This window comes from Myotis daubentonii, chromosome 3 (assembly GCF_963259705.1).
Source record: "Myotis daubentonii chromosome 3, mMyoDau2.1, whole genome shotgun sequence".
In the NCBI taxonomy this organism is placed as follows: Eukaryota; Metazoa; Chordata; class Mammalia; order Chiroptera; family Vespertilionidae; genus Myotis; species Myotis daubentonii.
This window is the reverse complement of record NC_081842.1, coordinates 196,382,487-196,638,088: the sequence shown is the minus strand read 5'-3', so window position 1 is coordinate 196,638,088 and position 255,602 is coordinate 196,382,487. Positions and strand designations below refer to the sequence as shown.

Below are 255,602 nucleotides of genomic sequence, written 5' to 3'. Positions count from 1 at the left end.
ATATGTCAATTATACCTTAATAATTTTTTAAAATGTTTATTTAAAAAGAGGGATTAGGATATGAGAGTTAATGACTAGAAGTTAAGGAGAAGAACTGCTATTTTAGAAAAATAAATTTTTTGAAGAAAATATTAGTTTGTGGGTTGTTGTTTTTGTTTTTTTTATAAAGGTGGTTTTTATGCTTGATGACCCTCTAGCACAGTGGTTCTCAACCTTCCTAATGCTATGACCCTTTAATACAGTTCCTCATGTTGTGGGGACCCCCAATTTCATTGTTACAAATTGAACATAATTAAAGCATAGTGATTAATCACAAAAACAATATGTAATTATATATGTGTTTTCCGATGGTGTTAGGTGACCCCTGTGAAAGGGTCATTCGACCCCCAAAGGGTCACGACCCACAGGTTGAGAACCACTGCTCTAGCAACTATCAGTACATTTTTTCATATCCTAACCCATATATTTATAATGGCATTAAAATCCATTTATAAAATCATGGAAGAAACTTTAGAAGTCAGCTCATTCTATCTCCTCATAAAATAAACTGAACCTCAGAGAATGGGTTATGTTATCTGTAATTTACTTATATTAAATATTATAATATACTAGGGGCCCGGTGCACGAAATTCATGCACTGGGGGGGGGGAGTGTCCCTCAGCCCAGCCTGACCCCTCTCACATACTGGGTGGGAGCCCTCAGGCGTTGACCCCCATCACCCTCCAGTCGCAGGATCAGCCCCTTGCCCAGGCCTGACGCCTCTGACAGAGGCGTCAGGCCTGGGCAGGGGACCCTCATTTCCTCCCATCACTGGTTCTGCCCCCAGCCCAGGCCTGATGCCTCTGGCCCAGGCATTAGGCCTGGGCAGGGGACCCCCAGACCCCTCCGATTGCTGGCTCTGCCCCTTGCCCAGGCCTGATGCCTCAGCCAGAGGCATAGACCCCCATTACCCTCTGATCACCTGATCGGCCCCTTGCCCAGGCCTGACGCCTCCGCCAGAGATGTCAGGCTTGGACAGGGGACCCCCATCTCCCCCCGATCACTGGCTCTGGCCCCCGCCCAGGCCTGAGGCCTCTGGCCCAGGAATCATGCCTGGGCAGGGGACCCCCATCTCCCTCTGATCGTTTGCTCCACCCCCCGCCCAAGCCTGACGCCTATGACCCAGGCTTCAGGCCTGGGCAAGGGGACCATCATATCCCCCCAATCCCCGGCTCAGCCCCCCGCCCAGGCCTGATGCCTCGGCCAGAGGAGTTGACCCTCATCACCCTCCGATCACCAATCACCGGATCGGCCCCTTGACCAGGCCTGAAGCCTCCGGCAGAGGTGTCAGGCCTGGGCATGGGACCCCCAGCTCCCCGCGGTTGCAGGCTCCGCCCCTGCCCAGGCCTAACGCCTCTGGCTGAGGCGTCCAGCCCGGGCAGCGGGAACCCGCAGCTGCAGCGGCCCCGCGATCGTGGGCTCTGCTTTAGGCCCAGGCAAGGGACCCCTAGCTCCCGGGACTGCCAGCTTCGACCGTGCCCAGCTCCCATCGCTGGCTCCACCCCTACTTCCTGCTATCACTGGCCAGGGCGGCAAAGGCACCTGATTCTGCGATCATGGCTGGGGGGCAGGGCAAAGGCGGCCCCAAGGCCGCCTTTGCCCTGCCCCCCAGCTCTTAGCTCCCCCCTGGGTTTCCGATCACTGTCAGTGGCAGGGGGCTTCTTCCTGCTTTCCCTTTCGCCTCCCTGCATTGTGCCTACATATGCAAATTAACCGCCATCTTGTTGGCAGTTAACTGCCAATCATAGTTGGCAGTTAACTGCCAATCATAGTTGGCAGTTAATTTGCATATAGCCCTGATTAGCCAATGAAAAGGGTATCGTCGTACGCCAATTACCATTTTTCTCTTTTATTAGTGTAGATAACATTATATATGTTAACCATAGATATTAAAATATTTCAGGCTAGAAAGTTTTATATATCTGTGTTAATTAATTTTAGTGTAAACCTTGGAGGCTATTAGTTAATGTTTTAGGTACTCTAATAAGAATTATACACTCTAGGGGTAGTTTGTTAGTATCTGAGAAATTGTAATCAATAGTTCATATTCCAGTAGCAGCTACAAGAACTTCAGCTATCTATATCTCCAATTAATACTAGAAGACTGTTAAATATTGCTAGATGTTAGATATGGTTTTTCATGCGTGAAATGAGTGGTGTCAAGATATGTGATTTGGCTAGAAGTATTGTATTGTACAGGCATCTCCACTCCTGACCATGAGATGAGAATCTAGTGAGTGATGTTATGGGCTTAGGATTTAATCAGTCTTTTTCTCCTCATTTAGTGGAGGATCCTGTTACCTGATTCCAACTAGCAGGTGAATTACTACTACAAATATTCGGACTAGAATCCTGTTACTAGAATATTATCTTATTTACCTAAAGTAAACCTTTCATGCAAAGTGTTTGGCAAAGTGTCTAAAAAGATCAAGAGCTGGGACTTTATTGAGCTTGCAAGTTGTATGACTGGTTTTGCCTGCTTGTTCATAAATATTTGACCATGTGACATTTAAGTGTGGGACTTGCTTTCATTGTAGCACACTACTTGGTAGTAAGGTTTAGGGAAGGAATATATGACCCATCTCTCACTGTTGGAGGTTGCTGATATCTGCCCCGCACCCCTGCAATAACAACCAAATAAAAACCCACTCAATAATTAGCAAGTATATGTTTATTAATATAATTAATAAATAAGCAAGTTGGCGTGGGTCAGTTTGCAACAGAAGATAATTTCCTAAGGTCACATAACAATTGACTCTTGCCACTATAAAATGCAAAATAAATCGTTTGCACCCACATTAATAAAAAGAGAAGCCAACCAATGTTGAGTCAAAGTAGACAATGGAATATTTTAGGAAGTTAGCTTACTGGAGTCTAGAGAATGGGTTGGGAAGAGAAACATTGGAGACAGGAACACCAGTGAGGAGATTGTTGCTATGGCCCAGGCGAGGCAAGAGTCAGAGGTGCAACATGGTGCCATAGAACAAGTCTGGGCACCGACATCAGAGAGATCCATTTATCAGTCATATAACTGTGGGGAAGATTACATGTCCCCCAATAGAAATAATGATTAAATGAGATGGCAACTCATTGTATGGCATGCAGTAGGCACTAAGTAAGTGCTTATTCCTTTCATCACCCTCAAACCATAAGATGGAATAACGGAGTGAATGCAGAAAGACTAGTCTAAGCCTAAGCAAGGGCTTAAGCTCTTCCTGTCACCAAACATGAGAAGCAACATTTAGATTACAAATTGCTATAATTTTATTGCTCTTCTTGCCTGGCAAGATCATTTCAAACCAACAAGCTTTTGCTAAGTAGAGCACTTATTTCTATACAAAAAACAGAGAAGATAAAAAAAATAAAGATGTCAAGGAGCTCCTAGTCTTAATATTCTTTTTCTACCTTAACACTTTAATTTCAAGGGGGCTGTCCCCTTGCCCTTCGTGCAATGCACATGGGAAACCTGGTGCTAAACCATTCGTAGATGACCTCCTTCTGGGTTGGGATTTCATACGTAGCAGAGCAGCTCCCTCACTGCAATCTATTGAAAGCCCTTGACACAAGGGTTTGTAAGAATTAAAAAAAAGAGAGAGAGAGAGAGAATAAAAATAATACTTTAGTTCCTCCCCTCTGAGCTACCTCTAGCTTTCCCAACACATGACATCAGATTAAACTATTATTTTTTTAGAAGGAACTGATATTCCAGGCAGTAGATTAGACTTTTCTTATATATTATTTAATCAACACAACAAACCTACAAGGTCAATACTCTTATTATCCCCATTTTTATAGATGAGAACTAAGACCCAGAGAAGGAAAAAGGGTTTATTATTCAGGATCACACAGCTAAATAATAGTTGAACTAGGATTGAAATCTAGTCTCTGTAACTCCAAGCCCAGTGCTCTTTCCACTGTTCCAGGGTGTTTTTTGTTTTTTGTGGGTTTTGTTTGTTTGTATTTAAAGATATGTGACCTTGTTATCTTATTAAAAGATAACAGCTCTGTTAGAAATGCCAAGTTTTTAGGAGGCTGATAGATGTGAGTTCCCAACATAAGGGTATGTATTTGATAACTAAGGCCAGATTCTCCCAGTTTGAAGATTGGAAGATCTTCCCTAGGAAAACAGAACATGCCAAGAGAAAAGCCTATAGACTCAAAACCACAATGAGATACCACCTCACACCTGCTAGAATGGCTATTATAAAAAGGACAAGAGATAATATGTGTTGGCAAGGATGTAGAGAAAAGGGAATCCTTGGGCACTGTTGGTGGGATTGTAAATTGATAGCCACTATGGAAAACAGTATGGAGGTTCCTCAAAAATTCAAAACAGAACTACCATATGATCCAGAGATTCTACTTCTGGTTATTTATCTGAAGAAAATGAAAATACTAATTCAAAAATATATGTATATATGTATATACAGAATGGAATACTATTCATCATAAAAAGACTGAAATTTTGCCATTTGCAACAACATGGATGTTGAGGGTATTATGCTAAGTGAAATAAGTCAGACAGAGAAAGACAAATACTGTGGGGTTGGGATATATTATTTTTCCCAAATGGATAGCCAGTAGTCCCAACAACATTTTTTATAGCCATTATTCTTCTCTCTAATTTAAAATGCCATATTTTTCATGAACTAAATTCATATATGTATGGAGAAAGAGAGGGGGGGGCGAGAAAGGGAGAAAGAATCTGGTCTTGGACCTCTATTTTGTTTATGTTTTTTTTAATGCCCATATATTTTGGCCAGTAATATTTTATTTGAATGAATTGTAGCTTCATAGTACATTTTGATATCTGCTAGGGTAAGTCCTTCCTCCTACTTGATCAGTATTCTTGGCTATTCTTACATTATTTGGTCAACCTGCCAAATTTCATTTAAAAATAATTATTTGGATTAGAAATGACATCTTTAAAATAAATGGTCTCCCATATGTCTTTATTTTCTTTTATATCTTAGAGTAAAACTTCATATAGGACTTTCATGTTTCTTGTTAAGTTTATTTCTTGCTTCTTTATAGATTTTGTAGCAATTGTGAATTGATTCTTTTCCATGACATAGTCTAAGTAAGTTATCACTGGTCTGTATGGAAACTATTGATTTCTATATGGTAACTTTGTATATAACCAATTTATTAACTGTCTTATTCATTCTTATAATTTTTCAGTTGGTTCACTTAGATTTTCTAGGAAATATCTTTCATCTTCAGGTAATGCTTGTATTGTGTCTTTTTCCCTATATTTATAATCACTTCTTTTTCTTGTCTCTCAGCAATAAATACTCCAATATGACACTGAAATAATAATTGGCATGCTTTATTGTTTTTTATTTTAGTGGGGTTTGCAGTTTGCCATTTTTATTGTAACAAGTAATTTGATGGAGTGGCTCTCAATTACCAGAAGCATGAATGTATTATCTAAACAAACTGTTTACTTAGAGTTGCTTTGGTCAACAGGCATCAAGACATCTGAAAAAGATCTGCTGCTGACCGCCCTTGGTCCCATAAATATGTCCTGACCAGGGGACCAAGATGTTAACAGTAACTCTCTATATTCCTTCCTTGCATGGATAGTACAGCTTGTACATATTAGAGTAGCATATTCCATGTAACAGGATACATCTGTATTTTAACATAAAACATTTAATTTAATAGAACACATCTATATATAACAGTTATGTACTTATTTAGCTCTGGATAATTGCCTTTATGGGAGTCATAGTATAGGCATCCCTGATAGGTAATCTCTACTATATGCAATGTGTGCCTTTTTTTTTTTCTGGTGGATGCTTTTTATCACTTTATGGTGATGGTGATGATGATGATGATGCTAGCAAAAGTTATATGTTTACTTTGTGCTAGTTCCTGTTAAAAGTACTTTATATGTAGCTCATTTAGAAAATTTCCTTCTTTTCGCAGTTTACTAATAGTTGTGTTTGTGTGTGTGCGCATGTGTTAACAAGAGGGTGGGATTTTACTGAATGCTTTTCCAGAACCTATTAGGATAATTGCATGATTTTTCTCCTTTATTCTGGTACTGTAGGGAACGGTATGAATAGATCGCCTACTGTTGAATCAGAGCCTCATGGAGTCCTCTAATCCATCAGTGTCATTACTTTTCACTAATTATCTCATGCTCCTCACGTTCTCATTTTTTCTTTCCCAGTCTAGAGTCCATTGTACAGCAAAATCACCATATTGTAAATATTCTTAACTAGTGCCCAGGTGCACAGATTCGTGCAAATTGAAAGGAAATTAATTAGAAGGTGGCCAGCAAGGCAGGACTGGGCAAGATGGGCCGGACACACCCTGGAGCCAACCTCCCGCAGTCCCTCCCCAGCCAGCTGCACCTGGGGCAGCGCCTCGGCTCTAAGGGCATCTGTGGAGTGAGTGAGGTCCCTCCAGCAGGTGGTGTCGCTAGGCCTGGCCTGCGGGGATTGGGCAGAAACCAGCTCTCCGACATCCCCTGAGGGATCCCAGATTGTGAGAGGGCAGTTCTCGGGTGATGCACCCTGGAATCGGGCTCCCTCCTCTCTGGTTTCAAGGTACATCACCAGAGAACCGCCCGCTGCCAAGTCACCGCAGCTCAGCAGCTCCTGTGTTGAGCGTCTGCTCCCTGGTGGTCAGTATGCATCATACCTACAGGCCAGTCAGCTGGTAACTTAGCCTTTTATATATATAGACTAGGGGCCTGGTGCATGAAATTCGTGCACTGGGGGGGGGGCGTTCCCTCAGCCAAGCCTGCCCCCTCTCACAGACTGGGAGCCCTCAGGGGATGTCTTACTATGGCTTAGGCCCATGGGGAGCGGGCCTAAGCCGCAGTCTGGCCTCCCTCTGTGGGAGGCAACCAGGCTGATCAGGGGAAGGAGCCAGCCCCATCAACCCACTGCTGCAGCCACTGCCAGCCACCGCAGCCACCAAGGTGTTTTCATCAACACAGACTCCAGTCCCTTCGCCATGAAAAAAATGACAACTTTCTTTAGGCATTTTCAAGATGTGTCTTTCATAGGATATGACATTTCTTTCTTTCTTTTTTTTTTTTTATCCTCACCTGAGGATATGTTTCCATTGATTTTTAGAGAGTGTGGAAGAGAGAGGGAGAGACAGAGAGAAACATCAATGTGAGAGGGACACTTTGATTGGTTGCCTCCTGCATGAGCCCTGACCTGGGCCCTGGCCAGGGAGGAGCCTGCAACCTAGGTACATGCACTTGATCATAATCGAACCCAAACCCTGCGGTCGGCAGGCCAAGGCTCTATCCACTGAGCCAATCTGGCTACGACAGGATATGACATTTCTTAGCCCCTCTAGCAGCAGACATTCGTTTATTCCTCCCGGAGTGTGGTGGAAAAACCCTAGATCACTTTCTTGGATTCTTATAACCCAAGAACACTGCAAGTGGTGGTGTACAGAGAACTTAGCCAATGAGCAGTCAGAAAAGGTGTTTATGCTCGAACTGGCTTGGCTCAGTGGATAGAGCATCAGCCTGCAGACTGAAGGGTCCCAGGTTTGATTCCTGTTAAGGGCATGTACCTTGGTTGGGGGCACATCCCCAGTGGGGAGTGTGCAGGAGGCAGCTGATCGATGTTTCTCTCTCATCGATGTTTCTGTCTATCCCTCTCCCCTCTTCTCTGTAAAAAATCAATAAAATATATTTTTTTTAAAAAGAAAAGAAAAGGTGTTTCCTCTGCAGCTCATGCGCAGAGGACCTCCTGCGTTGTGTCCACTGGGCTAGGGGCATGTCCCCGCAGCCAGGGGGGGCACACCCCCGAGGCCGGCAGCCAGCCCCACGCATTGTGGGTGCCGGGCTTGGGGTGTGCAGAGACCCAGGGCTGTGCGCACGGCGGCCGCCGGGTCTCCGCACGTCCCTGAGGCTGGCAGCCAGCCCCACGTTGTGGGTGCCAGGCTGGGGGGCGTGGACCCAGGCCACCGCTTGGTGCCAGCGCACGCACAAGCGGTCACAGAGCGGGAACATCCACTTGGCTCCTGCGGCTGTAGGCCCGGAGTGGCTGGGGGCATTCTGGGACCCCGGCCACTCAGGGCCTACGCGCAGGCCTACAGGCTAGGAGCGGCCTGGGTCCTGAGGATGTTCAAGGGACCCAGGCCCCTCACACCTGTGTATGCAAATTAGCCCGCCACCTTTGTCGGGTTAATTTGCATACTCACTCCTGATTGGCTGGTGGGCATAGCAGAGGGACGGTCAATTTACATGTTTCTAGTTTATTATATAGGACTAGAGGCCCAGTGCACGAAATTCATGCGGGGGGGGGCCCTCAGCCCAGCCTGCACCCTCTCCAATCTGGGACCCCTCGGACATCCCTCTCACAATCCAGGACCGCTGGCTCCTAACTGCTCACCTGCCTGCCTGCCTGATCACCCCTAACTGGCCCCCCTGCCAGCCTGATCACCCCTAACCGCCTCTGCCTGCCAACCTGGTCGCCCCAACTGCCTCCCCTGCCTGCCTAGTTGCCCCTCATTGCCCCCCCCCCCTGCTGTCCTGGTCGCCCCACGCAGCCTGCTTTTTGGTCATTTGGTCGCCCCTCACAGCCCGCCCTGCTGACTTGGTCACCCCACGCAGCCTGCTGCTCAGCCGTTTGGTCGTCCCTCACTAACCCCCCTGCTGGCCTGGATGCCCCATGCAGCCTGGTATTCAGTCGTTTGGTCGTCTCTCACTAACCCCCATGCTGGCCTGGTCGCCCCACGCAGCCTGTTCGGACGTCTGTTCAATTGTTTCAGATGTGACGGCCCCTGGCTCTTTATATATATAGATTCTCTTGTTATATTCTCTTCATTATGCTCACTGACAAAATTCCAAATCCTGTCATACCCAATTAACTGAATAGTCCATGTCTGCACCTAAGCAGCTGGATATGACTAGAAAGAAGCCCACAACTATGCTCTCTTAAATGAAATTTCTGACTATAAACTTTAAATGAGCACTTAATACTGCCCAGCAATTCTACTATGCTCTCCTAGTTTTGGTTTTCCACTACTCAATATAACCCTTTCTTCTTTCAAACCTCCAGCATACTCCCCCCGCTTCATTTTCATAGGACCTCACTATATAATTCATTGAGAAAATAGAGGCATTCAGATTCACCTTCTTCCCACCTAATCTACCAACTTTTCTGATCTGCTTCAGGATCCATATTCTCAGCTTTTTCACATAGGTCTGCACTATAACCCATTTCCATCTGCCTTCCCAAGGATCAAATTGCTTCTCTCTGCTGCATCACCAATTTCTCCTATTCTACTGGATCATTTCCACCATCAAACACACATGCCTTAGTATCTCTCATCTTAAAACACACATACTAGTATATACACAAGCAAACCTTCCCTTGACACCATATTTCTCTTCGACTACCATTCTACTTACTCCTACTCATAGCAAAACTTATGGAAAGGTTTTCTATATTTGCTTCTGCTGCTTCTTAACCTTCCATCCTCTCAGCATGCTCCAATCAGCCTTTTAACCTCCTCATTCCACTGAAACTGCTCTTGTCAAAGCTATCATTGACCTCTAGCTTGCCACTTCTCTATTCTCACCTTATTTGGCCTCTAGGAAGCTTTCAACATGGTTAACCACTTCTTGAAATATTTTCTTTCTTTTTTAAAAAAATTTAAATTCTTTATTGTTGAAAGTATTACATATGTCTCCTTTTTCCCCCATTGACCTCTCCCCGGCCACTCCCTCCCCAACCCCACCCCAGCACATGTCCCCGCCTCCCTACTGTCTGTGTCCATGGGTTATGCTTACATACATGCATACAAGTCCTTTGGTTGATCTCTTACCCCTGCCCCACACCCTCCCCTGCCTTCCCTCTGAGGCTTGACGGTCTGTTAGATGCTTCTATGTCTTTGGATCTATTTTAGTTCATCTATTTATGTTGTTCATTATATTCCACGAATGAGTGAGATCATGTGATATTATCTTTCTCTGATGGGCTTATTTCACCTAGCATAATGCTCTCAAGGTCCATCCATGCTATTGCAAATGGTACAAGTTCTTTCGTTTTTACCGCAGCATAGTATTCCATTGTGTAGATGCACCACTGTTTTTTAATCCACTCATCTGCTGATCTGCACTTAGGCTGTTTCCAAATCTTAGATATTGTAAATTGTGCTGTTATGAACATAGGGGTGCATGCATTCTTTCTGATTGGTGTTTCTGATTTCTCAGGATATATTCCTAAAAATGGGATTACTGGGTCAATGGGAGTTCCATTTTTAATTTTTTGAGGGAACTCCATACTGTTTTCCACAATGGCTGCACCAGTCTGCATTCCCCCCAGCAGTGCAGAAGGGTTCCTTTTTCTCCACATCCTTGCCAGCACTTGTCATTTGTTGATTTGTTGATTATAGCCATTCTGACAGGTGTGAGATGGTACTTCATTGTCGTATTGATTTGCATCTCTTGGATGATTAGTAACTTCGAGCATTTTTTTCATATGTCTCTTGGCCTTTTGTATGTCCATATTTGAAAAGTGTCTATTTAGATTCTTTGCCCATTTTTTGATTGGATTGTTTATCTTCCTTTTGTTAAGTTGTATGAGTTCCCTATAAATTTTGGAGATTGGGCCCTTATTGGATGTAACATTGACAGAAATATTTTCTTTCGTTAGCTTCAGTAATATACCACTCTCCTGGTTTTCTTCCATCTCACTAGCTGATGCTTCTCAGCCTCCTTTGCTGGCTTCTTGTCAAGCCAACCTCCAAATGTTGGATTGACTCAGGACTCCATTTTCTACCCTCTTGTCTTCTCACTCCTTTGGCGATCTCATCTATTTCCAGTTGTTTTGAACACCTGAAGGCTGACAAAGACTGTCTCCTTGACCAAAGTTTAGACAGACTCCTTTGAGCCCTCTTTTGACCAGGATCCATCCTTGGGCCTTGTCCTCCGCCTGCCTAGTCAGTTTTACCAAGAATCCTACTAAGTCAGTTTAGCAGGAATCCTCCCATCCTTGATATCTGATTAAGTTTCTTGTCTCCTATCTTTGTTGTCTAAGTCCTTGGCTTGTCTTTAGCAAGAATCCTCTTATGCCAGATTAGCAAGAATTCCCCTATCCTTGATGTCTCTTCTTAGTAACTGTCCATTCATTGACCCCCTCACTCTGCTCATTGGCTATAAATCCCCAGCTGTCTTTGCTATAGTCAGAGTGGAGCTTAGTCTCTCTCCCCTGTTGCAATAATCTTTTGTAAAAAAAAAAAAAATTTTTTTTTAAATTTTTTATTCTAAGGAGAGAGAGGAAGGGAGAGGGAAAGAGAGAAAAACATGGATGTGAGAGAGAAACATCGATTGGTTGCCTCCGGTACATGCCCTGACTGGAGATCAAACCCGGAACCTAGGTATGTGCCTTGACCTGGATTCGAATCTCGGACCTTTTAGTGCACAAGGGGACACTCCAACCACCAATCCATACCGGCCAGGGCTGTTTCAATACTCCTGAATAAAGTCTTTCCTGGGGTCTTTAACAAATATTCAGTGAATAATACTCTTTAACTTGGCCTCCAACTTTCTATGTCCAGCCCAGGCAAGACCTCTCAACTCCAGACTTATATATACTACTGTCTCTTTGACAGCCATTCTCCGATATCTAATAGGCATTTAAAACTAAACAGGTCACAACAGAACTTTTGATGTTCCCCTCTCACTTCAGTAGAGTATCTTCCTCCACCAGACAGGCTGTCCAGAAGAGAAGCTAGTCACCGAACATCTCCAAATCTCCTAGCTTTCAGTTTTAAGGTTTCTTCCTCTCCTCCCAAGCTTCTTAACAATAGCAACTATATTGGTTTTAAAGTATGGCCATAAATTCTTTGACATCCCTGTCATGAAAAGGCAGGGTCTCACCCTAGCCAGTTTGGCTCAGAGTATCAGCCAAGGGCACATGCCCGGGTTGTGGGCTGAATCCCTAGTAAGGGGCGTGCAGGAGGCAGCCAATCAGTCATTCTCTCGCATCATTGATGTTTCTATCTCTCCCTTTCCCTTCTTCTCTGAAATAAGTTAAAAAAAAAATATATATATATATATATATATATATATATATATATATATATATATATATTAATCAATTCCAATTACATAGCACCAAGAAGAATAAAATACTTAGGAGTAAATTTAACCAAAAAAGTATAAGATTTGTTCTCTGAAAACTACAAAACATTGTTGAAAGAAATTAAAGAAAACCTAACTAAATGGAATATATCCTGTGTTCATGGATTGGAATACTTAATATTGTTAAGATGGCGCTACTCCCCAAACTGATCTGTAGATTCAATACAATTCTTATCAAAATTCAGCTGCCTTTTGGGGGTAAGGGGGGCAGAAATAGACAAGCTGATCCTAACATTCTTATGCAAATACAAGAGACCCAGAATAACCAAAACAATATCGAAAAAGAAGAACAAAGTTGGAGGACTTATACTTCCTGATTTCTTTTTTAAGAAGGAAAGTGTCCCCACTTCCTTTTCTTTTAAAAAAAATATTTTTATTGATTTCAGAGATGAAGGGAGGAGAGAGAGATAGAAACATCAATGATGAGAGAGAATCATTGATTGGCTGCCTCCTGCATGCCCCACATTGGGATGGAGCCCGCAACTGGGCATGTGTCCTGACAGGGAATAGAACCATGACCTTCTGGTTCATAACCATTGAGCGACACTGGTTGGGCAATATACTTCCTAATTTCAAACTTACTACAAAGCTACAGCAATCAAGACAGTGTGATAATGCCCTGGCCGGTTTGACTCAGTGGATAGAGCATTGGCCTGCGGACTGAAGGGTCCCAGGTTCGATTCTGATCAAGGGCACATGCCCAGGTTGTGGGCTCAATTCCCAGTAAGGGGCATGCAGGAGGTGGCCGATCAATGACTCTCTTTCATCATTGATGTTTCTAACTCTCTCTCCCTCTCCCTTCCTCTCTGAAATCAATAAAAATATATTTTTAAAAAAGAGTGTGATACTAACATAACAATAGATATGAGTGACAGAATAGAATTGAGTGTCCAGAAATAAACCCTTACATTTACATCTGATTGATTTTTGACAAGGGTTCTAGACCATTTGTTGGGGAAGAGAATACTCTTCAACAAATGGTGCTTGGACAACTGGGTATCTATACACAAAAAACTGAATTTGAACCTCTACCTCACATCTTCTACAAAAGCTAACACAACGTAGATCAAAAACCTTAAATGTAAGAGCTAATACTATAAAACTCTTAGAAGACAGCATAGAAATAAATCTTTATGACTTTGAATTAGGTTTCTTAGTATAACCAAAAAAAAAAAAAAGCACAAATAATCAAAGAAAAATTGGACTTCTAAATTAAATTTTTTTGTGCTTCAAAGAATGCCATAAAAAAAGTAAAATGACAGCCCACAATATGGGAGAGAGGTTTTGCAAATTATATATTTGATAAAGAACTTAATATCTAAAAGGTATAAAGGACTCAGACTCCTACAACTCAATAATAAAAAATATAGATTATCCAATTTTAAAAGAGGATTTGAATTGACATGTCTTCAAAGATATACAGATGGCCAATAGGCACATAAATAGATGCTCAACATCGTTAGTCCTTAGGGAAATGTAAACCAAATTCACAGTGAGATACCACTTCATACCCATGAAGTTAGCTATAATAAATCTAAAAATAACAAGTGTTGGCAAGAGTGTGGAGACATTAGAACCCTCATACATTGCTGATGGGAATATAAAATAGTGTAACTCCTGTGAAAAAAAATTCCCTAAAAAAGTTAAACAGTGAGTTACCATATAACCCAGCAAATCTACTCCTAGGTATAAACCCAAAAGAATTGAAAACATACCCACACAAAAACTTGAACATGAATATTCATAACATTAGTGCTATAGCCAAAAAGTGGTAACAACCAAATGTCCAGGAACTGATGAATGGGTACGCAAAATATGGTATATATCCTTAATCGCAAAAGCAAGGCTGGTGATTGCATAGGAGCAGGTGGACAGAAATTTCATTTGGATGCCAGGTGGTGTCTCTTGGCAATTTGGTCTAGTTCACTCGTGTTTAACGCAAGTCCCTAGCCTCCTCAGCCAGAGTGGCTCCTCTTCAGCTCCCACTTAAGATTTCTTTTCAATAAGGGGGGTCCCCAGCAAAAGAAGAAGAAAAGCCCTAGCCTGATAGATCAGCTGCAAAGAAGCTCATCCTTGACTTCCAGGCTCCAGACATATGGAAAGTTAGTATCAGGAGAGACTGTTGAGTCAGAACATCGATAGACCAGCGGTCCAGACAAGCATTGGAGTGTCGCAAGCAGTGTGGGTGGCTGGAGCCCTGCCTTCTGGCACAGTGTCCACTAGCGAGGCTCCTTTTGGCTCCATCTGGGGAGGATTCGAAAAGTTCAGTTTGATTCATAAACCTTCAGGAGCATGTCCTGGCTCTCACTCCCTAATGGGTGAGCCAAGTCCTTGTCCCCAGGTGGCTTCGGCACAGGATGTGTAAACATTCTCAGTCCTTGACAGCTCTAGTCCCTCTCCCCCTCTCTTTTTTTGTTAATCCTCACCCAAGGATATTTTTCCATTGATTTTTAGGGAAAGTAGAAGAGAGGGAAAGACAGTGAGAAACATCGATGTGAGAGAAACCCATCTATTGATTGCCTCCTGCACGCGCCCTGACCAGGGTCGGGGTTGGGGTCTACTCTTGTACTGAGCTGAGATCTTGAGCTGACTGTCTCTCAAGGGACAGAAAGAGCAGAGTGGGCAGCTTTTAGCTATGGGAAAGGAGGGAAGGGAAGAGGATTAGTAACTATTGCGCACTTACTCTGTGTCAGAGACAAAGGAATATGCACATATATGATTTAACTTCCTCCTCAAGACATCCTTGAGCAGTAGGTGAAGGGACTTGTCCCAGGTACTTAAAGCTAGTATATTGTGAAACTGGGATTTGAACTCCGGACCATCTGATTCTAAAATCATGGCTCAGTGGTTGAGCATTGACCTATGAACCAGGAGGCCACGGTTTGATTTCCGGTCAGGGCACATGCCCGGGTTGCGGGCTTAATCCCCAGTGTGGAGAGTGCAGGAGGTAGCCAATCGATGATTCTCTCTCATCAGTGTTTCTAGCACTCTCTCCCTCTCCCTTCCTCTCTGAAATCAATAAAAATATATTTAAAAAATAAATAAAATAAAATCTGTGCTCTGGAGAAGCTAGAAGTTCACCTCTCCTGGACCAGTTCTAGTTCCCACTGTTTATACAACTTGCTCATTCATTCATTATTCATTCAATTAGTTTCCCTGGGTAGGCATTTGGTGCCAGGAAATATGGTAGGCAACAGAGACACAAGCCTGAATACCTGAACAAGGCATAAGCCCTGCTCTCAAGGATTTATAATGTAATAGGAGCCAGGCCTGGATGAAGACATAAAACCAAGGGCTGAGTTAGTTACTCCACCAAGTGAGGTTCTGTGGTGGTTCAGCCAGATGACAAGTGGTTTTTATTTATTTGTATTTATTTATTTTTTTAATCTGGATTTTCTTTATTGATTAAGGTACTACATATGTGCCCTTATCCCCCTTTTGCCCCCCCTCCCCCATTCATGCCTTCACTCCCCTGGTGTCTGTGTCCATTGGTTAGGCTTATATGCATGCATACAAGTCCTTTGGTTGATCTTTCCCCCTTACCCCCATCCTTCCCTACCTTCCTTGTGAGGTTTGATGATCTGATCGATCCTTTCCATTTGCAACAGTCTGGATGGAACTGGAGAGCATTATGCCAAGCGAAGTAAGCCAGTTGGAGAAAGATAAATATCACTTGATCTCACTCACTTGTGGAATATAATGAACAACATAAACTGATGAACAAAAACAGATCCAGAGACAGACAAGTGGTTTCTGTAGGAGACTGAGAACTCAAGGTTTGATGCAATGGGCCAAATATTTTGCTAATTCTCTACCCACCCACCCCCACCCTGTCCTGTAGATGTGTGGTATGAGACAACCAGCAGCCACCATCAGAGGGAGCTGAGGGGGAAGTGGTATTCTGGGGCACTGCTTCTTCTCAGCCACAGCAGGAAGTGGAGGGAGGGCTCGCTGAATAGGCTGAGGTTTAGGGGGGTTTATTGACCATAGAACTTCGGTTTAGGAGGCTCAGTCAGAAGGGTCTTCAGGAAGGGGGGAGTGGGTGCCTGAGTGGGAGTGAGTTTTGGAGTGAGAATGTGGGTGATCAGAGTGCTCAAGAATGACAGGGTGAGAGACTGAGGCATTGCAGACCAACTAAAACTGGAGTAAGTACATTTCATACCCGGCCTGAGGCTATTTTCAGTACAGGAAACAAGCTACGGTCTCTGCTCATGGTACCAGACAGAATATGGAGAAACTCTGTTAGGAAGTGGGAGTTGGAAAGGCAGCCTCAAACCAGGCTGGAAGCCACCAGCACTGTTTCAACTGTGTGTGTTGGGGGGGCGGGGGTGTGGAGAGGAAGGGGAGGGGGGGGGGAATTTAGCCTGAAGTGCAGAAGAAGGGAGGTGGCTACTAGGTTCAACTCAGAACTTGACCTCTACCTGTTTTTGTTTTTTTATCCTCTTAGCTCTAAACTGGTTTGCTTGTTTAGTGCATAGTTCCTCCCCTTCAAATTTTCTGTCCCCTATTATTGTTTCCAGTTAATATCTGGTTTCACAGAGAAGTGGCATGATGCTATAGAAAGAACTTGGGAGTAGAATCTAGTCACTGGGTTAAAAGTCCCAATACTAAACCCAGGCAGAGATGGAATCAGCAGGATTAGAATGCAGGTTATAGAACTCCCAATTTTTCCACGCTTCACTGCCGTATCATATAATGCAGAGCCAGACATACTTAACTCCCCTGAGCTTCAATTTCCTCGCTTTCCTTAATAATATCTGCCTTATAGGTGACTACAAAGATTCAATGACCTATGAAGCCCATAATACTGTGCCTGACCATGGTGTGCCCCTAACGTTTTTTATCATTACATGCAAATATTATTTGCCTCGATGGATACACATGTGGGTGCTCAAATGAATATCTCACTACACATGTTATGGACTGAATTGTGCCCCACCCCTAACCCCAAAATCCACAGGTTGAAATCTTAACCCTCGGCACCTCAGAATGTGACTGTATTTGGAGATAATGTCTTTAAAGAGGCAATTCAGTTCAAACAAAGAGACAATTCAGTTAAGGTAGACCCTAATCCATTATGACCTGTGTCCTTACAAGAAGAGGAAATGTGGACACTGACACATACAGGGGGAAGAGATCGCAGAAGAAACCAATCCTTGATCTTGAAAGTCCAGCCTCTAGAACTGTGAGAAAATAAATTTCTGTTATTTTAAGCACCTCCCTCCCAGTCTGTGGTACTTTATAATGGCAGCCCTAGCAAACTAATACAACACATGTTGTATCTTTGATAGATAGATTGATTGATTGATTTCAGAGAGGAAGGGAGAGGGAGATAGAAATATCAATGATGAGGGAGAATCATTGGTCGTTTGCCTTCTGCACGCCCCCTACTGGGGATCCAGCCTCACCCCTCTGGGGGAATAGAACCCTGAACTCTTGGCTCATCGGTGGATGTTCAACCACGGAGCTACATGGGCTGGGCACGCTGCATTTTTTAAACTAGTGGACAGAGAGCTCCCCCATTCTGCTGACTAGAAACTGCTTGTTGACCTGTAGTCCTGTGTTCTCCAACTCAAAGTTCCAACTAAAAGCTCCAAAGAGGCTGGGCCTGCAGGGCTGACCATGACTCCAAGGACGCTGCTCCTTTAGCTCTTGGCTGCTAAGGTGAAGTCATCAGCGAAAGCAAGACTTTTCTCTTTTGAGTCACTTGCTGACCAGGGCGCTTGTCATGGGACCATCGAGAGAACGCATCATTCATCATGGTCCATTCCCGGGTGCTTTCTGGCTGCACTGGGAGGGAAGGGCAACTGGGCATGCAGTGTTGGATGAAGACATGGCGGGAAGGTGCTGCATCTGTGGTGGCTGGTGTTCTCTGTCCCAGGACAGTGGAGAAGGGGGAGACCGACAGAGGAAAAAGAAGTGGTCTGGGGTGGGAGGAAGGAGAGGTGCCCCCTGTGAATCTCAGGACACTTTCACGGACAGAGTGGAGGCCGTGTCTGTGCATCAGCGGGGTCTGGAACCCTGATCTTTCGAGGACACTGTGGCAGCAGGCTCTGGGAGGATCGCACCTAGTCCCTCAACACCGGGCGCCCGGGATGGCCGTCCTGGGCAGGCGGGGCAGTGCGGGCGGGCGCGCGCACACACACACACGACACGTCCTCGGGGCAGTGCCCCCCCCAGCGCGCACGCCCGGCCCCAACCACGCCCCCTGCCCCCACGCAGGGCTCGGTGGGCCCGGCCCCCCGGGCCGCGCACGCCCCCTCGGCGAGCCGGGACCCCGGACGGCGCGCGCCCTGCGCCCCGTCCCCACCCGCCGGGCGCGCGCGCAGGCTCCCGCGCCCGCTCCAGCTGCCGGCGGCGGCGGCGGCGGGGATTGTTTTTGTTGTCGCTGAGGCCGGAAGAGCCGCGGGAGCCGGGTCCCTGTCTCCCGGCCGGGCGCCGCCGCCGCTCCCCGCCCAGCGCCCGCGTCCCCGCGGCGCCCCTCCTCAGCGCCAATATTCCGGAGATCAAACGCTACGCGGCGGCGGCGGCGGGGCCCGGAGCGGGAGGCGCCGGGGAACGGGGCGAGGCGGCCCCCGCCGCCGCCATGGAGGCGCTGGGACCAGGTGAGCGCGCCCAGGCCGGGCCGGCATAGGGCCCGGGACAGGCGAGTGGGCAGGCGGGACCGTCGCTCTCGGCCGCCCCGGTCGGCTTGCGCGTACCCTCCCTGGGTTCGGGTGGTCAGGCCCCGGGGAACGGGACCCGTGCCTCCTTGCACAAGGCGGAGGGAGCTGACCCGGGCCTCCGGGGGCGGGGACCGCGCCCCAGCTTGGAGAGATGAGCCAGATCGCTGAGGTCTTAGGGCGGGAGGCCCGGAAAGGTGACCCCGCGCCCCAGGTAGAGGGGAGACCTGACCCAACCTCAGGGAGGTGGCTGAGACGAAGCCAGTTTGGGCCGCCAGAGGGACGATTTGTGCCTGGTACGCTGCGAAGGCTTGGCCTGGACTGGACCGCGAAGGTCCCCCACCTACTACCAGGGGCATTCTTGATTTGGGGCTGCAGTCCTATTTTTCTTTGCACTGGCAGAGGTCCAGAGCCTTAGATAAGACTACCCCTGGCCCCGAAGGCCAAGGGGCAAAGTGTTCACCCTTTCTTGAAGGCCCTGAAGTCTCGGGGTCTAAGGTCCTATCCTCTACCTGTCAGCCTGTGTGATAGTCCCCGAGTTGACGGGCTAACACCTTCGTGACAGGCGAGTTAGCAGCCAGCCGCCCCAGCACAGGCTCTGATGCCCTGAATTCTCTTCTAACTGGGTTCCGAGTGGTTCCGAGGATCAAATGAAGGAGAAAGTGCTTTGGAAACTGTCATTTCCTATCATCATGAATAGCTTCTGGCTTTCTCTCCCACTCTGCCCTAATCTGAGGGAGCTTTCCAGGACATAACAAGTGACCTGCAGGCTGCAGGCTGCAGCCTGGTGCACCCACCTCCAACCCCAACAGGTTTCTAATATGTACTTCGGCTAAGAAGGGCAGGGTTGCAGCGGTTCTCAACCTGTGGGTCGCGACCCCTTTGGCGGTCGAAACAGGGATCGCCTAAGACCATCCTGCATATCAGATATTTACATTACGATGCATAACAGTAGCAACATTACAGCTATGAAGTAGCAACGAAAATAATTTTATGGTTGGGTCACAACATGAGGAACTGTATTTAAAGGGACAGAAGGTTGAGAACCACTGGTTTAGAGGCTGTGATAGAATTAACTTTAGTATCAAACTTTGTCTACATAGTGGACTTAGTTGTAAAGCATTTCTTTTTTTGTGTGTGTGCATAGAATATTCACTTTACTGTTTGAGTTTGGAAATTTGCAGGGTTTTGTGTGTGTGTGTGTGTGTGTGTGTGTGTGTTTTTACTTAGAACTTGTTCACATCACTGAATGACTTAATCTTACCTAAATTTGCTGCTTAAACTATTTTTTAAAAGGCCTTTATAATAAAATTTCATATGCCTTTTAAAAATAAATTGCTTTTGTAACATTAATATTATTTGGTAAACCTCAGTGTGAGTGTTATGCAGGGTTACTTCAGCTATAGCCCCTGGCTAAGGGCATGACCAATTCTTCAGGAACGTAACAGACTTCTGTTCAAATCCAATCTAGTAATTTAATAGTTGTATAACCTTGGGCAAGTTACTTAATTCCTTTGAACTTTCATTTCCTCGTCAATAAAATGAAGTAATAATAATTTTGTGCTGCCAGATTGTTGTGAGACTGAAATGAGATAATGTATGTGAGAAGTCTTATTGTAGAGACCAATGCATTTGAGATACTTACAAATGTTCTTCCCTCCCTCCCCTGCTAGTAACTCATAATTGAAGCAACTGTTGCATTTATGAGCTGGTATTGAAAGAGACTATGTAACTGTGTGTACAAACTGAATTTCATGGCAAAGATCAACCTGTTGGTGGTAGGAGCGTCCCAGGGATTTTTTTGTTTGTTGGATTTTAGCTTTTGCAGAGTTGAGGACTTATCAGTAAGTTCACCCAGGATTATGGAAAATTAATTCTCACTAACCACATTTATAAGATGTTAATGAATAAGCCAGAATGCCACATAGGTCTTTTCTCTTGACTGGAATGTTTTCTTGTCTGTTCTCTAGCAAGCTCCTTTTTTGGTGTCACAGTACCTTGGAAACCAAATTAATAACAAGAAGCTGCATGCCAAGCATAGAATCAGAGCAGAGGGAGTTGATAGTCTTGTGGGATATTTTGCCCAGGTTGTTTTAGAGCCTAAAGAAGCTTTCCTGCTTCTTTGTTGAAGCAAGCCGATCTAGAGCTTCGTGCCCTCCTCACTTCAATAATCATTGGCGCATTCTTAGTTTTGCTCTGCTCTCCCCTCACCCCATTTTGGTTTCTGGCAATAATAACTTGGAAATATATTTAATTAGAATATCGTTTATTTTTATTATAGAAGTAAAAACTTTTATTTTTACAGTGCTTCACAGTTTGGAAAGTGCTTTCACAGCTATTAGCTCATTTGATCCTCTGTGAGGTAGGCAAGGTAGGCATTATCCCCATTTTACAGATGAGAAAAGAGGTGCAGAGAGCTTAATTGACTACCAGGTCTCAAGGCCGAGGGGTGAAATGATGATGAGTCTGGATCATCTGCCCTCCTTTTCATTTAAGGCTAACTTCATTCAGTCTGTGTTGTCATATTTGTTTCCTTTTTGGAAGAGGTAATTTTCAGACTTGTCACTACATTTTAGGGATGCCCCCAATATAAAGCTCAGGGACCTTTGAGCACTGTAATATTTATGCAGATACAATCTACTAACTAGGTATCATCTACTAACTTAAGTTTATTGAGCACTTATTATGAGACACTGTGTTAAGCCTCTTGTATATGTTATCTCATGGGATTCTCACAATAACCTTAAGAGATAGTTGCTATAATTACCACATGTTCCCCATTTTATAGATAAGAAAACTGAGGCACAGAGGCCCAAGGTCATGCAGGTAGGAAGTGGTAAACAGAATTGAAACCCAGGCAGTTTGGTGCCAGACCTTTAGCCACTGTGCTTTTTCTTCGTAAGTAGTTTGCTAACCTCAAAGAAACCAGCTTTTGGAGTGGAAAATTTTAGAATATAGTTTTCTAAATAAATCTTCTAAACTTATTAAAAGAAATGACCACTCACCTTCTGACTTTTCTTTCTTGCCAAAGAAAAGAAACATGCTATTTGCTCTTCTCCACTTCTTAATCCCTCTTCTTTCATTTCCTCTGCCTCTTTCCCTTTGGTATCAAGTAGTTTAGAGAGGAAGAGATACCACTGGGGAAGAAAAAGCGCTGGACCTGGATTCTAGTCACAATTTAAAATCAAAGTCATATGTCATTTTGACCCGAATTTCTATCATCAAGCTGGATTTCATCCTACTTTATGATATAACGATTGCTTAAGTGTATGTTGGGACATGCATGGCTGACTTACCTGTATGATTTGATTCAGTGTGCCTATCACCTCTGATATTATTTATTCATTACCCCTTACCTTGTTTGTAAATACCTTTTTAAATATATATATATACTAGAGGCCTGGTGCACAAATATTTGTGCACTCGGGCTGGGGGGGCGGTGCTCAGCCTGGCCTGTGCCCATTTGAAGTCCAGGACCCCTTGGGGGATGTCCACCTGTCAACTTAGGACCACTCCCCAGGGGATCAGGCCTAAGCTTGCAGTCAGACATCCTTCTGGCAGCCAGGGAGCCCTTGGGGGATATCCGACTAAAGGCTTAGGTCCCCAAGGGAGCTGTGATGAGGAAGCTGGGTTGACAGAGGAGCCACGCTGTCCCGCCCAGCCGCCCCAGGTCGGGTTGCACATGGGACACCCGCCGCCCCGGTCGCAGATAGCAGGCCTGGATGGCGGCAGGGCAGGCGGGATGACGCTGACCCACCCTGCCTGCAGTATGCAAATTAACCGCCATATTTGTTGGCGGTTAATTTGCATATCATGCTGATTAGCCAATGGGAGGCATAGCGAAGGTATGGTCAATTGCCATGTTTGTCTATTATTAGATAGGAGATATATATATGTATATGTATATATATATATATATTTCTTTTATTGATTTCAGAGAGGAAGAGAGAGGGAGTGAGAGGGAGAGAGAGATAGAAACATCAATGATGAGAGAGAATCTTTGATTGGCTGCCTTCTGCACGCTCCCCCACTGGGGATCATATCCTTCACCAGAATCGAACCTGGGACCCTTCAGTCCACAGGCCGATACTCCATCCACTAAGCCAAACCAGCCAGGGCTGTTTGTAAATATCTTACCACACCCAGAGTAGATCCCCTTGTACACCAGAGGTGGAACTTAATTCTAAGCAATAATAATATTTTTAGGATAAATTATGTTTTAATGAAAAATAATTGTCAGTTCTTGGGTTTTAGGAATGACTGGGTTTCTGTTTAGTTTCTACTTGGAACTGCTACAAGTGATAGTTCAACATTTATTGAATTCCTATAATGTACTGGTCATTGAATTAGGTCTTGAGGAGATAACAGTGAACTGGAGGTCCACATCTTCTAAGTTTACAGTCTAGTGGAGGAGACCAAGTCATTTAACAGGTTGTTTCTATGTACTTGTATTAAGTGCTCCCTTATACAGAGCGTCTTGGGAACAAAGAGGATGCATCCTCCAGTCTGGGAGATTCTGAAGGCTTTCCAAGGAGCTTACACCTGGCCTGGGTTTTGAAGGATGAGTAGGATTTAGGGGATGAATGAATAATGAATTTAATATGTGAGAATATTTCAGTACTTAAAAAATTAGTATATGGTGATTCGTCAAAACAGATTTCATTAAAGTGTTCCTAAGTGATGTTGGACCAGACAGCTTCTTGCATCAAAGTTTTCTTTCTTCAGTGAATTGTCTTTGTTCTTGGCAAAATGCCATTGCAGTAAAAGAACCTTTGTAACTTTCCATTGTACTAGTAATCATAGCTCACTTTACGGAACACCTATAGCAGGAAAGATGTATATTTTTAGCCCAGTGTCCACTTGACATCATAAAAAAGGAATAAGGTTTTTTGTAGACAAATATTTCCCAGACTGTGTTTCCCCAAACCTACTTCATGTCAGTAGCACCCCCACCCCTCCCCAGTGTGACAATTAAAAATATCTCCAGACATTTGCCAAATGTTTCCTGGGGGACAAAATCTCCCCTGGGAAGAGAACTACTGGTCTAGACTGTGAGTTCTTGAAAGCAGAGGCTATCTTTTTCCTGAGTCCACAGTGCAGGTTAGACATGTAATCATGCATCAATGTTTGGTAAATAAATAAACTAGACCTTATGATCAGGAAATATCAGATTGCACAGATTCTAAAAATATCAGGTTATAAACAGGAAAATTTAGCATTATTGGTATTGTTTCACTATCTAAATTCGTAAGTAAATTGATAAATATAGCTGCTGTTTAACCTCCACCTGTCCATACAATTTACAATAATGTAGGCTAATTTGTGGAAGATTAGTGGATCATCTCCAGCCCGAACATGATGATGGTACCCAGAAAAATGTATATAATTGTGTGAGTTTATCTATAGATATACTAATGCTCATAAAAGGTTTTTCTATAGTAGCTGACATCTGAGAGGAGTTCATCATACTATCTCATTTTGCTGTTCCTCATATTCAGAATGATATCATGGTAAAATATTAGAAATCTAGAGAACCTTAGGTCAAAAGACACCAGAAACTCTTTACATTATATTATGTTTAGTGAGTAATAAGATCTCCTTAATCGTAGCTATAGTCATCATCATCATCATGAAGGGAACAGTATCCTTCAGGACCAAGTAGCACATTGAATGTCTTTCAATCTCTTCAGGGCCTCCAACCAGCCTGTTCCAGCCACCTCGTCGTCCTGGCCTTGGAACCGTTGGAAAACCAATTCGACTGTTAGCCAATCATTTTCAGGTTCAGATTCCTAAAATAGATGTGTATCACTATGATGTGGATATTAAACCAGAAAAACGGCCTCGTAGAGTCAACAGGTAAGGATTAGAAAGACTAGACTTCTATACCAATGCATATAATTTATTTATTATGTATCACGCTGTCCTCTAATTCTTTCAGCATGCAGGCTTTGTTTTTCTTTCAGTTCCTTTGCTATCTCATACTTTATCCTCCGCAGATTCTAGCAGAGTGCTGGATGCGTCATTGTTCAGTCAGTAAATACTTACTGAAGGAAGAAGAAAGGTCACTCTTTCATTGTCCAAGGGTAGCAGAAATTTATAAAAGTAGGTGAAGACATTAGTGTCTATGGGAAATAGAACTATCTGGAAGTTCAAATTTTATTATTAAGTGTTGGTAATGGACATGAGAAAAATATGTGTAAAGACAGATGGATCATCTTGGGAGTATTGAAAAAAGTAAGCTGAGAGAGTTCTGTTTAATTCCAGCATTACCCAAGAGGGGTCTGGATAAGGTGATTTAAGTATTGTGGTCTCTATGACAGGAATTTACCAAGTGTGAAGTCATAGTCCTTTAGCAGATATTCTTACAGGGTGCTGAGAACACCCACTTTTCTTTTCTTTGTTTCCATACTTTGATATTCAAACAGTAATTAATGTTAAGGTTCTTGCTTTTCTAAGGATGCTCTTGCTATCACTAACATTGGTAAGATGCAGCACCCAACTTCTCATTGATTCTAGCATTCCAAAGTCTTACAGGCTCTGTCTTAAACTGCATACTGCATTTATTTCAGGGCCTACATACAGTGTGGTCTGGCATATATGCATGAAAACTTAAGTAAAGCTATGCATGCTTGATTGAGAGAAAGGCTTTCATTCTAAAAGGAAAGAAAATACATTGGTAACCTATAGGAATGAGGATATTTCACAACATTCCCTTCTATACACTGCTTGAGAGCATTTTGGAATAAGACAAGACAGTCCGCAGAATTATAAATAGCCAGCATTAGTCAAAGGGGTTGACTTATTCCTTTGAGAATGATGCATCTTAGATTTACTGATCCTCAGGTTTCTGAATTTCTGCCCACTTTCTTTTCCAAAACCAGTATACTTGAATAAGGACGTATATTTGAAACAAACTTATCATCCTATATAATAAAAGGCTAATATGCAAATTGTCCCCTCGATCAGGAGTTTGACCAGGGGTTCAACTGGGAGTTTGACCAGGGTGTGGGGCTGGCCAACTGACCACGGCCCCGCCCCCTGGCTGGCCAGCCGATCCACCCAATTGGGGCAGGCAGGGCGAGCCAGCTGGACGCCACCCGTGCACAAACTCATATACCGGGCCTCTAGTTCAATTATGAACTTGTTATACTTAGATACCTCGGAGAGGTTATTCTTTCTTATAAGGTTATGTTTATCATAGGGGAGGAATTTGGAAAGCAGGAGTGTGAGAGGATGCCATAAATTTTATCTCTCTTTCCTTTTATTCCTCCCTTTTGTTATCTTGGAGTTGCTTGTGTTTCCTTGTTGCTGTTAACTATATACAATAGTTATATATATGTTTTATTGACTTCAGAGAGGAAAGGAGGAGAGAGAGATGGAAACATCAATGATGAAAGAGAATCATCGATCGGCTACCTCCTGCATACCCCACACTGGGGATTGAGCCTGCAACCCAGGCATGTGCCCCAACCTGGAATCTAGCTGTGACCTCCTGGTTCTTGGGTCGACACTCAACAACTGAGCCATGCCGGCTGGGCCTATTAGCTATTTTTTTAATTAGTTGAATCAATGGTCACTTGAATGCTTATGTTTTCCAAGGGCTTTTGAACCGAATTTAGATGATTAAGGTATGATGGTAGTTTCCTTACCATTCACCATTTTTCAAAGCTAACCTCCACTATCTCCATTACCATTAAGGGAGGTAGTAGATACAATGGTGCGGCACTTCAAGATGCAAATATTTGGTGATCGGCAGCCTGGCTATGATGGCAAAAGAAACATGTACACAGCACATCCACTGCCAATTGGACGGGATAGGGTAAGTGTTAACAGCAAGAAATATTTACTAAACTTAGGTCTAATGTAGTAGTAATTACATAAGACAAAAAATTATTCCTTTTCTAATAACAATTCAATGCTTAGTTGTTTCTCATAGTGATGATAGGTCTTTCTGTCCATATTGTCTTATCCCTTAGTTAATCAATAATTGAATCAGATGAGCATTAGAATTTAAGTTGATTACACCATCTTTACACACATTCCAGACTTCTCACATTGTTGAGGTGCTACCTGAATCTGAACAATGGAGTTTTTATAAATTATAGCATATTGTACAGCACCCACTTATGAAATTATTCATAATACCATGTAACTTTTCAAAACATTTATTTTTAAAATTAGAAAAGCAATATGCAACTATATACTCATTATTTTTTTAAACATATTTTATTGATTTTTTTACAGAGAGGAAGAGAGGGATAGAGAGTTAGAAACATCGATCAGCTGCCTTTTGCACACCTCCCACTGGGATGTGCCCACAACCAAGGTACATGCCCTTGGCTGGAATCGAACCTGGGACCTTTCAGTCTGCAGGCCGACGCTCTATCCACTGAGCCAAACCAGTTAGGGCTATATACTCATTATAAACTTATTTAGACAACCTAGAAATGCTATGGTTTCCTGACCACCTGTCCTCAATCCCATTTTCCTTTTCAGAGGAAACTAATACTTTGGTATGTATCCTTTCAGATGTTTTTATGTGCACTAGCTATTTATGCATTTATTTATGTACTTTCTTATTTATTTGCATTTTGTTCTGATATATTTTTTTCATTTAACAATAGGTCTAGGAAATCTTTCCATTTCTGTACATTTAAATCTACCTTACTATTTTTTTATTAAAAATGTTTTATTTTGGTGAAGTGTACATAATATAAAATTTACTATTTAACCATTTTTACATGTACAATTCTATGGCATTAAGTATATTCACATTGTTGTGCAATTATGACCACTATCCATCTCTAGAATTTTTTCATCATCTCAAACTGAAACTCTGTACCCATTAAACAATAACTCCCCATTTCCTCCTCCTCCAGTCCCTGGTAACCACTATTTTACTTCCTGTCTCTATGAATTTGACTATTCTAGGTGCACTTCATCTAAGTGGAACCACACAGTATTTGTCATTTTGTGTCTGGCTTATTTCATTCAGCATAATGTTTTTGCAGGTCAGACTTTTTGTAGCATCTACCTTATTTCTAAACTATTGCATCATATTTGGTATTAAAATATTCCCCTGGTGATGGACATGTAGGTTGTTTCCAATGTTTTGCAATTACAGAAGTGTAAAATGTCTTTATGCATATACTATATTGAATACTTCTGGGATCTTTCTCTCAGCCTTTGTAAATATGCACGTACATGTATTTTTCCTTAGGTTGATATGGAAGTGACCCTTCCAGGTGAGGGTAAAGACCAAACCTTTAAAGTGTCTGTTCAGTGGGTGTCCGTTGTGAGCCTTCAGATGCTTTTAGAAGCTTTAGCTGGGCACTTGAATGAAGTCCCAGATGACTCAGTACAAGCACTTGATGTTATTACAAGACACCTCCCCTCCATGAGGTTAGTAACTTAGTTTGAATTCTTTGCCACAGATATCAGACCTTTTTCTGATAATCTGCATTAGAGCTATTGAACGTTTTCTGTATAAGTCATAGTTTAAACTTGGTTTCAGTTTACAAAGACTTTTCAAGTTCTTATTGTGAAACATGCAAACTCTTCTTTCTTCAGGTACACTCCAGTGGGCCGTTCCTTTTTCTCACCTCCGGAAGGTTACTACCACCCTCTGGGAGGGGGCAGGGAGGTTTGGTTTGGCTTTCATCAGTCTGTGAGACCTGCCATGTGGAATATGATGCTCAATATTGATGGTAGGATGGAACTGTCTTTACCCTTTAGTCTTTTGGCTGGTTTTCTTAATCCTGTCCCTTTCCCTGAAGCTAAGTATCCTTTATCTCTGTTTGTTAGTATCTGCAACTGCTTTCTACCGGGCTCAGCCTATCATTGAGTTCATGTGTGAGGTATTGGACATTCAGAATATCAACGAACAGACCAAACCTCTAACAGACTCCCAGCGTGTCAAGTTTACCAAAGAAATCAGAGGTAGGTATTTGCACTAGCATAGTCTTGGAGCGGCCGTTCAGCCTGGTACAAGGAGCATGGTCTTGGAGTCAGACTCACCTGGGCTTCCATCCCATCCCAGATAGTTCTATCTCTGGGACCTTGGGCAAGTTACTTAACCACTGTGAGCCTTAGATTAATCATCTCTAAGGTAATGTAACTTGTAAGATGATTGTGAGAATTAAGTGCAAATAGATGTATAAGCTTCTGGCACAATACCTGGCACATATCAGACATTTACTAACTGTTACCCTTACTCACTTAAAAACTTTCGTTTTGCTGAAACTGGTTTGGCTCAGTGGATAGAGCGTTGGCTTGCGGACTGAAGGGTCCCAGGTTCGATTCTGGTCAAGGGCATGTACCTTGGTTGCGGGCATATCCCCAGTGGGAGATATGCAGAAGGCAACTGATCGATGTTTCTCTCTCATCGATGTTTCTAACTCTCTATCTCTCTCCCTTCCTCTCTGTAAAAAATCAATAAAATATATTTAAAAATAAATAAAAACTTTCATTTTAATAAACTAACACAAGTTTATTTATTTTCCTTTTGAAATTTCTTTTCTTCTTTCTTTATTATTAGCTATCTTCTCTCACTAGAATATAAGCTTCACTAACACCAGGACATAGTTGATGCTTAGTAATTATGTATTGAAGTAATAAATTACAGTGGCTACAAATCTTAAGTCATCTGGGTTCTAATATTTTCTGCTTACCTGAGGCTTTTTGCCTATACATGATGAAAGTGTTCTCACATCCTTGCAAAGTATGTCCTGTACAATGGCATGCCTTTCTGAACACATTTGAATCTGTTTTTATCACTGTGATCTATCTTATTAATACTGATGTTTTAACTTTTTTTTTCAACTTCAGGTCTTAAAGTTGAGGTGACTCACTGTGGACAGATGAAGCGAAAATATCGAGTTTGTAATGTAACCAGACGGCCAGCCAGTCATCAAACGTATGTTAATATATATAATGATAACATTACATTTTTGGTAACAGAGGAATCTACTATAATCATTTGAGGAAATGGCATCTCATATTGTGATTTTTCAAAATCACCAAGATCTTCATCTTTAAACACCAAAGGTTTAAAAAATGTTTTTAAATTTTTTGATATATATTTGCTGCCTTTAATTTGTTTCACCTTTAAACAGCATAGATCAACTTTTACATAATGATGCAGAATATCATCATTATAAGCATCATTTATTATACTGTTGTAATTCTCAATGCATGGCCCAAAGGTTCTTTTAAGGCCCTAAATCATAGCTGAAACTTGTTTTCGGTTTATGAAGTTGTGTGGGTTTTTCTCCCTCCTTTTGTACCTAGCTGTCACTTCCTCCAGCTGTCAGTGTCTGTGGCACGCCTGCAGCGCACACTCATTTTCACTTTCCCAATCTTATTTTTCTAACCATTCCATTTCTAACTCATTGCAAACTATGCCTTATGAGAAAACATATATCACAGTGCTTTTTATATCACCATATACGTAAGTTTTATTCTTGTAATCTCTATCACTAAACTCATATCTGACATAAACATAAATGTTGTCTCTTCTAAATAAACAATATGGACCTAAATATATAAACTTAAAAATAAATAGATAAACTTTACATTATTTTGGTCACTCAGAAGCCTTTTAAATTTTTAAAAAATTTTTTGCTTATATTCTACTCTGACTTTGTTTTAGATCCATGGTTCTTGATTTGTAAACTTTAGTGCACATCAAAACCACCTGAAGGCCTTTGGTCTAAAGTTTTTGGGTGACCTCTGATAAAGGGGGTATATTCATTCAGTCTGATTTGAATAACTTCTTCAGTATGAACTAATGTACATGTTACATGAATTTCTTAAGAGTTGTAAAGTGGCATTTCATGTATTCTTCATATTATATCATTGGCCTCATTCTCAAAAAAGTTATCAAAATCTTATGAAATTACTATTGAGAATTTTAGCATGTGTTTCAAGAGGAACTGTGTATTTTTCATTGTTTAATTACTTTATGTAACCCTGTGAGAATAATTATACTTATAGACCTATATAATTTTTGCATTAAAATTAAAAGCACATTGATTTATTTTTTAAACTTTTTTTCAAGGGAATAAACTTTCAATTTTGTTTATATTATTACTTGGACTTTAGAATCTGCAAAAGGCCACCAGTTTTTAGTACAACATATTCTTACAATATAGACGGTGAGCCTTTAACAGTAATTAAAATGTAGTCATTGTAGCAAGTAATGTTTTCCTTCTCCATGTTGCAATATCAAATAAGATTTACTTCTAAACTATTTCAAACATGGCTTTATTTTCCATAAGTGCACTGATTTTAATCCGGAAATATAAACATCCTTGGATCTCCCTGGGGCTTAACAAGTAATGTCCTCCTTTGACATAGATGCCTAATTGCCCTGAGTGATCAGGGAGATGATATAAACTGAAGTTGTGAATTCAGACCAGGAGAGTTACATGAGTTTTACATAGATCAGGGGTGGGGAACATCCAGCCTGCGGGCCATAAAAGGCCTGAGAAATCACTTGGTCTGACCCTGCCAAGGCATTAAGGGTGAGTTAAATGTTTGACCAAGCATAGCAGCCTAGTTTTTAAGTTGATAATTTTGTATGGCCTGTGAATGACGTTATAAATATCCAAATGGCCTTTGGCAGAAAAAGGTTCCCCACCCCTGATATATGATCCTCACTGCATTGTTACTTTGTGGGGCTGTAACAATTAAGAAAGCAAGATTAAAGTTAATATTGTGCCAAGTGCCCTTGCCAATGTGACTCTGTTAGTTGAGTGTCATCCGTGCACCAAAAGATCATTGGTTCGATTCCCAGTCAAGGCACATACCCAGGCTGGGAGTTCAATGTTTCTCTCTCACACACTCTCCCTCTGCCTTCTTCTCTAAATCAATAAAAACATATTTTTAAAAAATACTATGCCAAGTATTTGAGATAATTTTCCTACTAGAAGAGCCAAATACAGAGTCTATTAAACCATGCTCCCTAGTTTATTTATTTATTTGTTTTATTGATTTCAGAGAGGAAGGGGGAGAGAGAGAGAGGGAGAGAGAGAGAGAAACATAAATGATGAGAAAGAACCATTGATCGGCTGCCTCCTGCACGTCCCCCACTGGGGATTGAGCTTATAACCTGGCATGTGTCCTGACCAGGAATGGAGCCATGACCTCCTGGTTCATAGGTCGATGCTCAACCACTGAGCCACACTGGCTGGGCCATTCTCCCCAGTTTATACCAAATATCCTAGCTTAGTCTCAGTTTCATGTTTGGTTCTTGTTGCCTCCAAATCCACATACATTTGTCCTGTTTTGGGGATCTGAAAATGTGGGCCCAATAACTATGCTACCCTCCTTTTACAAAAACATTCTGAGCAAACAAAATTCCTGTCTACAAGAAGCCACCACCAGATTGTATCTGTAGGTGTTAACTGACCTCCGGGGAGTCTGTGTAATTTCTGATTCTGCAGCTTCTTCTTGATTTAAGTTATTTTAAAACTTTAATTAAATTACTTTCTCATTTTAGCTTTAAGAAAACGTGGAAAATTCCAACATAATCACAGTTGTGTTTGATACTAAAATGACTTTGGTGAAAATAATTCAAATAAAGATTGACCTTTGGCCGAAACCGGTTTGGCTCAGTGGATGGAACGTCGGCCTGCGGACTGAAGGGTCCCAGGTTCGATTCCGGTCAAGGGCATGTACCTGGGTTGCGGGCATATCACCAGTGGGAGATGTGCAGGAGGCAGCTGATCGATGTTTCTCTCTCATCGATGTTTCTGACTCTCTATCTCTCTCCCTTCCTCTCTGTGAAAAATCAATAAAATATATTAAAAAAAAAAAAAAAAAAAAAAAGATTGACCTTTGTTTTTAAGTGACTGATCAAGGTAGAAAATACTAGTAGATTTTTGTTTGTTTGCTTGTTTCAGAAAAAAGCACTTGAAATTTCTAAAAAGACGTTGTCTCTTGTAGTTTTCCTTTACAGCTAGAAAATGGTCAAGCCATGGAATGTACTGTAGCTCAATATTTTAAGCAAAAGTATAGTCTGCAGCTGAAATATCCCCATCTTCCCTGTCTCCAAGTAGGACAAGAACAAAAGCATACATACTTGCCACTTGAGGTAAGCTAAATTTTCTTTTGCCAATCTGCCAATTTCTTGAATGAGTTAAAAAAATAAAAATAAAAAAAGTCATGTCTGAATGAGCAGTAGAATTTAGTATTCATGTCTGAGATATTTTGGGCTGATTAACAGAATTTTCATTTTGGGGGAAAATGGAAGATGTAACATAGTTTGGCAAAGGCTTAAGATATAGAAGCCCATTACACAAACGAAATTTCTCTTTGCCTCTTGGCAGGTCTGTAATATAGTGGCAGGACAGCGATGTATAAAGAAACTCACAGACAATCAGACTTCCACGATGATCAAAGCCACAGCAAGATCTGCTCCTGACAGACAAGAAGAAATCAGTAGACTGGTCAGTAAGGCATGGTCTTTAAGATAAGCTAGCTTTAACATGAAAAACAAAACAAAACAGTAGAAAAGCTCCTGATGGGACACAGTTACTCTTTGGTTTTTATATATGCAGGCTTTCCTGTTCTTTAGGTGAAGAGTAACAGCATGGTGGGTGGACCTGATCCATACCTTAAAGAATTTGGTATTGTTGTCCACAATGAAATGACAGAGCTCACAGGCAGGGTACTTCCAGCACCAATGCTACAGTATGGAGGCCGGGTAAGCTTTTTATTTTATTCAGCAAGCTTCTTCCAATAACCAGTCAAAAAGAGAATAATTGAGGACTTTTTCTACAAGCCACAGTGAATTTACCCATAGTTTTGCTTATGATTGCTCTTTGTCTTTTGGCTAATACCAAATAGAGTTCTGTTTATCCCCTCATCAATATTCAAATGGCCTTAGATTGTAATGTCTTTTCTCTTTTCTTTTGTTTCTTTTTTTTGTTTTGTTTTGTTTTTAAAGAATAAAACAGTAGCCACACCCAACCAGGGTGTCTGGGACATGCGAGGAAAGCAGTTTTATGCTGGCATTGAAATTAAAGTTTGGGCAGTTGCTTGTTTTGCGCCTCAGAAACAATGTAGGGAAGATTTACTAAAGTGAGTATCTTCATATTTTCAGCTTAGTAATACCCCTTCCAGATATGAAAACACCATCTTTCTGTGAATGTGCTGTGTGCACTGGCACTAAATCCCTGCCTCCTATAGTGGCACCATCTGGCTATAGGAAAAACACCTTGTATTATAGTAAATTGCCAATTTGGGAATTGCATTAAGAATCTGACTCAGCTTCCTTACATTTAGAGCAGAAATTTGTGACTAACCTTTTAAAATTAAGATCTAGCATTTAGTTTACAGCAAAGCATACAAATCTGAAGCAGTGCCAGTTGGCAGTTTCTTGGGTTCTTAGTGAAGCTTCCTTTGGTATTAATTGTATCTTTTCAGCTAAGATAAAAATGAGTTCATTTTGAATCATTCTGAGTTACTAGCAAGCATGTTTTATTGAAGGGTCACTGACTAAGATCGCTGGTTCATGTCATACACATGCAGGTATCGATATAAAGGAAGTTAGAGAGAAGGGTGGAAAACTCAAGGCAGGAAAAGGGAACTGGGATGAAGAAAAGGAATCCTACAGAACATTGGCAAATATTGCACAAAAGAAATTATTCTGAAAACCTTATACATAGATTGAAGTAATTTCTTAAGTCTAAAGTTTAAAATTTCTTGAGTTTTTCTTTTCTGAAGTGATGATTTCTTTTGATATTGTATTGATTCAATCTGTTACTAGTTTGAATGTAGTCCTAAATGCATTGCTTGTGTAACAGCGTGTATCTGTGTTCTGAATGGAATACAAACTTACAAAAGCTTACTCAACTATTCTCTTAGCAGGTTTACCAAAATACACATTACCTGAAATTTTGGCTTTGCTTTTCTTCAGTCCAAAATTACTGACTGGAATGTTTAAAAGTTTTTAAAAATCTTTGGGCAGGAATGTTATTCTAGTCCCTGGGGCCTAACTGAGGCATAATTATTTATAAATTCAAAATGATAACCTGATAACTTCATAATACAGATTCTTCTGCATTGCAAAATGATAATCTGATAGGTTAACAATACAACTGCCAGTCTATTTTTTACAACCAGCTAAAGATTTTTGTTGTTGTTTATTTGTTTAAATCTCATTTTGGCTAAGAATTTGGAGAACTGAAAGAAGTATTATAGAGGGAAATAGATGTTAAGAATGTACTCTGAAATGAAAGCACTGTGCCACTGGTTCTGTTTTAACAGGAGTTTCACTGACCAGCTCCGTAAAATCTCTAAGGATGCAGGAATGCCCATCCAGGGCCAGCCATGTTTCTGCAAGTATGCACAAGGTGCAGACAGCGTGGAGCCTATGTTTAAACACCTGAAAATGACATATGTGGGCCTACAGCTAATAGTGGTGATCTTGCCTGGGAAGACACCAGTATATGGTATGGACCCCTTTAATGCTGAATGAAGGATGATTTCAATAGTAGGTGTAACAGTCAGGATAAGCTAGATTATGCTTCAGTCACAAACAACCCTGGACTCTCAGGGTCTCCAAGCAGCAAAGGTTTGCTTTTTGCTGCTGCTAAGTGATCATTGAGGGTAGATTGCAGCCGCGGCTCCATATCATCATATCATTTTCACGGTGGAACCCAGGTCGGCAGAGCAGTCACTGTTTGGAATGTTGCTGGCTCCATGGCAGAGAGAAAAGAGAGGTCTAGAGGGTTCTTAACATCTGCAACTTCTTGGCCACAACCAGCTGTATTGGCCCACCCAACCTGTGTGAGGCAAATGGGCATGCGGCCAGGAAATGCAGTGGCTGGGGCATGCAGTGAAATTCTATGCTAGCCCCAAAGCAGGAAGAACTGGAATGTTGGTTAAAAACACTTAGGAATATAAGAGTGGGAAAGAGGAGATTTTTAGTTTGTATCTATTATAAGAAGAATGATAATAAATTTCCTTTGGCTACTATCTAAGTAAAGGATTTGGGAACTATAGACCAGCTGTCTGAACTTTATAAAATATCTTCAACCCTCCCTGTATTTGCTTCTTTTGTTACCTTCAGTGTATCTCTAATGTTTAGAGAGAAAAAAAGGGAAGGGGGTATGGAGGAGAAAACAATTCAAAGGGCTGGTGTGTGTATAGTGAGAGGGAGGAACTAGGGAGATTGATTCCTTTGCCAGGTTAGTCCTGTGGGAAAAGGAACCTCACAGGACTGGGTGAGTGGTGGCAGGCAGCCTCCTAGAATAAAGAAAGTAGGCTAGTTTAAAAGCCTTTGGGAGTGAAGAAAAGGGGTGGGGAATGGCCTATCCAAACTGAAAAGAAATATTGCCCTGGGGGTTTAGCAAATGAAAACAACACACATGAAAAGTATCTAGCACAGTGTACAGTGTTTAGTAGGCACCCTCTAAATGTCAGGGTGTGGATTTCCCCCCTTTACTCTTAGTAATTGACAGGATATTTAAACATTTTAAAAAATCAATTAATTAACTTATTTTTGTAGCGGAGGTGAAACGTGTTGGAGATACCCTCCTGGGCATGGCCACGCAGTGTGTCCAGGTAAAAAATGTAGTGAAGACCTCACCCCAGACCCTTTCCAACCTTTGCCTGAAGATAAATGCAAAGCTTGGAGGAATTAACAACGTGCTTGTACCTCATCAAAGGTAAGATTCTGAACTTTGCTTTTTCCCACTTTTTAAAATTAAGATCTAGCATTTCGTTTACAGCAAAGCATACAAATCTCAAATATGCATCTCGATTGCTTTTTCTTTTTATAATTTTTTTAAATTAATTAATTTATTTATTTTAGAGAGAGAAAAAAGGGGAAAAAGAAAGAAAGGAGACATTGATTTGTTGTTCCACTTATTTATGCACTCATTGGTTAATTCTTTTCTTTCTTTTTTTGTTTTGTTAATCCTTACCTGAGAATATTTTTCCCATTGATTATTAGAGAGAAGTGGAAGGTGTGAGGGAGGGAGGGGAAGAGAGGAGAAAAAGAGAAGCATTGATGTGAGAAAGACACATTGATTGGTTGCCTTCTGCAGGGATTGAACCTGCAACCCAGGTACATGCCTTTGCCAGAGAATCCAACCTATTAGTCTTCCATCTACAGGCCGATACTCCACCACTGAGCCACGCCAGCCAGGGCATGAGTCCTCTTTTAATTCTTTCCTTCCTACTGTGACAGAAGAACCATGTTAATGTCTGCAGTCAATTCAGATTCACTGTACTGGGTGGCACTGATACTCAGTGGGCCTTAGAGTTCTCTTCCAATGGGCATAAATCTTTATTCTCTCTTATTAGAATACTAGAGGCCCGGTACACGAAATTCATGCACTCGGGAAGGGGGGGGGGTCCCCTCAGCCCAGCCTGCACCCTCTCGGGAAGCGGGCCTAAGCCATCAGTCAGACATCCTTAGTGCTGCCTCAGAGGCGCTTGCCAGCCGTGAGCCCAGCTCAGGACTTCTGGGTGAGCAGCGCTCCCCCTGTGGGAGCGCACTGACCACCAGGGGGCAGCTCCTGGGTTTAGCGGCTGCCCCCTGCTGGTCAGTGCGTATCATAGCAACCGGTTGTTCCGCTGTTTGGTCGATTTGCATATTACCCTTTATTAGATAGGATATCTGTGATTGTATTGATGAGCTTGCTAAACCCAAACATTTTCACCTGTATATCTGAGTGGCAATGTGTCTTTAAATCTGAGCAGGCCATCAGTGTTCCAGCAGCCTGTCATCTTCCTGGGAGCAGATGTCACCCACCCCCCTGCAGGGGACGGGAAGAAGCCTTCCATTGCTGCTGTCGTTGGCAGTATGGATGGCCACCCCAGCCGGTACTGTGCCACTGTTCGGGTGCAGACCTCCCGCCAGGAGGTCTCCCAGGAGCTCCTCTATAGTCAGGAGGTGATCCAGGACCTCACTAACATGGTTCGAGAGCTGCTGATCCAGTTCTACAAGTCCACACGCTTCAAACCTACACGGATCATCTATTACCGTGGAGGGGTATCCGAGGGACAAATGAAGCAGGTACTCTCATTATCCCATACTTGCCCTTTGGGGCTTGTGGGTGTAGGACCGAGCCTCCTTTCATCTGCCACTGTGAGTAAATCAGATCTGAAAGATACTAGGTGAGTTCTCAATTCAGTGTCATTCCATTTGTAACTCCCAGGTAGCTTGGCCAGAACTAATAGCAATTCGAAAGGCATGTATTAGCTTGGAAGAAGATTACCGGCCAGGAATAACCTACATTGTGGTACAGAAAAGACATCACACACGACTCTTCTGTGCGGATAAAGCAGAAAGGGTAAGAAAACATAGGATAAACTTCATTATCTGATACAAGTAGATGTGTTTTTTGAGTGGACATCTAGACAATTTTTTTTCTAAATAATAATTTAATAAATATACTAATTACAGTTCATCTTAGATGACCAATTCTGAATGGTACAGGTTTCAAGACTGAATATTTTTCTTGTTTGTAGAGTTTTTAGAGGGGAGGTCAGAAACATGCAGATTCCCCTAGGGCAGTGATGGCGAACCTATGACACGCGTGTCAGAGGTGACACGCGAACTCATTTTTTTGGTTGATTTTTCTTTGTTAAATGGCATTTAAATATATAAAATAAATACCCAAAATATAAATATTTGTTTTACTATGGTTGAAAATATCAAAAAATATCTATATGTGACATGGCACCAGAGTTAAATTAGGATTTTTCAAAATGCTGACACGCTGAGCTCAAAAGGTTCACCATCACTGCACTAGGGTGATACAGGCAACCTTCAAAGGGCAGGTTGATCCATCTGGACTTGATTGCCATTTGCTACCTATTGCTGCCAGTGCTTGAGGCATGGTCCCAGGGTACAAAGAAGAATTTCTCTTCTAAATAATTTTATATCATTGTAGGGGATTCTTAGGGTACAAACTTTGAACATTTATGATGTCACACTTACTAACCATGGGCAGGTTACTTAACTTCTCTAAGCCATAATGTTCTCAAATGTAAAATCTATTAAGAACAATGCCTGGCCCAGCCAGCATGACTCAGTGGTTGAGCATTGGCCTATGAACCAGGAGGTCACGGTTCGATTCCCGGTCAGGGCATATGCCCGGATTGTGGGTTCGATCCCCAGTGTGGGACATTCAGGAGGCAGCTGATCAATAATTCTCTCTCATCATTAGTGTATCTATCTATCTCTCCCTCTCCCTTCCTCTCTAAAATCAATAAAAATATATTTAAGAAGAAGAACAATACCTGTATCACAGGGTTGTTGTAATGATTAAATTAATACATGATGTTAATCTGTGGTACAGTGCCCAGCACTTGATAAAAGGCATTTTGTGTAATGTATCTATTTATAACCTTATTGTTATGTGTAAGCCAGGTAAGCACATGATATTGGAGACTTTGTTTCTGCAATATTTTTATGACATTACTTCATCTTTTCCAGGTCCTCCCTGATCCAACCCCAGGGAGACCCGTTCTCTCTGTTGCCTAATTATGTCATCCTGTGGGTCACTCCCACTGTTTTCTAGTATGCCCTTAGTTTTTGCCTTTAATCCAAGGCTGTTTGTGCTTTCTAAATCATTAGAGAACTACGGTTTTCTCCTTGGGGCTCCACTGCCCAAACCCTGACTCGGCCGTACTTCTAGACTCTGCTAATACAAATTCCCTGAACGCTTGCCCAAGCTCTGGACACATCCTGCCAGCTCCTCCTTAACTGCATTATCACCTTTTCATCCCTCTGTCAACTTGCTATCCATGTAGGTTTTGGACTTGGATTATCTTTCTGAAACCCCAAGCTATCTGACAGGTTTGCTCTTTATCCAGTGTCACTCCTAACCTTTCAAGATTGACAATCCCAGTCCTAGGTCTACTTGGCACCCCCAACCTTATCAACATCTTCACTCCTCTGAACATGCCTCTCGCTAATCCCCAACTCTGAACCAGTCCACTTGCCCATTTTCTTTGCTTCTACTCTTAGGCTGATGGAGATTGCTGAAGAAAAGAATCAATTGTTTAATAATGATCTGTATTACACAAATTCATAATAGCACATCTTAGCCAGGCCTTTGAGGCTGCAATTTTTTCAATTATTTTATTCCCCATTGTATCTGTTCCAAACTTTTGGACTCTGCTCAGCTCCCCTACCTTTTATTGCCAACAGTTTATATTGCCCACAATAGAACAATCTTGTATTTCCCTCAGAAAATAAAAATCTAGAAGGCATGCATTTTCTTGGCGTTCCTTCCTCTACTTTCAAATTTAGTTAAATTTTCTGTTTCTTATCTCCTTCCTCACATCTCAGAGGTAATCTCTCCACCTAAGCTCTTTTACCCTGTTTATGCTTTTGTTCCTAATCCTTCTGCTCTCTCCAGCCTCACTTTATTAATCACCCTTTATTTTTTTCAAAAGTTTTAATCTTTCCCATTAGTTTACTTCCTTCTCCTCACCCTCTAAACTTTCTCAGCTTTTCCTTAGTCACCCAAAGAAACTTCTCTCTGCTTCTCCCTCAGTCCACCTGCCACCTTATCTTTCCTTCGTTTCATGACCAAACTTTTTGGAGAAAATGATTTGACTTTCTATCTGTACTTCCTCGCGTCATTCTTCAGTTCCCTGCAGCTTGGCTTCAGCTTCAGTGACTCCACTGAGGTTGCTCTCTTCATGACTTGCTCATTTTAAATTCAGTGATATCCTGTCAGGTTCCCACACTGACCTCTTTGCAGCATTGACAATGATTGCCTTCTTTGGCCAGGTTCACTGTCCATCTCTAATCAGGCTTTCTTTGACTTTTCTTCCTCCTCTGTCCATCAAGTGCTGATGTTTCCTGGCATTTCACACTTCTCCTTCTTCTCAGTTTCAACTCTCTGTAGTCTCACTCACTTCTCTGGATTCACTTATTTGCTTATTGTTTCCTGAATCTGTATTTCCAGCCCCAAACTTTTCTATGGAGCTCCCAGCTGGCACCTCCAATGATCTACCAGACGGATTTGTTTAGATGCCCTATAGGCATTGTGTCAGTCAAGATAGGCTAGACCATGCAAAAAACTCCAAAATCATGATGGCTTACAAAGATTGATTTCTTGCTCATATTACACATTCACTGTGATTCTGTAGCAGCTGTGACCCCATTGTCCTCCCTGCAGAACCTAGGCTGACAGAGAAACATCTGTCTGGAACATTGCCAGTCATTGTAGCAGAAGCCGGAGGGGGGGGGGGGGGTGGCGGTGGGGGAGATACATGACAAGCCATATGCTGGCTCTTTTTTTTCTTTTTTTTCATCCCCCCATTAACCCCCAACCTCCCTCCCCCCACCCCGCCCCACACACTCATGCTCCCATCCCCCTGTTGTCCATGCATATGCTGGCTCTTAAAGAGTCTGCCCAAAAGTAACACATTTCAGGCCACATTTTACTCTGCCAAAGCCAGTTATGTGGCCGCTCCTGGGTTAGTTGGGTGGGGAAGTATAATCCTTCCCTAGGGAGGGGCACAGGAAGATTTGGCACCAGTGATACAATCTGCCACAGGCATTTCTAACAAAACACGTCTAAACCTTTTACTTACTGTTTTATCCTCATCCAAAACTTGTGCCACCCCCAATTTTTTTCTCTTGTGTTACTTGGCATAACTGTATATTAAGTCAGCCAAGCTAGAAATTTCAGAATTGTCTTTAAACTCATCTCCTCCTTTCCTGTCCCCCCATATCCAGTTAGTCAAATAGTCCTCTGTTCTGCCCTGAAGTCTCTCATCCCAGTTCTTTCTCTCGTGTGTTCTTTCTACCCTGGGCAGACCTCTTCTGTATTGCAGGAGACTCCTAGTGGTTTCCCTGCCTCCATTCCTCCACAAATGCATCTTCCAGCTTCTCTCAGGTCTAGGTTTTAAGATACAAATCTTATCCTGCCACTCCACTGCTCAAAACTCTTCCGACCCACTGCCTACCAAATGTTCTCCTGTGCTGTTCAGTTAGCCAAAACATAACGTTTTAGTCTCATCTTTCATCATGCCCTTATACACCTTCCATTTCCCTTATACATAGTGCATTTTTTTAAAATATATTTTTATTGATTTTTTACAGAGAGGAAGGGAGAGAGATAGAGAGTTAGAAACATCAATGAGAGAGAAACATCAATCAGCTGCCTCTTGCACATCTCCTACTGGGGATGTGCCCGCAACCCAGGTACATGCCCTTGACCGGAATCGAACCTGGGACCTTTCAGTCTGCAGGCCGACGCTCTATCCACTGAGCCAAACCGGTTTCGGCACATAGTGCATTTTTAGCCCTGACATGACCACATCCATCCAACAGCATCCCCCCCACCCCCTTTTTGTCTATTAAAAAACTAGTGATCCAGTGCATGAATTCATGGACATTGAAAGGAAATTAATTAGAAGGCAGGACTGGGTGAGATGGGCCAGACATGCCCTGGAGCCAACCTCCCGCGGTCCCTCCCCTTCATCTGCAGAGTGAGCAGGGTTCCTCCAGCCAGTGGGGTCCCTCGGCCTGGCCTGTGGGGATCGGGCCGTAACGGCTCTCCAACACCCCACATGGGGTCCCGAAGTGTGAGAGGGCATTCAGCAAAGTTGCTGTCGTACAGGGTGTGGAACGCAATTGCAAGTGTGCAGTAAACCAGATTCGGGGCCAACAGTGCCCCAGCAACAACATAACCCACAGCCGAAGGTGGAGTCGTGTGGCCCCTAAAGGAATCTGGCTTCCTCCTCTCTGGTTTTAGGGTGCGTCACCTGAGAACTGCTGCTGCCAAGTCACTGCAGCTTGGCAGCTCCTGCGTTGAGCGTCTGCCCCCTGGTGGTCAGTGCATGTCATAGAGACTGGTCAGATGGTCAGACACTTAGCATATTAGCCTTTTATGTATATAGATTAAGGTATGATATAGAAACAGTAAAATTTGCCCTTTTTAATATACTGTTCTGCAAGTTTTGACAAATGCATGTAGTTGTATAACCATCACCTCAATAAAGATACTAGTATAGAACAGTCACACACACAAAAGTCTCGCATGTCCTTTCATAGTTAACCCTTTCCCTTGCCTACAGTCCCTGGCAACCACTGATATGTCCCTATAATTTTGGGGTTTCTTTTACAGAATGTCATATAAATGGATTCCCATAGCTTTTGAGCTGGACTTCTTTTACTTAACCTAATGCACTTGAGATCCACCCAAGTTTTCGTGTGTATCAGTAGTTTGTTCCTTTCTATTGCTGAGTAGTATTTCATGATATGGATGAGCCACAGTTTGTTTATCCATTCCTGTATTGAGGGGATATTTGGAGAGTTTCCTGTTTTCATCCCAGGCCCCCTTTCAGCTGCTGCTTATCCTGTAAGGCATGAGTCAACTATTTCCTCCCACCAGCTGTTCCCAGGGCCTTCCATAATGCCCTTTTCACATTGCTTTGCAGTTCATTGTATATAGTTTCCATGAAGGGCAGGAAGCCATGTTCATTAGTTCTCTCTGTGCCTGCCTTTCCTCCCAAACATTTGCTGCAGAGCCTTGCACATGGGTGCTCAAGCAGTAACTGTTGAAATGAACATGCCTGGATCCCCTTTTCCCCAGGGCACCACTTCTTTAGGCTCTCATCTCTGGAGTCCAAGAGATTTTTTTAAAAATAGATTCTATGGTCCAATAAGTTTGGGAAATGCCATATACTCCATCTCCCTCTTTAAGATTATACCTTATTAAATAAAGGTTCTGAGAGGTCACGCAGTGGAAAAACCATTTAAATTTTGTTTAACTCCGTATTTCGCAAATTTGTTTGATCATAACACACCCAAATGCATTCTGCAGAACTAATATCCCTAAAGATTATACTTTGGTAAACAGTGCTAGAACTATTTTAACTAAGTTGCATTTCCTCTTGTTCAGTTAAGACCTGAGTTCACATCTGAATTTGATGGAATGAGACTTTTCTATACTCATAGATGTATTTGTATGCATTGGTGTATGATCCTCAGCTGAAGATAACCACAGGGAGAATGGAGCCAAATAAACTCCCATCAAATTTGTGCCTAGCTGGCAAATTAAATTACTCACATGGAACCCTGCTGTACAGCAGAAGAGAATGAAAATTGTCAAAATAGCAAGATTTAATTTCTTTCCTTGTAAATGCATTTCTAAAGTTCTCCCTCTGCTTTTCTAGAAGTTTGATCCTAGAGTTGTGGCCATTGAAGAACTTTGGAATTTTTAAAGTGTAAGATATTATTGTTGGATTTTGTAGCTGATTAGATTGAGGCCCAACAATACGCCTTGTTCAAGGTATGGAGTTGCAACGCTAGGCCTGGATCTGAACCTCTGGCTTCCTGATCCCATTTCAGTGGACTCTTCCTGATAGGCATCTGCCAGTGTCTTCTTTTATTGATCCCCTAAAAGTGTTAGTTTTATTGAGCCAGTTCAAAGATTTCTTCATCTTGCCATAGCCAGTTTGGCTCAGTGGATAGAACATCGGCCTGTGGACTGAAGGTACCCGGGTTCAATTCTGGTCAAGGGCATGTACCTCCATAGCAGGCTCAATCCTGGCCCTGGTTGGGGTGTGTGTGGGAGGCAATCAATCGATGTCTCTTTCTCACATTGATGTTTCTCTCTCTGTCTCTCCTCCTCCCTTTCACTCTCTCTAAAAATCAATGGAAAAAATATTCTTGGGTGAGGATTAACAACAACAAATTGCTTCATCTTAACTTTTACTGCAAGTTGTGGATTTTTTTAAAATTCCAAATAAGGAATAAAAGTGATTTTTCTCAGGAATCTTACCCATCTTTTTTTCTTGTCGTCCGTGAACATACCAATGTGTCATCTGTTAATAGGGGACAATCATTTAGCCCAAAGCCACTAATAAAATAATTACTTGTCTGGATTCCCCCAATGCAGTGGTTCTCAACCTTCTGGCCCTTTAAATACAGTTCCTCATGTTGTGACCCAACCATATAATTATTTTCGTTGCTACTTCATAACTGTAATGTTGCTACTTTTATGCATTGTAATGTAAATATCTGATATGCAGGATGGTCTTAGGTGACCCCTGTGAAAGGATCGTTCGACCGCCAAAGGGGCCGCAACCCACAGGTTGAGAACCACTGTCCTAGAGAAACCATGGAGTATATTTGTTTGAGAAAATACTTGTGGATGAAACGGTTGGGCTAAGGGAAAGTTATAGAAAGTTCAACATCTTGAATTAAACTGGTTTGCAAGAGCAGCTTATAACTTGTTGCCAATTAACGTAAAAGACAAAAATGGCCTGAGCTCAGGTTGGCCTATTGGTGACTAATTACACTTTTTTTTTTTGTAGGTGGGTAAAAGTGGCAATGTACCAGCCGGCACTACCGTGGATAGCACCATCACACATCCATCCGAGTTTGACTTTTACCTCTGTAGTCATGCAGGAATTCAGGTAATTGGAAGCTGGTCCAGATCTTTCACTTGATAGGGAGATGTTTGCGAACTCAGCAACTAGCTTGAGTAGACTTGTTATTATACACTGTGTATAACTTTGTTAATGCTTGTATCCTAGAACTGTTATCTTTTGGTCTAGGTATCTGCTTGTAGGTGTGCTACAAGGAGAATACTCCTGAGTTTAAGGAGTAGATTTCAGTTCTCCTCTCAAGTAGTCAATCCAGAAATTTATTCATCATAAAACTCTCTCTCCAGGGAACCAGTCGTCCTTCACATTACCAGGTCTTGTGGGATGACAACTGTTTCACTGCGGATGAGCTCCAGCTACTGACTTACCAGCTATGCCACACCTATGTGCGGTGCACACGCTCCGTCTCTATTCCAGCCCCTGCATATTATGCCCGGCTTGTAGCATTCAGAGCAAGGTATCATCTGGTGGATAAAGATCATGACAGGCAAGTTTCTCAGGCACAGGAAAATCTCTTTCTGTCTATGTTAGCAGCATGTTTTAAAAAAAAAAAAAATGAGCTGTGCCCTAGCCGGTTGGTTCAATGGATAGAGCGTCGGCCCGTGGACTGAAGGGCCCTGAGACCAATTCTGGTCAAGGGCAAGTACCTTGCTTGCAGGCTCAATCCCCGGCCCTGGTCGTGGCACCTTCGGGAGGCAACCAATCAATGTATTTCTCTCACTTTGTCTCTCCCCCTTCTTTCCTCTCTCTCTAAAAAACAATTAATGGAAAAATATCCTCTGGTGAGGATTAACAAAAAGAAAAGTTTTTAAATGAGCTGCTGCAGAAAAATTTTTGGAGGAGTTAGTCTTCCTTTTAAGGTTTAAATAACAAGCAGTGAATAAAATTGCGTGTGCCTTTGAGAGTTTATAATGTGACTTTGGTCCAAGAAGTGCTCAGGCTGTTTATACTTACTTGTATGGTGTGTCTAACGTCTGCCCAAGGAAAAGAATCTAATTTGAAGTTCCCTGTGGTTTTCCTAGAGAGCCAAATGCATTTCAGTTCTGCTCAGGTCCTGGGCAGCCTCAGACGGTGGCCAGCACAGTATCCTGGCTCCAATCAGAAGAGTCATGGGCCTGTGGATTCCACTTCATACAAGGGAAAGACTTAATAGTCCACTTTGCTTTCGTAGTTCACTGGAAGAACGCATTGGAGTGAACCTGGGGTTGTTTGTGGGAGGGGAGGTATATCATATCATTCTCACCCCCAAATAGGGATCTCAAGAGAATCAGACATTTTGACCTATTACTGAGCTACTATTAAATAGCTAAACAAGCTCCCTGCAGTAATTTTCTTTTTCCAAATGACCATCTGTGAAGTGTAGCAGTTTCTGGGCTCTTCCCCAAGTCTGATTCAGCTGCTAAATAGTACACATTCCACTGTAAATCTATTTCTGTAAGGGTTGAAAATATACTATTATAGAAAATGCCAAGCTATGACTTTGTACCTTCCATTCTGTGATATACATTCATTCATTCAACACATTCATGTGTGCCCAGCACTGTGCTAAGTACTAAAAATGCTGAGATGAGAAAGACGTGTGTCCTGGGATTTTATGTTTCATTATGGGAGATAATACAGGTAAACACAGAACTGACAATTCACCCAAAGCAGTACAGGCAAACATGCAGTGGGACATCAGAGGAAAAGCTGTTGGAGAAGATTTCATAGCTGGATGGGTAGGATTTGGCTCTATAAAGAAGAGGAAAGGATTTTCCAGGCAGAGGGAACAATGGGCACAAAGAAGAGAGCAAGTGACATGTTTGGACAATAGCAAGTTTTCTTTGGCTGGAACATATGAAAGGGGAGCAGCAGGCACGAAGCTGGAAAAGTACATTAGAGCAAGATTGTCTTTGTTAAATGTAAAAAGCTATTCCGGGGATAACTAGACAGTAATTAACAATTAACTGGGTGTGAGTAGGTGAGGAAAGTCAGAAGAGGGGTGGTGATTTACAGTTGACCAAGCCATTGATGGCACATGGTAGTATAAGAGGTTTGTTCAGAAGTTGTTACTGTTATCCTAAAAGACCAAAGTTCCAAAGAGCTGCTACCTGTGCAAGGTCATTTAGCTAGCGAGGGGGAAGACAAGAAGAGACTGGCGTCATAATAACATTTGCTGAATATCTACTATGTGCCAGGCACGACAGATTCGGAGGTGAGGAAGACAGACAAAGTAGCTGCTTTCTTGGAGTTTATGTCCCAGAGGGAAAAGAAATAATTATCCAATTGCTAATTTAATTTTAACTGTGTTTCTTTCAAATGAAAGAAAGTAGAGGGTTCTGTGGAACTATGTTCTAGGTGGCTCTGAGCTGAACATTGGAGTCGATGTCTTTTGGGAAAATGACATTTGACTAAAGCCTAACGGCAAGTAGGCATTGACCAGACATAATGGCCCAGAGAAGTCCTTATGGAGACACCATTAAGGATTTGAGTCTTTGCAGACATTATTTAATTGTTACAATAAATGAGTTGTATTGCATGTTTCAGTTAAGCGAACTGATGTGTAGGGGGAGATTACCAACTATTTAAGGAACCACAGCTCGGGCCTCAGATCTTGAATCTAATACTGTGAACAAGTGAAGTTTGAAACATGGTCGCAGTATTAGATTTGAAACATGTGACGTTTGACAGGGTCCTTTGTTACACCTGTTTTTTTTGTTTGTTTGCTTTATTCTCTTTACAGTGCAGAAGGCAGTCATGTGTCAGGACAGAGCAACGGCCGAGATCCTCAAGCCTTGGCTAAAGCTGTGCAAATCCACCATGATACCCAGCACACAATGTATTTTGCCTGAGAGAGTCTCAGAAGAACTCAACCAATTTGGCACCCCATGCAGCCTCAAAATGTTTCACACGCCTACCAGCATACTCGAGAGAGCCAAGTTGACTTCAGTTTGTCTTCTACCAGCAGCTCAGAATAGTTGCACCGAATAAATACTTCGCAGCACTGTCTGATGCATCAACAAAATTGAGCCATTTTTTAAAAAGTAATAGATACTCATAGATTGTCTTTTCTGATGCACTGGACTGCATTTTTACCTCAACATGCAAAGGCTGATCAGCCTGAACTTTCTAAAGGACTTTACGAGAAGGGTTTCTACGGAATATTTTGTTAGCTGTGGTGCTCACCGCATCCCTCTAGTCTTGTAAGAGAAGATTGTTCCTTTCTTCTGTGTTCATCGAGTGGGATGTATGCATCAGTGGGAGAGAAAAACCAGTCTACTTCAGTTTAGCATAACTATGTAATTGTGTGGGTCCATAGACTTTTTAACGGAGATTTCCGATTTCACCACTGTAAATGCCTTTAACGAGCAGTGATTTTTTTTTTAAGTTTTAAGAGTTTTATTAGTTTCACTACTTTATCTTACTGATCTATACAGACTTGTGCTGATGTAAGTACAGGCTGCTGCCAGGCAATTGCACTATATTTGGCTTCAGTTTCAAATAGGCAGTTCTCTTATCTGGGTGACTCTTGTGAATGTGTAACACAAGCAGATGTAATGCATGTCACAGGAACAGATAACACTGCCAGAGTAAAAAGTACCCATGTTCCCCCCCCCCTTTGGAAAAAAAATTAGGTTTTAGTATTTTTCAAACTTTGCAAAAGTGCCCATTTTATGCTGCTGTCTGGTTTGTCAGATCTAAATGATTTTTAAACTTTTCTCACAAAAAGTTAACTTTGGCAATAAACATTTTTTAAGGTCCTTCACTTCCCCCATCCCCACTGACTGACTTTTTCTAGATGAAATTTTGGTATGATTTTACCAGCTATTTCTTATAGATCATAATCTGGCAATTCCTGAAATCATTCAGAAAATACAGATATTTCCATGCCTTTTTAAAGAATTATTTTTTATCTCTTTTATATCATAGTTGGTGTCCTGTCACTTTGTTTTAAAATAAGCTAGAACCAGGATGCTTCCTTACTGGATGGGCTTTGCCGATCGTTAAGGTACACTGAGTAATGCTGCAACTTGCAAAAATGTACTAACATTTTAAAATTTTTTCCTGGGAATCAAGGTTACTTACACAGTTACTTGCAGTGCAAATTTTGTGCTGATCTTTTGACCTGAAATGTACTTGGTGAAGGTTTCCTTCCTTTGAGTCAAGTAAAACTGCATACAAAGATTTTTCTTAATAGATTCTGGATTCCATTCACAGGGAGACAGGATTCTTTTCTTGTTCAAAGGAGGTTGATCTAAAGCAAGCATCAGTTACAAAGTAGGGGAAAATGTATTTTGTATTTAGTGTAGATAATACTTTGTGAATGGACAACAGTTACATAGAGTCTTGGTAGTTCCAGCCAGTGTTGCCCAGCCCAGATTTCACTGACTTGTAATTCTCTATCCTGGAACCTCAGGAGTGAGAGCTGGAAAAGGGGGTAAAAGGCCCAGAGCCACACTCCACATGGATGAGGAAGGTGCTGGGGGAAGAGGTAGATACAATGTGGTAAAATGAATTTGCCACTTCAGTCTGGAAACACTGGATCTGATAGTGAAGGGTGTTTGCTTGAACTCATTAGCCGGTCCAAATCTTTTAAACTAGCCTTCTCAAAATCCCAGCAATATAAAGCCCTGTTTTTCTTCAGTCTTTTAAACAAGCTTGTAAATACTTGGAAGTTTACATTTCTATGTGCGGTCGGTCGATCAAGTGGCACTGTTTGCTGGAACTGGCCTCTGAGACTTTTATAATGTATATTAAGTCCTGTAGCTCATTAAGATGGGTGTAGACATCTTTATTCTCTGCATACAGTGAGATGAAAGCAAACTCTGTAATTGAGGCACAACATAGTGACAAGATGGGAGATGCTAATTTCTTAAGATTTTTCTTTTTTTGCAAATACCTCACTTGGATGCTACAAATCAGGACATGTTGGTGAGGGACTGGCTACTGCTTTTATCCACACTTGATCAGGGAGAGCACAGAATATACCCTTCAGCATGGCCACCCGGGACCCAAGAGAAGGGAAACCAAACTTTTTAGGAGGAGGACTCGCTGGAATCCAGGATGTAAAGAACTCTTGGTGGCTGGCTGGCTGGCCAGCAGGCACCACACCTGCACTTGAGTGCCTCGGGCATGCTTGTTAACGCACAGAAGAAGTGTCATTCTCACCATCTCCTGGCATGAATGGAACAGGGGGCAAGGCAGAGTGCCTGGAAGCCCTGATTCACTTGCCTGCAGTTGGGCTATATACGCTCAACCTTGAACTCTGCAGTTTGTACGACCTCAGTCAGTCCTAACACACTGGGGCAAATGAGTGTGGTGGTGGAGGAAAAGCCGGGAGGCCTATTTTTATAGGAAACCAGTACCTTTAATGGTGCAATACTGTCATTTTGGATGAAAGGAAAGAAATATGGAAGAACTGGGATTATTGGGGGCGGGGGGGGGGGGCGGCGGGGGAGAAACTTGCTGAGGGTTGAATCTTTAAGAAGCAATCACTGCAGAATCAGAGTTGCAGCAATACTATATTGCAAGCAAGTCTGAATGCATAGTTTTAATTAGGCTTGACAATTTGAATTTGTAACCCTCTGGACTGACTGAATTGTTATGCATGTGTCAATCAATGGGAGGTGTGCATTCTCTAGAAGTAGGGTGCTTAGTGTTTTTTTTTTCAAATGCAGCCTGTTTAGGCCCTGTCCTGTAGTGTGAAAGATTTAAATGTAGCAATGCTAAAGAGTAACAATTTGGGGACAAGGTGTGGGGGACATTAAGAGTGGTGAAGATCCAAATGCTGAACCAGTTATGTTTTGTTGCTGTTAGTTGTTGAACCCTGAGCGATTTATAAAGAGAACTAGCTGGCTTAATGCAGCTAGTTCTAGGCAGGCAGAACATATTCATTTTTACTGTAAATTCTATTTGCTGCTTCCAAAGGTGATGATTTACAAGCAGACATATACTATATGGTCTGTATTTTAGGATCTGGTGCCCAGCCTATATCAAAGCTTAGCTACCTGGCTCAGCTACCTACCCTTCCTGTGGGAACCGGTAATCCACTGTTTAACAAGGTTCGCCCTCCCCACCCTCCCCTAGCGACCCTTTGTGGATGTGCTGTAAGATTTTCTTGCTCAATAGCAAGGTGGTAAGTCCGCTTTCATTTTAAGAAAGTGGAGACTGAGGGCATTGTATCAATATGGCTTCAACTCCAAGAATTTTTCCTGGTAAAATTAAAGGGAAGATGTTGTTATTGATGAACCATTTCCTTATCCCTTGCTATTGACATATACAAGCTCTTTCTATGTCTAGTGGCTGAAAATGTTTGCATTTGTTCATTTGACTAATGGTGTAATTTTTGTTTCTATACTGTTAAGCCTGTAATGTTTTAAAATGTATTTTATTAAATTTGGACTGGATGTATGTCTCTAGCAATCCGAGGTACTTTCTAAACTATTAAGGTAGGGGTAATGGCCCCATGATGGTTATTTAAAACAAAATTTTTTTTTGGCTTGCAGGGATATTTTGTGTGTATGTGTCCAAAAAAGAATAAATTGGCATTCTTGTGCCAAAAGTTGTTTTTCTTGTTAATTGTCTAATACATATGGCGTGTACTGTTACGACAATACACATGGTTGCTTTTTGAAAACAATTTCCTCAATTTAAGAAATTTGAGAAAGAAGAACAGTGGGGAAACTTTGTGTTTTTAACTTCTGGGTCTCCTGTCTAGAAATTGTTATTTGGGAACTTTAGAAGAACTTATCACAACATTTCGCATATGAAAACTTTTACAAGGTTCATCAGGTTACTGGGTACAACTCTTAATGGGAAGACCTATCTATGTGATTTTTTTTTTTTTAAGAAAAATCTGCAGTCTCCAGAGGGCAATATAGTCACACACTTTGTAAGACTGACTTCTCTAGAGGAGCTGCCCAAATTCATCCATCCTGAGGCTCTCCAATCTAATGTCTTTTATTTTTTTTAAATATACTTTTATTGATTTCAGAGAGGAAGAGAGAAGGAGAGAGAAATAGAAACATCAATGATGAGAGAGAACCATGGATTGGCTGTCTTCTGCACACACACCCCCACTGGGGATCAAGCTCACAACCCAGGCATGTGCTCCCAATCGGAATCAAACCCAGGACCCTTCAGTCCGCAGGCCGATGCTCTATCCACTGAGCCAAACCGGCTAGGGCTAATGTTTTTTAAAAGAATTCTCACCAGCAAAGGCCTCTGGCTAAGTCATGGCAGGGATAACACAGAGATTTGCACATATTTGTAGTTTACCAGATGAGCAAATCCTGCATACACTAACTTGACTACAGATAATTATCTTTTCCATCAGCGCAATACCCCCCTTTCCATATTTATCTATTGCTAAATATTTTTCATGAACCCAAGGTATGCCAAGTTCTGTCTAGGTGCTGGGAACAGAGAAGAGTAAAAGCAATTCTTCAAAGAGTTCATTCTAATATGCCGTGGGTTAGGGGCGTAGGCATTAACACTAACATTATCTGAGTGCTTAGGATACACCAGTCACCTTATACTGACATCTGTAATCCCAGTAACATTCCTTTGAGGTTGATAGAGATATTCCCATTTTAAAGAGGAGTTAGCTTCAAAGAAGTTAAGTAACACACAGTTACTGAGTGGCAAAGCTAGAATTCGAATCCAGACCTGTCTAACTTCATTATACCTGCTATTGAGCATGAAATTACAGGAATTTTGGAAAGGGTAATAACTTTTGCCATGGGGAGTCAGAAAGGCTGATGGTGAATTTTAGGATAGATCATGAAGCAGGAGTTTGCCAGAGGGACAACAGGATCCTAGACACACGTTCCTTGCAGTAGATTATATTAGCTATAATTTTTGTTTACCCAAATGCTTCCCCTTGCTCCTTTGGGTGATGGAATTCCTTTCTTATGGAAACTTATGGTATTTTGTGTGTTTCAGGTGAGTCCATGGCCTTCCTCCTTTTTCATTCCTCACCATTTCTGTATGTTCATGTCCATCCTTGAGTCAGCCACTGGGGATATGTTACACCAGCCAAAAATGGCTCATGTGCCCACTCCTGGGGGGTGGAAAGTGAGACTGATCAGTACCATTACAAGGCATGCGCCTCCTCTATTTTTCTCCATCTCTTGACTCTGATTTCCTCTATGCTGACTTTATTCTCCAGAAGCTGGTGGTAAATCCTTGAGGAGGAGCGGGGCAAAATCAGAAAAGCTGACAACTGTATTACCAATTGTTTGTACAAGTTGAACAGACATTTCCGGAGCTACTATTTTGTGCTAGGAAATATAAAATGAAAGACCCAAGTTCTGCCCATTGAAAGATTCACTTGTAAACTTGGGGGCCACACATGTAACAATGTAGCTTTGAAGGTTAAATACTAGGAGGATGTATACACGGAGAGCTATCTCATAAAGAATAAAGAGTTTTATAAACGAACAAGGTGAAAGAAGGTATTCCAGGAATTCTCACCATGGGCAAAGGCACAAAGGGAAAAACACCCAAAAAGCATGACTTGTTTGGATGAATTACAAGTAACTTCAGTTCTATTAGATTTTGAGGGATGAGAGAGGCTTTGAAAGTGATAAGGTTGGACTACAGAGGCAAGCTCTAGGTCCTGACAGGACAGGACTTGAATGACATTCCAAGGAGTTTAGAGTTTATCCTGTAGGTGCAGGGGAATCGCCATCTGGTTCATGTTAGTTATGCTGGCAGTAGTGTGATGGGTAGGTTGAAGCTGAAGTTCTGCTGAAAGGAGTTCTATTAAAATAGCCCAGTTATTCAGTGTAGATAAGCCACAAGTGGAGCATCGAGTTCCAGGGTCAGGGTGCCCTCCAGAGTGGGCTTTATGCCCTTGGGATTTCCAGCTCTCCTATGGGCTCAGTTACAGATTTTCTGTAAACAGTTGCCCGAAGGAGAACACCCACAGCTCTCTGGGAATGAACAATAATCTGTAGAACTGGGAAGTTTTAAAAAATTAACATTTCTTCCAAAGAAAACCAAATCCATGGAGGCCAGGTTCTGCTAAAAGGTGTACAGCATAGCGGTGATGCTGTCAGCAGTTAGACAGACATGAGCAGAGCAGTGATGATGGGCCAGCCCAGAAAAGCAGCAAAAGCAGATCAGGGACACCAAGGCTGACCTCAAGACCAGCAGCACTGAAGAATGACACCCTGCCCTGGCACTGACCAATCAATCAGTGGAGACCTAGACCCTGGAAGGACACCCCTGAAAAACTGCTAAATATTCTATTGAGATCTTCCCCTGGGACCTCCCCTAAAATCTCCGCCCTAAAACCCTTAGGACAGAGGACCCAGCGCGCTCTCCCTCCTGGAAGCACACTAATACCTTTCCCTTTTCCTTTTTTCTTCCCCTTCTTCCCCCCCTGCCCCCATGTGCATTACCATCACCTTCCTCACTCCCAAGCTCCAAGGGCCCACCCTTTGCCTCTATAACTTGTTTCATCCACTCATTTCTTCTGTGAATTACTTCTTCTACCTCTGTGATTTGATAAATAAATGTTCTCTTATTAAAAAAAATAATATAATAAAATAGCCCAAGCCAAAGAAGATGAAGCTTGAACTTGAACAGTGATAGTGCAGTTGGAAAAAAGGAACAAACACAGAAATATTCAGAAAGTAGAAAAAGCAGAACTTGGTGAAAGTGGATATGGAAAGTGAGGGGAATAAGGTAGATGTATTAGGAGGGGGGTCTCAGGTGTTGGCTTGGATAGGTGGAAAAATAATAATGCCACTGAGCACATGAACACAAAAGAAGGAGAAGAAAGAAGAGGAGGAGGTGGAGGAGGAAGAGGAGGAGGAGGAGGAGGAGGAGGAGGAGGAGGAGGAGGAGGAGGAGGAGGAGGAGGAAGATTTGTGATTTGTGGGAAGGAGGAAGAACGTAAGTTTAGTTTTGAACAAACTGCATTTGAGGGTGGTGCATGTGTACTGGAGAGAGATTGGAAGATATCAATATGCTGGTAGTGATTAAAATCATTTCAATGTATGGTCAGCTATTGTGAATAATGTTGCTATGAACATGAACATACAAATATCTCTTTGAGACCCTGCTTTCAATTCTTCTGGCTATATACCCAGAAATGGAATTGCTGGATAATATGTTAATTCTGTGTTTAATTTTTCGAGGAACCTCTATACTGTTTTCCATAGTGGCTGCACCATTTTACATTTCCACCAACAGTGCACAAGGGTTCTAATTTCTCAATATCCTCACTAGGGACACTGGTTATTTCCTATTTTTTGATCATAGCCATCCCAATGGATATGAAGTAGTATCTGATTGTGATTTTGACTTGCATTAGTGATGATTAGTGATGTAGAGCATCTTTTCATGTACTTATTGGTGGTCATTTATGTATTTTCTCTGGAGAAATGTCTATTCTCTGGAGAAATATCTATTCTAGTTTTCCCGTTTTTTCAGTTGTGTCCTTTAATTTTTGAAGGACAATTTTGATAGGTAATGTAGTTTGTTTTTTCTTTTGTCTTTCAGCTGTGCAGATTGTCTTTTAGCTTGCATTGTTCTGTTGGGAATTCACCTATCAGTTCCTTGACTGGATAGATTGCTGATAAAACATTACTTCTAGATGTGTCTCGCAGGTGTTTCTGGAAGAGATTAGCATTTTGATTTGAATCAGTAAACTAAATAAAGAGATCTACCCTGCCAATGTGAGCAGGCATCACTCGATCAATCCATAGAGGGCCCAAAAAGAACAAAAAGGCAAAGGAAAAGCGAACTTCCTCTCTTCTTGAGCTAGGACATCCTTCAGACATCAGAGGTCCTGACTCTCAGGCCTCCGGATTCCAGAAACATTAGCAGCCTCCTATTCTTAAGACTTTGGACTCAGACTGGTTTTCTAGCTTACAGATAGCATAGTGTACGACTTTTTGGCCTCCGTAACTGCATGAGCCCAATCCTATAATAAATCTCCTTTTCTCTCTCCCTCCTTCTTGCTGTATCCCATTGATTCTGTTTCTCCGGAGAACACTTTACTAAAATAGAAGGTAATTGCCCTTTTCCCTTTGGCTGCTTTTAGTATCTTCTCTTTGTTTTTGATTTCCAACACTTTTACTGTAATAGGCCTAAGTATCTTTGTATTTGTCCTCCTTAGGACTTTGTCTTAATAATCTTTGTAAAACCAGCACACAGTGTCTGACATGTAGTAGGTGCTTTTAATCTGTGCTAAACAGAAATTCATAGCTTCCCACAGATATTTAAGGAAGCAATGCTTGAATTCCCCTCCACTCTACACTTTGGTCTTTCAATTATCCTATTCTGAATTCCAGTCTCTGTGATTTTTTTCTTTGACCCTGCTCCTGGCCCCTGGACTTAGTTGGAGTTTAGACATGGTTTTTCTCATGTTTAGTCCTGTTCTCTCCAACTGCCTTTCCTTTACTTGGCTGCCCTCCGAATCTCAGCGTCCCATGTGACATTAATCCCCTATTCCCAACCCAGTACTGTGTGTGTGTGTGTGTGGGGGGGGCAATTCAGACATTAGAAATAATGAAGAAGAGTTTTAAAATTCTCGTTAAAAAAGATACCAAACACAATGGCAATTTATTTATTTTACATATTACCTTTCAACATACACACAATTTTTAAAAATCCTCACCCGAGGATATATTTAGAGAGAGGAAGAGTGAGTGAGAGAGAAACATCGATCAATCTGAGAAAGAAACATCAATCGGTTGACTCCCGTACACACCCCGACTTAGTATGGAACCTGCAACCTACATATGTGACCTGACTGGGAATTGAACCTACAATGTTGTACAGGACAACACTCTAACCAATTGAGGCACCTGGCCAGGGCTGTACACAGATTTTTATATAGTTATAATCTTAATATGCTGTGTTATTTCATTAACTATTACATGATGGACTTTTATTCTTTTTAAAGACTGAAGTCTTATCATTTTGTCATCATAATAATTAATTTGGCAAGTACTTACTGAATACCTGGCTGGCATTGTGCTAGGCATCAGGGCTACAAAGATAAAATAAAAATATGATGTTTTTTCTTTTTTTGTTTGTTTGTTTTGTGTTTGGATTTCTGTTTTATTCTACTGATGAATTTTTCCCCCTTTACCTATTGATTTCAGTGGCCTTATAGTATGTTCTGATATTTGGTAAGTCAAAAAATTATGGTTTTACTTTATGCTTTAAGTCTTTTACATATTTAGAGAGAGGAGAAGGGGGAAGGGGAAAGCTATATTGACAAAAGAGAATAGCTAAGTGTTGCTACATGTACCACAGGAAGTGCAAGCAGAGACACATGGGAGGAATGTCAGGAAGTTGTCATGAAGGCAGGAAGCCTTGAGCTGAGTTTTGAAATATGAGTAGGTTTCGCCAGTCAGTTGAAGATGTTGAGGTTTTAGGGGGTTAATAAATCATACCCTCTCCCTACACCAGTTCAGAAGCAACTGAAAAATAGACATAGAGAGTAATAGTTGGATGAAGAGCAGGATGTCAACTTTATTGCTGATAAGAGTTAGATAAGAGGACTTGCTTAGAAGACAAATGGTAGTGCTAACATTCCTCTTTATTTAACACTAGAGGCCTAGTGCACAGAATTTGTGTGGCGGGGGGGGGGGGGGTCCCTTCAGCCCAGCCTGCACCCTCTTCAATCCGGGACCCCTCGGGGGAATGTCTGACTGCCGGTTTAGGCCCAATCCCAGGGATCAGGCCTAAATTGGCAGTCGGACATCCCTCTCACAATCCGGGACTGCTGGCTCCTAATCACTCACCTGCCTTCCTGCCTGGTCGCCCTCAACTGCCCCCCCCGCTGCTGGCCTGGTCTCCCCTCATGGTCCTCCCGCCCGCCTGGTCGCCCCATGCAGCCTGCTTGTTCAGTCGGTTGGTCATCCCTCACTAACCCCACTGCCAGCCTGGTCATAGGGCATGAGGGTTAATTTGCGTATTACCTCTCTCTTATATAGGATGCTTGTCTTCTTAGTCACAATAAGCACAGGACAACCTTGGTTTCCTACTTTTCCAAGTTTACTGATTAAACACTTTTGAATGAAATGGAAATTTTCTTTTTCAATGAACAAAAGAAAAACTTAATTGAGGCTCTAGGGCAGGGGTCCTCAAACTACGACTGCGGGCCACATGCAAATACAAATATTGTATTTGTTCCCGTTTTGTTTTTTCACTTCAAAATAAGATATGTGCAGTGTGCATAGGAATTTGTTCATGGTTTTTTTTTAAACTATAGTCCGGCCCTCCAATGGTCTGAGGGACAGTGAACTGGCCCCCTGTTTAAAAAGTTTGAGGACCCCTGCTCTAGGGTCATGGGACTCAGGCAGAAGGCTGCCCTGTGGGCCTGAGGAGTTGGTGGAGGGGCCTTATTTAACCTTCTTCTTGGGGCACATGTTGTTGGTGTGGTCCCACTTCTTGCGGGAGTTGACAGTGCAGAGGTGCAGGTGAGTGTAACACTTGTGGCAGATCATCTTGTTGCAGCTGTACTTCTGGGAGAGCTGGCGGAGGGAGGGCTCGGTGATGCCACTCCGCAGACAAAGCACCAAGTGCAGGGTGGACTCTTTCTGAATATTGTAGTCTGAGAGAGTGCGGCCATCCTTCCGCTGTTTGCCCTCAAAAGTCCGGTGCTGCTGGTCAGGCAGGATGCTCTCCTTGTCTTGGATTTTAGATTTGACATTTTCAATGTCAAACCTCAAGGGTGATGGTCTTGCCAGTTAGGGTCGTCACAAAGACCTTCATCTCTGTGTCTGCTGAGGAGGCTGCTCTATGACTTCACTGAAGAGAAAGAGCATGAAATAGAAATTTTAAAAAATCCCATTTAAATAGAATCAGAATTATAAAATGCTTAGGGATAAATTTTAAAAAAATGGTGTACAAGACCTGCATATTGAAAACTAGAAAACATTGCCAATAGAAATTAAATAAAACCAACATAAATGGAGTGACGCACTATGATCAATAGTGTTAAGGTGTTATTTGTACCCAAACTGATCTAATACAATCCCAATTAAAACCCTAGTAGGTTGTTTTTTTTGGTAAAATATTTACAGCTGATTTCAAAATTTATATGGAAATGCAGAAGACCAACTAGAATAGTCAAAAACAATGTTGGAAAGAACATAGTTGGAGAATCTATACTACCTGTGGAGGACAGATTCTAAGATGGCAACATTATCCTTTCCTCCTGCTGTTCAGGCCTTTGTATAATCCCCTCCCCATGTGTGTGGACAGGACCAGTGACTTGCTTCTAACCAATAAAATACGGTAAAGGTGATGAGATGTGATTTTGTGACTACATTACGTTAGATAAGACTGTCCTGCTCGCAGACTCCCTCTAAAGTCCTTTTCTCCCTCTGGCTCTCTCCCTTTCTCACTCTCCTTTATGGTTCTGTTGGGGATGCCCAGGTGGCAGAGAATTGTAAGGGGCTCTAGGAGTTGAGAGCAGCTTCTAGCTGCCAGCCAACAAAAAACAGAAGCTCTCAGTTACACAGCTGCAGTGAACTGAATGCTGCTAGTAAAATGTGGATTTTTTCCTAGTCAAGCCTCCAGATAAGAGGCCAGCTCTGGCCTACACTTTGATTACAGCCAGTGAGATGATAAGCAGAGGATCTAACTAAGCTATGCCCAGACTCTTTGTTGTGTTGTTGTGTGTGTGTGTGTGTGTGTGTGTGTGTGTGTGTGTGTGTGTGTTAATCTTCACCTGAGAATATTTTTCTTTTGACTTTTAGAGAGTGTGGGAGGGAGGAAGGGAGAGAGAGAACATCAATGTGAGAGGGACACATCTATTATGGTTGCCTCCCACACGTACCCCTATTGGGCCTGAGGACCAAACCTGCAACCCAGGTACGTGCCCTTGACTGATAATTGAACCTGTGATCCTTCACTGCACGGGTCAGCACTCTAACGACTGAGTAACACTGGCCAGGGCTATGCCTGAACTCTTGATCTATAGATACTGTGAGATAATAAATGTATATTGTTTTAAACTTTCAAATTTGTGGTCATTTGTTATTCAGCAATAAATAGATAACAACTCCACTACCTGATTTCATGACTTATTATAAAGCTACTATAATCAAGAATATGTGATATGGGCACTAAGATAGAGACAGATAGGTATATGGAACAGAACAGAATCCAGAAATAGACCCATACAAATATGGCTAAGTAATTTTCAACACACGTGCCAAGGCAATTTAATGGGGGCAATGGATAGCTTTGTACAAATACACACATACACACACCACCACCACCACCAACACAACAACAACAACAACAACCCAGACCTTTACTTCTCACCATGTACAAAAATAGCTCAAAATGTGCCCAGGCAGCGTGGCTCAGTGGTTGAGGGTCGACCTATGAACGGTTTGACTCCTAGTCAAAAATATTTTTTTTAAAATATATTTTATTGATTTTTTACAGAGAGGAAGGGAGAGAGATAGAGAGTTAGAAACATCGACGAGAGAGAAACATCGATCAGCTGCCTCCTGCACATCTCCCACTGGGGATGTGCCCGCAACCCAGGTACATGCCCTTGACCGGAATCGAACCTGGGACCTTTCAGTCCGCAAGCCGACGCTCTATCCACTGAGCCAAACCGGTTTCAGCATATTTTTTAAAAAATAGCTCAAAATGGATCATAGACCTAAATGTACAAGCACAAATCTATAACACTTATAAAAGAAAACATGGAAGAAAATCTTAGTGACTTTGAGTTTGGTAAAGATTTTATCTTATTTTTTAAAATATATTTTTATTGATTTCAAAGAGGAAGGGAGGATAGAGAGATAGAAACATCAATGATGAGAGAGAATTACTGATCGGCTGCCTCCTGCACATCCCCTACTGGGGATTGAGCCCACAATCCAGGCATGTGCCCCCAGGCTGGAACCGAACCTGGGACCCTTCAGTCCGCAGGCCGATGCTCCATCCACTGTGCCAAACCGGCTAGGGTGAGTTTGGTAAAGATTTTAAAAAATATAATACAAAAAGCATTAACTGTAAATGAAAAATGTTAATAAATTGGATTTCATTAAAATTAACATGTCTTGCTCCTCAAAAGATACTGCTATGAAAATGAAGAGGCAAGCCATCCTGAAAGAAAATATTTTCAAAACATATATCTGATAAAGGACTAATATCTAGAATATATGAAGAATTCTTATAATTTAATAAGACAATCCAATTTAAAAAATGGTTAAAATATTTGAACAGAAACTTTAAGAAAATATACCAAAGGCAAAATAAGCATTTGAAAACATGCTGAACATAATTTGTCATTTACGAAGTGTAAATTGAAACCAAAATGAGATACCATCATACTCCCATTGGAAGACTGAAATTAAAAAGACCGAGCATACCAAGTGTTTGGGAGGATGTGGAGCAACTGTAATTCTCATACACTTCTGTGAGAATGTAAACTTATCAGTCACTTTGGAAAACAGTTTGCCCTGTGTGGGTAGCTCAGTTGGTTAGAGCATCCTCCCAATATGCCAAGGTTACAGGTTCAATCTCTGGCCAGGGCACATACAAGAAGCAACCAATGAATGTATAAATAAGTGGAACAACAAATTGAGGATGTCTCTCTTCTCTCTCAAAACTCAATCAATAATATATATAAATAAATAAAAGTTATGCACTTACCATAAAACCCACTCATTCCACTCCTAGATGTTTACCTAAGCAAATGTTCATACTAGTAGTTTTATTTGCAGTGGACTCAAACTGAAAACAGCCCAAATGCTCATTAACATGTGAATGAATGAATAAAATAGTTCCGTATTCGTTTAATGGAATGCTATTCAACATTAAAAACCAATGAATTGCCCCTCTGGTGTCGCTCAGTGGTTGAGTGTCAACCCATGAACCAGGAGGTCATGGTCGGATTACCGGTAGAGTATATGTGGCCTCTATCCCCAGTCGGGAAGGTGCAGGAGGCAATCATTTTGGTGAGAGAAGCAGCCAAAAAATGAATTTATTCCGGATATATAAAATACTAGAAAATAAAAACTAGTCTATGGTGACAGAAAAGAGGCAGAACTACAAGGGAACAGGAGGAAACTTTTGAGGGTGATGGATATGTTCATTATCACACACATACTCATATTAATCATCATCTGAAGATACGTTTTTATTGATTTTTACAGAGAGGGGAAGGGAGAGAAACATCGTGTGAGAGAGAAACATCCATCAGTTGCCTCCCGTTTGTACCCAACTGGGGATCAAACCCGCAGCCTAGATAGTGCCCAGACCGGGTATGAACCTTTTGGCTTACTAGACAGCATTTTAACCAATGAGCCACCTGGTCAGGACATATTCATTATCTTGATTGCAGTGATGGGTTCACACGTGTATACCTATGTCAAAACTTATCAGATTGCACACTTCAAATATGTGAAATTTACCGAATGTCATTTAAACCTCAGTTGAATTGGGGGGTTGGGGAGAAGCAACGAAGGCAAGCTTCCTGTGGGCCCGAGGACGTGAAATCAGGGATGGGGGAGGAGCTAAGTCGCGCATGCTCAGTCCTTCCTCCACGCTGCCCAGTCCGATCCCTGGGAGGCGTGGCTGACGCGTGCGTAGCCCGGGTAGGACGCCATAGTGAGCTGGAGGCCGCGAGGCGCGTTCGCTCGTCGCTCCTGGGAGACGGTCTCACAGAACTCGACGGCCCTGTCTTCCGAGGGCACCGAGAAGCACTGAACGGCCCTGCAACGAAGCAAGTAAGTTGCAGCGGTGTTCACTTCGGAACAGTCTTTCGAAGCGGCGGGGAAAGTGGGCTCGAAAGGGCAGGGAACAACCCGTGGGGGAGCTGTGGTAATTTTTGCTTTCTTGTCCGTCTCCCGGTTCAGTCATGAACTCAGGAGGGAAAGGACTGTTTCGTACTGACCGCCCAGGTGTCCCTTCCCTGCAAGCACCCTTGCCTCAGGATGGGTCGCGGGTCCATACATTTTTGTTGAAGGGGTTGAGAAATCTCAGTCACGCCGCTTGTACGCCAGACCAGGGTTCAGATCTAGGCCTTTTCGACTTCAAACCCCGAGGACTTGCTTGGAAAGCGTAATTGAAATCTGAAAAAATTCGGTAGGCCCGGGCCGGTGTGCCTCAGCTGCTACTAGAGCCTCCTCAGCCCGCGCGCCGGAGGGTCGCGGGTTCAGTTCTCGGCCTGCAGGTTCCGCCCCGGCCCCTGTCGCGCACATAGAGGAGGCAGCCTGTCGATGTGTCTCTCGCACATCGATGTTTCTCTCTCTCTCCTTCCCTCCCACGCCCCCCCCCCCCCGCCTCTTTCCACTCTCTCTAAAAATGAATGGAAAAAATCACCTCAGGTGAGGATGAACAACAACGAAATTGGTATTCATTTTCGGATTCATCGCTTTAATCGACGCAGTGACGTTGTCAGCCCTAAAATGCCCGCCATCAATAAGAAGGGATTTAGATGGGGGTGTAGTTTCAAAAATTACAGGGTTGGGGGGCAGGAGGTAGGGGGGTAAGAGATCAACTAAAGGACTTGTATGCATGCATATAAGCATAACCAATGGACATAAGACACTGGGGGATAGGGGAGGCTAGGGGACTGTCTAGGGCGGGGGGGATAAAATGAATACATATGTAATACCCTTTGTAATACTTTAAGCAATAAAAAAAAAAAAAAAAAAAAAAAAAAAAAAAAATTACACCACATTGGTCCAACGAATACTATGCACCTTCCCTTTTCCAGGCACTTTGGCGCTGGGGGTATTCCGGAGGAAGGTGGACATTTTCCCTGCCTTCACATAAAACAGGTAAAAGAATCAATAACAAAACAGTTTGCTAAGTGCTCGATAGGAAGCTTCTAAGATCTCTTTTTTTCCCCCCTCAAAATTTGGAGTTTTACCAAGATGTGCTCTTATGTGAGTTGGTGTTTTTTTTTTTTTTTCTTTGTTTCTTTTTCCCCCGCTCACTGTGCTGAGCACAGAATGGGCCCTTTCTGGGTACTAAAAAGCTATTTAAAAAATATGTAATTATCTGTTTTTCTTAAATTTTTAGGTGTTCTTAATAAATATTGGGTACTTATAATTTGATGGTTATTTGTATTGTAAATACTGGTTTTTGCTTTGTCTTCACTTTCTTTGTAATATCTGTTGATGAATTTAAATTCTTTTTAAAAAATATGTTTTTTTTAATTGATTTCAGAGAGGAAGGGAGAGGGAGAGAGAGATAGAAACATCAATGATGAGGGAGTTGATCCCCATTGGGGATCGAGCCCGAAACCTGGGCATGTGCCCTTGACCAGAATCGAACCCGGGACCTTTCAGTCCCCAGGCTGACGCTCTATCCACTCAGCCAAACCAGCTAGGTCCTAGTTGCTAGGGCACATTTAAATTCTTAATTTTAATCTAGTTGAAATGATGATCTTTTTATTTTTTAATGCTTAGTATGTTTTTGGTTAGTATGTTTTGGTTCTTTCCCATCTCAAGTTGCTTATATTTTTTTCTTAATGTTTTTCAAGACTTGCCTTTCAGCAGAATTGATTTTTGTGTATGAGGTGAAAATAGAACTCAGATTTTATATTTTTCCGCATGGAAATGATTCTTGAGCTGAAGTCTGTTACCTACCACACTTGTCATCTGCCTGGACTTGATCTTCATCTTTCTTCACCACTGATATAGTCACCATTTTCAATTATCCTCTTAATCTGTCTTACAGCAACCCATTCTTTTTTTTTTTTTCTAAAGCACTTGTCTTGGAATATATTTTGGGGTTTTTTAAATTTGTTTATTATCTATCACTGTATTCTTTGTAAGTGCAAGGAAGTACAAGGTCTGCTTTGTTCACTAACTGGTAGGCATTTAGTAAATGTTGGTTGAATGAATGAATATATATTTGTATTTTGGAAAGATCACCCTGATGCAATTAGAGGATGTATCTAAGAATATAAGACTAGAGGTAGGGAGTTAGGGGGCTGTTGCACTTATCCAGGCAAGAGTTAGTGGTAACCTAGACTTGGATAATAGCAGTAGGGATATAGAAAAGTAGAGACTATTAAAATATATTAGGAGTTAAAATCCACAGGATTTTATTACCATTTTTTAAAAATATATTTTATGGATTTTTTACAGAGAGGAAGGGAGAGGGATAGAGAGTTAGAAACATCGATGAGAGAGAAACATCAATCAGCTGCCTCCTGCACACACACACCCCCCCCCCCCCACTGGGGATGTGCCCGCAACCAAGGTACATGCCCTTGACCGGAATCAAACCCGGGACCCTTGAGTCTGCAGGTTGACGCTCTATCCACTGAGCCAAACCGGTTAGGACTTACTACCATTTTTTTTTTTTACTACCATTTTTATATGGGGCATGAGTTAAGTGGTATTTTGTTTGTTGGTGTTTTTTAAAAAAAATATATTTTCTTGATTTTTTACAGAGAGGAAGGGAGAGGGATAGAGAGTTAGAAACATCGATCAGCTGCCTCCTGCACACCCCCTATTGGGGATGTGCCTGCAACCAAGGCACATGCCCTTGACCAGAATCAAACCCGGGACTCTTCAGTCCCCAGGTCGACGCTCTATCCAGTGAGCCAAACCGGCGAGGGCTGTTGGTGGTTTTTTGTTGTTGTTTTTTGTTTGTTTTTTTATCCTCGAGGATATTTTTCCATTGATTTTTAGAGAGAGTGAAAGACAGAGAGAAATATTGATATGAGAGAAACACGTTGATTGGTTGCCTCCTGCACGTGCCCTGACCAGGGCCTGTGTGGAGGGGAACCTGCAACCGAGATACATGTCCTTGACCGATTCTGGGACCCTTCGGCCCCCAGGCCGAGGCTCTGTCCACTGAATCAAACCGGCTAGGGCAAGTGATGTTTTTTAGGGTTTTATCTTTATTCTCTCTTCATGCAACACACCCGCTTTGCAAGTTCTCATGGATGCCTATGGCTCCAGTTACTATCTGTATGCTTTTAACTCTTAAATATGGAGCTTTAAGTGAAACGTTTTTTTCTGGGTTTCACATCATATATTCAACCATGTATGAGACAACTGTACTAGAATATCTTGCAGTCATTATCTTTCTTGCCAAACCTGCTCCTCTTTTAGTGTTTTTAATCTCAGGATATGGTACCACCAACCTCTGATTTGCTCAAGCCAGAAACCTATTAGTGGGTGGTTCTTGTAGCCCAACTAAGGTGGCGATAGGAATATAAGTGTCATCCCTTTAAGAAGGGTATGACTGTCCTGGCTGGTTTGGCTCAGTGGATGGAGTGTCGGCCTGCGGACTGAAGGGTATTGGGTTTGATCCGGACAAGGGCACATGCCTGGGTTGTGGGCTTGATTCCCTACTGTTCATGGGAGGAAGCCAGTCAATGATTCTCTCTCATCATTGATGTTTCTATCTTTCTCTCCCTCTCCCTTCCTCTCAGAAATCAATAAAAATATATTTTGTTAAAAAAGGGTATGACTGATTTGCTCTCCTCTTCATTTTCTTTTTTTTTTTAAATATATTTTATTGATTTTTTACAGAGAGGAAGGGAGAGGAGAGATAGAGAGTTAGAAACATCGATGAGAGAGAAACATCGATCAGCTGCCTCCTGCACATCTCCCACTGGGGATATGCCCTCAACCCAGGTACCTGCCCTTGACCGGAATTGAACCTGGGACCTTTCAGTCTGCAGGCCGACGCTCTATCCACTGAGCCAAACCGGTTTCGGCTTCATTTTCTATTTTTATTTACTATTAAAGGAAAGGAAAGCTATGATAATAATTGAGATTATGTAGAAAGAAAATGAGGACATGTCCCAGGAGCATGTCAGAAGATCATGGGAATTATCATGTATTCAGCACCTATAAATGCTAATTACTGTGTTTGGCCTTTACCATTCATTAATTAATTTAATCTTTTCACAACTCTATGAGATTTTTATAAGTGAGGAAATTACAGTTCATAATGAGACTATGGCTTGATCAAGGTTACATGTCCACTTGTGGTAGAGCTGATATTTGAGCCAGGTTTTTCTGATTTCAAGTGTTTCAGTATGTAACTAGGTGGAATTATAAATCAAAGCACAGGAACACAATATGACTGTTGTTAAATATTGCCAAATTGCTTTCCAAAGGAATCCTATATAATAAAGAGGGGATATGCAAATTGACCATCACTCCACCACAAAGATGGCTGCACCCACAGCTGAGGCTGAGTTCCCAAGCAAGCCTTAAGGAGCAATCAGCAGGGACCTGAGGCTGTGCCCCCCCTCCCACCTTCCTGTGGGGCTTGACAGGGCACATCAGGCCACGCCCCCCCACTCTGGCGCCAGGCCGGGGGACCTCAGGCCGCACCTCCCACATGGCAGGACTTGACAGGGGACCTCAGGCTGTGCCCCCGCCCTGGCGCCAGGCTGGGGGACCTCAGGCCATGTCCCCTGCCTGGCGCCAGGCTGGGGGACCTCAAGCTGTGCCTCCCACCTGGCAGGGCTTGATGGGGGACCTCAGGCCACGCCCTTGCCCAGCAGGGATTGACAGGGGACGTCAGGCCACACCCCTTGCCTTGGTGCCAGGCCAGGGGACCTCGGGCCACGCCCCCCGCCTGGCGCCAGGCTGGGGGACCTCAGGCCGCACCCCCCACCCTGGCACCGGGCCAGGGGACCTGAGGCCGTGCCCCCCACCCCGGCGCCAGGCAGGGGACCTGAGGCTGCGCCCCACACCCAGCAGGGCTTGACAGCGGACCTCAAGGTGCGCCCCCCACGCCAGTGCTGGGCCGGGGGACCTCAGGCTGCTCCCCCCGTCCTGGCGCCAGGCCGGAGGAACTCAGGCTGCGCCCCCTGCCCTGGTGCCAGGCCAGGGGACCTCAGGCCATGCACCCCGCCCGGTGGGGCTTGATGGGGGACCTCAGGTTGCACCCCCCACCCTGGTGCCAGGCTGGTGGACCGTAGGCTGCTCCCCCCCACCCCCCCGGCGGGGCTTGACTGGGGACCTCAGTCCACGCCCCCTCACCCTGGCACCAGGCCAGGGGACCTGAGGCTGTGCCCCCCGACCCGGTGGGGCTTGACAAGGGTGGGACCGGTCGGGTCTGGATCTAGCCCAATGAGGAGGCGGGCTGGCCAGGTCTGGGTCTCGTGTGATTTTGAGGCACACGTGGGTGGGTGGGGACTTGACTCTCGGTCCCGTGGTGCACCCCAGATTCTGACAGGAGGAAGATTTTCATATACATTTTACTAATATTCTTTCATCTCTAACACTTCTATTATAGAGAAAGGGCAGATAGCAATATTAAAATATTTCCTCTAATTAATCCCCTTTTACACTTGATCTTAGCCAAAAGGCCGAGAAGCGATAATTAATTAATCCCCTTTTAATGTGCATAAATTTCGTGCACCGGGCCACTAGTATACTGATATAAAATGCCAATGTACAGTTCCATTACAATATCTTCATTATTGAGCATGTAATATAATTTAAAAAAAATAATGGAGCCTGGCCAAGTTTAGGGTTTTGGGTCCTCCATGTGTGTTGCAGAAGACCCAGGAAATAGGCTTCATTTGGGTCAGTTCAGTTCCAGCTTGGGTGGAACTACATTTGTGAACTTGTTTTGGGTGTCAGAACCAGGGACAGCTCCTCCTGTCCCTCCCCCTGCTGACCCTTGGCTGGTGTGAGCCGGGGTGAGAGTGGGCTGATTTGGGCATGGTGTACTTCTTCTAGCATTTTCTCTATTTCTAGCTTCCTTTTTTATGCTAGAATATCACAACTAATAGTTCCTGGCATATGTGGGGTTATTCACCTTCATAATTTCTGCTAACGCTGCTTGGTATGCCTTGTTCCCATCTTTTGCCTGGACAATTCCTGCTCATCCTCCCAGGCCTTTTTAAGTAGGAATCTCTTCTAGGAATCCTACCCTGATTACTCCAGACTGGGTTAGACATACCTCCTTTTAGTTCCCATGCTTGCCTTTGTTATTTTTTAAAAAATATTTTTTATTGATTTCAGAGAGGAAGGAAGTGGGAGAGAGAGATAGAAACATCAATGACGAGAGAAAATTATTGACTGACTTCCTCCTGCATGACCCCTACTGAGGATTGAGCCCACAATCCTGGCATGTGCTCTGACTGAGAATTGAACCTTGACCTCCTAGTTCATAGGTTGATCTTCAGCCACTGAGCACATGGGCTGGACTTGCCTCTATTATTATATTTAAAATTACATTGAAATCAGCATCTGTGTTCTCCAGTACAACAGCCACTTGAAATGTTGCTAATGTGAATTGAAATGTACCATGAGTGTAAAATACACACCATATTTCAAAGACTATATACAAAGAATGTAAAATATTCATAATTTTTATATTGAGGACATGTTGAAATGATAATATTTTGAGGTTAAGTAATATATTATTAAATTTAATTTCCTGTTTTCCTTTTTATAATATGGCTACTAAAAAATCTAAAATTACATATGTATCCTGCATGATATTTCTATTAGATAGCATACATATATATCTATATCTATATCTATATCTATATCTATATCTATCTATCTATCTATCTATCTATCTATATATATTTGTCTCTTCTTAGTTGGTAGAGACTGGCTCTTATCTATTCTTGTCTCTTTGTATTTCTTGAGCATAATACTTGGGATGGGTGGGAATAGCTGATGCTAGTCCTCAGAACTTGGGCCTGGAGTATCAAGGGTCCAACAGACATTATTACATTAGTTGGTTTTTCCATCTAGGAACTTGGATTCTCTCTTTACTTAACTCAGGCTTAAAAAAGAATTATTGTTGAAAGTATTACATATGTCCCCTTTTTCCCCCCATTTACTCCCTCTAGACCACCCCTGCCCCCAACCCAGGCTTTCAGCACCCTGTCTGTATCCATGGATTATGCATATATGTATACAAGGTCTTTGGTTGATTACCTCTCACCCATCCACCCTCCCCTGCCTTCCCTCTGAGATTTCCCACTCCGTTCCATGCATCTATGTCTTTGGATCCACTCTGTTCATCAGTTTATTTTGTTACTTAGATTCCACATATGAGTGTGATCTTAACTCAGGCTTTTTAAATTTGTCTTATTGATTCTTACAGATTTTCTCATACATCACAAATATCTCATAAAGTTTATTTCTAAGTATTTTGAATTGGGTATTTTATTATCCTATCTAATAAAAGAGAAACATGGTAATTAGTGTACGACCGCTACCCTTCCCATTGGCTAATCAGGGAGATATGCAAATTAACTGCCACCCAAGATGGCGGTCGGCAGCCAGGCAGCTGGAAGCGAACATGAGGCTTGCTTGCTTCAGTGACGGAGGACTCCAACGTTCCCCGCCTGCCTTGCCGGCCTCTGAGCTTGCAGTTTGAAACATTGTTACAAATATAGAAGCTAAACAAAACCCCAGAAACCAGCTTTCAGCGAGCTGGGATCTCAGAGCTGGAGTTATACATTGTTTCGATTATAGAACCCAAACAAACCAGATACCTGCTTTCAGCAGCAGAGGCCTCAGAGCTGGAGCCAGAGCTAAAGCTGGCCCAGAATAAAAAAGAAAAAGAAAAAAAGGAGCGGTTGGGAGCTTCAGTCACCCGCCAGCCTGAAAACAGCCCTTAGCCCTTCACCCAGACTGGCCAGGCACCCCAGTGGGGACCCCCACCCTGAAGGGTGTGTGACCAGCTGAAAACAGCCATCATCCCCTCACCCAGGCTGGCCAGGCACCCCAGTGGGGACCCCCACCCTGATCCAGGACACCCTTCAGGGCAAACCAGCCAGCCCCACCCATGCACCAGGCCTCTATCCTATATAGTAAAAGGGTAATATGCCTCCCAGCACCCGGATCAGTGGAGCCGCGAGGGCTCCCGGCACCGGGATCAGCATGACGGGGACAGCGCCCAAACCCCCTGATCGCCCTGCGGCTCTCTGTGTGACAGGGGGCGGGGCCACAACCTCCCTATCCGCCCTGCTCTGTTCGTGACAGGGGAAGGCGCCCCAACCTCCTGATCAGCCCTGCTCTGTGCCTGATAGCGGGGAGCTCCCCAACCCCCTGATCGCCCTGTGGCTCTGTGTGTGACAGGCTGCGGCGCCCCAACCCCCTGATCGGCCCTGCTCTGTGTGTGACAGGGTGTGGCACCCTAACACCCCCCCCCCCACGGGCCCTGCTCTGTGTGTGACAGGGTAGAGCCATAACCTCCCCATCGGCCCTGCCCTGAGTGTGACAGTGGCGGCGCCCCAACCTCCTGATCGGCCCTGCTTTGTGGGTGATAGAGGGTGGCACTTCAACCCCCTGATCCACCCTGCTCTGTGTGTGACAGGGGGCCGTGCCTCAACTCCCCTATCGGCCTACTCTGTGAGTGACAGGGGGGAGCTCCACAACCCCCTGATGAGCCCTGCTCTGTGGGTGACAGGGGGGAGCTCCCCAACCCCCTGATCAACCCTGCTCTGTGCGTGACAGGGTATGGAGCCCCAACCCCCCTGATGGGCCCTGCTCTGTGCGTGACAGGGGCAGCACCCCAACCCCTGGATTGGCCCTGCTCTGTGCGTGACGGGGTGGCGCCGCAACCTCCCTATCGACCCTGCCTTGAGTGTGACCGGGGGTGGAGCCCCAACCCCCCAATCGGCCCTACCCTGAGCATGACTCAGGGTGGCATCGCAACCTCCCAATCTGCCCTGCTCTGTGCATGACAGGGGGCGGCGCCCCAACTCCCCAATCAGCCCTGCTCTGAGCCCGACCAGGGGCTGCACCTAGGGATTGGGCCTGCCCTCTGCCACCCAAGTGCAGGCCTAAGCCAGCAGGGCATTATCTCCCGAGGGGTCCCAGACTGCAAGAGGGCACAGGCCGGGCTTAGGGACCCTGCCTTCCCCCCCCTGAGTGCACAAATTTTTGTGCACCGGGCCTCTAGTATTTTATAATTAGTTATTACTGAGTAAATGCTACAGATTTTAAAATAACAGTCCCTGCCTATTCTGGCTATTTATCTATTGCTCTCAGCTGAAGCCTCCCTATCTATTCTGTGATGCGCCAGGAATTTTGTGAGGTTTGAGTTAACATATGTAAAGTTTGGAACAGTGCCTGGCACTTAATATTAAGTAAACACTTAATAATGTTAGCTATTATCATTATAATTTTAATTAATCTGTAATAGAATTCTATATGCTAGTGTTGGACTTGTGATTTTTGCATCCATATTTCTGAGATCTTATTTTGTAATACCATCATTTAATAAGAGATAAGGCTCTTTATCTGCTATTATGAACGAATTACAAAAATTCCCCTTTTTTCCATATTCTATTTATTGATTTTTTTAAAGAGAGAGAGAGAGAGAGAGAGAGAGAGAGAGAGAGAGCACGCCCTTGCTGGCTAACTAGTTGGTTAGAGCATTGTCCCGATACACCAAGGTTGCAGGTTCAATCCCAGTCAGGGCACACACAAGAATCAACCAGTGAATGCATAAATAAGTGGAATAACAAATTGATCTCTCTCTCTCTCTTTTTAAAAACCTTTTATTGATTGACTTTAGAGAGAAAGAAAGAAGAAGAAAGAGACACCAATTTTTGTTGTTCCACTTATTCATGCATTCATTGGTTGATTCTTGTATGTGTCCTGACTAGGGATCAATCCCACAACCTTGGTGTAATGAGATGATGCTCTAAGCAACTGAGCTATCATGCCAGGACCTTTCTCATATTCTAAAACCATTCATATAACGTGGAACAGAATTATCTCTTTCAGGAATGCTTGGAAATATTAAACAGTGAATCTTCTGGGTCAGGTGTTTGTTCTTTGGTCATTTTGATAACTTTCTCAATGTCCTCAATTGTTGCTCCATCCTTGTTTTGCATTTTTTAAAGAAAAAGAATATGTAATTTAAAATTTTACACAGGTTTCAAATTCATTATAGTTATATAAAAATTCCCTTATGTTTATTAAATTTCTGTGATGAGTTTTAAAATTGGGGAGTGATAGATTTGTTCACTGTCTTATGATGTTTCACAGGTGATACATATGTTAGAAATGATTATATTGTACACTTTATATATGTGCAGTTTATTATGTCAATTATACCTCAAATTTCAAGAGTAATTTTATAAAGCCTACCAATTTCATAAGTCTTTTCAAAGTGCCAGCTGATATTTATTAATTCCGTTGTTCATGATTTCTGATTTTTAAAATTATCTTCTGAAATATAATACATTTATTATAGATAAAAAGAGATGGTGCATGCAAGAGCTGTCAGTGATTCATTTCATTATAGTTTCATATATGATTTGTTAATTTGTTATATATATATATATATGTGTGTGTGTGTGTGTGTGTGTGTGTGTGTGTGTGTGTGTGTACCCTCACCTGAGGAGTGGATATTTTTTCCTTTGATTTTTTAGAGAGTGGAAGGAAGGGGGAGGGAAGAGAGAGAGAGACACACATTCACTTGAGAAAAACACATTAATTGGTTACCTCCTGCTTGCACCCCATCCAGGGCTGAGGATCAAACCTGCAACTAAGGTACATGCCCTTGACTGGGAATCTAACCCACGACCCTTCTGGTCGACACTCTACTGAGCAAAACTGGCCAGGACTGTTTTATGTCTTTGTTACTACCTTGATTTTATTGTTCCCAGGCTGTTTTTATTTTATTTATTTTTAAATGTATTTTTATTGATTTCAGAGAGGAAGGGAGAGGGAGAGATAGGAACACCAATGATGAGAGAGAATCATTGATTGGCGGTCTCCTGCACACCTACGGGGCATCTAGCCGGCAACCCAGGCATGTGCCCTGGCTAGGAATCAAACCTTGACCCCTGGTTCAGAGGTTGATGCTCAACCACCGAACCACACTGGCTGGGCCCAAGCTGTTTCTTAAATATTAAGAAAAGGAAAATATAGATGGAGATGCAGTGTTGTTGGTTTTGTTTTGTTTTTCAGGCCATTTTTGTTTTGGGGCCAGGAAGCTCTGGATGTGGAGAAAGTGTAAAAGTGGAAAGACCTGGGCTCTGGCCCATAAAACAGACCCTTGGGTGTGAGTTAGCTATGGACTGAGATGCAAGGATTAAACTAGAAACACAAGGAGCAGATAGCTTCCTGGGAATGTACATCAAGAATTACTGCAAGCAATTGGTCAGCATAAAAAAGCAAAATGCATTTGGATTCCCTTTATATTCTACCACTTCGCATAGCCAAGAGTGAAATCCCTGATAATGGAGACACTTTGCAGAAAGACACTGAGAGGCTAGGGCTAGGCTTGACTCTGCTAGCCACTTTGGAGAGGGGTCAGAATAGTGGCCATTGCCTTTCTGCAAAGTTAAGTGTGAGGCTTGGTATTTAGAACAGGGGATTCAAACTCTTATGGAATGCCGAGCTTGCAGCATAGTTATACCAAGGTAAAAAGGTCTTGCTATTTTTGAGGATATTTTGATGCCATCTGTTTGATTCAGATCAACCCAGATTTACTGATTATTCTAGGCATAGCTTTGTGCCAGGCACTACAGGGGAACAGAAATGCATTTAATATGGTCTCTATTCTTTTTTTTTTTTAATTAAATCTTTATTGTTCAGATTATTACATTTGTTCCTCTTTTTCCCCCCATAACTCCCCTCCTCCCAGTTCCCACCCCACCCTCCGCCCTCACTCCCCACCCACTGTCCTCATTCATAGGTGCGAGATTTTTGTCCAGTCTCTTCCCGCATCCCCCACACCCCTTTCCCCCCCAAGAATAGTCAGTCCATTCCCTTTCTATGTCCCTGATTCTATTATAATCACCAGTTCATTCTGTTCATCAGATTATTTATTCACTTGATTCTTAGATTCACTTGTTGATAGATGCGTATTTGTTGTTCATAATTTGTATCTTTACCTTTTTCTTCTTCTTCCTCTTCTTAAAGGATACCTTTCAGCATTTCATATAATACTGGTTTGGTGGTGATGAACTCCTATAGCTTTTCCTTATCTGTGAAGCTCTTTATCTGACCTTCAATTCTGAATGATAGCTTTGCTGGATGAAGTAATCTTGGTTGTCGGTTCTTGGTATTCATCACTTTGAATATTTCTTGCCACTCCCTTCTGGCCTGCAAAGTGTCTGTTGAGAAATCAGCTGACAGTCGTATGGGTATTCCCTTGTAGGTAACTGAGTTTCTTTCTCTTGCTGCTTTTAAGATTCTCTCTTTGTCTTTTGCTCTTGGCATTTTAATTATGATGTGTCTTGGTGTGGTCCTCTTTGGATTCCTTTTGTTTGGGTTCTCTGCGCTTCCTGGATTTGTAAGTCTATTTCTTTCACCAGGTAGGGGAAGTTTTCTGTCATTATTTCTTCAAATAGGTTTTTAAGATCTTGCTCTCTCTCTTCTTCTGGCACCCCTATAATTCGGATGTTGGTACGCTTGAAGCTGTCCCAGAGGCTCCTTACACTATCTTCGTATTTTTGGATTCTTTTTTCATTTTGCTTTTGCGGTTGGGTGTTTTTTGATTCTTCGCATTTCAAATCTTTGCCTTGATTCTTGCGCTCCTCTGGTCTGCTGTTGGGAGTCTGTATAGTATTCGTTATTTCAGTCAGTGTATGCTTAATTTCTAGTTGGTTCTTTATCACCACATTGAGGGTCTCATTAGATTTCTTGAGGATCTCACTACATTTATCGGCAGTCTCACCAGTCTTTTCGAGTGTCTTACTAAATTTATCGGCGGCTTCTAGACAGTTCTTGAGAGACCTTAAAAGTGTGGTTTTGAACTCTATATCCTCCATTTCTGTCATTTGTGTCCTGTTTCTTTGTCTCCGCATTTTTTATGCTTTCTTGGTGCACCCCCTTGTGGTCTTTGTGCGCAGTCTTGTTGTAGTTAAGCCTTGATTGTTGTAGGTAATACTGGGAGGGATTTGACCTCCAGGCCAACTGGCTGTGAGAATCAGCTGTGTCTGCAGTGGGAGAACTTCTGTCCTCTAGGGAGGTGCTAATCTAGCCTTTGCCTGAGGCTATCCCGCAAATGCCTCTGTGCAAGGCTTGGGCAGGGCGGGTCCCAGGGGATCTACAGGGTGGGCGGGGCGAGCAGTTATGGCTGCTCTCAGTCCCGTCCCCAGAGGCTCTGCCTCTCAGTGTCCCAGCAACTGCTGCAAGTACCTTGGAGAGAAAGCTGCCCTCGAGTTCTGACCGATGCCAGACAGTCCCGCTTCTCCCATTTGAGTCTGGGTCCCCAGAGACTTGCCCAGAACTGGAGCCCAAATCCTGAGACTCCCTCCCGATTGAAACAGACAACCGCGCCCTCAGCCGCCAGCCAGCTGGGCACGCACCTCCGCACCTTTGTATTTTACGTCCGCACCGCACCTCCTCTGAGTCCCGGTATGCTTTTCTCTTTCCTTCTAGTTATAGAATTTCCCCTCAGCCAGCCTTCCTGTGGTTCTGGGTGATGTCCGTTCCGTCTTTTAGTTGTATTTTTGAAGTGGTTGTGCGAGGCAGCAATCTCCGGTGTTTACCTATGCCGCCATCTTGGTTTCTCCTGGTCTTTATTCTTAAAGACCTTAGAATATAGTGCAAGAGCCAGGTAATTATGATAGCAGCCAACACTTTGCCTACATTCTTTCAGACACTATTCTAAGGTTTTTATATGCATTACAACAGCCCAATGCGGTGGGTACTATTTTTCACCTCTCAAAATGGAGGAGGAGGAAATTGAGATACAGAGAAGTTAAGTAATTTGCCTAGTGATACACGGCTAGTAAATGGCAGCACCAGGGCTGAAACCCAAACACTGGTTCTAGTCTTTGTTCTTAACTTTCTACTGTAGAGCAATAGTTCTCAAAGCCTGGTCCCCAGATTAGCAGCATCAACCTCACCTGGAAACTTATTAGAAACTAGATGCCGGATGCATGAAATTTGTGCAAGAGTAGGCCTTCCTTCCCTTGGCTGCAAGGACCAGCTTCCTTCTGGCACCTGGGACCCAGGCTTCCCTCACAGCCCCGGCTTCGTCCGGAAGGACGTCTGGTGTAATTAGCATATTATGCTTTTATTATTATAGATGCACATTCTTGGGTTCCACCCAAGACCTACTGAATCACAAATTCTGGAGGTGGGGCTCAGCAACCTGTGTTTCGTTTTTTAAATATATTTTTTATTGATGTCAGAGAGGAAGAGAGAGATAGAAGCATCAATGATGAAAGAGAATCATTGCTCAGTTGCCTCATGCACGCCCCACACTGGGGATCAAGTCCATAACCGGCATGTGCCCTGACTGGGAATCAAACCATGACCTCCTGATTCATAGGTCAATGTTCAACCATTGAGCCACACCAGCTGGGCTCAGCAACCAGTGTTTTAACAAGTTCTCTAGATTATTCTGATGCCTGCTATTTGAGAACCTCGGCTAAGCAAGGCAGACTGTGATGTGGGTCAGAAATTAATCTCTCTATGGTTAGGGAGTGGGTATGGTCTGTGTCTTAAGTTCCTAGCCTTCTGTACTGCATTTAGTGTAAAGTAGGTATCAAAAATGCATATGGATGAATTCATATAAATGAATGTAAGGGAAAGGTGATGTTTGAGCTGGGTCTCTTACCACCTATCAATTGCCACAGACCAAATGAGAGGAATCTTCTTAGAAACTGAGAGACTAGCAAGGAAGTGACATACTTTGAGCAAAATATAAGGGTCTACACTACCAAAAGGAGCCATCAGAATGGCAGGAGGATCATGTGAGAGTAGTTAAGGAAGTAAACATGTCAGGATTTGGGGAACAGCTGAGTTGCGGGGGGGAGAAGGAAAGGAGAGAGAGAAACTTCATTTCTGGGATGAAGATGCCATTTGCAGAGACAGGATGCATAGTACAAGCACATGTGTGGGGTAAATATAAAGAGTTTGATTTTGGACTCTTTAAATTTGAACTGATGGTAGGATATCCAGATGGAGCTGTCCAGCAGACACGTGGAAATGTGAGTGTGAGATTTGTGTGGAAATGAAGATTTGGAAAGATAATTGAGCCATAAGAATGGATAAAGCCTTCAAGGGGAAAATGAAGAGTGGAATTAGAAGAGAGCTGGGCTTGAAACCATGGTGAACACTACTGACAAGAACTTAGGCACTAGATCCCAGAAAATGCTGAAGCCAAGGAGGAGGCTAAAAAAGGAAGGAGAGGCATAGTGTCACATGTTGCAGAGAAATAAGAATGGAAAATTATTCTTTGAATTTCGACACAAAAAGTCTTAAGTGGTGAGGACAGAAGCAGATTGCCTGAGTGAGTGAGCGAGCAGTAGTGAGAAAGTGGAGACAGGTGCTTCCAGGTCCCATCCACAGAGGTCTGTAGCCGCACTTAGGTTGAAACTGTGACACCTTCCAGGGTAGGCAGGGTCTCATATCTGTGGTCTCAACTCCCAGCACTCAGCCTGGAAAAGCGAGTGGCGTCAGGGAGTTCAGGGAGTCAGGGACAGAGAAGGGCTTCGGGGAGGTAGTCGCTTCGCAGCCCAAGCGTGAAGCATGAGAGAGATTAGGAGGAAAGGTGGGAGGCAGGGCCCCTCGGTGATGGGGTGCTCGGAGTGTTGAGGGGGACCAGGGAATGAGGTGGGGTTCCTGTAATGTGCGCGTGACTCTGTGAGAAGAGGGGAGGCTATGTGTAGGATTGGAGGGACCTATTTGGGAAAAAAGACAGGGCCAACGGCTGCTTCAGGGGGTGGGGGAGTGTCCCCATCCCAACCCCGCCCAGCCTCACTTACGCCACTGCGCGGTAACGCTGCGCCACTACCGAAGCCCTTCCTCCGGGCTGCAGGACGACGGGTGACCGCCAGGGGCCGCTGCCTCGGGCCCCGGGTGCCCCCGCCTCTCTCCATTGGCCTTTGTTGCCTTCGGAGCGCCCGGCTTGACTCGTTCCCGTCCGCCCCCTGGGCCTGGCGGTCGCGCCTGCGCACTGGCAACTGGCCGGGCGCTCACTGGGGGAGCTGCTGCAGGCTCCGCGGCGGCGGCGGCGGCAACGGAGGCTGCGGGGGTATCGGTGCGAGCGGCCGGGCTTCGGGGGGGAGCCGAGCCCGGCCCGGGAATCCTAGCAGCTAGAGTGCGGGGTACCTAGGCCCCTCACACTGGACTCCACAGTCTCCGGGCCGCCTGACCTCCGCACGGGTATATGGGATGGAAGCGGGACCCTCGGGAGCAGGTAAGGGCCCACGGGAGGTGGGAACGGTGTGTGCTCCAAAGGACCAGGGGACTCCCGCCTGAGGAGCTGGATTTCCGAGTGAGGAAAGGTTTCCTGAGTGAGGAGAGGGGCTCTTATGGGATGGGGGCCCAGTTTGAAGGGATCTGTGTGTAGTTCCGGGGGAAACCTTGTGAAGGGAGCTCTGAGATGGGGGCCGTTTATCAAAGGAGGCTCTATCCACTCCTGGAGGCGAAAAGTAATCTGGGAGAAGGGCCTGAACACACGTAAGGACTCCCGGAGATGCCTGGAGGCCTAAGGAGAGTCCCGGCAGGTGGCAGGAGGCGGACTCCAGGTGTCCTGGAGAGGAGGAGGTCCATACAGATGGGCCCTAGCTGTAGCATGCCGGGGCGGGGGTTCAGCCAGTCTGGGCTGGGCTAGTGTCCCTTGGGAGAAGGCGCCAGACCTGGACTGTGAGCTCCGCCCAGCCGGGCCTGACGCGGGGGCGAGGGTCAGGGGGTGGTGGGTGGGGATCCAGCCTCACGATTCCCCCTCATCCCCCGCGAGTCCTGGGAGCCTGAGCAGAGGAGCCTGAGCAGAGGCACTCGAGCATGCGCAGAGGTAGCCGCTAGAAGGGGCTGCCCTAGGTAGTGGGGGCGTGGCTGCCCAAATTACCCCCACTTTCTATCCCGCGCGGTTTGGCTTGGGAAAAGGAGCGTGCTGATGGGGTGCATTCTCTCTAAGGTTATGCTGGCTGGGCGCAAATAGAAATGGTCCCCTTCCCCATCTTGGGAGTTCTTACACTTGGCCCGGAAAACACTCAGTCACAATTTGCCAAGAATGGGTTGAGGGAAACTGCTAAAGTGCCTTGCCTTATTTTGCCACTTGGATGAGGAAAGACTTGGACCGATTCAATGGCGGGTTTTCACTAAAGATAGGTCTTAGGAAAAGTGTTTGTTACTGAAGGCTGAAGGGCAGGGGCAGGTTTACCTGGAAGAGGTTGTCTGCCTGGTTTGCACGTTTCTGGTCCAATACTGTAGACCCGAGGTTGCCAAGCTAGCCTTTTGTCACAAATAAGTTGTTTGGGGGATGGACCCTAGTGAGTCCCAGGTGATAGCCTTAATTTCTCCTTGTTCATGAACAATCAGGAATAAAGGAGATAAGAACAGAGGAGAAACTGAAGCTGGGCTTTTCCAAGAAGACTGGAGTCCCCAGGTCAGGTTGTGGGTTGGTGGCACTTTGGTGGAAGGAGCAGTCTAGACCTGGGAATCCTTTAGGTAATTTCTCACCTCCTTCTTCCATTTGATCTGGAATGGTAATATGATTTTCATTTGGGACATGAATTTTATATCTGGTGGAAGAATTTTTTTCTTTTATACCAGATCTAATCTCAAGGAAATAGCTTTTACTAACTCATTCAAGTCATTCATTCAGTGATCTGTAAGTACTTTCCCCCAAGCAGAAAATAGCCTTATAAAGTCTGTAAAGGTCTTAAGGTGAAGTGCAGGGAGCTTCAGAAAATTACTTCCTCCTTCTCTCAAGTCCATCTCTCCATACCAGGAACTCTCTTGGTTTTCTAGGCTGGAGACTATTTGCAACAACCTGTGGACTAGAGTAAGAGTAGGTCACAGAGGTTCAGATAGATTGCCAGGAGCTGACACCCATACCAGACTGCTAATGGTTTTATTCTGATGAATTCCTAATGGATGCTAGAGTAATGAAAAAACTGACTTGTTTGATACAAGAAATAGGCTTTTAGGAAAGGGACTAGAGCTTGGTATTTGGAGTTGGCTGTAGCCTAGTGGGACAGGCTTTGGCTTATTAGGGGGTGTAATTGAAATTCATTCTGAAAGCTGTGAATGGAGGTACCTCATTACTCCCCCTTGCTAAGCCCTGTCAACTCTCATGGAAGTTGGAGGACATAATACTCAAAACTGAAGTATTGTTGTTGGCTTCATTGGGCTTATGTTCAAGTGTGCCTTCTGTGCTCAGGTGTGTTCCAAGCACATAAACTGGACTGATTTATCTGTGGAACCAGCAAGTGTTTAGGCCCTGAAACAAAGTATATGTTTATTAATTAAATTGAATCACATTTGTGACATAAATTGTTAAGCACATAGTTGGATACTTAATACAGGTACTCTGTATACTCATGTGTGGACAAATTCTTTTTGGAGATATTGGCCTCTTAGTATTTGCTTCCTGATAGCTAACCTAGCCTTGAATTTGTCTTTTGAATAGGCAGTCTGCTTCTTGGGAGGTTGTGGGCCTCTGAACTGCAGGGAAGGAATCCCTGAGCCAAGCCTTTCAGCTCTGTTACTTTTTCTTCTCAGGGCTGGTTGGGGATGGGGGAGGGGGAGTGTCCTTTTCACAGCCCCTCCCTCCTTGCTTTTGTCTACAAGGAAGGACCCCGCCCCTTTCCCCCAAGGCCCAAGCTTTGTCCTCTCTGCTGGGGCCCTCATCTGCATCACAAAGTGGCCGTCTGTCCCTGTCTGGGTCTGAAGGGAAGTGTCTCCCTTTCTCAGACTAAAAGCTGGGGGCAGGGTGAGGTGGGGAGGGCGGGGGGAGTGGACTTTCTACAGCTGTGAGGCTTGCAGGGGGATGGGATAGGAGAGAGCTTACTCCTTCTGCCTTCCCTAGTTTGGGGATGAGGGAGAGCTTGGGGGCTTTCTTGTTTTCCCAAAGCCTTCTTGGAGTAGAGGGTGCCTGGTGCCTAAGGCTGTCTGGTCTGTAGTCCTATTTCTGGGGAAAAGAAGGCTTTGAGGCTAGAGTGTTTATTCCATTCCCCTTAAGTTCTACCTAGCCCAGCTCTAGGGATGTCTTTTCAGGGCTCCAAACGGTTATTCCGCCTGGGGGAGACTAAGGAGGTGAATGGAAAGTAAGAACTTGGGGAGGGGAAGGGTGTCTTATACCAGCTACATCTACCAGGGTACACGTCTGTCCTGTGCAGGATTTATAATTGTTTCTGAGCAATTTGCAGGTGTTTTTGTGTTTGTGTGTTGTGTGTGTTCTTTGTGGTGTATCTGCAGATCAGTTTGTTCATTCATTTAATATCTGTATATTGAACACCTCCTGTGTGCCAGGCATTCATACAGGAGATTCAGCAGTGACCAGGGCAGATGGTCCCTGCCTTTGAAGAACTTACAATCTAAGGTAGTGAGGGGTATGTGTGTAAAGATTTTGTCTAGGTCTAAGTGAGTGAGTGGATGTGTATGACTAGAAAGTGTCACATTACGTGTGTGTGTGTCTGTCTATGCCTTGTGTGTAATTTCTGTTCACCTCTTTTTGGGGTAGGTGGCCAGGTGCTAGTAGTTAGCTTTCACTTCCCCATGTAGCTGAGTCCTAAAGGCCTTTTGCCCCCAGGCTGGGCCTGCATTTCCAGTCTGCATTGTGGGGCTGGACTTGACAGGTGGTTAGAAGGAGACAGCATTTTAACTCTGGGAAGCATGCCCCTCCCTTGAATGGTTCTGACCTCTTCCTGACCCCCCAGATGAGGATATGCGCCCCCCCCCCCCCCCTCCAGCCAGACTGAAAGCAGAGCTCTGGTGATGGGAGGTTCTGGGCTGGCTTATTCATCTCATCTCCCACCTGAGCTGGTCCTCTACCAGCCAGGACAATAGTAACTCTAGACAAAGGCTTCTCTTAGGCTGTTTTTCCTTCCCTTTCCCCTCAAGCTAGAAAATAAAACTAGAGGCAGCAATCATGCTTGAGGCTAGAGAGGGGAAAGTAGTGGCCTTGCCCTAGCCCTTTCCCCAGGGTCCTATCTGTCTTGAAATTGATCCCTCCTGCTACTGGCTGGGCTCTCTATATGGAAGGAGCTGTGACCCGTGGAGACAATCTTGTATTCTCCTTCCCAGAGCCAGTATCTCTCCCTTCTTCAGCATTCTAATAGCTGCTTCTCTTTCCCAAGTCCTCTACTCTAGCTTCAGTCTCCTATATGAACCCTGTCTTTATTCCCTAGCTTTCTCTTTTGAACTTTTTTTATTGTTTCCTCAGTTGCAGCCTTGCTTCTTGCCCAAGCTCCTAACTCTAACCTGTGTTGCCCCAGCCCTAACTCTAACCTTCGTCCTTCCTTGGCTCCCAATTCAGGCCTTTTTCTGCTAACCTCCAGTCTGGTTTCTTGGCCAGCTCCCAACTTCAGCCACTCTTCTTTCCTTAGTTTCCAAACTCTATCCTTTTAGCCCTTTCTCCTTTTCTGTCTCCAGCCTTAGCCATTTAGTTGCCTTAATCTTTTCTCAAACAAACACTGCCCCAACCCCAACCTGGTCTTTTTAAAAATTTTCCTCCTGCTTACAGAGGAGCATTAAGATGATGCTGTTTTGTGTTTGGGATGGTGATGAATGAAGTGAGCACTTGCTACAGAGACTAGGGCATTCTTGGTCTGTTAGATACCTGGTGGAGGCATGTGTATTAATCTCATAGAAGGAAGGATTTTGTTACTGGGAGCCAGATTTATCCCCTCTACTTAACATGCAATAGGAACTTATTACATATTCACTTGAATTTAAGATAGAGAAGGGTAATTTTCCTAATTGAAGAGAACTTTAAAAAAAAATTAGCCTGGGATGTCTGAGCCAGTGGAAACCCTCAGTTGGCTTGGGTAGGCAGGAAAGGAGCTCCCCTTGCACTCTCCTGCTCCTGTTCTAGGGAACCTTGTGCTTTCTCTGATAGGAGTGTAAGGAGATGACTAGACTTTACCCTTACCAGCCTCTTTGTCTTGTAGCTGCAGGCGCATACCTGCCCCCTCTGCAGCAGGTGTTCCAGGCACCTCGAAGGCCTGGCATTGGCACAGTGGGGAAACCAATCAAGCTCCTGGCCAATTACTTTGAGGTGGACATCCCTAAGATTGACGTCTACCACTACGAGGTGGATATCAAACCAGATAAGTGTCCTCGCAGAGTCAACCGGTAAGTGATGCACATCTAAGACACCAAATACAGGAGTCTTTACTTTTCTGAGTCTCAGAACCTCGAAAGAGGATCCAGAGATGTAAACAAACAAACTACTAGAGGGTAGTATTACCAAATTCAACAAAAAAGCTTTTGAGGAGGAGATTCCAAGTAAGGAAAATATCATTGGATTTGGCTATTAGAACATAATTAGTACCTTTTGTCAGAGCAGTTTTATTAAAGTAGTTGGGCTAGTAATCTAATTATAGTGAATTAAAGAATATGTGGACGGTAATGTGGTAGGGATGGTGAGACCAGAAAGCTTTTCCCAGATAGCTTGGCAGTGAAACACGGGGGGAGAGGGAATATGTTGGCTAGAGTGGATTATAGGGGTCAAGTACAGTGCCTAGCCTATTACATTTCAATATTTGTTGAAATGAATGAATGAAAAGTTTTTAAGAATGAGACATGGATATGTTTATAAACTGAGGAGAAGGAGCTAGTGGAGGAGAGGTTAAAGGTACATGACAGAGAGGGGAAGAATGAGTGGGATGTCCTTGCTGAGGCAGGAGGACATTATAGGATACATAGTTGGAGGGATTATCCTTAGAGAGAAGCAGCAATATTTCTTTTTTAAAAAAATTTTATTTTATTGCTTAAAGTATTATAAAGAGTAGTACATATGTGTTCTTTTTTTCCCCATTGACCTTCCCCCGGCCTCCCTACCCCCGAGTATCTGGCATCCATTGGTTATGCTTATATGCATGCATACAAGTCCTTCGGTTGATCTCTTACCTCCCCCCCTTGCAATATTTATTTTTAAATTATATCTTATAAGTATTTGAAAATTATATACATACAATGTAAATAAATTTAAAATATTACAAAAAGAATAGTAGTGAAAGATTTCTCTTGTTGCCCTCATATCCAGTGTCCTAGTCCCTTTCCCCAGAGGCATTTATTGTTACCATTTTTTGAGTATGATTGTTACCATTCTTGAGTATGCTTCCAGATATTTTTGTTTGTATATGCAAACATATATGTATAGAATATAGAATCCTATATACCTTGTTATACACCTTGTTTTTTTTTCCTACTAAACAATATATTTTGGAAAATAATATCAGTACATGCATATCTGCCTCATTCTTTGCTCAGTAGGTATTTCATTGAATGTGATGTTATTATAACTTAATAACTCTGTTGAGGAACATTTAGGTTGAGTAAACTTTTGCTACAAAAATGAAACTGTATTAAATATTATTAAATATGTATACATTTTTCACTCAAGTATGAGTGTATGTGTAGGATAAATTCCTAGGAGTGGATTTGCTGGCATAGACCATTTAAAAATTCTGAGATAATGCTAGTTTTTTTAAAGTAAGCTGTACCAATATTTACTCCCTTTAACAAAGTATTAAGAGTGCCTCTTGCCCTAGCTGGTTTGGCTCAGTGGATAGAGTGTCGGCCTGCAGACTGAAGGGTCCCAGGTTCGATTCCAGTTAAGGGCACATGCTCAGGTTGCAGGCTCGATCCCTAGTGGGGGGCATGCAGGAGGCAGCCAATCAATTATTCTCTCTCATCGTTGATGTTTCTCTCCCTCTCCCTTCCTCTCTGAAATCAATTTTTTTAAAAAGTGCCTCTTCCCATATCTGCACCAATCTAATATATTGTATTTTTTATCTTTGACATTTTGGTAAGTAGAAATTATACTTGAATTTAGTTTTTATTACTTTTCCATTTTTTATTATAGAATTTCAATTCATATGAAAAATATTTATCTCATAATTTCATTCAGGGTTTGGCTTCCTTGTTTTTTTTAATCCTCACCCAAGGAGTTGGGATATTTTTTCCACTGAGTTTTAGAGAGAGTGAAAGGGAGTGGGGGAAGGAGAGAGAGCGAGAGAGAGAGAGAGACAGAGAGAGAGAGAGAGAGAAAGAGAAAGAGAAAGAGAAAGAGAAAGAGAAAGAGAAAGAGAGAGAAAGAAACATCGATTGGCTGCCTCCCGCTCACACCCCCAACCAGGGCTGAGGATTGAACCTGCAACTGAGGTATGTGCCCCTGGCAGGGAATCAAAGAACCTGCAACCCTTCAGTCTACCGGCCTATTCTCTAACCACCAGAGTTTGGCTTCTATATATATGTATTTTTTTTTTCTTTTTAAAATATATTTGTATTGATTTCAGAGAGGAAGGGAGGAGAGAGAGATAGAAACATCAATGATGAGACTCATTGATTGGCTGCCTCCTACATGCCCCCTACTGGGGATTGAGCCCGCAACCCAGGCATGTGCCCTGGACCAGAATCAAACCTGCGACCCTTAAGTCGGAAGGCTGACACTCTATCCACTGAGCCAAACCAGCTAGGCCTGACCTGGAATTGAACTGTGATCTCCTGGTTCATAGGTCGATGCTCAACTATTGAGCAACACCAGCCGAGCTGGCTTCTTTTTTTTAATGAGGTAACATCGATTAATAATAACATAAATTTCAGGTTTACAACTTTGTAATTCAGTATTTCTATATGCTATTGGGTGCTTACCACCAAAAGCCTAGTTTCCACCCATCACCATATGTTTGACCCTTTATCCATTTCACTCTTCCCCCAACCCCTTCTCTCTGGTAACCACCAATATGTTGTCTGAATCTATGAATTTGGTTTTGTTTGTTCATTTGTTACTTTTTGGTTTATATTCTATGTATGAGTGAAATCATACCGTTTTTTTTTTTCTTCTGTCTTATTTCACTTAGCATAATACTCTCAGGATCCCTCCATATTCTTGCAAATGGCAATATTTCATCTTTTTATGGTTAAGTAATATTCCATTATATGTCTATATCTATATACATCACACCTCCTTTATAAAGTCATTCATTGATAGGCACTAATTGGTTTTTTAAAATCTTGGCTGCTGTAAATAATGCTGCAGTACACATAAGGTACATAGATTTTTTAAATTAGTTTTCATATTTTTGGATAAATACCCAGAAGAGGAATTGCTGGATCAGATGGTAGTTCTTAATTTTTTGAGAAACCTCCATAATTTAGTGGCTGTATCAATTTACACAACCCCTTGTACATCTTGCCAACACTTGCTATTATTTCCTTTTTGATAATAGCCATTTTAACAGGTATGGGGTGATTGATGTCCCATGATTTTGATTTGCATTCCCCTAATAATTATTGATGTTGACATTTTTTCATGTGCCTATTGGCCATTTGTATGTTTTCTTTTGAAACATGTCTATTCAGATCCTCTGTCCATTTTTAAATTCAGTTGTTTGTTTTTTTGTTGTTGAGTTGTATAAATTCTTTATATATAATTTTGGATGTTAGCTCCTTATTGGAAACATCATTTGTAAATATCTACTCCCATTTAGTTGGTTTCTTTTATGTTTTGTTGATGGTTTCCTTTGCTGTGCCGAAGCTTTTTAGTTTGATATAGTTCAATTTGTTTATTTTTGTTTTTGTTTCTCTTGCCTTTGAAGTGAAATTCACAAAAAGACCACTAAGACCAATGTCCAGAATCTTAGTGCCTGTATTTTCTTTATGTAGTCTATTGTTTCAGTTTGTAAATTCAAGTCTTTGATCCGTTTTTAGTTAATTTTTGTGTACAGTGTAAGATAATTGTCCAGTTTCATTCTTTTGCATAATAATATCCAGTTTTCTGAACACCATTTATTGAAGAGACTTTCTCCATTGTATATTCTTGGCTCCTTTGTTGTAAATTAGTTGTTCATTATATGTGTGGGTTTACTTCTGGGCTCTCAATTCTGTTTCATTGATCTGTGTGTCTCTTTTTCTGTACTTTGGTCTAATGAGTAAAGTTGAACATATTTTTCAGATGTTTAAAAATCATATATGGAAGGATGTTTCAAATCTGAGGAAAGAAAATGAAGAGGCTTGCATATATAAATATGATTGTATGCCTGGGAACTTGGTGGGGGGGACTTTGCATACTATGGTTTACTATAACTCTGTTCAGACTTTCAAAGTTGCCTCTTTTTTTTTTAGCCTTTATTGTTGGGAGTATTATAGATGTCTCTCCCTTACTCCCCCCATTGCCCTCCTCCATCCGGATCCCGCTGCTCCTAGGCCTTCACCACCGTATTGTCTGTGTCCATGGTTAATGCATATATACATATAAATTCTTTGGTAATCTCTTCCCACCCCGCCTCTCCCCCCTTCCCTCTGGAGATTTGTCATCTGTTCCATGTTTCCATGCCTCTGGTTCTATTTTATTCATCAGTTTATTTTGTTCATTAGATTCCTGTTTGTTTATTTTGATTTTTTAGATTCAATTTTTGATAAATATGTATTTATTGCCATTTTATTATTCATATTTTTTATCTTTTCTTCTTTTTCTTCTTCTTAAAGAAGACCCTTCAATATTTCATGTAATACTTGTTTGGTAGTGATGAACTCCTTTAGCTTTTTCTTGTCTGTGAAACTCTTTATCTGACCTTCAATTCTTATCATTTTTTTAAAGTATATTTTTATTAATTTCAGAGAGGAAGGGAGAAGGAGAGAGAGAGAGAGAAACATCAGTGATGAGAGAGAATCACTGATCGGCTGCCTCCTGCACACCCCCTACTGGGGATTGAGCCTGCAACCTGGGTATGTGCCCTTGACCGGAATCGAACCCAGGACCCTTCAGTCTACAGGCTGATGCTCTATCCACTGAGCCAAACCAGCTAGGGCATGACCTTCAATTCTTGATAGCTTTGTTGGGTAGAGTAATCTTAGTTGTAGGTCCTTGCTTTTTATCATTTTCAGTCTCAATGTGGTTTCTTCTTTAATTCTCTAGTTGTAGGGCTTCCATTCAGCCAGATTTCAGGTGGTTCTCCATGATGGTGGTTCTCTGTATTTTAGTTGTAATCTTGATGTTGTGGGAGGATGCGAGTACCTCGTTTACCTATGCCGTCATCTTCTAGGGTTGCTTTTTGATAGGAGATAGAAATAGGTTCTGGTGTTAGGAGGTAGTTGAGAAGTTTTGACATAGTCTGTGAGGAATGGAAGTGATCAGGACATGAAAAAGATTGTTGGGTAGCACTGAAACCTAATTGGTTACAGTTGCTTCCAATATACATTTTGAATGTTTTTATCCAGTACTATTCAAAAGCTTTGGTTTAGAAAGTAAAAGATGTCAAATGGTTCGATGGTTTGGGATTTTGAAGGATAGATGGATACTGTGGTATCTAAGTGGCAGAGTATAGAATGTGAAATCTAGAAAGAGATAACAATAGGTGGTGGGACCTAAGGGCTTCAGAGAGATGGAGGAGATGAGGTTCTTCTTCCACAGTTTATTCCTATCTTAATTTAGATCTCTTTCCCATCCATATTTTTTTATTATCAGCTTGGGAATTGGAGGAGCCTCAATTCTATTCCTGATTCTGGATAGACCCTAAGATAAAAGCCTTTCTCCCCTTAGACTCCCTCTCTGTTCAGAAGGCACTCACTCTTTTAGGTCCTTTAGGACCTTTAGTGATGTGAAGATCAGAAGCATCACATGGGAGCATGTTAGAAATCTAGAATTTTAGGCTTTGGTCTAGACCAGGGGTCGGCAAACTTTTTGACTCGGGCCACAATAAGTTCTTAAACTGGACCGGAGGGCCGGAACAAAAGCATGGATGGAATGTTTGTGTGAACTAATATAAATTCAAAGTAATCATCATTACATAAAAGGGTACGGTCTTTTTTTTTTTTTAGTTCATTTCAAACAGGCTGGATCCGGCCCGCGGGCCGTAGTTTGCCCACGGCTGGTCTAGACCCACTGAGTTAGAATCTTCATTTTAACCAGAATCTGAATTTTAATAAGATCTCCAGATGATTCATATGAACATTGAAGTTTGAGAAGCACAGTGACAGAGCAGATGAGATTAAAGCTGCTCGGCCCTGGCTGGGTGGCTCAGTTGGTTGGAGCGTCGTCCCATACACCAAAATGTTGGGGTTTGATCCCTGGTCAGGGAGCATACGAGAGGTGGTCGATCGATGTTTCTCTCATGTAGATGTTTCTCTCTCTTTCTCTCTCTCAAAACCAATGAAAACATGTCTTTGTATGAGAATGGAAAAAGAAAAGAGTAGCTGCTAGGAGAGAATGTAGTAGATGGAACATTCCCTGACCTTTTAATTACTTCTAAAAGCTTGAAGTGGTAGTCTCTCAGCTTCCACAGGCTGTTCCTATCCCCACAGGGAAGTGGTGGAATACATGGTCCAGCATTTCAAGCCTCAGATCTTTGGTGATCGCAAGCCCGTGTATGATGGAAAGAAGAACATTTACACTGTCACAGCACTGCCCATTGGCAATGAACGGGTAAGGTGGGAGTCTAGACCTGTGATAAGGGGTCTGGGATGGGACAGAGCTCATGTAAGCCTGTTTCCAGTCTGGCAGTCCAGAGATCCCTTTCATTCTTTTGTGCTGAGAAAGTGTGTTCTAGGGTGAGGGATGGATAGGTGCTTATTTTTGTTTCACCTACTATATGTCTATCCCTGTTCTAGGCAGATTGAGAATAGACTTAAAATAGACCTAGACCTTAAGGACTTTCTGCTAGGTGTGGTTGAGAGAGACAGAAGCACTGAACCAAGGAGACTGAGCCAAGGTGGCTGGAGACTAAGCTGCATTTACTGTGAAGTTTTCATTGTGAGCTCCTATCAGCTTAAGGGACAGATTCTTAGCAAATCCATGGGGTGGGAGACAGTTGGGGCGGGGCAGGGCAGGGAATGTTGGACTGTGAGAAAGTATTGACAGTCCTTCCCCTCTTTCTCTCTATTGAAGGTTGACTTTGAGGTGACAATCCCCGGGGAAGGGAAGGATCGAATATTCAAGGTCTCCATCAAGTGGCTAGCCATTGTGAGCTGGCGCATGCTGCATGAGGCCCTGGTCAGTGGCCAGATCCCTGTTCCCCTGGAGTCTGTGCAAGCCCTTGATGTGGCCATGAGACATCTGGCATCCATGAGGTACTGGGTATAGTTAGTATCTGGGCTACTAGTGGTGTCAGAACTGCTGTGGGCGTGGTGGGGCGGGGGGGAGGGGAATGAGCACATATTAAGGTCCTACAGTGTGCTTTTCAAACAAAATATTCTTTGAAACCGTATCACATGCCAAGCAAGTGTGTATATACATTTAGATGGGTTAAATCATTGGTCCTGTCCCTTTTAGATATCTTTGAGCTGCACCCCATCTGTCCCTGCAGGGCAGAGAAAGGGTAGAGACTTCACAAGGTCAGTTACACAACTAGTAAAGGATCAGAGCTGGAATTAAAGCCCTGGTGTCCTGCCTTCCAGGCCAGGGCTCCTCCGTGCCCAGGATGCCTCACAGGGTGGGGGCCTGTGCCCGAGGGACCAGTTCTCTGCCTGTCCCTGCCAGGTACACCCCTGTGGGCCGCTCCTTCTTCTCACCGCCTGAGGGCTACTACCACCCGCTGGGGGGTGGGCGCGAGGTCTGGTTCGGCTTTCACCAGTCTGTGCGCCCTGCCATGTGGAAGATGATGCTCAACATTGATGGTGAGTGGGGAGAGCTATGGAGCCAGGGGCACCCTGAGTCCATTGACCGCACTCCCAGCCTCATCCCTCTCAGCTCTGCAACCATACTCCTAGTCTAATCCCTACGGCCCTGGTACCCCTCCCCCATCCCATAACCCTATAAGGAAGAGGGTGTAAAGAGCAGTACTTCCATTTATTCTGGAAGACAGAACCTGAGCTAAGCTATACCTACTCTGCCCCCACAGTCTCAGCCACTGCCTTCTACAAGGCACAGCCGGTGATTGAGTTCATGTGTGAGGTGCTGGACATCAGGAACATAGATGAGCAGCCCAAGCCGCTCACGGACTCTCAGCGTGTGCGCTTTACCAAGGAGATCAAGGGTGAGGACCCAAGCAGGCAGGGAAGAGAAACAGCCTTACTTTCTCTTTAGCCCTAAAAGAAAATCCCCTGGGGATATGTTGAGGGGCGAGGCCAAGCCTGGGAACATGAGCAACTCGTTTCAACCCTGACAAGCAGTGTGTATATTCTAGGCCTGAAGGTAGAAGTGACCCACTGTGGACAGATGAAGAGGAAATACCGTGTGTGTAATGTTACACGCCGCCCTGCCAGCCATCAGACGTAAGTTGACAGGGCTGCTAAGCTATACCATTAGTGGAAGAGGACAGATATTTAAACACACTCCCTTCACTCCCTCCCGTTCCACCACTGACCTTGTGAATAAGTCTTGGACTGGCCCTGTTTTTGAATAAGCTGTAGGTATTTGTCACCCCTGTCCCAACCTTCCCAGGTCCATTGATACTCTCCCTACCATTTTTGCCTTCTTGGTCTCCATCTTTCCTCCATGGGCCTTTGCCATAGATCAGGCATCTCCCCCTGACTCTTCCATATCAGTTTGTAAATGTTAGCATCTCTTTCAACTTATATTTCCTCCTGATAAAGAAAGCTCCTGGGCTAGACCTTGGGAAAGCCCTCACTGATTTCATCTACCTTCTTGACCTCAGACTATACTGGACTATGTGTTAGGCTTTATGCCCAACACTAGAAATACAGATGAGTAAGGTCAGGTCCTGTTGGTTGTGGAACTTGCTGCTCAGATCTTTGGCTTTTCTTTTGGAGCCCTGTATTGCCTGCTTTCCCAAGAGTGGCAGTACTCTAAAGAGGCTGGATAGGGATAAAGCCAAATCTGGGGCTTCCATGGTTGTAGGTCTGGAGAGGTGGGAATCAGTCCTGAGCTCTGACACCTCCTTTCTTTCCTCCAAACAGGTTTCCCTTGCAGCTGGAGAGTGGACAAACTGTGGAGTGCACAGTGGCACAGTATTTCAAGCAGAAATATAACCTTCAGCTCAAGTATCCCCACCTGCCCTGCTTGCAAGTTGGCCAGGAACAAAAGCATACCTACCTGCCCCTAGAGGTGAGGCTGCCAAGTAATGGTTGGGCTGGGAAACAAGCATTGTATCTGCACACTGATCATCAGAGGTCTGCTTTCTATTTGTAATCTCTCATCTTCATTTTGAAGTTTGGGAAATTGACATTCTGAGAGATATGAGGTCATTCTGTGAAATGTAGGCCTCATTCTTACCTGCTAAATTTTTTTCTTATTTCCAATACTGCTCTCATGTTTTTAGGGCTGCCAGGCAGAGGTGAAAGCTGTATTTACTGTCTAATAAGTGATTAATTAGTTTGTTCAGGACAGAGATTTCAAATACCCACATTCATGTCCTCTTAATTTTTCTTTCCCTGTCTTCTGAAGTTCAGGATGTGAAAAAACCTAGAGATACAAGTGTACCTTATTTTATAGAAAATGAAGATGAATGTTATTACCTACTAGTATAACATGAATCCTATTTTCCTAATGATCAATGTGTTCTTTTTTAAAAAGTTTTAGACCCAAGATTTGTTATATTTTTATGTTTCAACAGATGTTTAAAATCCTGCAATTAAAGACAGTAGTAATATTTCTTAAGTTATAGAATACAAATATGGAACTATAGGGCTGCATTTGGTTAGATAGACAACAGAAAAAATGTCTACAGAGAAACTACTGCTGACTGCTTCATTGTCTAGTCCATTGCTACTTAAAGTGTGGCCAATGGACCAACAACATGGGTACTATCCAGGAGCTCATTTGAAATACAGATTCTCAGGTCCCACCAGACCTATTGAATCAGAATCTGTCTTTTAACAGAATCCAAAGAGGATTCATATGAACATTAAAGTTGGAGAAGCGCTAACTTAGGCTATTGTCTTACTTTGTTCCAGCAGCAGGAGTCAAATAGGACCAAAGCTCAAGCCTTCTGTGAGCCTCTGGGAGAGAGAAGAGATCCCAAAACCCAAGAACTTTGACTTAGTTAATAGGTGCTGATGCACAGAAAGTGGGATGAAGGCAATATTTTCTCTGAGATATAAACAGAAGTCTTTAGGGATGATCTCAGCTAAGTAGATAGGCTTTAGATAATATCTACTACCAGTTGAGATTTGTTAGCAAATTGACATTACTTCTGTTTTGTTTTGTTTTTAAATCCTCACCTGAGGATATGTTTATTGATGAGAAATAGGGAGTAAAGAGAGAAAACATTTCTCAGTTGTCTCCCATATACCCCAAACCAGGGATCAAACCTGCAGCCTAGGTATGTGCCCTGACCTGGAATCAAACTCACAACCTTTTTGGTATATGAGACAATGCTCCAACCTACGGAGCCACCCACCTGGGCAATATTACTTCTGTTTAAACAATACTTTCCAAGGTGAATAATTTATACAATGACTTATATTTTGACATTTACTTTAACAAATATTTATTGGGCTCCTATTATGTGTCATATACTCTTTTAGGTGCCAAAATGTAGAGATTAAATGTAGAGATTAATAAGACAAGGTCCCTGCTGTCATGGAGCTTACATTCTAGAAGGGAGAGATAGATAATAATTGATAAATAAGATAGTTTCAGATGGTGGTAAGTGCTATAAGAATAATAAAACAGATTGAGGGGATAGAAGTAAGGGTGGAGGAGTTAGGAGAGCCACTTTAGTTATTGTGGCCAGAGAAGGCCTCTTTTAGGAGACATTTGAGCTGAGTCCCAAGTTATGAGATAGAATCAACCTTGTAACAGCCTGAGGAAAGAGCCTTCCAGGCATGAGGTAAGTAGCAAGTACAAAGGCTCTATCTAAAGTAGCCGGAAACTTGGGTCTTTTTAAGAGATAGACAGAGGCCGTAGTGGCTGGCATGTAGTATATGAGGGAAAAAGTAGTAGGAGATGATTTTAGGGAGAGGTTGAGGGTCAAGTCATGTAGGCTATATAGCCTGGTGGGATTTTTTTTTTTTTAAAGAATAGCTTTTTCAAGATAGAATTCACATACCATAAAATTCACTCTCTTAAAATGTACAAGTCAGTGATTTTTAGTATTTTCACCATTATGCAGTCATCACCACTACCTGACACTAAAACATTTTTACCATCCCCAGAAGAAAGTCCATAACTATTATAGTCACTATTCCTTTGCCCCCACACTTTCCCTTCCACCCCTAGTAATCACTAATCTATTCTGTCTCTGTGACTTTGTCTATTTTGGATATTTCCTATAAATCAAATTATATAATACTAGAGGCCCGGAGCAGGGATTCGTGCAGGGGTGGGGGGGCATGAAGGGGGGAGGGGAGTCCCTCAGCCTGGCCTGCACCCTCTCGCAATCCTGCAGGTCAGGCAGGATCGGGCCTAAACCGGCCGTCAGACATCCCCCGAGAGAGGTAGCAGTACGCCAATCGGCAGGTGGCCAGGGAGGAGCCTGAGCCGGGCCGGCTGCACAGCACCGCTCGCACTCCTCCCGGCCCTCTTGCCACCATTGGAGAGCTGCTTTACTACCTTATGAATCCAGTTTGTGCATATTGAGTTTTTTAGTGTTCAGAAGAGCTCTATACTGGGAGGTTTGGTAAATAATAAGTTATCCTGCAATTTATTGAGTTTATAGTGTTCTAGAATAGGTACTCAGTCCTTTAAGTGCTTTATTTTATTTAATCTCCAAACAACCCTATGAGATTGTTACTGTTCTCCCTATTTAACATATGAGACTGAGCCCAGATCTGGTGCTGGATCCTTAGCTCTCTTTTTTCTTTTTTACTATTCAGAGAGGAAAGGGGAGAGAAAGAGAAACATCAATGATGAGAGAGAATCATTGATCGGCTGCCTCCTGCACACCAGCTCCTACTGGGGATGGAGTCGGCAATCTGGGCGTATGCCCTGACTGGGAATCGAACCATAATGTCCAGCTTTATAGGCCAACACTCATTCACTGACCCATACCAGGTTGGATCCTTAGCTCTTTTTTTTTTTTTTTAATATATTTTATTGATTTTTTACAGAGAGGAAGGGAGAGAGATAGAGAGTTAGAAACATCGATGAGAGAGAAACATCGATCAGCCGCCTCCTGCACATCTCCTACTGGGGATGTGCCCGCAACCCAGGTACATGTCCTTGACCGGAATCGAACCTAGGACCTTTCAGTCCCAGTCCGCAGGCCGACGCTCTATCCACTGAGCCAAACCGGTTTCGGCGGATCCTTAGCTCTTAATCACAAAATGGCTATTTTGTCTTTGATATTGCACATGGATATTTTCCAACTTCCCTGTATGCCCAAAGAATTTTGCAGTCCTCTTCCCAAGGCTGACAGCCAAGGTCTCTTCTCTTACTGTGGGACTCAGTAAAGGATGGAATGAACTCAAGCCAGAACTAACTGTCTTCCTTGTTTCCTCAGGTCTGTAACATTGTGGCTGGGCAGCGCTGCATTAAGAAGCTGACTGACAATCAGACTTCGACCATGATAAAGGCTACAGCTAGGTCGGCCCCAGACAGACAGGAGGAGATCAGCCGCCTGGTCAGTGGGGCTGCAGAGAAACATGTGCTCGATTGCTCAGTCACTGGGGCCCCTGGTAGCATAGATGCTTTTCTGCCTTGGCAGGACTCTTGGGAGGACACACATCTAGATTTGTTGCCTGGGACTCCATAGGACTGCTCTTGCTTCTTGACCCTGTAGCTACTTTGCTTCCTATTTCTCTTTCCCTTTTATCTTACTTCCCTATGTTATCCCCTCCCACTTTCATCATCTTCCACTTTCCCTCCTTTTTTAGGGCTATTTCTCGCCAGTCTTAGCTGACCAGGGCATTCTACTTGGGACCCAGAGGGTGAGCATTATTGCCAAGCTGTTACTCTCCTGAGATCCCCTTCTTTTGTCTTGTAGATGAAGAATGCCAGCTACAACCTAGATCCCTACATCCAGGAATTTGGGATCAAAGTGAAGGATGACATGACGGAGGTGACAGGACGAGTGCTGCCGGCGCCCATCTTGCAATATGGCGGCCGGGTGAGCAGGGTCAGGGCCAGACAACATCTCTGGGGCATTTTGGGAGGTGGTTGGATTGTATAGCCAGGGGCTTTTGTTCCCCTACCCACCTGGCTTTACTGAGGCTCACCTGGGCGCCCCCTTTGCCTATCTCCAGAACCGGGCCATTGCCACACCCAATCAGGGTGTCTGGGACATGCGAGGGAAACAGTTCTACAACGGGATTGAGATCAAAGTCTGGGCCATTGCCTGCTTCGCACCCCAAAAGCAGTGTCGAGAAGAGGTGCTCAAGTAAGGAGGACAGGGTGTATGGATAGCAGGGTGGGGAAAGGACCCTACAGTTGCCTATTTCCCTTATCTCTATGAGGCCAAGATTTGATCTATAATATGCTCTTGCTCGGTGGTTCTCAACCTTCCTAATGCCGCGACCCTTTAATACAGTTCCTCATGTTGTGGTGACCCCCAATTTCATTGTTACAAATTGAACATAATTAAAGTATAGTGATTAATCACAAAAACAATATGTAATTATATATGTGTTTTCCGATGGTCTTAGGCGACCCCTGTGAAAGGGTCATTCGACCCCCAAAGGGGTCGCGACCCACAGGTTGAGAACCCCTGCTCTTGCTGATTCTTGCCTCTGCTTCCTTGTGCTGTCTGGCTCAAACTTCTACCTGTTCCTTTTCTGCCAATCTGTGGTCAGAAGCTTTGGTAAGGAGCCCTGTCTGTTCAGAGATGATTATTTCAAGGCATGAACCTCTTAAGACAGGTCTGAATTATTTTATTGTTATAATTATTAACATGGTAATAAATAATAGTAATGACTATAATGTTTATGCCAACATTTTACGTTTTTTAATTTCATCTTCATAGTGAGCAGGTGGTGGTATTTCCATTTTCAGGAAACTGAGGTTCAAAGAGGTTAAGTAACTTGTACAAAGTTTGCATATCAAGAAAAGTGTCAGAGTTCACAGCAAATCAGATCTGAGGCTTCAAAGCTTTCTTTCCTAATTGGAAACAAAAAAGAGTAGCTTATTCATCTGATCCTCTGAGTTGTCCTCTCCTGTGCACAAACTGTATTAGTTCCAAGTAACCTGAATTAGGTGAACATGAGTTGTAAAGGTCTCTGCATGAATAGACAGCAATGACAAAAGTGATACAGCCAAATGGTTTAAAGAAACAAGTAAGGGGAGTAAGTCTTGAGTGAGTGAATGAGTAATGTGGAAGAAATCAATGACTCTTCCCTTGCAGTCTTTTTTTAAAGACAACTTTATTGGGATGCATTTCAAATATCACAAAAGTCACTCATTTAAAGTGTAAAATTTGGTATTTCCTGCCGTTTTTGAAGTGGTAGTTTCTTAATTCTATGGATCTGGGATGGGGTCAGTGTACTCCGAGGCTGAGGAAGAGTTGGAATTGACCACTTTGGACAGGTATGAGAATAATAGAGATATGTGCCCTGGTGGGATCAGCTGGCCTTGGGGTTTTCATAAGAATTATTTAAAGCAGCCCCTGATGAATGTGGGGACTCCAGCTGCCCTGCTCTCCCTTCTCCCTTTTCCCCTAACGGTACCCAACTACTACCAATACAATTATAGTTTCTTTTTAGCCCCATTTAAGCCAGTCTTCTTCTAGCCTTGGCTTAGCATTGGAGGGCTGGCTGGTCCTTAGCAATATTAGAAAGGCTCCCAGCTCTCTGCCTTCATGCCTTTTTGTCATCTTGTTGATAGCTTTATTCTCCATGTGCTTCTCTGTTATTCCCATGTCTTTCCCTTGTCCCATTATTTTGACAATCAGTCCATAGGGTCAACCCTTAGAATTTTTCTTACAGTTAAAGAAGTCCTATACTGCAGCCATATATCACTTTTATTTTTTATTTTTTTTATTTTTATTTTTTTTCATATATCACTTTTAGCATAGGATTTCAAGACCTTTCCCATTCTAAACTTCTAACATTTTGTGGCCAGCAGCACTGAACATAATATCCCAAATGATCTGGTAGTAGGGAGAAGATTGGGACTACCACTTTTCTTGAAGTAAAGGCACACTATTAATGGAATCTACTAACACATTGGTTATTTTAGTTGCAGTTGGTTATTGCAATTTTAGTTATTGCAGTTGAATATAATGGAAGAGAAATGGAAAAAATACTGTTAATAGTTCATCAGAGCCCTGGCTCTTATTTACATGAAAAAATGGTTAGGTTATATTTCTTTATTCTAAGATTTATTTTGAAATATTAAAATATACATAGAATTATATGGCAGACACCCATGTATTCATCATCCCAAGTTTTATCTTTTTTTTTAAGTAGATAAAATATTAGAGGTAAATTTTAGATTTCCTTTATATCCTCCAACCTGGTCCCATTCCTCCCTTCTGATGCAGCTACTCTCATGAATTATTGTAATCTTTCTATCCAATTTATACATTTTAAATACCTATATGATATAAATGATTTTATCTTTTTTTAAAATATATTTTTATTGATCTCAGAGAGGAAGGGAAAGGGAGATAGAGATAGAAACATCAATGATGAGAGAGAACCATCGATCGGCTGCCTCCTGCACGCCCCCCACTGAGGATCGAGCCCACAACCCGAGCACATGCCCCCGACTGGAATCAAACCCGGGACCCTCCAGTCCGCAGGCCAACGCTCTATTCACTGAGCCAAACCAGCCAGAGTGATATAAATGATTTTAAGTTTTACATAGCAGTATTATACAGTATTTGTCTTTTTTTTTTCTATTTTTTTTTTTTATTGCTTAAAGTATTACAAAGGGTATTACATATGTGTCCTTTTTTTCCCCCCCGTCCTTGACAATCCCCTGGCCTCCCCTACCTCCCAGTGTCTTATGTCCATTGGTTATGCTTGTATGCATGCATACAAGTCCTTCAGTTGATCTCTTACCCCCCTCCCTCCTGCCCTGTCTTTTTCTTTCTTTCTTTCTTTCTTTCTTTCTTTCTTTCTTTCTTTCTTTCTTTCTTTCTTTCTTTCTTTCTTTCTTTCTTTCTTTAACTAAATATGTGAAAAATACTTATTTTCTCACTATATAGGTTTTTAAATCATATTGACATTTATGCATTATATAACAGCATCCTCTAAACAAGGGGTGGGGAACCTTTTTCCTTTGAAGAGCATTTGGATATTTATAACAACATTCACGGTCCAGCCAATTGATGTTTAGCAACTTAAAAATTAGCCCTCTTTGTTCAAATTAAAACAAGGTTCCAACAGCCCTGGCAAGTGTGGCTTAGTTGGTTGGGCGTCTTCCCATACACCGAAAGGTTGCCACTTAAAATTAGCAACTTAAAAATTAGCCTGCTCTATTTGGTCAAATATCTCACCTTAATGCCTTGACAGAGCCAAACCAAATTATTTCGCAGGCCTTATACGGCCCACCCCTGCTCTAAACAATTTGCTTTTTTCTCTATTTGTACCTTATTACTTTTGATCTAAATGCAGGAGTCTCACAAATTAAATTTCCTGCTGTTCATTTCAGTCTGTAATTATATTTATGTAGCTTATTTTTTTTTTTTATTGCTCCAGTCAACAAAAGAGAAACTTTATTGAGGCCCCAGCGTCATAGGGTTCAGGTAGAAGGCTGCCCTGTGGACCCAAGGAGTTGGTGGAGGGGCCTTATTCAACTTTCTTCTTGGGGCGCAGGTTGTTGGTGTGACCGCACTTCTTCTTGTGGCAGTTGACAACACGGGGGTGCAGGCGGGCATAACACTTGTGGCAGATCATCTTGCTTGTCGCAGTTGTACTTTTGCATGAGCTGGCGGAGGGAGGGTTTGGTGATGCCATCCTTCAGACGAAGAACCAAGTGCAGGGTGGACTCTTTCTGAATATTTTAGTCTGAGAGAGTGCGGCCATCCTCTAGCTGTTTGCCTGCAAAAATCAGATGCTGCTGGTCAGATGGGATGCTCTCCTTGTCTTGGATTTTAGCTTTGACATTCTCAATGGTGTCACTGGGCTCAATCTCAAGGGTGATGGACTTGCCAGTCAAGGTCTTCACAAAGATCTGCATCTCTGCATCTGCTGGGGAGATGGTTCCTCTGCCTCATTTGTAGCTTAAGTTTTAAAATCTATTGCATGTGTAACCTTTCTTCCAGCTTTACCTCCCTTTCCCAGGGTAAAGCCCTAAAACCAAAAGAAAGAGGCTTGTTTAATCTTTCTCAACCACAAAGAACAGGAGGGGAAGAGATAGCTCATTTTTACTGAGCATCCTCCTATGTTCCAATCACTATTGAAACCTTATTATATTTATTTTTAAATATATTTTAACTAGTGACCCGGTGCACAGATTTGTGCGCATTGAAAGAAAATTAATTAGAAGGTGCCCAGTGGGGCAGAACTGGGCAAGATGGGCCAGACAAACCCTAGAGCCAACCTCCCGCAGTCCCTCCCTGGTGTCTGCATAGTGAATAGGGGCCCTCCAGCAGGTGGGGTCCCTCGGCCTGCCCTGTGAGGATCGGGCGAAACCGGCTCTCCAACATCCCCCAAGGGGTCCTGGTGTGCAAGAGGGCATTCAGCAAAGTTGCTGTCGTACAGGGTGTGGAACGCAAACGCAAGTGTGCAGTAAACCAGATTTGGGGCCAACAGTGCCCCAGCAACAACATAACCCACATCCGAAGGTGAAATCACATGGCCTTGTGAGGAATCGGGCTCCCTCCTCTCTGGTTTCAGGGTGCGTCACCCGAGAACCGCCGCTGCAGAGTCACTGCAGCTCAGCAGCTCCTGCATTGAGCATCTGTCCCCTGGTGGTCAGTGCACATCATAGCGACCAGTCAGATGGTTGGATACTTAGCATATTAGCCTTTTACATATATATATATTTACTTACTTACTTACTTACTTATTTATTTATTTATTTTTAGAGAGAGAAGAAAGGAGAGGGGAGAGAGATAAACATTGATGTGAGAGTGAAACATCAATTGGCTGCCTCTTGCACGCCCCCTATCAGGGATCAACTGCAACTGGACATGTACTCTGACAGGGAATCAAACTGGCAACTTTTCAGTGTATGGGATGATGCCCAACCAACTGAGCCACACTGGCCAGGGCTGTTGGAACCTTATTTTAATTTGAGCAAAGAGGACATTTTCCTATTGCCATGCACTTATAACAGCACAGGAATAACTGCTTTAATGGGACTTGGCAAGGACACTGAGAATTCCCACAGGTCCTTTGGGCTCCCTCAGCTTTCTGCTTGTACCATTGAACACATAGCAGGCTCTATCTTGTCTTATTGAAATATAAATGTTTTAGACACTAGCTGTGATCATGTCTCATTTATTGCAGAATCTCTCAGTGCCTGTCATAGTGATAGGAACCTAAGATGGAAGCATTTGATCAAAGGTTTTAAAATGGGACTTAACTGCCTCCTGTCATGACCATATTTGTCCTGCAGAAACTTCACAGACCAGCTGCGGAAAATTTCCAAGGATGCAGGGATGCCCATCCAGGGCCAGCCTTGCTTCTGCAAATATGCGCAGGGGGCAGACAGCGTGGAGCCCATGTTCCGGCATCTCAAGAACACGTACTCTGGACTACAGCTCATTATTGTCATCCTGCCAGGGAAGACGCCAGTGTATGGTACAGTGCTCTTGGAACCATGATAACGATGATAGACCTCTTCTCATGATAGTTCCCTGGAAGCTCCAAGGCAGGATTCAGTGTGGATTCTTGGCTCTAGCCAGAGCTGAGCTGTTCCTTAATGTCATTGCTCCCCTTACAGGAGAAATACCAGCTTGTATGAGCCATTGAGTCATCCCAGGTCCTGCTTACCTGCTCACACTCCTTTCCAGTAACATTTATTGGAGTCCTCTGTGTGTTGTCTTTATGCCAGGCTAGCTGGGCCAGATACAGAGATGGGTGGGTCCAGATTCCTGTTCTTAGAAGAGTATTGTCTGTTAGGATATAGTGCAGCACACCCAAGCAGAATGTGTGGTGGTTCTATTATTGCCTGGGAATTACTGGAACTTTTGGAGAAGCTTTTTCTTTCTCCCTTCTTTTTTAAGAATAGGAATGATTATATACATCTTTGCCTCAGTACTTTTACTCCATTTTTTCTGTCTACTTCTGCTTCAAATGAAGAGGTATCTCTCTTCTTACCTTACTCAACTTGTGTGTGCTTTTGTTCCTATGCCATTCTGCTACCGCTGGGACCTCATACCCTTTAAGCCTCCAACATCTTCAGATTTCCCATCCTAGAGCACTTTTCCACAATCCACTATTTCGTTTATCTTTTGTCATCCTATTTTCATAATCAAACTTTTTGTTGTTGTTAATCCTCACCTGGGGCTACTTTTTCCATTGATTTTTTTTTTTTTTTTTTGAGAGAGAGTGGTAGGGAGGGAGGAGGGGGGGGAGAGAGAGGGAGAGAGAGAGGTGGGGGAGGGGGGGAGGAAGAGAAATATCAATGTGAGAGAGACACATCGGTTGATTGCCTCTCACACACAACCCAACTAGGGCTGGGGATTGAACCTGCAACCTAGGTTCGTGCCCTTGACTGGGAATCACACCTGTGGCTTTTTGGTGCATGGGTGGACATTCTGTATCATTGAGCCACACTGGTGAGAGCTTAATCATACTTTTGAATAAGTACACTTAATTCTTCACCAGCCATTTATACTTTGCCTCTTTCATCTGTTTTACTTCTACCTTTCTCTTAAACCTTTTCTGCAAAGGGTCACCTGTAATCTTTCTCCATTCTTTTTTTTTTTCCTAGATATTTTCTCCTGTCTCTTCTTACTTATTTTTGTCATTACCAGGAGTGCCTGGTTATTCTCCAGATTTTTATACTCGCTACCTTCCCTTTCTGTTTACATTCTAGTGAAATTCTCATGCATTCAGTTGCTTCAGTCATCACTTATTATGTTACTAGGGGCCCAGTGCACGAATTTGTGCACCTTGAAAGGAACTGTGGGCCACAAGGCTGGAGTGGGCACAGGGATGGGTCTCGGCCCATCCTCCGTGCCCCCGCCCAGCCCCTCCCACTGCGACCCCTGGTCCCCTGTCTGCCGGGAGCCCCGCTCCTGCTGCCACTGCTCCCATGCGCTGACTGCGCCAGCCCCGCTCGTACCCGCTGATGGCGCAGAGCGATTAGGACTGGTGCCAGCAGTGGGTGCAAGCGTGGCTGGCACCATCAGCCAGTGCAAGCCGCAGCTGCTGCCCCGATCGCTCCTCAGGAATGGGGTGGGGGGGTGGTGGTGGAGGAGAGGTCCTTGGGAGTGATTGGGGCTGGCAGCCGCCGCTCGCATCCACTGATGGTGCTGAGCGATCAGGGCTGGCAGCGGGTGCGAGTGGCGGCTACTGGCCTGGATCACCCCTCAGGAGCAGGGGGAGGTGGAGAAGTCCTGAAGAGCGATCAGGGCTGGAAGCCACTGCTCTCACCCACTGATGGCGTTGAGTGATCAGGGCCGGTGCCAGGCGCTGGCAGCAAGTGCGAGTGGTGGCTTCAGCGCCAGCAGCAGGTGCAAGCACCGGGCAGGACCTTGGTGTGTGGGAGCAAAGAATTTTCAGTTACCACCAGAGGCTTGCCCCGATGACAGTGACTGGTACTCCGCCTTGGTCTGGTGCCCCTGCTCACCTGCTCCACCATCCTGCCAAGGCCGATGCCTGCCATGTTCCATGCGCACCCCCTGTTGGTCAGCACACGTCATAGCGACCAGTTCGGTTGTTCCGCTGTTCGGTCTATTTGTATATTAGGGTTTTATATAGAGAGATAATGTATTATTAAAATCTTGATCCAACTCTTGATCTCTCTGCCTCTCCCATCTGTCCCTTTGACCTCTCTCCATTATTTTATCAAGATTTTATTTATGACTTATTTTCCTAGATCCTGAACACTTTGGCGATGAAAGGAAATGCAGTCTCTGCCTGTACAAAATGTTTTGGTGGGCCATCTCTTTAGTAGCTTGTCTTCTCTGTCTACAAGTAAGCCTTTTTCTTTATCTTTCTCTTCTGTGTTTGGCATCACAATTGCTCTGGATACCTTCATCCAGACTTTGGAGTCAGCCTCTCTTCTCCTTGCTTCAGCTCCACTTCTTCTTTTTCACAGTTTTAAGATATATTTCCTGCTCTCCACCCATACTTTTCAACTTAGTTCTAACATTTCTTCTTAAATCTTTCCAGATGATGTTACTGGATGAGACATTTTGTAGCTGTACTCCCCCCAAAATTTCATTGGTCCCCATTAAAAAAATAAAAGCTTTTCAGAGCCCTGATCTTAGTTTAACCCTTTCAGCTTTATCTTGTACTTTTCCCATTGCCACATATACAGGAAAGACACATGTCCTGGAATTAGATAGAACTAGATTTTAATTCTGGCTATCCTAGTTTACTGGCTTAAGCAAATTAACTAACCTTTCTGAGTCTCATGGATTAATTATATAAAAAGCAATATCCTCTTATAAATAATTACTAATGAACTACAATGTTCGCTAATGACTAATTACTATAATCGTGTTGCATTCATTTTCCTTACTCGCCTTACCCAGTGGTTCTCAACCTTCTGGCCCTTTAAATACAGTTCCTCATGTTGTGACCCAACTATAAAATTATTTTCGTTGCTACTTCATAACTATAATGTTGCTACTGTTATGAATCATAATGTAAATATCTGATATGCAGGATAGTCTTAGGCGACCCCTGTGAAAGGGTTGTTCAACCGCCAAAGGGGTCACGACCCACAGGTTGAGAACCATTGCCTTACACACAGGCGCACCATTTTTCTCCACTAACACTACTAGTGAATATTTTAGCAGCCGATTGCCACGTCTTTAGTTTTGGACTGACTTGTTTGGTATGTGCAACAGGAAATATTTCACTTTTGGAGAACAAGAAAAATAGGTTTATTTGTGTTATGCTTATTAATTTGTGCAGATATTCAGTGTCTGGTAAGTTAATGTTTAAGAAAAAATATTAATTTTCATTAAAATGTTCTATTACACTATGTTAACGATTACTCACTTACTTCAGCCCTTTGTATTTAGCATGCCTATTGAAATAAACCTATGTTTCAATGAAAATTGAAACTTTTGTTTTTTTGTGGCCACATAAACTAAAATCTTGTTTATTTGGCCTGTGTTAGCCTTTGAGCTTGACATGCTTGTAGTAGATATTCTAAATGCTCATTCCTTGTCTGCACTTTCCAATATCTGGTTTTGCTCACATCATTTTCCTCTGCCTAAAATATCTACTTTTTATCCTCCACCTTACCCTTAAAATTCTCTCCATCTTTCAAGTCCCAGTTTAAATATACTTAATTCTCGAAGCCTTTTCTTGTCATCCCACCTGGCAGATGATCAGGTTGTTGATCAATTACTACTGTGCTTGATATTATTTTGAGTATGGACTAGGTCTGATTCTGCTTTGAAACCTTTCCTCTGAATATGTACACCTAAGGTAGAGCCTTCCACTAACATAATACCCAGTAATTATTGTGGAGGGAAGTTGGTTGACCTCCGATCTATGTCCCTTTTGGGCCTTATATTAGTGATCCTTGGGTGGAAAATAAAGATACTTTTTAGGAGAACTGCCTGAGTAGTTATCCATGTTTCTGGTTCCCTCCATAAAGGGAGAATCCAATGGCTTGTCTGGGGTGTATATAGTGCAGCATGATCATGAAAGCAATGCTTAGAGAATTTTCCCTTCTCTGGGGTCAGTAATGTTATACCTCTCTACAGTCTTATACCTTTATTAGGGCTTTGGGTTTCTTCCACTTAAATGCTGTTCCTTGATTACACCACTTAGTCAGTGGGGCTATCTGCCTAGGAATTCAGCCAGCAGATAAGAGGAGCAGGCAGATTGTTCTAAAGACCCTTCACCTTCTTTTCTGGAGGCCAAGTGAATGGAATTCTTTCTGTGATGTTCAATGTAAGTCCATTTGCATTACCCTGAGAGTATAGACAGACTATGTGATATTTGTTCAATTTTGATCTATCATACTTTGTCCTACCCTTAGTATTTTTAATTCTTTTCTCCTCACTAAATTGATACTATTGTAATTTTTTTAATGTAAACTTTTTATTGAAGTATAATATGCATATAGAAATCTTATTTTCACAAAGTGTTATAGCAATGTAAACAGTACCTAATTCGGTCTGGCAGCAGAGCTTTACCACAATCCTATCACCCAGTCACTACAACTCCCCATCAATGCTAACCACTGTCGTTTTGGTTGCTAGCACTTTATATTACTTTTGCCTGTCTTTGAGCTTTATATAAATGGAATCACTTTTATTTGTGTCAGGTTTGTTCACGCAACATGTTTGTGAGATTCATACATGTTTGTTAAAATTTTCCATCATATGAATATAACACAATCTATATAAAAGCCCAGCGACCGAACAGTGGGACAACAGGTCGACCAGTCACTATGATGCACACTGACCACCAGGGGGCAGATGTTCGATGCAGGAACTGCCCCCTGGTGGTCAGTGTGCTCCCACAGTGGGAGCGCCACTTGGTTAACCAGGATGAGTGGCTGCTCCTGGATGAGTGGCTGCCCCCGCAACAAGCTGATACCTGCAGGCCATGCCCCCACCAGTGCACGAATCCGTATACTGGGCCTCTAGTTTACATATATTTATCCAATATACTGTTAATGGACATATTTGTGTTTCTAGTTTTTACTATCATATATAATAAAAGGGTAATATGCAAATTGACCCTAACAGCAGAACGTCTGGGAATGACTGGTCACTATGACGCTCAATGCAGGAGCTGCCCCCTGGTGGTCAGTGCCCTCCCACAGGGGGAGCTCTGCTCAGCCACAAGCCACGATGATGGCTGCCAGCACAGCGGTGGTGGCGGGAGCCTCTCCTGCCTCCTCAGCAGCACTAAGGATGTCCGACTGCAGCTTAGGCCTGCTCCCCGCTGGCAAATGGACATCCCCCGAGGGGTCCCAGACTGCGAGACGGCACAGGCTGGGCTGAGGGACCCCCTCCCCCGAGTGCACAAATTTTTGTGCACCGGGCCTTTAGTTATAAATAATGCTTCAGTGAACATTCTTGTACATTTCCTTTGGAGATATATATATATATATATATATATATATATATATATATATATATATATATACACACACACACACACACACACACACACACACACACACCCATTTCTACTGGGTGTATTTCTAGGAGGGATTTTAAGTATATAAATTTACATTTTCCACCAGGAGTGTATGAGAGTTCTAGATACTTCTTTACCCAACTTCGTATTGCCTTTTTTTTTAAAAATATATTTTATTGATTTTGTACAGAGAGGAAGGGAGAGGGATAGAGAGTTAGAAACATCGATGAGAGAGAAACATCGATCAGCTGCCTCCTGCACACCTCCAACTGGGGATGTGCCCGCAAGCAAGGTACATGCCCTTGACCAGAATCAAACCTGGGACCTTTCAGTCCTCAGGCCGACACTATCCACTGAGCCAAACCGGTTAGGGCTTGGCTTTTTAAAAAAATATATTTTTATTGATTTTACAGAGAGGAAGGGAGATGGAGAGAGAGATTGAAACATCAATGATGGGAATCATTGAGCAGCTGCCTCCTACACGCCCCCACTGGGGATCAAGCCTGCAACCCGGGCATGTGCCCTTACCGGAATTGAACCCGGGACCCTTTAGTCTGCAGCTACACTCTATCCACTGAGCCAAACTGGCTAGGGCCTTGGTATTGGCTTTTTCATTTTAGCCATTCTTGTGGGTATTTGGTGATAATGCATTGTGCTTTTAATTTGGTTTATCTGATGAGTGAGTGGTAAGGTTGAGTATCTTTTTAGATGTCTATTGGCTGTTTCACTAGCATCTTTTGTAAAGCATGCTCAAGACTTTTCCTTTTTTTAAATTGACAATTACCTTTTTCTTATTGATTTTAAGTGTTATAATTCTTTTCTTGAATATGCACATCTTCTCTGCTATGTGGCTTGCCTTTTTACTTACTTTTTTTCCTTTAGAGAGGAAAGGCGGGGGGAGAGAGAGGGAGAAACATCAATCAGTTGCCTCCTGTACCCACCCCAATCAAGATGGAACCTGCAATCTAGGTATGTGCCCTGACTGGGAATGGAACTCATCACCCTTCAGTGCACAGAATGGCACTCCAAGCAACTGAGCCACACCATCCAGGGCTCCTTTTTACTTTTTAAAGTGTCTTTTTGTTGAATAGAAATTTTAATTTTTAGTGTAGTCCAATTTATCAATATTTTTCCTTTATGGCTAGTACTTTCTGTGTCCTACTTAAGAAATCCAAAGGTCATGAAGATACTAATTTGTGTTTTTTTTTTAATTTGTTTTTTTTAACCTTTCATATTTAGAACTGGTCTATCTCTGTTGCTTTCTCTGTCCCCTGTCAGTTGTTCCTCTGCTGGTGCAAAGCCTGGAATCTCAGCTTCCTGCTCATACCTAGAATCAGCAAATGTACCCAGGATATAAGAAGATAGCTTGCCGAAACCGGTTTGGCTCAGTGGATAGAGCGTCGGCCTGCGGACTGAAGGGTCTCAGGTTCGATTCCGGTCAAGGGCATGTACCTGGGTTGCGGGCACATCCCCAGTGGGAGGTGTGCAGGAGGCAGCTGATCGATGTTTTTCTCTCATTGATGTTTCTAACTCTCTATCTCTCTCCCTTCTTCTCTGTAAAAAATCAATAAAATATATTTTTAAAAAAATAAAATAAAAAAAAAGAAGATAGCTCACCTCTGTAAGATTTCCTCTTTGGAGTTTTAGTCCCTCCACTTCTTATTGGTACCTTTGTGCTGCCTTCAAAAAGATGATTTCTATATTTTATATGGCTTTTCTGAATGTTTCCTGTTGAAGCACAGGCATACCACTAACTACTGCATCTCTCTTGGAAGTGGAAATGATCCCGTTGGCTTTTTAAACACGCTCAAGTCTCTCCCAGTGAAAATACGCCAGACCCTTCATTGATCCTACATCTCCTTCTTAGTACTTCAGATCACCAAAATAGTTTTTTTTCGCTGTACAGTAATTTTTTGTCATTGTAACACTAAATCCAAAGGACATTTCTCGTCCTCATTTTACCTGATCTCTTAGCAGCATTTGGCTTCGTTGAACACTTGCTTCTGCTTGAAATGCTATCTCTTCCCTTGGCATTCATGATACAATTATCTTGATCGTCCTCCTAGTTCTTGGATTTTCCTCCTTTAAAAAAGAAGCCTTTTACAGACTCATCTTCTTCTGTTCTGCAAATATTGGGAGTTCCTGAAGATTTAGGTCTAAGCTCTCTTTTTATTCCTTTCTCTTCCTTGATAATCCCATCAAGATCATCATGCCTTTGCTTACTGTCTTTACCTAAGTATCTCACAGATATTCATCTCCATTTGACTACTCTTCAGATATATATATATACTAGAGGTCTGGTGCACAAAAATTTGTGCACTCGGAGGGGGGGGTCCCTCAGCCCAGCCTGTGCCCTCTCGCAGTCTGGGACCCCTCAGGGGATGACCACCTGCTGGATTAGGCCTGCTCCCCAGGAGATTGGGCCTAAGCTGGCAATCAGACATCCCTCTGGCAGCCCGGCAGCCCTCGGGGGATGTCCACTTGCCAGTGGGGAGTAGACCTAAGCTGCAGTCAGACATCCTTAGCGTTGCTGAGGAGGCAGGAGGGGCTCCCACCACTGCCGCTGTGCTGGCAGCCATCAGCCTGGCTTGTGGCTGAGCAGAGCTCCCCCATGTGGGAGTGCACTGACCACCAGAGGGCAGCTTCTGCATTGAGAGTCTCCCCCTGGTGGTCAGTGTGTGTCATAGTGACCAGTCATTCCCAGTCTTTCTGCTGTTCAGGTCAGTTTGCATATTACCCTTTTACTATATAGGATAGAGGCCTGGTTGCATGGGTGAGGGCTGGCTGGTTTGCCTTGAAGGGTGTCCCAGATCAGGGTGGGGGTCCTGCTTGGGTACCTGGCCAGCCTGGATGAGGGGCTGATGGGCTGTTTGCAGCTGGTCACACCCCCTTCAGGGTTGGGGTCCCCACTAGGGTGCCTGGCCAGTCTGGGTGAGGGGCTGAAGGCTGTTTTTAGGCTGGCTGGCGACTGAAGCTCCCAGCCTCTCCTTTTTTTCTTTTCTTTTTTTTATTCTGGGATTTATTTACCTTCTATAATTGAAACTTTGTTGCTGTCACTGGAGCTAAGAGCCAGATTCAGCTCCGTGGCCACGGCCGGCTGAAAGCAGGTATCTGGGGTTTGTTTAGCTTCTATAATTGAAACTGTTGCTTTCGGAGCTCAGCCGGGCCGTGGCAGGCAGGGAACCTTGGCTTCCTCCATCACTGGAGCAAGCAAGCCTTCTGCTTGCTTCAGCTGTGTGGCTGCCAGCCGCCATCTTTGTTGGCGGTTAATTTGCATATCGCCCTGATTAGCCAATGGGAAGTATAGTGAAGGTACGGTCAATTACCCTTTTTTCTTTTATTAGATAGGATATATATATATATATATATATATATATATATATATATATATATATATATATATATAAATTGATTTTTTTACAGAGAGGAAGGGAGAGGGATAGAGAGAGTTAGAAACATCTATGAGAGAGAAACATCGATCAGCTGCCTCCTGCACACCCGCTACTGGGGATGTGCCCGCAACCAAGGTACATGCCCTTCACCAGAATTGAACCTGGGACCCTTCAGTCCACAGGCTGACTCTCTATCCACTGAGGTAAACCAGCTAGGGCTACTCTTCAGCTTTTAACTACTATACCCAATTGCTTAGTTAGTATTCTTACTGGGATGACCAAAGAGCACTTCAAACTCAAAGAGTTTATGATATTATCTATTCTAATACAAATGCAAGAAACACAGAAGTTATCCATAAACATTCTTTTCCATTATTCACATGTATAGCCTCTCTTGACTTTATTTGCTTCTCTCAGTCTTAATAACTGTCTTCTTAATATAAGCTACTCTCATTTCTTCCCTATGTCAGTCCCTTTGCTCTCCTTCATAGTTACTTTGGCCTTTTGTTTCTCAGACATAAAATTCTATCTCCTATCAGAGTGCATTTTGGCATCCTATTTCCTCTGCCTGGATTGCTCTCTCTCAAACTCGCCCTCTTTTCCAAGTCCTTTTGTACTTTTTAGTTCAGTCAATATTTAGGCCTTTCCTGGCTGGGTTATTACCCCTATTATATACTGTCATAGCTCCATTAAGTTTTTTGTTGTAGCATTTATCATTGTTGTACTTTTCATGATATTTAAAATTAATCACTAGGTAGTAAGCACTATAAGAATAGGGATCCTGTGTGTTTCTGGTCACCATTGTGGTCCCTGCCTGGATTCAGTAGGCATTCATTAAGTATTTGTGAATGCACTAATCAGTTCTCTCCCTGCTCATAGCTGAGGTGAAACGTGTTGGAGACACACTTTTGGGAATGGCTACACAGTGTGTGCAAGTGAAGAACGTGGTGAAGACCTCACCTCAAACTCTGTCCAACCTCTGCCTGAAGATCAATGTCAAACTTGGTGGCATAAACAACATCCTAGTCCCACATCAGCGGTATGAACTCTGTTGTCCATCTGCCCTTGTCATGCAAGGTACCATTCTGGAAATTGATGAAAAGATAGGGTCCTGGCCAGGCAGAGTGAGTCAGGCATAAGGAAGAAAGGACCAAAGTGGGTGCTAGGTGGTGCCAGGAAGAGCTGATCTATCTCCTCATCATTTGTTTTCTCTTCCTTGTTCAGATCTGCAGTCTTTCAACAGCCAGTGATATTCCTGGGAGCAGATGTTACACACCCCCCAGCAGGGGATGGGAAAAAACCGTCTATCACAGCAGTGAGTGACACTCCAGCTTCCTTATAAGGTTTTCCTCTTAGCTTTGAGTTTCCAAGGCTACATATGATTTCCTTTCCTTAGCTTGGGCGCTAGACCTTCATAAAATTTTTTTCCTTCCAGCTGATCATCCCCATTAACCATTTCCTTGGTATCTTCATAAAATTGATTGTATGATGTGTGTGTTTTTTCCAGTGAGAGTAATGAGAATGTAGGTTGTGGCCAGAGACTTGGCCCAGTGTCTGTCAATACTGCCCTATGTTCAAGTGTTTTTTTTCTCTCTCTCTCTCCATGCCTACTTTTGGGATATGGTGGTGACCATATCTCTTCTCAGAAATCCCTTTTAAGGGATTTACTTAGTTGCTGAGACTGTCATTTCCTCTTCCCATCCCTACCCCTGATCCACTTAAGTAGGTTAGTTAACTCTAATTAGTTAACTCTAATCCCTCTCTTGACTTCTGCTCCCTGTCCTCTAGGGGTTTCTGAATTGCTAGAGAGATCAGCTCTTTTCCCCCCCACTTCTCTTTCCTCAACCCTTATGTTTCTCTAGGCAGACTAGGCTTATCTCAGTAAATGCAGGAAAACCCTATACTATGCTTTTCCCTATTTTCCTTGTGGCCATCTATCCTAGGCTCTGGCCACTGTCCCCTTTGAAAATTATGTTACTCACCATTTTTACCATTGTTCTGGGGTAGATTAGCACTTGAATGAAAAAAGGATAAACTTGTGGCTAGATGAGGTTATTCTTTAAGCTAGTAATGCCAAACCTTCACATTCCCCTCTTCAAGGGGTAGGGAAATAAAACTTACCAAGCATCTTCTGTGGGCTAGGCCCTGTCCAAGGGTGCTCCATATGTACTATAACAGCACTGCAAACAGGTGGTGTTCTATACTTATCTCCATTTGAGAGGAGGAAAGAAAAGATCAGATGGATTAAGTAACTTCTGCATGTGTGGTAGAACAGAGATTGAAACCAGGACTCATTGAATCCAAAACCCTACTTGTTTGATAACATGATTGTTTTGCTGAGAAGCCTTTGCCCAAACCCACAGCCTGACAGTGTTGGTGGGTGGAGGTTCTAGGGGCTTATCCTGCCTCTTTGATTAACAGGTGGTAGGCAGTATGGATGCCCACCCCAGCCGTTATTGTGCCACTGTGCGGGTGCAGCGACCTCGGCAGGAGATCATTGAAGACTTATCGTACATGGTGCGTGAGCTGCTGATCCAGTTCTATAAGTCCACCCGCTTCAAGCCTACTCGTATCATCTTCTACCGAGATGGGGTTCCTGAAGGCCAGCTCCCTCAGGTAGGGCCCACAGTAGTTAGAAAAACTTCATATTGAGGCCAGAGGGCCTAATGGTAGCAGAGAGTACTGCTAGCTTTTCTAAGCTCTTGGTACTTGGAAGGTTGCTAAATGGAAAAGCTTCAGAGCAGACATCACAACTGAGAAGTGGCAAGTACAAGCATCTGTAGACCTGTCTTCTTGTAACAGAAGACCCTCAGTGCCTATTAGTAGTTGGTTCATGTTGAAGACTGATGCTTTAGACCAGTGGTTCTCAAACATGAGTCAAGGTCATTGGGAGGACTTGTTGAAACATTTAACAGGGCTTACCCTTAAAATTTCTGACATAGAGCCCTAACTGGTTTGAAGGGTCTCAGGCTCGATTCCCACAAGGGCATGTACCTTAGTTCCTTAGTTGTAGGCTCTATCCCTGGTCCTGGCTGGGGTACATACGGGAGGCAACCAGCTGATATTTCTCTCTGTCTCTCCTCCTTCCTTTCACTCTCTCTTAAAAAAAAAAAAAAAAAATCAATGGGAAAAATATCCTCAGGTGAGGATTAACAACAACAAAAAAAGAAGAATTTCCAATTGAGTCTAGGATTGGGCCCTAGAATTTGAAATACTATTAAGTCTGTAGATGGTGCTGCTTGTCTGGAGGCCACTGCTATTGACCTTTCTTCATAATGTTCCTCTTATTCTTTCTGCCTGCCAAGCTTTCATATTCTGTTGTTTAAACTTGTATACTGAACTAGTCTCCTTGACTACAATTTAATAGTAATATATAACTGCCATTTATTGGGTACCTTCTGTGTACCCTAAACTGTGCCAACCACTTCATATGTGTTCTATTTAATGCTGTAATTACAGTAGTCCTATGAAATAATAATTATTCCATTTGACAGATGAGAAAACTGGGGCTTGGAAATGTTAAATGATTTCTTCATTGTCACCCAAGCTACTAAGTGGTGGAACTGGGATTTAGACAAATTGGTCTGATTCCAAAGTCCATGCTATTAACCATTGTGCTCAATTTCTTCCAAGGCATCCAGTGTTTCCTAAAATACCAGATATATTTATCATATCACTTCTCTGTTCAGAAATGTCTAGTTCATTATAGCCTTGGGTTAAAACTCAAACTTCTTAGCAAAGCAATCAGCAGTTATTAAGCTCCTATTGGGTTTTCTATGCATTTACTTAATTACTGTTTTAGTCATCACAACAGCTTTGTAAGACTGGTCTTATTAGTAATTTTAGTAGGTGTGGAGAAAATGAGACTAAGAGGGATTACGTAACCTGCTTAAGGAAATACAACTAGATAAAACTTGGTTTTAAATCTAATTCTAATTGATTATTAATTCTACACACTTCTACCATACAGTTTTGACTCCCTATACCTGTTATCCAAGGCCATAAGGTAACTATTACCTATGGTTATTTACCTGTGGCTGCTTCTTTAGCTAGTTCATTATTTTATAATCCTGCTTCTTTGTAGGACAAAATTCATCCCCTCCCTCTGCACCCGTCTCTGAACTCTGTGTCTGCTCTTCTCTGGTAGTACCAACCTTGTCTGCTTGTGGAGGTCACAGGGGTACTCCCATTATTCTCCTGATCCTGAAATTGATCTTACTTTGGGCATTATAATTTTGGTGATTTCTCTGTGAACTTTGGTTCTGTGTCTTGATTTTAGGTCTCTTTTTACATAGGAACCAGGTAAGTGCTCTCTACTGATGCCAAGCTTCCTAGCCAAGGTTTTATGGGAACAAATTCGTGAATTGCATATAAGGCTGGTTTTGGTAGAAAGGACCCATCAGCTCTAATGGTTGGGTATCAGCTTATAAAGGGAGACTGAGCAAAAAGCCATATTATAAGTGTCAACCCTTAGTTCACAAAGATGTGTGAACTGAAGAGGAGCTGGATGTTCTTTGTCTATCTCCACACCCTGTGCCTAGATCCTCCACTATGAGCTGCTGGCCATTCGTGATGCCTGCATCAAACTGGAAAAGGACTACCAGCCTGGGATCACTTATATTGTGGTGCAGAAACGCCATCACACCCGCCTTTTTTGTGCTGACAAGAATGAGCGAGTGAGTGAGGGATTGAGGAAGCCAACCATACCCTCATCCATCCTGTCTCCCTTCTCTTAATATGAAAGAAGCCCTTGAGATAAAATCTGGGGATTTAACCCTTGGCCTGTTCATCCTCTTCGGCCCCTTTCCTCCCTCGAGCTCTTGTGGTCCTTCCTCTACCACCTCCTTCCCTTTGTTTCCCCTTTTCCCCCTCCTTCCTTATACTTCCTCTCCCTCCTCCTAGCTCCCTGGCCTATAGACCCCATATGTAGACCAGCTCCCAGAGAAGGGAAAGGGAACTACCATTTATTGAACTTCTCCTATGTGCCAGACACTGTACAAGGCGTCTTCCTCACAGCAGCCCTGTGAGGTAGGTACTATTATTATCTCCAGTTTAACCTTAGAAAGGTTAAATGACTTGCTAAGATCACACAGTAATAAATGATGAAACTAGTTCTTAAACACATTTATGTGTGACTTTAGAACCCATTATTTCAAGACCCAATATCCTCTGGGAACCACAACTTCTGCTTCACTCTTGGGATTCTGGTGGAGTCAGAGTAGAATTGAGTTGGGGCCCTAGTTAAGGCTAGGCAGGTCTTGGGATCTTGGTTGTCTTTGTCTCTATGCAGATTGGGAAGAGTGGTAACATCCCAGCTGGGACCACTGTGGATACCAACATCACGCACCCATTTGAGTTTGACTTCTATCTGTGCAGCCACGCAGGCATCCAGGTAGCTGGGCTATGTCCTGGGGTTTCCAATGAGTCGAAAATTAGTTGATTATTACCACTGCCTCTAGAATATATGTCATCACTGAGTGACATTCAAATCATGATTGTTCTCTTAATAAGCCCTCAGTGTACTTGACCAGAAATACACTTTAAATATCTTGGCAAATTATAGGTGACTTTGTGTTTGCCTATTCATGGGTGGGTCTTCCAGCCTGGCCATAATCTTAACAGTGATCCTATTCCTTATCATCAGCCATCCCCTTTGCCCAATCTGGCACCCCTTACCTTCCTATCTTCCCAGGGCACCAGTCGACCATCCCATTACTATGTCCTTTGGGATGACAACCGTTTCACAGCAGATGAGCTCCAGATCTTGACATACCAGCTATGCCACACTTATGTACGATGCACACGCTCTGTCTCTATCCCAGCACCTGCCTACTATGCCCGCCTGGTGGCTTTTCGGGCACGATATCACCTAGTGGACAAGGAGCATGACAGGTAAGGCCTGGGATCAGGCTGGCTTCCTGTTTACCTCATCCTTTGTGTACCAGACCTTCCCAACTTTCCTTGGGTAGAAGGAAATGGGTTTTGTTCAATTTAGTGTCTCTGTGTTCACCTGCCAAATCTGGGTTGGATTTTCTTTTTTTCTTAAACTGATATGGGAATTGGCATTCTGGGTTGGATTTTCTTTTTTTCTTAAGCTGGTATGGGAATTGGCATTACCAGGAAGGACTTCTTTTATTTTTTTCTTTTCAGTGGAGAGGGGAGCCACATATCAGGGCAGAGCAATGGGCGGGACCCCCAGGCCCTGGCCAAAGCCGTGCAGGTTCACCAGGATACTCTGCGCACCATGTACTTCGCTTGAAGGCAGAACGCTGTTACCTCACTGGATAGAAGAAAGTTTTCCAAGCCCCAAGAGCTATGCCACCCAAATCCAGAGGAATCAGGGAGGAGGGAGGTGGGGTAGGGAGGAGTGCAGAAGGCCTTGTTTCCTTCTACAAATGGGACAAAAGGGTGGGGAACAGGGCCAGTAAGCCAGACCACCAGCCAGAAATTTCTGATATTCACCTCATACCCTTCACCCCATCTTGTCACATCTGACCCTGACCCCACTGGACCAAGATGGGCAGCACCAGTGCCCACCATACACACAGGTGTCTCACGTGACTCACAGTGCTAAAGACTCATGCCTGACAGCTTGTTAAGGTCGGCTCGGCTCTACATTCCTGTGGACAAAAGCTGGTAGGTTTGGGTTTGATACTTTAGATGGGAAAGTGAGGGGCTTGAAAAAGTGGGTGGGAGGAGGGAAGGATTTTTTAGGAGCCTTAATCAGAAAAGGTCTAGATTTGTTTAAGAAGGAAAACGAAACCAGACCCAGATCAATATTTTAGGATACAAGATGTTTTAATGGGTTAAGAATCCAGTTTGTAGGAGGATTTTTTAATGCTAATGATTTTGGTTGCTCCTCCCGCTGCTGCCACCCCCCTTTCCCTATTCCTTTCTTTCCAATTTTCCTACCCTACCTTACACCTCCCTGACAGACATCCAGCCCCGAATAAGACTTAAGGCACTATGGCACTTAGCTCTGAAGTGACACAACCCTGTCTTCCTTCCGCCTGCTGGTGGGTAACCAGTGCCTTCCCTGTAACGGTAATGCTGCAGAACTGCAACCTTTTGTACCTTTCTTTGGGGGGATGGGGTAGGGTGGGACAGGAGGTAAATGGGGAAGAAATACTCCTAACCCAACAAGCCTCCAGCCAGAGCGCCAACTATTTTGCATTTAAAGCAATTGACTTCCATATTCATTGAGCTTTTAAAAATATTATAACCTCAAGATGGTTAAAATCCATTGACATTTGCACTTTCAGACCTGACAAGTCTATGGAGCTGCTGAGATGACTGGCTATGCCTCCTTTCTTCCCTGTCCTACCCTGACCCTCCCACCTGCCTGGGTCTGGAGTTACTTACATAGTTTTTTCTCACTCTTGGCTTCTTTTCCCCCAATGGTCAAGTCTCTTATGTTTCAATATTTTTAAATTGGGGTGTCTTATAACAAACGATCCTTAGGTCTAAAATAAGAAAAAAGAGCAAAAACTAAATGCTATTTTTATACCATAACTTGAGTTTATTGCCAAAATCTTGATATCCTTCCAATGCCCAATGAGTTTACGTCCCAGAAACATTGAGCCATTAAAAAGAACAATATACCTGACTTGTTCTTTGGCCTGGCTAAGTAAGGGTGGTTGTCTCCCCAGTGTGGGGCTCAGGCTTCATCTTTCCGCTGTGCAGAAAATACCTTTTTCTTGCTACAGGCTCCCTCCTCTGCACTGCCCTCTGCCCTGCACTCTTTTCTGCAAGTGCATCTTCCTCTCCCTCTGCATTGTCCTCTGACACTTTGGCTCATCCCAGATTCCAGTGTGTCCTGTGAATAGTCTGGGGGATTTTGCTGCTCCCTTTTGCTTCTGTTTACACAAATGAATTTTTAATGGTTTCCCACTAGGGCATGTGAGTGGGTGGCATGGGCTTTTTTTTTCCCCCCCTCCCTGCATAGAGATGGGGTTTGGCTGGCTTGTAAAACTGGAAAAGTAGGGGGTTGTAGCTTGGTGCCTGCTGGCCTTGAGGCAAGGCCCCCTCTTTCCTTGACTGTTCATTTTCTCCTTTCCCACTGCTTGGGATGAGAACGTGCATTTTTGGTGTGGAAATTCCTTTTTTTAAGGAGCTTGGGCTTCGGTTTGCCCCAATCTGGTGATAAAGCCATGACACTTTAGACCTAGCTCAGGCTTGGAGGCCAGCCGGAGGAAGGCCAGTGTGAATCTGGGCCTGTGCAGTGAGAGCTACCATTTCCCCTCCCCAACAGCCCTAATACAGACCCAGATTTCCTATGCAAAACAGTCTCTCCCAGGTTCCATTCTGGTTGGCTACTTTGTTCAATGACTTCACAAAATGTAGCACAAACATTGATTATAGAGGAAGGTATCAGGACTGTTGAGTAACTCCTCCTTTACTTTCCTACTGGCTATGGCATTGGGTGCCCCATGGGAACCCAGCTGAAGAATAGAATGGAGGGCTCTGGGAGGAGTTAGTTCACTGGACAGCCTACATTCCTTACACAAGTGCCTAAAGAGAGTGATGCCAACACTCCATCTGCCCTGTCCATCGCCTTCATATACTGTCTACTTCATGTTCAGTCACCCTTAGAGGAGGGGAGCTCTCTTTGAACATTGGGCTCTGCATGTTCTCTTCTTGGGTGCATTTTGGGGCTAGGATCAGGGCACTATTCCTGGAGGTTCCAGTCATTCACCAGCATTTGCAAATGTCCACGGGGAGCTGGTGGTAGCCACCTACTCTCGGCCACAAGTTTGTGTTCTTTACTTTTTCTTTTTGCCTCACTCTTTTCAGTTGGGTTTGGAGCTGGGGCTTGAAATGTATTTTTTAGCCCTTTGGCATTGCACATACCACTCGAGAAATAAAAGCAAGAGCAGCAGCTTGGGCAATGGCAAGGAAATGACTTTCTGCTGTCACTTTTTTTTTTTTTAAATCTTTGAGACTTGAAAAATATCCTTAACTTTGAGGATTATTCTTGTTTGAAAGGTTGTGCATGCAGATTGCAAACTGGTGTTGGCAACAAGCTTTGGCTTTCTTGGATTTGGTTTAGGTAGTGTGACTCACTTAAGCTCTGATGAAGCGTGGGATGACCCCAGCCTCATCTTTTAGACAAGTCTCTTGCTCCCTTTATTCCAATCTTTATCTTGCTTTTCCTATTCTCTCTTTCCCTGGCTTCCTTTTCTTTCCTTTTTTTTTTCTTTTTCTATTTAGTCAGCTTGCTTGCTGATCTGCTTTCCTGATGATGAATTCTCTGCATGACTATAATGACCCCTCTGTTAGCTGACAAGGTCAAGCTTATTAACTCCTTGGCTACAGAAAACCAAGAATCTGTTCCCCAAGCCCAGTGATGTCCTCTTTGGGCTGGACTGCCCTCAAGCTTACACTAGGTCTGAGCAGCAGGCCTGCCCAAATGGTATGAAATCAGAGGCTTCTGGCAACTTCCACACCTGTCCACTCCTTGGACTTGATTTCTCTCATTGCTTTTCCTAGATATTATTCCATTTTTATCTACCTGGGGCTTCCCTATTCTAAGGACTTGTTAGGATTGAGCTACTTGGGTATCCAGGGTTGAGGGTCAGGGGATGGACATAGAGGAAAAAGAGAGTGGTGGGAAGAGAATGGAGAGAATTTGGATAAAAGGTGGGAAAGTAGAGCACTGCTCGTTTTATCATTTTTCCAGTCTAGCCTGACCAATTGAAAGTTGAGGTGCTATGGAGATAAGCCTGGGCTCTTGTTGCTGGGTATTTAGGCTTAGAATAATGCTGAACAAGAAGGTACATAAAGTCGTAAAACCTCCCTAAAAAGCTCCTGGTTCCCACGTAGTAGATAGCTCCTCTTTGGCTAAGCAACAGTGTTCTTGGAGTTTTCCTTTTCTTGTCCAGAATTCTGTAAATGAGACTCAGTACTCAAGATGGGCAGCCAAGGAAACACTTCTTAGCTGGCCCCTGGACTATCTGCAAGGCAGGTCGGGCAGTGTTTTAGACCTTGCATCGTGTGTAACAAAAGATGGAAGTTCTTTCTCCTTCAGGGTAGAAAGTCATCTCAAACTAGCCAAAATGCAATTTTGGAGACTACATTGGAGGAAGCTGTTTTTATTTATATTTATTGGGCCTAGGCCAATCCAGGATGGTAGCTGGGATGCCTTCCTTTTTAAAGTCTGATCGTGGCAGGGATATGCAGGGCACTCTTTTCTATTTGGCCTTCTAAGCAGATTGGTGCTCTCCTCTTACTCTACTCCTACTGACTTAGAACCTCTGGCTGCTGTTTGGGAGCCCAAGAAAGGGAGCGGAGGGAATGGTTCAAATCAAACAAACAAAAATCAGAATAAGATGGGGAAAGCAGATTTCCTACTTTAAAAAGGAATATAAACTCTCCAAGCATTGTGCAAGTAAAGACAATATATCTAATGCACCATGTCCCCTGGTGTAGTAGCAATAAGGAAAAATGAAATGACTTTCCTATGAACACAGTCCAACCTGAATGGTGTGTGATGTTGGCACTTAGCAGCCATCTGGTGGGCATGTGTGACTACTCTGGGTTCCACTTTAGTTTCTGAACCTTTATTCTTCTCAAGTCCAGCATGGATAGGGAAATGTCCCTGGAGCCCCACAGCTGTGTACTTGTTTGCATTTGTTTCCCTTTGAGACTTGTGTTTGTGTCCTGCTTTGAGCTGTACCTTGTCCAGTCTATTGTAAAATTATCCCAGCAGCTGTAATGTACAGTTCCTTCTAAACCAAGCAACAACAGCAGCACAATTCTGTGTTTTATAAAAACAACAGTGGCTTCTGTTTCTAAAGTGCGGTCTCTTTCTTTTTTCCTATCAGCAAAGCAAACTGTTGGAATTAATTACATCTCTGATAGATTTTAGGTTAGAAAAATAGATTTTTACAAGAGCAGAACCATTACTTCTAAAGGAGGAAAGTGGGTAGAACAAATTCCAGAATGTTGAAACTGCATATTGTATGTAATCACACTTCACAGGGCCTCCACTTATTCTTCAACAAGTACTGTGACCAGCAGTATTTTTGAGGGAAAGGCAGGCACAATTCAAAAATTAGGAGCTTAAAGTTTGGTTGAGGATATGAGTAGTCATATGGTCCCCCTGGTACATAAAAGAGATGATGAGGGATTGGAACAAGGCTGTCAGGCTTTAGCCATGAAGATAGGAAAGGGCAGATTTGAGAAACACTCAGGAGATAGAATTAATGGGACTGAATGGATGATGGAAGGGGAAGAGAGGAATAGTTTCCAATTGAGCAAGTGAGTGTATTGGGGCATTCTTCTAACTGAGATGGGAAGAGCGGAGACTACTGAAGAAAGCTAATGAATTTTGTGAAGAAAGACCATTAGCCTTGTATAGACTGAGTTTTGAGGTTCCCATGGGGAAATGAGGTTAAGCTTTCCAGTAAACATTTATGTTTTGTTGCTCAGGGAAAACTACAAAACTGTAATTATAGATATGGGATTCATACTTATATAGTTGATAGTTAAAGCCATAGGAATGAACAGGATGGTTTAGAAAAAGAGTAGAGTGAGAAAAACATTGTATACAACTCTAGGAAATGCCATTTAAACAATGAAGAGAGGAAGCAGAATATAAGATGATTGTCATATCACTAATTTTGTATTTTTTGGCTGATTTAATGTGGTGGGAGAAAAATCAAGAGAGTGGAATAGAATCCAATTAACAACATGAACTGCTGCAGTGAGAAGGGTATTTTTTCAACTCAGTTTACCATCCTCTACCCCATCTTCTCTGGGATTTTAGAACTTTATGGTCATTCTCCAGTATTTCTTGAAAATGAGCATTGGAGAAAACTAACTTGAATAAGGCTAAGATTAGGTCTTCCAAGTTATTCACCAAAACCATCACCACCACTTCCAGCTTCCTCCTGTTCTCGGGAGATACTTGTAAGAGAATAAAATAAACAAACTTAAATTTCTTCCTAACCAGTATCATAGATGATGTTCCAGTGCACTCTATAGCACTTAGCAGCTTGCTGTATTTATTTTCATGACTTGTTTCCCCCAGCGCCTGTGAACTAGGAGCAGAAATTACATTCTATTCACTTTTGTCATCTTAGGGCTATAACATATATGAATAGAATTAAAATGAGCTAGAAATATGTGGTTTATGAATACAGGGGGGTGTGGGCAGTGGGGAATCAAGATGATACTGAGTTGGTGTACAGGATGGAGTCAGCATTTCTGAATCTTCAGGTAAGCATAAACTTAGCCAGATTATAATAATCTTTTCTCACTCTCACTCAACATGGAGATTCTGTGGTTTTGGTACCTTCAGCTGATGGCCCGATTGTCAAGCATGTAAGCTCCTTGGTACTGCTAAAACATTGTTACTCTGAGGGAAGATTACTCACAGAAGATTTTGGCACAGAGCCCATTGAGAAATGTTCAGTGGCACCTAGTGTGTGTAAGTGGACCTAGCATTCCTCTGGAGGCCAAGTGTTGTGACTTTTCAAATTGCAGAACTAACCTGTGGCTACCACCTGCCAGAGTCCCTTGAGTGCAAGACAGCCCAAGCCATGGTCTTTTTCAGCAGCAAGGGTTAGTAAGATTGGTTGAACTTAAAGAGCAGATTGGAAGATGGAAGAGATATTTCCCAGTTGAAATAAGGCTTAAATTTATGACCCTTCATAAAACAGAAGTGAAGTATTTAGTAGAGCAAGTGGGAGGATGATCATTATGACACTTTGCCATAAATTTCAGTTTTAAAAATGATTGATGTTAGCCCTGGCCCATGTGACTTAGTTGATTGGAGCATTGTCCCATGCACTGAAAGGTCAAAGTCAATGGTTCAATTTCCAGTCAGGGCACATACCCAGATTGCAGGTACGATTTCCTATCGGGGCATATGCAGGAGGCAACCAATCGATGTTGCTCTCTTACATGGATATCTCTCTCTTCCCTCCCTGTCTCTCTAAACTCAATAAAATAAAATTTAAAACGTTAAAAAAATGTTTTAAAAAAGGTTTCAGAATGACTGTTGGTTATTACTAAAGTGAAAAATATTGTGTGATCCCAAGGCCTGATTTGTCTGGTTCTGGAGCTCAAGGGTTTGAGTTAAGGGTCCTTGCACCCATAGACATCCGTTTTTCAGTATTGGTTGAGCCTTCCCTCTGCCCTATTAATTGGCAACATATTTTTTTAGGGCATTCTTGTCTATAAGTGTCTTGAGGCAGAGTGAGGCTGGGTATTTGTTGGGAATCTCTTGACTTAGCAGACAGAGGAATCTCATGGCAATTAGGGTTTGGTAGCTAAAGGAAAGGGCTATAGTGCAAAGAGAAGATTATTTTCACGTGATGAGTCTGGGCCATCCTCAGACTGCTGTCTGTACTGCTTGAATGGCAGGTAACATTGAATTGTAGCAAATAGCTCTCCCTATTTGTTTCTAGCTTTGAAGACATTTATTCCTCTGGCTATAGGCCGAGGAAACCTGGCAAGCTTAGAAGGTGCACAGAGCATGACAGAAGCACTCCTGTACAGCAGCTGTGTCAAGGAGGAGGATCTGGAAAAGTGGACTTGCTGGGGATGAGGTACATTTTAGAAGTTCTCCACTTAAGCACCATAACTGCCTTCTCCAGCATAGCATATTTAGGTTTTTTAGGCCAGCATGGCTTACACACTGTCCTCTTGCTCTGGGCTGCAGCAGTTTCACTACTATCCCTCTTGACAATGTCTTTTGGGGACAAAGAAATCATGAAGGACCTTGGTAGGGAGCCCTCCGTCACTCTTCCCCACCTTCTGAAGGCAAGAAACTTTCCTCTTAAAAGAGTCAGTGAGAGCTCCCAGCCAGTTTTTTGAAAAAGGCCTGTGAATTGTTAATGGAAATGCACTGGGAAAGAAGGAGGGGCTTGGGTACTTTGAAGTGCTTGTCTAGGTGTCTTGTACAGTATCTTATTTAATTGCATCTTCACAGCCTTCGCGTGAAGGAGCTTATCAGTTAACTTCAATTGTGTATAACAAAACCCCAATTAAGTTGGCTTAAATAAGGAAACACACATGACAAGAGGTCATTTAATATGGCTCCGAGTTTGGTTAATTCAGTGGCTTGATGATAATACCAAAAACCAGGTTTTTGAAATCTTTTTACTGTGCTGTCCTCTGTGTTGGTTTACACTCATGCTAGTTCACCTCAGAGTCCCGAGATGACTACCATAATCCCAGAAGGAAATGCTGACAGAACAATGTCTTACAGAAGAGGGACTGATTTTTTCCAGTGTTTCATTTAAAGTGAGAAAATCCTTGGAAACCCAGCAGATCTGGCCTCATGTCTCATTTGCTAGAAATGGGTCATCTTCCCACTCCTGTCATTGGCAGAGCAAATGAGATCATCCATCATGAGTGGTTGAGATTAATTAGGGGTTACCCTCTAAATCATGTGGATTAGAAAGACAAGTCATGTCTGTTAGGTGAGAAAGAAAGGGATAAGGGTTTGGGTAGGGATCCAGATAGCAGTGTCTGCTCTACATAGGTCCTTGGGTTTTTAAGGATCAGGAATGTAAGGCTAAGAGAGAGTGACTTTTCTAGGATCACAGATAGTAGGTGAGAGCCTTCAGCCTCAGCTCTGTCCCTAAAGCCAGTATGTTTTTATTTTTAATATATTTTTTGAAAAATACATTTTTATTGACTTCCAGGAGAGGAAGGATGAAGGAATGAGATAGAAATATCAATGAGAGAATCATCAATTGCCTGCTTCCTGCGTGCAATTTAGCCTGACCTCCATAACCTCCTGGTTCATATGTCGATGCTCAACCATTGAGCACACTGGCTGGGCGAAAGCCAGTATGTTTTATATTGTGTCCTGCTGCAGTACAAAGTACACCTGACCCTTGAACAACACAGGCTTAAACTGCACAGGTGGTTTTTTTTTTTTAATATACGGATTTTTTTTCAATAAATATTTAGCCTTCTGTATTTTTCAGGTTTCCCACCTGCAGAGTCAACCAGTTGCGGATGGAAACAGTATTTTCAGTCCCCCATCGGAATTCAATAGATGTTGAGAGCTGACTGTATGCATTGTTCTACACCATTTTATATAAGGGACTTGAGCATTCTTGGATTTTGGTATATGCAGGGGGTCCTGGAACTAATCCCTGAAGGAGGATCATAGTTAAGTCTTGGGAGAGTCAAAAGTTATATGCTGGTTTTCAACTGTGTGGGGATCGGCGCTCCTATCCCCTGTGTTATTCAGGAGTCACCTGTAGCTTGATTTCTGCTGTTTAAAAACTTCTGGTCTAGAAGAGATTTTAAACTCAAGTGTCACATCAACTAACTTGAGCCTATATGAGAGGAGAGGATTCCATCCAATTGTTCCCCTTATCCAGTGATGGTGTTTATCTAGGACAGGAAGCCTAGGAATGCAACATTCAGCGGGCAGTGATTTTGTTGCCCCTGATATTTCTGTACCCCCTTCTGAGAGCAGCCAGTGCCTCAAGGGATAACGGCAGAGTTTTAGCCTACTTCCTGAGCCATTGAAGCCCACTCATTCATCCATCCCTCCCACAGCTATTTACAGAATGCTGCTATGTGCCAGGCACTGGCACTGTTCTAGGCATTGGGGCTGTAACAGTTAACAAGATGCACAAAGACTCTCCTGTATGCCCTTAAGAGCAGACTCATTTGGGAATGAGGTTATCAAAAAATAGTGTGTGCATATGGTCAGGAGTAAGCCTCATAGAATTTTGCTTTTGGCAGAATCATTCAAACTTTTTTGCTTTCTCACTTCCTGATATTACAGTTCATGAGCCTTTCATATGAACTCACTATAAAGAGGTAGGGTCCCTGGATAGCAGAAGTAGATGGGAAGGCATCATTGACATTTCCTAAATTGGATCCAATTGAAAGGTCCAAATCCTGTCAGTGTCAACAAAGAAGATAGTGGCCTACTTCCAGGGTTCATCACCATCGCCATGTCTACGCTGGAAGACACCGAAGAAGCCTGCATCATTAGAAAACAGTTCCAGAATTAATTAAGGTTGAAGGTGTGAGAAACCCTTGCACAACAGTTGGTATTTACTCTGTTTGATGCTCCCATAGACTTGGATTGTGTACGGTCAAGGATTGAAAATAATTTTGAAGATACAGTATTTCATCTGGTGACACTAAATTTGACATTTTTAAATTTGGGAGGGCATTTTCAGTAAAAGGTGTAAGGATGGAAAGGAAGAAATTAGAATTGGAATCAGATGTGGGTTTGAATCCAACTTATAAAGTGTTTACAGGTAGGTGCCTCTAATAAGTGCTTTAAAATAGTTAATATAATAGTAACCATTTTAGTAAATGCTAAAAGAGTAACCAAAACAATAACTACTTTTTAAATTCACTAACATTTAGGAGGGTTTTCTTTGTGCTTTAGTTACATTTCCTAACTTCACAATTCTAAGGTACATGTTATTCTCTCCATTTTTTAGATTAGGAAACAAGCCCAGAAACTCAAGTGACTGATCCAAAGTCCTACAGTGATTGGGGCATGGGGGGAAGCACACTTAAGATAGGGTACTTTTTCTTCTTTTTTTGTCCCAAGCTTTAATAAAAGAATGAACTTTGATTTTAAGAAGTCTAACCATTACTGATGCTTAAAGACAGGGAAAAGTCATGAATCATCAGCCTGAATAAAATAGTATCACCATTAACGTTTACATTCTAGTGGGAGAGAGCAGTAGTAAAAAGAAATTACAGATTAGGACAGGATTACTGTAATAGAAAAACAGGTGTCCCACCATACCCGAAAAGCCCTCTCAGAGATAAATCTTAAGTTGAGGCATAAAAAGGCGAGAGTGGAAAGAGGATTCCTGGCCAAGGAATCGAAGCAGAGGACCCCAAGCCGGAAAGAAGCGCTTTGCCATTGGGGGAAGTAGAAGCAGACCGCGTAACTAGCATAGTGATGAGGTTTTGCTTGAGAAAGGCGGGGATCCCATTAAGCCCAGCGTTTGGACCCTGGAAAGGAGTTTGGGTCTTCTCAGTGTGACAAAGCGCTATTAAAAGAGTTTTAAACGTAAAAAATTATTCGATCTGATCTGTGTAATGTCCTGTTTCTTAATCATCTTTTCCCAAGCGAAATGGTACATTCCCCCCCCCCCCCCAAAAAAAAAAAGTCGACAAAGCAAAGCATAGACTTAAGAGTGATCAGTGGCAGTTACTTGATCGCCTGCTGAGGAGGCGCGTGGGGCCGCCCAAACGGCGGGAGGGAGGGACTCAGCGATGAGGGCGGCCCAGCCCAAGCCTTGCTCTGCTGGGGCCCTCAGCTGCAGGTCCGGGCCCGCACCTCGGACCAGCCCCTTCCAGGTAGGCTCCTCCCCAGAGAAGCTACGCCTCCCTCCGCGACGTCGCCTCAGGCAGACCGGGTGGAGCTAGGAGCGTAGTCCCTGCGACTGTCTCGGGCTGGCACAAACCAGCGGAAGGCCGTAGAAGGGCCGGCCCCGCCCGCACCCCGCCGCTTTGAGCCCCAGGCCCCGCCCAGACGGCGCCAGCTCCCCGACGCCCCTGCATTGCTCGCATGGACGACGCGCCCGCACGGCTCGGGACCGCGAGGCCTGGGTGTCGGGCTAGCCAGAGCAGCGGAACTGACGCAAGCGGACTTCCGGGGCCGGCCCCCGGGGAGGTCGGCGGCGGCGCCGCAGTCGAGGAGAGGCAGTGGGAGCGTGAGCGGCCACGGGCGACGCAAGTACCTCACCGAGCTCACCTCTCGTCTCGCGCTTCTCTCCTAGTCGCGTGCTGCCTCCCGCCGGCGGCTCCTCCCGAGGAGAGTTTTCGCCGCGGTTACTGAGAAGAGACTGTGGCCACCCCGCCCCGTGGCCAAGTGAGACTGCCTGTCGCACCGCGTCGCCCCCTGCGCCGCCGCCTTGCCCCCAGTGGCGGGCGCCCTTCTCGCTCGAAGCACTCCCCCCAGCTCCATGAATGGAAATCGGCTCCGCAGGTGAGTGTCAGAGCTGTTGGCCGGGTCAGCGGGGGTGTCCCTAGAGCATCGTCGCTCCCACAGCCCCGGCCCCGGTGTGCGAGGTCCGAGGTCCGAGGTCCGAGGTCCGAGGTCCGGGCGTCTCCTCCCCTCCGCCGGCCCCTCCTCCACCTCCGCGTAGCCCCGCCGCAGTTCCCCGGAGCCACCGAGTGGGCGAAACTGCGGGGAGGGGACACTGCTTACAGGATTGAAGTTTGGGGCGCTCCAGGCGGTGTACCTCCTGGAGTCCAGAAGGGTTTGCCATCGCTTTCGTATTCGGGTTGGGGATGTAACGGTGTGTGTTCCCGTCGAGGCGCTGGGCGCCTATTACTTACCTCTTAAGGTGGTGATGTAGATAGAACAGATGAGGATTAAGTTTGGGTTTAGTGCAGCGTCAAATGCAAGATGGCATTTCTTCCATCCCCGAGCTCTCTTCTGATGTCCGTGGCAGCCTGGTATATACAGGGTGGGGCAAAAGTAGGTTTACAGTTGTCCGTATGGAAAATAATACAATAATTAATAAACAAGAATAAACTGTTTTCGCGTCCTCACAACTGTACACCTACTTTTGCCCTACCCTGTAAGTTCTTGAGGCTCTTGGGAATGTCATATCAGGCTGGATCGTTGCTGGCGTGAGGAGGTGAATCTTAAAATTGCTGACAGTATTTTATTTTTCATTCTCTGTTCCCTAGAGAAGAGTTGTCATATTCCTGGAAATTTGGCACTTAAGAAAACCGCTTTCTTTCCTTGGGAAAAACGATGGTCTTGAGGAAAAAATGCAATTTGGGCAGCATTTATCTTAGAAGAAAAAAGCGATCTTTATGGTTCTTAAGTAATTGAGGAACATAAAGTAGACATTACATAACAGTTTGCTTTCCAAAGGATCATTCATACTTGACATGCTAAATTTGTAAGTTTGCTTCATCCAGATTGTCACAGACTTATAAATTAATTTTCAAAATATTGGTGGGGCAGAGGGTGTCTTGTTACTAATGGTATCATAAGCCCCTGAATTTCATACCTCACTTTGCCAATTTGGGAGGTGCCTGAATATGAGATAAGAAAAGCTTATATAAAAGAAACTGGTGGTTTAATGTTAAATAATTTATTGACTAGGTTAAAGAGTATAATTGTAAAGTAGGTGCAAAAGCATTCCAATGGTAGAGGTGGGATGGGTAGTTTTATTACAAGTCTTATTATATGGAGTTTTCTCTAATCAGTTTGTGCCATTTCTCTTTTGCACCCTCCATTAAAAATATTTATTTTGCCTTCTTCATTTGTCCTTTTTTTAAGTGTTTTCCTCTCTTCTCCCTCCCCCCATATCTCTCTCTCTCTATATATATATATATTTATTTATTTATTTATTTATTTATTTATTTATTTATTTACTGATTTCAGAGAGGAAGGGGGAGGGAGAGAGAGACAGAAACATCATGAGGCGAGAGAATCATTAATCAGCTGTCTCCTGCATGCCCCACAATGGGGATGGAGCTGGAAACCCAGCATGTGCCCTGACTGGGAATCCAACTGTGACCTCCTAGTTCATGGGTCTTCACTCAACCATTGAGCCACACCAACCCGGCTTCATATCTTCTTAAAAAGGGAAAGTTTGTCTAGGTTGTGAAAAGTTTTAGACTCTTATTTGTTTATCATTAGTTTGTGTTTTTCCAAAACTGTATCCTGCCTTTTTTTTTTTAACTTTCTACTATACTTTTTAGAGAATGTGATGATTTGTGGATATAGGTGATTTTTACGTAACTATCCTGTTGTCAAGCCTGGAAAACAAAACATAAAACTTAAAAACACTTTGTTAATCATCCTAAAACTTTTTAAATATTTCAAAAAAATTTCAAAGATTTTTTTTTTCTAATTGGGGTTTTTTATATGAAATTATACCCAATATATGAACAACATCTTAGAAAATCCTTCTAAAGTCAAACCACCTAGTCAACTGGTCCAACTAGCCAAGTATGATTCAGTAAATGCTCCTGTGAATTCTTGAGCTAAGAATTAGACATCTTGAAATGCAAAGTTTAAGTGCAGTTTATACATGATTGACTATAATCGCAAATGAAGATAAGGTATAATTGTCTTAAGGGTGTCATCATCAAAAACAAAATTTTCATTCTTCCCGAAACTTACATGCAATTTTTGCTGCACATGAAATTAAAACTATATATTAGGGAAAATGTGCAACTACGTTTTAAATCAAGAATTTGACAGATATATTGTTTGGTTTAAACTTTTATTTTAACTTAGCATTTACTTTTTTTTAAAAAATATATTTTATTGATTTTTTTACAGAGAGGAAGGGAGAAGGACAGAGAGTTAGAAACATCAATGAGAGAGAAACATCGATCAGCCGCCTCCTCCACACCCTCCACTGGGGATGTGCGCGCAATCACGGCACATGCCCTTGACCGGAATCGAACCTGGGACCCTTCAGTCCACAGGCCAACGCTCTATCCACTGAGCCAAACCTGTTAGGGCTTAGCATTTACTTTTTATTGAATTTATTGAGTGACATCTATTTTCTATATATATAAAAGCCTAAGTAACCTTTATGACTGAATGACCGGAACAACCAGTCGACCAGTCGCTATGATGCGCACTGACCACCAGGGGGCAGACGCTCAACGCAGGAGCTGCCCCCTGGTGGTCAGTGCGCTCCCACAGCCAACCTCCCATGGCCCCTCCCCCCAGCCAGCGGGGCGGGTGGAGGACTGGGGGAGGGTATAGGCCTCAATTGTCGGCCAGGCTGAGGGACCCCACCCGTGCACGAATTTGTGCATCAGGCCTCTAGTTGGTTAATAAAATTATATAGGTTTCAGGTATACAATTCTATAATACATCATCTGTATATTGTATTGTGTGTTTAGCACCCCAAGTGGATTTTGCATCTAAAATCTTTAATCATTTTAAATGTAAATTTTCTTTAATTGTCTATGAAATCAATGTTGGATCTTGGCTCTCCAAGTCTTTTCTAAGTTTTTCTTATGTGTGATTATCCTCAGACCTCTTATGACAAGATATTTTAATTTCTAATTGTTAAGTGGATACATAGAAAACTTAAATTTATTCACATTAGAGCCTTTGAATACAAATATTATGTAATTGTCTCTTGGTGAATCATTCCTCACTAAAAGTTAATATTTCTCTGTTCTTCCCTTTGCATAAAATCTTTTAAATGATTTTTAAGGATATCCTATACAAACTACTGACCTAGTACTTTGTGAACTTTTATTTAAATAAAACTGGCACAATTGGTTTTTAAATAATAATAATAACAGCATTTGAGCCTAACATTCCTTAGTTAGGAGAACTTCTAAGGAAATCCTATTTTTTATGGTTTAATTACAGCTGGACTAAGAGTATATGTTATGTTTTAGTTCCAAATAAAGTGGGGGTAGGAGAAACAGAAATATTCATTGAGGTTTTACTTCTCCTGAGGAGCTATTTTTTAAGACCATACTATTCTAGTTTGTTTTTTTAGGTAAAGTCAGATTACTGTTTAGGGCTGATGGAATTCTACTAGTCTTCTATTCTACCAATAGAAGAAAAAAATTTTACTTTTACCTTAAGTTAATGATACACAAATTGGTTTGAAAAGTTTGGTAATTGTCTTATATAGTCTTGCAAAAGTGAATAGACTATGTTTCTTAGTTGTATTTTTAAATTCGTGTTTGAACAATAGTTGTTTTAGGGCTCTGCATTCTTTAATAATAAAAATCAAGAAAAATCATTTGAGAACAAGTTCCAAAGAAACAAAATTTTATGTATGGAAGTTTGACTTAAATGAGGTTGGTAAAAGTTGATTCAAAATACAAAATAATATAATGCCGTTAGGTTGTCAGTTGAATATATAAAATAAATCTTTAATCACTTCAGGAAATGTTAGAATTTTGCCTTGAAAAAATATAAAAATGCTGCTCTGGGAGGGCATGAATTTTGAACATGGAGAGTTTTTGTTTTTTGTTTTTTAAACTTGGTTGTCACTTAAATTTTACTTTGTGCTTCTCTAGAGTGGCCATTAAAACATTTTTTTTTCTATTATTTGCTGTTCTTGATTGACAGCAAATTGAATTTATTTATACATTTATAAAAATATACAAGATTACTTTAATTTTTGTTTTAAAATTTAATTTTTCTGACAGTTGATAGAATACCCTGGGGAAGAACTAAAAAGGAGGCAAGTAATAACTTTTTTCTTCTAAACAGACTTTACAGGAAAAAAGAACATATACGTAACCCTGATATAATTCATTTAACATGATTAAGACTCATGATTCCATCCCCCTGATATAACCACTCTTTAAATTTTTAAACCAAATTCCAAACTAATCTATTAGTTTAAAAATATTTAAGACATTAAGTAATTTAGGAAAGCAGTTAGAATGAATGAAATGATTTCTAGATACTACTTAATTTTGCTTCGAATGTTATATAATAAGTTGGTATTTTAGAATTAATTTATATCTATTTTTTTCCACTGGGAACATTGTATGTATTTGATTTTGTAACCCTGGCCTGATATTATGCCTAGACAGAAGTCTAGGGCCCTGTGGAGCAGATGCATTTCCTGGAAGAATTCTCTCTTGTATATGGAAAAACCCTAGCTCAAAGTAGAATTCTTGCCAAAGTGTCATAAGCTATTAGATTCTAGTTTAATACTATGTTGCTTTATATCACAACTATTCTTTTTCACATTGGTTTCCATAGTCTTAAAATACTTGAGGGTCTACTTGAAAGGTGAATTAAATATTTTGTTAATTTTACAAAACATTTTCTTATACCTAAAACTAGAGACCCAGTGCATGAAATTTGTGCATGGGTGGGGTGGGGCGGGTGGGCGGGGAGTCCCTCAGCCCAGCCTGTACCCTCTTGCAGACTGGGACCCCTTGGGGGATGTCTGCCTACCCAGAACCCCTCAGGGGATCTCCCCCTGGGGATCAGCCTAAGCTGTCAGGCAGACGTCCCTATCACAGTCCCGGATCCTTACTGCTCCTTACCGCCCACCTGCTTGCTGCTCCTTACCGCTAGGCTTGCTGCTTCTTAGCGCTGCCGTGGAGGTGGGAGAGGCGTCAACCTGGCTTCTGGCTGAGTGGCGCTCCCACACTGACCAATGGGGACAGCTCCTGCGTTGAGCGTCTGCCCCCTGGTGGTCACTGCGCATCATAGTGACTGGTCGTTCTGCCATTTGGTCTATTTGCATGTTAGGGTTTGATTATATAGGATTATATAGGATTAGGACCTTAAGTAACTTGGAAGTTTTTTTTCATCATTGTTGTTTGCTTTAATGGATAAAGAGAAAAAAGACAAGTGATAGTTCTGTTTTCATAATGGTAAAATTAAAAAGATAATTTACTTAATAATATTATCCTGGGAAAATCAAGATGGCGGAATAGGTAAAAACCGGAGATTGCTGCCTCGAACAACCACTTCAAAAATACAACTAAAAGGCGGAAGACATCATCCAGAACCACAGGAAGGCTGGCTGATTGGAAATTCTACAACTAGAAGGAAATTGAAAAGCATACCGAGACTCAGAGGAGGCACAGTGCAGAAGTAAAATACTAAGGTGCGGAGGTGCATGCGGAGCGGGCTGGCGGCTGAGGGCAAGGTTGTCGTTTTCAATCGGGGGGGAGTCTCAGGCTCTGAGCTCCAGTTCCAGGCGAGTCTCTAGGGACCCAGACTCATACTGGGGAAGCGGGACTGTCTGGCATCGGTCGGAACTCGAGGGCAGCTTTCTCTCAGAGGGGCTTACAGCCATTGCCAGGACACTGAGAAGCAGAGCCTCTGAGGGCTGGACTGAGAGCAGCCATAACTGCTAGCCCCGCACTGTTGATCCCATGGGACCTGCCCCACCCAAGCCCTGCAGGGAGGCTTTTGCTGGATAGCCTCAGGCAAAGGCTAGATTAGCACCTACTAAAGATCCAGGAGCGAGGAAACCCAGAGGTCAGAGTGGGACCATCCAGTTTGCAGCTCCATGGAAACATAAAGGCCACACTCAGGGGGCAGACTCAGTGAGCACCAAAGCCCCATTGAAGCAAGTCTTGCCCCAAAGGGGTGTCTCCAGCACAGAAGTTCTCCCACTGCAGACAGCTGATTCTCACAACCAATTGGCCTGGAGGTCAATTCCTCCCAGTGATAACTACAACAATCAAGGCTTAACTACAACAAGACTGTGCACAAAGACCACAAGGGGGTGCACCAAGAGTGTCCTCCTCAGGTAACTGGGGAGGTTGAACCACTGGGCCCTAGAGGATACTCAGCACAGAAAACCACTTTATCAACACAGTGAAGCATAAAAAACGCAGAGACATAGAAAAAGAACACAAATGACAGAAATGGAGGAAAGCAAACTACTGGATATAAAGTTCAAAACCACATTTTCAAGGTTTTTCAAGAATTTTCTAGAAACTGCCAATAAACTTAATGAGATCTGCAAGAAATCTAATGAGACCCTCGATGTGATAAAGGACCAACTAGATATTAAGCATACACTGACTGAAATAAAGAATATTATATAGACTCCCAACAGCAGACTAGAGGATTGCAAGAATCAAGTCAATAATTTGAAATATGAAGAAGCAAAAAACACCCAACCAGAAAAGCAAAATGAAAAAAGAATCCAAAAATACGAAGATAGTGTAAGGAGCCCTTGGGACAGCTTCAAGCGTACCAACATCCGAATTATAGGAGTGCCAGAAGAAGAGAGAGAGCAAGATATTGAAAACCTATTTGAAGAAATATTGACAGAAAACTTCCCCCACCTGGTGAAAGAAATAGACTTACAGGTCCAGGAAGCGCAGAGAACCCCAAACAAAAGGAATCCAAAGAGGACCACACCAAGACACATCATAATTAAAATGCCAAGAGCAAAAGACAAAGAGAGAATCTTAAAAGCAGCAAGAGAAAGAAACTCAGTTACCTACAAGGGAATACCCATACGACTGTCAGCTGATTTCTCAACAGAAACTATGCAGGCCAGAAGGGAGTGGCAAGAAATATTCAAAGTGATGAATGCCAAGAACCTACAACCAAGATTACTATATCCAGCAAAGCTATCATTCAGAATTGAAGGTCAGATAAAGAGCTTCACAGATAAGAAAAAGCTAAAGGAGTTCACCACCACCAAACCAGTATTATATGAAATGCTGAAAGGTGTCCTTTAAGAAGAGGAAGAAGAAGAAAAAGGTAAAGATACAAATTATGAACACCAAATACACATCTATCAACAAGAGAATCTGAAAATCAAGTGAATAATCTGATGAACAGAATGAACCGGTGATTATAATAGAATCAGGGGCATAGAAAGGGAGTGGACTGGCTATTCTTGGGGGGGAAAGGGTGAGGAGGATGTGGGAAGAGACTGGACAAAAATCGTGCACCTATGGATGAGGACAGTGCGTGGGGAGTGAGGGAGGAGGGTGGGGTGGGAACTGGGTGGAGGGGAGTTATGGGGGGAAAAAGAGGAACAAATGTAATAATCGGAATAATAAAGATTTAATTAATAAAATTTAAAAAAAACCAGTTTGACAAAAAAAAAAAAAAGAATATTATCCTTGCCCTGATTGGTTTGGCTCAGTGGATAGAGCATCGACCTGCGGACTGCAGGGTCCCAGGTTCAATTCCGGTCAAGGGCATGTGCCTTGGTTGTTGGCGTGTCCCCAGCGGGGGGTGGGGAGGGGGTAGGAGGCAGCTGGTCGATGTCTCCCTCTCATCAATGTTTCTGACTCTCTGTCCCTCTCCCCTCCTCTCTGTAAAAAACTCAATAAAAATATATAACAAAAAAAATTTTTTTGAAAGAAAAGAATACTATCCTTTCCAAACCTCTTTAGTGTCAATTTTTGGGAGCTGAGCAACATTCACCAGAGATTCCTACTTCTATTTCAGTTGTATAGGATACTTAATAGACACTCATTCTTGGCTCAATAACAAAACATGTGAGAAAGAATATTGTGTGGTTTTTCAACCATAATGGTTATGCTGTTTGGATGCATGAACAGCCTTTCTGTATTTGGAGTTTCTGTAGTTTTCTGTCATTGTCTGTTCATATTGACTTTCTTTGGCTACTCATTGTTTAAAATAAATACTTGAGATTTAGCAAAACTATGTCATACAACCAATGTTTTTCTCTTATTTCTTTTTGTTGTTGTTAAACATATTTTTATTGATCTCAGAGAGGAAGTAAGAGGGAGGGAGGGACAAAAACATCAATGATGAGAGAGAGAGGATCATTGTTCGGCTGCCTTCTGCATGGTCCCATACTGGGGATCAAGCCCAAAACCCAGGCATGTGCCCTGACCAGGAATCGAATCATGACCTCCTGGTTCATTAATTGATGCTCAACCACTGAGCCATGCTGGCTGAGCATCAAGTTAGTGTTTTTATTTTCTTCAGCTAAATACCCAGAAGTGGAATTGCTGGTTATTTTTAATTGTGGATTTCATTTTTTTCAAATAGTCATAGGCCTCAGATATTTAAATATAAGTTCATTCAGAGATAATAGTTATTAATTAAGTGAATTTATCATTTGAACTTTAACAAAGCTACAACGTTTTGAGCTTTAAAAACTTATTGTTAGGTATCACTTAGTGTTTTTTTTAACTGTGATAAAATATACATAATGTTAAATTTACCATTTTTGCAGTTTTTTGTTGTTGTTAATCCTCATCCAAGAATATTTTTTCCATTGATTCTGAGAATGGAAGAGAGGGAGGGACAGAGAGAGAGATTTATGTGTGAGAGAGAGATTGATGTGAAAGATCACATCAATTGATTGGTTGCCCACTGCACACATCCCAACTGGGGTCCGGGGGATCGAACTTGCAACCCAAGTATATGCCCTTGACTGGGAATCGAATCCTCCACTCTTTAGTGTGTGGACCAAAACTCTAACAACTGAGCACACTAGCCAGGGCCCATGTTAGCAGTTTTTAAGTGTACAGTTCATAGTATATAAGTACTACATTCACATTGTTGTGCAGCTAGTGTCCGGATCTGTTTTCAGCTTGCAAAACTGAAACTATTCCCATTAAGCATCAATTCCCCATTCTCCTTTTCCCCCAGTCTCTGGCAACCATCCTTCCACTTTGTAGTATTAATAATAGGAATCATACAGTGTGTTTCTGTGACTTATTTCACTTAGTATAAATCTACAAGGTTCATCTATGTTGTAGCATGTGTCAGAATTTCATTTCTTTTTAAGGCTAACTAATATTCCATTGTACATATATACCACATTTTGTTTACGCACGTATCCATCAGTGGACATTGAGGTGGCTTCCATCTTTTGGCTATTGTGACTAATGCTGCTGTGAGCATCTACACTAATAAAAGAGAAAAATGGTAATTGGCGTACGACGATACCCTTTTCATTGGCTAATCAGGGCTATATGCAAATTAACTGCCAACTAAGATTGGCAGTTAACTGCCGACAAGATGGCGGTTAATTTGCATATGTAGGCACAATGCAGGGAGGCGAAAGGGAAAGCAGGAAGAAGCCCCCTGCCACTGACAGTGATCGGAAACCCAGGGGGGGAGCTAAGAGCTGGGGGGTAAGGCAAAGGCAGCCCTGGGGCCGTCTTTGCCCTGCCCCCCAGCCATGATCGGAGAATCAGGCGCCTTTGCCACCCTGGCCAGTGATAGCAGGAAGTAGGGGTGGAGCCAGCGATGGGAGCTGGGCACGGTCGAAGCTGGCAGTCCCAGGAGCTAGGGGCCCCTTGCCTGGGCCTAAAGCGAAGCCCACGATCGCGGGGCCGCTGCAGCTGTGGGTCTCCGCTGTCCGGGCCGGACGCCTAGGCCAGAGGCGTCAGACCTGGGCAAGGGGCCGATCCTGTGATTGGAGGGTGATGGGGGTCAACGCCTGAGGGCTCCCAGTATGTGAGTATGTGAGAGGGGGCAGGCTGGGCTGAGGGACCCTCCCCCCCGCCCCACACCCAGTGCACGAATTTCGTGCACCGGGCCCCTAGTAGGTATATAATGATCTCTTCAACACCCTGCTTTCATTGTTTTTTGGTAGATACCCAGAAATAGAATTGCTGAATCTTATGGTTATTCTATTTTTAATGTTTTAAGGAACCACCATATGGTTTTCCAAAGCAACTGTACCATTTTACATTTCTGCCAACAGAGGACTTTTCATATTTTACATATTTTTGTGTGTAAGTAAGCTATATATGTATATATCTTTTTCATCAAACCTTTAAATTTATTAACACTGTTTATAACATCTTCAGTATCTGTAGTTATATGATCCCCACACGCTTATATTGATTATTTAAGCCAATTCTCCTATTTTAAAAATCAGTGTTGACTGGGATTTATAGATTTTATTTATCTTTTCAAATAATTGATTCTGTGCTTTGCTGATACTTTTTATTGTATATTGTTTTTATTTTGTTCATTCTTATTCTACTCTCTGAGTTTGTTATGCTCTAGGTATCACATTCTTTGGATCTGATTTGTGTTTGTACATGTTCTCCTGAGTTTGTGTGATTGCTCTCCCTTCTTTCTACCCCTTCCAAAACAATTTTCCAGGAGCACCCAGGGTTTTGTTTGTTTATATGTATGTTTGTTTTAATAAGGAGAATAAATTGGGGAGGAAAGAAGTAGAGATGCTAGAAATTGTTATCTTTCAGCAGTAGGCTTCAGCCCCATTACCCAATTTATTTAAAGTTCTAACATACTCTGATTGACAAGATTATCCAGTGCAGTCTTTAACGGTGTTATTTCCCCCCTTCTGTTGCAGGACCCGTTGGGGCCCAGCCCCTACTCATGGTGCCCAGAAGACCTGGCTATGGCACCATGGGCAAACCCATTAAATTGCTGGCTAACTGTTTTCAAGTTGAAATCCCAAAGATTGATGTCTACCTCTATGAGGTAGATATTAAACCAGACAAGTGTCCTAGGAGAGTGAACAGGTAATAATCATGAAGCATGGAGATTTTTTGCTGTTGGTATTTGTCTTTGCCATAATAATTGCTTATCTTGTATATCCAAATAACAATGATAATGTCTAGCAGTTTGACTAAGAATATATGGTAATTTGTTTTGAAATTGATTGTACTTCAGAGATGTGTTAGTAGATAAAATCTTCTAATAGTCCTGAAAATTTCCCATTGTAACATGAATATATAAATATTCATGTTACGGTATATGAATATTCTCTCTGTGATGATAGAAAAGGTCCAAGTCATCTTTAGATGTTTTTGAAATCAGGCTGAGCAGTTTTTTCCTTTGATTTTAGGTACTATATCTTTTATCTCCCCACCGCACCTTATTTACCCTTTTCTATTGTTTTCCTCTTTTTTTTATTGTTTTATTGCTTAAAGTATTATAAAGAGTATTACATATGTCTCCTTTTTTTCCCACCCATGACAATCCCCCGGCCTCCTCTACCCCCCAGTGTCTTATGTCCATTGGTTATGCTTATATGCATGCATACAAGTCCTTTGTTGATCTCTTACCCCCGCCCCTCAACCCTCCTCGGCTTTCCCGCTGTAGTTTGACAGTCTGTTCGAGGCAGCTCTGCCTCTGTATCTATTTTTGTTCATAAGTTTATAATGGTCTTTATTATCCACGAGTGAGTGAGATCATATGGTGTTTTTCCTTCATTGACTGGCTTATTTCACTTAGCATAATGCTCTCCAGTTCCATCCATGCCGTTGTAAATGGTAAGAGTTCCTTCTTTTTTACAGCAGCATAGTATTCCATCGTGTAGATGTACCACAGTTTTCTAATCCATTCATCTACTGATGGGCACTTAGGCTGTTTCCAGATCTTAGCTATGGTGAATTGTGCTGCTATGAACATATGGGTGCATATATCCTTTCTGATTGGTGTTTCTGGTTTCTTGGGATATATTCCTAGAAGTGAGATCACTGGGTCAAATGGGAGTTCCATTTTTAGTGTTTTGAGGAAACTCCATACTGTCTTCCATAGTGGCTGCACCAGTCTGCATTCCCACCAGCAGTGCATGAGTGTTCCTTTTTCTCCACATCCTCTCCAGCACTTGTTGCTTGTGGATTTGTTGATGGTAGCCATTCTGACAGGTGTGAGATGGTACCTCATTGTTGTTTTGATTTGCATCTCTCGGATGATTAGTGACTTTGAGCAAGTTTTCATATGTCTCTTGGCTTTCTGAATGTCCTCTTTTGAAAGGTGTCTATTTAGGTCCTTTGCCCATTTTTTGATTGGATTGTTTATCTTCCTTTTGTTAAGTTGTATGAGTTCCCTATAAATTTTGGAGATTGGACCCTTATCAGATATAACATTGGCAACTATGTTTTCCCACGCAGTGGGCTTTCTTGTTTTTTTGTTGATGGTTTCTTTTGCTGTGCAGAAGCTTTTTATTTTGATGTAGTCCCATTTGTTTATTTTCTCTTTAGTTTCCAATGCTCTAGGAGCTGTATCGGTGAAGAAATTGCTTTGGCATATGTCTGAGATTTTGTTGCCTTTGGATTCTTCTAGTATTTGTATGGTTTCCCGTCGTACATTTAAGTTCTTTATCCATTTTGAGTTTATTTTTGTGTATGGTGTAAGTTGGTGGTCTAGTTTCATTTTCTTGCATGTATCCGTCCAATTTTCCCAACACCATTTATTGAAGAGACTATCTTGACTCTATTGTATGTTCTTGCCTCCTTTGTTAAGTATTAATTGAGCATATTGGTTTGGACCGATTTCTGGGCTCTCTATTCTATCCCACTGATCTATATGTCTGTTCTTGTGCCAATACCAGGCAGTTTTGAGAACAGTGGCTTTGTAATACAGCTTGATATCTGGTATTGAGATCCCACCTACTTTGTCCTTTCTCAGGATCGCTGCTGCTATTCGGGGTCTTTTTTATTCCAGATGAATTTTTGGAGAGTTCGTTCTAGGCCTGTGAAATATGCCATTAGTATTTTAATGGGAAGTGCGTTGAATTTATAGATTGCTTTGGGTAGTATGGACATTTTAATGATGTTGATTCTACCAATCCATGAACACGGTATGTTCTTCCATCTGTTTATGTCTTCCTCTATATCTTTTTTCAACGTCCTGTAGTTTTCTGAGTAGAGGTCTTTTACCTCTTTAGTTAATTTTATTCCTAGGTAGCTTAATTTTTTTGGTGCAATGGTAAATGGGATTGTTTTTTTAGTCTCTCTTTATGTAAGTTCACTATTGGTGTATAGAAATGCCATAGATTTCTTGGCGTTAATTTTGTATCCTGCTACATTGCCGAATTCATTTATTAAGTCTGATAGTTTTTTGATGGAGTCTTTAGGGTTTTTTATGTATAATATCATGTCATCTGCAAATAAGGACAGTTTTACTTCTTTTCCAATTTTGATGCCTTTTATTTCTTCTTCTTGTCTAATTGCAATGGCTAATACTTCCAGTCCTATGTTGAACAGGAGTGGTGAGCGTGGGCATCCCTGTCTTGTTCCTGTTCTTAGGGGTAATGGTGTTAGTTTTTGTCCATTGAGTATGATGTTGGCTATGGGTTTGTCATATATGGCTTTTATTATGTTGAGGTATAATCCTTCTATTCCCACCTTGCTGAGAGTTTTTATCAAAAATAGGTGTTGGATTTTGTCAGTTGCTTTTTCTGCATCAATTGATATGACTATGTGGTTTTTTTCTTTCAGTTTGTTTATGTGATATATCACATTTATTGATTTGCGGATATTGTACCATCCTTGCATCCCTGGGATAAATCCTACTTGGTCATGGTGTATGATCTTTCTGATGTACTGCTGGATCCGATTTGCTAAGATTTTGTTGAGGATTTTGGCATCTATGTTCATGAGGGATATTGGCCTGTAATTCTCTTTCATTGTGTTGTCTTTACCTGGTTTTGGCATTAGAGTGACGCTGGCTTCATAGAATGAGCTTAGAAGTGTTCCTTCCTCTTGGATTTTTTGTAGTAGTCTGAGGAGGATAGGTTTTAGTTCTTCCTTGAATGTTTGGTAAAACTCCCCTGTGAAGCTGTCTGGTCCTGGGCTTTTGTTTGCTGGAAGCTTTTTGATGACTGCTTCAATTTCTTCCATAGTTATTGGCCTGTTGAGATTTTTAGATTCTTCCTGATTGAGTTTTGGAATGTTGTATTTTTCTAGGAATATGTCCATTTCCTCCAGGTTGTCTAATTTGTTGGAGTAGAGTTGTCCATAGTATTGTTTAACAATCATTTGTATTTCTGCGGGGTCTGTTGTTATTTCGCCTCTATCATTTCTGATTTTGTTTATTTGGGTTCTCTCTCTTTGCTTCTTGGTGAGCCTGGCTAGAGGTTTGTCAATCTTGTTTATCCTTTCAAAGAACCAGCTCTTGGTTTCATTGATTTTCTGTATTGGTTTTTTTGGTTTCTATGTCATTTATTTATGCTCTAATCTTTATTATCTCCTTCCTTCTGCTCACTCTGGGCTTTTCTTGTTGCTCTCTTTCTAATTCTTTGAGTTGTAGAGTTAGATGATTTACTATCATTTTTTTCTTGCTTTTTGAGATAGGCCTGTAGAGCTGTAAACTTCCCTCTCAGTACTGCTTTCATTGTGTCCCATAGGTTTTGGATTGTTGTGTTCTCATTGTCATTAGTTTCCAGGATGTTTTTAATTTCTTCTTTGATCTCATTGGTAACCCAATCAATATTTAATACCATGCTATTCAGCTTCCAAGTGTTTGAGTATTTTGGGTTGGTTTTTATTGTAGTTTATTTCTAATATTATGCCATCGTGGTCTGAGAAGATGTTGGTATGATTTCAATCTTCTTGAATTTGGGGAGACTTTCTTTGTGACCCAATATGTGGTCTATTTTTGAAGATGTCCCATGAGCCCTTGAGAAGAATGTATATTCTGTGGCTTTGGGGTGAAGTGTTCTGAAGATGTCAATTAAGTCCATCTGATCTAGTGAGTCATTTAGGATTGCTGTTTCTTTGCTGATTGTTTGTCTAGAGGATTTATCCAGTATTGTCAGTGGTGTATTAAAGTCCCCTACTATGATTGTAATGTTGTCGATCTCTCCTTTGATATCTTCCAGGAGTTTTTTTATGTATTTGGGTGCTCCTGCATTGGGTGCATATATGTTTATAGGGGTTATATCTTCTTGTTGTATTGATCCCTTTAGTATTATGAAGTGGCCTTCCTTATCTCTTGTTATGGCCTTCACTTTGAGGTCTATTTTGTCCGATATAAGTATTGCTACCCCAGCTTTTTTTTCATTTCCATTTGCCTGAAAGATATTTTTCCATCCCTTCACTTTCAGTCTGTGTGAGTCCCTTCTTCTGAGGTGGGTCTCCTTTAGACAGCAAATGTATGGGTAATGTTTTTTTATCCATTCAGCCACTCAGTGTCTTTTGGTTGGAGCATTTAGTCCCTTTACATTTAAAGTTATTATTGAAAGGTACTTATTTGTAGCCATTTCTTTTTCTGTGTGGCTGTTTTCTTTCTGAGCTTTCTATTTCTTCTTTTTACACCAGTCCCTTTAGCATTTCTTGCATTGCTGGCTTGGAGGTGATAAACTCCCTTAGCTTTTTTTTTTTTGTCTGTGAAGCTTCTTATTTCCCCATCAATTTTGAATGATAGCCTTGCTGGATTGAGTATTCTTGGATTCAGTCCTTTGCATCACTTTGTAAATTTCTGTCCATTCTTTTCTGGCCTGATGTGTTCCTGTTGAGAAATCATTTGATAATCTAATGGGAGATCCCTTGAATGTAACTTTCCAACTCTCTCTTGCAGCCTTTAAGATTTTCTCCTTGTCCTGAACATTTGCCATTGTAATTCTGATGTGTCTTGGTGTGGGTCTTTTCGGGTTCACCTTGTTTGGGACTCTCTGTGCTTGTGTGATTTTTTTTTTTTCTTCCCCACCTCTGGGAAGTTTTATGATATTATTTCTTCAAATAGGTTTTCTAACCCTTGTTCCTCTTTCTGTTTTTCTGGCACCCCTGTTATTCGTATGTTGTTTCGTTTCATGTTGTCCCATAGCTCCCTTAGGCTCTCCTCCTGTCTTAATTTTTTTCTCCAATTGCTGTTCAGTCTGGGTGTGTTTTGTTTCCCTGTCTTCTACTTCGCTAATTCGGTCCTCCGCTTCTCCTAGTCTACTGTTGAAACTTTCAATGGTGTTTTTTATTGCAGCTATATCACTCTTCATTTTTTCTTGGTTCTTACATAGTTTATTGATTTTTTCATTTGTTTCTTCTTGCTTCTTGCATAAGTTGTTGATTTTTTCCTCCATCCGGTTTATGCACTCTAGGACCCTTAATCTGAATTCTTTTTCTGTCATGTTGCATGCCTCTGTATCACTTAGCTGCTTTTCTGGCGAGTCCTCCTTTTCTTTCCTTTGGGGGTTTCTTTGTCTACCCATGTTTGATCGCATCGCTATATGTAGATGTTGAGTCGTTCAGTGGCTGCTCCTTTGGTGGCAGTGGCTCCTCGGGCTATGGTTGCTCCTCGGGCGGTTGTGGTAGCAGTTGCTCCTCAGTTGGTAGCAGCTCCTCTGGTGGGTGCTGTTCACAGTTGTGGTGGCTTCTCTGGCTGGTGGGGGGAGGCTTCACACACAGCTGCTGTTCCTCAGACAGAGGGTATGGTGATCAGCTGGCTGCTGTTCCTTGGATGGTGGTGGGCTAAACAAGCAGCTGCTACTTCTTGAATTATTACTTTTAATCTCTTAAGCAGCCTCAGGGCAAGGTGTTTTCCAATAGGGTGTGTCAACTGTCTTCCCCCCAGGCAAGGTAGATGTCTTTCCCCCCAGGCAAGGCAGATGTCTATCCTCCAAGGCAAGGCAGATGTCTATGTGGCTGTGTGAGGGAATGACTGAGCTGAGGAGAGTTGGGGTGTCTGCCTTCTGAGCTCTGTCCCCCGAGTCCCCAGTGCTGGCTTCTGCTCTCACAGCTCCAGTCCACTTCACCCTCCCTCTGCCAGAGCACAAGGTGGGTGGCTCCACAGGGAATGTTTGTGCCTTGGCCCTTTAAGAGGGTGCCTGAACTTTCAGCTGCCACTCACTGGCAGACATCACCCCACTGCTTTTCACAGCTTGATGTTATGTGGATACCTTCCTCAGTTTGGTGCTCTCTGCTGGGGAGCCCAGCCCCGGGATTAGATCCCAGAATTTTCAGTGGCACCTCCCCCACCACCACCACTGGCTGAGATATCTCTCTGGGACTTCAGTTCCCCTCTGTGGGTCACGTCTCTGCCCCTCCTACCAGTCTCTATGCCGGCTCCACCTTCGGTCCTTGGGTATCAGGGTTCTCTCCTGTGAGTTTTCCATTGATTATTCAGGAAGCCTTCTTGTTTTTCAGTTGTAATTCCAGCTTGTTCCTGGGAGCATGACCATGCAGCATCCTCCTACTCTGCTGCCATTTTTAATCTATTGTTTTCTTTAAGATGATAGTAGTGGTAAAGATGGTGTTTGTCATGGCTTCATGCTTTCTGTTCTCCTGATCCTCAACTCCTAACTGTTTCTTAATCTTATATAGGAACAAGTACATATAGTATGTAAAGGATTTTCAAACTGCTCTCAGTAAGTTTCTTCTCTCACATTCCCCAAATTCTCTATATGTCTGTATGTGTTTATGGCTGTAGTTTAGGTAATACAGGGAATATAAAAGGAAATTATGATGGAAGAATTGTGGATAACTATAGTAAAAAGAACACCTTTTAATGATGAGACAGCACTTTTGATGGATGAATAAAGAAGAATATTGATCGATCGATAGATAGATATAATGGACTACTACTCAGCCATAAAAAATACTACATCCTTGCCATTTGTGACAACTTGGATGGACCTGGAGGGAATTTTGCTAAATAAATCAGACATAGAAAGACAAATACCATATGATTTCACTTATTTTTGGAATCTAAAACTAGCATAAATCAACTTTATACTTTATTAATAATGACTTGATTTTAAATCAACATCTGGAAAACTTATTCCCCTTATTTTCTTCAAAAAACTAGCTTTTGTCTTAACTTTTTTGCACTATTACTACATAACTAGTCAGTTAAGGTTGTTGGTTGGCTTCTGAAATTAGTTTAATTCTTACACTTCAATAACTAGAATTCTGGAATTTAAAAGGAACTAGATAGAACTTTACAATTCCTTTTCAATATTACCTAAACAGTTATGGGCCAAAATGCAGCAGTATTTAAATAAACACATGTGAGGTTTCTCTTGTCTACATGACACAAGCTCAGATGTTTGGCACTATGGCATTAATGATAATAGCAGAATGATGTGTTGTAGCAAAACAAATTTTCACTTTAGTTAGAGGAGTTTTCGTGGAAAAAAATTCGTGTGAGTCTTTTTGTGAGTCAGGTTCTCTACTTCAGACTTTGTCTATTGGTTTTCCTTTCCTCACCCCTTTGGGTGTATGTGTGTGTGTTTCTTTTTTTTTTCCTATTTAATGATTTTGATTGAAAATGATCATTTGGTCACAGAGCATGTTTGTTAAGCAGCTTTCATATGTTTCTAATTTTTTTTAAACAAGTGAATGCTCTCAATAACTAAAATAAAATATTTTTAGAAATAACATGACCTAGAGTATAAGTTCTGTAACTAGAGATTTTATGCGAGTTTGTCCAGCTACTAAATATATATGGGGATAAACCTTCAGTAGAAAGTTACGCACTTATTTAGAATCATGGTATAATGAAATACTTTGGAAAAATTGTATATACAGCATGATTGTAACTAGAGGGTAGGGGGCAGGAAGAGAATAATCAAAGAACTTATATGCATATATGTATAACCCAAGGACACAGACAATAGTGGGGTAAAGGCCTCTGGATGAGGCAGGGGTTGGGTGGAGGGCATCAATGGGGGGGGGGGGGAAGGGAACATCTGTAATATCCTATATAATAAAAGAGAAACATGTAAATTGACTGTCCCTCCACTATGCTCACCAGCCAATCAGGAGTGAGTATGCAGATTAACCCAACAAAGATGATGGGTTAATTTGAATACAAAGGCGCCAGGCAGAGAGCAGAGCGGGAGAGCCTGCGGAGAGTGGAGCGGCTTGGGGAAATTGGCTCCCCAAGCCGCCAGACAGAGAGCAGAGAGGGAGAATTGGTGGCTTGGAGGACTTGGTAGAGTGGGAGGCCATGAGATAGAGAGCAGGAAGGGAAAACCAGAGCACAGGGAGCACCAGGAATGCTGGGAATCGTAGTTCTGGTGACAGACGGATCTCCTAGACCAGTGGTTCTCAACCTGTGGGTCGCGACCCCTTTGGCGGTCAAACGACCCTTTCACAGGGGTCGCCTAAGACCATCCCACATATCAGATATTTACATTAAGATTCATAACAGTAGCAACATTACAGTTATTAAGTAGCAACAAAAATAATTTTATGGTTGGGTCACAACATGAGGAGCTGTATTTAAAGGGCCAGAAGGTTGAGAACCACTGTCCTAGACACTAGAGCAGTGATGGTGAACCTTTTGAGCTCAGCGTGTCAGCATTTTGAAAAACCCTAACTTAACTCTGGTGCCATGTCACATATAGAAATTTTTTGATATTTGCAACCATAGTAAAACAAAGATTTATATTTTTGATATTTATTTTATATATTTAAATCAACCAAAAAAATGAGTTCGCGTGTCACCTCTGACACACATGTCATAGGTTCGCCATCACTGCACTAGAGCAAAGTGAGCCTGGAACAAGTTACTGTTGCAGTGGGGGATGGAGGGAAAGCAAAGGTGAAAGACATAAGTAAAATCAGAGTGTCTAGGAAAAATTAAAGGGAAGATATCCTGCAACTTCTAGGAAATCTTCACCAATGGAGCAAAGAAAAAAAATGCCTCTATTATTCTGTGAGCAACAAACTAAACTAAGTTGGGGTCTCAGACAATTCGCTCATATGATTGCAAAGACAGAAACTCCCAGATTGGAGAGGGCTTCCCTGAGGGCTCCCATATTGGAGAGGGTGCAGGTCGGGCTGAGGGACCCCCACAAACCCCCAGTGCATGAATGTCGTGCACTGGGCCTCTAGTTTTCAATAATAAAGATAAACTTAAAAAATAAAAATTTAAAAAATCTATTTTGGACACAGGTAAAGATTTGAAAGAATCATAAAATAGTTGATAGTAGATGTGGTTGAATTTTTAAGGGGTTCAATTTTCTTTTATAAATTAAGTGTTAGATTAATTGTGCTATTATAATTACTGTTATGATTAAGGACAGTGCCATGTACTTGTGCATATTGTATATGGATGTAATGTAATTCTGATGATTGAATTTTAGAAGGAAAAAATAAATCTATATTGATATCATTTTAGCTTTTAAATGGAAATCTTAAATCAGAGTATTTGAGAACTCCTTTTCTGCTGTTAGGAATATCAGTGGCATAGTGTTATAATTGGGTTGTATGCCAAGAGAGGGATATACTTTTTTAAAATGACAACTTTATTGATGTAAAATTTACATACAATACAATTCACTCAAAGTGTACAATTCAGTGGTATTTAGTATGTTTACAGAGATGGTGTACAACCATCACCACTATCTAATTTTAGAACATTTTGTCCTCCCAAAAGGAAATTCCATATGCATTAGTAGTCACTACTCAATGTCTCCCTTTCCTCAGCCCCTGCCAACACTAATCTACTTTCTGTCTCTAGATTTGCCTTTTCTAGACATATCATGTAAATGGAATTGTATAATATGCGTGGCCTTTTGTGTAACTAACTTCTTTCACTTCACCTATTTTCAAGGTTCATCCAAGTTATGACATGTGTTACTACTTCATTCTTCTTCATTACTGAACTAGTGCCCTGGTGCATGGATTTGTGCACATTGAAAAGAAATTAATTATAAGGTGGCCGGTGCGTCGGGACTGGGCAAGACAGTCTGGATACGCCCTGGAGTCAACCTCCTATGGTCCCTCCCCAGCCGGCCACACCTAGGGCAGCGCCACAGCTTGAAGGGCATCTGTGGAGTGAGTGGGGTCCCTCCGGCAGGTGGGGTTCCTCAGCCTGGCCTGCGGGGATCGGGCTGAAACTGGCTCTCCAACATCCCTCAAGATTGTGAAAGAACAGTTCTCGGGTGACACACCCCAGAGTCAGGCTCTCTCCTCTCTGGTTCTGGATTGCGTCACCTGAGAATCACTGCTGCCAAGTCACTGCAGCTCAGCTGCTCCTGCATTGAGCATCTGCCCCTGGGTGGTCAGTGCGCATCATAGCTACCACTTGGATGGTCACTTAGGCTTTTATATCTATGTACTAGGGGCCCGGTGCACGAAATTCGTGCACTGGGTGTGTGTGGGGGGGAGTGTCCCTCAACCCAGCCTGCCCCCTCTCACATACTGGGAGCCCTCAGGCGTTGACCCCCATCACCCTCCAATCGCAGGATCGGCCCCTTGCCCAGGGCGTCAGGCCTGGGCAGGGGACCCTCATTTCCCCCCATCACTGGTTCTGCCCCCAGACCCCTCCGATTGCTGGCTCTGCCCCTTGCCCAGGCCTGATGCCTCAGCCAGAGGCGTAGACCCCCATCACCCTCTGATCACCTGATCGGCCCCTTGGACGGGGGACCCCCATCTCCCCCCGATCACTGGCTCTTGCCCCCGCCCAGGCCTGAGGCCTCTGGCCCAGGAATCATGCCTGGGCAGGGGACCATCATATAACCCCAATCCCCAGCTCAGCCCCCCGCCCAGGCCTGATGCCTCGGCCAGAGGAGTTGACCCTCATCACCCTCTGATCACCAATCACCGGATCGGACCCTTGACCAGGCCTGAGGCCTCCGGCAGAGGTGTCAGGCCTGGGCAGGGGACCCCCAGCTCCTTGCGGTTGCAGGCTCCGCCCCTGCCCAGGCCTAACGCCTCTGGCAGAGGCGTCCGGCCCGGGCAGCGGGAACCCGCAGCTGCAGCAGCCCCGCGATCGTGGGCTCCGCTTTAGGCCCAGGCAAGGGACCCCTAGCTCCCGGGACTGCCAGTTTCGACCGTGTCCACCTCCCATCGCTGGCTCCACCCCTACTTCCTGCTATCACTGGCCAGGGCGGAAAAGGCACCTGATTCTCCGATCATGGCTGGGGGGCAGGGCAAAGGCGGCCCCAGGGCCGCCTTTGCCCTGCCCCCCAGCTCTTAGCTCCCCCCTGGGTTTCCGATCACTGTCAGTGGCAGGGGGCTTCTTCCTGCTTTCCCTTTCGCCTCCCTGCATTGTGCCTACATATGCAAATTAACCGCCATCTTGTCGGCAGTTAACTGCCAATCTTAGTTGGCAGTTAATTTGCATATAGCCCTGATTAGCCAATGAAAAGGGTATCGTCGTACGCCAATTACCATTTTTCTCTTTTATTAGTATAGATATAAAAAGCCAGCGACTGGAACACCGGAATGACCGGTCATTATGACACCCACTGCAGCCCAGCGAACTGGCTCACGGCCCCTTCCCTCAGCCGGCCCCATGCCTGATCACCCCTCCCAACCCAATAGGGGCCAGGGTCGGTGGCCAACCTGCTGCAGCGCCTCCCCCTGGCAGACCCTGCCCCCAGTGGGTCCCCACCACCTTTTTCAGTTCACCTCCTCTCCATTCCCCCCCCCACCCCTGGCTGGCCCCACCCAATTGCCCCATTCGGTTGTGGGGCCTGCCAGCCCACAACCCCTGCCCACAGTCAGCCCCACCCCCAGCCAGCTTCCCCACCCCAATTGGGGGCGGGGCCTGCCGGCCAATTGCCCCCTCCCAATAGCCTCCCGGCCCTGATCAGGCCCCGATTGGGACAGTCTGGCTGGCCAACCTCCTACAGTCTCCTCCTCCTGGCAGCCCTGGTCCCAATCTGCCCCAATTGGGACCGGGCCAGCCCAACCCCATCTGTGCACAAATTCATGCACTGGGCCTCTAGCATATAGATAATATTCCATTGCATGGGTACTTTATCAATTTATCAGTTGCTGGACATGTGAGTTGTTTGTACTTCTTGGCTCATATGAATGAATAATCTACACTAATATAAGAGAAAAATGGTAATTGGCGTACGACGATACCCTTTTCATTGGCTAATCAGGGCTATATGCAAATTAACTGCCAACTATGATTGGCAGTTAACTGCCAACAAGATGGCGGTTAATTTGCATATGTAGGCACAATGCAGGGAGGCGAAAGGGAAAGCAGGAAGAAGCCCCCTGCCACTGACAGTGATCGGAAACCCAGGGGGGAGCTAAGAGCTGGGGGGCAGGGCAAAGGCGGCCCTGGGGCCGCCTTTGCCCTGCCCCCCAGCCATGATCGGAGAATCAGGTGCCTTTTCTGCCCTGGCCAGTGATAGCAGGAAGTAGGGGTGGAGCCAGCGATGGGAGCTGGGCACAGTCGAAGCTGGCAGTCCCGGGAGCTAGGGGTCCCTTGCCTGGGCCTAAAGCGGAGCCCACGATCGCGGGGCCGCTGCAGCTGCGGGTCCCCGCTGCCCGGGCCGGACGCCTCAGCCAGAGGCATCCTGCAGGGGCAGGGGCGGAGCCCGCGCGATCGCTGCGCCCCCCCGCTGCCACTGCAGGTCCCTGCTGCCCGGGCCGGACGCCTAGGCCAGAGGCGTCAGACCTCGGCAAGGGGCCGATCCTGCGATTGGAGGGTGAAGGGGGTCAATGCCTGAGGGCTCCCAGTATGTGAGAGGGGGCAGGCTGGGCTGAGGGACACTCCCCCCGGCCCCACACCCAGTGCACGAATTTCATGCACCAGGCCCCTAGTTAATGAATATTCATGTACAGGATTTGTGTGGACATGTGTTTTAATTTCTCTTGGGTGTATACCTAAGAGTCAAATCATATGGTAACTCTGTGTTTACTCTTTTGAGGAACTGCCAGTCTCTTTTCCAAAGTGGCTACATCATTTTACATTCCCACTAGCAGTGTGCAGTGATTCCAATTTCTCCACATCCTTACCAGCATTTGTTATCTGTCTTATTTTTTATAGCCATCTTAGTGTCTGTTAAGTAGTATCTCATTATCATTTTGATTTTCATTTTCCCGATGGCCGACGCTGAGCATCTTTGGTCATTTATGTTTTTCGAGAAATGTCTGTTTAAATCCTTTGCCCATTTCTAAGTTGGATCTTTTGTCTTTTCATTGAGTTGTTGGAGTTCCTTATACCTTCTAGTAAAAAGTCCCTTCTGTGACCTTTTGATTGATAATTATAATGATCGTTAAAAATGATTTGCGAACATTTTCCCCTTTCTGCATGTTACCTTTTCATTTTCTTGATGATGTCTTTTGAAGCACATTTTTAATTTTGATGAAGTCCAATTAATATTTTATTTTGCCAGTTGTTCTTTTGGTGTCATACCTAGAGAGCCATATTTCTGGTTAAAATGACTTGAGGATGTACCCTAGAAAACACTGCTGGTGAAAAATCAAACAGGATAGTGTTTATCTGTCTTGGGGAAACTGTACCATAAAAACTATGTTAATTAATAATAATATGTCAGTTAATTGTCCTTGTTAACTAATCACTTGGTAGATAGAAAAGCTAAGAGTTAGTGATTATTTCAAATATCAAAATTCTTTTCAAGTTCCACCTAAATAAATTACTCAATAGTAATTATAATCTTTAAACATCAGAGACTAGTGTTGAGGGTTTATTCCTGACATGTATCCATTCGTGTAGATTTAAATTATAACAACAACTGTATAATGTTGCGTTGTATGGATGTGCCTTGATTTTGTTTACTTTTGGTCTGCTCTAGTTTTTTTCCTTAGACTAAGTTAAATCCATTTAAACCAGTTATCTCAACTTACCATATGCTTGTACCAAAATAGAATGCTATTGGTATTAGATTTAAAAATATATGAACCCTGCTCAGCCAGCATGGCTCAGTGGTTGAGCATCAATCTATGAACCAGTAGGTCATGGTTCAGTTCCTGGTCAGGGCACATGCCCAGGTTGTGGGCTTGATCCCCAGTAGGGGGTGTGCAGGAGGCAGCCCATTGATGTTTCTCTCTCATTGATGTTTCTCTCTCTCTATCCCTTTCCCTTCCTCTCTCTAAAATCAGTAAAAATATATGGACCCTAACTGGAATTATAATTCTAAATCCTGCAGTAACTTTTAAAACTTAAAGATTACTTTTTGGATATTTCCTATGTTTTCATTTAACTATTTAATTTATTGTGCCCCTGTTTTGTGTCAGGCACAAATTGTGCTATGTTCTGGAAATAACAAGTTAAATAAAGACATGATCCCTGATAAGGATATCATAGTCTATATGGAGTGACAAGTTCTGTGAGATGAGTATTATGTGCTGTGATAAAAAAGTAATGATAATTTTATTGACCAATGTCACCCCAATAAATTCAATAAAATTTTTTTACAGTAATGATTACTGCCCTAGCCAGTTTTGCTCAGTGGATAGAGCATTGGCCTGTAGACTGAAGGGTCCCAGGTTTCTGGCTCCAATCCCCAGTAGGGGGCATGCAAGAGGTAGCTAGCTGATCAATGATTCTCATCATTGATATTTCTGTCCCTCTCCTCCCTTCCTCACTGCTGTGTAAATGATTACTGCCTTTGGTTAGGGAAGAAAGAAGATGGTAACTGAGCTGAATAATTGCCGAATGGGCCAGGTGAAAGAATAATCCATATTGAGAGAGCATGGGCAAAGGGAAGACATGTTTATGTAAGAAAAGTAGGCCAGCAGAGTTCTGTTTAAGACGAGCACATGAGAACCAAGATGGCGGCATAGGTTAACGCCGGAGTTTGCTGCTTTGAACAACTACTTCAAAAGTGAAACCAAAAAACGGAAGGGACATCACCCAGAACCACAGGAACGCTGGCTGAGTGGAAGTCCTACAACTAGGAGGAAAGAGAAACGCACACGGACACTCAGAGGAGGCGCAGTGCTGAAGTCAAATTCTGAGGTGCGGAGTGCGTGGAGCGGGCTGGCGGCGGAGGGCGCGGTTGTTGTTTTCAATCGGGAGGGAGTCGCAGACTCTGAGCACCAGATCCAGGCGAGTCTTTAGGGACCCAGACTCAAACAGGAGAAGCGGGACTGTCTGGCTTCGGTCAGAGCGAGTGCAGCTTTCTCTCCGAGCTTTGCAGCGGGTGCTGGGACTCAGAGAGGCAGAGCCCCTGGGGACAGGACTGAGAGCCGCCATAACTGCTCTCTCCGGCCCACCCTGTTGATCCTGTGCGACCCGCCCCGCCCAAGCCCTGCACAGAGGCATTTGCCGGATAGCCTCAGGCAAAGGCTAGATTAGCACCTCCCTAGAGGACAGAAGTTCTCTCACTACTGACACAGCTGATTCTCATAGCCACTTGGCCTGGAGGTCAAACCCTCCCTGGAATTAGCTACAACAATCAAGATTTAACTATAAGACTGCGAACAAAGACCACTAGGGGGTGCACCAAGGAAGCATAACAAAATGCGGAGACAAAGAAACAGGACAAAATTGTCAATGGAAGATATAGAGTTCAGAACCACACTTTTAAGGTCTCTCAAGAACTGTTTAGAAGCTGCCGATAAACTTAATGAGATCTACACGAAAACTAATAAGACCCTCGATCTTATATTGGGGAACCAACTAGAAATTAAGCATACACGGACTGAAATAACGAATATTATACAGACGCCCGACAGCAGACCAGAGGAGCGCAAGAATCAAGTCAATGATTTGAAATGCGAGGAAGCAAAAAACATCCAACCGGAAAAGCAAAATGAAAAAAGAATCCAAAAATGCGAGGATAGTGTAAGGAGCCTCTGGGACAGCTTCAAGCATACCAACATCAGAATTATAGGGGTGCCAGAAGATGAGAGAGAGCAAGATATTGAAAACCTATTTGAAGAAATAATGACAGAAAACTTCCCCCACCTGGTGAAAGAAATGGACTTACAGGTCCAAGAAGCGCGGAGAACCCCAAACAAAAGGAATCCAAAGAGGACCACACCAAGACACATCATAATTAAAATGCCAAGAGCAAAAGATAAAGAGAGAATCTTAAAAACAGCAAGAGAAAGAAACTCAGTTACCTACAAGGGAATACCCATACGACTGTCAGCTGATTTCTGAACAGAAACTTTGCAGGCCAGAAGGGAGTGGCAAGAAATATTCAAAGTGATGAATACCAAGAACCTACAACCAAGATTACTTTATCCAGCAAAGCTATCATTCAGAATTGAAGGTCAGATAAAGAGCTTCACAGATAAGGAAAAGCTAAAGGAGTTCATCACCACCAAACCAGGATTATATGAAATGCTGAAAGGTATCCTTTAAGAAGAGGAAGAGGAAGAAAAAGGTAAAGATACAAATTATGAACAACAAATATGCATCTATCAACAAGTGAATCTAAGAATCAAGTGAATAAATAATCTGATGAACAGAATGAACTGTTGATTATAATAGAATCAGGGACATAGAAAGGGAATGGACTGACTATTCTTGGGGGGGAAAGGGGGGTGGGAGATGTGGGAAGAGACTGGACAAAAATCGTGCACCTATGGATGACAGTGGGTGGGGAGTGAGGGCGGAGGGTGGGGCGGGAACTGGGAGGAGGGGAGTTATGGGGGGGAAAAAAAGAGGAACAAATGTAATAATCTGAACAATAAAGATTTAATTTAAAAAAAAAAGAAAAGTAGGCCAGTATAAATAGAGTAGCTAGAGTCTGAAAAGTTAGCTAAGGCCTGTGAATTCAGAAATAATAGCAAGCCATTGGAGGCTTTAAGCAAATGAGGAACATCTATATTTAAAAGCATAACTAATGGCATTGTGTAGAATGAATGAGAGAAGAGAAAGACCAGTCCTGGAAAACATTTGGAAGACTGTTGCAGTAGTCTAGATCAGTAGTCTTCAAACTTTTGATCACACATCCCCATTTTTTTTTTAAATATATTTTATTGATTTTTTACAGAGAGGAAAGGAGAGAGACAGAGAGTCAGAAACATCGATGACAGAGAAACATCGATTAGCTGCCTCCTGCACGCCCCCCACTGGGGATGTGCCCGCAACCCAGGTACATGCCCTTGACCGGAATCGAACCTGGGACCCTTCAGTCCGCAGGCCGACGCTCTATCCACTGAGCCAAACCGGTTTCGGCCACACATTCCCATTAATTAAAATGTTTGACCATGCACTTAATAGATAATTGTATGCACATACATGTTTAAAATTTTTTAACTTATAGACTTGTACTACTGTTCTAACATTATGTAACTATTGAAAAATTAAAAGCAAAAAACAATATTTTGAAATAAGCTCTTTAAGAATATATTTATTAATTTAAAAATTTCAGCCGAAACTGGTTTGGCTCAGTGGATAGAGCATCGGCCTACGGACTGAAAGGTCCCAGGTTCGATTCCGGTCAAGGGCATGTACCTGGGTTGCGGGCACATCCCCAGTAGGAGATGTGCAGGAGGCAGCTGATCAATGTTTCTCTCTCATCGATGTTTCTAGCTCTCTATCTCTCTCCCTTCCTCTCTGTAAAAAATCAATAAAATATATTTTTAAAAAAATAAAATAAAAATTTCAGATTAATGTACCAAAAACCTGACTGAATATGTGCCACACACTTGAACTGAAATAAGTTGCAACATGCTGAAAATGAATGAGTTCACTATTAATTCTTATATGTTACAGAGCTCCCATTTTTCCGTTAGTATTCCTGGTGTACCATGTGTTACACCTGACCTTCTAACCTGGGCTAAGTGAGGGCACCAGTGTCAATCTATATTCAGATTGTTAGATGAAAATTAAAATACAAAGACTTTTTTTTCTCATACTTCAGCATACCCCCTAGCACTTTGGTACCTATTTTTCCAGATTAGAGGTTGTGTGTTCTAAGAATTAAGTAACAGCAGTGATAAAGACAAGGCTTAGTTGATTTAGAAGAATGAATAATTTAGGTCTGTAAGGAAAGGGCAGCGATAAGAATGGCTTCATTGCCCTGACCGGTTTGGCTCAGTGGATGGAGCGTCGGCCTGCGGACTCAAGGGTCCCAGGTTCGATTCTGGTCAAGGGCATGTATCTTGGTTGCGGGAACATCCCCGGTAGGGGGTGCGCGGGAGGCAGCTGATCGATGTTTCTCTGTCATCGATGTTTCTAACTCTCTATCCCTCTCCCTTCTTCTCTGTAAAAATCAATAAAAATATATTTAAAAAAACAAAAAAAAGAATGGCTTCATAGTTCCTAGGTTGTATAATAGTGATGATAATGGTGATGGCTTTGACAGAAATACAGGTTGTGAAAGGACCAAGTTTTTTATTTTCTGTTTTGGATATTTGGATGTTGAAATGTGTAAAAAGCATCAAATGGAGTTCAGTAGATTATTAGAAATAAATGCCTAAAGCTTAGGAGATAAGTCAAGATGGAGATTGAGATTTGAGATGTCAGTATATAGGTAGGTGATAGTTAATAAGGAAAGTGAGTAGAGTCAAGATAAGAGAACTGAGAATGGATCTCTGGGGGATACTATTGTTTCAGGTTTGCCAGTGAAGACACTTAAGAGACTGAAAAAGTAGGAGGACCAGGACAAAAGAGAAGGATTTTTAGAGAAGGTAAAGCAAGGATCTTGATATTCAAGGATTGATCACTGTGGCAGATGCTAAAAGAGCCAAATGAAAAGGCTGAAAGAAACCATATCTATTAAGAAGTCAGTGGTGGTCAGAGGGTTAAGTGTTTTAGAGAAGCGTTGTTAGTGTAAGCCAGATTGAGTTAAAAATCTATTTTGTAGTCTAAAGTAATCTGTCAGTTATTTGTGAATACTAGAAATGTGTACTGGGTTAGCTGTTGTGTTTATATAAGACTAGAGGCCCGGTGCACAAATTCGTGCACCAGAGGGTGCCCTCAGCCTGGCCTGCAGGATCGGGCTGAAACCTTCTCTCTGACATCCCCCAAGGGGTCCCAGATTGCAAGAGGGCACAGGCCAGGCCAAGGGACCCCACCGGTGCATGATCGGGGCCAGGGAGGGATGCGGGAGGTTGGTCAGTCAGGGAGGGACCGAGGGAGGTCTCCAGGGCGTGTCTGGCCCATCTCATTCAGTCCCAATCAGCCGGACACCCTGTCACACACAGAGCAGGGCCGATCAGGGGATTGGGGCGCCGCACCCTGTCACACACAGAGCTGCAGGGCAATCAGGGGGTTGGGGAGCTCCCCCCTATCATGCACAGAGCAGGGCTGATCAGGGGGTTTGGGCGCCTTCCCCTGTCACGAACAGAGCAGGCCGGATAGGGAGGTTGTGGCCCCGCCCCCTGTCACACACAGAGCCGCAGGGCGATCAGGTGGTTTGGACGCTGCCCCATCACGCTGATCCCGGTGCCAGGAGGCCTCTCGGCTCCGCTGATCCCGGTGCTGGGAGGCATATTACCCTTTTACTATATAGGATAGAGGCCTGGTGCATGGGTGGGGGCCGGCTGGTTTGCCCTGAAGGGTGTCCTGGATCAGGGTGGGGTGCCTGGCCAGCCTGGGTGAGGGGATGATGGCTGTTTGCAGCTGGTCACACACCCTTCAGGATGGCGGTCCCCACTGGGGTGCCTGGCCAGTCTGGGTGAGGGGCTGAGGGGTGTTTTCAGGCTGGCAGGTGACAAGCTCCCAACTGCTTCGTTTTTTCTTTTTCTTTTTTTATTCTGGGCCAGCTTTAGCTCTGGCTCCAGCTCTGAGGCCTCTGCTGCTGAAAGCAGGTATCTGGTTTGTTTGGGTTCTATAATCAAAACACTGTATCAACTCCAGCTCCGAGATCCTGGCTGGCTGAAAGCAGGTTTCTGGGGTTTTGTTTAGCTTCTGTATTTGTAACAATGTTTCAAACTGCAAGCTCAGAGGCCGTTAAGGCAGACGGGGAACGCTGGAGTCCTCTGTCACTGAAGCAAGCAAGCCTCCTGTTAGCTTCAAGCTGCCTGGCTGCCAGCCTCCATTTTGGCTGGCAGTTAATTTGCATATCTCCCTGATTCGCCAATGGGAAGGGTAGCGGACATATGGCTAATTACCATGTTTCTCTTTTATTAGATAGGATAATACAAAGGAATAAGTGTTTTAATGGATATATTTACTATAGGTGCTATTTGAGCACAGAGGAATGAGCATCAAACTCTTAGACAAAGAAAGATGAATGTGTTGGATGGTGCTTAGAAATGGTGAAAGGGATTTTTAGATCAGGTTCTAGGATTAATATTTTGCAGGTCAACTGTGGCCCAGAATGATTAAGTAACACACTGAATTCATTCTTCATTTTTGTGTGAAATTCCTATCATCCCTTTCTGATATCTAAGCCTGGTCCTGAAAGCAAAACTTTTATTACATGTGATTGTCTTTTAGAATGTTGGCAGCTTTACTGGTGGGTGTTACTCAATTGGTTGGAATGTCGTCCTGTGCACCGAAAGGTTGCCGGTTTGATTCCCAGTCAGGCCACATGCATAGGTTGCATGTTTGATCCCTGGTGGGCACATATGGGAGGCAACTGATCAATGTGTCTTTCATACATTGATGTTTCTTTCCCTTCCCTTCTCTCAAAAATAAAGGGGGGCAGGGTAGATAGAATTTTGACAGCTTTAAATAATGTTAAGAAATTACTTTAAGTTGTTAAAATTTCATCATGTAGAAGATTATGTGAATGTATTTTTTCCCTTTTGTAGGGAGGTGGTTGACTCAATGGTTCAGCATTTTAAAGTAACTATATTTGGGGACCGTAGGCCAGTTTATGATGGAAAAAGAAGCCTTTACACAGCCAATCCACTTCCTGTGGCAACTACTGGGGTAAGATATGTGTTCCTTTTTTGGGAAGCTATACTTTTGCAATTTCTTATTTTAAATGCGTTTGTTACCTTTTTATTTTATTTCAGTCTATATATGTATGTGTATCATTTATCTTTTTTAACTTTTTTGAAATAATTTCAAACTTACAGAAAAGTTGTAGCAATCGTGTAAAGAACTCATGTACTCTTAACCAAGACTCACCAGTGTTCTTAACATTTGCCACATTTGTTTTAGCATTCTCTTTCTTTCTGTCCTTTGCTGTCTCTATCTATAGATACCGCTATATCTATCTATCTATCTATCTCTTTTAAAATTTTTAAAAATTATTTTATTGATTTTTACAGAGAGAAAGGGAGAGGGATAGAGAGTTAGAAACATCCATGAGAGAGAAACATCGATCAGCTGCCTCCTGCACACCCTCTACTGGAGATGTGCCCGCAAACAAGGTACATGCCCTTGACTGGAATTGAACCTGGGACTCTGTTCAGTCCACAGGCCAACGCTCTATCCACTGAGCGAAACCAACCAGGGCATATCTTATTTTTTTCTGAACCATCCAAGAGTAGATTGCATACATTATGCTTTCATTCTTTTTATTATATTTTTATTGATTTCAGAGAGGAAAGGAGAGGGAGAGAGAGATAGAAACATCAATAATGAGAGAGAATCAAGTGGCTGCCTCCTGCACACCCCTTACTGGGGATCAAGCCTGAAACCTGGGCATGTACCCTTGACCGGTATAGAACCCAGGACCCTTTAAGTCCCCAGGCCGCCACTCTGTCCACTGAGCCAAATGGCTAGGGTGATAACTGTACTATTAAAAACCATAATGGCCCTAACCGGTTTAGCTCAGCAGAGAGAGCATCAGCCTGGGGACTGAAGGGTCCCAGGTTTGATTGCTGTCAAGGGCACGTACCTAGGTTGCAGGCTTGATCCCCTTGCCCTGGTTGGGGCGTGTGCGAAGGCCACCAATTGATGTGTCTCTCTCACATCAGTGTTTCTCTCTCTGTCTCTCCCTTCCACTCTCTCTAAAAACCAATGGAAAAATATCCTTAGGTGAGGACTTAAAAAAATTTTTTTTAATAGTACAGTTATCAACTTCACTAAACTCTACACTGATATGTGATACTTTTGTCTAATCAACAACCCATATTCCAGTTTTGTCATTTGTTCCAATAATGTCCTTTAGCATTTTTTTCCCTTTAATACAGAATTGAGTCCAGGTTCATGTTTATATTTAGATATCATGTCTCTCTAGTTTTCTTTATTTTGGAACAATTCCTCAGCCTTGCCTTCTTTCTTTAATGACATTAACATGGTTGAAGGTTGCAGGCAAGTTATTTTTAGACTGTCCCTCAGTCTGAGTTTGTCTGATACTTCCACTTTATTAAATTCTGATCAAACATTTTTGGAAGGAATTAATATGTGTTTTTTTCCTTATCAGTGTATCTTATCAAGAAGCACATAGTATGTATTTGTTTTGTTAATGGTGATGTTAACTTTGATCACTTGGTTAAGTTGGTATCTGCCATGTTTCTCTTTTCAAGTTATTCTTTTTCTCTTTGCTCTTGGGAGATAACTTTTTGTTTTAAATGTTTTTATTTAGTTTAGAGAGAGAAACATCAATGTGAGAGAAAACATCGATCAGTTGGCTCCCATATGCACCCCGACTTGGGATCAAACCCAAGTCGAGGTGCATATGGGAGTTAACTTAGGTCTGTGCCCTGACCAGGAATTGAACTGGTGACCTTTTGGTGCATGGGACAACTGAGCCACTCCAGTCAGGGCGAGATAGTTTTTTAAAAAATTCTAGTAAAGTACAGATTGCATAAAATTTATTATCTGAGCTATTTTTAAAGACTGTTCTATGGCATTAAATACATTCAACAACTGTCACCACTATCCATCTCCATAACCTTTTTCATCTTGTAAAACAAACTCTTTGCTCATTAAACATTAACTCCTCATTCTCCCCTCTCCTGAACCCCTGGCAACCACCATTCTACTTTGTGTCTCTATGAATTTGACTATTCCAAGTACCTCATATAAATGGAATTGTACATTGTCTTTTTGTTACTGGCTTATTTCATTTATCATAATGTCATCAAGGTTCATCTTTGTTGTCACGTTATAGGGATTTTCCTTTCTTTTTAAAGCTGAATAATATTTCCGTGTGCTTGTATGTGTGTATACATTTTGTTGTTTGTCCATCTACTGATGGACATCTTTGGGTTATTGCAAATAATGCTGCTGTAAATATGGGTACAAATATCTGTTCTAATCCCTGCTTTCAGTTCTATTGTGCATATACCCAAAAGTGGAGTTGCTGGATCATATAAATGGTAATTATATTTTTAATGTTTTGAGAAACCACCATACTGTTTTCCACAGCAACTGCACCATTTTACATTCCCACCAACAGTACTTACAGGGTTCTAAATTATCTACACCCTTGTCAACACTTATTTTCTATTGTGTTGATAATAGCCATCCTAATGTGTATGAAGTCATATGTGATTGTGGTTTTGATTTTGTATATCCCTAATTATTAGTGAAGTTGAGCATCTTTTCATGTGCTTATGGGCCATTTGTGTATCTTTGGAGAAATATGTACTGAAGTTCTTTGCCCATTTTTTAAGTGGTTTGTTTGATTGTTGTTGAATTTTAGCTATTTTTTCCATATATATATATATATATATATATATATATATATATATATATATATATTTTATTGGTTTCAGAGAGGAAGGGAGAGAGAATCATTCATTGGCTGCCTCCTGCATGCCCCCCACTGGGGATCAAGCCCGCAACCCCAGGATGTGCCCTGACCAGGAATCGAACTGTAAGCTCCCGGTTCATAGGTTGACACTCAACCACTGAGCCACACTGACCGGGCTTTAGCTCTTCTTTATATGTATTCTTATCAGATACATGATTTCCAAATATTTCTTAATATTCCATAGGTTATCTTTTCACTTTGTTGCTTTTTTTCCTTTGATGTACAGAAGTTTTTAATATTGATATGGGTGATACTTTAAAGGATCTTGTTTCTCATTAGATTTTTTAAGTAATTGATGATTCTTGTTTGGAAGAATTATTACTATATAGTAATGATGATTTCCTTCTAGATTTATTAGGTAACATTCTATAGCAAGGAAGAGCATTTTCTTTTTTTCTTAATTGATTTTAGAGAGAGGAAAGGAGAAACAGAGAAATATCGATCAGTTTCCTCCCATACACACCCCAACCAGGGATTGAACCCACTACCTGGGTATATGCCCTAACCGGGAACCACCACCTTTTGGTGAATGGGACAGCCAACTGAGCCACACTGGCCAAGGCAGGAGAGCATTTTCTTTTCCATTATTTATTTATTCTATTTATATGACAGTTCAAATTGGTTCCTATGTCCTTTTGACATGATCAACTTTTTCTTTAATTTGAGTACTTCCTTACTTTTTGGCACAAGATGTTCCAGGCTCTTATAATTTTTCCCTGCAGAAATCCTGCAACTTGCTATTCCCAAAAGGAGCACAGGTTTCTTTTAGTTGGGGAATGCAGTTTAGAAATCAAAATATGGGAACTGGGTGTGCTCACTGCTATATGTGCTTCTAAGCCCTTTCAGTGGACAGAAGTAGGAAATTCAAATACGTACATATCCTATCTAATAAAAGAGAAACACGCCAGAACCAGTTTGGCTCAGTGGATAAAGCTTCGGCCTGCGGACTCAAGGGTCCCGGGTTCGATTCCGGTCAAGGGCATGTACCTTGGTTGCGGGCACATCCCCAGTGGGGGGCGTGCAGGAGGCAGCTGATCCATGTTTCTCTCTCATGGATGTTTCTGGCTCTCTATCCCTCTCCCTTCCTCTCTGTAAGAAATCAATAAAATATATTAAAAAAAATAAAAATAAATAAATAAATAAAAGAGAAACATAGTAATTGGCGTAGGACCGCTACCCTTCCCATTGGCTAATCAGCGAGATATGCAAATTAACTGCCAGCCAAGATGTTGGCCGGCAGCCAGGCAGCTGGAAGCGAACATGAGGCTTGCTTGCTTCAGTGACAGAGGACTCCAACATTCCCTGCCTGCCGCTGCCGGCTTCTGAGCTGCAACTCTAAGCAACTATGTTACAAATATAGAAGCTAAACAAAACCTCAGAAACCTGCTTTAGTCCGTCGGGTTTCAGCCAGCAGGATCGCAACATTGTTTCAAATACAGAAGGTAAACAAAGGCCAGAAACCTGCTTTCAGCAGCGGAGGCCTAAGAGCTGGAGCCAAGCCTCAAAGCTAAAGCTGGCCCAGAATCAAAAAAAAAAAAAAAAAAAAAGCGGTTGGGAGCTTCAGTCACCAACCAGCCTGAAAACAGCCCTCAGCCCCCTCACCCAGACTGGCCAGGCACCCCAGTGGGGACCCCCACCCTGATCCAGGACACCCTTCAGGGCAAACCAGCCAGCCCCACCCGTGCACCAGGCCTCTACCCTATATAGTAAAAGGGTAATATGCCTCCCAGCACCGGGATCAGCGGAGCCGAGAGGCCTCCCGGCACCGGGATCAGCGTGACAAGGGGCAGCGTCCAAACCCCCTGATCGCCCTGCGGCTCTCTGTGTGACAGGGAGCGGGGCGACAACCTCCCTATCCGGCCTGCTCTGTTCGTGACAGGGGAAGGCGCCCCAACCTCCTGATCAGCCCTGCTCTGTGCCTGATAGGGGGGAGCTCCCCAACCCCCTGATCGCCCTGCAGCTCTGTGTGTGACAGGGTGCGGCGCCCCAACCCTCTGATCGGCCCTGCTCTGTGTGTGACAGGGTGCGGCATCCCAATCCCCATCGGCCCTGCCCTGAGTGTGACAGTGGTGGCGCCCCAACACCCTGATTGGCCCTGCTCTGTGTGTGATGGGGCGGTGCCCCAACTCCCCTATCGGCCCTACTCTGTTAGTGACGGGGGAGCTCCCCAACCCCCTGATGGGTCCTGCTCTGTGCCTGACAGGGGCCAGCGCCCCAACCCCCTGATTGGCCCTGCTCTGTGCGTGACACGGTACAGAGCCCCAACCCCCCTGATGGGCCCTGCTCTGTGCGTGAAAGGGGGCAGCGCCCCAACCCCCTGATTGGCCCTGCTCTGTGCGTGACGGGGTGGCGCCGCAACCTCCCCATCGACCCTGCCTTGAGTGTGACAGGGGGTGGTGCCCAACCCCCCAATCGGCCCTACCCTGAGCTTGACTGAGGGTGGCATTGCAACCTCCCAATCCACTCTGCTCTGTGCATGACAGGGGGCGGCGCCCCAACTCCCCAATCGGTCCTGCTCCGAGCCCAACCAGGGGCTGCACCTAGGGATTGGGCCTGCCCTCTTACACCGGGATCAGGCCTAAGCCAGCAGGTTGTTATCTCCCGAGGGGTCCCAGACTGCGAGAGGGCACAGGCCGGGCTGAGGGACGCCCCCCTTCCCCCGAGTGCACAAATTTTTGTGCACCGGGCCTCTGGTATACATCTACACTAATAAAAGAGAAACATGGTAATTAGTGTCACTCCGCTACCCTTCCCATTGGCTAATCCCCCTGTCACTCACAGAGTAGGGCCGAAATATGCAAATTAACTGGCAGCCAAGATAGCGGCCGGCAGCCAGGCAGCTGATGTGAACAGGGAGGCTTGCTTGCTTCAGTGACAGAGAACTCCAACGTTCCCCGCCTGTCTTGCCGGCCTCTCAGCTGCAACTATAAGCAACTATGTTGCGAATAAAGAAGCTAAAAAAACCTCAGAAACCTGCTTTACTCAGGGGAGCTTCAGCTAGCCGGACCGCAACATTGTATCAAATACAGACGGTAAACAAAGGTCAGAAACCTGTTTTCAGCAGCCGAGGCCTCAGAGCTAAAGCTGGCCCAGAATAAAAAAAAAAAAAAAAAAGAAAGAAAAAAAGGAGCAGTTGGGAGCTTCAGTCCCAGCCTGAAAACAGCCCTCAGCCCCTCACCCAGACTGGCCAGGCACCCCAGTGGGGACCCCCACCCTGAAGGGTGTGTGACCAGCTGCAAACAGCCATCAACCCCTCATCCAGGCTGGCCAGGCACCCCAGTGGGGACCCCCACGCTGATCCAGGACACCCTTCAGGGCAAACCAGCCAGCCCCCACCCATGCACCAGGCCTCTATCCTATATAGTAAAAGGGTAATATGCCTCCCGGCACCGGGATCAGTGGAGCCGAGAGGCCTCCCGGCACCGGGATCAGCGTGACAGGGGGCAGCGCCCAAACTCCCTGATCGCCCCCCTGCTCTGTGTGTGACGGGGTAGAGCCATAACCTCCCCATTGGCGCTGCCCTGAGTGTGACAGTGGCGGGGCCCCAACCACCTGATTGGCCCTGCTCTGTGGGTGATAGAGGACGGCACCCGAACCCCCCCCCCCCACGGGTCCTGCTCTGTGTGTGTTGGGGTAGAGTCATAACCTCCCCATCTGCCCTGCCCTGAGTGTGACAGTGGCGGTGCCCCAACCCCCTGATCGGCCCTGCTCTGTGGGTGATAGAGGGCGGCGCCCCAACCCCCTGATTGGCCCTGCCCTGAGTGTGACAGGGGGCGGTGCCCCAACTCTCCTATTGGCCCTACTCTGTGAGTGACAGGGGGGAGCTCTTCAACCCCCTGATCGGCCCTGCTCTGTGCATGACGGGGGGAGCTCCCCAACCCCCTGATTGACCCTGCTCTGTGCATGACAGGGTATGGAGCCCCAACCCCCCTGATGGGCCCTGCTCTGTGCGTGACAGGGTGTGGCGCCGCAATCTCCCCATCGACCCTGCCTTGAGTGTGACAGGGGGTGGTGCCCCAACCCCCCAATCGGCCCTACCCTGAGCGTGACTGAGGGTTGCATCGCAACCTCCCAATCTGCCCTGCTCTGTGCATGACAGGGGAAGGCGCCCCAACTCCCCAATCGGCCCTGCTCTGAGCCCGACCAGGGGCTGCCCCTAGGAATTGGGCCTGCCCTCTGCCACCCGGGAGCAGGCCTAAACCAGCAGGTCGTTATCTCCCGAGGGGTCCCAGACTGCGGGAGGGCACAGGCCGGTCTGAGGGACCCCCCCTTTCCCCTGAGTGCACAAATTTTTGTGCACCGGACCTCTAGTATATAATAAAATGACAATATTATATGTCATACAGTAAACCTAACTTAGGTGTCCTGCAAGTCCCACTTCTTTTATACATACGGTCTGTATATTGGAACTCATGAGCTCAGACTGATTTTTCCAGTTCCACTCTATCCTCACAGAAATCTTTCTTTACTCGCCACATTGCATATTTGAATCTTCCTTCTTTTTTAAACTCCTGGCTTCCCCAAACATCACAACTTTTAGTTATCAGTTCAATCCTACAGTACATGTAAAATAGTTTCAGAATTACTATACCATGCCACTACAGAAAACAAACCTACTAATAAGAGTTTATGGTTTTATTTTGTATGCAATTCTTTCCTACTCACCCCTCCTCCCCACCCCCAACTGAGAGTATAGTCCAGTGATGGCGAACCTTTTGAGCTCGGCGAGTCAAAATTTTGAAAAACCCTAACTTAACTCTGGCGCCATGTCACATATCGAAATATTCATAATTTTTTTTTTTATATTTGCAACCATAGTAAAAAAAAGATTTATATTTTTGATATTTATTTTATATATTTAAATGCCATTTAACAAAGAAAAATCAGCCAAAAAATATGTATAAAATGAACAAAAACAGAAAAACAATGTACATTTAGGAAAAAATAATAATAAAAACAATGATAATCAAATAGTACGAAAACTAGAAATTAGTGACTTTTTTGGTGCTGAAGTTTGTCTGCTAATGCTTCGATTGCAGGTTCATACTTGGTGCACTTCAAGGCCAAGCAAGCGCCACTAACTTCATCTGTTAGCCAGTTTCTTTTGTTCGTTTTAATATTATTTAATGCTCAGAACAAAATCTCACAAAAATATGTTGATGAAAAAATTGTTAGCAAAGCCATCGCTATATTTTTTATGTCGCTAAAAGTATCAGGTACCCTGTTCCAAGCACTCAAAATTTCTTGTTTGTAGTTGCACTCTTCATTATTCAAACGATTTCGTTCCAGATTTTCAGGTTTCAACCTTAAGTTGACAAACACATGAGTCCAAATGCTACCTTGAAAATCTGCAAGTTGCAGCTCTAAATCGTCGATTTGCATCCTTTGGAAATCCTTTAATTCAAAGTACCGTAAACAACTACATCCAGATACTTAATTATTTTAATGGTCTGTTCTAGGCTTCTAAATTGGTCGAATCTTTCGCTGAACTGTTCAAATGACGAGTTTACTATATTCTGGTACATAAGTACAGACTCCATTACACTCCTTGTAGTGGCCTTCTCAAAATGCTTTTTTATCCGAGGAAAATACTTATAAGTTTTAGTTTCAATATCTCGCTTGAAAATTTTAAGTTTACTTTCAAAAGATTTGATGTATCCAAACATAATGTCAATACTTTTGCCAAAACCTTGTAATTTTAAGTTCAATTCATTCATATGAATAGAGAGATCCGTAAAAAACATCAAATTGCTGACCCACTTATGATCATTGATCTGAGGAAAGTTTGCCAGATCCTTATTCTCAATAAATACCGTAATATCTTCAAAGCACTCCACAAATCGCTCAAATACTTTACCTCGACACAGCCATCTCACATTATTGAACATCAGTAGTCCACTGTAGGTTGAATCAACTTCCTGTAAAAGTGCAGAAAATTTTCGCTTGTGGGAGGGTCGAGAAGCTATAAAATTCACAATTTTTGTTACAACTGACATTAAATCATTCAATTCTGAGAATCCTGATTTGGCACACAACACCTCCTGATGGATGATGCAATGAAAAGGTACAAGTAGATGTCTAATAGCTTCCATAATCAATTTCAGGAATCCCACATTTTTCCCCATCATATTTGGTGCCCCATCTGTCGTGACTGACACAATTTTAGAGATATCAATGTTTAGGTCACTGAATGTTTTTATAACAACGTTACATATTTCGTTTCCTGATGTACTTATTGGCACTGATTCTAACTTTATCAACGCTTCTCTCATTGTGAGACCATCAGACTATCTAGCAATAATGGCCAACCAAGCATTTGATGTGACATCAGTAGTTGCATCAAGAGAAATCGAAAAATATTTACAACTATTTAAGTCTTTTTTTAACTGATGTACGTTTTTGTTAAGATCTATTATTCTGTCTTTGATAGTATTTCTACTGAGTGGTAACTCAGAAATTCTTTTAATAATATCATCTTTATTTTTCATATCGTGAAATAGAGCTGGTGCACATCTTAGAAATGTTTCCTTAATAAATTCTCCGTCACTGAGGGCTTTTCCATGCTGAGCTATGGAGTGAGCAATACAGTAACTTGCTGATGTTAAATTTGTAGAGCATCTTACAAATTTAATGATGGAATTTGATTGACTTTTATAGAGGTGTAGCTGCCTAGAAATGTATTCCTTCCTTGCATCGATACTTTTTTTCAAGAGCTGACAATGATTAGTTTCAAGATGTCTCTTTACATTCCACGTTTTGCTTACTACCGTTTCATTACACAGAATGCACAATGATCTGTTGTTTCTGTTGACAGTCCCATACATCTCGGTCCATATGTCTTGAAAAGGTCGGCTACTTCATTCAATCTTGCTTTTTTATTTTTTTGATTCTCCATCACAAGGCTGTAAAAATAAATAAATATAAATCACGGCGTTTTTTATAAAAGGTTGATAGGTTTCTTACCTATTAACTTTTTGCAGTGTTGTTGCACTGACTCCTGGTGCAAAACAACTCACAGATAGTATGTATAACCAACAAATATATGGTGCTGTAATCAATTATCTGACACGCAGAATGCCTCGTTGAGCACTGTTGCACTGTATATCTTTTTCTTCTAACCCTCCCACTCCTGTCTCCTAACGAACATGGCGATCAAGTGCGTCCGTTTGCCGAATGCACCCGAACTCCCAGGAAGCTTACCCGAGGCACATGTTGACAATAACGAGGCCATTTCCAGAATTGGGCATTTTGTCACTCGAGTAAAAATAAAATGTCATGAGTAAAGATTAATCTCTTTATAGTGCAATTCTTAACCTTTTTATATTAATGTCAATATTGGAACAATGTGTCTTGGATGTTTTCACTATGTATCTTTGCTATGCAACACCGATGTACATGTTTACATCTGGTTTTAAAATTGCATTATTGATCATGAGTAACGTGAGTAGTAATATTACTCGAGTGATGCCCAACTCTGGCCGTTGCGAGAGACAAATATTTGAATTATGCAATTTTTTGTCTCTGTTGATGCGTGTCACCCAAAATGAGTTCGCATGTCACCTCTGATACACGTGTCATAGGTTCGCCATCACTGGTATAGTCAGTATAATGTATTCAAGAGTTACTTGCATTAGTGTTTTCTTCTTCTTTTGGTATGGCTATATTATTCATTTGAAGTGCATTTGGTTTCATTTGGTTTTGTTTATATTTAGTTTAGTTTTTCCCTGCAGCCTTATTGATTTAATTTTTAATTTTTAATGTATAGAACTTTACTTAACATGTTTCCAAAAGTTAGAACATACTGGAAAATACACTCTTAATCTCTCTTATTTCTACCAGTTTGTTTCTTTCCATCCTTTTAAAGTAACCAATTTCTTTGTTTCTGGTTTATGCTCCCTGTGTTTCTTTTTGCATAAATAAGCAAATACAAAAAGAATTTTCCATTTTCCCTTTTTTCTCACATAAAAGATGGCATACTATTTGTAATCTTCTGTACTTTGCCTTTTTTTTTTTTTTTCACTTAGCAGTATAGCTTGGAAATTATTCCATAACAATTCCAAGAGATATTCTTCATCTTTTTTCTTTAATAGCATTTAGGCAGTTTTCAGTATTTTTTAATGACAAGCTGGCATAAATAACTGTCATTTAAATGTTAGTCTTTTTTTTTAACATTGAGATTGGTGTGTTTTTTTATATTTGCCTTGTTTTCTCTTAAATATTTGTGTAAGTTAAACTTAAAAATAATTGTATTTATCTTTTTCAACTTTTACCAGATGACTCTTTTCTCACTAACAGGTAGATTTAGATGTTACTCTCCCTGGGGAAGGTGGAAAAGATCGACCTTTCAAGGTGTCAATCAAGTTTGTCTCTCGGGTGAGTTGGCACCTACTACATGAAGTACTGACAGGACGGACCTTGCCTGAGCCACTGGAATTAGACAAGCCAATCAGCACTAATCCTGTCCATGCCGTTGATGTGGTGCTACGACATCTGCCCTCCATGAAGTGGGTGCTTCTGGCTTTTTTTCATCTTTAGATTTTAAATACGAAGGCTTTCCTCCCAAGAGTTGTGCAGGCCTCCTTTGGTTAATCTTCAGATGTTGTATATTTTGAATATTTCAGTTGAAGAATAGCATGCAGCCCTACCTGGTTTGGCTCAGTGGATAGAGTGTCGGCCTGTGGACCAAAGGATCCTGAGTTCGATTCTGGTTAAGGGCACATGCCTGGGTTGTGGGCTTGATTCCCAATAAGGGGCGTGCAGGAGGCAGCTGATCAATGATTTTCTCTCATCATTGATGTTTCTATCTCTCCCTCTTCCTTCCTCTCTGAAATCAATAAAAAAAATATTTTTTTAAAAAAGAATAGCATGCATACAAGTTCATTGATAGATGTAAGTTACAGAAAATTCTCTGACGTTTGAAAATAAATGCACCTTATTATTTTAGCTATTCCAGTGGATATTTTTTTAGAAAAATGTCTAACCCTTTCTCCTAAGAGCTTTAAATCTTGAGCAACTGATGTGTTTTCAGATATAAGGCTATAGTTAAATCACCTTGTTTTAAAGGTAATTTCATTGTTGATACAATAGTATCAAATTGTGTTGAAATTGCTGTATTTTTAATCACACTAGCATCTCACATATGTATGTGTGTGTCTGTGCTTATATTGGATCAGATAGGCTGTGTCTTTTTTTTAAAATGTTTTTTTTATTTTTATTGATTTCAGAGAGGAAGAGAGAGAGAGAGATAGAAACATCAATGAAAGAGAATCTATGATAGGCTGCCTCCTGCACGCCCCCTACTGGGGATTGAGCCCACAATCCAGGCATGTGCGCTTGATCAGAATCAAACCCAGGGCTCTTCAGTCCATAGGCCAACGTTCTATCCACTGAGCCACGCCGGCTAGGGCAGGCTGTGTCTTTTTAAAGAAAAATATTATGTCTTACAAACATGTTTATAGAAATAGCTTTTTGATCAGTAATTATTTAGCATTTTCTAAGATTGGAGCTGTTAACTTTTTAAAATTTATTTTAAAGAAAGTATTTTAAATAAAATGTGTTCTTATTCATACTAACATTAGTTGTTACAATATAGGGTTGCAGTGAAGGATACAGATTTTTTTTTTATTAAAATAGCTGCTTTTTGCTTTTACAAATTTGGAAAATGTTTAGTTTCATATACTTAATGATAAGCATGATAATTTATGTGCTCTAGACTCACCTGTTCTGCATATTTAAATACTTATATAGGAAGGAAAGGATTGAACATGCCATTTTAATTTTTGTAGATACACACCTGTGGGGCGTTCATTTTTCTCGGCTCCAGAAGGATATGACCACCCTCTGGGAGGGGGCAGGGAGGTATGGTTTGGATTCCATCAATCTGTTCGTCCTGCCATGTGGAAAATGATGCTTAATATTGATGGTAAGGGAATAAAACCATATTCTATATTGGATAATTGATTTCTGTATGGCCTGCTTGTGTGTTTAGTGTGCATATGTGCATTTTATGTATAATTATATGTACTAGTGTCTTAAAGTAATATTTGGACTTACATTAAGACAAAATAGAAAATCTTTATATTTATATTACATTTCATTCAGAAAGCCTTTACACAGAACTTGTCCTGGTTTGCTACTAAAGCAAATTTAACCCTTTGAGTGCCAACCAATATCCTAGGAACTATGCTAAAATTGCCAAGGCATTTTGAGTTAAGGTTTTTAAATTTTTTTTCCCACATAAAGAGTGAACTACTAGCATCTAATAGTGACATTGCAGGAGGAGCGAGATAGCGATAGCGCTCCCGGCACTTTTGGCGAAACACAGGAGGAGCGCAATCGCGCTCCCTGGCACTCTAGGGGTTAAAAGCTTTGATGTGATCATCTGAGCAATCTTCTATTATAAATCACTTTCGTCCTTTTAAATCTAAGTCAATATTTAATTACAAAATACATATTTTACAGGAAGAGAAGTCTATTAGTCATGGTCACCCCTGGCATTATACCTACTACTGATGCTTAATGTAGTGCTACTTGCATTAATATTTAGGTGGTTTTTTTTCTATTTTTGAACTTATAAAAAAGAAGAGAGAATAGTATGAGAAACTGCCACCTATATAGTCATTATCCAAATTGTCAGTATTTTTCTACCTTTGCTTAAACTATCTCCATTTCTTCCTTTACTGTAGTGTCTTTAAGTAAAATCCCAGACAGAATATTATTTTGTCCCTACTAATTCAGTATGTATCTCTAAAAACATGGATGTTTTCTTACACAGTCACAATGCCATTATCATATATAAGAAAATTGAAAATAATAATTTTATTTGTAGCTTCTAATACCCTGTCTAAACTCAGATTTCCCTGATTGTTTCAAATACATTTTTATAGTTATTGGTTCTAATCAGGATCCAAATAAGATTCATACATTACATTAGGCTTTATGCCTTTTTTATCTATTTATTTTATTTATTTATTTTTAAATATATTTTTATTGATTTCAGAAAGGAAGGTGAGAGGGAGAAAGAGATAGAAACATCAATGATGAGAAGGAATCACTGATCAGCTGCCTCCTTCCTGCACGCCCCACACTGCGGATCCAGCCTGCAACCCGGGCTGAATTGAACCCAAGACCCTTCAGTCGGCAGGCTGGTGCTCTATCCACTGAGCCAAACCAGCTAGGGCGACTGAGCTATTTTTTATCCATCTTCTCAATATTTCAGTTTTTCATTATTAAATATACAGTTTCTAGCCTGGCCGGCATGGCTCAGTGGTTGAGCGTGGACCTATGAACCAGGAGGTGGTGGTTCGATTCCAGTCAAGGGCACATGCCCAAGTTGCAGGCCAGATCCCCAGTAAGGGACGTGCAGGAGGCAGCCGATCAATGATTCTCTCCCATCAATGTTTTTTCTGTGCCTTTTTAAAATGTAGTAGTCCCATTTCCTTCCCTCTTGTTTTATTTTGTCTTTTGTTTGTTTGTTTTTTAGTTGTTTTTCCCTCCATTTTTTGTTTGTTTTGTTTTTTGTTTTTTTGTTTGCTATTGTCTTGTTGTCAGGTGTCCTGTAGAATATCCAGAAACCTGGATTTGTCTTTTGTTTACTTGTGGTGTGATTATTTTGTTCCTTTGTTCCCTATATTTCCTTAAAATGAAAGTTGGCCCTTGAGGTTTGATTCAATTCTGGTTCAAAAAACTTTATAAATTTTTAAGTGCTTCATATTGTATCAGTATTTAGTGGTCCCATTTTTTTAATAATACAATAGGCCTGATCTCTCCATTAAAATTTCCCAATCAGCCTTGCAATTTCTAATATTCCATTCATTGATCATTGTTACCTGAACTATTTATTTCACTAGGTACTATCAACCGATATTTTTTCTAATTCTGTTATTCCTTTTGTATTAGATGGAATTCTTTATATATATATATTTTATTGGGTTTTTTTTACAGAGAGGAAGGGAGAGGGATAGAGAGCCAGAAACATCGATGAGAGAAACATCGATCAGCTGCCTCCTGCACACTCCCCACTGGGGTTGTGCCCGCAACCAAGGTACATGCCCTCGACCGGAATCGAACCTGGGACCTTTGCGTCCACAGGCTGACACTCTGTCCACTGAGCCAAACCGGCTAGGGCTCGATGGAATTCTTATGTGGAAAATCATAATGTCCTATTGCTAATTCATTAGTCTTTGATAGCTTTCTGGCACAGCAGGATGTTCCAGGCTCATCTTATATTTCTTAACCTATACCTAGAATCAGCCATTCCTCCAAGGATCCCTGGTTCTTTCTAGATCAGTACATAGTTTCCTCATTATTTTCAGCTGCATCTGCCATCATGGAGATATGTCATTGAGGGGATATATTTCAAGAGTCCCCTTTAATTATATGCCATTTCAGAACATCATTTCATACACACACACACACACACACACACACACACACACACACACACACAATGTTGTTTTTTTAAGATAGATTCCAGGAGTGAGATTGATGAGTCAAGGGCAAATGTATTTGTAATTTTTATTGTTATCGCCAGATTGCCCTCTACCAAGATTGTAAATACTTACTTTGCATCAGTGATTGAGACTACCTATTTCCTTACGCCTTTGCCTCTACAGGTGTCAAACTAGATTTTTGTCAGTCGGATTTACAAGAAATAGTTTCACTATGTGCTTTTGTTTTCCATTTGAACATTTTCATATATGTAAGGGCCACGTTTCTTTTTCTGTTAACTGTTTGTATCCTTCGCCCTTTTTTTTCTGTCGGATGTTTGGTCTCCTCATTTACTGAGCTTTCTCAATTGAGATGTGAATTACAGATGATATCCCTTCGTTGTTACTTGTTTTTTGGCCTTTGCTACAGTCTTGGGGTTTTTTTTGCTTTTTGCCACATAGAAATTTATCCGCGCGTGCATGTGTGTCTTTACACACAAACACTTAAAAGTAGTGATCAATAATTTCTTTTATGACTTTTAATATCTAATAGCACTAGTCTCATTTTTTTTCAGGTTTTTCTAGGCCATTTTTATTTATTACCATATAAGCTTTAGAAACACCTTGTCTAGATCCAATAGATGTGGAGGATGGGGTATTATTTTTACTGAGATCTCATATTTATAAATTAAGTTAGGACAAATTGGGTTTTTTTTTAAATATTGAATCTTTCTGTCAAATGAAATAGAATGTTATTGCATTTGTTCAAGATTACTTTTGTTTTCTTCAGGAATGTATTAACATTTTTCTCACATAAAATTTGTACATTTCTTGTTATTTCTGGACATTTCCCCCCTTATTTTTGCTACTAAATGAGTTTATAGATTCTAACTGGTTATTGTTTATATACATGAAGGCTTTTAAGTTCTATATACTGACATTTCTCTCTGCCTTACTGAATTCCATTATTGTTTATAGTAGTTTTTTAAGTGACTTTCCTAGTTTCTAGGTTATAATCATTTTATCTGCTGATAGTGATAGGTTTACCTCTTCTTTTGGATTTTTATACTTCTCCTTCAGGTTACACTGACTAAATATTCAGACAGGACAATTTAAACATTAGTGATTAGTGGGCATCCTCTTTTTATTCCTGACTTTAAAAAGAATACTTCCAAAGTTTCTGCATTAAGTATAATTCATACATGGATGTGTGTATAGGAGGATCTGTTGCTTCCTATTAAGTACTTTTAATCAGGAATGGATATTGAATTTTCTCAGATGTCATTTTAGCATTAATGGAGCTGATGATATGATGTTTCTCTTATTTTAAAGAAGCACTGAACCAAACTAATGTTTCTGGATTCTTTTAATGTGATGCTGAATTCTGTTTATTACTACTTTATCTTTTTAATTAAAATGCAAAATTGTAAAGATGGATCTTCTCTTTTTTTGTGTAGTCTTTTTCAAGTTTTGCTATTGTTATATTTTATAAAGAATTTGGACCTTTTTCATTTTTTAAAATGTACAACAGTTTTTAAATAGTATTGAAGTTAACAGCTCTTTAAAGATTTGGTAGAAATCCCCTGTATACTCTTGTGGCCTATATGTTTTGCTTTGTTTGGTAGGTAGCTCTTTTAAAATTTCTTCCATTTATTTTATGAAAACCAGTCTGTGTAGGCTTTTGGCTCTGTTTTGGTAAGTAATATCTTACTAGAAAATTATATTTATTTGTATAGAATTTTATAAATTAATTTCCTATTTTTTGAAATTTTGTCTATTTCTGTTGTTTACCCCCATTTCTTATTTTGTATATTTGTACTTTCTCCTTAATTTTACTCTTGATTAGGAGAAGGAGTAGTTTTAATCAGTTGATTTTTTTTCCCCCCACCAGCAAGAACTTCGGAAATTTTTTTTCAGTTTTTTGGCTTTTTTTTTTTAACATTCTTAATTTCTACTTTTAACTTTATATTTTTTCCCTCTACCTTACTTCAGTTAATTTAGTTGTTTTTGTAACTTTTAGAGCTATATTAGTAACTCATTTACTTTCATTTTTTTCTTATTGATAAAAGTATGTAAAATAATAAATTTTCTTCTGATCACTGTTTTAGCTATATTCCAAACACCACAGATTTTATTTGTATTTGCCCAATAACCTAAATGTTTTTTGAGAGACTTTTTAAATTTTCAGATTGAAGATCTCTTTATTTTCTGATTTTGTTACAAATTTCTCATTTTTTTGTGTTGTTACTCAGAATGTGTTTTGTAATTTCAAATTTTAGAATTTGTTGAGGTATTTTCTGTAGCCTAATATGTAGTCAATTTTTACAAAAATTCAATAGCTATTTAAAAATTAGGTATAGCCCTGGCAGTTGTGGCTCAGTTAGTTGGTTAAGGATCATTCCGTGCTCCAAAAGGTCACTGGTTTGATTCCCAGTCAGGGCACATGCCCGGGTTGTAGGCTCTATTCCCAATAGGGGATGTGCAGGAGGCAGCCAATCAATGTTGCTCTCTCCCTTCCTCTTTCTCTAAAATCCATAAAAACATTTAAAAAGTAAAAGTAAAGAATATTCGCCCTAGCCGGTTTGTCTCAGTGGATAGAGCATTGGCCTGGAGACTGAAGGGTCCTGGGTTTGATTCTGGTCAGGAGCACATGCCTGAGTTATAGGCTCCCCCAGTGGGAGGCATGCAGGAGGCAGCCGATCAATGATTCTCATCATTGTTGCTTCTGTCTCTCTTCCTCTGCCTTTCACTCTCCGCAATCAGTAAATATGTGTGTGTGTGTGTGTGTGTGTGTGTGTGTGTGTATCCCTAACCAGTTTGGCTCAGTGGATAGAGCATCGGCCTGCAGACTGAAGGGTCCCAGGTTCAATTCCGGTCAAGGGCATGTACCTTGGTTGCAGGCACATACCCAGTGGGGGATGTGCAGGAGGCAGCTGATCGATGTTTCTAACTCTCTATCCCTCTCCCTTCCTCTCTGTAAAAAAATCAATAAAATACATTTAAAAATATATATATATATATTTTAGAAGGGATATTCAATTATTTGGGTAGAGTTAAATGAATATCCATCAGCATTACCATTTTGATTGTTATTTAGATCATTTATGTCCTTATTTATTTTTGTATACTTGTTCTCTCAGACTTAGAGAAATAAATTTAAATTTCTTATTATTGTGTTTCTGCTCTTTTTTTATCTCCTATCATTTCTCCTTTCTTAATGTTGCTGGTATATTATAGGGAACATAAACATACCTGTTTTCTTCATTGTGAATTGTATCTTTTACAATGGTAAAAATGACTTGTTTTAGTACTTTTTGGCCAAAGTCTGTCTACATTATCTAAATAAAGGATTATAATCTATGTTTTTGTGAACCATATTCTGTTCATTCATTTATTTATTGACTAGTAGCCCTGTGCACAAATCTGTGCACCAATAGGTCACTGCCGCCCCCCTGTAGCTCTCTGCCCGCAGCCCCGCCCGCCCTCCCCAATGCCCATAGCTTGCAGCCCTGCCCCCTCCTGTAGCTCTCCACAGTCCACCTGTACCTCGCTGGCCCACCCTCCTGCTGATCTGTGATCTGGTGATGGCTTGGTCGTTATGCCTCAGGGTGTAACAGCTAATTAGCATATTCCTCTCATTATATAGGATTAGTTAGGGGGAGAGAAGTGAGGGGAGAAAGAGAAAAAGAAAGAGATTTGTTGTTTCACTTATTTATGCATTCATTGGTTGCTTCTTGTATGTGCCCTGACCAGAGATTGAACCCAAAACCTTAGCCTGTCAGGACAATGTTCTAATCAACTGAGCTACTAGACCAGGCCCTAAATTTTCATTTCTTTTAAATTTTAAAATATTTTTTGAATCACAAATACATCTTGGCAACAGCATACAGTGGTTTTTGCTTTGGGGTCAGTCTAAAGCTTTTTTTCTGTTAATGGATCAGTTGAGCCATATAGATAGGAATAACATACATGTTTCATCTTAGTTGTGTCAAATTATTTTGTTATATTTTCTGATTATATATGTTTTTTAAACTAAGTGGTCTATTTTGTGCTTTTTTAGTGATAGTTTTGAATTAGGAAGGTTTTTTTTCTCCCCACAAGTGGTTACCTTTATACTTATAACTTCATATAATACTCAACTTTCTTTGTTTTAATATGTTTTTTATTTAGCTCAGAGAGGAGGGAGAGGGAGAAAGAGTTAGAAGCATCAGTGATGAAAGAGAATCATTGATCAGCTGCCTCCTGCACACCCCCTACTGGGGATTGAGCCCACAACCCGGGCATGTGCACTAATGGGGAATCGAACAATGACCTCCTGGTTCATGGGTCAACACTCAGCCTCTGTGCTACACCAACTGGTCTTCAACTTTCTTTTTTAAAGCAGTGTCTTTTGTTTTCCTTATTGAGTAACAATTATATTAGCTTTATTCTCTTCTCTTTCTTTCCTCCCTCTCCTTTACAAATTAGTTTTAGCCATTATAGCATTATTTTATTCATTATAATTTTGCTTACTTTTTTTTTATTGTTGACAGTATTACAGATGTCCCCAATATCCCTCTCTCCCTTTGCCCCCCTCCAATAACCCCCTCCCCACCCCAGGCCTTCACCACACTATTGTACGTGTTCATGGGCTGTGAATGTATGCATATAAATTCTTTCATTAATCTCTTTCTGTCCCCCACACCCACCCCCACCCTTCTGAGATCTGTCAGTCTGTTCCAAGCATCCATGCCTCTAGACCTATTAATTTTTCTTACATTTTTACTACTTGACTCTCAACTTTGACTATCTATTACTATAAGGTGCAATCAGTGAGTTTATTCTATTTTTATGTTTTCTACTGTCATTCATTTTTTGTATGTATTATGGTTTCTGTATTGTTAGAGTGTGTAACAGTTACATTCCATTTAAAATCTATCATTTTCTTTTAAAAATGTTCTGTACTATTTGCTCCTTACAGTGCCTTTTGTAGTATAAGTTTTACCATGTACTAGTTGTAGCTTAGTCTTCATCTTTTTAATTTAAAAAATTTTTTTTTCTTTCATTTCTTACATGAGTTATTGCAATGCTTATTTTATCTTCTCCTGTTGACTGGCTGTCTCCTGAGCTGTTAAATTTCTGCTCTGAGATCTTTCATCCTAGCTGCATTAAAAATCTTTGAATTAATTTTCATCTACTTTGTGGTGATATTTTCTGTTGCGTTTTCTTCATCAGGGATTTTGTGCTGCCTTTTTACACTTTCTTTTGGTATTTTTGTATGGAACATATCACTTTTTTGTTATTCACATTTAAATGATACTAGTTTTTCCAAGCCACCTGTTAGAAGAGACGAAGTGGGAGGGAGAGGTGGGATAGAACATTAGAAGCAAGGTAGTTTTCCAGGTTTCTCTGCTCATGATCTCTGTCCTGTTGCTTTGATGGGTTCTTTCTTCAAAATATAACCACATTTCCTTTGCCTCTCAGTAAATTAGGCATTTAACAGGTGGGAATTACCAGCCATGAGGTCCACTAGGTCCTTACTAGCTTCTACTAATACAACTTCTGCTTTTTAAAGTGCCTGCCCAAATGTTAACAATTAGAGGCTGTACAGGAGGTCTTGTACTATTCTTTTAACTTTTTGTAAGTTTGGTGTTACAAAAGAAAAGTGCATGCCTTGCTTTTAGAAGGGTAGTACTGTCTGAGATCTGTCACTTAAAAATCACCCTCTACTTAGTTTCATGACACTTTCTAAACCTCCTTTCTCTGCTTCCTTCTGAGATTTCCCCCATTCAATTTTAGTTCTAACATTACAGTTCCCACTTAGGATAGGACTCTCTCTTTATGGGAATGAAAATTTACTGGTCCCCACTAGACTCCCTTTATACTTCCTATCCTCTCTTGCATAGTTTCCACTAGCCCCAAGTCCTTGGGGCCATATTTACTTATAATTTGGCATTTTCAGGTTTTTATTGTCTTAAACGTTCACTGAAGATAGAGACTTTTTTTCTTTTTTTTTTTAACATTTTCTTTGTAGCTCTGTGTTGAAGAAAGTAGGGAAATCTGGAAATAAATTTGCCATTTTCCTACTGAAACTTAAAGTCCAGCTTTGGATATTATTAATAAATAATCTCTAGATAATCCATTGGTCAAAGAAATCACAATGAAATATTTAAATATTTTGAACTGAAGGGTAATGAAAATGTACATACTGGTATGATTAGCTAAAGAAATGGTTAGAGAGAATTTAAAACCTTAAATGTTATTAGAAATAAAGAAAAGTATCAGTGGCATACCCATTCATCTCAACAAGTTAGAAAAATAACAGAAAAGTAAATGCAAAGAAAAATATAAGGAAATAAGAGTTAAAAACAGAATTGATGAATTAGTAAACAAATTTACCTCTATCCTGTAGGTAGGAAGACTTCAAAGGTATTTAAGAAGGATAGTGACATGATCATATTTGTTTTCCAGAAAGAGACCTCTGGCAGCAGTGTGGAGAATAGATAGAGGAGAAAAAACTAATCTGAGAAGCCAGTTAGGAGGCTTTTTCAATCACTAGTTCAGGTAAGAGATGGTGATGGTCTAATGTGGGATGGAGAGGAAGGAACATATTACAAGGATTAAATTTAAAAAAAATAAAAACAAAAAGGTTTAAGAACCATGTGCAGAAAAAAACTTGGGTATAGTTACTGGCACATGGAACTGATTGGAAATGAATAGGCCAGAGGGTTTACTAGCTTCTTTAAGGAATTGTTTTTGTAAACAAACCTCAAGCCTGGTTTACTAGTTAGGTTCAACCAGAGAAGCAGAACCAGTAGGAGATATATATGGAGAGAGATTCGGCTTACACTAGGTAAGTCTGAAATCTTTAGGGTAAGCTGTCAGCAAGGGCAGGCTGCATCTCATGGGCATGGGCTGAAGCAGCTATCCATCGGTAGAATTTCTTTTCTCTCTCTGGGAGAAACCTCAAGCCTGCTTCTAAAGCCTTTCAACTGACTGAGTTAGGCCCACCTGTATTATCCAAGATAATCTCCTAATGTCAACTGATTATGGACTTTAATTACAATTGTAATATATCTTCACAGCAACAGCTAGATTAGTGTTTGTTTGAATAACTGGCAACTAGTAGTTTTGCCACATTGACACATTGAAAAACAACATGCCTTGCCTGCAAAATCCTGTGATTATTCAACCTTTGAAACAGCTTTTATGTTACCAAACATAAAAGACTCAGTATTTGTGCTGTGTTATAAACTAGCTTCTAAGAAAGGCATACTCGCCAACATACATTCAGAATAGTGACTCATTCATACCAGGTATGAATGGTTATGCTGTCAACTGAATATGAGAGATAGATCTGCTGTTGCTGGTTGGTTGGCAGTATACACCATGTATAAAAATAGATAAATTGTTAATATATCTAAAGTTTGAGGATTCTTTGAGACATATGGATAGAGAAATTTAGTATGTAGTCGGAAATACAGGTATGAAAATCTGTAGTGGTAGGAGTTAAAAAATAAAATTTTGGGGTTCCTCAATATATAAATCCATACTTGAACTGTAGAAATGGAAAAACTTCTTAAGGATAGTATTTAAATTAAAAACAAATGAGAAGGATAATGCTATCGGGAATACTGGCATTTAAGGAAGGAAGAAGGACCAATGACTAATTAACATTTACGACAGGCAGTATGAGAGCCAAAAAAAAGTGGTTTCAAGAGAGGAAACATTCAGAGTAGATGAATTCACAGTTAAGCAGTGGGAGCTTTTCCAACAAAATCAAGAGTAAGACAAGTACTATGATATTTAGTAACTATTGTGTTTGCTAACTTCTGTTCTTCTTACAGGTTTCAGTCTACATGTTACTTCCTTGAGAAGCAGTATTTGACACCCTTCACCCCCCAAGTCTGAGTTAGGTATTTCTCTTATGTATTCCCATAGCACAGTGTACTTGCCCTGTAATAGCATGTGTCACCTGAATGACAAGTTTTATTGTTCTGTGTCTCCTATTAGAATTAAAGCGTTTTGAAGCTAATCTTTTTCACCAATGTATATACCTTCCAGGCCTAGCACAGCTCTTGGTCATATTAAGCAAATAATAAATGAAACCAAGAGCATAGAGGAGGAGCATCCAAATAAGCCTGGAAAATTAGAAAAATGTTTGTAGAAGTAAATGATGTCTTAACTGAGCTCTAACAAATATGATGAGATCAAGAATTTGGATTGAAAAGGAGGTACACAGAAATAAAAAATTTTATTCAAAGACATAAGAGAAATACTAAATGAATGAAATGTAGTAGGCTTATTGAGAAGACTCAATTTGATATGTTAGTTCTCCCAAAATTAATCTATAAATGCAATTTTAATTAAAGTCCCAATAGGGATTTCTTGAAAAGTTAATGTTAAGATTTATATGATACTTACCTGGCAGGGGAGATACCATGATCACGAAGGTGGTTTTCCCAGGGCGAGGCTTATCCACTGCCCTCTGGATGTGTTGACCCCTGCGATTTCCCCAAATGTGGGAAACTTGACTGCATAATTTGGGGGGTGGGGGGAACGTATTTATATGAAAAAATTAATGACCAGGTAAAGCCAGTATAATTTTATTTTACTTTTGTAACCAGTTTAATATAAGGAAACTGATTGATGTGATAATCACATTACCCCATTCATCTTTCCTTAATAATATTTAAAACATTTGTGAGAATCTTTATATTATACTTAGGAAAAATACGATCAAGATTGAATTAAAAGCCAGTATAATTTCTAAAAAGAGTAAAGAGGAAGGAATTGCCCTCCTTATTTTAAAACTATAACAATTATAGCATACTGTTTTTAAGTGCAGGGACAGACAGATTAATGAAGTAGAATACAGAGCCTAAAAATAAACCATGTGTGTTTATATGGAAACTTTGTAACGTCTATCTCTAACATTAAAATATAAATTTATAAATCATAATAGAAAATACAGATAAACGTGACTACATTAATCCATCAGTTTTAAAAGCAAAGTTGGGGCAGAGCAAATAGCAAAAGGATATGTTACCTATGTAAATTTAAAACAGAAAAAAAGTATGAAAAATATATACTGGGTACATGCAAATGCAGTAAAATGATCAAAACCTAGATGAGACAAATACATCCCAATTTCTGGATAGTGGTTGGTTCCCTTTAAGTAGAAAGTACAGAGAGGAATGGAATAGGTTGGTTGGGGTAGGGAGAAGAGAGAGACCTGAAAGGCTGCATATTTCAAGAAAATGTGAGAATATATTTATTTGTGCCATTGTAAAGCAAAGAAATCAGAAGATAGATAGTATTTTTTTAAAGACCTATATGAAATTTTAATGAAATGAAAATAAAGCCTAAAATTCTAAATGGGTTTATTTTTTAATTGTAATATGCTATGAAAGGAGTGAAAATACTGCACTGACCACCTTACTTGCTTATATTTCCTTTTTTGTTTCTGTGTGATACTGATTTTGCAACCCTTATATTTGCTATATTGCACTGAGTTCAAAACAGCCTTTACTGAACATAAAATCTACTGAAGAAAACTGGTATTAAGCAATATAATGAGTACTATGAAGAAGTACTGAGTGCAATGGGAGCATATAACACTGGAATCCATTCTACTCTCAGGAACATTTATTTGAGGAAGTGACAGATGAGAGCTAGGTGAAATTGGTGGTGGAAATAAGCATGGAAGAGTACTCTAAGAAATAGAGCAATTTAATTCTAATTGTGTGACTTAATCTTACCTTCAGAATGATTGTTCTCATGGTACTTAATATTCTCTCAACTACATAATTAAAATTCAACTTACTTAAGTTTATCAATCTAAGACTCAAAAAAGTTTTTTATCACCTTTCATCTCTAAAATTGAGAGATATCTTATAGTTGATGGTTTGTCAGTTTAATTGGCAAATTTCTTTATCAGGTTACATAAAATCAATATATGCCGTACCTTCATTGGCATCTTAGATTCAATGAAATGTGGAATTTATTTTTAATTTAGCCTGCTTTTAGGCCAAATTCATTTTCAACTTTCATTTTGCTATTGTAATTCACACATTTTAAAAGCATCACAGCCCGGCTGTCGTGGCTCAGTGTTTGAGCGTCGACCTATGAACCTGGAGGTCACGGGTTCACTTCCCAGTCGGCATATGCCCGGGTTGTGGGCTATTGATGTTTCTATCTCTCTCTCCCTCTCCCTTCCTGTCTGAAATAAGTAAACTCAAAAATATTTGGGGGGAAAAAGAGCATCACAATAAATCTGGTGTTTATTAGTGCTTTCTCCCTTAAGATATTTTTATTTACCTCTTATTATATACCAGATAGAATGCTAAGGGTTTTACATAAATTATCTCATACAAACTCTCCCACAGTTTGTATGAGTTAGGTGATACCCCCAACTGAAGTTTAGAGAGTTAAAAATCTCTAAACTTCCTCTAAAATGGCTTTCTCTCTCTAAGGTCACATAGTTTATATTTAAATAGTTTACATGTGATACAACGTATTAAACCTATACTTGAATGTAACTAAAGTTTACATTTAAGACTCAAGGTCACATAGTTGATATTTAAAAGATAGAGGTCAACTGTTCTGATTGCAAAGCTTATGCTCTCGATATTCACAGCTCTCTGCTGTATTCCTTTTAGAAGCAAGATTTCTGGCAGACAAATGTCAGACCCAGGACAGCTAAACTGAGAAATGTAATTTTATCTTTATTTACTTTTTTCTGTGCTTTTCAGTAAAAACTAGCTTCCTATAACATATTCACTGTATTTTGCTCCTAGAAGAAAGTAGTCAGAAAATACAAGTGGTTGTAAAATTATTGTAAAATATAAGTGGCTAATAAATTATTAAATTGTAATTTATTCTGCTTAAGAGTCAAAAGTTATTTGTAAGGAAAACAAATTTTTAGTAATTAATCACAATATTAGTGTTGCTTCATATGTTTATATTGAGTTAAGGTATAACATCTCTAAGATTATAAAATATTTTTTGTATGCTATTCATATTAGTCTTCTCAGAAGTAGTTCAAAGGAGAGCATTTCTTTAGGGTGAAAATAAAGTGTGAACTTTCTACATGAGGTCAAGCAGGGCCAAGTATAGATATCTGTATCAGGCTTACCCAGTCTATCCTCATATTAGAAGATCAGTATAATGGCTACAGGAATCTCAGTGACAGTCTTCATCAGATCTGTTTCTTGATTCATCCTGTTTCAGTCTGGCCTGTGCATACCCTTCATATTTGATGCACAGCTGTCTTATTGGGATCACACTTCACTATTTCCCTGGGAAATTTTGTCTTTCTCCTAAATTAATCTGTTTTTGCATCCCCTTTCTTCCTCCACCCCCCCCTTTTTTATTAAATATTTATTGTTCAGATTATTACATTTGTTCCTCTTTTTCCCCCCATAACTCCCCTCCACCCAGTTCCCACCCCACCCTCCTCCCTCACTCCCCACCCACTGTCCTCATACATAGGTGCACGATTTTTGTCCAGTCTCTTCCCGCATCCCCTATACCCCTTCCCCCCCAAGAATAGTTAGTCCACTCCCTTTCTGTGCCCCTGATTCTATTATAATCAACAGTTCATTCTGTTCATCAGATTATTCACTTGATTTTCAGATTCACTTGTTGATAGATGTGTATTTGTTGTTCATAATTTGTATCTTACCTTTTTCTTGTTCATCCTCTTCTTAAAGGATACCTTTCAGCATTTCATATAATACTGGTTTGGTGGTGGTGAACTCCTTTAGCTTTTTCTTATCTGTGAAGCTCTTTATCTGACCTTCAATTTGAATGATAGCTTTGCTGGATAAAGTAATCTTGGTTGTAGGTTCTTGGCATTCATCACTTTGAATATTTCTTGCCACTCCCTTCTGGCCTGCATAGTTTCTGTTGAGAAATCAGCTGACATTCCTAACGGTACTCCCTTATAGGTAACTGACTTTCTTTCTCTTGCTGCTTTTAAGATTCTCTCTTTGTCTTTTGCTCTTGGCATTTTAATTATGATGTGTCTTGGTGTGGTCCTCTTTGGATTCCTTTTGTTTGGGGTTCTCTGTGCTTCCTGGACTTGTAAGTCTATTTCTTTCACCAGGTAGGGGAAGTTTTCTGTCATTATTTCTTCAAATAGGTTTTCAAGATCTTGCTCTCTCTCTTCTTCTGGCACCCCTATAATTCGGATGTTGGTGCGTTTGAAGCTGTCCCAGAGGCCCCTTATGCTATCTTTGTATTTTTGGATTCTTCTTTCATTTTGCTTTTCTGGTTGGGTGTTTTTTGCTTCTTCGTATTTCAAATCGTTGACTTGATTCTTGCGATCCTCTAGTTTGCTGTTGGGAGTCTGTATAATATTCTTTTTTTTTTTTTTAATATATTTTATTGATTTATTACAGAGAGGAAGGGAGAGAGATAGAGAGCTAGAAACATCGATGAGAGAGAAACATCGATCAGCTGCCTCCTGCACATCTCCTACTGGGGATGTGCCCGCAACCCAGGTACATGCCCCTGACCGGAATCGAACCTGGGACCCTTCAGTCCGCAGGCCGACGCTCTATCCACTGAGCCAAACCGGTTTCGGCCTGTATAATATTCTTTATTTCAGTCAGAGTATGCTTAATTTCTAGTTGGTTCTTTATCACCACATCGAGGGTCTCATTAGATTTCTTGTAGATCTCATTAAGTTTATTGGCAGTTTCTAGAAAATTATTGAAAGACCTTAAAAGTGTGGTTTTGAACTCTATATCCAGTAGTTTGCTTTCCTCCATTTCTGTCATTTGTGTCCTTTTTCTTTGTCTCTGCGTTTTTTATGCTTCCCTATGTTGATAAAGTGGTTTTCTATGCTAAGTGTCCTCTAGGGCCCAGTGGTTCAGCCTCCCCAGTTACCTGAGGAGGACACTCTTGGTGCACCCCCTTGTGGTCTTTGTGCACAGTCTTGTTGTAGTTAAGCCTTGATTGTTGTAGGTATCACTGGGAGGAATTGGCCTCCAGGCCAATTGGTTGTGAGAATCAGCTGTGTTTGCAGTGGGAGAACTTCTGTGCTGGAGACACCCCTCTGGGGCAAGACTTGCTTCAATGGGGCTTTGGTGCTCACTGAGTCTGCCCCCTGAGTGTGGCCTTTATGTTTCCACGGAGCTGCAAACTGGATGGTCCCACTCTGACCTCTGGGCTTCCTGGCTCCTGGATCTCTAGGGAGATGCTAATCTAGCCTTTGCCTGAGGCTATCCAGCAAAAGCCTCCCTGCAGGACTTGGGCGGGGCAGGTCCCACAGGATCAATAGGGCGGGGCTAGCAGTTATGGCTGCTCTAGGTCCTGCCCTCAGAGGCTTTGCTTCTCAGTGTCCTGGTAATCAATGCAAGCACCTCGGAGAGAAAGCTGCCCTCGAGTTCCGACCGCTGCCAGACAGTCCTGCTTCTCCCGTATGAGTCTGGGTCCCTAGAGACTCTCCCGGAACTGGAGCTCAGAGCCTGAGGCTCCCCCCCGATTGAAAACAACAACCTTGCCCCAGCCGCCAGCCCACTCCGCATGCACCTCCGCACCTTAGTATTTTACTTCCGCACTGCGCCTCCTCTGAGTCTCGGTATGCTTTTCTCTTTCCTTCTAGTTGTAGAATTTCCACTCAGCCAGCCTTCCTGTGGTTCTGGATGATGTCTTCCGTCTTTTAGTTGTATTTTTGAAGTGGTTGTGCAAGGCTGCAATCTCCGGTGTTTACCTATGCCGCTATCTTGGTTCTCTCCATCCCCTTTTTTTAATGTTTAGAAGTTTTATGAGAAAAGGTCACACAGCAGGCAATTTTTTTGACACTTTGCACAAACTGAGATTGTAGTTTAGCTGGGTTTTTATGTTGGAAATAATTTTCCTTCATAAATTTGAAAGCATGCACCTTTTTTTTTTTAACACTCACCTAAGGATTGTGTTTTTGTTGTTTTTTTAATTGATTTTAGAGAGAGAAATATCCATCAATTCTCTGCTCCCCGACCAGGAATTGAATTGACAATCTTTTGGTGTATGGGATGATGATGCTCCAACCGAGCCACCCAGCCGGGACGAAAGCAGTGTTCCATTTTTAAATAGCTTTAGTGAAGCTTAATTTACATACCATAAAATTCACCCATTTTAAGTGTATGTCTGTTGTCTTTTTCCCCTTGCTTTGCTTTACTTTCTGGAAAATTTCCCCATCTTCATCTTCTAACCCTCTATTCACTTTTTCTTTCATGCTAATATGTTTTTAATTTCTAATAGTTTTTTTTTATTTCCTGAATGTTATTTTATTACAGCATACTATTCTTGTTTCATAAATGTAGTGTCCTCTCTTACCTGTGAGAATAATTTATTTTGGTGTCTCTATCCTTCACATTCTTATTTTCCCTCCAAATATATATTTTTTTAACCTGTCTTCCACTTTGGAGGCTTTCCTCAAATATGTCGTATCCTTGAATATTTTACTCATGATTCAGTTGGAGTATAAACACTGACTAGAAACTTTGAATGCATTGGTAGGGCCTGTTGACTGAGTTTCTTCATTGGGTGATTTTAATGGGGAACCTATAACATTAGAACACTTGGGTCTCTCCTCTTGGCTAATCAGGTTACCCAAACATGAGTCTTCCAAATTCCTGCCTGAGAGTAACCTTATTGCCTACCTTTTGGAAACCAAGTTGGGGATTCTGGCTTGGGGCATGTCTACATTCACCATTTAATATTTATAGTTATTTAATTCCTTGTTTTTGGATTAGTCCTGTGCTTTCAGTTGTACCAGATATCCTCTCTTCAAAGAACCTTTTACTTTTTCCAGACATTAAAACTCCCATTAAGACTTATGCAAGGATGAAGAGGCAGTTGCTCAATAATGTGGAGCTAGACAAGGGATCTAGGACTTTACCTGCTTTTCAGTTTTTCTCTGTGTTTTTCTGCACCCCCATCCTTCTGTCATCAGTTTCAGAGGTACCTAGTACTGCCACATCTCGTGCTTTTTGAGAATCCTATAGTGTAAATGCAGTTGTTTCTTATCATTCCCAACATAGCTGACTTAGAATTTCATTTTCTTGGATCTGCTATCAGTTACAACTTGTCAACTAGCTTTTCATCTTCTGAAATGTTGATGCACTTCCAGTTTTCTGTTCTCCCCTCCTTCTAGATTTATGTCTTCATTATTATTATTCCTCACTATAGTTATAGTGGAGTTTCGGAAGGAATGAAATGAGTTCCTTGTAGTTAACCAGGGTCTGTTCTTAAAAAGGCTGAGGTTTTTTATGCTTCCTTTCTAAATTCCAACCCATAAAGGAGTCCCTGTCTAATAGGTACTTAATGTTTAAATGGATGATTAAGTCTTGTTTGACATCTATAAAACACAATTGGTAACAAATTTGTACTGGAGGCTTGATTTCTTGCCCATGGACCTCTCAATAGGGCTGGTTAAGTCTCCTTATGACGTTGTACCTGGCTTTCTCTGGAGAATTAATCTAAGACAGAGCAAGACAGAAGTTGTAATGACATTAAGGCCTAGCAATGAAAGTTACATTCTGCCATTTTCATAATATCCTGTTGCACAGATCAGATGTATTCAGTGTAGAAGAGACTTACAAAAAGGTGCATATCCCATAAGGCAAGACTTATTAGGCACCACTTTGGAGACTGTCACACAAAGCTCTTGTTGCAAGCTAGAAAAAGAACACATTAAATCCCAAAGTAAGCAGAAAGTAAGAAATAATAAAGATCAGAGCAAAAATTAAATAGAAAACAAAACAGAAGCCAAAAGTTGGTTCTTCTTTAAATATTAATAAAATCAATAAATTCTTAGCAATACTAATGTAGAAAAATAGATTACTAGTATCAGGAATTAAAGAGGGGTATCACTAAAGATCCTTCAAAATTGAAAGGTTAATAAAATGTTATGAACAACTTTATACCAATTAATTTTATAACTTAAACACAACTTTATAAAAATTGACTCAAAGGGAAATCTGAATAGCCTTGTATCTATTAAAGAAATTGAAATTCATCATTCTTTCTAACAAAACCCAGTCACAAATTATTTCAGTTTTTCTTAAATGTTAGAACTTTATCAAACATTTAAGAAAAAATAATACCAATCTTGCACAAATTCATTCAGAAAACAGAAGGTAAGGAAAGGCTTTTAACTCTATTTATTTTTTAAATAATACTTTATTGTCAACTCAATTTTATAAGGCTGGTATACCGCTGATACTGACATCAATGAGAGCGAAACATCGATCAGCTGCCTCCTGCACACCCCCTACTGGGGATGTGCCCGCAACCAAGGTACATGCCCTTGACCGGAATCAAATCTGGGACCCTTCAGTCCGCAGGCCGATGCTCTATCCACTGAGCCAAACCAGTCAGGGCTGAAATATTTCATATATTGTGGTTATGTTTTTGCCATGATCCAACATTAATTACTGCTTTGTTTTATACTATTCATTTGAACCTTGACTTATTTTGATACATGTATTCCTAGTTATTTTTAAATATGGCAAATATTTCTTATTTTCTTTTTTCCCCCCACATTTGTTATTTCAGCTGTGTCCTAACATAAATTTTTAATTTTGACACACAAAAAAGCAAACTTAAAAATCCTAACCTCTTTTTTGTGGAACATTCTCTCATGTAACACCTTTAAGGTGTTTACATTGACAAAATGATTTTGCCTAGAATTAAGACTTCAATAGATCAAAAGACATGAGTAGACAATTCTTCAAAAATGAGAAAAGGAGCTCTATTGAGCTATCATGTTCTGGGCACAAGTAGGTACCTTACATTGAATCTCCACCCTAATGCTATGAATAGTAGGTATTTTTCTAATTTTACAGATAAACAGATAGAAATTCAGAGAAATCAGTGAATGCTGGACCTAGGATTAAAATCTATTTTATTTCCAAGCCTGTCCTTTTTTTAAATAATCCTAACACTGCTACCAATGAATTAAAAAAAATAAACATAGTTGAAAAACAAACATGCAGCAGTTAGTAAGTGACAAAGAATTAAAGGATAAATTTGCAACAGCAACAAAAATTTTAAATCTATTGAAAGATACATGAGAGTTATAGGGTATATTATAAAACCTTAATGAAATTTAAATGTCCTTAATAAATTCAGAAATAGGCTTGCTCATAAATTGAAAGACTATCTCACTGGTATTCTAGATTTCTAGTCAATTTTTGTAAAAAAAATTAAATAAATAAATAAAAAAGTCCTTAGTTGTATTTATACATATCTAGATTCTAGCAATTTAACTGTTGGTAATAACTCATTTCCACCAAACTCCTCTCAAGTAATATCTATATTTTATTTCTCAATTTTTTATCTGAAATCTAGTACCTGCCCATTAATTTTAATTGAATGAATATACTACACAGTTATCCATTCAATTGATGGATATTTAGGTTGTTTCCATTCTTTTTATTAAAAACAATGCTACAGTTCGGCCAGTGTTGCTCAGTGGTGGAGCATCAACCTGTGAACCAGGAGGTCATGGTTCAATTCCTGGTCAGGGCACATGCCCAGATTGAAGGCTTGATCCCAGTGTGGGGCGTGCAGGAGGCAGCCGATCAGTGATTCTCTTTCATCATTGATGTTTCTCTCCCTCTCCCTTCCTCCCTGAAATCAATAAAAATATATTTTTAAAAAATAAAAATAGAAACAATGCTACAGTAAGCATTCTTATTCATATCTCCTTTTGCAGATAAGGAATTTCTCTAGTATACATTCCAGTATAGTGGAATTGCTGAATTGGTAATTATGCGCATCTTCAAATTTACTTCTGTTATCATTTGTTCTCCTGACTGATTGTATCAGATTATATTCCTACTAGGGGCCCGGTGCACGAAATTCGTGCACTGGGTGTGAGGGGGGGGGGGGAGTGTCCCTCAGCCCAGCCTGCCCCCTCTCACATACTGGGAGCCCTCAGGCGTTGACTCCCATCACCCTCCAATCGCAGGATCGGCCCCTTGCCCAGGCCTGATGCCTCTGGCTGAGGCGTCCGGCCCGGGCAGCGGGGACCCGCAGCTGCAGTGGCCCCGCGATCGTGGGCTCCGTTTTAGGCCCAGGCAAGGGACCCCTAGCTCCTGGGACTGCCAGCTTCGACCGTGCCCAGCTCCTATCGCTGGCTCCACCCCTACTTCCTCCTATCACTGGCCAGGGCAGAAAAGGCACCTGATTCTCCGATCATGGCTGGGGGGCAGGGCAAAGGCGGCCCCAGGGCCGCCTTTGCCCTGCCCCCCAGCTCTTAGCTCCCCCCTGGGTTTCCGATCACTGTCAGTGGCAGGGGGCTTCTTCCTGCTTTCCCTTTCGCCTCCCTGCATTGTGCCTACATATGCAAATTAACCGCCATCTTGTTGGCAGTTAACTGCCAATCTTAGTTGGCAGTTAACTGCCAATCTTAGTTGGCAGTTAATTTGCATATAGCCCTGATTAGCCAATGAAAAGGGTAGCTCGTACGCCAATTACCATTTTTCTCTTTTATTAGAGTTGATAATCTTTATGAGAGCGTCCATTGGATTGTCAGTGTGTGTTACTAATCTTGATATTTTTTTACCCATCTTGATTGGTGTAAAAATGATAGCTCAGTGTTTTTGACATTTAGCTTTTCTATGAAATGCCTACCACTTTTATTGTTTTATCTTAATTTATAAGAACTTAGATACTAATCATTTGTTATGTTTACTACACATATCCTCTGCCAATCTATAACCTGGTTGTTAGGGTTTTTTTTTTTCGCTTTTCTAAATCTTATCTTTGTTTTTTATAGTTTTAATGGTTTGTAGTTTTGTATCTTGTTTAGGAAATTCTTACCTCCAAGATCAACATAGTCTATATTTTACTTTAAACTTCATTTTTCTTTTTATATTTAGTTCTCTGAATAGGAATTTGCTTTTGTGTAGAGTATGAGGTAGGTTTTCAAGTCCATTCTGCTGGTCTATGTGTCTGTCCCCACAGTCTCTTGACTTGAATAGGATTATTAAAATCATGATGATTGATAGGACTGACCTTATTCTTTAATTTTTTTAATATATTTTTATTGATTTCAGAGAGGAAGGGAGAGGGAGAGAGAGAGATGGAAACATCAATGATGAGAGAGAATCATTGATCGGCTGTCTCATGCACGCCTCACACTGGGGATCGAGCCCACAACCTGGGCATTTGCCCTGACTGGAATCAAACTGTGACTTCCTGCCCTGACCAGTTTTGCTCAGTGGATGGAGCATTGGCCTGCGGACTCAAGGGTCCCAGGTTCGATTCCGGTCAAGGGCATGTACCTTGGTTGCGGGCGCATCCCTGGTAGGGGGTGTGCAGGAGGCAGCTGATCGATGTTTCTAACTCTGTGTCCCTCTTCCTTCCTCTCTGTAAAAAATCAATAAAATATATTTTTATTTTTTTTAAAATATATTTTATTGATTTTTTACAGAGAGGAAGGGAGAGAGATAGAGAGTTAGAAACATCGATGAGAGAGAAACATCGATCAGCTGCCTCCTGCACATCTCCTACCAGGGATGTGCCCGCAACCTAGGTACATGCCCTTGACTGGAATCGAACCTGGGACCTTTCAGTCCTCAAGCCGATGCTCTATCCACTGAGCCAAACCGGTTTCGGCTAAAATATATTTTAAAAAAAAACTGTGACTTTCTGGTATATAGGTTAACAATCAACCACTGAGCCATGCTGGCCGGGCACTGACCTTATTCTTAAAAATTGTTTAGGATATTTAAGTTTTACTCATTTTTTGTATTAATTTCCATCTCAGCTTAAGGTAGGAAAGGTTGTATCCTGTTGGTATTTTGATTGAAATTGCTTTGAATTTGCAGATTAATTTGGGGATAATTTACATGAATTGGGTATATTACTCCATGTATTTACATCTTCTGTAATACCTTTCAAGAGTAAAGATATCTATTCCCTCAATAGGTCTCATACATCTTTTGTTTGTATTTCATTTCAAGTACCTTATATTTTATGTTGTGATTTTAAGTGTTTTTTATTACATTTTAAGTTGGTTAGTAATATATAAGAATATATTATTTTCATATGTTGATTTTAAATCTAGCAACCTTGCTGAACTCTCTTATTAATTCTGTAATTTATCTATAGAATATTAGGTTTTCTGGGTAGACAGTCATATTGTAGAGAATAATAATTTTGTTTCTCCCTTTTCATTCTCTTTACCTTTTTTGTTTTTTAACTTAAATTACTGTGCTAGGTAGGACTTCCTATTAACTGAAGTTGAATTTGAAATTTGCCATCAATTTTTGGTAGAACTTTTTTTAAATGTATTTTTATTATTGGCATAATACAGATGTCCTCCATTTCCCGCCCTTTGCCCCCCTCCATCCTGCCCCTAACCTACCCCAGGCCTTCACTATTGTCTGTGTCCATGGGCTATGCATATAAGTTATTTGATTAATCTCTTCCTGCCCTCCCACACCCCGCCCCCTCCCTCTGAGATCTGTCAGTCTGTTCCATGCATCCATGTCTCTGGACCTATTTTGTTCATCAGATTATTTTGTTCATTAGATTCGACATATAAGTGAGATAATGTGATATTTGTCTTCTTTGACTAGCTTATTACACTTAGCATAATAATCTCCGGGTCCATCCATGCTGTCACAAAGGGTAAGAGATCCTTCTTTATTACAGCCACATAGTATTCCATAGTGTAATGTACCACAATTTTTATATCTGCTCATCTACTGCTGGGCATTTGGGCTGTTTCCAGATCTTAGTTATTGTAAATAATGCTATATAAACATAGGAGTGCATATCTTTATTTTTTTAAAAAGTTATCTTGCCCTAATCGGTTTGGCTCAGTGGATAGAGCATCAGACTTCGGACTCAAGGGTCCCAGGTTTGATTCCGGTCAAGGGCATGTACCTTGGTTGCGGGCACACCCCCAGTAGGGAGTGTGCAGGAGGCAGCTGATCGATGTTTCTCTCTCGTTGATGTTTCTAACTCTCTATCCTTCTCCCTTCATCTCTGTAAAAAATCAATAAAATATATTTTTTTAAAAATTTATCTTATTGTTCAAGGCATTACATATGTCCCCCTCTTTCACCCCTTCCACCCTCACTGGTAGACAGTGGGCATGTTTTTTAATTTCTAGTGTAGCACATAATAGCAGTCGGTAAGTATGTGTTTAAGAAATGTGTGAAAGTGATATACTAACCATTGGTGAAGCTCTTCCAGTACCAAAAGCAAAGATTAAGAAATCGTGCTGGTTGACTGTTAGAAAACTGCAACTGTAGCTAGATAACATTGGGCAGATACCCCTTACTATTGTTACTATCTATCGCTTTCATTAGCCCTAATAACATTTAACACAGCTATCTACTCAAATCTGTACAAAACAGGGAAAGCTCTCACTAGAATACATAAAACAGTCTAGAGTGGCATTGAAAGCTTTAAGAAATAATACATAACTTTCTCATTTGCTAAGGGTCTCAAGGCTTCTTTGTCCCTTTACAGGTCTTGTCTCACACCCAGAACACTTCTCTGTACGTGTAGTAGAGAATGGAATGATTCAGTTACCATGATGAAAGAGAGAGATTATAAAAACTGTAGGTCTTAGCTTTTTTGTTCTTGTGCTTGTCTTTCAGTCAAACAGAGGTCAAATTGAAACTGCTTAATTTTGGAAATATTTTTCTAAGTATATAAGTATACATAAAGGATTATTTTAATTCTATAATTAGTTCATTATCATGGAGCTGAGATTGTTTCTGAATTTTTTTAAGGAAGCATTAATTTGTACTATTTGTGCTTTTCTTCCTAGTTTCTGCCACTGCCTTCTACAAAGCACAACCTGTAATTCAGTTCATGTGTGAAGTTCTTGACATTCATAATATTGACGAGCAACCAAGACCTCTGACTGATTCTCATCGGGTAAAATTCACCAAAGAGATAAAAGGTGAATTAATTAGCATTTGGAACAACTTAACTATAAAATTCATGAGTATGACAAACTTATTGAAAATTTTTTTAATTATAATTTATTCATGTAACATTACCAGTAAAATAAAGATCAGTTATAAAATATTCATTACAATAACAGCTTAGTGTTTCAGTGACAGAAGTACCAAGTAGTGGGATTAATAGCAATAGCAGCTAATTTTTTGTTAATACTTTCTTTTATTAGCTGAAGGTGTAAGAGTGTCTCACCTTCACAATGGAAATGCTTCTATAATACTGTTAAAAATAGAAAGGTTATTTCAAAAACACTGGTACTTCAGAATTGGAATCATTCTTTGAATAAATTCTAATACAATGACTTTCTTATTTTTCTGAAATGATAGCAGAATATTTTATTCCTTAGAAAATTTATGGATAAGGGGCTAGTCTGTTTCATGTGTTCTAGAGTTGGAACTTAGTTATTTTATGTACATTATACAGTTGATCATTGATCTTGCCTTTTTTAATTAGTAACTAAAATTTGTATAGTGGTCTTGCATCATATGTATGTTTTACTGATTTAATTCATCTCTACATGGTCTTCCCCCAAAAAATAATTTTAATATTGTTCTAAAGTATATATTTTGTATATATTTAACTTTTTATATGTATGTACATTCCTGTATACATTTAAAAATGCATATACAGTTTTATATGCAGACCTACATACACTAATTTTTTTCAGCAATTTAAGGGAATTTTCAAGAGCAGTTTTGTTTAAGAGTAGTAGCTGAGTGCATCTGCTTGCTCTAGTAGTCAATCATTCTTTGCCATTTAGTAACCAGGAAAGAGGTAATTGTTGTAATAAAGCATTACAAGGAAAATCTTTCCTGCTTTGAAAATAAGCATCCATTTATCTCAAGTAATTGAAGTACCAAAATAAGAAAATGTACTCTACTGCAATCATACCATTATCCTTTCATAATCTGTATTAACTGCACAGTTAGCATTGTTGGGAGATAGTGCATTACCCGCCATTAATAAGTGATCATCTAAATGCCATGGTTTCCCGTGGAGTTGCTGCTTAGTTACCACCTCTGATATAATGAAGTCACTTAGATTATTTTGCGGTAACTATGCTATCAACTCATATCACCACTTTATCACAGAAAATACAAGATGTACAGAACAAGGATTCAACTGCTGCCCGAAGAGCATGGACTCGATCTTAACTTCAACTGCTCAGGGGTCTAAAGAAATGACTGAAAAAATGACTAGAAAGCATTATAAAGTTGATGTTATAGTGAAGGTAAAGCCAAGTTTATAGGTTAAATATTTGACTTATTAAAGCCAATTTTTTTTGTTGTTGTTGGATGGAGGGTTTTGGGTGGGGGGGGACCTGGGCAGAGAATTATGTAATCCATTTTTTTTTAAATTTCGACTTTCTCCTAACCCTGGGTTTGGGTCTAATCCGTAGGAACCTATAACCCTAGATTTGAGGTAGAAAAATCTGAATTGAATCTAATTAACAAGCTAATGATTTTTTTCTCCAAAATCAAGAAGGCTTTTTTTTTTTTAAAGATGGCTCTTCAAAGTACATCGAGTATTACTACCACAGTAACTCAAAAAAATCAAAGTTATGCCCTGGCTGGTTTGGCTTAGTGGATAGAGCGTTGGCCTGAGGACTGAAGGCTCCTGGGTTCAATTCCGCTCAAGGGCACATGCCTGGGTTGCGGGCCCAATCCCCAGTAGGGGTGTGCAGGAGGCAGCTGATCAATGATTCTCTCTCATCATTGATGTTTCTATCTCCCTCTCCCTCTCCCTTCCTCTCTGAAATCAGTAAAAATATTTTTAAAATCTTTTTTAAAAATCAAAGTTATGTGTTTTGTGCTATATATTTCAGTTTAATTTTTAGCTGGCAAGAGGAATTTGATGAAAACCTAAATAGTGATACAAAGTATGATATAATGAATAAGTTTCCTTAGTATATTCCTTTGGTTCCATTTGAACTTTTTCCTAAATATTAAGGTGGTTTCTTTGTGCAATAATTCATAGTTAAACAGCAAAATATTGGGGGAAGTGAATGGTAAAAGTACCATATATGTAAGAGTACCAATTTATTTTTTGTCCAAACTTACATATTAGGCTTGTAGAACCTTATTAATAAATTTTTTAATTCAAGAGGAAGACTTATAAACAAATTGCTAAGTGATGTAAGATAACAGAAATTGGTTTTAAATTTTCTATTGTATTTTTCCCCTGAACATAACTTTTGACATCTTACATACTTTAAATTATTGATATCTCCTTCTTTTAAGGCATTCCCTTGATAATATTTTATTTTCTACTCTCCTTAATAATACAGAGGCATAGTAAATGCTCTAATTGATCTGAAATTTTAGTTTTATAAAGGTAATTATTAAAAAACTATTTCTCACTGATTTAATTAGGTACTCAAAAACGCATACCAATCTGGTACAGTGACACTGTGTTCATTTAACATCTTAATTTTTGGTGATATATCAGAAGAAAACCCTACTATGAGTGAACTTTATGTTTGGTTCTATAATTAGTAATTAGATAGGAAAATAAGTTATAATATATCAGGGTTTCTCAACTTTGGCCCTGTTGATGTTTGGATGGGATGATTCTTTATCATGGCACAGGGTGGGAGTTAATGCTACCTTGTGCATTGTAGGATATTTAGAAGCATCCCTGGATCTAAGTGTCCCTAAATCTAGCATCCACTAGATGCCATAGCACCCTGCAGTTGTGACAATAAAAAATGTCTGTATAGTACAGCATATAATTAATTATAATTAATATTAATTATATTATATTAATTAAATATATCATTATTTATTTAGATATTGTTTATATATTACTATAATATTAATTATAATTATATTAAATATAATTAATAATACTGTAATAACTTTGTATGGTGCCAGTTGGGTACTTGAAATATTGGGGGATCATTTTGTAAAGTATGTAATTGTCTAAACACTATGCTGTACAACTGAAACTAAAACAAAATAATATTGAACATAAACTGTAATTAAAAAATAATTTTTTGTTAAGTCTCCAAACATTTCCAAATGTTTCCTGGAGGGCAAAATTACCTCGGTTAAGAATCACTGCACTATAGGAATCACAGATATAAAAGGGAAATAATACAAAGGTAACTATGAGTACTACCAGGGAACTAAAAGTTTCCTTCCATCTACCCATTTTTAGATTCCCACCTTTGGAGTGTAGGCCATAGAAGTGGAGTTACTAATCTGTGAGCAGTAACCACTGTATGTGTTTAACTCCTCTAGGTAGCTCTAAAACCATTGGCCAATACAGTAGCCATTAGCAAACATAGCTATTTGAATTTAAACTTGTTAAAATTAAATTTTCAGTTTCTCAAAGTAGCTATACACTTGATGTACTCAGTAACACATTGATAGTGATTACCATATTAGCACAGATATCAAATATTCCATCATTTCAGAAAACTGTTGGACAGCACTGCTTAAGAAAATGTATCCCAAAGAATTTCAGCCAATGATTTAAAAGTTCTTCTTTCCCTTTCTAAAGCAGGTATATATCCTCAAACCCCTAGAGTCCACAAATGGGCTACAAGAATCCAGGAACATAAAAAATCACATGTTCAATTATGTGCCTTTTCCCAAGTTTATTGCTTTCATCGGATTCTCAAAGAAGTCAGTGATTCCATAAGAAAGTAGGAATCACCTGATCTAGGATTCTTTTGGTTGCATTTGAATTCTAATAGTATTAAAAGCTGTGTCACTATATTATACTTCATCAAAATTGTCACTCCACTTAACATTAAAAGGGCCAGGATTTTTTTTTTCCTTCCTGCTTTAAAAAGCTCTGAAGGACTTCATTCTTGAACTTTACCAAATTCTGATCTTCACTCAGTAAGTGAACAAGGTTTTTATTAATGGAGAACTTTGTCCCATGATCTACAAGCTTTGTAGATTTTATGATATTATTTTTTAATGTGTAGAGCTTGACATGATAGAGAAGATGTTTGGAGTTAAGCCTATTGTAATTGTAACCATTATTTGCAATGTTTTATATAAAATCCTTTATTAATATCACATTGCTTTTATCACAGATTTTCTGTTTAGAATTTGAGTTTTTATAGTAGTGAACAGATTTGGTAGCTCTAAATATTTTACATTTGACAGTTCTGTAACCTTGTTTTTCTTGTTGGGAACAGGTCTGAAGGTTGAAGTGACTCATTGTGGAACAATGAGACGGAAATACCGTGTTTGTAATGTAACAAGAAGGCCTGCCAGTCATCAAACGTAAGAAAAGCTGGTGTTTGTCAGCAGAGATGATGTGAGGCAGCTTGCTCTAGTTAAAGGATTGGGAGTGTTGCTGGCTCATAATGAGATAAGAGTTGTTAATGTGTACTTTTTTTTTTTTTCAGCTTTCCTTTGCAGTTAGAAAATGGCCAAACTGTGGAGAGAACAGTAGCACAGTATTTCAGAGAAAAGTACACTCTTCAGCTGAAGTACCCACACCTTCCCTGTCTGCAAGTGGGGCAAGAGCAAAAACATACATATCTGCCACTAGAAGTAATGTGTTTAGGCTGCTTATTAATATCTTCTTATTCATCGTTCTGTTGTGGTCTTTTATGGCCTATAACTTTATATACTCAGATTTATTTTATTCTAAATTTTTGATAATAAAATAATATGGAAAAAATTTATCCACAGTCCTACCACTCTAAATGTCACCACTGTTAGCATTTTGGTACACTTCTTTTCAGCCTTTTTATTCAAGTTTTTAAATTTTACCTCTTATACTGTAAAGCAGTATTGTTTACTATTTTACTTAATATGATATTAAAAAGTAATAGTTTGATGAAGTATATTAAAAATATAATTTCATATGTAATTGGCACTGAGATTTAAAAAAGGATATATACATCTAGTACAAAACTTTTTTTTATTTATAGGTCTGTAATATTGTGGCAGGGCAACGATGTATCAAGAAGCTAACGGACAATCAGACTTCCACTATGATCAAAGCAACAGCAAGATCTGCACCAGATAGACAAGACGAAATTAGTAGATTGGTTAGTACTTAACCTTAGAAATGGGAATTAAAAATATATTAGGGTGAGCTACTAAAGAACCATGTCCTTATCAGCTTATACCTAATTACCATTTTATGAACTATGAGAGTTACAAGGGATCATGGAAGTAATATAGTGGTGTTCTGGGGGTAAACTTTAGTAGGTTCTATGAGAAAGGTTAGACCCTTTTAATTTAATCCCAAACTCTTTAATTAGATACAGAACAGATTCAGAACTAATGTTTCAATTTAGTGAACAGGAACTTTATTGCCTCCCACCTAAAAGAGGAGGGGAAAAGGAAGAAAAGTAAAGCTATCATGATTAGCGATAGTGAGAGGTTTAACATTCATCGTAGGATTGCTTAACCCCCAATATCAGACTGACAACTACAGGATGAACAAAGAAATACTAAAATTTCCTGTGATAGAGGACTGGATAAAGATGTACATATACACAATGGAACACTACTTAGTCATAAGAAAGGATGAAATAGCCCCATTTGCAACAACATAGATAGACCTTGGGAACATTATGCTAAGTGAAATAAGTCAGAAAAAGCTAAGAACTATATGTCACTCATATGTGGGATATAAAACTGAAACTCATGAACCCAAACAGCAGTGGTGATTGACAGGGAAGACGGGTGGGGAGAGAAGAGGGTTCTAATATAAGGTGACAAAAGAAGATTTGACTTCGGGTGGTGGTCACACGGTACAATATACAGATCTTATAGAATCCCACATCTGAAACCTATATATACGTTCATGTTGACCAATGTCACCCCAGTCAATTTAATAAATAAAAAAATATTTTTCAAGGAATATCAGATGGCTCTCACCACGTAGGGTTTCTAAGCTCTCCCATTGTTCTAAATGGGGAGGAAGGAAGAGTTATCAATACCACTTTATAAAACTGATGTAATAAGGAAAAATGAAAAATAAAAGGCACCTGGATCTTACATTCTTTTTTCTTTAAATAAAGCACTTAATTTTTTTTTTTTTTTAGAGAGATTTGTGTTCCACTCATTTATGTGTTCAGCAATTGGTTGATTCTTATATTATATGTGTCCTGACAGGGATCAAACTCACAACCTTGTTGTATTGGGACGATACTCTAACCAACTGAGCTACCTAGCCAGGCTATATTATGTTCTTCTTTAGCATCATTTAAATTGTCCAAGTGAAGAGAAAAAGTATGGAAATATGAATATTACCTAAAATAACTTAAAAGCACTTTCAAAATCAATCTTTTTTAAAAATATTTTTTATTGGTTACAGAGAGAGAAAGGGAGAGGGCAAGAGATAGAAACATCATTGATGAGAGAATCATTGAAGAGATTCTTTTTACATATTTAGATTATATACGTTACTTTTAATGGATTGTTACTCAAAAACTTGAACAATCACCTTGTTTGATCTTTACCCTGAGACGAAGTAAATGTTTGAAAAACAGTTAAAAATATATATATATAAATATCCTATCTAATAATAGACAAACATGGTAATTAACCATACCTCTGCTACGCTTCCCATTGGCTAATCAGGATATGCAAATTAACTGCCAACAAAGATGGCGGCCGGCAGCCACACAGCTGAAGCAAACATGAGGCTTGCTTGCTCCAGTAATGGAGGAAGCCAAGGTTTCCCGCCTGCGGCGGCCCAGCTCTGAGCTCTGGATGCAACAATGTTGCAATTATAGAAGCTAAACAAACCCTAGGTACCTGCTTTCAGCCGGCCTGGCCTCAGAGCTGGGAGCCCCAGTGATGGCAACAATGTTTCAATTATAGAAGCTAAACAAAACCCAGATACCTGCTTTCATCCAGCCACGGCCTTAGAGCAGGAGCCGGCTCTCAGCTCCAGTGACAGCTATAGAAGGTAAATAAATCCCAGAATAATAATAATAAAAAAAAGGCTGGGCGCTTCAGTTGCTGGCCAGCCTGAAAACGGCCCTCAGCCCCTCACCCAGACTGGCCAAGCACCCCAGTGGGACCCCCACCCTGAAGGGGGTGTGACCAGCTGAAAACAGCCATCAGCCCCTCACCCAGGCTGGCCAGGCACCCAAGCGGGACCCTCGCCCTGATCCGGGACACCAACAGCAGAAAGACTGGGAATGACTGGTAACTATGACACACACTGACCACCAGGGGGCAGACTCTCAAAGCAGGAGCTACCCCCTGGTGGTCAGTGCACTCCCACATGGGGGGGCTCTGCTCAGCCACAAGCCAGGCTGATGGCTGCCAGTACAGCAGTGGTGGTGGGAGCCTCTCCTGCCTCCTCAGCAGCGCTAAGGATGTCTGACTACAGCTTAGGTCTGCTCCCTGCTGGCAAGTAGACATCTCCTGAGGGATGCTGGGCTGCCAGAGGGATGTCTGATTGCCATCTTAGGCCCAATCCCCCGGGGAGCATGCCTAAGCCAGCAAGTGGTCACCCCCGAGGGGTCCCAGACTGCAAAAGGTCACAGGCCGGGCTGAGGGACCCCCTACCCCCAAGTGCACAAATTTTTGTGCACCGGGCCTCTAGTATATAATAAAAGCATAATATGCTAATTAGACTGGACAGCCAAATGACCTTCCAGCTATCATTCTGGATGTCATTCCAGACGTCCTTCCGGATAGAGCCATGGGGCTGAGACAGAGGCAGTTAGGGTTGGTCAAGCAGGCAGGCAGGCGAGCATTTAGGGGTGATCAGGCAGGCACACAGAGTGGTTGGGGCAATCAGGCACGCAGAGGTGGTTAGGGTGATCAGACTGGCAGGCAAGTGGTTAAGGATGATGAGGTAGGAAGGTGAGCGGTTAGGGGTGATGAGGCAGACAGGCAGCGGTGGTTAGGGGTAATCAGGCAGGCAGACAGATGAGAGGTTAGGTGCCAGTGGTCCCGAATTACAAGAGGAATGTCCGACTGCCACTTTAGGCCCCATCCCACAGGGTTGTGAGAGGGTGCACCGGGCCTCTAGTGTCTGTGTGTGTGTGTGTGTGTGTGTATTTGTGTATATAGCATGCTATAAACATGAATTGCACTCTGAGATCCAAGTCTACACTGAATTACGACAGATTCTTTATATGTATGAATAGATATAAAAATTATAATCTGTATTTCCTACTGGCTTTCTTACCTGTCTCAAGTGTATCCCATTAAGTAAATTTTGCAACATGGTACTTTTTATCTGAAAATATTGAAGTAAAATTTTTAAATACATTTTTTATTGATTTGAGAGAGAGGTAGAGAGAAACATCGATGAGAGTGAAACATTAATTGGCTGCCTTCTGCACACCCCCTACTGGGGATTGGGCTGGAAACCCAGGCATGTGCCCTGACCAGGAATCAAACCGTGACCTCCTGGTTCATGGGCCCACGGTCAACCATGGAGCCACACCATCTGGGCTTGAAGTAAATTTTATATAAATTATAAATCAAATAATTGGGAGAAAGCCATAATAATTAGAGGAAAAATTGTTATCAATATTTGCTATTCTACATATCAATATTTGCTATTCTACATAGTTTTTTTTTTTTTTAGATTCTTTTTTTTTTAAATATATTTTATTGATTTTTTACAGAGAGAAAGGGAGAGAGAGAGTTAGAAACATCGATGAGAGAGAAACATCGATCAGCTGCCTCCTGCACATCTCCCACTGGGGATGTGCCCGCAACCCAGGTACATGCCCCCAACCGGAATCGAACCTGGGACCCTTCAGTCCGCAGGCTGACGCTCTATCCACTGAGCCAAACCGGTTTCGGCTTCTACATCGTTTTAATAGTATATTTTAGGCTAGGTATTTCTTTCTCTTGCAATCTCTACACCACCCTCTCCAAAATATATTATGTTTAATCATATAAAATTACCATTTTCGTGTGCCATAAATAGTTGAAATTTCTTATTATTCAATCTAATACATTTAAATTTTCTATAAATTACCAGTAGGTTCACAGACTTCCTGCAATCATTTATGATCTGTGACCCCGGGTTAAGATTCTCTGCTCTATAGCTTAGGGTACCATTAACAAAACCTATTGTAAAACATGTTGACACAGTGAAAGGAAAAAAAAAATAGAGAACTCTAATACGTAAAGCAGGAGATTTGGAGCAATTTTTTTTTTTTTTAAGTAACTACTAACTTTCTGCTCTTAGGTAAGAAGTGCAAATTATGAAACAGATCCATTTGTTCAGGAGTTTCAATTTAAAGTTCGGGATGAAATGGCCCATGTAACTGGACGCGTACTTCCAGCACCTATGCTCCAGTATGGAGGACGGGTAAACCTCTTGGTAGTTTTTAATTACAAAAATAACAGTTTCTATGTATGGAGATTTCTAAGTCTTGAATTTGAAAATGTTTTATTGTTTCAACATTTTTTTGTTTCAAGGTGTCTTCGCTTGGGTTTAGAGCTTTTTTCTATGATAACAAAGTATAAATAATATTGATTTAGAATAATCTATTCCATGTAGAATATTAGATATATATATCAGCTATTGAAATAAACTATATTAAGTGTTTGTTCTTTTCTGCTGTATTTCTATTTCTCCTTTTTCTGTAGAATCGAACAGTAGCAACACCAAGCCATGGAGTATGGGACATGCGAGGGAAACAGTTCCACACAGGAGTTGAAATCAAAATGTGGGCTATAGCTTGTTTTGCCACACAGAGGCAGTGCAGAGAAGAAATACTGAAGTAAGTCTTGTCATTAGTTTGGCTTTGAAACCATTTTGTTTTTAAATTTTGTATTTCAGTTTTAAATTATTCAACTAATGGTCTAACCCATGTTGCCTCAGTATGACATGTACTTAATTGCTGAGCCTTTAAAAATGTTTCTTCTCAATATTTTGATGAAGATTTCTGAATTTGTTAGTCATCATAAATTCACTAATTCATTCTTGTAGACATCCTAATACAGTGGTCGGCAAACTGCGGCTTGCGAGCCACATGCGGCTCTTTGGCCCCTTGAGTGTGGCTCTTCCACAAAATACCGACTTCTGCGCATGGGCCACGAAGTTTCAATCGCACTGTACGTGCGCGCCCGCACATGGTATTTGTGGAAGAGCCACACTCAAGGGGCCAAAGAGCCGCATGTGACTCGCGAGCTGCAGTTTGCCGACCACTGTCCTAATAGACTAGCTTAGGTGGTATAGCAGGAGCATCATTGACTGTAGTGGCAACTACGTTTAATTCCCAACTTTGCTACTTCCTAGCTTTATTACCATGGATAATTTTTTAATCTCATTATGTTTCAATGTTTACCTTTTTAGAATAGAGATAATAGTACTAAATAAGATTCTTATTTCTCATTCGAGTTCCTTGAAAGAGTGGCTTAACTCCTCATTTCCACTTCCTTACTTTTGAAAGTTTGGCCTCCATCTCCACCATTTTCCCTCTATCCCAGATTTTTCCCCTCAATTTGTAAGTGCTCGCCAATCTTCTGTTTAAATTTGTAAGAAACACCCAGCCGGCATGGCTCAGTGGTTGAGCATCAACCTATAAACCAGGAGGTCACAGTTCGATTCCCAGTCAGGGCACATGCCCCAGTTGTGGGCTCGATCCCCAGTGTGGGGCATACAGACGGCAGCCAATCAATGATTCTCTCTCATCATTGATTCTCTCCTCTCTCTCTCTCTCTCTCTCTCTCTCTCTCTTCTTTCCTCTCTGAAATCAATAAAAAAATATTTTTCTAAAAAAAAGATAAATTTGTAAGAAACAAGCCCTGGCTCATTGCTCAGTGGTTAGAGCATAGGCCCATGGACGGAAGGGTTACAGTTAGATTCCCAGTCAAGGGCACATACTCGATTGCAGGTTCAACCCTCCCAGCTCTGGTTGGGGTGAATTCAGGAGGCAGCCAATCGATGTATCTCTTTCACATCAATGTTTGTTTCCTCTCTCCCACTTCTCCCTCTCCTCCACTCTCTCTAAAAAAAAAAAATCAATTGAAAAAAATCCTGGGTGAGGATTAAAAATAATAATAGCCCTAGCCGGTTTTGCTCAGTAGATAGAGCATCAGCCTACATACTGAAGGGTCCTGAGTTCCATTCCGGTCAAGGGCATGTACCAGGGCTCAATCCCCAACCCTGGTCAGGGCACATACAGGAAGCAACCAATCAATGGGTCTTTCTCACATCGATGTTTCTCTCACTCTGTCTCTCCCCCTCCCTTCCACTCTCTGTAAAAAAAATGAATGAATGAGTAAATTTGAAACAAACAAAAACATCTTCAGTTTTTAATTTACCTAACTTACTCTCTCAGGCTTCCAAGGCTTCCATTCTTTCTCCTTCCTAGAAATTTTAATGCTCTGCTGAAACTGGTTTCTGGAAGATCTCCAGTATCTTTGTGCTTATCAGTTCTAATGGTCTCGTCTCAGCCATTATTTTTCTCAGAATTTGTGCAGCATTAGATACAGTTGACTACTTTTTAAAGTTTTTTGTTTGTTTTTTTAATTTCAGAGAGAAAGGGAGAGGGAGAGAAAGATAGAAACATCCACAATGTCTTCCACGCCCCACACTGGGGATCGAGTCCATAACCCAGGCATGTGCCCTGACCAGGAATCGAATTGTGACCTCCTGGTTCATAGATCAACACTCAACCACTGAGCCACGCCAGCCAGGCTTTTTATTTTAAATTTTGTGTTGTTGTTAATCCTCACCTAAGGATATTTTTTCCATTTTTTTAGAGAGTTGAAAGGGAGCAGAGAGACAGAGAGAAACATGGATGTGAGAGAGACAACATCGATTGGTTGCCTTTCCCATGCGCCCCAACTGGAGCCGGGGATCGAGCCTGCAACCGAGGTACGTGCCCTTGCCCGGGAATTGAACCCTTCAGTCCACAGGCCAAAGCTCTAACCAGTGAGCCAAACTGGCTAGGGCACAATGACTTATTTCTAACCTTCTCTCCATTCTTGCCTTCCATGTTCCTTTTTATCATATTGACTTCTTCTCTGTCTCCTCTCATTTGGGACTCTCAGGTCTTTGGGCCTTTAGCAGCCTCAGGGGCTTCTGCTGTCACTTTTCTTTGAGGAGCTGTGCTGTTGTGAAAGAGTGCCAGTTCCTCTTGTGACTAACCCCATTCCAAACTTTTAGACTTCTCTTTGACAAAGAATAACATTAAAACTCAGTACGACATTTCAGATAATTCACCTGCCTCTTAAGTCATTTCATTTTCACATATTTGGACAGAAAACTGAAGCACTGCATTTTTTCTATCTCCCTGGCATTGTTTTCCATTTCCACTTATGCTACTCTTTACTATCTCTGCTCATCTAAATACTATTCAATCTGCCCTGGCCAGGTGGCTCAGTTGGTTAGAGCATCATCCCATACACCAGAAGGTTTCAGGTTCAATTTCCCAGTCAGGCACATACCTAGTTTGGGTTCCATCCCTGGATCGACATTTCTCACATAGATTTTCTCTCTCTCTCTCTCTCTCTCTCTCTCTCTCTCATATGCCAAAATCAATTTTTAAAAAACAAAAAACCATGTCCTTGGATGAGGGGAAAAAAGAAAGAATAAATAAATAAATGCTATTCAATCATCTGTCATTTGTGACTCTGGAAATAATCTCTTAACTCTAAACATACGAATTTATTAATATCTTTGTTTACACTTGTCACTTTCTGCGTAAAAATTGTAATTATTTATTTAAATTTATCTCCCCTCTAGAATCTAATTTTCTTAATAAAATGATTGGTATCTAATTTAAATCTCTATTAATAGAGCCTATAAAGTATGCCCATAATGAATAATTCTTTTTTTTTGTTTTTGTTTTAATTTTTCATTGATTAAGTTATTACATATGTGTTCTTATCCCCACATGGTCCCCCACCCCGCCCACTCATGCCCTCGCCCCCCTAACGAATAGTTCTTGAGTCATTTAAAGACCAATTTACCCAGGTCAAATCAGAATTTACCTTGTCTCCTTATGTGAAAAATAAAAAAATTTATTTAATTCTGTTCACTCCTTTCTATTGGCTCCATATATCTAAACATATGTTTTAAGGTTCACTTACTATATTTTTCTCTAAAGTTTTTATCCCCTTGCTTTCAAGTAAAATGTCATAAGGACAGTTTAACTACAATGCTACGATTATTTTACGTGACCTCTAGAGACCAAAGAAAAACCCTCCAATTTTTTTTCAAGAAGAAGAAGGGAATTCCTACAAACCTTATCTCTGCCCTCATGAAATCAGAGTGTTTTTCATCAAAGATAACTGAGATCCTTGACTTAGGACCTTATGTGTTTTTAAAACAAATAAAGTTATTGTTAGACCTCGACATCATTATTCATTTATCCTAAGCTAAATGGAGAATTTTGGTTGAATATGAAATTATTCGTCTTTTGTTTGTTTTTTTCAGTGTGGGTAAAAATACTTAAAAGTGCTGCCTACCTCATTTGTTTTTAAGCATTTGTTTCATTTTTCTTTTTTAATCTTTTCTGAGAAAGCTAATATTATGGAAGGAAAGTCTGGACTAAGTCAGAGTTCTGACTCTGTCATTTAATCATTTGACTTTGGCCAAATACTTAATTACTCTGAAACTGTTTCCTGACCTATAAAATGGGAATAATACCTGACCTACCACTTCTTTTTTCATGACCTACCTCTTATGAATCTTGATCAATTTAGAAAATGTACAGTAACTTAAGTTTATCAAGATCTTACCATGTCTTGGGCAGTGTGCTAAGTGCTTTGCGTGTATTATCTCATTTTATTTGCACACCAACTCTATCCTGGAAGTAATCATTTTACAAATGAAAGAAACTGAAAAAAATTGCCTAAAATTTCAAAGCTAGTAAGTAACAGAACTGGAATTAAAACCTCTCATGGTAACTCTAGAGCTGAGCTCTTAATCAGCACATTTATTACTAATGCCCTTTGTAAACTACAAAATGCTACACAACTGTATAGTAGTGTTAGTTTGCAAAATAGATTACTGACCCACATTGTCCTAAACATCAATAGTGTGGTGACCTTTTCATTTATGGAGCACATTAATCTTTGCTTCATTTTCCATTCTCTTCCCAAACTTTCTATTACTACTTTGTAGGTATTGATGATTAGACAAATGTTTTATATTTAGCGATTGCTCCTTCTAGGGGTTTTACGGACCAGTTGCGTAAGATTTCTAAAGATGCAGGAATGCCCATCCAGGGCCAGCCTTGCTTTTGCAAATATGCGCAGGGGGCAGACAGCGTGGAGCCCATGTTCCGGCATCTCAAGAACACGTACTCTGGACTACAGCTCATTATTGTCATCTTGCCAGGGAAGACGCCAGTATATGGTAAGAATATCTTAAGATTGCATTTTTCCTCAAGTATATGATGTTCCTTTTAGAATGATGCTAAAACATATCCTAAAACTTGCAAATATGTTATAGCTTACAGTGTTTAAAACCATGTATTGTTATTTTAAAAAGACAAATCAGTAGATCAAACTAAACGGTCTATGAAGAGACCTGGTGAAAAGAATTTTGGTAGTTAAAGTAGGCATTATAAAACAGTGGTTAAGCTTTCCCTGCCGATAGTGCTCTCGCAAACATGGTGAACGTTCCTAAAACCCACCGGACATTCTGTAAGAAGTGTGGCAAGCATCAACCCCACAGGGTTACCACACAGTACAAGAAGGGCAGGATTCTCTGTTATGTGCAGGGAAAGCAGCATTATGACGGGAAGCACAGTGGCTATGGTGGGCAGACTAAACCAATTTTCTGCAACAAAGGCTAAAACTACAAGAAGATTGTGCTGAGGCTTGAATGCGTTGAGCCCAACTGCAGATCTAAGAGAATGCTGGCTATCAAGAGATGGAAGCATTTTAAACTGGGAGGAAATAAGAGAAAGGGTTAAGTGATCCAGTTCTAAGCTTCATATTTTGTTTTATTATCTACTAGAGGCCCGGTGCACAAAAATTTGTGCACTTGGGGGTGGTCCCTTAGCCTGGCCTGTGCCCTCTCGCAGTCTGGGACCCCTCAGGGGATGTCCACTTGCCAGCGGGGAGCAGGCCTAAACTGCAGTAGGACATCCTTAGCACTGCTGAGGAGGCAGGAGAGGCTCCCACCACCACCGCTGTACTGGCAGCCATCAGCCTGGCTTGTGGCTGAGCAGAGCTCCTCCCATGTGAGAGCGACCTGACCACCAGAGGGCAGCTCCTGCATTGAGAGTCTGCCCCCTGGTGGTCAGTGTGAGTCATAGTGACCAGTCATTTCCAGTCATTCTGCTGTTAGGGTCAGTTTGCATAATACCCTTTTACTATATAGGATAGAGGCCTGGTGCACGGGTGGGGGCCGGCTGGTTTGCCCTGAAGGGTGTCCCAGATCAGGGTGGGTGTCCCGCTTGGGTGCCTGGCCAGCCTGCATGAGGGGATGATGGCTGTTTTCAGCTGGTCACACCCCCTTCAGGGTGGGGGTCCCCACTGGGGTGCCTGGCCAGTCTGGGTGAGGGGCTGAGGGCCATTTTCAGGCTGGCAGGTGACTGAAGCTCCCACCTCTCCTTTTTTTCTATTTTTTTTTTAATTCTGGTATTTATTTACCTTCTATGGCTGTCACTGGAACTGAGAGCCGGCTTTAGCTCTCAGGCTTGGCTCCAGCTCTGAGACCTCGGCTGCTGAAAGCAGGCATCTGGGTTTGTTTGGCTTCTATAATTGAAACACTGTTGCAGCTCCAGCTCTGAGGCCCAGCTGGCTGAAAGCAGGTACCTGGGGATTGTTTAGCTTCTATAATTGCAACATTGTTTCTTAGAGTGCAGCTCAGAGGCCGGCAGCGGCAGGCAGGGAACCTTGGCTTCCTCCATAACTGGAGCAAGCAAGCCTCCTGTTCACTTCAGCTGCCTGGCTGCCAGCTGCCATCTTAGTTGGCAGTTAATTTGCATATCGCCCTGATTAGCCAATGGGAAGCGTGTCGGAGGTACGGTTAATTACTATGTTTGTCTATTATTAGATAGGATACTAATAAAAGGGTAATATGCTAATTAGACCAGATAGACCGGACATCTTCCTGTCATCCGGTCCTCCTTCCGGACAAAGCCACAGTGATGGGGGCTGAGGCATAGGTGATTAGGGGCGATCAGGTTGGCAGGAGCAGTTAGGGGCGATTAGGCCGGCAAGGGAGAGCAGTTAGGGGCAATCAGGCTGGCAGGCAGGTTAGCGGTTAGGAGCCAGCAGTCCCGGATTGTGAGAGGGTGCAGGCCGGGCTGAGGGACCCGAATTTCGTGCACCGGGCCTCTAGTATGACAATAAAATCTTGAGGATATGTTCTATTCAACAACAACAAATAAAAACAATGGTTAAAGGAAGAATCATTAAAAATGCTATTGATCTCCCTCTCCCTTTCTCTAAAAAAAAAAATTTTTTTAATGCCATTCATCACTTGATTATCAGTATAATATAGTGGTTATGGAGTCAAACTATGGTTCTGGAGTTAGACTGTGCTGCTTAATACCCAGGTACTGCCAGATATAGTACCTGTGTGTGATCTAGGTAAGTTACTTAAACCTTAGTTTTCTTGTCTGTAAATTAGGATGCTAATAACTAATCCCTACAAGGTAGTTGTAAGGATTAGATAAATTTTCATATGTAAATGACCTAGAAGAAATACTTATAGTAAAAGCTCAGTAAAGTTTAGCTTTTTTATTATAAACCAATTAAACTTTTGTGAGATTAATAAGTTAAATATAAATCATTGAATTATGGAAAAACACAAAGAAAGTATAATTTTCAAACTACTGAATGGAGTATAATCAGTTAAGCTTAGAAATGATGGAATTCACAAAGGAAAATTATTAGATTTGACTACATAAAAATTAAAATTCCTATATGTCACAAATGTGTAACTAAAATTAAAAAGGAAACCAATAGAAAGTGAAAAATATTTGCAGCAAATAGAGACAATAAAAGTCTAGTTTATTATTAGTTAAAATATTTATATAGATGTTATTGTGTTCAACAAAGGAAAAAATTATTATATTCTTTTAAATTAATGTGCAAGGAATATAAACCGAAATTACTCAAGAAAAAAACGAAACAACTAAATATATAAGAAAACGTTAGTTTTCACCAGTAAAGTACAAATTAATTTTAAAAATTTTAAAATTTAGCCCAGGCCTGGTAGCTAATTTGGTTAGAACATTGTCCTGATATGCCAAGGTTGCAGGTGATCCCTGGTCAGGGAACATACAAAAATCAACCAATGAATGCATAAATAAGTGGAACAACAAATTGACATTTTTTTTCTCCTCCCACTAAAATCAGTAAGTAAAAAGTTAAAAAAAAGAAAAATTGTATGCTACTAAATTAGCAAATATCCTCTATAATAAAAGCGTAATATGCAAATTGACCAAACGGCGGAATGACCGGTCACCTATGACATGCACTGACCACCAGGGGGCAGGCGCTCAACGCAAGAGCTGCCCCCTGATGGTCAGTGTTCTCCCACCAAGGGAGTGCCGCTCAGCCAGAAGCTGCGCTCACTGCTGGCTAGCGCAGCAGCGGTGGTGGCAGAGCCTCTCGCGCCTCTGCTGCAGGTGGGCAATAAGGAGGGATCGGGCTCAAGCTGGTAGGTGGACATCCCCTAAGGGGTCCTGGACTGCAAGAGGGCGCAGCCCGGGCTGTGAGACTCTTCACCCTTCCTGCCCCACCCCACCCCCAAAGTGCACAAATGTCGTGCACCAGGCCTCTAGTATTTAAATATTATAATACCTAGTACTTGTGAGTATGCAGGGAATGTAGAAATTGATAGCATCATTCTCATAAAAAAATATATAAAATGTGTTTTTAGTCTACAATTCAGTATTTCTAATTCTAAAATGGGTTCAAAAAAAAGAAAAATCTCCATGCACAAAACTTTCGTAATGACATTTAAAAACTTAAGAATTGGTTTTATATGAGTAAGTTATAGTATGTTGATGAAATATACAGTGATTTAAAATGATGCTTATAAAATTAAAAATATATTTAAGTTGTGACAAAATACAGAAGGGTTTAAACTAAAAGAATTTATAAAATCAGTAAGAAAAAAAACTTAATAAACTAAAAAAATGACACAAGACATAAAACAGAAAAACAAATGCCCTTGACTGGAATCGAACCTCAGACCTTCAGTCTGCAGGCCGATACTCTATCCACTGAACCAAATTGGCGAGGGCTCGTATTTCTTCAATGACTAATGAGGCAGAGCATCTTCTTCTCACATAGGCCATGTCCTGCAAATCTATAGAATCGTAAATCATGCCAAAGCCAGTTGCCTTGCCACCTCTAAAATCAACTCTGAATCCAAACACAAAGATGGCATTTGGTATGGTCTTACACATTTTGACTAGTTTATCCCAAGTATCTGTCTTAGATGCTGTTGCCTTCCCAGGGTGAAGGATGTCAGTGACCGTTTGTTTACGCTGAAGTAGTTTGTTGGTCATGAACTTCCTGGTCCAAATAGTTACTGTGTCATTTATGATGGCGACTAATCTTCAAGGAGCCAGGGAGGAAAAGAACTAGATTTTATTTTCTAGAACAGTTTTAGATTTAGAGACAAACTGAGTAGATTATATAAAGTTCCTATATACCTCCCCTCCCCTGCATATATATAGTTTTCCCTATTAATACTATCTTGGTGTGGTACTTTTAATGAACCAATATTGATAAATTATTATTAACATATTGTCCACAGTTTGTTAAGGTTCATTCTTTGTTTTGTACAGGTCTATGGGTTTTAATTAATGCCTATTTCTCTGACTACACTATAAGCTTTGTGAGGACAGGAACAGTGTCTCTATTAACTCACTATTGTAAATATCCAGAGCCTTGCACAGTACTAGCATGGATTAGGTGCACATTAAATATTTGTTGAATGAATGAATAAGTATTTAAGGAAGGCAATTTGTTAGCATGTTTTAAAGTGTTAAATATATTCTGAGGCTATAGTTACACATCCAAACAAAAATAAATATACAAGGATACTATCCACAGAATCATTTTAAATAATGAGAACCGAAATAAGCTAAAAATATATCAGTGTGTGACTGATCAGATACCTCATGGCATTTAAAAACAGGATAACTGCAACCTATATATTGAGATTCAGAACATACTGTATTATTAAGTGAAAATAACAAGTTGCAAAATAGAATGTATAGTGTGTTCTCAATTTTTATTTTAGAATGCTTCCCATGTGTTTTGTGTAAGAAGTTAAGTACACTGAACTCTTTGTGGTAGTTATAATGGCAGAGAGAGCGAAATGAACAGGGGCCTTTTATTCTTTACACTGTAGTCCCTCTGTATTTTTTAAATTAAATCTTGGAGAATAGGATTGAAAGCTGTAAATATATCAGAATTATAACTGCATTAAAATCATATAAATGAGAAAATTACTGAAGAGAATACAGTAAAATGCTAACAAGGGATTATGTATTATATTTTTCTCTGCATAGTTTATCAGTTATTGTGGTTATTGTGTTTTCGGGATTATAAAAATAAACTTTTTTACTAGTACACAAAGAAGAAAACAGTCGAAAAAATTATCAGTAAATGCTTAAGCTGATCTTCAAAGCAATACAGTAGGTCCTCAGGTTATATCGGAGATCTGTTCCTACGACGCCACGTAACGCGAATGCGATTTTCGCTGTAAGTCGTCGGAACCACTTACATAAGCACCTACTTCACTTACATGGAGCACATACACACCAGTAATGAAGTGAAACAGTAAAAAAAATTTAAAAGAAAGATAACAATTCCTGACCTTTACTTGTGGTAAATAAATAATAAAAAACATAAAGCATATATGTACATACGTCAAAATGACGGAACTTTTTTTTTTTATATAAATAAATGGGAGATGGCAACGTAACCACAAAACAACGTATGTCGAGTCCGACGTAACCCGAGGACTGTCTGTATACATTATTAACAGCATTGTTTTAGTGTTGGTGTAATTTTTGGTGCCCTGTAATACAGTAATGTATTTACAGGGAGAAATACAGTAGCTTAATTTTCAGTGAATTTCAGCCTTTTTTCTAACTGGAGGTATCTGCATTTGTTCCATAGCGGAAGTGAAACGTGTAGGAGATACACTTTTGGGTATGGCTACACAGTGTGTTCAAGTCAAGAATGTAATAAAAACATCCCCTCAAACTCTCTCAAATCTGTGCCTAAAGATAAATGTTAAACTCGGAGGGATCAATAATATTCTTGTACCTCATCAAAGGTAAGTGAAGCCAATCGCTTGATAAAATATTTTTTAACTTAATTTTTCTATAGATTGTCACATCTAAAATCTGTTTAGAAACAGCTTTGATGAATCCTGCCATGGGAGATGAGGAGACATTTTGGCAAAAAATTAAAAGAGTTTGGGTTTGCAAGATTAAGAAATTCCCTTTTAAAAATCCATTTTCATTTAGTATGCAAAATACTTCTTGCCTATCTAGAATGTATAGAGAGCTTTATTTCTTACTGGAGAGCCCAGAATTTTCTTATTATTTGCTAGTCATCTACAACTTATGTCATAAGCCTATTTACTGAGGAAATGAGGGAAGAATGGATGGTGTGGGGATGGGCAAGGAGGATGTCAATTCATTTTATCAGTTAAGAAAGCATATCATCGGGGGCGAGCTGGTGTTGGGGGGGGAGAGGGGCCGGGCCGCCCCTCCCACGGGCAACCGCTCCCCCACCACTCCCGCCCCCGGCGAAAAAAAAAAAAAGAAAAAGAGAGCATATCAACCCCTGCTGCAGTCAGTGGGACAATGGATGTTACTGTGGATCGCCATCATATCTAAGCTCTTAGGAAGTATGAGACTAATGACCTAGAAACAGGTGCTGGGGAAGAGGCTGTTATTTGGAGAATTGAACAGCAGGTGTCTTTTAATAGTTGAAGCGGCTAGGGCTTTTTTAAATATCTTGACCAGTATGCACACAGATAAGCATTATAATAAGGATGTGTGTTTGACATAAAGCTCTTTTCCCCTATTTTTTCTTGCTGCCTCTACTTCCTATTCCTATTAAATATGAGATGAGATTCATAAGTGAGATGAATATAGAATGTTATCAACAAGCCCAAGAACTAAGAGATAATCACTTGAAGGATATAGTTGCAGAGATAAAATGAACTAACTACTTTATAACTGTTAATTATATGTTACTCAAATTTATATTTTTGGCCATGGGAGGGAGAATAGTAAACTCCCATAGTCCCTCTCAGTGTATAGTTTAATTATCTTTTTTTACCTTGAGAGATTACATAAGCTTAAAATATAAGTACATTAAAGAAAGATTGATACAAAATGGTGGATTAATATGAGGAAGTCTAGCATTTTATGCTTATTATGAAGAATGCTGGCAGCAGTTTCCCTTTGCAACCACCATCACCACTACTTAAGGAAGAAAACTGCTCTGAATAAGACATTGGATAGACCTACTGGGGCAGCTTTTACTTCATTGGCCAGGGATTCATGAACTAAGAGAATAAAGCTGTCAATATTTCAGGCCTATGAAGCTGTCAATATAGGACCTTCTCTGTGCTGTGTCAGCAACTTGCAGTTGTGTTACAGTAGTGTGAAACAGATAAATGGATAATGAAAAAAATGAATTATCTAACTCTTTTAAAAAATGTGTTTAAGACCTTCTGTGTTCCAGCAACCAGTGATCTTTTTGGGAGCAGATGTCACTCATCCACCAGCTGGTGATGGAAAGAAGCCTTCTATTGCTGCTGTGAGTGTCATTAAGCTGATTTATCTTATCTAAAGTTTAAAGGATTATTTGATTTCAACTTTTTTAATTTTAATGATATTTTTTTGAAACCACTTTTATAAATATACTAGAAGCCCAGTGCACGAAAATTCATGCACTCAAGGGGTTCCCTCAGCCTGGCCTGTGCTCTCTCGCAGTCCGGGACCCCTCAAGGGATGTCCACCTGCCAGTTTAGGCCCACTCCCCGGGAGATCGGGCCTAAGCTGGCAGTTAGACATCCCTCTGGCTTCCCAGGAGCTATTGGGGGATGTCCAACTGATGGCTTGGGGAGCAGGCCTAAGCTGTCAGTCGGACATCCTTAGCGCTGCCACGGAGGTGGGAGAGGCTCCCGCTACCACCGCTGCACTGGCCCGCTGTGAGCCGGCTTCTGGCTGAGTGGCGTTCCCCCTGTGGAAGCGCACTGACCACCAGGGGGTGGCTCCTGCATTGAGCATCTGCCCCTTGGTGGTCAGTGCGCGTCATAGCGACTGGTCATTCCACCATTCAGTTGATTTGCATATTACTCTTTTATTATATAGGATAGAGAAAAAGTCAACTTTCATAGGTTCTTTGGATTTTTTGAGAAGAATGATTTTGCTCTGGTTTGAGGGCTACAAGTTCCATATATAGCTATTAAATCAAGTTTATTAATGATATTGCTCAAATCTTTATTTTATTTCCTACTTTAATTTGTCTATTTAATCTCTCCATGATTGTATATTTCAGTTACTTTGTAATTCAAAAAGTTTGCTTACATATTTCAGCACTGTCTTTGATACAAAAAGATGAATTACATATAAGATTGGTGGGTTGCACTTTTTTCACTATAAATATCTCCCACCTTTGTCCAGTTTAATACTTTGACCTAAATTCTTTGTTTTAGTCCTACTTTTAACATCTGCCTACTATAGGTTTGCCCACTTCTATACTTATAATTTTTCCGTGTCCATTCTTTTAAGTGTATTTCTTAAACTAGAGAAAGCCATATGATATTTTACCCAAATTGAACATTACTTGATTTTTTAAAAATATATTTTGTATTGATTTTTTACAGAGAGGAAGGGAGAGGGATAGAGAGTTAGAAACATGGATGAGAGAGAAACATCGATCAGCTGCCTCCTGCACACCCCCTATGGGGATGTGCCCGCAACCAAGGTACATGCCCTTGACCAGAATTGAACCTGGGACCCTTCAGGCTGCAGGCCGACGCTCTATCCACTGAGCCAAACCAGTTAGGGCACATTACTTGATTTTAACAACTACCAACATTTTGAGTGAATGCAAATTCTTACATTAGAACGTTAAAAAAAAAATTTTTTTTTTGAAAATGTCAACATATTTTAGGCATACTTAATGAATTTTAGAAATTAAGCTGTAAGATTTTTTATATTTTTTTATTATCTAGTATAATAATCTACATAAATTTGAAGTTTTAACAATCCAATAAACCTTACTTATCTTTGAAAATGATAGTAACAATCATCCATTGATGGACATGTTGTTTCCATGTCTTGGCTACTGTAAATAATGCTGCATTGAACATTGAGTGCACTGCAGAGTTCCATTTTTGAAGCATGACTTTGGTATAACTACTACCCTGGAAGAGAGAGAAGCTGGAGGCACGGTTACCATAAGCTGGTTCTCAGCCTAGAATGATGTTTAAACATTTTAAAAATATTCAGGTTCCAGAGATCATGCTTCAGTAGGTCTGTAAGTGACTATAGTCATGGTGAACTTACAAATTCATGCTTCAAAGTTCCCTCTGCTCCAAACACATAACAGTATTAAACAAGATACAACATAGAAAATTCAGATAGCTACTCTCAAAACCAAGATTAGCTTCTCTTAGGACCAGACAAAAAACACAAATACAACGCAGGAATACTTGACCATGGATTCAAGCCTTCTGGTCTAGGACATTGCAGTAATAGAAGTAAAATTCTTTTAAAATTTATAAAGCATAGCAGTCCTAAGATGATGCCAGAGTCTTCAGTATGGCTTCTGGGGTGGTTTGCTAAAGTGTAAAAGATATAAAGAGAAATCAAGGGTTTTCATGTGTCCTCTTTTTTACTTATCTTCTTTCTCTTATTCTCTTTATCTCTTTGTCTCTTTTTTCCCCTTACTAATCATTAGGTATCAGCGACATCTCAAAATTAGAATCTAATCATTAAATGTAAAGCGCAGTCTTTCTTATAGGAAAATAATTTTTGACCGTATACTGGGTCTTTTATTCTGTTCTTCACTGGGGATTATCTGTTTTTTATTACCCTCCAAATGAACAGTGGTAAATAGTAAGATTATAGTAAAATACAAATTTAAATGAAATCCATGTACTTTCTTTCAATTTTTTAATTGCAGTAAATTCATAATCATGTAGTCTTGATTATCTTAATTTTCTATTTTTCTTTACTTTTCCAACTTAGGTTGTAGGTAGTATGGATGCCCACCCAAGCAGATACTGTGCTACAGTACGAGTTCAGAGACCCCGACAGGAGATCATCCAGGACTTGGCCTCCATGGTCCGAGAACTTCTCATTCAATTTTATAAGTCAACTCGGTTCAAACCTACTCGTATCATCTTTTATCGGGATGGTGTTTCAGAGGGACAATTTAGGCAGGTCGGTTGCCTGGGATCTCATCATACTATGGTTAAATCAAATACTGTGTATATAATATGGTGTCTAGTTCTGAAGTTAGAAACCTTAATTAAGTTGAGAGTTCCCCAAACCAAAATTTGATGCTTCCTTTTAAAATGTTTACTGTGGATGTATAAGCCTTGATTATTAAGACCATACTCTGATAATAATTAAGATGAAATAGAGAGGTATATTTAGCTGTAAGTGATGACATTAAGAAATAGAGACTAAATAATTATCTTACTTTGAAGTTTGTGTAAGAGAATGGCTATGTCAAGTCCTTCCATTTCATCTTCTCTAGGTATTATATTATGAACTACTAGCAATTCGAGAAGCTTGCATCAGTTTGGAGAAGGACTATCAACCTGGAATAACCTACATTGTAGTTCAGAAGAGACATCACACTCGATTATTTTGTGCTGATCGGACAGAAAGGGTAATCACATCTTTTGTAATACTAACATAAGCCAGGCTTATCTAACATAGTTTGTAGAGCACTTAACAAAGACTCTTTGCCAACAGCAAAGTTTCTAATACATAGTAGTAGATTTCAGCAAAGCAGATTATGAGTATAGAAGCATCAAAATTCGGTTAATTATTTAAAATTTTTAACTTTAGAAATTCTAGTAACATTCCAAATGTTCAAAATCCCATTAATACTTTTTTTTGTTGTGAAGAAACTCATAATTTTAAATTTTTTCCTGCCTATTTGTATGTCCCTTAAATGTTCAAAAGAGAAAGGTACATTCTCTTTTAAAATATCTTGTAAAAATTAACTTTTTTCAAAGCGAGGGACTGTCTAGAGCAGCCGTGGGCAAACTAAGGCCCGCGGGCCGGATCCGGCCCATTTGAAATGAATAAAACTAAAAAAAAAAAAAAAAAAAGACCGTACCCTTTTATGTAATGATGTTTACTTTGAATTTATATTAGTTCACACAAACACTCCATCCATGCTTTTATTCCGGCCCTCCGGTCCAGTTTAAGAACCCATTGTGGCCCTCGAGTCAAAAAGTTTGCCCACCCCTGGTCTAGAGTGATTAGTGGAAATTCTTGCAAACTAACTTTTAAACAATGCCTCCTTTAAAATTCACAGAATTATTTTCTGTATTTTTTTTAAGGTGAAATAGAATTTATTTGTTTTTAATCTTTATTGTACAGATTATTACAGCTGTTCCTCTTTTCCCCCCCATAGCTCCCCTCTACCCGGTTCCCAACCCACCCCTCCCACTGTCCTCGTCCATAGGTGTATGATTTTTGTCCAGTCTCTTCCTGCACCCTCCACACCCCCTTGCTCCTGAGAATTGTCAGTCCACTCCCTTTCTATGCCTCTGATTCTATTCTATTCACCAGTTTATTCTGTTTGTCAGATTTTTTATTCACTTGATTTTTTTTATATATATATTTTATTGATTTTTTTACAGAGAGGAAGGGAGAGGGATAGAGAGTTAGAAACATCGATGAGAGAGAAGCATCGATCAGCTGCCTCCTGCACACCCCATACTGGGGATGTACATGCCCTTGACTGGAATCAAACCCGGGACCCTTCAGTCCACAGGCCGACGCTCTATCCACTGAGCCAAACCAGTCAGGGCTTCACTTGATTTTTAGATTCATTTGTTGATAGATATGTATTTGTTGTTACTTTGTTGTTTATAATTTTTATCTTTACCTTTTTCTTCTTCTTCTTCTTAAAGAATACCCTTCAGCATTTCATATAATACTGGTTTGGCAGTGATGAACTCCTTTAGCTTTTTCTTATCTGTGAAGCTCTTTATCTGACCTTCAATTCTAAATGATAGCTTTGCTGGGTAGAGTAATCTTGGTTGTAGGTTCTTGCTGTTCATCACTTTGAATATTTCTTGCCACTCCCTTCTGGCCTGCATAGTTTCTGTTGAGAAATCAGCTGACAATTGTATGGGTACTCTCTTGTAGGTAACTAACTGTTTTTCTCTTGCTGCTTTTAAGATTCTCTCTTTGTCTTTTGTTCTTGGCATTTTAATTATGATGCGTCTTGGTGTGGTCCTATTTAGATTCCTTTTGTTTGGGGTTCTCTGTGCTTCCTGGATTTGTAAGTCTATTTCTGTCACCAGGTAGGGGAAGTTTTCTGTCATTATTTCTTCAAATAGGTTTTCAATATCTTGGTCTCTCTCTTCTTCTGGCACCCCTATAATTCGGATGTTGGTACGCTTGAAGTTGTCCCAGAGGTTCCTTGCACTATCTTCATATTTTTGTATTCTTTTTTCCTTTTGCTTTTCCAGTTGCGTGTTTTTTGCTTCTTCATATCTCAAATCTTTGACTTGATTCTTGGGATCCTCTAGTCTGCTGTTGGATCTCTGTATATTATTCTTTATTTCAGTCAGTATATGCTTAATTTCTAATTGGTCCTTTTTCATTCATATCCTTGAGGGTCTCACTATATTTCTCGGAGGTTTCTAGAAGATTCTTGAGTAACCTTATAACCGTGGTTTTGAACTCTATATCCAGTAGTTTGCTTTTCTCCATTTCTTTCATTTGTGACCTGTTTCTTTGTCTCCGCATTTGGCTGCCTCCCTGTGTTGATAGAGTGGCTTTGTGTGCTAGGTGTCCTATAGGGCCCAGTTGCTCAGCCTCCCCAATTGCCTGAGGTGGACACTCTTGGTGCACCCCTTTGTGGGCTGTGTGCACAATCTTGTTGTAGTTAAGCCTTTATTGCTGTTGGTATCACTGGGAGGAATTGACCTCCAGGCCAATTGGCTATGAGGACCAGTTGGGTCTACAATGGGAGAATTTCTATGCTGGAGACACCCTTATGGGGCAGGACTTGCTTCAGTGGGGCTTGGTGCTCACTGAGTCTGCCCCCTAAGTGTGTCTCTTATGGATGTGAAGAGTTGTAATCTGGATGGCCTCACTCTGACCACTGGGTACATTGGCTCTTGGATCTCCAAGGAGGTGCAAAGTCAGCCACTGCCTGAGGCCACCCAGCAGGAGCTACAGAGAGATCTGCAGATTCCTCCTCTTTGTTTGGGCTTTGGAGGTGCCCAGATGAGGCACAGCTGTGAAGCAATGCAAGCTGCCTACGAGCCTTAGGCCTTCTTTTGGAAGCTCTGGGGTTCTCTGACCCAGCTGCAGTTTGACAGGTTTTTAGGTGGAGAAAGGCCAGGCCATTCATATGCAAAAGCCTCTGCACATAGCTTGGGTGGGGTTGTAAATTGTGTGGGGCAGGGTCTCAGGGAATCACCATGGCAGAGCAAATAGCAATGGCTGCCAATCTGCTCTGCCCCAGAGAGGTCCCAGGGTCTCTATGTCCCGCAGCCCCGTGCAGGGACAATGACCGCTGCAAGCACCTCTGCGAGAAAGCTGCCCTCACATTCCAGCCTGATGCCAGACAGTCCAGTTTTTTCCCGTATGAGTCTGGGTCCCCAGATTCTCACCCAGAACTGGAGTTCAGAGCAGTTGGGAGCTTTTATCTCCCTCCCGATTGAAAAAGACAACAGCATACCCAGCTGCCAGCCCCTTTCGTGTGTGCCTCCGTACCTCCACATTTCCACACCTCTGCACCTCCTACCAGACTTAATGTGCTTTTCTCTTTCCTTTTAGTTGTAGTTTTAATGTGGTTGTGTGTGGCAGCAAGTTCAGGTGTTAACCTATGCCGCCATCTTGGTTGTCTCCCTTGTGTATTTTATAATGTGACTATGTATTTTTTTGATGATCAAATTACCTTTATTTCTGAAAATGAGTAAAATGTATCACAGTGAAATGAAAGTATTAAAAAGTACTATTTCATAAGCATTGTAGAAGAATTTGATCATATTCAATGATAAAATACTCATACTCATTCCTGATTTTTCAAAATAGCTAGATAGGAATGGTAAGGTGATTTCTTTCCCTTTTTTTTTAATTCTTTATTGTTTAAAGTATTACATGGGTCTCCTTTTCCCCCCCATTGACCTCTCCCCTGCCACCTCTTCCCCAAGCACAAGCCCTCACACCCCCACTCCCACTGTCTGTGTCCATTGGTTTTGCTCATATGCATGCATACAAGTCCTTTAGTTGATCTCTTATCCCCTCATTCCCGGCCTTCCCTTATAGGTTGTACAGTCTGTTCGATGCTTCTATGTCTCTGGTTCTATTTTTGTTCATCAGTTTATGTTGTTCAGTATATTCCACAAACGGGTGAGATCATGTGATATTTATCTTTCTCTGACTGGCTTATTTCACTTAGCATAATGCTCTCTAGTTCCATCCATGCTGTTGCAAATGGTAAGAATTCCTTCTTTTTTACAGCACCATAGAATTCCATTGTGTAAATGTATTTTTATAATTAGGAAGGGGAGGGTCGTATAAATACCTGAGGGGAAATAGGTCTTCTGGTCTGTGTGTAACATAGGCAAGTAGCAGTCTTACTGTCATTTCCAGTGCTCTGCCCCCCATCCTGCTAACCTTGTAACAGAGAAATCTAAGATTACTAGTGTCTGTGTCTCCTTGGGAAAGGATTCAGTAGAAAAGACAGAGAGAGAGAGAGGAGTGTGTCTTATCTTTGGTGTATATTTGGTCTTTGGTTACTCTCACTATGTAAGTTTGGGCAAGTAGCTTAACACTGCTGTGCCTGTATCTTTCTCAACAAGGTTTGGGTAATATTAATATTTACCTTATTTGGATTGTTGAGAGGACTAAATAACTTAAAATATGTAATGCACTAATAATGGTGCTTGGCATATACTTAGCACTCATAAAGGTTAGCTAGTTATCATGTGTGGTGGTGATGCTGCTAATGATAGAGAAAAAGAATAATAGTTGGTATTGTTTGAGGTACTTTTTATAAATTGGACTCACTTGATCTTCGTAAACAACGCTATGAGATACTTAACTATTATCCCCATTTTCTACAGGAGGAAACTGTCACATGGCAGTTAAATAACTTCCCATGGTTATAAAGCTGGTAATTAGTAGAGCTAGGATTCAAATCAGGCATTTTGTCTCCAGGTGGTATACCCCTTCTCACAGTGAAATATCACCTCTTTAATAGCAGTAATGATAGTTTTATTATGGCCAGATTGTTAAAGGCCTTTGACCCCAAATTACTAGGTATATTTCTGCACCTGGAAAATCAAATGTTTCTTTAAAAGTAGGAATAGGGCCTTAGCCGTCTTGGCTCAGTGGATAGAGCATCAGCCTGGGGACTGAAGGGTCCCAGGTTCGATCCCGGCCAAGGGCACATGCCTGGGTTGCGGGCTCGATCCCCAGTAGCGGGTGTGCAGGAGGCAGCCGATCAATGATTCTCTCTCATCATTGATGTTTCTATCTCTCTCTACTTCTCCCTTCCTCTCTGAAATCAATAAAGAAATATATTTTAATACCTTAACTAATAAAAAAAATGCAAATGAAAAAAAATATGTATATATTTTTTTTAAAAAGTAGGAATAGGGAAAAACTAAGTTAAATTTAATGATTACTGGCACCTGATGTTTAGCTTATGCCAGTCCTCCATTTATTTGCTTCTCTTTTAGTTTTGCTCTAAATACTACTGATAATGTAGGGTATCCCAAAAATATATATATACTAGTACACACTTTGAATAATTATAAAGGCAGTGTTTATTTGGATACATTTTATTTTCATTTACTAGCAATCAGCTGTGAAAGCATGTATATATTTTTTGGGACACTTTGTAGATTAGAGATCATCTATATATATAAAAATGCTAAGTGTCCCCTTGGGAGTTTGACCGGAAGACTAGTAATTCGATTGCTCGCTCTGATATGCACTGACCACCAGGGGGCAGCTTGGAACATGATGGGTGACCAGTGGTGGCTGGGCACTGAGGGAGCGAGGAAAGGAGGAGGCAGGGGAAATGACTCTGCGGCAAGCGGTTGGCGAGGGAAGAAAGACGTAGGGAGGCAGGGAACCTAATCGGTCCTGATCACCGGCCAGGCCTAGGGACCCTACCCATGTACAAATTTCATGTACTGGGCTTCTAGTTATAAATGAGGAAACAGAGGCACAGTTAAGTAAAATACCATGATCGCACAACTAGAAACTGGTAGAGCAGTGATGTGAACACAGCATTCTGCTACCTCTCTAAATAGAATAAAACTTGCCCTAACTGGTTTGGCTCAGTGGATAGAGCGTTGGCCTGCGGACTGAAGGGTCCCAGGTTCGATTCCAGTCAAGGGTATGTACCTTGGTTGCGGGCACATCCCAGTAAGGGGTGTGCAGAAGGCAGCTGATGGATGCTTCTCTCTCATCGATGTTTCTAATTCTCTATCCCTCTCCCTTCCTCTCTGTAAAGAAATCAATAAAATGTATTAAATAAATAGAGTAAAACTTTTTATATGTATTAATTAGATTTATGTGTAATGAATCAGCATAATTTAGTAGATTATGAACTGTTTTCTTTGTTTTGTACTTGGTAGAGGCTAACTGGTTGATCTACATGGCTGTGACTCAAGCCACTACATGGCAGAAATAATGTTAGTTAATTATTTCAAATGTGTTAGGTATAAGGATGTGGAGGTGAGTATATATATGTATTTGAAAGTGTTTTAATAGGAGCCTTTCATTATTTTGAACCATTTCATTCACATATCTACTTAGGGAGAATCATGTTTCCTTATAAAATACTGAAACTGCTAGTATAAAATAAAAGGAGTAGGGCCTTTGCACTCGTTTCTGTGTTTGACTCCCAATTCTGCCCTTTATTGTATGCTAGTGAGCAAATTATTTTATAGTCCCGCGCCTTAGTTTCCCCAAACAAAGGGGAATAATGCCTAACTGGCAGAATTACTAGGCTTAGAAATAATGTATTAAAGTACCCAACATAAAAATGGTTAACAAATGGTGATTATTGTTGATGTTGTTTTCAGCATTCTTTCTCTCTAAAAATATAGTGTTCAACAAGGAAAGAGCTAGTTTTCATAAATTACACATTAGAGAGTACCGGCTATGCACAGGTATCATAAATTAGAGCACTTAACGTAACTTGAAAAAAAAATGTTTAGGTCTTCCACCCATACTGGGATCCACTACCAGCTAAGCATATAGTAGAGACTAATAACTCTTTGTTGTTTATCATCTCTCACTTTCAGCAACATTTAAGAAAAGGAACCAGGACTAGAATAAGGTCTGCTCTTAATGCCTGCTTAAGTAATATATCAAGCTGAAAGTAGTGAATTGTGGGATCACCCTATATATTTATACATTTTTAAAAGTGCCTTCAGACACATTGTTTACATTTGTCTTTTTTGTTTAAACTTTGACCAAACAAATCCAGGTTGGAAGAAGTGGCAATATCCCAGCTGGAACAACAGTTGATACAGACATTACACACCCATATGAGTTTGATTTTTACCTCTGTAGTCATGCTGGAATACAGGTAAGCCTACACTTTGGATGAAATGTTTTAATTCAGGAACTCCCATTATTATGTATATTTTTTTTAAATGTCAGAAAAAGGGAAAATAACCTTTTATGCACTCCAAATTGTTTCCACATAAAATTAGATGAATTTTTCAGTAAGTAAACGTCTTCCCCTTTCTTACTTTAAGAGGGACTTATGTCTATTTAATTCAGTGCTTCTTAAACATCCCAGCATCAGAGAATGAATCTGTATTCCTAGATGTCTGAGAGAATGTAGCCAGCCCAAAACTGTTTTAGGCTGCTAGCAATAGATTAAAGTAGAAATTTCAGGAAGATGTACCTTACTGTATAGCTGTATCTTAAAGCTTTATATACATACTAGAGGCCCGGTTCACAAAAATTTGTGCACTCGGTGGGGAGGGGGGTGTCTCAGCCTGGCCTGTGCCCTCTCGTAGTCTGGGACCCCTCAGGGGATGACCACCTGCTGGCTTAGGCCCGCTCCCCGGGGGATTGGGCCTAAGATGGCAATCAGAAATCCCTCTGGCAGCTGGCAGCCCTCGGGGGATGTCCACTTGCCAGCGGGGAGCAGGCCTAAACTGCAGTCAGACATCCTTAGCGCTGCTGAGGAGGCAGAAGAGGCTCCCACCGCCACCGCTGTACTAGCAGCCATCAGCCTGGCTTGTGGCTGAGCAGAGCTCCCCTCTGTGAGAGCGCACTGACCACCAGAGGGCAGCTCCTGCATTGAGAGTCTGCCCCCTGGTGGTCAGTGTGTGTCATAGTGACCAGTCATTCTGTCATTCTGCTGTTAGGGTCAGTTTGCATATTACCCTTTTACTATATAGGATAGAGGCCTGGTGCACGGGTGGGGGCCGGCTGGTTTGCCCTGAAGGGTGTCCCAGATCAGGGTGGGTGTCCCGCTTGGGTGCCTGGCCAGCCTGGATGAGGGGATGATGGCTGTTTTCAGCTGGTCACACCCCCTTCAGGGTGGGGGTCCCCACTGGGGTGCCTGGCCAGTCTGGGTGAGGGGCTGAGGGCCGTTTTCAGGCTGGCAGGTGACTGAAGCTCCCAACCTCTCCTTTTTTTCTTTTTGTTTTTTTTATTCTGGTATTTATTTACCTTCTATGGCTGTCACTGGAACTGAGAGCTGGCTTTAGCTCTCAGGCTTGGCTCCAGCTCTGAGACCTCGGCTGCTGAAAACAGTATCTGGGCTTGTTTGGCTTCTATAATTGAAACACTGTTGCAGCTCCAGCTCCGAGGCCAGCTGGCTGAAAGCAGGTTTCTGGGGTTTGTTTAGCTTCTATATTTGCAACATTGTTTCTTAGAGTGCAGCTCAGAGGCCGACAGCGGCAGGCGGGGAACCTTGGCTTCCTCCATCACTGGAGCAAGCAAGCCTCCTGTTCACTTCAGCTGCCTGGCTGCCGGCCGCCATCTTGGTTGGCAGTTAATTTGCATATCACCCTGATTAGCCTATGGGAAGGGTAGCGAAGTTACGGTTAATTACCATGTTTGTCTATTATTAGATAGGATACATCTCACATACACTAACCCCAGTTTCATTCTTACAGCTTTAAAATTCTTTTCCCACTCATTTATTTATGTACTTATACCTGCTCCTCTTTACAATCAATGTTGTACATTTTCATGGAGGGTAGTTAAAGTTAAAAGGACCTTCTAGAGATAAAAATCTATATTATTAGAGTACATATTTACCATGTATACCAAGAAACACTACTGCTATAAATACCAGAGGAGAAAAAAGGATTTCTCTGTTCAATAAATTTTGGAAATAAATAAGATTATTTTACTTTAGAACTTGTGGATATTACTGATAATGCAAATGAATCTTCAAGACAGGAATATTTCCCCAATGTACTTAACCAAAAAGTTTAATTCTCCTTATAGCCCAATTTCTGATAATTTTATGTATACATTACCTGCCTCATCTCTGGAATGTGTCTTATTCATTACTGTGTGCCTGGCACTTTATACCAGACATGGCATATAGTGAGCGATTACCTAAGATTGAATGTGTGTGAATGTATAATACATTATATAGGCATTATAAACCTGTAATTTGGGGGGTATATTTGATAATAATTTGAGTTTTATCCCCAAAATCTTGCACAGTGTCTAACAAACAAATATTTGTTAAAGTATGAGCTAATCTTTCTCCTTTACACCTTTGCCACTGCCCTTTCCTTAGTTCATACCTTCATTATCTCACACCAGAATTAATGCAACAGCCTCCTAACTGCTCTTTTTGCTTTTAGTCTCTTCCCGTTTCTAATCCATCCTCCATATTATTGCTGATGTTACTTTTAGAAAACCCCAATCTCATCACACCTAAAAACTGTAAAAAAAAAAAAATAATAATAATGCTTTCGCTGCATTTCTTAAGTATGTCATTCAGTCTGATTCCAAATGTTCTTTTCATCATCTTTTTCCCTTCCTGTGCCAAGACTCTGTTCATACTGGTCTGGTAGCCATTCCCCAAATACACCAGGAATTATGCCCCCTGTGCTTTCGGTAAGGTGGTTCGTTCTAGTGTCTCCTCACTAACCTCAACATAAAGGCCAAATCTCACTCATTCCCCACTTGGTGAAGAACCAAGGCTTACTTGCCTTGGTATTCTCATACAGAATTAAGTGCCACGTCTTATAGCCACTTATTAGTTGTTTTATAATTGTAGATGCTCTGTCTCCTCTAGTCCTTTACAAATTATGTTTTCCAAAAGAAAGGAAATGTTTTACTTTGTTTTTCTTTGAGTCCATATTACCTAACATAGTAACTAATACATAAAAGCTCAAGTAAATGTTCTGGTGTTTTTACATTGGTAAAATATACATAACATACAATTAGCATTTTAATCATATTTAAGTATACAATTCCAGTGCATTAATTACATTCACATTGTTATGCAGCTCTATCACCACCTATCTGAAGAATTTTTTCATCTTTCCTGACACTGTGTCCCTATTAAACACTAACTCCTCATTCCCCCTTTCTCCAGCCTCACCATTCTACTTTCTATCTCCATGAATTTGACTACTCCAGGTACCTTATATCAGTGAATCATATAATATTTGTCTTTTTGTAACTGATGTATTTCATTTAGCATAATGTCAGCAAGGTTCATCCATGTTGTAGTATGTGTCAGACTTTTCTTCCTTTTTAAGCCTGAATAATAATATTCCATTAAATGTATATACCACATATTGTTTATCCATTCATCTATTAATGGACACTTGGGTTGCTTCCATCTTTGGGCTAATACTGCTTTTGAACATAGGTGTATAATAACTGTTCAAGTCCCTGCTTTCACTTTTTTTGGATGTACACCCAGAACCAACTAAATGTTTTTTTAAGTCCATTATTAAATTAGAATATGTTTTACTGTTGTAGAAAGCTGACTTTTTGTATAACTTCGTCTATGCTAAATATTTATTTAAAAGTTTAGAAATCAACAGAATATGTCATTGCCTTCTCTATAGGGTACCAGCCGTCCTTCACACTACCATGTTTTATGGGATGATAACTGCTTTACTGCAGATGAACTTCAGCTGCTAACTTACCAGCTCTGCCACACTTATGTGCGCTGTACACGATCTGTTTCTATACCTGCACCAGCGTATTATGCTCACCTGGTGGCATTCAGAGCCAGATATCATCTCGTAGACAAAGAACATGACAGGTAATATAAAAGCGTAACAAATACAGATTTTTACCCAAATTCACATATGGCCTACATATTAGGATTTTCTTGGGACATTTCTTTGTTTCCATGTAGATATGTGGTTCCATATAAGTATGTGGCTCTCTATTTGCCATAAAGAACTGCCATTTAGAATTAAAGTTCCATGACCTACTAGAGGAGTCAGTGGTCATATGAAAAGCAGTGATAGTCAGAACTAACTACCCGAGATACGGGTTCCCATTAAAATGTGCAGTCTAGGCTTATTAGTAATAGAATGATACAGTGACTTACTTGCTTTATCAGATTAACTCAAGGGAAAGATTGTTGATGATAAAAGTGATATATACCAACAAAATTATAGGATGTCTTGGATTTGCTTCTAAATAATCCTGAGCAAGTGAGAGAAGTAAAATTGACCATGAGTTAATTACTGAAGCTGGGTGATAGACATGTAAGATTATACCAGCCTCTATTCCTAAAAATATTTGTGAAATTTTCTACAACAAATAATAGTGTTCAGAATTATTACATCAGGATAGGTTTTGTTTGTGTGTTCATTGCCAATTCTCTTACAGTGCTGAAGGAAGTCACGTTTCAGGACAGAGCAATGGGCGAGATCCACAAGCTCTTGCCAAGGCTGTACAGATTCACCAAGATACCTTACGCACAATGTACTTTGCTTAAAAAGTTCAAGAATATTCTCTGAGATGAACAATTGAAAGATGAATTGACATACACCGTATGTTTCCAGTGGAATCCATTGAGTGGGGATGCCTCCAGCCATACAGAAACCAACACTGTGGGGACCAGGGTCTGATTTTTATGTTGATACAAGGAAGATTGTTTACTTTATCAAGGGACACAGCACCATTATGCAATATGAAACCAGCCAACTGCTTTTTTGTGCGGTCTCCTGTAGGAAGTATCGCCATTGTTTTGTTTTCACTTTCTTGTAGTGTAACCCTTTTAATGCCTTTACCTCAAGTTGCTTGGCAGCACAACTATCTTTGCAAAAAAAAAAAAGAAAAAGGAAAAGAAAGAAAGAAAAAGGTGAATAATGGTTTAAAAAAAACACACCTACATGAATAATCAGTGATTGCTCACAATTATGTGTGCAACAAAATTAATGTGCATTCGTGTATTCTTGTAAAGTATCTGTGTATACTTTAAATGTATACATGTATACTTCATATGCATATATATCTGGATCTGCATTGATAATAGATATATATGTTCTTTGTATATATTTTATATTTCATTCCATTGGGAAATTTCTTTCCCTTTTATTATCCTCTCACCACCACTTTTATTTCTTGCTCCACCTCACTTGCCTCATCACCTACATTTTTTTTCCTTAATGCTACCAGTGATGCTCAAATGTTCATGTATCTGGTTCATTTGAATATGAAGCATGGCAAACTAGACTTTTGTTTTTATTTTGCACACCTCCTCCTGTCTCTTGATTCATACACAATTCTGAGTCCTCAACTCTTGATATTGCTTTCTTAAGAAGCAAAATTATTGTGTGTGTGTGTGTTTTTATGAGAGTCTGTGTCTGTCCCCTCCTGCTCTGAACTTATATTTGCCATTTGTGCAATGTATACATAAGCAGTAGCAACCTAAACTGTTCTTTCTTCTCTAGTGAGTTTGTTAAAGCTGCTATAAATATAAAACCCTGTCAGAAGTTATAACTCTTTCTATGAGTGATATGTATTCTCCTTCTGTTTCTATGGGTTATACATGGAAACTTTTGAAGCTTTTACGAAGAGTAAATATTTTAAATGATTGGAACTCTGTAGGGTGAGGCCTCTGAAATTGGATGAAGAAAAAGAAGGGGTTGAGGTTTTTAAAAATATATTTTTTTTTGCTATTTTACTTGCTGCCTCTCATACATTAATGTGATTTCCATATATATATTTTTATATATATATATATATATATGTGTGTGTGTGTATATATATAAACATATATGTATGTATTTTGAAGCATAGCTTCCTTTTCTTTTATATTTATTAGACTAGTGCTTTAACAATTATAGAACTGTATTGGCAACATCTTTTATAGAAATATAATCATGTTTATTTTAAGAACTGACAATTTGTTTTTGCTATCTTTTAGTGCAATAAGCAGTTTTAAAGGAAAACTATTTGACATCTTTACCACAGATAGTGGGAGAAGCAGGCACATACATGATTTTAAAAGAGCAAAGTAATACAGCCTTAATTTCAGAAGGAAAGTTTTCAAGTCTAAAGCATGTCTTTAAAAATCATAATGAAAATGAAGGAAATTAATATCCTAAATGAATCTGACCTTAAATATTAAAAATAAAATTGAACTTTAATTTATGAAATGATCATGAATAGATTAGGATTTAGAAGGTATTTAAATTCTTTGGAGATAAATCATGTTTATTGAAGAATCATACTGCTTAGGTGCCCATTTTTATTTATTAAAATGAATCAGGAAGATGTGATACTTTTTTTTAAATTTTGCTATTTTATCACATGTAACTTTCCTTTTAAAATTACGGTTATGGTAACAAAGGAAGTTAGGGCTTGGATTATTTTAAATGAGTTAAATCACTGAAATGTGGGGGAAAGTTTTGCAAAACTTTTGTTTTATTGATTTCACTTTAAGATATTAAAAAGTACCATTAAGCTGTACCAAGTTCACCAGTAACATTGGTTTCAGGGGAGCTTTGCACTTTGTAACACATGAAATCTGCATTTTAATTTTTTTTGCACTGGTTTAGAGTATAAATATTACAGATTGTTTTCAATGGGCATTGTTGTTAACCTTTCAAAATTCCATCTGTTTATGAATATAGTTTCTCCCTTACCTGTAATCTACTCTTAATTGCCAACTTACTGTATTTTGAGCCTAAAATCTGAGCCCATGTCCTCCAATAGCTATGAAATCTTTTGTCCCTCTACCAGAAAACTAAGAAAGTACTGTATTTTGTATGTTTATTATATTGACGTGTCTGAAATGCAATTTACAATACTGTTTCAAAGCTCTTTACACGAGGTAGTATTTGTATAGTATATACATTTTTTCTCCCAACCCTCCCTGCTCTCCTCCAAAAAATACCTATAAAGCAAGGTGTTTAGGGTTTTTTACATTGAAATTTTACTAAATATAGTAGTCAGGAACATGGGCAAGAGAAGAAAATAGTGTTTTCTAGATGGTAAAAACTTGATTGTTGTGTGCTTGCTCAGTATGAGAAAACATCTTCATTTATCAATGGGAGTTACACAGATTCATGTGGGAAACTTTAGGGCCCAGGGAAGAACTGTGTTCTATTCCTATTTCCTGCTTTACCTAATTTTCAGTTACTTAATTTCACTTGCGCTAGAGTGAAGCCCATAATTTAAATTTATTTGGAAGGACTTTTACAAAGGGAAAAGAAAATGTTAAATATAAACCTTTACCTTTGAAGTGAGTTCTTTTTTAGGGTTTCTTACAGTTTCAACATTAATAGTTTAAGGTTGGTTAACTTGAAAAAGTATGTATAGTATATTTTTACTTTGCTTACTATGCTTACTAACAAATTAGTATGTCAAACTTAATTACAAGAAACCTTGTACTTAAGAGTTTTAAGATAGAAGACTAAGAGACAAATAACTTTTTGATTTTTGTTTTAATTATTGCATTTCTGGTGTAGAATTCCTGATCTTTTTCATTTTTTCAAGAAGGTTGTTCAAATTTAATGGCCATGAAACTGAACAGTGACCTTTCTGTTCCTGCCCTTGCTCACTAACTATATGATGAATGCTGTTTTCTGTGATGTAGGAGTGACTTCAAAATGTCAGTGCCAGCAGCTGGATTAATTGATTTTCATGTGAAGAAAAGTTGGGAGTTTAATTATACTACTCTGGATAGCAAATGAGTCTGTGTAAATTGCTGTTACATGTTATTATATTATAGTAGCAAGTTACTGGCATTGAGGACCATACATTTATAATACTGTAGCTGCTATATTTATTTAAGTAGAGTCTGACAGTTACTGCACTAAACAATAAGGAGATGAACAAGTTTCAAGGCTAGTGTTAGACCCCCTCCCCCACTCTCTTTTTTTTTTCTTCTAAATAAGATTAAGAACATGAAATATCATGATAACAAAGGGTGCTGCCATTTTAGTTTCAATTTAATATCAGGACACTATTTCTTTTTTAATTTATCTTTATTTGTTGAAAGTATTACAGATGTCTCCTTTTTTCCCCATTGATCCCCTCTAGCCGAAACATGGATTTTTACTTTAGCATTTTAGAAAAAGGGTACCTCAACCTCCTCAGTACTGGTTTTGGCATATTTTCACAGAAATAAAGATGCCCTTTATTTTTTTCTTAATATTTTACCTTTTAACAAAAGGTTTCTCAGAAAAAAAAATTTCTTCTATGGAAAGCTTCCTATTTGTAACCTATTAATTTATTTAAGAGCGTCTAGAAGGGATTCTAGTAGGAATGTACTGGGTGTTCTGGAAGGCACATGATAAAGATTCATCTCTTCCTTCTAGCATAGGGACTCCTGACCTTCTACTAATAAAGTCCTATACTAGTTTTCCAAACTAGGTTCTCTGATGACCCACCACTGCCTAATGTTTACGTTTATATTTTTCCTAAAATGGATTTTAGTATGCTAGATAGACATCATGACAGACCTAAGGTATGTCTAGAGAAATAAAAGCCGGGTTGTCATTTAGTAGAAGTGGCTGACAGAGGATCTGGGTGTTTAAAGAAAAGGTGAACACTCAGAGTGGCAGTAATAGATCTGAAGTAATTAGATGGATTATAAGCTAGGAATTAGAGACTGTCGTTCAAGGAATGTGGTGAGTTTCACATGCTGACATGAATTTACCAGGGGTGATGATTTTTATGAAAGCAATGAAGCCAGCCACTTGGATTTAGCTAGAATATTTTGTAGTCTTGCTATGTCAAACTTGATAGTAATGTTTTGCCAAGAAGTTTAACACAGCTCTGCATAATGTTTATTCCGTATCATAAAACCGGAGTTAAATATTTGCTTAACTCATCATCTTAGATGTTTCCCTATTGAATACTTTTTTTTTAAATATATTTTATTGATTCTTTACAGAGAGGAAGGAAGAGGGAGAGGGAGAGGGATACAGAGTTAGACACATCGATGAGAGAGAACCATCGATCAGCTGCCTCCTGCACGCCCCCCACTGGGGATGTGCCCGCAACCCAGGTACATGCCCTTGACCAGAATCGAACCTGAGACCCTTCAGTCGGCAGGCTGACGCTCCATCCGCGGAGCCAAACCAGCCAGGGCCCTATTGAATACTTTTTAAAGACAGTTTGCCTGAACAGTAACTTGCTACTTAAATTACCTTTTATGAGTTATCAGTCAAGATTCATTGGCCCAGCATCTTTATTTTGGCTTTTTATCCCTATGAAGTTTTAATCCTTTTCATTCTTTTTGAGAATTCATGGATGTTTTAAAGCTACAATCATAATAGCTGGGAGACTATATCAAGTGAGGCCTTCCTGAGTGGCAGTCTAACCTTGACTCTAAACTCTGTCTTTATTTTCCTGTTTCCCTCCCATTTAATTATATAAAGCACTTTTGTGATTCTATAGGAGTCAAAAGATAAGCCAAGAAAAATTGGTAAAATCAGTACTACAAAATGTGAAAGTCAGAATTTTCTCCAAAAAAATCTTGTTGCTTATACTAAGAAAATTCTTGATCAGTGGCACTGTTAGAAATTATACTGTGATTAGTGAAACCTAAGCTGACTCCCAGGAAGAATAACATTTCCCCTCCTCCTCCTCTTTGTCATATATCTATAAATAACACAAAGGAAAAATATTTTTACATTTTCCTACTTTTAAAAACGGTACATTTCAGTTTACAAGTTCACATGTCAGTCAAAATAATTTCTTTTTAACTAAGATATTATTGTCAAGGCTTGTACTAATATCTACTACTAGTTGAATTTTATTTTTATTTATCCATCAAAGATAGTACTCTAGATTTTTACATTGTTGATTAAGCCTCAAGAATCTTTTGCTCTTAAGGTATGTAAGTTAAAGGTTCTAATTGAATTAAAGATAGATAATAAATACAATATGGATGATTGAGATTTACCAATGAGAAACCTGTTGAAATATCAGATAACAAACAGTGTGACAAAATTAAAATCCTATCTAATCATATATCCAGCCGTTGGTCTTTCTTCCTTTCTGTAATCAATGTCTGAAGTATCCAAAATTTAATGTTGTATCTAGGGTAAAACAAAGGTATTCTTTGGGGTGAACACTGTATTAAATTTTTTAATCATTTTTTTTTTAAAGCAAGGCGGTTCTTAGAAAGTGCCTTTTCAGAAGATGGTGCTATAGATTTTTATTTTTCAACTAGCATGAGGCTAAAACTTTAAAAAATAAATTATTTTAGAACTCCAAGAGTGTGACAGTTTCATATAAATGTTATATGTTGTCCTGAATCTGGTCCAAGGGAATGAAGTAAAACGTTTATTCAGTAAAGTATCTAGATAAATGCTCACCAAATATATTTTGTAAGTTTGAAAACAAACTTTAAATGCTTTTATTTCTCAGCTGTGTTGAAGGTAATCTGTAAGGCACATAAAACAGCAAATCTGCTTAACTTTTTAACGAGAATATGGGTGAAGTAGCAAGTGCCCAAAGGGAAAGGAATTACATGTCATAGGCTACCTTTCCTTTTCCCCCCCCCAGCATAGACTGACCCTTTTGTAAATATCTATTGGCCACCATTTCTAAATATTTTTTATTAAAGAAGACTGCTTATAAAGGGACAGCCAAGTCATGGAAATCAGTATAAGAGAAAAAGTAAAATGATAATGTCTCTATATTTAGGGAAGTTTTCTGTTTTAGGAATCAAGATTAAGTTACTCTCTTTTTTCTAGCATGGGGGAAACTAAGAAAAATGATGACAGTGCATCTAAAAGGGTATGATCAGTTCATTAGATATAGAACATGCAAAATTGGGCTTTGGGGGAAATAAGTAAAAGGAAGGATAATAGCGGGACCATTCACACTTATTAGAAATTTGGTAATCTACCAGAAAGCAATTTTCCCCCAGACTAGGAACAGTAAACAGCAGTAAATGATCCCTAACCAGTTCTTGCTCATGAATTTGGTGAGCATTTCTCCAAAAAGGAGTAGACTGAAAACAAAAAAAAACTACACCTCAGTAACCTTCAATGCTGCATTATGTAATAATTATAGTAAAATTATACTGTTTGTTTGGAGTGTTCTGTCTGTTTGCAAATATGCATGCACATTAAACTTCTTCATTTTTATAATGTCTTAATAGCAATTATGAGTTTATTTTTTTAATATTAATTATTCTAATGTTTATATTTATTGGCAATTTGTGTGCAACTTTTATATTTTGCTTAGATGTTAAGGTATTTTATTTTTATAAATATGTCTAGCTTTTCTTCTTCCTTTGTAATATTATTAGCAAAGATTAAGATGGAATGTTAATATACCAACCAAACTACTAATTCTATAAAGTCTAGAATTTGGATTTTTACCAATAAACCATTAACACTATTTTCTAACTTAGAATTATTCAATGTTGTTTATATAATGGGCATTAAAGACTGTCTTTAGACAGATTTCTAAATGTGGAGGGGAAGTGGGGCCTTTCTATAAGTTAGTTAGCAAACTAACTTTCCCTTAAGTAGCAAACTAACACTAACAGATTGGATTTACTTGATCTGATCGGCAGTTTTGGAGCAACTTGTCAAATAAACGACTGTTGTATTTCTTTAACTTCAGCTGCATTGAAACTGCTTAAAATAGTCATATCATCCAGCATTAGGATTATGATACCATTTTTATAGGCCAGAAGTCATTGATAAGTGACTTTGAAATGGGATTCTCTCCTCCCTTCCCTCCCTCCCCCCCAATTATATTATATGGAAACTTTGCTACCCTGATCTTTTCCCTAGCATGCTTTAGGTATATTCAACACTAAACATCAAAGAAGAAACAGAGTTTAAGTGGCTAGGTAGAGCTAGGGATAAACACTAACTAATGTAGTATTTCAGTTCATTAAAAATTTAAAAATAGCCTGACCGGTTTGGCTCAATGGATAGAGTGTTGGCCTGTGGACTGAAGGGTCCCAGGTTCGATTCCAGTCAAGGGCATGTACCTTTGTTGCGGGCACATCCCCAGTGGGGGGTGTGCAGGAGGCAGCTGATGGATGTTTCTAACTCTCTATCCCTCTCCCTTCCTCTCTGTAAAAAAAATCAATAAAATAGATTTTTAAAAAATTTAAAAATAATTTATGGATGAATCAGTTGAAAAGCAGGTAAAACATTTCCACTGTATTTTTTTAAATATATTTTTATTGATTTCAGAGAAGAAGGGAGAAGGCGAGAGAGAAACATCAATGATGAGAGAGAATCATGGATTGGCTGCCTCCTACGATCCCACTGAGGATCCAGCCCACCACGCTGGTATGTGCCCTGACTGGGAATCAAACTGTTCAAAGGTTGACACTCAGCCACTGAGCCACACCGGCCAGGCTCCATAGTATTTTTACACTGTGATTTTGCTTGGAAGCCTTTTTTTTTTTTTTATAAGAGATTAGAAGATAAACATTACCGCATCCTCAGGGCTCAGTGTATGGCATTTTGTTGAACTATCTAGCCTATTCTTCCACTGAGAGGGGGTAAGCGAGAAAGTTTCAAGTAATTATAATTTGGAACATGTTATTTTTATATTATGTAAAATTTTATAATTTAAAGTGAGTCAGCATGAGGTTTCATATACACATTTGTCATGTTTCTTTTTGCATTTTCTATACTAGTCTGAGCTACTTCCTTCACCCCCACTGCCACAGTTGAAGATTGGCACTCCGATTATAGCAGTTTGTTGCTACTAAATAAAAGCTAAATATGTTTCAAGCAGTCAGAAAATACTTTATTATTAAAAGACTTCATTATGCCCCCCTCTTAATATTTACTGTGCTTGTAACTTAGTTTTGTTCATTATGTTTCAGCATTGCCCGAGGTTGGCAGGCATATAATTGTAGACCAACGTTTTTAAGGCAGCCTGAGTAGAATAGTTCTTTTTTTTTTCCTTCTAAAAGCTTATGGGAACCTCATACATAGAGCTTATTTTGCTCTTTTAACTGTTTGTCTCCATAAATGAAGGTACCTGGCATTCGTACTGAGTAACTGTGGTGAAGTACTGGGTGACTTGTTCGTGTTTGCAGTCTATTTCCTCAGAAAGGAATATTTGTGCATTAAGTAATAGTTCATCCCCAAAAGGAACTGTCATGAACAGTCTTACATGAGTAGAAAACAGATGGGAGTGTTGGTCATTAGAACTCTGTGGGGGGCTTTTCATTTCCAAAAGTTGACTGTCTGCACATCTATAATTTTATGTTTTCAGCTTAAGAGGCTGTGCCAGAGAGGGAGATTAGTATTTAATGCCTAAATCTTTCCATCTTTATATTTTATGGCTTTAGTTGGAAGGACAAACAGAAGTCCTTTTATTTGGCCCTTTAATAACATTTTTAGAACCAAAGAAGGAAAGACTGTCCACAAAGATGTTGTAGGTGTGACTATATTCTATATATATAAAAGGCTAATACGCAGTGTGCCCTCGGGAGTTCAGCCGGGAGACCAGGAGTTCACTCGCTCACTATGTCATGCGCTGACCACCAGGGGGTGGCGCCGAACATGGTGGGCGACCAACAGTGGTGGCCGGGCACTGAGGGAACAAGGGAAGGAGGAGGCAGGGGACCTGATTGGCCCTGAACGCAGGCCAGGCCTAGGGACCCTACCTGTGCATGAATTTCATGCACTGGGCCTCTAGTCTTTATTATAAGACCCTATGGAAGCAGGAGGTCTTTGTAAAGAAATGAACTAATGGGATTGTGCGAGTATGTAGTGGGGGAGGGGGGGTGGGAAAAGGTTTCTTTGCTAGGATCCTTGCACAGACACCTTACAGTTGTTTAATATTTGTGTAGTTCTGAAACCACATTGTAAAAGTTGTTATTTGAACCTACAGAAGAGACCTAAGAAGAGTGAGTGCCTCTGTAACCTGTTTATTTCATGTTGCCTCAGATGTAAAACTGCATCTACCCTCGTTAAATTTGAGATGTCTCACAGTTGTTTCTGAATTATAATGAAGAAATTAAATGAAGTATTTATCCTTAACTAGAGCCAGGACATTGCTATCAACATGGCCTTTCCAGACAAGGTAGCCTTTCCTGTAACAAAAATGCTTTGGATGAAAGGTTTAGGAAAAACACTGGTAGGCTGTAGAAGGAGGAATTTTGCCTCACGTACACAGTCCAACCAGGTTAATGGATTCAGTTTGGTCCCAGGCCAGGGAGCATAACAAGAGGAAGCTTTGGTTTTAGGTAGCAATAAACTTGGCTCTCCAATGATAACTCATTGCAAATATCTCCCTGTTTCACAGAAAGTGATTGGTCTCAGAGTATTGATGATGACCCTGCAAGTGTGCATCTGCTCTTTTTCTTTCTTTTTTTTTTCTTTAATATATTTTATTGAGTTTTAGAGATAGATGAAGGAAGAAAGAAATAGCGATCTCCTGCCTCCCACATATCCCCTACTGGGGCTCGAGCCTACAACCCAGGCATGTGACCTGACCAGGAATAGAACAGACAACCTTTCTGTGCACAGGACAACACCCACCCAGTTGCGCTGCACCAACTAGGACGTGTATGCTCTTTTTCTAAATCAAAAGCCAGGAATAGCAAGCACTAACTGAAACGTTTCAGAGTTTGTCTCTCTTAGATTCTTTAAAAGTTTTATGGGAGCTTTCTTATTTCTTAGCCCAGGGTACAACCCCTTTCTCCTCTTTAAAAAAAGAAAGGGATTTAAAGGCAGTTTATATAGGATTCTACTATGAGAAAATAATAAATTTTAATTGGGGAAGGAGGATTACATGCCACAAGTTACAGCTTGATTGCAAGACTGAGCACTTTTTTATGTTTGGGTTCTAAAGTTTTTCCTTTGACATATCATTCTTTTATTTACTTGAGGGTGATTCTGTTTTGTAAGGTAATCAGTGTTTTATGCCATTTATGAATTGTGCAGTTCCCACCCCCCACCACCACACACACTGTTAGTAAAGGGAAGGATAAAACAAAAAGGTATCATAAGAATCATTGGAATGTAACTTTAGTTAATATAGATTGAAAGAAACCCGAACTTGGTTAAGTGGGAATTAAGATTGACGTGTTAATGCTGCAGGTATGATCTCTAGCCATAGAATGTTTTGCTAGTGATAGAGTGATTGTGTGGACAGAATATATATATGAAATATGATGTGATAGGAAAGTGACAAAATTATTCTTGGAAGTAATATTTCAACCTGCAACAGAGATTAAGGAAAATTTAAAATAGCTTCTGGTTTTAATGAATTAAACTTTAACTTAAACTTTAAAAGGTTTGTGACTTCTATTCTGATACATATTTTCTTAAATATGTAAAAAATTTGAATGGACACTTAAATTTTTTTTAATCCTCACCCAAGGATATGTTTTTATTAATTTTTTAGAGAAGAGGGAGAGAAACATCGATATGAGCGAGAAACATCGATCAGTTGCTCCCCCCACCCTAAACACACCACAACCCAGGTATGTGCCGTGATCAGGAATTGAACCTCCAACTGTTTGGTGTATGGAACGGCACTCCAACCAACTGAGCCGCCTGGCCAGGACAACAATTAGGCTAGTCTTTCCTCTTAATTTACATATTGATTTATTCAGACTTCGGTTAAATAGATCTTTCACATATCCCTCTTGGTGTGTGCAAAATTTCATATTATAAAAGTTTTAACTCATTTTCTAGTCAAACCTGAGGTGTAAAGAAGAAGGCATTTTAAAGTGTTTTCAAATTGCAGGAACTTCTAAAAGATCACAACTGGAAAAAAACTGTTGAGAACTTGTTGCTTTGAGAATTTAGAAAGAGCTCTAAAACTGGAGCCAGAGACTTGGAGTTTAGTCAAAGCTCTGCGACTGATTTGCTCTGTGTCATTAGGCAGTTTCCTTACTCTCTCCAGTTTCTCCTTGTGAAATGGTAGTGATCATAACCACCCTCACCTACCTCACACAGTTGCTGTAAGACTAGAGTGTTTGTGGCTGTGCTTGAATTCTCCAAAAGAAAAGCTGATCAGAAGTTTCAAGATAATATAGTCCTATTGTATGAGGGTTCATTTACAGTTTGCCTCTATGAGAGTATCTTTAATTACCATAAATCAGTGGTCGGCAAACTCATTAGTCAACAGAGCCAAATATCAATAGTACGACAATTGAAATTTCTTTTGAGAGCCAAATTTTTTAAACTTAAACTATATAAGTAGGTACATTGTTATTAACTTAATTAGGGTACTCCTAAGCTGGCCTTTGCTAAAAACATCCTCAATCTGATTGAGGTACGTTCGCTGAGGTCGACCCCTCCCAACTCTCCCATCCACACTCGTCTTGTATACTTGTTTCGTCTATCTCCTTTCGTTCATCTTCTCTATATGTCCAAACCATCTCAACATACCTTTCTCAATCCTCAACACTACATCTTCTTTCACTCCACAACGTTCCCTAAAATTAATAAAGTTTCAATGGCACTATATGTGTGCACCCACACGTGGTATTTTGTGGAAGAGCCACACTCAAGGGGCCAAAGAGCCGCATGTGGCTCACCAGCCTCGGTTTGCTGACCACTGCCATAGATCATCAAACAGGTAACACGTGGGCCTTATCATGGTATGCTTATCCTGTTTTCTCCCTTGCCAGATACTTAGCACACAGGCTGAATTTTCTTTACAGTAATCCTTGGCAGAAGTATAACTTCAAAAACCAAACTCCTTGTAGTGGTACTATGGCAGCTGCAATTATATTTTGAGGTAGGTTAATGTGGTGAAACCATTCGATAATCAGAAATTAACCTTGCCTTTTCCCTTAGGCATTTTTGCTGCATATTGCCATCAGGGGCTGCTGTACAACCACATAGTCATCCCTTTGTTTCTGGGCAAATTTTTGGTACCTGTTTTTGAGTAGGGGGTTAGGTTTTAAGAAGGAAAGTCTGCTTATTTCACTCATCACTTTGCAGAATTGAACCTTGCTGTCCAATCACAATGTATCTGTAAAAGTTGAAAAAATAGTGAAAGTTTTTTTTTTTTTTCCATTTTAGTTCAATTCTAAACGTCTGCAGGTGTTATTAGGCAGCCTGTTGTGTCTGACCCAGTTATCTTCATGGATCAGGGCAGAACCTTACATTTTGATAGGCTTACCCATTTCCAGGGGGATGTCTTGTTTCTAGGAAATAGCAAAGGTTATATAAGCAATTCCTTGTTGCAACAAACAAGTTTTTGTTTTTGGTTTTGTTTAAGAAAAAAATGCATTTTAGGTACACAGGGTATGGAAACAGTAAACATTTATTTTTTTATCTCTATAAATGCTGGCATCTCCTTGTTGCAGGCAGTTGGTGGTATCTGTCTTCGTTTTATAGAATAATGGAACTGCAAGTACTGGAAGTAAACAGTTGGGGAGATTCGTACTTGGAAAATAAACAAAAAATCCATCTTTAGTGAGACAGCTAAGAACATTGACATATCAGGAATACTTTTAAATGATTTTTGCTGTAATTTGTAGCTTTAATGTCTCTCTTCAGTTACAGAGAGACCCATAATAGTATTACTGTATCTTGTGAATAAAGATCATTCTTGTGGGCTAGTATATGGATGTATTGCTAGGCTGTGGAAAGCAGTGATTGTGTGTATGTGTGTGTGTGTGTGTGTGCGTGTGTGTGTAAATATTCTATGTTTATAACACTATGTATTATATAAGTTTATATAGAAAAAAAATAATGTTTCTTTAGTGTTTGGGGGACTAAAGCTGTAATATAACCATTCCAGTGTAATCTGACTACTCACTCTAGAGAACATTTATATTGCACACAAATGCGCACCCCTAAAGCATTGCTAACTGCTCCCACTGTAGATAACTGCTGCTTTTTTTAAAACCCAGGTAATGTAGGAGGAAATAGTACCCTTTTTTGAAAATAAAATGTAAATATAGGACATGTGGGGAGGGTGGGGCCCCCTGCAGATGTCCTGCAGATGGACAAATAGCCTTTCAAATTTTCCTTTTTAACCATCTTGACCGTGTGTGCCTATTTGTATTGCAGATGTGAACTATTTTTGGGGGTCAATATGAGTATGTTTTGAAACTGAATTATTACATAAAATCAGAGTAACTTCTTTTTCCATCCTCCTTTTCCATACTAACTGTTCTTGCCAAATATGTCTACTGATACCAAGTTTCAGCGTTGTTAAATGATGGGATTCTCCAACCTCCTTCATCTTCCCTACCCTGTCTTATACCTGGCCTGGCCTTATATATTTTGTTGGCTTTTCATAAGTAAGAACAGTTTACTGTAGTAATATAAAGACTTCAGAGTTTCCTTTGTTAATATTTGGTTACGCAGAAGCATCAGTTAAAATAATGGAGTGGGTCTGAGTTTGTAATATGCTATAAGACCAGATAAGATCTTGAATGATGCTAAACTTGACTAGCACATTTATTAAAAGGGAATATGGTGGGGGTGGGAGCAAGCTATGACATATATATGTAATCACTGTATAATTAGAAACACCAAATGCTGAATCTTATCACTGTGCACTTGGGGGCCAGGCTTTGGATTTGATTGTTATTTTAATTCCTTGAAGACTGTATGTAATCATGATGAGCAGAAGGCAAATAAAGTTTTTAAACAAAAGTACTTTTTTGCTATTTAAAGTTTGGTAGTAAATTTTCTACTTTCATTTACTTTATCTTCCCCCCCAAAAAATTACAACAAAAAACTTAGGGTTGAGATTGAGAAGCTTAAAAAGGCCACTTTTTAAGCAGTTCAGTCACTTACAATATTGTGTTAAATTATCACAATTCTTTCCGAGCCAAACTGTCACTAAAATGTCCTGTGACAGCCCCACTCCTCTTTTTCTGCCATTCTGCATATTGGAAAAGTTCTATGTTGTATTTGTTTTTAATGCTTGATTTTAAAAAGAAATACTGGTTTTAATGTTGCTTAGCTTCAGTTTGAAGTGTAACTTTCACTAATAACTGCAATAAAAAGAAAAGCTTTGCTCCAAGCTTTCTGTTGTGTCGTCATCATTATAGCTCTTAGGTAAAGGGAACCAGTGTGATACAATGGAAAGAATTCAGGCTTTACGGGTCATGAGGTCCTGGGCTCCAACCTGGATTGTATGACACTCAGGGCAAGTTCCTTGATGCTATCTGTAAGAAGATAACAGTAGGGCTGTTGGGACATTTAAATGAGATAATATACAGAAAGTACCTAATAGGGCTGGGCATGTGGACTGAGCTCAGGTTTTAAAGAGGTTCTCCCCCATTCCATTTGTCCTTAAATAAAAGACTGGGTGGAGTGGAAGGAAGGGGAGGCAAGAAGTCAGGCAGTAAAAGAACTTCAGAACAATTAGTGAAAAAACTGATATGAACTGGGGGACTCTTCACAAGCCCAGAAGTGGATAGATAGTTCAGGTATAACAAGCAAGAAAACACTGGACTAAGATTTTGGGAACCAGCTCTCAACTGTCATAACTGTATAATTTTAGGTGTATCATTTCATTGTACAATTGAGGTTATTGGACTAAAATCAGAGGTGTCAAGTTGGCAGGCCAATTTTGGCCTGTGAAAAATTTTTGATGTTTAAAATATTTTTACTAGTTGCTAACATTTTAAGAATCAGAAGACCTCACAAAAATCCAGATGTCTTCCCTCTAAAAGTGAAGAGACTCAGCAACTTCACGTTATTCCTTCCTTCATGGCTGCCGTCAGGGGAAGCTCAGTAATAGTTGCCCCCTTTGAATGGGGCAGACTGTCTCCACAGCCCCCGCCACTCTTTGCCCAGCCTGCACTGTCATTTTTCCTTTGCTATAACTGGGCTCAAAGTGTGAGGTAAGGCCTCCAACCAATGCAAAAATGCCTCTGAGGATGTGCTCCTTACCCAGGGGTAACTAACTACTTTGAAGGAGTCCAGCCTAAATATTAAAAACTTATTCCCGCCCTGGCCAGGTGGCTCAGTTGTTGGAGTGTCGTCCCTTACACCAAAAGGTTGAGACTTTGATTTCCAGTTAGGGTACATACATAGGTTGCAGGTTCGATCCCCGGTAAGGGAGGCAACTGATTGATGTTTCTCACACCAGTGTTTCTCTCTCCCTCTTTCTCTAACATCAGTAAACATATCCTTGGGTGAGGTTAAAAATTTTTTAAAAACTTGTTCTTTCATAATTTCTATTTACCCTATTCATGTTCTCCAGAACATCAGAGAATTCAGTCTCATCCCTTCTTGCTGTTATGTATTCCCCATCCCAGTCGTCTCCCAGTGTCCCCCAGGCTCTGCACAACGCTAACAACGTAGTTTGTGTTCTTCTGAGTAATGCTAAAGAAGCACTAGTTAGCTTACTAACAAATGCTAATGTGTGTTTTTTAAACTACAGGTTGAGTTGATAAGTGACAACTTGAAGAGAATCACTCTACTGCCAGACTGCCCAGTAACTACACTAGTATAGAAAAATTCAAACAAGTCAATAATTATGCCCAAATTCATAACAGTTACATGGGAGAAATATATGTGATGTTAACATAAGGCTATGCTCTGAAAAATGTAGTACTAGAAGAATGTAGTACCAGAAATTACTACAATTAATCTGGGCAGACCGTAATCAACCCATTCCTCTAATTGATTTGATTAAGACATGCTAGACTGGCCAGAATAAATCACCAATTATATTAGAGCTGAACTGCTTGAAACTCTTCTTAAAAAAAAAAAAAAAAGGTTGATTAGAGAGAGAGAAACATAGATTTGTTGTTCCACTTATTTATGCATTCATTGGTTGATTCTTGTATGTGCCCTAACCAGAGACTGAACCCACAACCTTGGTTTATCAGGACGATGTTCTAACCAACTGAGCTACCCAACCAGGGTATTGAAACGTCTTCAGAAAAGGGTGCTCAGAGCACCACACTTCAACATACAGAATGCGATGGCAGGCTAAGGTAAAGTTCCAAGGTGGGTTTGAGAGTTGGGGGTTAGAAGGGTGGCCATACACGTTTCCATGGTCTTCATGTGTCAGTTGCCTTGTCATTTGACAAATTCCTCTTGGTTGCTGAGACTTGCATACCTTGCATATGTTTTCAGGGAAGTTAATTAAGTTAATCCATCAATGGCAGGAAAGGATGTGATCATTTTTGTAATATTTGATCAAATGTTTTTATTGAAAAGGGGCCTGAAATCTATAGTTTTATCTGTAAAAGAAAGATGATTATTTTCCTATGTTCTGTCACTTTTGTTACTTCTACAAGTTCCACAGTCTATAGAGATTTCTGCGGTGCCTTTATAGAGCAGCACTTTTCTCTATTAAAATTTTTTCCTGGCCCTAGCTGGTTTGGCTCAGTGGATAGAGCATCTGCTTGGAGACTGGAGGGTCCTGGGTTCGATTCTGGTCAAGGGCACATACCTGGGTTGCAGGCTCGATCCCCAGTGTGGGGTGTGCATGAGGCAGCTGATCAATGATTCTCTCGCATCATTGATGTTTCTATCTCTCCCTCTCCCTTCCTCTCTGAAATCAATAAAAATATATTTTTTTAAATATATATATATTCCTGCTCTGACTGGTGTAGCTCAATTGGTTGGGCATTGTCCCATGCACTGAAAGCTTAATTTTAATTAATATGAGTTTAATTTTTCCAATTTATTTTTGTACTACTTTTATAAAGATTTTAGATTATAAATGTTTGCCATCTGTGGCATCCTTTTGAAAGTATTTTTTTAAATATTCAGAAGTACTATCTAAACCTTTAATGAAAAAAATACTACTATTATCTACATTAAGGCCCTTTAGATATATTTTTTAATATATTTTATTGATTTTTTACAGAGAGGAAGGGAGAGAGATAGAGAGTTAGAAACATCGATGAGAGAGAAACATCGATCAGCTGCCTCCTGCACACTCCCTACTGGGGATGTGCCCACAACCAAGGTACATGCCCTTGACCAGAATCGAACCTGGGACCCTTGAGTCCTCAGGCTGATGCTCTATCCACTGAACCAAAACGGTTAGGGAAGGCCCTTTAGATATTAACTTGAAAAATCACAAAATTATAACTTTGAATTTAACAAAGCTACTTTCCATTCATTTTAACTGAGAGACCTTTCTTAGGCAGGAGTGGGTTTTGAAGATAAGATAGGCAAACCAAGTGGACTGTGTAGCTGAAGCAGCAGTTATTTTTAAGGAATGTGCTATGCAAGACTACTTAGCCTCGCCTAAGTCTCAACCTTGAGGATCTCACCCTGCATTTATTTGGCCTGAGGCAAGTGCAAGATCAGCAGAAAAGTAAGCGAGAAACAAGGCCAGAGTCGAGCAATTTCCTCTGGAGTGATGTACAAACAAACAAAAATGTCTAAATTAAAGTAAGAGAGGCCAACTCTTCTCCCACTCCATGTTTTAAAAAATGTAATTTACTCTGGGGAAATGACGCCCAACCCCCTTTGGCAAACAACTCATATAAAACCTCAAGATCTTCCACTCTAGAGAGAAACCAGGATGGCAGCATAGGTAAACACCTGAAATTGCTGCCTCACACAACCACTTCAAAAATACAATTAAAAGACAAAACGGACATCATTCAGAGCCACAGAAAGGCTGGCTGAGTGGAAATTCTACAACTAGAAGGAAAGAGAAAAGCACACTGAGACTCAGAGGAGGTGCGGAAGTAAAGTGCAGAGGTACGGAGGCGCCCGCAGAAAGGGCTGGCAACTGAGGACGCGGTTGTCTTTTTCAATCGGGAGGGAGTCACAAGCTCCCGACTGCTCTGAACTCCAGTTCCGGGCAAGTCTCTGGGGACCCAGACTCATACGGGGAGAAACTGGACTGTCTGGCATCGGGCAGAACTCGAGGGCGGCTTTCTCTCAGAGGTGCTTGCAGCGATTACCGCTGGACACTGAGACCCGGGGCCTCTTAGGATAGGACTGAGGATCAGCCATAGCTGTTTGCTCTGCCCTGTTGATTCCCTGAGACCCCGCCCCACCCAAGCTGTGCGCAGAGGCTCTTGCATCTGAATGGCCTGGCCCTTTGAGATCTAAAATTACCTAACAAACTGCAGCTGGGTCAGAGAGACCCAGAACATCCAAAAGAAGGCCCAAGGCCCCACAGCAGCTTGCATTGCTTCACAGCTGGGCCTCATCTGGGCACCTCCAAACCCCAAACAAAGAAGAGGAATCTGCAGATCTCTCCGTAGCTCCTGCTGGGTAGCCTCAGGAAGAGGCTAAATTAGCACCTCTTTAGAGATCAAGAGCCAGTGTACCCAGTGGTCAGATTGGGACCATCCAAATTACAACTCCTCAGATCCGAAAGGGACACACTCGGGGCAGACTCAGTGAGCACCAAAGCCCCATTGAAGCAAGTCTTGCCCCATAAGGGTGTCTCCAGCACAGAAGTTCTCCCACTGTAGACACAGCTGATTCTCACAGCCAATTGACCTGGAGGTCAATTCCTTCCAGTGATACCTACAACAATCAAGGCTTAACTACAACAAGACTGTGCACAAAGCCCACAAAGGGGCGCACCAAGAGTGTCCACCTCAGGTAATTGGGGAGGCTGAGCCCCTGGGCCCTATAGGACACCTAGCACACAAAGCCACTCTACCAACACAGGGAAGCATAAAAAAATGTGGAAACAAAGAAACAGGTCACAAATGACAGAAATGGAGGAAAGCAAACTACTGGATATAGAGTTCAAAACCACGGTTATAAGGTTTTTCAAGAATTTTCTGGAAACCACCGAGAAATATAGTGAGACCCTCAATAAATCTAGTGAGACCCTCGAGGATATGAAAAAGGACCAACTAGAAATTAAGCATACACTGACTGAAATAAAGAATATTATACAGAGATCCAACAGCAGACTAGAGGATCCCAAGAATCAAGTCAAAGATTTGAGATACCAAGAAGCAAAAAACACCCAACCGGAAAAGAAAAAAGAATCCAAAAATATGAAGATAGTGTAAGGAACCTCTGGGACAACTTCAAGCGTACCAACATCCAAATTATGGGGGTGCCAGAAGAAGAGAGAGAGCAAGATATTGAAAACCTATTTGAAGAAATAATGACGGAAAACTTCCCCTACCTGGTGAAAGAAATAGACTTAAAGTCCAGGAAACACAGAGAACCCCAAACAAAAGGAATCCAAAGAGGACCACACCAAGACACATCATAATTAAAATGCCAAGGGCAAAAGACAAAGAGAGAATCCTAAAAGCAGCAAGAGAAAGAAAATCAGTTACCCACAAGGAAGTACCCATACGACTGTCAGCTGATTTCTCAACAGAAACTATGCAGGCCAGAAGGGAGTGGCAAGAAATATTCAAAGTGATGAATACCAAGAACCTACAACCAAGATTACTTTATCCAGCAAAGCTATCATTCAGAATTGAAGGTCAGATAAAGAGCTTCACAGATAAGAAAAAGCTAAAGGAGTTCATCACCACCAAACCAGGATTATATGAAATGCTGAAAGGTATCCTTTAAGAGAAGGAAGAAGAAGAAAGGTAAAGATAAAAATTATAACAACAAATACATATCTATCAACAAGTGAATCTAAAAATCAAGTGAATAAATAATCTGATGAACAGAATAAACTGGTGAATATAATAGAATCAGGGGCATAGAAAGGGAGTGGACTGACAATTCTCGGAGGGAAAGGGATGTGGGAGATGGGGGAAGAGACTGGACAAAAATCATGCACCTATGGATGAGGACAGTTGCGGGGTAGTAAGAGCAGAGGGTGGGGTGGGAACCGGGTGGAGGGGAGCTATGGGGGGAAAAAAGAGGAACAACTGTAATAATCTGAACAATAAAGATTAAATTTTTAAAAAAAGATCTTCCACTCTACCTTGGGGGAGGGTTACTTGACTGTAAATAGCCAAAGCCAGACCCAATTTAAACCAGAAATCTTCTAATGTGACACTATTGTTGTTGCTTGAAAACCGTTTTCACAGTCACAGTTCTCACATTTGTAAAATAGCAATTTCCAGAGGAAAGGCCAAAATGTGGCTTAATAGTAAACCACAACTTAAATCTTGTCTGTCGGTTTGCCAAGCATGTTAGTAAGCTGTTTAGAATTTAACTTCAATGATCTACATATGACAGAAAGAATATAAAGGAGAAAAAAAATAGTCAAATTTATATCGTTATTTTTCCACTTAAGAGGGAAGAAGGGCTGAAAAGAACAGCTTTTAAGATGTTCAGTGTTGCATTTCTGCATATTGGAAATAATGATATTTTAACATGCTTCTAAACAGAAAAGGGTGAATAAAATGATTATTCATCCTCTGAATTGTCTTTTTATCTATTTTTCTCTTAGATTTAAATTAAATAGAAAATTGTGTTGACCAATGTCACCCCAATATATTTAATAAAATAATAATAAGTAAAAGTAAATAAATAAAATAGAAAATGACCTCAATGCAACATCAAAATAGGAACTATTTGTTAGAGATTGGCCACTTGAAAGAAAAAAAGATAACTTATCTGAAATGAATCCAGATAGAAGGTAGTTAACAATCATGTATAAATCATAATCCAGTAGTCAGTTAGTTTATAATATCTGTAATTATCAAGAAGCATAGTAGCACATTTCAGTAGGAAAGGCTTGGGAGATGGAGTACTAAGTACTGTATTTGCCTCTAGGTATTGGAAGTGCAACCTAAAGAAAGATACTTAAACTTCAGAGGAAAACACACAAAATAGGCTGTGCAAATATACACCTCCAGGAAAGGTTCTCTTCAGTAAGTACCTTAACAAGAGATTATTTTTCATATTAGAATAAAATCAGCTGACCAAGTTTTAAGTAACGTGCTTTTTAAAATAGTTTATTAATTTTTATTTATTTTTTAATGATTTCTTTTTTTAAAAAAAGTTTTGATACGTTTTTATTGATTTCAGAGAGGAAGGGAGAGAGAAAGATAGAAACATCAATGATGAGAGAGAATCATTGATTGGCTGCCTCCTGCATGCTCCCTACTGGGGACCAAACCC

The 255,602-nt window shown here is 41.2% G+C and overlaps 3 protein-coding genes and 3 pseudogenes across 24 annotated transcripts; 4 read left to right on the top strand and 2 right to left on the bottom strand.

The window, feature by feature from the left end:
- The first annotated feature begins 18,381 nt into the window (after positions 1-18,381).
- On the top strand, positions 18,382-51,794 carry LOC132231321 (protein argonaute-4). 6 transcript variants are annotated; one of them, XM_059690212.1, is made up of 19 exons: positions 18,384-18,771; positions 24,519-24,684; positions 26,527-26,647; positions 28,049-28,230; positions 28,399-28,535; positions 28,633-28,767; positions 29,656-29,743; positions 32,776-32,923; positions 33,159-33,278; positions 33,407-33,535; positions 33,779-33,912; positions 35,101-35,285; positions 36,344-36,503; positions 37,543-37,858; positions 38,001-38,135; positions 45,130-45,231; positions 45,489-45,688; positions 46,226-46,424; positions 47,924-51,794. In XM_059690212.1, the coding sequence occupies exons 1-19, from the start codon at positions 18,753-18,755 to the stop codon at positions 47,981-47,983; spliced, it is 2,736 nt and encodes a 911-aa protein (XP_059546195.1). In that variant the 5' UTR covers positions 18,384-18,752; the 3' UTR covers positions 47,984-51,794. The 6 variants fall into 6 exon arrangements, with proteins under 6 accessions (XP_059546197.1, XP_059546200.1, XP_059546196.1 ...); XM_059690214.1 differs by lacking the exon at positions 38,001-38,135 and having other exon boundaries at positions 18,382-18,771; XM_059690213.1 differs by lacking the exon at positions 33,407-33,535 and having other exon boundaries at positions 18,383-18,771.
- A 6,694-nt stretch (positions 51,795-58,488) lies between these two features.
- LOC132231320 (ubiquitin-ribosomal protein eL40 fusion protein-like) lies at positions 58,489-58,920 on the bottom strand (annotated as a pseudogene).
- Positions 58,921-78,973: 20,053 nt separating this feature from the next.
- Positions 78,974-127,979, top strand: LOC132231317 (protein argonaute-1). 6 transcript variants are annotated; one of them, XR_009452023.1, is made up of 20 exons: positions 78,976-79,248; positions 83,948-84,131; positions 90,306-90,426; positions 90,889-91,070; positions 91,480-91,616; positions 91,841-91,975; positions 92,126-92,213; positions 92,859-93,006; positions 96,344-96,463; positions 96,827-96,958; positions 97,086-97,219; positions 102,343-102,527; positions 112,283-112,442; positions 112,628-112,718; positions 113,825-114,019; positions 115,945-116,079; positions 116,694-116,795; positions 117,096-117,295; positions 117,554-118,039; positions 124,816-127,979. XR_009452023.1 is itself a non-coding variant. In XM_059690194.1 (19 exons), exons 1-19 carry the CDS (start codon positions 79,224-79,226, stop codon positions 117,660-117,662), a joined length of 2,583 nt encoding a protein of 860 aa, XP_059546177.1. In that variant the 5' UTR covers positions 78,976-79,223; the 3' UTR covers positions 117,663-122,198. The 6 variants fall into 6 exon arrangements, 4 of the variants coding, with proteins under 4 accessions (XP_059546177.1, XP_059546179.1, XP_059546178.1 ...); XM_059690194.1 differs by lacking the exon at positions 124,816-127,979 and having other exon boundaries at positions 117,554-122,198; XM_059690196.1 differs by lacking the exon at positions 124,816-127,979 and having other exon boundaries at positions 78,977-79,214; positions 117,554-122,198.
- On the bottom strand, positions 99,939-129,233 carry LOC132231319 (ubiquitin-ribosomal protein eL40 fusion protein-like; annotated as a pseudogene).
- Positions 128,779-248,637, top strand: AGO3 (argonaute RISC catalytic component 3). Of its 12 annotated transcripts, none has more exons than XM_059690199.1 (19): positions 128,780-129,338; positions 140,110-140,281; positions 160,856-160,976; positions 172,051-172,259; positions 173,541-173,677; positions 197,950-198,084; positions 202,297-202,384; positions 202,510-202,657; positions 203,041-203,160; positions 207,288-207,410; positions 207,692-207,825; positions 212,230-212,414; positions 218,159-218,318; positions 219,727-219,817; positions 222,259-222,453; positions 222,773-222,907; positions 229,721-229,822; positions 233,298-233,497; positions 234,076-248,637. In XM_059690199.1, the coding sequence occupies exons 1-19, from the start codon at positions 129,320-129,322 to the stop codon at positions 234,182-234,184; spliced, it is 2,583 nt and encodes an 860-aa protein (XP_059546182.1). In that variant the 5' UTR covers positions 128,780-129,319; the 3' UTR covers positions 234,185-248,637. The 12 variants fall into 12 exon arrangements, with proteins under 12 accessions (XP_059546184.1, XP_059546182.1, XP_059546183.1 ...); XM_059690200.1 differs by lacking the exon at positions 128,780-129,338 and adding an exon at positions 139,398-139,522; XM_059690201.1 differs by lacking the exon at positions 207,288-207,410 and having other exon boundaries at positions 128,779-129,338.
- Positions 184,579-184,714, top strand: LOC132232226 (U1 spliceosomal RNA; annotated as a pseudogene).
- Positions 248,638-255,602: the final 6,965 nt, after the last annotated feature.

Coding starts and splice junctions, on each gene's coding strand:
- LOC132231321 (XM_059690212.1), top strand. Junction 28,768..29,655: donor GTTTACCAAAGAAATCAGAG/GTAGGTATTTGC, acceptor TTTCAACTTCAG/GTCTTAAAGTTGAGGTGACT. Junction 33,279..33,406: donor AAGAAGAAATCAGTAGACTG/GTCAGTAAGGCA, acceptor CCTGTTCTTTAG/GTGAAGAGTAACAGCATGGT.
- LOC132231317 (XM_059690194.1), top strand. CDS start 79,224: ATGGAAGCGGGACCCTCGGGAGCAG. Junction 91,976..92,125: donor CTTTACCAAGGAGATCAAGG/GTGAGGACCCAA, acceptor TGTATATTCTAG/GCCTGAAGGTAGAAGTGACC. Junction 97,220..102,342: donor TGTCGAGAAGAGGTGCTCAA/GTAAGGAGGACA, acceptor TTTGTCCTGCAG/AAACTTCACAGACCAGCTGC.
- AGO3 (XM_059690199.1), top strand. Junction 202,658..203,040: donor ATACATATCTGCCACTAGAA/GTAATGTGTTTA, acceptor TTTTATTTATAG/GTCTGTAATATTGTGGCAGG. Junction 212,415..218,158: donor AGGGAAGACGCCAGTATATG/GTAAGAATATCT, acceptor TTTGTTCCATAG/CGGAAGTGAAACGTGTAGGA.